Raw genomic sequence first — 243,360 nt, 5'->3', positions numbered from 1 at the left:
CTTATTTACATAAGTATTCAGACCCTTTGCTTTGAGACTCGAAATTGATCTCAGGTGCATTCTGTTTTCATTGATCATCCTTGAGATGTTTCTACAACTTGATTGGAGTCCACCTGTGATAAATTCAATAGATTGGACATGATTTTGAAAGGCACACAACTGTCGATATAACATCCCACAGTTGACAGTGGATGTCAGAGCAAAAACCAAGCCATGAGGTCGAAGGAATTGTTGGTAGAGCTCCGAGACAGGATTGTGTCGAGGCACAGATCTGGGGAAGGGTACCAAAACATTTCTGCATCATTGAAGGTCGCCAAGAATACAGTGTGGCCTCCATCATTCTTAAATGGAAGAAGTTTGGAAACACCAATCAGGGGAGAAGGGCCTTGGTCAGAGAAGTGACCAAGAACTTGATGGTCACTCTGACAGAGCTCTAGAGTTCCTCTGTGGGGATGGGAAAACCTTCCAGAAGGACAACCATCTCTGCAGCACTCCACCAATCAGGCCTTTATGGTAGAGTTGCCAGACAAAGCCACTCCTCAGCAAAAGGCACATGACAGCCCTCTTGGAGTTTGCCAAAAGGCACCTAAAGACTCTCAGACCATGAGTAAGAAGATTATTTGGTCTGATGAAACCAAGATTGAACTCTTTGGCCTGAATGCCAAGCGTCACATCTGGAGGAAACATGGCACCATCCATACGGTGAAGCATGGAGGTGGCAGAATCATGCTGTGGGGATGTTTTTCAGTGGCAGGGACTGGGAGACTAGTCAGAATCGAGGCAAAGATGAATGGAGCAAAGTACAGAGAGATCCTTGATAAAAACCTGCTCCAGAGCTTTCAGGACCTCAGACTGGGGCGAAGGTTCACCTTCCAACAGGACAGCAGGATTCTTCAAAAACCAGGGATGCGACACTAATACGTAAGCATTGTGTGGAATGCCAAACCAAACAATGGACGGATCTAAAAGAAAAAGTAAACAAAAGGACGATACCACAACTTCAGGTAAGATACTGCATTTATTGTTAGCCCACTTTTACAAATCTGACTCGCTTTGAAATGTTAGTTTTCTTGTGTAATAACACAGTGGGCCTAAATTTATTTGTGACAGAAATGTAAAACTATCATACATAATTACTAATGTAATTTTCTATATTGTCTTGGCTTTAAGGACCTTAAAGATGACAAAATCAACTTAAAGACGACAAAATGTTGTTACTAGTAGGGAGTGTTTCAAGACTGGAGGCGGACCCCCACTAAGACCAGAGACAGATGAGCTGGGTGACTTTTTCGCCCTGGATCATTGATAGCCAGCAACCCCTGGAACTCTTGATGATGACAATCTGGACAGTCCGTTGGACACATTCATTTAACATGTGCCATCCCTGTAATGTTGTCAGTCATCTCTTGCACTCCAATAATACAAATTATTTAATGCACTCAACTCTTGAAGAAATAATGTCTGTAATGCAGTAATATAATCATTTTCTAGAGGCAGATCACCATAGCTTGGAGGGAATAAGCGCAACCTAATGTATTTAAAAGAAGAGCATGATGCACTATACATAGAAAGTATGTGGTGTTGGTAAAGTAGCGGTATTGCTTTAAAACACCGAGGTGCATTGTGGGTGACGTAGTAAGGTAACTTTTGATGCAATTGTGTGTGACGGGGATGTAGCCGAACTGTGAGCCAGGCTCTTTTTCTCCGTTAGCCCACTATTTTATTTTGTCATTCGGACTACCTCAAATTATGTACAAGTTTTAAAAGTGAACTTCTTCTGTGGAATTCTAGACTAACTCTTCATTAGCAGCGGATAAGATCCCCAAATGTGGGAATTACCCCAGAACATCCGTAAATTGATCAGGCTCTGGAGCTAGCAAGTAAACGCTCCCCTGAGCCGTCCTGAATACGGTCTGGAGGCGAGGCAGGAAAGATAACGGTGTTCCCTCTAAACTGCGCTCGGGTGCGTAGTTGCCCGATACGGCCACGCAGCTCACCCGGGACTACTGCGCGGAATAAACTGAATATCAGCCATAAAGAGAAGCACGATATTGAATTTCACTCAACTTTCCAGAGCAGTGGTCACCAACCGGTCGATATCCAAGTCATTCCTATTCAATCGCCAAACATTAATGTAAAAATGTGTTCCTATTTTTTTTTATTCGTCTTGGGCTGTTGACGGTAGGTGCACCCAATTCAGCTGTCTTGTGCGCTAGGTAGGGGAACTGTTGCCATTTTAACCATTGCACGTGTCTGAAGTTACAACCTCTGCATTCCCGGCGAGCCTTGAGAGCAAATCAAGTGCACTATATGGTTACCCACAGCTAGCCTATCGGATGGCCCAGATTACGGTGTTTGCAGTTACCTAGTAGGCATAAAAGAAAGCTACAGCAAAATTGATACTGTGAGATTTCAAAACGTTTAAAACGATGACAAGAGAGAGGCCGTCAACGAATACAGCAAAGAGCGTCTGTTTTTTTCAGTGAGTTCGTGTTTTAGTTCTTACTCAGCATTATTCAACACTTTTATAAACCACTTCCTATTTCCACTCAGCGCTACAAAAAGCACTGCGTTAGTAAAGAATGAATAGGAAAGTGAATATATATGTTTGCGTTGTAGTTATTATTAGCAGCTTGAGTATTTTTTAATATAAAGGAATATTTCACTTTCTCTGTTCATAGGAGTAACAACGTGAATTTGTGAGGCACAAATATGGGGTGTGACTCATCATCCAGTTGGTGTCCCTTTTTGGTCAGTGTCAGTGGAGGAAAGGTAGAGCAGAGGGATGTTGCAAGGCGGACCCTCAGTCTGCTGCTCTCCCACTGCCGAGACTGACCATCAGATGCAGGCACCATCAGCCCAGTAAAATACATTTAAATGTATGCTTCCTCAGCTGTGTATCACAAGTAATACAACAAGGGATCGATTACCAGTGTGATCACATTGCCTACCTCAAATTTTGAAATATATTTTGTGAAATGGCCCCAACAACAGTGCATTGAGCCTATAGCTTACTACATAAACCTCATTGCTACAGTACCATTTTTAATTAGTTAATGTTGCATAGGCTTACATTTCTGTTTACATTTTTACTTAAAGTGATCTTGACTCAGAAAAGGTTGGTGACCCCTGTACTAGAGTTTTCCCTGTTAACACTATCAATGTTTCTCTTTACAGTGCAATTGTGATTGATTCAACGCAAATTAGCCACTTTCAATGCAACTTACAGAAACAAAAATAACTGCAAGAGATTTTGTTATAGGCAGAATGCATCGGAGTAGGATTCTATTGTATTGACACGCACGACTCAGCCAACTCAGCCAATAAGAGATGCATATATGGATCTGTGCCATTTACTTTGAACTGTACTGTGTTTACAGCATACGCGGTCTTGAGTAGATGCGCTGGTTTTGAGATCAAAGCAAGAGCTGCATGTCAAGTGTGTACATTTTGTTCATATCCTTTGGTAGTTAGTGAGTTATTAGTCAAGTTATACAGTGCATTCGGAAAGTAATAAGACCGCTTGACTTTTGCCACATTTTGTTACAGCCTTATTCTAAAATGTATTCAATTTTTCCCTCATCAACACACAATACCCCATATTGACAAAGCAAAAACATGTTTTTAGACATTTTTGCAAATGCAAATAAAAAAACGGAAAAATTACATTTACACAAGTATTCAGACCTTTTACTTAGTACTTTGTTGAAGCACCTTTGACAGCGACTACAGCCTCGAGTCATCTTGGGTATGACGCTACAAGCTTGGCGCACCTATATTTCAGGAGTTTCCCCTATTCTTCTCTTTTTACATTTTTTTTATTTCACCTTTATTTAACCAAGTAGGCTAGTTGAGAACAAGTTCTCATTTGCAACTGCGACCTGGCCAAGATAAAGCATAGCAGTGTGAACAGACAACACAGAGTTACACATGGAGTAAACAATTAACAAGTCAATAACACAGTAGAAAAAAAAGAGAGTCTATATACATTGTGTGCAAAAGGCATGAGGAGGTAGGCGAATAATTACAATTTTGCAGATTAACACTGGAGTGATAAATTATCAGATGGTCATGTACAGGTAGAGATATTGGTGTGCAAAAGAGCAGAAAAGTAAATAAATAAAAACAGTATGGTGATGAGGTAGGTAAAAATGGGTGGGCTATTTACCGATAGACTATGTACAGCTGCAGCGATCGGTTAGCTGCTCAGATAGCAGATGTTTGAAGTTGGTGAGGGAGATAAAAGTCTCCAACTTCAGCGATTTTTGCAATTCGTTCCAGTCACAGGCAGCAGAGAACTGGAACGAAAGGCGGCCAAATGAGGTGTTGGCTTTAGGGATGATCAGTGAGATACACCTGCTGGAGCGCGTGCTACGGGTGGGTGTTGCCATCGTGACCAGTGAACTGAGATAAGGCGGAGCTTTATCTAGTATTAACCTAGTATGGACTTGTAGATGACCTGGAGCCAGTGGGTCTGGCGACGAATATGTAGCGAGGGCCAGCCGACTAGAGCATACAGGTCGCAGTGGTGGGTGGTATAAGGTGCTTTAGTGACAAAATGGATGGCACTGTGATAAACTGCATCTAGTTTGCTGAGTAGAGTGTTGGAAGCTATTTTGTAGATGACATCGCCGAAGTCGAGGATCGGTAGGATAGTCAGTTTTACTAGGGTAAGTTTGGCGGCGTGAGTGAAGGAGGCTTTGTTGCGGAATAGAAAGCCGACTCTAGATTTGATTTTCGATTGGAGATGTTTGATATGAGTCTGGAAGGAGAGTTTACAGTCTAGCCAGACACCTAGGTACTTATAGATGTCCACATATTCAAGGTCGGAACCATCCAGGGTGGTGATGCTAGTCAGGCGTGCGGGTGCAGGCAGCGAATGGTTGAAAAGCATGCATTTGGTTTTACTAGCGTTTAAGAGCAGTTGGAGGCCAACGAAGGAGTGTTGTATGGCATTGAAGCTCGTTTGGAGATTAGATAGCACAGTGTCCAAGGACGGGACGGAAGTATATAGAATGGTGTCGTCTGCGTAGAGGTGGATCAGGGAATCGCCCGCAGCAAGAGCAACATCATTGATATATACAGAGAAAAGAGTCGGCCCGAGAATTGAACCCTGTGGCACCCCCATAGAGACTGCCAGAGGACCGGACAGCATGCCCTACAGATCCTCTCAAGCTATGTCAGATTGGATGGGGAGCATTGCTGCACAGCTATTTTCAGGTCTCTCCAGATATGTTTGATCAGGTTCAGCCACTCCTGCGTTGTCTTGGCTGTGTGCTATGGGTCGTTGTCCTGTTGGAAGGTGAACCTTTGCCCCAGTCTGAGGTCCTGAGCAGGTTTGCATCAAGGATTTCTCTGTACTTAGCTTTGTTAATCTTTCCTCTCGATCCTGACTAGACTCCAAGTCTCTGCTGCTGAAAAACATCCTCACAGCATGATGCTGCCACCACCATGCTTCAACATAGAGATGGTATTGGCCAGGTGATGGTGCCTGGAATTCCTCCAGATGTGACTCTTGGTATTCAGACCAAATAGTTCAATCTTGGTTTCATCAGAACATAGAATCTTGTTTCTCATGGTCTAAGAGTTCTTTAGGTGCCTTTTGGCAAACTCCAAGTGGACTGTCATGTGCCTTTTACTGAGGAGTGCCTTCCGTCTGGCCACTACCATAAAGACCTGATTGTTGGAGTGTTGCAGAGATGGTTGTCCCTCTGGAAAGTTCTTCCATCTCCACAGAGGAACTCTGGAGCCCTGTCAAAATGACCATCGGGTTCTTGGTCACCTCCCTGACCAAGGCCAATCTGCCCCGATTGTTCAGTTTGGCCAGCTCCAGGAAGAGTCTTGGTGGTTCCAAACATCTTCCATTTAAGAATGGAGGCCACACTGTTCTTAGGGACCTTCAATATTGCAGAAATGTGAGACAGGTGTGCGTCTTTCCAAATCGTGTCCAATCAATAGAATTTACCACAGGTGGACTCCAATCAAATTGTAGAAACATCAAGGACATCAATGGAAACAGGCTGCACCTGAGATCAATTTCAAGTCTCATAGCAAAGGGTTTGAATACTTAAGTAAATAAGGTGTTATTTGTAATACATTTTCTTAAAATATCAAAAAAACTTGTTTTTGCTTTGTCTTTATGGGGGTACTGTGAGTAGCTTGAGTCTAAAAAAAAAAAACATTTTAGAATAAGTAACAAAATGTGGAAAAGTGAAGGGGTCTGAATACTTTCCAAATGCACTGTATATGAAATTCTCATGTTTTATGAATTGGATTATATAATCTTTAAATCCAGTCAAAAACAGTATAGGATATGGAACGCAGCAAATGACATTACTTTCTCAGCATATCTAGCAAACTATCGATCAGAGTTCCATAACGATTTTCAGTTTCATTTTAAAACTTGATTTATTATGCAACCCATTGAGCGTATGGGTGAGAAATAAACAAACATTTATGAAAATGAAATAACACACACATCCCAGCAAATCATTTCTTCTAAAATGTAGCAGTATATTGGGAATGAGACACTATCAATGTGATAAAATCTTAAATCACCCAAATCCTTGCTATGCATATCAGTCGATGGTGATGCATCACCATGTGTTTAGGGAACAGATCAAGAATAGGAAAAAGAAAACAGGACCATTCCATCACCAACAATCTTTAGTGAGCATCATGATATGCTTACACTGAACAAACAGGTCAAGTCTCCAGATCTGAAACCATACCAAAAAAGTAATAATAATAAAAAATAAAAAAAGGGCACATGAAAAATGTAATCCAGTCTCCTTTTCACCTCATTTAGCACACGGTAATCTTACCAAAAGACACATCTCAATAGGTAGTCTAAGTAACTCATTACTTATCCCAATGTACAAATACTTATGCAATCACTTAAAAAAATTTTTTTAAAAAAGGAAATCATTGGAATACACCTAAGGCAATTGATGTGAATGATCAAATATAATTAAAAAGTACAGTACTTCAGACATTAACACTTTAGTTACCATAAATCCACATGAACATATTAAGACACTAAGATTTCCATGTCTTTGTGTACTCAGAAGACAGGTGAAGTGATCTGCAAAAAATATTTCTAGTTAAATCATCACTTCTGAAATACAACAAGACTTTTCCAATACAACCAGAAGAGGGTTCCATGCAGTGACAAGTAGCATCATGATTGTCAGAACAGGTTAGAAGCAAACTACAAGTGTTTATTGAGTAACGGTGGAACGGTCTGTCACTAAAAGATGAAGAGCCATTAACAACAGTAAACTACAGCTGCACCCCAATGAACAATGTGGAGTCACTCGAAACATTAAAAAATGACAAAAAACACAGATCGTATAAATAACAAATACAACTATAAAATCTAAAAGAAAGGGATATCCTGTGTTTGCCAAAACTGTTAAGGAATGTCAATTGAGAGTCCATTTGGTGGGGATAAGTGTCTGTACTGCTAGATCCAGCACCCAGGGAGTAGTTTCATTTGTCCAGCAGAGCGGCTCTCTCGCCGTGCTGCGATTCCAACTCTAGAGGGGCATTATTGCGGTATATCAAGAACTGTATGGAGATCTGATGCTGCGAGTCAAGGGAATTCAAGAAGTTAATGAAATTAAATAAAAATTATATTCTTAAAAAGGCACTGGAAAGGAAATGCATCCCAGACTACAGGCTTAGATATAGGATAATGTACAGGTACATACTTACAGCATACCAGTCACAAACCAACCTGAACCAATTGCCTTTAGGTAAGTTCATTACGGTCATTGTAATACAAGGACCGAGCCAAAAGCACAAGCTAAGTGTTAAGTCAAAGCAGACTAAAAGTTACAAGTACACATGTGATTGAAGAGACCAGAGGCCCAGCAGGCATTGTAATGAGAAGGATACCAGCAGGTCTAGTGAGAGGGTGCCCAAGCTGCCGACGAGCCAGGGCAGGTGGTGGATGATGTAGCTTCCCTCTCCCTGGCCCTGCTCAGGGTTCTTCAGCAGCACACTCAGGCCGTACATGGTGTTACCCAGGATGACTAGGGCAAACAGAAAGTAGGACACGCCCTCCGTCGACTTTCTTGTATACTACAGAGAGATAGAAAGAAAATATCCATGCAGCACTTTTACAGGTAGGAAGCCTACCCAGTATTCATTCACTCAACAACCCTTCCCAAACTCCCCTTCTTCAGACTCACATTAATGTGCATCTGTGGCAGTCTGGAGCAGAGGTAGAGCACTGAGGATATGGAGCCAATGATATACCCAATGATCTCCTTGGTGCTGAAAGCCTGGACACACAAAAAAAGTTTGAATGTCACACATAACGTTTAGCCAGGGGCCAGTGTCATATCAACACAAATTACATTAGCATCCACTGATTGCTTAAAGATCACGTTTCACCTTAATACCGTCCACAGTGGTTGACAGCAAGGCCCGCCCTTTAAACCCAGAGAGGACCACATCCTGTTGGGACGCAGGTAAGGCCACGAGGCCGGCAGAGAAGCCCAGGACATAGACCACACCCACCACATTTAAGACCAACCTGCCTGGGTTGAGAAAAAAAAATAAAGGGCTTAGTCTTCATTTTTGGAAGACGCTGCCTCAGCAAACTCCTGCAACAATGAGTCGCTGCGTCATCAGCTGCCACACAAATAAGGAAACAAAAACAGAATGTTGTAGTGATGCACAGTATTGCTGACATCAGTATTGGGTCATTTTTTACATTGGACAATGAGTGGAAAAAATGCAACACTAATGTGGAAAACTTTGGATCTGTTAGTGTACTAAAAAAAAAGCAAAGTTGGGGACTTTTTAACATCACAAGGTCTAGTATCGAGCAGTGTTTCTCAACACCAGCCTAATCATAGGGAGCCTCTATGTATTGACCAGAACAGTCCAATCTGAAGCTATTCCAATGCTAAAATACACACCTGTTAGGTTCACTGAACCGTTAAATAACTAAGCCTATATTCAATTTAAACAACCTTGCAATGTTTTTTGGCATAATGAGACATTTTTACAAAGGTGTCTTGGAAAGAACATTTGCTGATTCGGCAGAACATGGACAAGCCATACCATGTCATGTGTGTGTGTGTGTTAAACTGCAGTGTTTCCCAACTCCAGTCTTCAAGTACCCCCAACAGTACACATTTGTTGTAGCCCAGGACAAGCACACCTGATTCCACTTGTCAACTAATCATCAAGTCCTCAATGAGTTGAATCAGGTGAGTTTGTCCGGGGCTACAACAATGTGTACTGTTTGGAGTACTCAAGGACTGGATTTTGGAAAGACTGTTATACACACACAAAGGCCCCTCGATTAATAGTCAATGGGTGGAATGTACAATGACCAGTGGCCTTGATTTAGTACTGACAAATGTCACAGCAGATAATTTGACAATAACAAACTCACTGTTATTCATCCTGTTCTTTGCCACATAGTAAAAGTACATTCCCAGCATCAATAAGTCAGCCAGGACATAATACACTGCTGTGTACATCTGTATGAGAGAAGGGGGAGAGAGAGACATGTCAGTGGGGTGGACAAGGAATTATATGCCGAACATTAAAACATCATTATCTTTACATCAGTATCTTGATGAGCTGACATTTTCAGTTTATCCTTATTCTCATTTTAGACTGACACCAAAACAGTTTTATTATTTTTAAACCATTTCAGCAATATTGACTGACCCAGACAGCAATCACTTACCTGTAGTGGCAGTTGGTCAGCTAAGAATGAGCCTACAAGATTGCAGGAGTCACCCCCCAGCCACAGCAGCAGAAACCAAATGGACAAGGCACTGTCCATATTCCCACTCTTACAAGAGTTGTAGTACTGCCTGCATTCATGAACATAACAATAGGAAGAGTAACAGTGCTGTCCTTAAGTCAGAAATGGACTGAAATAATGTAAACCCAATCAAGACTTACGGCAAAGAAGAGACCATGAAGCACATTATTGACAGCAGACCCATGATTACACTGGCCATGTCCCTGGCGTCCTGGGCACATTCCCGCAGCCCTTCCCAAACCCATATTGACCCATTTGGGCACACAACGCTGAAGTTTCCATCAGTGTTCCATCCAATGGACACCAGCGTGAGGACACCATCAGCCGACCCCAAATTCCGACTCATTCTATGCACATAGGAAAGGGTTAAACGCACAAGTTACACAAAATAGCTAAATAAGCAATAAATTACAGGTTGGTATGTGCTTATTATTTCTGTAGGTAAAACTTGTTTATACCTCAGTCTCAAATGTTACGATCTGCTATGGAATTCAGAGTCGAGTGACCTCGGTTTGAACCAAGAATGGACTGACTGTTTCCAGCTGGGCAATAAAACAAGTTGCTAGCTTACGTTTCCTTGCTTGTTAACCGGCTGCCTCCTCAAGGTTGTGGCTGATTCAAACGTCTAAAACAAGGTAACGCCAGTCGAACATTCAAAATACTGATCTTACCTGATTCTCGGACAGCTATTGAAGTGTGTCCAGGAATCAACGTCTGTTTGCCGACTGGCTTGCAAAGATAAAGAAAACAGGCATAGACGTAAAAACAATTGTTTTCGGAGTGACCTAGCTAGTTATGATTGGAAGATGATCTCTAACGTCAGGGAAAAGGCGGAGCTAGACGGCAGATTGAGGGAGTTCTATTAACCTGAGCCGCCGTGCACCGTGAACGAGCAAAAGCGGTCAGGGAGGAGCGTCTTTCTCAAATCGAACCGTAATATGCGCTGCTCGAACATGTTAACGAGGCAGTATAGTGCATAATTTAGAAACATATATTTTCAAACTAGTTTTCATTGGGGAGGCAGATAAAGCGTTTTTATCAAAAGCAATCTCTGTTGCATCTGAAAACACAGAATCCTACTCATTACCCCAAGTGCTTAAATGGATACTTGGCAATGAGGCCATTTATCTATTTCCGCAGTCAGATGAACTCGTGGATACCATTTTATGTCTGTGCGTCCAGTATGAAGGAATTTATAGTTTCACGAGCAAATGCTAACTAGCGTTAGCGCAATGACTGGAAGTCTACCTTAAAGCTAGGTAGCAACTTCCGCACGCAGACATAAACATGGCATCCATGAGTTCATCTGACTCTGGGTAAGTAAATAAATTACCTTATTACCAAAATCCCTAAGTATCCCTTTAACTAGCTCTCAGCAGTTACATTCGCCCAGTGTTGCCTCCATTGAACTACAATTCCGACCTTGTGTTAATGTGCGAGCAAGCATCGGGGTTCTTAACAAAACACCCTCAGTCAGAAGAAACTATCATCAATATGCGCTAAAGCAGTCAGGGTCTATGAATGGGATACTCTTTAACCTACAGTGCTTCACTTCTGTTTTGAGCCGACAGTTGGCCAGAGATGGACACCTTGCTGGCTCATGCACGGAAGGTAAACCGGATCCAAAACTAATACAATCCCCTTTCACAGAGGCATGATCACAATAGTAGCTAGCTATGGCTATTCTCAAAAATAAGCACTGTGCTTGGGCAGCTAGGGATGTCTCAACTCCTCCCTTTCCTCTACGCGAAACATACTTTTTTTTTAAATGTACAGACGTGTAGCCTAAGACGGCATTGTGGGAGACAAACCATCTGTCGAGACTCTAGTCTAGAGAGACTACTATCTTATGTATTATTGATTGATGACTGTTGGAACTGGCTAACAAACAGAAAGTGCCAGTGGCTTTAATCTTGTAATTGAAAGAGAAACTTGTAATAAAATTATATATGTTTGATATAGTGTTGTTTGGTCCATTGTAATACTCAGAGGGTCATGATCCAACTCAATAGGTGGTCTGTCACGATCCAGTCTTCCTATGGTTGAGGTGTTCCCCCTCAGTAAAAAGGAACTGCCGTAGTCTGGTAGTGGTGCCATTTTTAGTAACCCTATAGGCGGCAGGTGTTACGTAGTCATATGGCCAATACTGTATTCTGTAAATATAATTACAATATAGACTTGTACTTGCTCTTTAGAGAAGTTCTGTGCATCTTATGTTGGAAACCATATTCACGGAAACCTAGTTGCAGACTACTTATAAAATTGTAACCTGTTTCATGAACACCAGTGCTCTTTTAGGACAAGAAACCCTGCGTAACCTTAAGGACAATGTCTCCATCACAGGTCCCCAAGGGTAATGTTATAGTAAGGCAATATCGTTAACATAACTTGTAATGGTTTAATTGTTCAGATTGGGCATGTCAAATCAATGAACTATATCAACGTTTTTATTTACACTTTACCTCACAACCTTTTGATAGGAAAAACTTGAACTGCATTGAATGTAGGACTTTTACCCTTGTGAAGTAAGATGTATCTTTAAAAGTATTGACTCAGGCAACAACTTTATTGTTCAAGCAAATATGGTGTAAATGTAACAGTATAGACTTTACGTCCGTCCCCTCGCCCTGACCTGGGCGCGAACCAGGGACGCTCTGCACACGTCAACAGTCACCCTCGAAGTATCGTTACCCATCGATCCACAAAAGCCGCGGCCCTTGCAGAGCAAGGGGAACCTCTACTTCAAGATCTCAGAGCAAATGACATCACCGATTTAAAACACCACTAGCGCTAACTAGCTAGCCATTTCACATCGGCTACATACAGTGCCTTGCGAAAGTATTCGGCCCCCTTGAACTTTGCGACCTTTTGCCACATTTCAGGCTTCAAACATAAAGATATAAAACTGTATTTTTTTTGTGAAGAATCAACAACAAGTGGGACACAATCATGAAGTGGAACGACATTTATTGGATATTTCAAACTTTTTTAACAAATCAAAAACTGAAAAATTGGGCGTGCAAAATTATTCAGCCCCCTTAAGTTAATACTTTGTAGCGCCACCTCTTGCTGCGATTACAGCTGTAAGTCGCTTGGGGTATGTCTCTATCAGTTTTGCACATCGAGAGACTGAATTTTTTTCCATTCCTCCTTGCAAAACAGCTCGAGCTCAGTGAGGTTGGATGGAGAGCATTTGTGAACAGCAGTTTTCAGTTCTTTCCACAGATTCTCGATTGGATTCAGGTCTGGACTTTGACTTGGCCATTCTAACACCTGGATATGTTTATTTTTGAACCATTCCATTGTAGATTTTGCTTTATGTTTTGGATCATTGTCTTGTTGGAAGACAAATCTCCGTCCCAGTCTCAGGTCTTTTGCAGACTCCATCAGGTTCTCTTCCAGAATGGTCCTGTATTTGGCTCCATCCATCTTCCCATCAATTTTAACCATCTTCCCTGTCCCTGCTGAAGAAAAGCAGGCCCAAACCATGATGCTGCCACCACCATGTTTGACAGTGGGGATGGTGTGTTCAGCTGTGTTGCTTTTACGCCAAACATAATGTTTTGCATTGTTGCTAAAAAGTTACATTTTGGTTTCATCTGACCAGAGCACCTTCTTCCACATGTTTGGTGTGTCTCCCAGGTGGCTTGTGGCAAACTTTAAATGACACTTTTTATGGATATCTTTAAGAAATGGCTTTCTTCTTGCCACTCTTCCATAAAGGCCAGATTTGTGCAATATACAACTGATTGTTGTCCTATGGACAGAGTCTCCCACCTCAGCTGTAGATCTCTGCAGTTCATCCAGAGTGATCATGGTCCTCTTGGCTGCATCTCTGATCAGTCTTCTCCTTGTATGAGCTGAAAGTTTAGAGGGACGGCCAGGTCTTGGTAGATTTGCAGTGGTCTGATACTCCTTCCATTTCAATATTATCGCTTGCACAGTGCTCCTTGGGATGTTTAAAGCTTGGGAAATCATTTTGTATCCAAATCCGGCTTTAAACTTCTTCACAACAGTATCTCAGACCTGCCTGGTGTGTTCCTTGTTCTTCATGATGCTCTCTGCGCTTTTAACGGACCTCTGAGACTATCACAGTAAAGGTGCATTTATACGGAGACTTGATTACACACAGGTGGATTGTATTTATCATCATTAGTCATTTAGGTCAACATTGGATCATTCAGAGATCCTCACTGAACTTCTGGAGAGAGTTTGCTGCACTGAAAGTAAAGGGGCTGAATAATTTTGCACGCCCAATTTTTCAGTTTTTGATTTGTTACAAAAGTTTGAAATATCCAATAAATGTCGTTCCACTTCATGATTGTGTCCCACTTGTTGTTGATTCTTCACAAAAAAAATACAGTTTTATATCTTTATGTTTGAAGCCTGAAATGTGGCAAAAGGTCGCAAAGTTCAAGGGGGCCGAATACTTTTGCAAGGCACTGTAAGCAGCACTGGAGGGGCAGAGCAAGCAGGCGGGCTTCCTTCAACTTTGGGGATACATTGAGGGTGGAGTTTCAGTCCCCGTCTGTGCAAGGGGTGAAGCCAAAGATAGTTCACTCAGGCTGTTTACCATTGTCTACTTAAGGGGGTGGCTCGCCCATTGACACCCAATGCGATAGCAGCTGGGTCAGGTCTACTTAGTTCATTGACTTCAATTGAAACAGAAAAAAATAGGGAGTGGGATGTCTCGCTTCCTCTTCAATCTCTGGTGAAGCTCTTCATTCACCTGGCTACCCAGAGGTTATGCGTTAGGGTGCAGTTGAGGCCACTATAAAGTAGATGGGAGACAACGTGGTAGCTAAGGTGGAGAAAGGGAGCTTAAGGGAGCTAGCACTGTAGTACCTAATATAGGATACTTGTATCAGTTGTTATAAATTAACTTCATGAAAATTAGCTCCAATAAAGTTGCCCTCCAGTGGCCACCATGACTCCTCCAGCCACATCTGGAACTCCAATAAACACACACAGAGCTGGGCAAAATAAAGAAATGCAAAATACATTTAGCTATTCATAGGTTGCACCTCTGTCACGGGTTCGCGGCATGCCATTTGTGGAGGTAGTTTTAGATGGCCAAATATGGTAGTGAGAGGAAGCCCAGTGGCCGGCAGTGGGAGAAGATGGAACGAGATGGATTTTGGCCGGCATTCTGCGCATTTTCTCATCGATTAAACATTTGATCTCAATACAGTTTTCTGTTCCCAAGACTAGCATATGCTATGAACATAGTGACTACTTTTGGAGACTTTAACCATTGCCAAAGTTGTAAAAAAAAAAATGTTGTTTAGAAGGAGTGCAACAGAGACTTGTTATCGCACACTTCACAGAGTAGGCGTTCCCTAATGGAAATATGCAGATAAATGCTAGGATGTCGCTAGCTCGTGCATGGTTCTCCCCTCTATGACTAATTTGTTAAAATTGGAATCGACAGGCTGTGGTCTATCTTGGTGTAGTTATACAAATATGTGGCATAGCTGTGCCCAAAAGTTGTGATAGGTGGAGGCTAAGAACTGTTTCGTGTAATTAACATTATAATGTCCTGGAAATATGACATTGCTAAAGTAGGCAAATGTTTATTAGAAAACAACTGCCATCATTATCATGTCGTCAAATGAATGGCAATGTCGTTAGCTAACAAAGTTCGTCAACAATAGCCAGCAATGCTAACTGTAGCTAGCTCAAATCTGAGTTGGTCTGCCCTCAAATTTAGCTAGCTAACGTTATACATCTAAAGTCATTCTGACGACATCCAAATGACTAAAGGTTTTCCTAATAATCATTTGACTCCTTTTGAAATGTCATATTTCCAAACCACTGTAGTGCACTTTTGATTAAATTAGCGCTCATTGAGTACGCTTGATCAGTCGGAAATTGTTCTCAGATAGGGACTTGCTTGTTCTTGAGAATAGCCAAATCTACCATAGTGATCCTCTCGAGTGGCGAATTTCAGTGCATAATTCGGATATAGTTTACTAGCTGGTTGTGCTAGAAATGCTAATCATGCTACCTAATAGCTTCAATGCACCTTCCAAATGTGAAATTTCAGGTAGCTACTAATCCCCTTTCCAGAGACTTAGGTCCAAATGTACAGTCCATGGGGATATGAAGTAAACGTCTGACTATTTTGGGTCACCACCTGTTTGGAACCATTTAAGATGCATTAGTTTGTATCCATGAAGCTTTCCAAGTCCGCCCAGTTGATCAAGGAATAACGTCGAGGTCCGATAATTGTTTTAATCTGCTGTACAGCCATAGAGAACTCCGATTTCCCTACAATGCATGACCCTTTATGCTCAATGACACTAATATCGCATAATGCCTCAAACCGAGGAGAAAATACAAGTTAATCAACACAAGCAAACTGGACATAATGTCAACCTGTGCAAAAGAGGAAGCGTGCCAAGTAGCCTATGCTAACGTTTCAGCACAATAAAGGCAATTTCTGATAAAATACAACATAGTTATTTTGCAATAAATACATCTTTCTCGTTATAACGTGACTTTTCTCATAACGAGTTATTTAATTATTACCTAATGTGATCTAATTTCGTAATAGTCATAAAAAAATATTGCTGAGTGGCAGCAATATGCCACTGTAGTATTTTATACAGCTGAAGTTCACTGCAGCCACATTTCTGCCTGAAACACGTGCCATTTTCCAGCTATTCAACCGGTTGCATGTCACTGAAGGCTCCAGTGCAGATAATGCAGTTCGGCCTGTGCACCCATATGTAGACTTGATAACAAATGTCCACATGGCAGTTGGGGGCGGGCCACAACCTGCTGTATCTGGGCTATTGGCCATAATTGGCTAAAGTGGGCATGCAAGTAATCCATAGCCATCCCTGCAGTAAATCGTGACATACTCACAAATCACAGTTTGGGACAAGATCGACTTCATTAACAAATGTACTCATATAGATGCCACATAGGCCATTTGAAACCAGAGAAGTTGGTTCTTAGGGGCAGTTGATTTAAAAAAAAATGTTTTCTCAGCCTGAAATGAAGTCTTGTCTTGCAACATTGATATCAATACTATTTACAGGAAATATTTGAACATATTTTATTTATTGATGAAATACCAAACAAATCACTGGTTTTTCCTCATTTGTTTTCTCTTATTTACAGCAGGTCAAATATTTCAACAAACATACAACAAATACTTGGTAGGTAATTAATGTCAAACTTTATAGTACATCAAGATTAGGGGAAATAGGAGTTTCAGATACTTTATAAAGCAAGTTTCACAGATTTACAAACATAAATGATAATAGAAAAAAAGACGTATTATTCATTTAACTACTGCAAACAAAATTATACTTTAAAACAAATCATACTTTAAAATCTGTACAAGCACTTTCTTAAACATCCATAAATTGCCACAGAAGAGGAAATGGAGGTCTTTAAAAAGTCCAGTTTGCCGGAAACACAGATTGATTTAATTTCTATTTTACAATAACTCTTTAAAAAGAGGAAAAGGATGAAATAAACCTGTACATTTGTACAATAGGTCCTGCATTTTACGTATGTGGTCTTAAAGGGAAAAAAAGCAAAAAACATGAGATGAGGAAGACAAAATCCTTTCACTTCTCTTGACCTTCTCTTTTCCTCTTTTAACACAATGATTCTCACTTGATGTGCATCGGCTTTTCATCCGTTTTTAACCGCTTGCGTTTAGGCTGCACAAACTCATCCTCGGAGTCTTCTGTGAGATCCGCCTCCTCTCCCTCTCCAGCTGGGGCCTGGGGCTCCTCGGGAACCTCTGGTACCTCGGGCTCCTCTGGTACCTCAGGGAAACTCTCATCTGGATAGAGCTCCAGCAGCCTCTCCTCAAAGTACAAACTCACAGCTTTCCCTGCCTCCGCCACCTCGGAGTCCGCCTGCCGGGAGGGAGGGAAGGAAAGAGGGGGAGAGTATGAGGAAGGGCGAGGTGGGGTGTGCGGGTACCATTGAACAGGAGGGATGAATGGGTAAGGAATGGGAGGAGTACATTAGTGGGTTAACATTCCTAGTGGCAGAGTGGGCAGCTGAACCTTTACCCTCCATGTGTATTAGAAACAGCTTACCTGCACATTACTCTGTTTCTCCTCATCATATACCTGGATTATTCGAGACATCTAAAAAAGGGGCGATAACAGTACAATAAAATACAAAAAAGCAGAAGGGGAGGGGGGGATTTCACAGTACAGACAGGTTATAGGTAACAACCATGTGTACCGTCACTACCCTAGGTCTTTGGGCCTAAGGAAAATACACTCCTTAGTGAACTTGTGTCCAAATATGGTTTGTGTCTGTCATCCCTCCATAAACTTGTTTCACTTACTGAGGTTGCAGCTTACAGTCATTGGGTAAATCTTGTCATTACATTTCCAAGCTAGTCTAGTCTATGGTCTGTCTTTACCTGGCTGCTTCTGCCTGCTGAGAGAATTCTGAACAGCATCCATAGCCTTGCTCTGGGTCCTGGCATATTCCTGGGAGTGACAGCTTTCACTTTCTCTCTCTGCTAAATTGTTTAGCTTGATATACTATCCTTGACACTGACAGTTCCTTCACTGATACCTAGTAAGTGTCCTTGGAAATCGTAACTTATGCATAAGTAGCATATATGGCACATTGAGCTGAACTGCTGACTATGTCAACTGCAGTTAATAGGTAATCTTTTAACGTCACTATCACAACTCAGTTCCTCATTGATTTTCTCAAGGTATCATATTGTTTCCCTCTGTTCCATTTCAAATCAATGTTGAATACCAACCACTTTGTAAATTACCTTTCCCCCTAAACACATCACTTGAAAACATGTTCGACACTATATCAAAAGGTCCAATTCAGATACACATGTTGACTTACAAAGCCAAAGATGAAAATCCTACACACATGGGACAAGTCTTTTGCATTAAAAAAGTTAAGTATTTGGATTAGTATCAGATTTAAACTATTCATTATTACACTAAAAAGGAGAATGTAGCTTCTTTTTCTTTTTTTTTTACAACCAAATCTAATTTTGATGTAAACAGCATCTTAAAAAAGGTACCAGACCCTTTTCGTGCAATTTCACTTACCACTAACCAGCGCTTCATTTCCTTATTCTCTTTGTGGAATATGTGGGCTCTGACAAATATGAACAAAGGCTTCAAAATCACCCAAATTAGTCATTTTAGAAACAGAATAGCTATTAGTATATTGTTGCAGGTCTTTACATGTTGTACACATGAAATTGTGGCATTCTGAACTTAATCCACAACGTTATATTTCATTTTGTTGCAAGTCGACTGCTACGTCCATTCTACAGGTAACTGCCAAAGTAAAAGGAAACACTTGAGTAAATGAGGGGTATAAAGTATATTGAAAGAAGGTGCTTCCACACAGGAAGTTCCAGACACTTATAGAATTTATGCCAAGGCGCATTGAAGTTGTTCGGTTGGCTCAACACCCTATTAAGACAATGTTGGTGCTTCCTTTATTTTGGCAGTTACCTATAGCAGCAGGCCACACTGAGAATGGAACAGCTGAATAGGGGAAACAGCTCGAGTCGCACAAAATGGAATACAATGTTGCAGATAAAGTTCGGAACGACAATTTCACGTGTTCAACATCCCGAAGACCTACATCACTATTCTGAAAGCTTTTCTGTTACTAAAATTACGCATGTGGGTGTTTTTAGAGCATTTGTTCATGTTTTTTTCAGAGCCCCCATACCACACAACAAGGATGAGGAAACATATATATTTTTTTAAATCCCTAATCCCTTGCAGTACATTTCACAAAAACAAGTGAAATCGCTAAATGTATTATTTTTTGAAGGGTCTGGACCATTCTATAACATTTGGTTGTAAAAAAGCTAAATTCTGCTTCAAGATCCAGGACTTGTGTGGCACAGTCAATGACAACTACACTGAACAAAAATATAAACACAACATGTCAAGTGTTAGTCCCATGTTTCAAGAGCCAAAATAAATAATTCCAGAAATTTTCCATATACACAAAAAAACTTATTTCTATTAAATTTTATGCACAAGTTTGTTTATATCCCTGTCAGTGAGCACTTCTCCTTTGCCAAGATATACCACCCCTGTCAGGTGAATGGATTATCATGATCATTACACAGGGGCACCTTGTGCTGGGGACAATAGCTTCTGACAAGGGGAACTGAGGAGTATTTCTGTTTGTGATTAAAGCCCTTTTGTGGGGAAAAACTAGATCTGATTGGGTAGGTGTGCAGCCATGGGGTGCCAGTCATGTGAAATCCATAGATTAGGGCTTAATGAATTTATTTAAATTGATGTTTCCTTTTGTGAACTGTAACTCAGTCAAATCTTTGAAAATTGATGCATGTTGTGTTTATATTTTTGTTGATAGAAACAGTTAGCTATAATGAATACAGACAAAAAGCAACCCATTAGCTGTTTAAAGGGTAATCTCTGCAAGAAAGTTATTTAGAATGACAAATCTCTGAACTAATATATTATGGCAATTGTAGTCAATGCTTTGTAGGTTTGCTTGTTTTGTTAACTCCTCAGTAAACAAATCAAGAAGTCTTATGACAGCAGACTATCCCACTACGTACAAAATAACTGACCAGAAAGACATTACATTAGTGGCCATGAAAATATTCAGGTTAGAAAAACAGCAAATTAGTTTGGCAACACCACATTCACAACAAACAGTATAGTGTGAGTACACAGTAACTGCATTCAGTCATCCAGTGTTAATCCCTGTGGGTGCACAAGTCCATGCCAAACGGTGTGATAAAGATCAACCTTCTGAATAATGTATTCCCACTGTCAGCATACAGTATTAGTGTGCATGTGGCCTCCTGCATCCATTCAACTATCAATTAGCCCCCTCCCCTAGTTAAATAAAGGTTAAAAATAAAAAATAAAACCTTATTTTTTATTTTTATCTCCTCATGCCTGGAAGTCATGCCCACTCACCTCATTGTACTTGGCACAGTTGCTGAAGACCAGGCGCACATCCGAGACAAACTCCTTCGGGCTCTGGTAGTGTTGGACATGCTTCAACTGTAGCTTCTGTTTCACCAGGGTCAAGTCCATGGGCTTCTTGATGATCTTGTAGTAATTAGGGATCTGGTGAGAGGGGAACACTGTGGTTTGAGAGCCATATTGGTTCATTCATTTAACATACAGAACATTATGGTTATAGCCACAATGATTAAGTAATGCGGTGCTAGGTGTATAGGGCAGGGTCAATAAACCAATCAAATGTATTTATAAAGCCCTTTTTACATAAGCAGTTGACACAGTGCTTTTACAGAAACCCAGGCCAAGACCCCAAGGAAACCAATGGTATAATAAAAAACACAGTGGCCAGGAAAAAGTCCCAAGAAGGAAGAAAACCAGAGGAGGCTGTACTCAGTAAAGGGGAAGAGTATATTTGGCCATCAAGGTCAGACAGAATAACGGTGGCATTGCCTTTTACATGCTTGAGATACTTACAGAGGGAGGGACAGGCTCCTGGAACCCCTCACTGAGATCATGGCAGAAAACATACAGCAGGAGGCGCTCACACCTCTGCAGGGAGTGAGAGATAGGGGTGGTGGTTATGCAGGAGAACATTACACAAGTCCTTATCATTCCTCAGCTAGAGAGAGACTGAGGCATGTGTCCCAATGTCTGAACGCAGCAAATAAAAATGGAAGGAGTCTGGCTTCATGACTACAAACATACTCAATACAAGTTGCCAGGAACTCACATACTCCATTTTAGTCATTTAACAGACGCTCTTATCCAGAATGACTTGCAGGAGCAATTAGGGTTAAGTGCTTTACTCAAGGGTACGTCAACCAATTTTTTAAAACTTAGTCGGCTAGGGGATTCGAACCAGCAACCTTTCGTTTACTGGCCAAACGCTCTTAACCGCTATGCTACCTTAGAGAGCTGTACTGCCTTCATTCACACTGATTCACTCCTCAAATATGAGGGCATCTAAAGTAGGGCTCTACAACTCTGTTCCCAGAGAGCTGCCTTCCTGTAAGTTTTCGCTCCAACCCCAGTTGTAACTAACCTGATTCAGCTTATTAAACAGCTAATTATTATTACCATCAGGTGCGCTAAATTAAGGTTGGAGCGAAAACGTTCAGGGCGATATCTCTCCAGGAACAGGGTCAATGAAAATTCACTGATGTACGTAGTGAGGAAATGTATTGAATTGGCAGTGGCAGTAGAAACTACTAATCCTATGGAAAGTCATTCCAACTGTAAGCAGGGAAAGACCTAGGTGTGGGGTGTCAAACTTATTCCATGGAAGGCCTAGTGTCTGCTGGTTTTTCCTTTCAATTAAGACCTAGACAATCAGGTGAGGGGAGTTCCTTACTAATCAGTGACCTTCATTCATCAATCAAGTACAAGGGAGGAGTGAAAACCTGCAAACTCAGCCCTCTGTGGAAAGAGTTTGACATGTTCTAGGTATTACAGGTGGATGGCTCCACTGACCCTCTGGTCCTCAGGACTCAGGCCCTGCTCACTGTTGTCCTTCTCGTCACGAGGCTCGTCGTCAGGCTGGTACTCCATCTCCGGGTTTGCCAGGCTCCGGCAGAACGTGCACATCCACTCACCACTGAGAGGGGAGAAACAGAAAGAAAATGTGAAGCAATAATCCAGATATATAGACATGGGAAAATGATAGCTGATGTATAGCAAGTTATCAGCATCCAATGTAAAAGGCTTTGAGTTAAAGGTGCTATATGAATGAAATTCATTCTCATTCTGACATCTACTGTAGTCAACGCCGGCCGCGCATCCGGGGCTCACCTCGGGGAGCACTTCAAGGTGGGGATGTGACAGGTGATGTGGAAGACTTTGGGGCAGCGGTCGCAGCAAAGCAGCTCTCCCCCGTTGTTGCACACAGCACACCAGTCCTCGTTGGGGTCGTCCTCCTTCCCACCTGCCCCGCTCTGGTTGGTCCCCTGTGCAGTGCGTGGAGAGCGCAGGGCAGCGGATGCGGCTCCCTTACCATTGGTCAGCAGTGCGGCAGAGGCCACAGTGGATGTGCTGCTGGTGGTGATAGGGGCGTTGCCAGGCCTGTTGGCCCCACTGCAGGCCTCCTGGTCCTGGGGCTCAGTTTTGACATGCTCCCCCACCTTCTTGAGGATGTCCTGGACAGAGGAGCCAGAAGTCACAGAGCCCAACACGGGGAGAGGGGGAGTACGTCTGCTCTCTGAACTACTCATCTGTGGGACAAAACACACACACAAGAACAAAAAACGGGGTTAAGTACATTTAGAATTCTGGTTTAGCGTCAAGAAGTGAGGCCGAAAACCTCTGTTGTTCAACAAACAAGCATCTTATATAGATAGCCTCAGGTAGACCGATACCTGCTAGATATAAACTTAGCAAAAAAATAAAACATCCTCTTTTCAGGACGCTGTCTTTCAAAGATAATTCGTAAAAATCCAAATAACTTCACAGATCTTCATTGTAAAGGGTTTAAACACTGTTTCCCATGCTTGTTCAATGAACCATAATTAATGAACATGCACCTGTGGAAAGGTCGTTAAGACACTAACAGCTTACAGACGGTAGGCCATTAAGGTCACAGTTATAAAAACTTAGGGACACTAAAGAGGCCTTTCTACTGACTCTGAAAAACACAAAAAGAAAGATTCCCAGGGTCATCTGCATAAACATGCCTTAGGCATGCTGCAAGGAGACATGAGGACTGCAGATGTGGCCAGGGCAATAAATTGCCATGTCCGTACTGTGAGACGCCTAAGACAGCGCTACAGGGAGACAGGACGAACAGCTGATCGTCCTCGCAGTGGCAGACCACGTGTAACACCTACACAGGATCGGTACAACCGAACATGACACCTGCGGGACAGGTACAAGATGGCAACAACAACTGCCCGAGTTACACCAGGAACGCACAATTGCTCCATCAGTGCTCAGACTGTCCGCAATAGGCTGAGAGAGGCTGGACTGAGGGCTTTTAGGCCTGTTCTAAGGCAGGTCCTCACCAGACATCACCGGCAACAACTGGACCAGACAGGACTGTCAAAAAGTGCTCTTCACTGACTAGTCACGGTTGTCTCAGCAGAGGTGATGGTCGGATTTGCGTTTATCGTCAAAGGAATGAGCATTAAACCGTGGCCTGTACTCTGGAGCGGGATCGATTTGGAGGGTCTGTCATGGTCTGGGGCAGGGAATCTCAACGCTGTGCGTTACAGGGAAGACATCCTCCTCCCTCATGTGGTACCCTTCCTCTTCCTGACATGACAATGCCACCAGCCATACTGTTCATTCTGTGCGTGATTTCCTTCAAAACAGGAATGTCAGTGTTCTGCCATGACCAGCGAAGAGCCTGGATCTCAATCCCATTGAGCACATTTGGAACCTGTTGGATCGGAGGGTGAGGGCTAGGGCCATTCCCCTCAGAAATGTCCGGGAACTTGCAGGTGCATTGGTGGAAGAGTGGGGTAATATCTTACAGCAAGAACTGGCAAATCTGGTGCAGTCCATGAGGAGGAGATGCACTGCAGTACTTAATTCAACTGGTGGCCACACCAGATACTGACTGTTACTTTTGATTTTGACCCCCCCCCCACTTTGTTCAGGGACACATTCAATTTCTGTTCGTCACACGTCTGTGGAACTTACTCAGTTTATGTCTCAGTTGTTGAATCTTATGTTCATACAAATATTTACACATGTTAAGTTACCTGAAAATAAACACAGTTGACAGTGAGAGGATGTTTATTTTTTTGCTGAGTTTAGATCTTGGTCTAGCAAGCTAAAAGGAGCTGAAAGAGCTGGGCAGTTAGGTGTTACCATGCACGCGCTCCTCCCTCCATCCTTCCCTTGTTCCGTTTTGACGTTGGAGGTGGTGGTTCCCGAGAAACCACACTCCTTCTCAGCTCCGGGCTCCTGCTTGACTTTGACCTGCTGTTCCATTGGGCCGCTTGCTGGCCCTGGCCTACCCGCAGATCCACAGCTTATGAGACACACACACAAAATACCTCCCGTACATAAATATATGTATAACTATGTATGCCAGTGAGATTAATTGTTCAGGAGTGACTAGCTTACTCAAATGGTTCAGTATCTGCAATGCTACCTTCTACCCATCCTATGGATGTTTCACAGTTTTATGTAATAGTGTCATTTTCTCATCATTGTTTCACAGTAATGCGAGAGCCCTTGTGTTTGAGCAGAGGTCTAGTGCTTGGCCTGTGTGTCATTACCTGCCCCTGCTTCCTGTGCTGGACGTACTGGATGGCCGCACAGGCGTGTGGGAGTTTGATAAGCCTACGGGTGGGAGATAAGACAGTGAGCAAGGATGAGGCAGTAATATAGAAGTCATGTAAGAAAAACAATTTCTTCGTTAAACGTGATAGCCATGACAGTGATTTGAGCAAATGATTTAAAATCATAGATTGGATTGAAGCTGTGTGTGAAGAAAGTGTTTGTGCTCGTTGTAGTAGAGTCGTCCTCCAGTACCTGAGGAGCCAGGGGAGTGTGTGGAGGGTCCGTGGGAGAGGTTCATGTTCCCGGGGGGCCCCAGGCCCAGCTGAGGGTATGTGCTGGCTAAGATGTAGCGACTCAGTAGGGCATCCAGGCTGCTGGAGCCCGCGTCTTCCAGCTGATGGCGCCACAAACATCCAGCCACAGGATAACACTGAATTAGTGGTCATTTTTAGTTCACCTTGTGAACATTTCTGATGAAGCATCGCCATGTATATGTATGAGCACCACATTTGATTTTATCTAAGTTGAGCCAGGTTCCGTTCCGCTTCCTACCCCCTTCAATGAGCACAGATAGGTATAAAGCAGTATGGCAGAAACTATATTGAACAAAAATATCAAAACACAACACGTGAAGTGTTTCGTGAGCTGAAATTTTAAAAAAAATCTCATTTTGCTCACAAATGTGTTAACATCCCGGTTAGTGAGCATTTCTCCTTTGCCAAGATAATCCATCCACCTGGCAGGTGTGGCATATCAAGAAGCTGATTAAACAGCATGATCTTTACACAAGTGCATCTTGTGCTGGGGACAATAAAAGGTCACTAAAATGTGCAGTTCTGTCACAAAACACAATGCCACAGATGTCTCAAGTTTTGAGTGAGTGTGCAATTGGCATGTTGACTGCAGGAATGTCCACCAGAGCTGTTGGCAGAGAAATGACTGTTAATTTCTCTACCATAAGCCACCTCCAACATCGTTTAAGAAAATTTGGCAGCACGTCCACCCGGCCTCACAACCACAGACCACGTTGTAACCACGCCAGCCCAGGACCTCCACATTTCTATCTGTAATAAAGCCCTTTTGTGGGGAAAAACTCATTGATTGGCTGGGCCCTGCTCCCAAGTGGGTGGGCCCAGTCATGGCTGCACCCCTGCCCAGTCATGTGAAATCCACAGATTAGGGCCGAATGAATTTATTTCAATTGACTGATTTCCTTATATGAACTGTAACTCAGTAAAATCTTTGAAATTGTTGCATTTATATTTTGTGCAGTATACATTGAATATTCATCATATTACTCATACTTATCCATTCCCCTCAGATCTACAAAAAGTAAAAGGGTGGGGGCCAGGAGAAAGGATGAGAATGGAAGCAGGCATGGTGAGATTTGGAAGTGCGTGACATGTGCCTGGTCCCAGAGGGCTGTGTGCACCTGAATGGGGGGGATGTTTGGTAGGCATGGCAGGTTCTCTGGGTTGGTGACGGAGGGGATGAGGTCGATGGCGCCCACTATGGGGCTGGCGGGGCCACGGTGGGCATGGGCGCTGGCCATGCTGGCACTGGTGGGACTGGTGGGGTTGGCAGCGCTCACGTTGTGGAGAGATGCCACTGGGAAGGGTCCAGCATGACCTGGGTTTGAATGCTACAGGGACAGAGAAGGAGGAAGTCAAAAACTAGAGATTTTCGGCAGGTTTGAATATTTATTAATTGTTTAATTCTACCAGGTCTACAACGTGCTGAAAGGTCATTTTTGGAAGCATACTCACGAATCATGCCCATGCAACAAGAAACACGACTAATAGGACTGTGACGATACCAATATCGCAATATTCTTTCTATGGCAAAAACACAAAGCAGACCGAACTATTTGGTCCTTTAAAAACCTGCTGTAAGTAAAATATAGTGTGCTATACCTAGGACAATAAATAAATGTGACTCGAGACAACATCATGATGTTTGCTTCCAACATTAGGGATGTTTTCCTTAAGACGTTAAAATCGGCTTTGCGTTTTGTTTCCTTGCCACGATACCAACGAGTATCGCGATACTGGTATAGTCCCGGCCGTAACGACTACCATTCACGTATAAGTAGAAAAAGTGCCAAACCCCAGTGAGATGTAACAAACGAAACCTGTGGTCGCTCATCTCAGAATCTACAGTCATCTAAACACAAAAAGGTACCCATACATACACAGTGAAAATCCTACTACCAAATGGCAACAGTTGTGCCAATCAGTAGTACCGGTTTCTGCATAAAACATATTACATTTTAGTCATTTAGCAGGCGCTCTTCTCTAGAGCTTACAGGAGCAATTAGGGTTAAGTGCCTTGCTCAAAGGCACATCAACCGATTTTTCACCTAGTTGGTTCAGTGATTCGAACATGGGACCTTTTGTTTACTGGCCCAACGCTCTTAACCGCTAGGCTACCTGCCGCCCTATTGTTTACTGTATATGTGATTGTTCTTGTTTATTATTTTATGGATATCACCTTTGGATGTGTTGACTGATCAATTTCCCTTTTGTGGAGTAATAATGTATCTATATCTCAACTATAACTCAATTCATTAAATCTTTTTATCCCCTCAGGGACATAATGCAAGTGGTGTAGTCTGACCTGTCTCTGCAGCTGGGGCTGCATCATGGGGGAGTACTGCTGGCCGTTGGGCATGCGTGGCTGGGCGCTGGAGCTGGGCATGCGGCCCTGTCCCGGGGGCAAGCGCAGGTGGTGGGGGGGGTACATGTTGGGCCCGCCGTTCATGGGGCCCCTCTGCTGGGCCTGCATACTGATGAGGCGCGGGGGCTAGTGAGAAGACACAGCAGAGGACAGGCAGTTGTATTTTTGGATAAAAGTATAACTCATGAACAAAATCATTATAGCAACAGATTATAATATTCAGTACTATTATAGATCCAAAAAAACATTTAACCTGGGTTGACTAAAGCACTTCCGAACAGTGATGTAGTGGGTGGGTGGTTAAATGCTGATCACTGTTCACAGTGAGTAAATTAACACTTTCTATATTTTCAATGCCTTTTTCCACAATAAGTGGATAAATGCTTGTGCAAAATAAACTAAGTGAGTAAGAAAATGCATTTACCCTCCACTACACCACTGCTATCGATGAGAACAATGGTACCCTAAAAACATAAAGACATTCAGTACTCCTCAGTCTACCTGCTGCTGTACCATCTGAGGTACAGCCTGCCTGGGGTGCTGCTGAGACATTTGGGAGGCAATACGCATCTGTTCCTGGATCCTCTGTTGGTGTTGCTGCTGTTGTTGGTGCTGCTGCTGTTGGTGCTGCTGCTGTTGTTGGTGCTGCTGTTGTTGCTGCTGCTGCTGCTGTTGCTGCTGCTGTTGTTGTTGTTGGTGCTGCTGCTGTTGGTGCTGCTGCTGCTGTTTCTGCTGGGCGAAGGCTTGCTGCTGCATGTGCTGCTGCCGGAGCTGGGCCAGATTGATCTGCCCGGGGCTTTTGCCGTGGCCTGGGTGGCCGTGGCCCGGGGAGATGGGCCCCACCATAATGTTGGGAGGGTGCTGAGCCTGGGGCATCTTCTCGATCACCAGGTTCCCTACAGTTGGGGGGGGTGAGAGAGGAGAGGCTAAAGTAAGTGACTGAGTGTATGTCTATGCCAAACCAATTCATCAGCTATAGGTAGTCTATGCCAAACCAATCCATCAGCTATAGGTAGTCTATGCCAAACCAATTCATCAGCTATAGGTAGTCTATGCCAAACCAATTCATCAGCTATAGGTAGTCTATACCAAACCATCAGCTATAGGTAGTCTATGCCAAACCAATTCATCAGCTATAGGTAGTCTATGCCAAACCAATTCATCAGCTATAGGTAGTCAATGCCAAACCAATCCATCAGCTATAGGTAGTCAATGCCAAACCAATTCATCAGCTATAGGTAGTCTATGCCAAACCAATTCATCAGCTATAGGTAGTCAATGCCAAACCAATCCATCAGCTATAGGTAGTCAATGCCAAACCAATCCATCAGCTATAGGTAGTCTATGCCAAACCAATTCATCAGCTATAGGTAGTCAATGCCAAACCAATTCATCAGCTATAGGTAGTCAATGCCAAACCAATCCATCAGCTATAGGTAGTCAATGCCAAACCAATCCATCAGCTATAGGTAGTCTATACAAAACCAATCCATCAGCTATAGGTAGTCTATACCAAACCATCAGCTATAGGTAGTCAATGCCAAACCAATCCATCAGCTATAGGTAGTCTATACCAAACCAATCCATCAGCTGTAGGTAGTCTTTACCAGTCCCCTAGACATTACTGTGTCAAATGATCTGCCATCCTACCACGATGCAAAGGATACAAGCGTAAAAAGAAAAAGGCACAGACATTTAATGCACCGAGTCCAAACTGTGAAACTATGCCAAACAATCTGCCAATCTTGTGGTCACCATTGGGAAGCACTATCATCAGTGTGCAGGTAGAGGCATATCTCCCGTTCTATGCAATGCTTTATACTGTACCATCGGTGGCCAGAAACAGACTTCCCTGCATGTAGAGTAGTAAATCCTCTCACCTAGGTTGACCACGTTCTTGGCCCAGAATGTGGGGTCACAGAAAAAGCGAACAGCTCCATTAGCCTGAGGCACTGGTTCCAGTCCAGCCTTCAGAACCTTGCGCAGCTGGTAGATGATCTGCAGGCACATATGAAGATATTGGGATGTTATTGGTTTGCAGATACTTTATAGACTATAGTTTATAGAGAGGATCAATTTAGGATAGGGCAACTTCTGCATATTATAGTGCACTCTTTGGCCTTTGTGGAGAATAGGTTATGTGCGAGCTTTTCCCTGAGACTGTTTTTGTGTATGTTTATCTGTTCTCCGTACCAGCCTCTTGCTGTAAAGCAGGGCGGTGCTGCTGCCGCTGTTAATGGCAGAGTGGGTGAAGTTGAGCACATGGAGGATCTGCCTGGCCAGGTTGGCGATGTCTGTCTGCTGGGTCAACAGCTTCATGCTCCTCTCCTTAGTCACACTCTGGAGGACCATGGGACAAACGGTAGGGAAAAACATTACCAACAGGCATCCATCCGCCTATGTAATTAGGGTAAAGGCTGAACCCTTTTTTATTAAATTAAAACAGTATCCAAGTAATGTCACAGAATAAACTTCACATCATATGGCAATGTAGGAGCCAAATTAAGTTCATAGTGATTCTTTGGTATTCATTCTTCTCAATACATAGGCCTAGACAAAACACTGAGGGACGGTTTACCGAACCCTAGTCTTGGATTAAAAATCTCCATTGAAAGGGTGTTTTAGTCCAGGACTAGGCATAATCTGTCTCTAGGCCTGAAAGCATAATGAGTTGAGTTAAAATGCATTCCTTGCATAGGTACCATGATGGCCTTACCTCAAGCTGCTGCAGTAAATACTTGCCCTTCTTGTTGATTTCGTTGATAAGAGTGAACACGGCTATCTTGATGTCATGTTCCACCTTCTTATGGGTATCAGTAACTTCCTTTATCCTGGATGGAAACGGGGATGGAAACAAGGACACTCAAACTAGAGACACTAGTAAACAATAAAAGAGCACTTTACTTCTCAACCCATAAACAAGCCCTTATGAAATATCTGTAGGGTGGGGAAGTGGCCCCTAGATGCTGATCTTGGGTCAGTTTAGCCTTTTCCCCACCTATGGTTAAGATTAGGATTGGAGAACGGGAAGATGATTCTAGATCTGTACCTAGGGGAAAGTTCACCCTGCAGCTATGAAGTCGCCAAACAAGCCCCGTTCACAGGAGAGATGGGAATGCTGCTGTACCTGCTTGTCACCTGAGAGTGAGAGTAGTGAACATAGGTCTTTTTCTCCTGCAGTTTGACCATGTGCGTCTCAATGATGCCTTTCTGGTTCTGGAAGGCCTCCTCCAGAAACTGGTACCTGAGAGAAGAGAAACTCTGTTCAGCAAGGAACACCAAGGCTTAGATCACTGGACTAGATTGCGTTTTTTCTCATTGTGCCCGATCCTCACTGGATATGTGTGAATGTAACACAAAACCAAACTTATTACCATCCACCACCACTACCGACCAGAATTCACTACAGATTTTGATTTCCTATTCTAAAGATCATATGTTGTCTATGCAGTACTGCATGTCCTACCTGTGCTCCTTATGCTCCAGCAGTTGGCAGTCCCGGCAGGTGAGTGTGTCACAGGTTTCACAGAAGAGTTTCAGGGGCTCCTGTTTGTGGATGGGACAGAACACAGGCCTCTGTTCCGACACACCTACAGACTCTACAGAGACCGAGAGAAACAAAAGTATGAAATAGAGAGAGCAATAACAATACAATTGTTTTTATTTGTTTTTAAGAGTGAAAGAACATGTGAGATAAAGAAATACATTAATTAATACAGAGTATAGCACTGCATGTCAGCTATACTGAGAACCAGCAGGGCCAATCTACTACTACTGGAGCACTGACTGATTCTGCAGCATGTTACCATGACAACAGCCAGTCAGCTGTGAAGTTATAAGGCCTGGATAAACTACAGCCATCCTAAGAGTCACCAAATGCCTACACCAGAGCCTTCTACTTGCAAATAGAAACCTCCAATCTACAAGTCCAACTAGGCTATGTCAAATTGTCACTTGATATTCTAGGGTATCCATCACATATTGTGTTTAGGTTTGTTGGACAATTTACCTTCAGAGACATCCTCTTTCTTGCGGATTTTGTGGTCCTTGGTGATTTTGACCCTCTGGTGAGCCTCGATGCAGGTTTTGCACAACCACTCTCCACATTCTGCACAGAACCCAATGGTATCGGCATTGTCCTCACAACTGGTGCACATCTGAATGAGACAAAACACACAACGCCACTTAGATACCTAACTTTGGCTAGATGCAGCTGATAATGAGGGAGTTGTATTAAATCAACCATCCACTTGAACTTAACTGAATTAAATTAGAGTTAAATTGTGGTATACCTGTGCAGATTTTTCATCTGAAGTCTTGGAGGCCTCAGTGGTGTCCTTGACAAAGTAGTTGTCAATGATGTCACTTTGTTTGCAGTCTTGACAACAAACTACACACCGCATGACATTCACTAGAGTAGACCGAGGAAAGAGACAAGATAGAAGCACTGGTTAGGCCTATAGCCTAAGTGGTGAAATTGACAAAGAAATCATCATTTGAAATCAGCAACAACAACAAAAAACTATTTTCTCACTAATAGTTTGCATACAGATACTACAGAGGTCAGAGGCAATTCAAAAGGCCTGTGTAGAAAAGAGATGGATGCAACCATCAAGTTGGATCAACTACTTTTAAACTTTTGGCAACTTGTCCCAACCACAAAAAAAATTGTGGGGATGAAAATGAGTTTTATTGCATCTACAATCTGAACTGTGGGGGTAGCTTTGTTTAAAAAACGTCTCCCATGTCAGTTCACCTTTTACAATTGGTTGGTGCTTAAATGTATTAATAATAAAGATGCTACAACCGAATTGTTAAGTACCATAATAGCGGACTATGAAATACATTATAGGGCCTAAGTAGGTGGGTGCTACACATTGGTGGAGGATGAGGCAGTTCCCCTTTGAGGGTTGGGATTATAAATCCATTCAATTATCATATTCACCCCAATATTTCATATTATTTTCAAGATTTCTGAATAATGACAGATTGATATATTCATATGAGACACACAAATCAGTGAGCTGTATCAAAAGTGGGCAATGATGTGATGAAAATATATATCCTTCAGCTAAATGTTGAATACATAATCCTTAACTGCTCCACCCCCAAACTTAACTCCTCTCAACTCCCTTAAACCCATTAATTACATTTCCGAGTACATTACTGGATGCAGCACAAACCAGCTCAATCCAGTTTGAGCCAGTCTATACCGGCTCATGCTGCACACAGCCGGTTTGGTGTAAGCCCCAGCTGCAAGGGGCTGTGAGTGATTGGCTGTGAGTGCAGCTGAAAGGGTTTAGGAGACCACACCACCAAGACTGATCTGCCACTGCAGCTGTGAGACTTTGAACTGAGGCAAGTCAGGGCGCATACAAAACACATACATGCAGTGCACTGCATAAAAACTGTATCGAAATAGAATTTCACATTTTTCAAAATCATGGTCTGTTATTGTTACATTATACCATTTATATGACCTAATAGGTGAGGCAGAATGTCATGCATGAATGTTTGAATATAACAGAAAAGCAGACTAGGGGAAATATGAAAATGGCCAACTTATTAAATAGACATAGCCTAATTCTGTTGCACCTGTCATGCCGGACCTTTCGAATAGCCTACATGTATATGATGCTGACAATCTTGTACCATTAGTTCACAAGTTTGTTTATTTAATGGTTAGGCTGTACTGCTACATATCTACATTGAATCTAAAAACAGATTCCACATTCAGACAATTGCCTTGAGGGCAAGGCAAATAAACCAAAATATAACATTGTATGATTGGCCTAATACTTAATTTAGGCCTATGATTATCATTTGAATCTTTGTAAATAAACTGTGTATCTTCAAAATATGTTTAACACCATGATATCGATCTCATGGACTGCATCCATAGTTCAATCTTTAAATGTGAGTGTTTACATTTCCCCAAAACAAATTCATCAGCTGTATGGAGTCTATACCATCAGCTGTAGGTAGTTTATACCAAACCAAGTGGCAATTCCCCCCCCCTAGACTTAGTGCAAATAAGACAATATGAGCTGGCATTGTAACGAGTTAGGTCTAGGTCTATTATTCTTATTTAGGAGTTTATTTAAGTTTTACATCAAATTCATCGAATCTTTGCCATGTTGATAAGACAAAGTGGGTCATAATAGAAAAAAAGAACAACCCATGGGTAGTTCTGACCACAGTGGCCAAAATACCATAGGCATCGAATAGAAATAGGCTGGTCCCAGATCTTTTTCTGCTCGTCGGCACTCATTGCCTTCTGGAAAATGCCATTATGACACATCGGCCTACACCTGGTCTGGTCCTCCTAGATCTGTTTGTGCATATTGCAGCCAACCCCCTATAGTCATTGTCAATGCCAAAAGTTTGGCACATCAACGACCATAAGGGGATGGCTGCAATACGCAAACAGATCTTGGAGGACCAGACTAGGTGTAGGCCGATGTGTCATAATGGCATTTGAGAAGGCAATGAGTGCTGGCAAGCAGAAAGGGCAGTGTTCCTGGGCATTATCAAATGTATCGTAATGGTCGGGGATCAGACATGTTCAGCCCATGGCCTAACTACATGGTCTGTCCACATGACCACCCCTAGAAGGTCCCAACTATAATGGAAAACATTTTACCTTGATTTAATGCCAGAAATAAATGCTGGAATTATGTTATTGGTTGCCCATTATCTAGACCTAAGCATTTACTTACCCATAAAATGTATGTAAATTAGTTTTGAATGTCAGTAGTTAGCCTAAGGTTAATGAAACAAGATCTGGTTTACTAGAATTTAGTATTGATAGAGTCAAAGTAAATAGTAATCCACAATTGTGCCTAGGGAAAAATAGGCATGGACTAAACATTACATAAAACTGCAAAAAGTTGTTTAGTTGACTTTGGACATTACTGTGTAGGTGAATTGAATCTGCAAAATGCCAAATAATTACACCTGGAAAGCCAATAATTTATTCTCAGCAGAAATCAAGAGCACCGTGTTTCATCTGTCATTTGATTTGACAATGGCATTATAGGTCTATGTATAATACATATAAAATAATTAGGTGGATGCCTATATTGTCCTATTACACGTGTATATTATACACATGTATGAATGCAAAATATATTTTTTGCAAATCCCAACTCCACATTATTTGTGTTAAATGCCAAGATTTTTCACCTTGTCGGTTCCAGTATTCGAACTAGCTACCTTTCGGTTACTGGCCCAACGCCTTAACTTCAAGGCTACCTACACCTATTCTGGTGTAGTTGTCATGTCATGCAATGATCATGTTGTGCGGATGGACAAACCTCCCACCTTGAGAAAGGATGGTGAAACTGAATTTTGGGTCCTAGGCCAAGGCGCTTTACTGATAAGAGAAACTGAGAATAATTATATTCTGTATCTGGCTGTGGGGCACATGTGACATTCAATATGAATCTTCTTCTGGCATAAACGAACCATGCAACTCTATGTACATTTACTTGAAGAGCAGTGCAGACGCAAAGTTAGGTAACGTTAACAGAATGACGGCACAAACCATATTCTGTTTACTCTTCGAGTAAATGTGTTTCTGTAACATTTTCTGTGGAAATTGTTACATAGTCCTTGTGCATAGAGTTGTATGGATTGTTTAACTTTACAATCATTGGTTTTTGTTTGACACACATTTTAGAGCAAAAAATCTGAGTCTGGGTGTTACCTTGGAATAGCCCATAGCCGGCCTATCAGGCCCAGGGGCTGTTGCCTATTCAGTATGCTGTTGTATTACCATAACTAGATTAGGGCCATTGTGAAACATGTTATTGTAAGAGTCACAATATGAGTTATATATATATATATATATATATATATATATATATATATATATATATATATATATATATATATATATATACACACACTATCTCCAAATCACAGCTAGTAATCAGTGAAAAACAATATTATGCTTGCTGACCATTTGGCAGCTGCATGGTACTCAACGTTTATACATAATTGTTGATACTTGGTACCTACACTACAGTAGCTTGCAATTGTGCATCCCCTGCCCACTTCAAAGTAGACTACACTCACCTATGTGGGTGTCTGGCTGTCCGTTCGGCCCAGGCACCTGTACGGTAACTTGTCGCTCTGGCAGTGGGATACATTTCAAGCAAAATGAGTGAAGACACGGTAAGAGTTTAGGTTCACAGTCACGGGTCTGGAGACTTTGTTTACACACAGCGCAAGTATCCATAAGGTTTATTGGGATGACGGGGTTGGCTGGTGGAACTGTTGGAGGTGGGGACATATCGGTTGTGAGTGCTGGTGAGGTTCCAGCAGTATCCCCAGCAGCCGAGGACTCGGTTGTCCCCCCATTGGTGTTCCCAACTGGGCTGCTGCTAGTGCTGCCTTCTCCCACTGCGCCCGCGCTGTTGCTGCTAGCGTCCCCTCCTCCGCTAACGTTAGCGGGTGTAGGCACCTGGGAAATATTATCCTGGGATTGTGAATCCTCTCCTTCTTTCGAGTTCGACTCTATGACAATCACCGCATTCACATTTTTCAATTCGGTTGTCCCACCATTGGTGTTCCCAACTGGGCTAACATTACTGCTAATGCTGCCCTCTTCCCCTGTGCCCGCGCTGTTGCTGCTAGCGTCCCCTCCTCCGCTAACGACGTCGTTAGCGGGTTTAGGCATCTGGGAAACATTCTCCTGGGATTGTGAATCCTCTCCTTCTTTCAAATTTGTCTCTATGGCAATCAGCGGAATCACATCTTTCAATTCTGGGTCTCCGCTATCCTCTCCCTGAGGTTCTGAATCTAATTTGGAAGAGCTCTCCATATCCTCTTCGCCTTTGTTGTCCGCCATCTTCCTTCCTCTTTGAACCGCAACCGGCAGGACGTCCTACGTACCGAGTAAAAAACGTGTTGTCCACGTCATTACGTAATTCACGGTCTTAATCTTTGACTGTGTCAATAACAGAGTATAAACATTCCAAAATAATTCGTAGGACCCAAAATGACAGGACATTTTAATGTTTGGATAATATCAAAGTAATGCTTTACATTTCCAAAACATTTGAAATATTAAAATAAAAATCTAATCTCATGCACAATTTTTTTTGCATTTGCTTAGTTTAGTCACGCAAAAAAAAATAGTAGGCCTGACTCATTGTCATATGACAGCAGGGAATTCTGCAATAGAGTATCACAGTATGAGTCATAATACCTAGCGGTCAATCAGGGATATGGTTCCAATCATTTTCCCACCATTCATTTTCCCATAGGGGATTTTAGAAACACTAAAAAAGGTCTGTTTCATATAGGCTTACACTGGCGTGACGTTTTGATAACCGTGTAGGTCTCTCTAGGACAAGGAGACTTTTATCAATTTATTTGCCTGTATTTAACCCCCAAAAATGAAACGCTAATGTGGCTATCATAAAAACTACAAATGCCATGATAATCTGGACAAAACTGCTGAATCGAGGCAAAAGTAAGAATCTCTGGATTAACTAAATTGAGTAATGAATAAATTGGCTACATTTCTTTAAATTGACAATTCTATGAACTGTCTTGTGCAAGTTTTAAATTGACACATTATCCGTCAGCAAAGGTGTCAGAAAGGACATGCAGGAGCTTGCTGGGATTTGTAGTTTTGCATGTCTACTTCCATGCTAATTAGCATTTTTGAATCGAGAGTAAATAGAGCTGAAAATGCTGATAAGTCACCTTGTTTGAGATTTACATGGTTATTAAATAATCACACCAGGGTAATCCTACACGAAACACATCCCTTATAAGTGTTTCTAAAATCCCTATTGGGAAAAAATTATGGTGAAATTACAATTGGAACCAATTCCGTTTGACCGCCAGGTTTCATTGGTATTATGACACCTCCACTGTGGGGCTCTATAGCTTCTCATTTTCAACTTGGTTAATATTCACTGACAGGCTTTTTACAGGCAAGAATCAGGGCCCATCAGTTGGTAGTACTTTTGACAGTAGACATAACCAATCCATGAACAAACACACATGTTTCAACATCATTTTATTATAATTCTATTTTAAAAAATTAAAATATTACATGTACAAAAACTTATTGTATCACAAATGTTCTAAACATGCTAGCATGTTTTTGTGCTTGTCTATATGGGAAGAAATCATGTGAATTTGGTAGACAGCATCATTAGTTATGCTTAACTCTACCTCACTTTAGAACTACTTAAATTGACAAACATTTAAAAATTGACCAGAGTTCACTTCTTAAGTGATCTCGAGGTACAATGAAAAAGTTCTTTACACGGCCCATGGTTTTTGAATGGTCACTGTCTGACACTAATGTAAAGAAACTCTGGAGCCAAGGCAAATATGTTCTTCTGAAAGTTTGGAGAGTCCTTTTCTTTTCATGTTGGTTCTCAGCTGCAAGCTTAACATTTTATTTTTTGTAGAAGGGGTCTCGCACAATGCTTGAGTTCTAGAAGTCCTGTCGAATATTTTCCTTGTTCTCATCACCCTGTTGCTGTTTGAGCTTTCCAACTTCATTCTCCAACTGGACGATGGCACGTTCAATCTCATAGTTCTTACTTACGAGGGACACCCAACTGTAATGAGAGATAGCAAGGATTTAAAAATCATTGACAATCATACCACATTTAGAGAACAGTAATGAAAAATACAACATTTACAGAACTGACTTTGACTCCAGCTCTCTCAGCTTGGCCCCGCCTGCAAGCTGATCATTCTTTCGTTGCCAGTTCAAGTCCTGAATCTGCTTTCTGCAAAAAATAACACACAAACAGAAAAGGCTGTTAAAAAAAAACATTATGCAGAAGCTTGTTGACAGTTTGTGTCAGACTCTTTCCAAAACTAAAACTAAACAAGCTAACCATGAATGTGATACATGACTTGTAAATCGTAACAGAATGTCTTCACACCATTTACTTACCTACATTTCTGTAGTTCCTTTTGAGCCAATTCAATCATAAAGGCCAGGTTACTGTAGAGTGAAATAATGACCAATATTAAGGCAATGTCAAAAAGTTCCTGTGAACCTATACTTTACTCCTCAGGACAAGCATGTGTTAAAAAAAAACAAAAAAAACAAGGATATTCTTTCCTGTCCGATTTAAATCACTAATCGAGCCCCATTTGTTAAATCAAATCAGTTTGGTTTTCCTCTGTGACTCTTTCCTGGACTTTAAGATAAATGAAGAGCTCTACTGTGCCCAGGCAGCAGCCACTGACTCACTCATTGTAGACCTTCCATGCGTTGGTGCCATAGTGTGCCATGAGTTCCAGATTCTCAATGCGCACTGCCTGATGCTCCAGCTGAGCCATGGAGTTGTTCACACAATCCTGCCATGCAGTGATGTCATTCTTCTGCCCTGACGATGGAGCAGGAAGCTCATATCTGCACAGGTGAAAAATAAAACAGTTGGGTATACACTCAGGACAACGAGGGTTTAAATGCATCCCTTTCGAACTGAATGTGTGATTGAATGTTAGCAATATTTTTTAACAGGACTTTTTTTGCTATGTGCAAAAGAGTAGACTGGGTTGACCTCTTCATGCTGAGAAGTTCCAGAGGCTGCCGGGCTGCTAGCCTCTCAAACTCGTTCCTCATGATTTCAGTCTGATGGGTGATATATAAGCATTAGTATTTGCTTCACATAATGTAATTGTAGAGCATCACAGTTGACAGTCAAAATCCATAAGCATATTACAGCATGACTTTATGTGCATATTCATTTATGGCTTTTTGTTTTAATAGAATGTGGAACGTGTAAGTGATACTTACTTCAAAGGTAGTGAAATCAGGTGTGGGTATATAACTGAGATAGTTCTTTGTAGGTCTGTATCTGCGAGTCTCCTCTTCTACCAAGGCTGCAGCCTGTGTATGGAAATGAATACATATGAACAGTCAGCATAGTACTACAGTAACTAGCTAGACTCGTACCTCTTTGAGGGGTGACCTGGCTAGCTAGCAACTGTATGTTATTGTACGTTAGCCGATGATGGCGGTTGCTTGAGGCATGATTCTAACACGACCAGATTAGCAAGATAATACTTTTTTATTGACAGTAGCCACGGTGACGTTACTTTGCTTCCATGGCTTACTCATGTATATCATAGGTCCTTGGGACGTCACCCCATTTTAAGTTGATATTTTAGTCACTTAGTAGGCGCTCTTACGCTTTGATCACACCGATAGTGTTATGGTACACCAGCAGTACATTCACTGTTGCCATCCCAATAAAGTTGACATGTGAAATTATTAAGGTTTAGGTAAGGGACGTTCTAAGGATCCCTGATTGCACTAACTATGTCAGTTACTTGCCTGCTAGCTAACTATAGCTAGACTAGCGAACGTTAGTCAGCAACTGATAACTATGCCTATAGAGCAGATACTTACCGCCTCTCTGACGCCAGCTGCATCATAACCCTGGTCAAAATACGGAAGGGCGTCTACAAATACTTCACCAGCTACTGATGAAGTTCCAGACATATTCAGTTCAGTTGTTTGTTTACTAGCTAGCACCGCTAACTAGCTAGTTGTTTTAGCAGCAAAACAACGCGGTCGTCACTAGTTACCACAGCCACAAAGTCATAAACCCCGCCATTTATATAATTTGTCTTATCATTTCAAACCTAACACCTCTGCCAACATCAACCCCAACCTTAAATTATGATCAAAAAGCAAATGTTCGTTTTCATGATTTTTTTACGATACAGCCCATTTTAACTTTGTGGCTGTGCTAATTTGTGGAATCCTAACAACGTGGCCGGCCCGAAGATTTTTATAACTAAATCAAGATAGCCCACAGTCTGCCGTTTTCAATGGGAACAAATTTGTCATAGAGGGGAGAACAAGCAAGGATGTGGGCCGAGCTTAACACGAGCTTGCAAGATCCTATTGGCGCGTTCTAGCCTATATCTGCACATTTCCGTTAGGGAACGCCACCTCTGAAGTGCGCGTGTGCAATAACTAAATTCGCCTTTGCACTCCTTTTAAATGACGATTTTTTAAAAACTTTTGCAAAGGTAAAGTCTACTAAACTTAGTCCACTCTGTTCATAACATATTCTAGTTTTGGGAACAGAAAACTGTATCGAGATCAAATGTTTCATCGATGAGAAATTTTGCACAATGTCGGCCAAAATCAATCAAATTCCATATTTGGTAATGAGTGGAAACGCCAAAAGTATGCATCACATTTATACATCCGGTGAAAGATCTGTCTCATTGTTCTATCTGTGGCCATTCGCTCCTGCTGTCTTCCGGGAGGCTGAACATATTTTCCATTGGCGTTTGATGGTGGCCTTTGGTTTTACAGCGCTCCATACGCCCTGGAGTAGTTATTTATCTAAATTAGTTTTTCATATGCAACATAGCTAGCTAGTAATAATATCTCATTTGCATCCTGAAGTAAGTGTTTATTATGTAATAGTTTATTTAGGTCAGTGTTTCCCAAATTCTGTCCTCAGGACCCCAAGAGGTGCACGTTTTGGTTTTTGCCCTAACATTACAATGCTGATTCAAATGATAAAAGATTGATGTTTACTTGAAATCAACTGTGTACTGCTATGCCAAAAACCAAAATGTGCAGAGTTTGGGAAACCCTGGTTCAGGTCATTAGGACTAATTAACACAAAATTAGAATGCCATTAGGAAATAAAATATAAAAATATGTTATTGGTGACAGTAGTGGAGACATGAATGAATACCACACTCACATTTAGTACGAGCACATTTATTTAAATAAAATGTATGGTGGACATTTCACTTGCAATTTTTTAAATACATATACATAGTACCAGTCAAAAGTTTGGACACACCGACTCATTCATTTTTTAAATTTTTTTACTATTTTCTACATTGTAGAATAATAGTGAAGACATCAACACTATGAAATAAAACATGGAATCATGTAGTAACCAAAAGTGTGAAAAAAATCTAAATGTATTTTATATTTGCCTTGATGACAGCTTTGCACACGCTTGGCATTCTCTCAACCAGCTTCGAGGTAGTCACCTGAAATGCATTTCACTTAACAGGTGTGCCTTGTTAAAAGTTAATTTGTGGAATTTATTTCCTTCTCTATGCATTTGAGCCAATCAGTAGTGTTAGAAGATGGCCCTATTTGGTAAAATACCAAGTCCATATTATGGAAATAACAGCTAAAATAAGCAAAGAGAAACAACAGTCCATCATTACTTTAAGACATAAAGGTCAGCCAATGCAGAACATTTCAAGAACTTTTAAAGTTTCTTCAAGTGCAGTCACAAAAAACATCAAGCACTATGATGAAACTGGCTCTCATGAGGACAGTCACAGGAAAGAAAGACCCATAGTTACCTCTGCTGCAGAGGACAAGTTAATTAGAGTTACCAGCCTCATAAATTGCAGCCCAACAAATAATGCTTCAGAGTTCAAGTAACAGACACGTCTCAACAGCAACTCTTCAGAGGAGACTGAGTGAATCAGGCAATCATGGTCAAATTGTTGCAAAGAAACCACTACTAAAGGACACCAATGAGAAGAAGAGACTTGCTTAGACCAAGAAACATGAAAAATGGACATTAGACCAGTGGAAATCTGTCCTTTGGTTTGATGAGTCCAAATGTGAGATTTTTGGTTCCAACCTCAGTGTCTTTGTGAGACGCAGAGTAGGTGAACTGATGATCTCTGCATGTGTGGTTCCCACCATGGAGCATGTAGGAGGAGGTGTGATGGTGTGGTGCTGCTTTTCTGGTGACACTGTCAGTGATTTGTTTAGAATTCAAGGCACACTTAACCAGCATGGCTACCACAGTATTCAGCAGCGATACGCCATCCCATCTGGTTTGTGCTTACTGGGACTATCATTTGTTTTTCAAGAGGACAATGACCTAAAACACATCTCCAGGCTGTGTAAGAGCTATTTGACCAAAGAGAGTAATGGAGTGCTGCATCAGATGACCTGGCCTCCACAATCAGCCGACCTCAACTCAATTGAGATGGTTTGGGATGAGTTGGACCACAGAGTGAAGGAAAAACAGCCAACAAGTGCTCAGCATATGTGGGAACTCTTTCAAGACTGTTGGAAAACCATTCCTCATGAAACTGGTTGAGAGAAAGCCAAAAGTGTGCAAAGCTGTCAGGCAAAGGGATGGCTACTTTGAAGAATCTCAAATATATTTAGATTTGTTGAACACTTTTGGTTACTACATGATTATTCTACAATGTAGAAAATAGCAAAACTAAAGAAAAACCCTTGAATGAGTAGGTGTATCTAAACTTTTGAGTTGTACTGAGATATGTGTGTGTGTGTGTATATATATATATATATATATATATATATATATAGCTGAAGTCAGAAGTTTACATACACTTAGGTTCGAGTCATTAAAACTTGCTTTTCAACCACTCCACAAATTTCTTGTTAACAAACTATAGTTTTGGCAAGTCAGTTAGGACATCTACTTTGTGCATGACAAGTCATTTTTCCAACAATTGTTTAGATTATTTCACTGAATCACTATTCCAGTGCGTCAGAAGTTTACATACACTAAGTTGACTGTGCCTTTAAACAGCTTTCTGGAAAATTCCAGAAAATGACATGGCTTTAGAAGCTTCTGATCGACTCAAATGATGTCAATTAGCCTATTGGAGGTGTACCTGTGGATGTATTTCAAGGCCTACCTTTACACTCAGTGCCTCATTGCTTGACATCATGGGAAAATCAAAAGAAATCAGCCAAGACCTCAGAAAAAAATGTAGACCTCCACAAGTCTGGTTCATCCTTGGGAGCAATTTCCAAATGCCTGAAGGTACCATGTTCATCTGTACAAACAATAGTATGCAAGTAGAAACACTATGGGACCACACAGGCGTCAAACCGCTCAGGAAGGAGATGTGTTCTGTCTCCTAGAGATGAACGTACTTTGGTGCGAAAAGTGCAAATCAATCCCAGAACAACAGCAAAGGACCTTGTGAAGATGCTGGAGGAAACAGGTACAAAAGTATCTATACCCACAGTAAAACGAATCCTATATCCACATAACCTGAAAGGCCGCTCAGCAAGGAAGAAGCCACTGCTCCAAAACCGCAATAAAAAAGACAGGATACGGTTTGCAACTGCACATGGGGAGAAAGATGGTACTTTTTGGATAAATGTCCTCTCGTCTGATGATATAAAAATAGAACTGTTTGGCCATAATGACCATCGTTATGTTTGGAGGAAAAAGGGGGAGGCTTGCAAGCCGAAAAATACCATCCCAAACAAGAAACATGGGGGTGGCAGCATCATGTTTTGGGGGTGCTTTGCTGCAGGAGGGACTGGTGCACTTCACAAAATAGATGGCATCACGAGGTAGGAAAATTATGTGGATATATTGAAGCAACACCTCAAGACATCAGTCAGGAAGTTAAAGCTTGGTAGCAAATGGGTCTTCCAAATGAACAATGACCCAAAGCACACTTCCAAAGTTGTGGCAAAATGGCTTAAGGACAACAAAGTCAAGGTATTGGAGTGGCCATCACAAAGCCCTGACCTCAATCCTTTAGAAAATTTGTGGGCAGAACTGAAAAAGTGTGTGCGAGCAAGGAGGCCTACAAACCTGACTCAGTTACACCAGCTCTGTCAGGAGAAATGGGCCAAAATTCACCCAACTTATTGTGGGAAGCTTATGGAAGGCTACCCGAAACATTTGACCGAAGTTAAACAATTTAAAGGCAATGCTACTAATTGAGTGTATGTCAACTTCTGACCCACTTGGAATGTGATGAAATAAATAAAAGCTGAAATAAATCATTCTCTCTACTATTATTATGACATTTCACATTTTTTAAATAAAGTGGTGATCGTAACTGACCTAAAACAGGGAATTCTTACTAGGATTAAATATCAGTAATTGTGAAAAAACTGAGTACTTCAGTCAAAAGGATTGAGGTGTGACTAGTTTCTGGTTCTCTGTTTATGGCTTTTTATGGCTTTCTAAACCCACATGGGAACATGTTTTTATCAAACTTTGTGAAGCGCTTTCATCTGTCATATCAAATTGCTAAGGTATTCAAACAGGTTCATACAATGTCACATTAAGTTCACAATGCGAACAATGCATAAGAGTAGCTAAACATTGTAAACAAAACATTTTGTTACAGAATGAGCTATACAGAATTGAGCTATTCAAAATCTGTTAGAAATGTCAATATAATGTATTATCTTAATGATCCAAACATTACTTGGAACAATTGTCAAGGACATCAAAATGTCAGGGAAAACATACATTAACCTCAGTTTAAAAACTGATGTCATATTTAAAGTTACAATCATGCACACAATATAATTATTCTTACATTGTTTTGTAACAGAGAGCTGAAGGGTAAAAAGAGTAGCCTACCTTATTTTTCTCCAACTAGACAAGTTCAAAACTAAATTTAAAAATAACTATATCCATAATACTGAGCGCAAACACTCAAAACACTTGATTAAAACCAAACATTTAAAAAATTAACAGCAAAAACAGAAATAGGCACGGGTTAGTTTTGTAGCTGAAATATTTTGTATAAATCTCATAAGTACATGGTGTTGCTCCTGCCTTTCTTCTGCCATGTCAAGTCTTCATCGAAATGTGTTCGCACATAAATGCAAATGTCCAGTTTTCCTCCAATTACAGTCACACTTCCTTCTGCCATGGAGTGCTTTTAGGGCAATACGAAGAGTATGGTCCTGTCTCAACCCGAGCCCTATATCTAAGACTGTCGGCCTATGTGCCAAACACCGTTATGTTCTGATCGATTCAAGTACATATCTATATCCGTGACATCATTTGCACACGTCTTGGCCAATCCCGCGGAAGATCCTCATCTTCTCCTACAGAAGCATTTTCAACCAGACCGCTGACATTGTCAATTCTTCGGTAGGAATTTCATCCCTGAAAATAAAATGGACAAATTATTTACCTATAGAACTATTGTAAAGTAGACTTGTGTCTGTAAAATGTGTATAAAATGTATGGATTGAAGGTAGAAGCAGAAGTGTTTATTAGTTTACTTCAATTGGGGGATCGGCGGTAGGGTTTGCTGGGAATAATAATAAAGGTATATTATTTTAAAAAGTATGTATGTCTATATAGGTATGTGTATGTATATAGGTGTATATATATGCATGCGTGTATGGATATATATATTTACCCCAAAAATATGGGGGATTGGAAATGATGCAGACAATTGCAATGGTTCGCCAACATCACGCTGAAACAGTGTGGTAGCCACAGGACCAAAACAGCGGAGAAGTTGAACCTTGCGCTTAACCTCTCGTAGTTGTTGTGAAAATTGACCCCCTATGCGGTTTACTTTCTGCATCTACATCATATCGCGGAGTCTACCTTTAATTCTGGTAAACAACTGTGCGCAACAGAATTGTAAGTAACCCTAATCCTATATCAAGGAACTAGTCAGTCGGGTACTTGCTCATCAATTCTGATTAGCCACTGGGAATCAGACCTCCTCTATGGGCAGCTCCAGAAGTTTGGAAAGGCAGGGCGCCAGCGCCCCCATGAGGAAGGGAGTGGGAGAGCAGCTGATGTCTAGCATGCTAGCGGGCAGCACAGGCACAAATGTATGCTGCCAGGTGAACGGGTAGAGCAGCGCCAGCGCGGCATGGCCACAACGAGACAGCACACTGAAGAGAAGAGAGAGGGATGAAGAGATGATCAACTCCTGAGAAGAGGCACCCACTTTACAGACAACGCATGTCAAGGTAGGGTAGCCTGGTGGTTAGAGCGTTGGACTAGTAACCAAAAGGTTGCAACTTCAAACCCCCGAGCTGACAAGGTACAAATCTGTCGTTCTGCCCCTGAACAGGCAGTTAACCCACTGTTCCTAGGCCGTCATTGAAAATAAGAATTTGTTCTTAACTGACTTGCCTAGTTAAATAAAGGTGAACAATTTAATATATGGAGTCCATACGTATAATACTATGTACATTTACACCAACCAACAGGAGAGCAAAGCACACAATACATTCCACCCTGGACCAGTGCTTTGCTGTTCCTGCCCTCCTACTGTCTCCCAAGCCGAGCTGGAGACGACAGTAAACCTGTGTGTACTAGAGGAAACTCCTCACCTGAGTTTGTCAGCAATAAAGATGACCCTCCTCTCCAGTAGCAGAGAGGCAAATACCTGTAGGGGTCTCCCAACGCTCAGGCACTGCAGCAGGCTCTCAAAGTCCACATGCTCCAGCCTTGAGTCTACCGGCCGGAACAGCATCAGCACCTGATCACACAAGTACACACCCAAACACACACACACCGACACACAAACACACAGGTTGGCTATTGCTCAGTTATTTGACCAAATAAAACTCTTACAACAATAGTTGATTTCTGGGCAGAGACATTGCACATGATTGCAGATGTTGTTGACATAGTGTCTGCAATAAAGAGGTAGGAACTTAACTAAACGTTGTCACTTCCTCTTGTTACTTCTCCGAACTCCCTGGGAGATTTTTTATTTGTTTTGCTCGAATCCTTGCCTACTTTTGAAAAAGGTCAAATGTAATCGAGGAGGTGAGGAAACAAATGTGCTTGTATGAAATGGGACTCTCCTCCACTAGCACGTCATCATGCAAATTTGGTTTGCAGGGGTTGAATCCCAAAATAAATGTGTAAAGTAGTAAAAATGTTGCTAGTTGTGCAAAACATTTAATATGTAAAAGGATAAGTAGTGTATCGTTTTCAAATGTGTACATGCTTTTCTCCTTCACGAAAACAGCTGATTCAAAGAGGTTGTTGCGTATTTTGAAACATTTACAGGCTAGCCGCCGGGAGAATTCACTTGTGCTTCCTCGGCGGGAGGAGGCTATCGAGAAGAGGAAGACACTCCTCTGTTCGCCTATTAATGAATTGACACTCTCCTACATACGGCGACCACTTTGCAGTTTCTGGGTCACGGAGGAGAGGACAGACTTTTGCCCCATCTCCCCCTGTAGTTACTCTTTACATGGACTACTAGAGGTCCTCTTAGTGGTGTGATTGTGTTACCTCATTTCCTGAGCCTGGGAGGAAGCTCCTGAGTGTGATGGTGCGTCCAGAGGCGGGAAAAGGAGCCTCCAAGACGCTACGCATGAAGGGGGACACCAGGGCTGGACAGATCTCCCTGCGCCTCTCTACCTCCTCCAAGATCTGAAAACACACACACAGTATATTAGTGTTGCATGGTATACCGTTACCACTGTAATATCACAGTACAAAAACGTCACGATACCAACATTTTAGAATACCGTAGTACCGTTTCATATGATACTACTGATTTTTTTCTAAAATGTTTGAACTGAAGCATCCACTAGTCTGTTGTTTGTGCAGGTCCAATAATATCCACTTCACTTTCATGTGCATATCACGTGTGGCAGCTGTAATCAGCCAGCCGCATCCCCTATCAGTTCCTCACCTGCTTCTCTCTGTCCACTCTTCATGCGTGTCTATTCCGCCGTCATTTAAAAAAAAATATATAATTTAGCAGTGATAGCGAGGGGGATACAGACCCAGACGAGTCTTCAGTTGTTACATTTGTAACATTGGAGCAGCGCGCAAAGCGAGCAATGTTGACACATTGTATAATTTCGTCGCCTGTTATAACCAAGAGCACAGACCAGTCTAAGTAGACTAGGCAAGGTCACTGTCATCAGCCTCTCAGTGTCAGAGGGAAAATGGAGCACTGCTTTGTGACAATTGATTGCAACTTTACAGCAAAGAAAACAGCTTGTCTCTAGCCTAAACCATTTATATATATATATATTTTTTTTAATGACCCATATTACTGGACATGTTTTTTTCTTTCTATTGGGATTCACACGCATTTTATATAATTTCACAAACCATGTCACAGGCCGTTTGAAACTAATCCAGAGTCGCTAATTATTGGTTTGATAACAAACAACGTTTTCAGTCATGTTACCTAACAACAGCTAACAACCTGGTAACATGACAGTAGGTTTAGGCAAATTTGATTGGCACAGGAAGAAAGGAAAACTTTACTACTCATGAGATGTGCTTCAAAAGGTAGGATTCATTCAGGCCTAATGTAAGTAAACTATATCAAAAATATATTTCTTTCTGGTGTTCCTTCAATTCTGTTTGGTGCCTAACGTTTTCAAAATTCAAAAAGGCACTCGAACATCTGAGCCATCTCCTCTGCAGGCGCACGGTAACAGTTGAACAAGATGAGAAAAAATAAGAAATCCGCACACTGCTCGATAGGATCGCTGCTCTTTAATAAGCTGATGTAGTACTCCATCATTCTCCTTCTTGGTCAAATAGCCCTTGCACTGCCTGGAGGTGTGTTTTGGGTCATTGTCCTGTTGAAAAACAAATTATTGTACCACTAAGCGCAAACCAGATGGGATGGCGTATCGCTGCAGAATGCTGTGGTAGCCATGCTGGTTAAGTGTGCCTTGAATTCTAAACAAATCACTGACAGTGTCACCAGCAAGGCACCCCCACACCACCACAGCTCCTCCTCCATGCTTCATGGTGGGTACCACACATGCAGAGATCATCAGTTCACCTACTCTGTGTCTCACAGACACGGAGGTTGGAACAAAAAATCTCACATTTGGAATCATCAGACCAAAGGACAGATTTCCACCGGTCTAATGTCCATTGCCCGTGTTTCTTGGCCCAAGCAAGTCTCTGCTTCTTATTAGTGTCCTTTAGTAGTGGTTTCTTTGCAACAATTCAAACATGAAGGCTTGATTCACGCGGTCTCCTCTGAACAGTTGATGTTGAGATGTGTCTGTTACTTGAGCTTTATTTGAGCTGCAATCTGGAGGTGCAGTTAGTTGCCGATTTCTGAGTTGCAGTTAACTCTAATGAACTTATCCTCTGCAGCAGAGGTAAATCTGGGTCTTCCTTTCCTGTGGCGGTCCTCATGAGACAGTTTCATCATAGTGCTTGATGGTTTTTAACAACAGAACTTTAAGAAAACATGTTCTTCAAAGTTCTTCAAATGTTCTGGATTGACTGACCTTCATGTCTTAAAGTAATGATGGACCGTCATTTCCCTTTGCTAAAAATAAAGAGAAATGAGGAGGTGTCCAAACTTTTGACTGGAACTGTACACTGAACAGTGTGAAGTTCTATTCAAAACATTGAATATAAGTGTGAATTTAGGTTTTTGGAGAACGTTTAGAAAGAGCTAGGCCAGAGTTTATTTTTACACCGTAGTATCGCAATACTACTCGGTACTGTGATACTTGGCCTGGTATCGTATAGTTTGTAAAATGTTGCCTTCGTGACAAGCCTACAGTATATAACTCCATAACTACACCCCTAAACACAAAGAATATCCTGATGACAAGTATCAACAAGGGACTACACCAGGATTACATAACATACTAGCTGCTTGCTTCATTGTCTATGAACAAAACTTTTATTTACAATAATTTCACACGACTCGAAAATGGGTGGAACATAACAATCCTAAAATTGATAGATTATCATTCTCAAAACACACCATTCTGATTTGCTAAGACATTTTAATAGACTTTAGTTTGAACCCTTTGAATCTATGTGTACAAGCAGGCTAAAATGTATTTTATAAACTGGTTTGAGCCCTTAATGCTGATTGGCTGAAAGCCATGGTTTTAATTACTTTGGTAACCAGTTTATAATAGCAGTAAGGAACCTCAGGGGTTTGTGCTACAGTGCATTCGGAAAGCATTCAGACCCCTCGACTTTTTCCACATTTTGTTATGTTACCACCCCCCAAAATCTACACACAATACCCCATAATGACAAAACAAAAACAGTTTAGACATTTTTGCAAATGTATATAAAAAATTGAAATATATATTCACGTAAGTATTCAGACCCTTTACGCAGTACTTTGTTGAAGCACTGTTGGCAGCAATTACAGCCTCGAGTCTTCTTGACACTACAAGCTTGGCACACCTGTATTTGGGGAGTTTCTCCCATTTTTCTCTGCAGATCCTCTCAAGCTATGTCAGGTCTCTCCAGAGATGTTCGATCGGGTTCAAGTCCGGGCTCTGGCCTGGCCTCTCAGAGACTTGTCCCGAAGCCACTCCTACATTGTCTTGGCTGTCCTGAAGCCACTCCTGCGTTGTCTTACTGTTGTTGTCCTGTTGGAAGGTGAGAGTTCACCCCAGTCTGAGGTCCTGAGTGCTCTGGAGCAGGTTTTTGATTTAACTGTCATGTGACATAGGGAGGAGACAGGCAGATATAAGTATTTTTATTGATCATAACTCACACATGACAGACAGACAGACACTCATGACAGTTGTGGTTTTCAATTGTACAGTTCTGACTCAGTGTACTTTGCTCAGTTCATCTTTCCCTTGATCCTGACTAGTCTTCCAGTCCCTGCCGCTGAAAAACCTCCCCACAGCACAATGCTACCACCACCATGCTTCACCATAGGGATTGTGCCAGGTTTCCTCCAGACGTGACGCTTGGCATTCAGGCCAAAGAGTTCAATCTTGGTTTCATCAGAACAGAGAATCTTGTTTCTCATGTTTCGAGAGTCTTTAGGTGCCTTCTGGCAAACTCCAAGAGTGCCGTCATGTGGCTTTTATTGAGGAGTGGCTTCCAGCTGGCCACTACCATAATGGGCTGATTGGTGGAGTGCTATAGAGATGGTTGTTCTTCTGGAAGGTTCTCCCATCTCCACAGAGGAACTCTAGAGCTTTCTCAGTGACCGTTGGGTTCTTGGTAATCTCCTAACCAAGGCCCTTCTCCCCGATTGCTCAGTTTTACCTGGCAGCCTGCTAGGAAGAGTCTTGGTGGTTCCTAACTTCTTCCATTTAAGAATAATGGAGGCCACTGTGTTATTGGGGACCTCCAATGCCACAGAAATATTTTGGTACCCTTTCCCAGATCCATGCCTTGACACAATCCTGCCTCGGAGCTCAACGAACAATTCCTTCGCCCTCATGGCTTGGTTTTTGCTCTGACGTGCACTGTCAACTGTGGGACCTTATACGGACAAGTGTGTGCCTTTCCAAATCATGTCCAATCAATTGAATTTACCACAGGTGGACATCTCAAGGATGATCAATGGAAACAGGATGCACCTGAGCACAATTTCGAGTCTCATAGCAAAGGGTCTGAATGATAATGTAAATAAGGTATACTTAAAAATAAAAATAAATTATACATTTGCAAACATTTCTAAAAACCTGTATTTGATTTGTCAATATGGGGTATTGTGTAGATTGAGTATTATTTGTTTCATCCATTTTAGAATAAGGCAGTATCGTAACAATGTGGAAAAAGGGAAGGGCTCTGAATACTTTCCCGAATGCACTGCATATGGCCAAAATACCAAGGCAATGGCTGTATCGAGGCACACAGCGTTGCGTGTGCATAAGAACAGTAATATATGGCAGGTAGCCTAGTGGTTAGAGCGTTGGGCCAGCAATCGAAAGGTTGCTAGATCGAATCCCCGAGCTGACAAGGTACAAATCTGTCGTGCTACCCCTGAACACTGTTCCTAGGCCGTCATTGGAAATAAGAATTTGTTCTTAACTGACTCGCCTAGTTAGATAAAGGTATATACACACACACATATATATATAAACTCAACAAAACAAGAAACGTCCCTTTTTCAGGACCCTGTCTTTCAAAGATGATTCATAAAATTCCAAATAACTTCACAGATCTCCATTGTAAAGGGTTTAAACACTGTTTCCCATGCTTGTTCAATGAACCATGAACATGCGCCTGTGGAACGGTCGTTAAGACATGAACAGCTTACAGATGGTAGGCAATTAAGGTCACAGGTATTAACACTAAAGAGGCCTTTCTACTGACTGAAAAACACCAAAAGAAAGATGCCCAGGGTCCCTGCTCATCTGCGTGAATGTGCCTTATGCATGCTGCAAGGAGGCATGAGGACTGCAGATGTGGCCAGGGCAATAAATTGCAATGTCCGTACTGTGAGACGCCTAAGACAGCGCTACAGGGAGACAGGACGGACAGCTGATCGTCCTCGCAGTGGCAGACCACGTGTAACAACACCTGCATAGGATCGGTACATCTGAAATTCACACCTACGGGACAGGTACAGAATGGCAACAACAACTACCCTAGTTACACCAGGAACGCAAATCACTCCATTAGTGCTCCGACTGTCCACAATAGGCTGTGAGAGGCTGGACTGAGGGCTTGTAGGCCTGTTGTAAGGCAAGTCCTCACCAGACATCACTGGCAACAACGTTGCCTATGGGCACAAACCCACCGTTGCTGGACCAGACAGGACTGGAAAAAAGTGCTCTTCACTGACGAGTCACGGTTTTGTCTCACATGGGGTGATGGTCGCATTCGCATTTATCGTCGAAGGAATTAGCGTTACACCGAGGCCTGTACTCTGGAGCGGGATCGATTTGGAGGTGGAGGGTCCGTCATGGTCTGGGGCGGTGTGTCACAGCATCATTGGACTGAGCTTCTTGTCATTGCAGGCAATCTCAACGCTGTGCATTACAGGGGAGACATCCTCCTCCCTCATGAGGTACCCTTCCTGCAGGCTCATTCCTGACAATGCCACCAGCCATACTGCTCGTTCTGTGCGTGATTTCCTGCAAGACAGGAATGTCAGTGTTCTGCCATGGCCAGCGAAGATCTCAATCCCATTTAAGCACCTCTCGGACCTGTTGGATCTGAGGGTGAGGGCTAGGGCCATTCCCCCCAGAAATGTCCGGGAACTTGCAGGTAGGTGCCTTGGTGGAAGAGTGGGGTAACATCTCACAGCAAGAACTGGCAAATCTGGTGCAGTGCATGGGAAGGAGATGCACTGCAGTACTTAATGCAGCTTGTGGCCACACCAGATCCTGACAGTTACTTTTGATTTTGACCCCCCCCCCCCCTTTGTTCAGGGACACATTATTACATTTCTGTTAGTCACATGTCTGTGGAACTTGTTCAGTTTATGTCTCAGTTGTTGAATCTTTTTAGTTTCATAGAAATATTTACACATGTCAAGTTTGCTCAAAATAAACGCAGTTGACAGTGAGCATGTTTATTTTTTTTGCTGAATATTACATATACACACACCACACCACACGCCTTATTGCTTAATTATATGAAGAGTTTAATCACACTGCTGGTTACCTTAGCAAACAGGTTGAAGCAGCCCAGCCTGCTTACAATGCAGTGAACTTCAGGCAGTCTTTTCCCCTTTCCTCTTGGCTAAAAGTCACAAATAAACACAGAAATCAGCATGAAAACCAACCCTGCCATTCAGTATCAACAATGTTATTGCAACGCTGTATCAACGCTGGCATTCCAGGGGTAAACAAACACTCAGTCCAGACCATAAAATAGTCAAAATAAACAACAGCGCAATACATTTAAAACACACAAATCTAACATTAAATGTACAGTCATGGATTTAACACGTGGACAAATAGTAAATTATTTAGTTTGGGTCACTGATTCAGAGGTTTTACGGCCTATGACTGTGGTATATCCCTTAGAGATGTTGCGTAAGCACTTTACTGCCTAGTCCTCACACACAACGTAATGACTCATTCACACACACTCACCAGGATCTTACGACAGTAACAAAAGCACCGGCTGCCATCCTCTCCCGTCAAGACAAAAGGGAAGGTTTCACTACAAAGACGGATAAAAGCATAGACAATAGGACAGGGATGCACAAAGTGATATAGTTAAGCAGTGTTCTTGTGCAGTCTCCTTGGGGGAAAAGGCAAAGCATGGCATATGAACTGCAATCATGTTCCTCTTTGTCTGAATCACTAGATAATCTCCCTTTCATTGGACATGTCTTGGAGTTAATTCTTACATCATCATATAATAACTTCATTTTAGCACAGTAATTATTACAAAAACGTAGCTACTTTTGAAATGTTTTACCTGTTCCAATGCTCATATTAAGTGGTTGTATGCATATTTATATTACATGAATACCCTTATTGTAACACCACTGCTACATACTGTGACCATAATGTGAATGTAACAGAAGCTTACCTGTGCAGGTGTCCAGAAGGCCGCCAGTCCTGAGAGTCTGGGAAGCAGAACATGGGAATGGCCTTCAGCCGGTCGTCGGCTTCACGGGAGTGACGAGAAGACTTCTCAAACAATAGCGGTTAAGAAAGGATAAAGATACAGAGCGTCTAATTTTATTCCCCGGCCAGCAAAACAGAAACAATAGTACAATGGTAACTAAAAAAACGAAACATTCTGGGGTTTCCTTTGAGCTGAGCCCGTCCATGGTACATCAAGCAGTATTTCCCCTATACAAAAATGTGTAAGTGGGTCTATTCGCCTAGCTCTGTTGCCCCCATCTGAAAGAGGTTGGCTTTAATTGGTTTCAATTGACAATAACCTTGTTGGGAAACTGTTGCGTGATCTCAGGGGTGTAGGTGTTTCCCGGGGAACTCTTCCGGAGTGACACCACCACAAAGAACTGAAAGAGCTGCTGTTGCTGGAGCTGGATCAGGTCCCTCTCCAGGGAGTGGTAGACTGGCCTCCGCTTCAGCGTGGACTGGACATAGACCGAGCGCCTGGACCCTCCTGGTGGAGACAGTGAACATTTTTCAAAATACCTAATAAGTGAATCTGATTGGGAACTCTCTTTAATTAAATGGTAATAGAATGTGATCAAATGTAAATGGAAAATGGATGGATCTATATGAGTGTAGACGGCGTGGGACATTGATTGAACTCAACATTCTTAAAATGTCTGCCAAACATTTATTTGGGAGTGAAATTTCACTTTAAATATGAATGACAATTTGACAAGTAGCAGGTCAATGCTATAGTAGTACCTTTAGTGTTGTCCTCTGGGTTCAGTTTCAGTTCCACTGGTCTCAGTTCCACTGGTCTCCTCTGTTCAGAGAGTGAGAGAGAAAGTGAGTGTGCGCATGCGAGATACATAGACACAGAGAAAAAGCGAGACAGGAGTGTAATAAAGGGATGAAAGAAAGAGACATCCTAGGAGACTGACAGTGTCTTTGTACTGTATTTGTAACAGTGATGTAATGTATCTCAAAACTACGGGTCTTTACAGTGAGTAGTTTATCTACATCTTCTAGACAAGTTGAAGGGTAATAATTGTCATACCACGCGCTGAACCTCCCTGGCTCTTCACTCGCTTGGTGTCGAAGATCACATGAATCTTGTTGACATACTGCATCACGGAAACCACACACACACACACACACACACACACACACACACACACACACACACACACAGATATATTGATCTGATACAAATAAAAATCATGTCTGGCCACTTAAACTAGTAATAAAATTGTGGCCAATCAATAAATGTTATTTAAGCACACTTCCTTGTTGCACTGAAAAATGTTGTTTTCTAATGGGCACTGGTTTGGTTTGGATTGGATAGGGCCATCAGTCAAGTTTCAAGTTGAGTAGTAGAATGAGTGACCTGGATCCAGAGCCAAGCACACAGGAAGCTCAGACATCTCCAAATTGACAACGGAGTGTAGGCCTACAACACTAGCTTGGCTTCTTTATGTGTGGTCATGCAAACAGACCAATCCACCTAATAGCATGCTTTTCCCACTCTGAGTCAAAATTACATACAACCGCCGTAGTAGTTTGAGGAAATACAATTTCCACTTTGTAGAAAACGCTTATGAAATGCTTGTGTGTGTTTACCTGAGGCAGTCTGTGTGTTTTATGGATGGTTGTGGGTCGCTTTGGTAAGGCAGGTCTAGGGGGGGCTTCTGTAGGTGAGGATTGTGTCGCTGCCAGTGAGTCCTTCCTCTCCACCCGCAACGTGAGAGGCTTGGGAGGAAGCTGCGATACAGGAGACAAGGTGTTAATGAAAGATTAAAGCATGTTTAAAAATATATATATATTATACTAATTGTTTCACATTTCCTGTAACAGCTGTCATTACTAACTTTGGGGTGAGAGGGTTCTGTCTCTGTGCCATGGTCCAGGGTCGGGGATGCACAATGGGGAGACACATAGTAGGAGACAGCTTGACATCCTCATATGTGTTGTCTCTGGTCAGGTGTTCAGCTGGACATGGTCAAAGGTGAGGGAGATAGATGACTCTGAGGCTCTGCTGAGGTATTTCCCAGAACAACTCGTCTCCCTCCAGCCTCCGCCAGAAGCCCCTTGAGGTATAGAAATTCCCTGGGGGCAGGCTCTCTCCATGGTCATCCACTGACAGAGGTAGGTGTTTGGTCAACTTAACTTCCAACACAACACCCACATTCAGTTCACCATTGTTGTGGATCATCCTGTCTAATTGGAAAATGTTTGTAGTGTCTGTTGTAAGAGATTGCAAAGGCTCTATAAATGGTTTGGACTGGTATTGCAGTTGAAGTCGTACTGAAACAGGAGTGATTCTGAGGGGGATCCAACTTCCCCTCCACCTCTCCCCTGCTCTAGGCCCAAAGCCAGCATGGAGAGAGGGGGCACACTGCCAGCTCACCCTCACTGCATGGTTGATGTAGGCATGAAGGCCCTTCCAGTGTACAGACAGACACTGTTAAACACAGTGAGCCTGTCCTGCGATTGGTTTAGCCACAGTAGCCTATGGAAGGCAATGAGTTTTACAGGGGTCTGTGTTCGATCCTTTTCTTTTTAAACCACTCTTCTTTTAAACAGAGTCTGCTCTTTTCCCTGCTTTCCTCTTAAAGAAAGACCTGCAAAGCAAAAGACACAAGTTACTTACCCATTAACGCTTCCAAACAAGTTAAAACACTCCGAAAAGAAAGCAAAGAGAAACCTGTTGAAGAGAATGTACAATCTAGTGAGAAGGACAACACTATTTCAACAGCACACTCCTGATGTAGTGGAAGGCGTATGTGTTTGGCTGGAGGAAGCAGGAAAGGATAGGCTCCTGTCAAGGTCAGTAGCCAAAAATAAAACCCGGAGGAGAAAAGAAGGCAACGACAGGAACAAGGCGCTGGAGCTTTTAGCAGCCCCCCCCGGGGAGTTGGTTGTCCCTCAGTCCCATCATTAACCACAGCTGTCCCATTACAGAACACCATGATAGATTAAAACATTTGATCTAATTTACTCTTATCTCAAACATCTCTTTCAGTGGATGAGGAAGGACAGATATTTCAAGTATGCTTATGCCGACTTCAGCACATCTAGGCCTTAAAGCCGTGAAAACATTAACTGAAGATAGGAGCAATGACGGACAAAGGGCCCGTGACAAACAATGAAGATACATTATTGAGGATTGCGGTTAATCCATATCACAACCACAGTAATGTTGTATTACTGTAAAATGTGTTATATATTGCTATTCCTATTTGATAGGAACAGACAATTGAAACATTGACATTTTGAGTCCTTTACAGTGAATTGCTCCATATTGGGTTTAGCTTGTGCTAAAACTACAACTGAACAGTTTGGCATGCAATACTCATATGCATGATCTTGCACAGCCTCCTCATTGTATTGTGAGGCCCAAGTCCCTATGTGAAATCTTCCCTAAATATATTCAGACTCCTGTTCCCGGCAGATTCCTTTCCAATTTAGTTACCGTACTCTGTTTGCTGGAAGCACAGTTCTTGGACACGTTGCACATTTTTTTGAAAGCTGAAAGCATTTAGAAAAGGGAGACATGGTGAAATTCCACAGTGCTGCTCATGATAATAATAATTCTGTGCTGCATTCCAGCAGAGCCAGCTAGGAGGAGGCTAGGAAATCAATTTGACCAGAGACAGTCGTCATTCAGGCTCCACAAATTATGCCTTTTGTTTGGTTTGACATAAATCTAATGTATGTAGTGTACTCTCACAGCCAGGACATCCTACACTGAAAACTGTGTGTTATACAGGAAGGCCTATCCTGCATTTCCTGAGACTAAGGAAGAAAGCATCAACCGACTGTCCATAATTATGGTTAGGAGACTTGCATCCAGTTAGAAGCTTTGGTTTCAGAATTGTTTACCAGCTATAATTAGAATTTTAACAGTCATGAAGGATGGTCAGGTTGTCATTCCAGGGTACCTTTGAACTTGTAGTGTCACCCCAGTAGAATCCAAACAGGGATCATCAAGACCCAAACCTACCAAGATAAAACCTAATTGCACCTTCAAAACAACCACAGCTAAACCGCCCTCTCCAAGAATTGCTGCATGACTGAACTTGCCCTAGGTGGGGTACCAGAGAAAGGGTAAGGAGTCTGGTTTCTCTTAAACAGTATATTAAGCTTCTATTAGGTAATGTGGAATCTATTTTCCGTCTCACACTGGACAGAGGGGTATACTACAGAGCAGGATCAATGGGTTAGCCAGCTAACTTTGATGAACCACCAGAAACGACTATTGATTTTCTGGTTCATTAAGAAAGCTAAACTTAGATGTGTTTTTGGTTGTTGAGTCAATGAGACCATGCCCATTTAATGATTACATTTTAACAACAAAAAAGTTGTTTCAGAACACTTAGGCAAGTTAGCTGGCTAACTTATAGAACAAAAGCCGACAGATGGCAATATTGAGTCGTTTATCTTACCATCCAAATGCATTTTACGCAGCCGGCAATACATTATCCACTCAGGATGTATAGGCTTCGGTTTGAGTCCAGGCTGCATCACATCCGGCTGTGCTTGGGAGTCCCATAGGGTGGTGCACAATTGGCCCAGCGTCGTCTGGGTTTGGCCGGGGTAGGCCGTCATTGTAAATAAGAATTAGTTAAATAAAGGTTAAATTTTAAAATAAAAAATTGTATGGAGGTCAATTAATGGCTTTTTTTCTACATGAGGTTTATTTGATCGAATATAAGTTTTGTAGTGCTTAAGTTGTTACAAGTGTTCCTCATAAGTAGGACATGTGACATCCCGGCAAATTTCAGAAAAAACATTTTATATTGGAGTTGCCTTGAGATGGCTATGTTAAAGAGGCGACAACCAAAAGACACAGAGAAAAGGCAACTGTGTGTGAGAGCCAAACGCTTGCTGCATGAGTGTACCAAACTGCAGACTAAGAATGGAATCCTTGACAGAAAGGTTGGTTAGTCATCACAAGAAGACAAGAACATCACGTTGAAGAACATTCAAGGCCACTGTGTTGAAACACCTACATAATGACATGGGGCATGTGAGTGCAGATAAGGTTACTCACCTGGCGAGAGAGCAATTTTATTGGCCATTTATTCAACAAGAAGTTGAGGACTATGTCACAAAGAACTGTAGTTGCATCAAGCAAAAAAATACCAAATGTGCCACGGAAAGCTCCAATGGGCAAGCTCACATCAATTGCTCCCTTTGAGTTGGTCTCAAAATACTGTTCTACGTGTGTGTGTGTGTGTGTGGGGGGGGGGGGGGGGGAGGGGAGGGGGGGTATGAATACATTTTAGTATCAGTCGATAATTTCACAAGGTTTACACAGACCTACGCCACCCGCAACAAGTCTGCAAAGACAGCAGCAGAGAAAACCGGATATCCTCAAGAGGCGATCAAGGCTGGGAATTTGAAAACAAACTCTTTGGAAGACTTCAGGAGCTGGCAGGGGTCGGCCACTCCCGCACAACGCTAGATCCTCCTCAGGGAAACCTAGTGGAAAAGATTAATCGTACGCTGCTACAGATGCTTCGCACTCTTACTGAAGAAAATGAATCACAATGGAAAGACCACTTACCTCATATCGTACATGAAAACAACTGCACTCGTAACGAAGCAACAGGCTTGTCACCACACTTCCTTCTCTTTGGCCAGCCACCTCGACTGCCCATTGACCGGTTGTTTGGCCTCAATCAGACTGATGAACAGGTGTCACACCCAGTCTATGCTCAGAACTGGGCCACCAAAAGGTAGGAAGCTTACCGAGTTGCATCTGAAAACAGTCAAAAGTCCTCTGCTAAAAGCACAAGACACTACGACCATGGTGCAAAGGCAGTGGCCCTCCAACCTGGAGACAGAATCTTGGTGAAGAATATGTCAGAGAGAGGAGGACCGGGCAAATTGCAGGCCTACTGGGAGGCAGGGTGGTAGAGAAAATTGGGAAGGACCAGTCTACAAGGTGGAAAAGGAGAATGGTGCCAAGGGCATCAGAGTGCTCCATCACAATATGTTGATGTTAATGAATGACCTACCTGTGGCACATGAGACCTTGGAAGAGAGGAAACAGCCTGCTTGAAAAAGAACGTCAAACACAGAACGTGGAGATGGGGATGAAACTTCAGCAGACTGATGAGGAGGAAGCCATCTGGTCCCAAGGAGTTAACCCAGTTGCAAGCACCCAAGACCTCAGACAAAAATCCCTGACAGAACAGGTCTATGCGTTTCATCCCCGTTTTCAGGATACAGAAGGTAGTCAGTATGAGAACATGGAGCAAGAATCGGAGATCCTAGAAGAACCAAACAACGAGGATGGGGTCAATGCCAAAGGGAGAGAAGATCATGTGGAAAGGAGATATGATGCTCCCAAAACTCAAGACAATGAGACAAAAAGACAATCTGCCACGCTGATCCTCAACACTGGAGCTCCACAGGGGTGCATGCTCAGTCCCCTCCTGTACTCCTTGTTCACCACGACTGCATGGCCAGGCACGACTCCAACACCATCATTAAGTTTGCAGACGACACAACAGTGGTAGGCCTGATCACCGACAACAACGAGACAGCCTATAGGGAGGTCAGAGACCTGGACTGGTGGTGCCAGAATAACAACCTATCCCTCAACATAACCAAGACTAAGGAGATGATTGTGGACTACAGGAAAAGGAGGACGGAGCACGCTCCCATTCTCATTTCATGGGGCTGTAGTGGAGCAGGTTGAGAGCTTCAAGTTCCTTGGTGTCCACATCAACAACAAACTAGAATGGTCCAAACACACTAAGACAGTCGTGAAGAGGGCACGACAAAGACTATTCCCCCTCAGGAAACGAAAAAAAATTGGCATGGGTCCTGAGATCCTCAAAAGGTTCTACAGCTGCAACATCGAGAGCATCCTGAATGGTTGCATCACTGCCTGGTACGGCAATTGCTCGCCTCTGACCACAAGGCACTACAGGGGGTAGTGCGTACGGTCCAGTACATCACTGGGGCTAAGCTGCCTGCCATCCAGGACCTCTATACCAGGCAGTGTCAGAGGAAGGCCCTAAAAATAGTCAAAGACCCCAGCCACCCCATTCATAGACTGTTCTCTCTACTACCGCATGACAAGCGGTACCGGAGTGCCAAGTATAGGACAAAAAGGCTTCTCAACAGTTTTTATCCCCAAGCAATAAGACTCCTGAACAGGTAATCAAATGGCTACCCTGACTATTTGCATTGTGTGCCTCCCCCAACCCTACTTTTTACGCTGCTGCTACTCACCGTTTATCACATATGCATAGTCACTTTAACTATACATTCATGTACATACTACCTCAATTGGGCCGACCAACCAGTGCTCCTGCACATTGGCTAACCGGGCTATCTACATTGTGTCCCGCAACCCCCTCTTTTACGCTACTGCTACTCTCTGTTCATCATATATGCATAGTCACTTTAACCATTTCTACATGTAGATACTACCTCAATCAGCCTGACTAACCGGTGTCTGTATGTAGCCTCGCTACTTTTATAGCCTCGCTACTGTATATAGCCTGGCTTTTTACTGTTGTTTTATTTCTTTACTTACCTATTGTTCACCTAACACCTTTTTTGCGCTATTGGTTAGATCCCGTAAGTAAGCATTTCACCGTAAGGTTGTAATACTGTAATACCTGTTGTATTCGGCGCACGTGACAAGTAAACTTTGGTTTGATTTGAATGGCTCCACATGTATGAATGACCTCACTGATTCAGATCAGCAGTGCGTATAGGAAGGGATGAATGTCAGAAGATCCCAACAGATCCAAAGACCAAGGGGCATACTAACCTATGGCACACTTGTACAGCCAGCCTACCAGGTGTGGAGACCTAACATCCGAAACCTTTACAGAACACCTATACAGAACCCACTCAGTTACAGACAATGAGTAATGTCAGGAGACACAATTTAAAGAGGGGAAGAGTGTAACTGGTTGAAAATCTTTGAGTTAGAACTAAAAGTAAAGGGGATACTTTTTTATTTTTGATGTCAGGCATTTATTATGCAGTAGTAGATGCAATTACAGCCAGGACACAAGAGGGTACACTGGTTTAGGAATCAAGGGAGTTCTGAGCTGGCTTCATTATTAAAACAGTGTCACTTTTCCACCACAGTTCAGATTACTATCCTACTGTCTCAGGTCCCCATTCTGAGGGTTGTAACATATTTTCACTATCCATTGAATACAGGCGTTGACTTCGACCACATCATCGAATATTAAAAAAAAGATAACAATAATGAGATGTATCCACCAATCCAAAGGATAGGCGGGAGCTAGACAGCACGCCGTGCCGCTTTGTGGACAAAGGCTCCCATTTTTGGGGCGGAGAGACAAGTATCTTGTCAGTATATCCATAATCTTTGCTCAAAACGTATTGTAATGATACAGGCAGCGAGCAGGTCTCGAACCCTTGACCTTCTAGCCTGAGGTCCGGCGCGCTTTCGACTGTGCCGCAAAAGCATGCTCGTGCGTCGATTTTCGCGTTTATAAACCCAGGGTCGTTACAGTATCTAGCTACAACCAGCAGGTGTAAAAGAAAAAGCACCCTTGATCTGATAGTTTCAACCAGATTGGCTGAACGCGATGCACACCATCCGGAATTAACATTTAGCCACTAGCATGGTGCTGGAAATGGTGTTTCATATGGAAAGCATTAATATTTTCCCCGTTTTATTTTTCTTATCCCCATTAAATAAAGTTTCTGAGGAAATTGAAGCCTATGCAGCCTGAACGTTTAATGTTTTAGGTACTAACTGGTACACTAGGGATAAGAATGTATTGTAAAATGAAACGACTCAATATCGCTATCGGCCTTGGGATAGCTAACTCATTGATCTTGCTTTGTAGTATACCTCTCTGATCGCAGGCCTGCCATAATTTATTTGTAAATTCATGAAGAGAGGAGTTGTGCTGTTTACATCCAATTAAGATTATCCTAACCAGGATATTTAATTCCATAGATTAACTCAACGAAAATATATCAATCACACCGTGCATGGTTTGTTGGTGAATTAGCTGAAATTAAGATCATTCTTAGGACTTTCTTTCAATAACACCAGCACTTATTTTTTATTAATTGATTGTGACAAAGGATCAGCAATACGTTACTGATCATTAGTAGCAGCTCATCAGCAAATTAAACATGAGACCAGATAACGGGGACACCAAGCAAAACGCCTAATCTCTGACAGTTAATATTTTGCTTTACTTTTAATTCACTGAATATATTAACGTTACCAGTGTGTTGCTTTCGAGGTCCGCTTGCAGCAAACCCAACTTCTTAAATAGCAAATCAAGTACTGTAATGTAGCAAATTAGACCTGTTCCCTGGGTTTAGTTTTCGACATCAGTATTACCTATATTTTCCGTCTTAGTTGACTCATTACAATTGTTTCCCACAGAAGCAAATCACGATGCCTTCTAAATCGGGCGTTCCATTTCAGTCGCTAGTTCGCGAGCGAGCTAGTTGGCCACACACTAGTCCTAGTTAGCTGATTAGCCGCTATCACCAAAATGTCTTATTTTAGACCAAAAAATTATGTTTTCTTCCAACTACCGTCCACCAATCTTGGACAGCAAGGAATAAGCTGGCACCAAAAAATTAGCTAGTGGCACAACTCGAACCAAATGAGAGTTTTTAGGGGGCTCCATATTGATCCTGGGAGCTAAAACGTCACCAGCTCCTGCTGTCATCGACGACCGGATGGAGGAGGCAGATTGACACAATCACAGGAATATGTCATTTGTATCCCCTCTGAAATAAGCAATTGACCGGGCAAGGGCATCAATTTAAGCAAATCAATTCAGTCATGGTTTGGTTTGACAAAAGATATTCATACAGAAATCAAATTAAACCATTTGGCATTTTATTTATTTGTTTTAAATCCTTATTGTAATTGTGTCATCCCACAATATGGCACATTAAGCATGAAATGTGTTTTCACATAAACAAGTAAAAGAACAGTGAAACCAATTAAATGAAAAGATGGAATACATCATACAGGATGATCACTATATATGCAACATGTATGTTACATTTATGTTAAATTAAACATATGTTACATTTAACGGAGTTGAACACAGCCACAAGATAACACTAAAAGCACACGACCCATTCTAATAATTAGACCATGTGGTTTGCCATGGAGAGAACACTAGTACACAATAAGGGTTTGTCTTAAAGAATCGATACATTTAGCAGGGGCTGTCAACATAAAACATTAAATCTAAGATTTATCAGTCAGTCTTCAGACCCTCCTTGATGAGGTTGAGCTCATAGCACAGTGTCTCGTAGCGATAGGCCATACGGATCTGGGCGACATTGGTCTTGCGGATGTCGTTGCCCTCAGGGCCCTCCTTCAGATAGTCGGCACCCAGAAAGTGAGTCTTCTCCTGTAGATAAAAACCCAAGGCAACAAGGTTCAGACAAAATTTAGCCATGGCAGTCTACGACAGTGTTGTGTAATCCAACACATTGCTTTATTGTGTATTGTAACGTAACAAAATGCTTGACAAGCCTGAAATTAACCATGAATCATGGCATGTCTTGGTAAAAAATATTTACAGTTGAAGTCGGAAGTTTACATACACCTTTGCCAAATACATTTAAACTCAGTTTTTCACAATTCCTGACATTTAATCCTAGTAAAAATTCCCTGTCTTAGGTCAGTTAGGATCACCACTTTATTCTAAGAATGTGAAATGTCAGAATAATAGTAGAGAGAATGATTTATTTCAGCTTTTATTTATTTTATCACATTCCCAGTGGATCAGAAGCTTACATACACTCAATTAGTATTTGGTAGCATTGCCTTTAAATTATTTAACTTGGGTCAAACGTTTCAGGTAGCCTTCCACAAGCTTCCCACAATAATGAGTGAATTTTTGCCCATTCCTCCTGACAGAGCTGGTGTAACTGAGTCAGGTTTGTAGGCCTCCTTGCTCGCACACGCTTTTTCAGTTCTGCCCACACATTTTCTACGGGATTGAGGTCAGGGCTTTGTGATGGCCACTCCAATACCTTGACTTTGTTGTACTTAAGCCATTTTGACACAACTTTGGAAGTATGCTTGGGGTCATTGTCCATTTGGAAGACCCATTTGAGACCAAGCTTTAACTTCCTGGCTGGTGTCTTGAGATGTTGCTTCAAATATATCCACATACTTTTCCCACCTCATGATGCCATCTATTTTGTGAAAGGCACCAGTCCCTCCTGCAGCAAAGCACCCCCAAAACATGATGCTGCCACCCCCGTGCTTCACGGTTGGGATGGTGTCTTCGGCTTGCAAGCCTCCCCCTTTTTCCTCCAAACATAACGATGGTCATTATGGCCAAACAGTTCTATTTTGTATCATCAGACCAGAGGACATTTCTCCAAAAAGTACGATATTTGTCCCCATGTGCAGTTGCATACCGTAGTCTGTCTTTTTTATGGCGGTTTTGGAGCAGTGGTTTCTTCTTTGCTGAGCGGCCTTTTGGGTTATGTCAAATCAAATCAAACTTTATTTTTCACATACACATAGTTAGCAGATGTTAATGCGAGTGTAGCGAAATGCTTGTGCATCTAGTTCAGACAATTCAGTAATTTCCAACTAGTAATCTAACCTAACAATTTCACAACAATTACATTAAACACATAAGTGTAAAGGAATTAATAAGAATATGTACATAAAAAAATATATGAATGAGTGATGGTATAGAACAGCATAGGCAAGATGCTGTGGATGGTATAGAGTACAGTATATACATATGAGATGAGTAATGTAGGGTATGTAAACATTATATAAAATGGCATTGTTTAAAGTGGCTAGTGATACATTACATCAAGATGCAGTAGATGGTATAGAGTACAGTATATACATATGAGATGAGTAATGTAGGGTATGTAAACATTATATAAAATGGCATTGTTTAAAGTGGCTAGTGATACATTACATCAAGATGGCAAGATGCAGTAGATGGTAGAGAGTACAGTATATACATATGAGATGATTAATGTAGGGTATGTAAACATTATATGAAGTGTCATTGTTTAAAGTGGCTAGTGATACATTTATTACATCCATTTTTCCAGTGGCTGTAGTGGAGTCAGTATGTTGGCAGCAGCCACTCAATGGTAGTGATGGCTGTATAACAGTCTGATGGCCTTGAGATAGAAGCTGTTTTTCAGTCTCTCGGTCCCAGCTTTGATGCACCTGTACTGACCTCGCCTTCTGGATGATAAGCGGGGTGAACAGGCAGTGGCTCGGGTGGTTGTTGTCCTTGATTATCTTTTTGGCCTTCCGGTGACATTGGGTGGTGTAGGTGTCCTGGAGGGCAGGTAGTTTGCCCCTGGTGATGCGTTGTGCAGACCTCACTACCCTTTGGAGAGCCTTATGGTTATGGGCGGAGCAGTTGCCGTACCAGGCGGTGATACAGCCCGACAGGATGCTCTCGATTGTGCATCTGTAAAAGTTTGTGAGTGTTTTTGGTGATGTCGATATAGGACTCGTTTTACTGTGGATATAGATACATTTGTACCTGTTTTCTCCAGCATCTTCACAAGGTCCTTTGCTGTTGTTCTGGGATTGATTTGCACTTTTCACACCAAAGTACGTTCATCTCTAGGAGACAGAACGCATCTCCTTCCTGAGCAGTATGACGGTTGTGTGGTCCCATGGTATTTATACTTGCGTACTATTGTTTGTACAGATGAACGTGGTACCTTCAGGCATTTGGAAACATACTTGTGGAGGTCTACAATTTTTGTTCTGAGGTCTTGGTTGATTTCTTTTGATTTTCCCATGATGTCAAGCAAAGAGGCACTGAGTTTGAAGGTAAGCCTTGAAATACATCCACAAGTACACCTCCAATTGACTCAAATGATGTCAATTAGCCTATCAGAAGCTTCTAAAGCCTTGACATAATTTTCTAGAATTTTCCAAGCTGTTTAAAGGCACAGTCAACTTAGTGTATGTAAACTTCTGACCCACTGGAATTGTGATACAGTGAATTATAAGTGAAATAATCTGTCTGTAAACAATTGTTGGAAAAATGACTTGTGTCATGCACAAAGTAGATGTCCTAACCGACTTGTCAAAACTATAGTTTGTTAGTGGTTGTGGTTGAAAAACAAGTTTTAATGACTCCAACCTAAGTGTATGTAAACTTCTGACTTCAACTGTATATATATATACTGACAATAAATTGTGGGTCTCTGAAGCAGTGTATTGTTTATCCTGTTTGTCGTCTGTTGGGTTTGTTACCTCATTAGACAGGCCACTCTGCAGCACACTATTCCTGGAGATCTCACACATGTCACAGGTGCTGAGCTTGAACACCTGAGCTGCAATGGCGTACTCCTCCATCAGGGGCTCCTGAGGACACAGTCAGAGCAGAGTGAGCTGGGCATCTTGCTTACTCTCTATCAACCATTGCCATTTTGAACTTAAAGGTTAAACCAATGAACCCTAGGTCAGTTGATTGGCACGAAATGCACCAACATGAACCAAGAGAGCCCCAAACATACATATCATCCTACACAACACAGACAGTACCGAACGGGAACCCAGTTTGGCCTCACCTTGGTGTAGTGGAACTGCATAGGGTCATCAGTGGACAGGGAGACGATCAGGCCCTTCTTGAGGAACTCCAGAACAGGATTCTTGGCATACTCCAGGAAGAGACTGTTGTTGCTGAGTGGAGACATGGCAATGGGAATCTGGGCCAGGAAGTAGAGGTACTGCAACACGGGGCTCTGTTGGGTGGGAGTGTTAAATACAAACATCAACATTAAGACCGTAGGAGTTAGTTGTGTCATGTGTTGATGGTGCCAAAGAGAGAAGGCTATTTTGTTTGGCGAGGTTACTGACCTTCTTGAGATTGAGGCCGTGAGAGATGTTGTCAGCGGTCATGAAGGAGGCCAGCAGATGGGTGACGGCTCCAGCCTCTCCACAGTGGGGCCTGAACTGGAAGGTGTTCATTCCCCTAGCTCTAGGAAGCAAACATAAACACAGACTCAGAGACAGAATGATGGCCATGCACTCTAAGACACTGATAATGACACGGGTGTATCATGTTTGATTTGTACTTTTTCTGAAACAATTTCTTGAAGGACATGTGGATTGTGATTTGACATGTGATACTCACTTGCGTAGCTGGTTGATCATAGTGATGTTGGCATACATGTAGTAGATGTAGTAGCTGTAGGAGGGGTTCTTGACAATGTCCCACTCCTCTGGCTTGGGGCTCTTGGTGCAGAACATGTGACCACTGTGCTTGGACTCGTCATCCACACTGTCGAATCCTGTCACCTACAGAATAGAGAAAGATGGAGAATTAAGAGATTGCCTTGAAATTCAATACTTTTTCGACATACCAATCTTTCTTTTTATAAAGTGATTGAAAATGTCAAATTTAAAAAATCTAATTTCTCCCTTCTGAAAACATTTCCATCAAGGCTGGAGAACAATCATGAATTAGGACATTCGAGTGAAATACCCCTTGAAATTATAAATAAAACATGTAAACCTCCTTTATCCCTGGTCTCTCATGCCAGTCTTACTCACATGCTTGAGGAAGATGCTGAGCTCAGGGTTGGCGTGGGGTTCGATGGTGGCCTGGAAAATAGGCATGAAGATGTTCTCCAGCATCTTTCCAAAGTGGGGCACAAAGTTCCTGCCTCTAAAGATGTCACTGAGGTGGAAGTACAGAGAATGAGCAGTTAGAAGTTAGTCAGACATTATTCTAAATGCACAAATATCATTATTTAGAGAGGCGTTTAAAAATATATTCTGTTCAGGTTTTGTTTTTTACTTTGAGTGCCAACATGACGCTCATAAAATAGTATAATTTTTTACTGTGTTTGCCAAACAAGTATTTCTAACACGTCCTGAAGAATCTAATCGTAAAAAGGGTACAGAAAGAGGGAAGTACATTCACTGATGAACAGAGGGATAGAACTTACTAGATCCTGGGCACTTGAATCATCCACTTGAGTTGAGGGGAGAAGACTCTATGCTTGTTGAACCAGCCGGAGAGCTTGGTCCACTCGTTAGGATTACAGCCATAGATGGAAAGACGGGGCTCAGCATATTGGTACCTGGCATCCTCCAGGTCAGATGCCACTTCCTGGGTGCGAAAAAAAACGGAGAATTAGTAATTAAGCAGTGTTTACAAAAGGGATACTAACTCAGCCATAGCAGTCTAACCTTAATGATCCTGGCAAAGTACTCTCCGTCGATGTGGTTCTCTGTTTTCATGTACAGGTCACGCAGCTCACTGGCTCCCACAGGGTTGTACTTGGCATTGAACTTGTCAAAACGCTGAAAGGTTTGTCTGCCCTTGAGAGAAGAGGGTGAGAGGAGCATGTAAGACCAGGGAATGTACACACTGGCAATGGAAAAATAATACAAATATCAAAGCTGCATATTGTTTCACTATATGCATTTGACTATATAAGCAATCTACGGCTTCTGCCAAGAGGTCTGGAACTTTATTACACAGGAGGTCGTATCACACTTTCACTTTGGCCACAGGACTGCATTTCCCCTTTGAACGCTACACTAGCTAGAGGTAGGACTCACAGCGTGCACATCCAGGGAATCGACAGTGAGATCATAGGGGTGTAGGTTGAGGTTGGCAAACAGTTCCTTCATGGTCACATCTTTGCCCTTAATATTTTGCACTACACGGTCAGCGTCCACCCTGTATGACTTCTTGATGAAGCGCAGGAGGTGCTTCTGGTTCATGCAGGCAGCTGCATGGATGTGGGTGTCTACCTACAACAGCACACACAGGAGTTATGAGAAAAAATAGTTATGAGTTACTTACAAGTTATTATGAGTTCTCTTTGTGGTGTACTGACACTGCTTGAACAACAGGGGGAGCAGAGCACACAACATGTGCTATTTGCAAGCAGAAGCGGAAGTCGCACCCAGGTTGTAGGAAGTTAAAGTAGCCTACTCTAAAGCCCATAGACGTCTTTTGCATTCACAATTATAAGATATCTGTTGAAAGGTCTTTTTTGTAATTTTGTTATTGCTGTCATTTTTATCAATGAAATTAAACTGGTGTAACAGGGTGAATATTTCCCTGTGACAGGCAGTTCTTTTCAGTGTTGAATGTGCTCTGCGATTGACCATGTCTAGGGCCCAAATGTCTAGGTGCAGAAATGGAGGCACTGTGCTTTTACGTTCATGACTAGGGAGGATACAGCTTATGTCAAATTGATGCCAAAAATGTGTTTTTTTGCCAAAAATGCCAAAAATGTGATTTTCCTAACTTTAATCTAATTCTCCTAACCGGCTACAAAAAGTACACTCTGACAAACTGTATACTACCTAGTCAAAACCTGCTTTTACCGGTATTTTCAGAATTATCCACTATTGTTGCTACAGGCAGAAAATCCTAGTAATTGTTCTGTAATTTCCAATCAATAAATCAATGTCTGGTTATGCATGTGTGTTAAGCCAGCACCTTAACCATTACACCAAGAGGTTTTATGTTTAATAAGCTAGGCCAATACTAATATGTTTTGTAAGGTGGCAGCTATCTACCTTCCTGCAGTTGTAGAAGTCCCTATGGGGGTTCAGCTTCAGCTCCTTCATCTCCTCCATCTCGTTCAGCATCTCATGCACGTTGAACTTGGACATGAGGAACTTCAGACGACGGTGACTGTATGTCTTACTGCCACCCAGGAAAGACAGACATAAATGTCATGTGGATCTTGTAAAGTTGTTAGGCATTTCATGGTGTGATATGTAGTCCATATGTTGGATCATTTGTTCCAGACCAGCCATAAGGCTGCATTTACACAGGTAGCCCAATTCTAATCTTTTGCCCAATTATTGGCAAAAGCTGATCTGATTGGTCAAAAGACCAATTAGTGGAAAGAAAAAAAAAGATCAGAAATGGTCTGGCTGTGTAAACGCAGCCTAGGTCACTTGATGCAAGTGTTTAAGCAGGGTTGGATCAAAAGCCACCACATACACACTACTGTGACTCTGCTGGGTTGGAGTTAACCTCGCTCCCAGGCTATTGCACACAGCACATATTACCAAATTCATAGATGCTAAGTACCTTTAGCGTCTATTGATGACGGTATCCTCTTCTAGGGAGACTTATGTGTTAAAATGCTCGAAGCTCTGTCTGAACATGAACACGCATAGCTCGAAGCTCTGTCTGAACATATCTTTAATATCAACGAGAAATCATTTTCAAAAAAACAATTACTACACACCTTTATAGAGTTAGGACCTTAAGGAGTAATGGTAGGCTCGCCTACACCCCTTAAGAGTACATTCTTGGACTAAGTGCAGATAAGCATAGGACACAGTACCGTGAGCTCAGTTGGTAGAGCATGGCACTTGCAACGCCAGGGTTGTGGGTTTGACTCCCATGGGGGACTCGTATGAACAAATAGGAAAATGTATGCACTCAAAGTCGCTCTGGATAAGCACGTCTGCTAAATGACTAAAAATGTAAAAACATCAACGTTTACAAGTTAGCTTAGTGGGAGTGACAACAGAATTCAATGGGCGTGACCTCACTGATTAAAGTATTTGTAATTATATTAACGAATCACACGACTGCTTGGCGTGGCTCCAAATGGAGGCAAGACCCAGGCAGGAACTTGTGTTGCGCACAAGACACGTACCGGGGAGGGTGAAGAGGAAGGGGTTGTGGGAGATGATTGGTTGGTAGATTAAGCCAATGCCTGTGTGTCAGGAGTTTCTCCTGATCATTCTGTATTGGTGATCCCGAGGGGTTTGTGTTGATTATACGGAGATTGTGACAGTTGGTTAAATGGCATCCCTTGAGAAGGCAAGATCAAGATGTATGTCAGGATGTCAGTGCAGTATTATCATAAAGAGACGCATACTTGTCAGTGCAGTATTATCACAAGGAGACATATACTTGTCAGTGCAGTATTATCATAAGGAGACGTATGCTTGGAATATGGAGGAGGAATGGAGGGAAAAAGACAGGCAGAGGAGGTCTAAGAGAGAGAGGGAGGAAGAGGGTGAGCTTGAGTAGGTTAAAAATAGCAAGAAAAAGGGAGATGGTTTTTTAAAGAAGAATGGTAGAAAGTGTAAGCAGAGTGAGCTGAAGACAGGAGGACAAATGGAAGTGAATTAGGTCAAAGTATCGGAGCCCGAGGCTTGCGCTAAGGGTCAGGATAAAATGAGTCTGTGACAGTAGGAGTGAAGTTTTTGGAAAAAGTGGCCCCTGGCCTTTTGGCTGATCCATTTGTGGTTTCAGGGTGCGTGAGTTGGGTGCTGTGGAATTGGCGAGGGTAACCAGAAGTGGTCTTTTGATAATTGTTTGTGTTTCTGCTGGTCAGAGGCAGAAGGTGCTCCGCATTAAACTAATGGGGGCAAAAAATTTGAATTGTTTTGATCTCGAGAAAAGGGTACCATTGAATGGAGTAATTACTGGGGTAGCAGGACATGTAAAAGTTGACCAACTGAAGGGGAAGATTCCCAGAGTTTGTGATGCTCTTCGCAGACAGGGTGGCGTGAGTGGTGAAACAAAAGAGTCATTGTCTGTTCTTTTGAATTTTGATGTTGAGTCTTTGCCCGACAAAGTGATGTTAGGATATACAGTGGGGCAAACAAGTATTTAGTCAGCCCCCAATTGTGCAAGTTCTCCCACTTAAAAAGATGAGAGAGGCCTTTAATTTTCATCATAGGTACACTTCAACTATGACAGACAAAATGAGGAAAAAAAATCCAGAAAATCACATTGTAGGATTTTTAATGAATATATTTGCAAATTATAGTGGAAAATAAGTATTTGGTCACCTACAAACAAGCCAGATTTCTGGCTCTCACAGACCTGTAACTTCTTCTTTAAGAGGCTCCTCTGTCCTCCACTCGTTATCTGTATTAATGACATCCGTTTGAACTTGTTATCAGTATAAAAGACACCTGTCCACAACCTCAAACAGTCACATTCCAAACTCCACTATGGCCAAGACCAAAGAGCTGTCAAAGGACACCAGAAACAAAATTGTAGACCTGCACCAGGCTGGGAAGACTGAATCTGCAATAGGTAAGCAGCTTGGTTTGAAGAAATCAACTGTGGGAGCAATTATTAGGAAATGGAAGACATACAAGACCATTGATAATCTCCCGCGATCTGGGGCTCCACGCAAGATCTCACCCCGTGGGGTCAAAATGATCACAAGAACGATGAGCAAAAATCCCAGAACAACACGGGGGGACCTAGTGAATGACCTGCAGAGAGCTGGGACCAAAGTAACAAAGGCTACCATCAGTAACACACTACGCCGCCAGGGACTCAAATCCTGCAGTGCCAGACGTGTCCCCCTGCTTAAGCCAGTACATGTCCAGGCCCGTCTGAAGTTTGCTGGAGAACATTTGGATGATCCAGAAGAAGATTGGGAGAATGTCATATGGTCAGATGAAACCAAAATATAACTTTTTGGTAAAAACTCAACTCGTCGTGTTTGGGGGACAAAGAATGCTGAGTTGCATCCAAAGAACACCATACCTACTGTGAAGCATGGGGGTGGAAACATCATGCTTTGGGGCTGTTTTTCTGCAAAGGGACCAGGACGACTGATCCGTGTAAAGGAAAGAATGAATGGGGCCATGTATCGTGAGATTTTGAGTGAAAACCTCCTTCCATCAGCAAGGGCATTGAAGATGAAACAGGGCTGGGTCTTTCAGCATGACAATGATCCCAAACACACCGCCCGGGCAACGAAGGAGTGGCTTCGTAAGAAGCATTTCAAGGTCCTGGAGTGGCCTAGCCAGTCTCCAAATCTCAACCCCATAGAAAATCTTTGGAGGGAGTTGAAAGTCCGTGTTGCCCATCAACAGCCCCAAAACATCACTGCTCTAGAGGAGATCTGCATGGAGGAATGGGCCAAAATACCAGCAACAGTGTGTGAAAACCTTGTGAAGACTTGCAGAAAACGTTTGACCTCTGTCATTGCGAACAAAGGCTATATCACAAAGCATTGAGATAAACCTTTGTTATTGACCAAATACTTATTTTCCACCATCATTTGCAAATAAATTCATAAAAAATCCTACAATGTGATTTTCTGGATTTTTCTCATTTTGTCTGTCATTGTTGAAGTGTACCTATGATGAAAATTACAGGCCTCTCTCATCTTTTTAAGTGGGAGAACTTGCACAATTGGTGGCTGACTAAATACTTTTTTGCCCCACTGTATAAGTTATCCTGTACGAACCTTTGTGCTGAATACATTACATTGTTACAGGTGTCAAGCTTATGGGCATGTGTCAGCAGTGTGTAGGAGGGAGGTTCCTAGGTGTGAGAAGTGTGCAGAAGGGCATGAGACAAAGGAATGTATAGCATTGGGGAAAGTAGTGGTATGTGTTAATTGTAGGGGTGCCCATGGGGGTGGGGGTCAGAAATGTCCTGTGTGAGAGAGGCAGGCTGAGGTTTCCAGGGTTAGAGTAATGCAGAAGTTGTCATATGCTGAGGCAGTGAAGAAAGCAGAGGAAGATGGGTCAAAGAGGAGGGATCCTGGGAGGAGTGGTGTGAGTAGTAGATCTGTACCAGTACAGAAGGATAGGACAACAAGTGATATATATTATTCCGTAAGATTGGATTTTTTGCATTTACAGCAATGGTTATCAACTGTCCTGCAGGGATGGAACGTAAGTCACAGAAAATTGAGGTTGTGGTGGCAGCTGCAGAGAGGTATTTGGGTGTGCGAGACTTGACATCAGAAGAGTTACAGAGTGTGTTAAGTGGTGGTGTCCCATCCTTTCAGGTTGTTGGCCTGAGGTAGGACTTAATCGATTTAAATAGTAGAGAAGTGTGGTGTCCTTTTGTATTATTTGTATTTTTTTGTGAGTGTAGTGTTAGATGGTAGGGTACTTGTTTATTTATTTATTCTTTCAAGCAAAGTATAAGGGAGTTGTACTCCAGTCTAGTAGGTGGCGGTAATGCAAAATGTATATGATGCCAACCGCCGTTAAACCTCATCGAATAAGTTCTGTATTGGCTAACCAAGGCCAAGTTTTTCGCTTTGGTCCACCAGACTCTTCGCATTTGGCCGGAAGTGTCTTGTAATGAGATTAGGTTGGAGTTGACCTCTCATTGTGCAGTAAAACTCACGTTGGGCCCTGTGCAATCAGAGCAATGAGGAAGTTCATGTCGTCGATGAAGGTTTCGTAGTGGGGGCCGGGCATGTTCTCGATGGGTTTGTGTTGGTCGGCCTCTGCTGCGTCTTTGTACACGTAGATGACACCGTCCTTCATACGCGCTACCCAGCTCAGGTTTTCGGGCAGGAACTTGGTGTTGAAGGGGTCCTCGCCCTCCTTGGGTGGGGATGTGAAGACTGGCAAACAAAATGGTAGCTGTTAGATACTTTCTTGGCAGTAATCATCTGTCACGAGAAACTACTGCATGCATACCCCAGACATTTACATTCACACTTGCCAGCCTATTCACTTACCTGGTTGCACGGAGTGTTCAGGCTTAAAGGGCTCTCCCTCAATGTCCCTCAGGTACTGGGATGTGGTGAGGGGGAAGCGCTGGTAGGCCAGCCTCATGTACTTCTCTCTGATGGTCAGAGCACGGTACACACCCTTACAGGAAAGCTCAAAGTCATCCATGGTCACCTATGAGTAGCGAGGGGAATGATGGAATAAGTGCCCTGTTCCAATACTTTAAAAAAAAAGCATCCTTCCATCCCTTGAAGTAATCACTGATCTAACACAAATGGATAATTGTCAGCAAGTTGTCAGTTTACAATGGGACCAAATAATTTGATAATATTCATAAGTGGGTTATGTAGTAATGCTTAAGTTGGCAGAGGGGAAAGTGAACAGTTTGATAAGCAGGCCCCACGTCCTCCTAATGATTTCTGCTGTGGGCTCCTAGTCTCCAGTGTAGAGGGATCTATTCCTTGAGGGGGCTTCCCTACAAGAGGTTAATGACCCAGACCCAGAGACACATACTAGCCATAGTGGTCAAGTTCACACCTGAGCCACAAGACATTTACTGCTATTTGAGGGGGAGAGGGAGGAGGCAGCATAGATAGTGTGTTATGTATGCATTTATGAGCGGGTCCATCCTGTTGGACCAGGTCTCTCTTGCAAAGGGGATTTGATCTCAATAAGTCTAACCTGGATAAGAGAGAAACATAGGCTACATAGCTAAGATATATTACCCCAGAGGCGTAGTCTCCAATGATGGCCACTCTCTGGAAGTCAGGCACTTCTAGGTAGGTTGGGGTGTCCATCAACACCTCCGCCACAGGTGCCAGCACCTTCCTGGCCTGGTCACTCATGGACGGAGGCAAAGTCATGGTGCGACACTTTTGTAGTCTCTTCTTACTGCCGAGCAACAGGGGAGGTGCGACAGACAAAGAGTGGATTTAGTGATAAGGTAAAGGGCGAGACATATTGGACATGCCTGGTACACCCAAATTGATGACATATGTCACCCAGCTGAGACGAATGGATTCGGTTCAGTCAGTTATACCGTCGTCCTGATGAGCCCATCCCAGCTAGTTAGTTTATGCTGATTAGCTGGCTTGGCAACAACAGCAGAATGGCGCTAGATAAAACTGATAATATAAAGTGATATTTAGTTCAATCGGCGAGGGAGAAATAACTTGTATTGGTCTCCATCTGGATATCACCGTGACATGCCAATTAAAAGTTCTACAGCTGCACCTTCAAGAGCATCGTGACCGGTTGCATCACTGCCTGGTATGGCAACTGCTCGGGATCTGACCGTAAGGTGCTACAGAGGGTAGTGCATACGGCCCAGTACATCACTGGGGCCAAGCTTCCTGCCATCCAGGACCTATATAATAGGCAGTGTCAGAGGAAAGCCAATAAAATTGTCAGAGACTGCAGTCACCAAAGTCGTAGACTGTTCTCTCTGCTACCGCATTGCAAGTGGTACTGGAGCGCCCATTCCAGGACCAAAAGGCTCCTTAACAGCTTCTACCCCCAAGCCATGAGTCTGCTGAACAATTAATAAAATGGCCACCGGACTATTTCATTTGACACTCCCTCTCCATTTGTTTTGTACACTGCTGCTACATTGACACCCCAACCTACATGTACAAATGACCTCAACTAACCTGTACCCCAACACACTGACTCGGTACCCCTTGTAAATAGCCTCGTTATTGTGTTACTTTTTGAGTTTATTTGGTAAATATTTTCTTAACTCTTCTTGGACTGCACTGTTGGTTAAGGGCTTGTAAGTAAGCATTTCACAGTAAGGTCTACACTTGTTGTACTCGGCACATGTGACAAATAAAGTTTGATTTGATTAAAGTTTGATTTGATTAGCTAACGTAACGACAAGCTGGTGCGAATGACCAGTGCAAAGGTCTGTTTTCGAAGTGCTTCCCACTGGGCATTTGTATCACGTCGCTGGCGGTAGCTAATGTCATTAGAACGACTGACTGAATTGAATTTGTTCATCACCATTCAAGCGTGACATAGAGCTTGTTGTAGTCCTAAAAAACAGAAACGAGTTACCTCTGGTTCGTTCAGCCATTCCTATGGTTTTTGAGATAAACGCCGAGGTTAACACAGGCTTAGGAAATCTTAAGTTTTGTCCTTTAATATAAGTCAGTTACCATGACCTTTATGAATTATGAAGCCTTTGTGCTTTACGTGCTTTTCACAATTATGTACATGCTTCAAAATTCACAAAAAGTTACGTTATCTGATGAAGATGATCATAGAACAAAACGTATAAGATCTAAGCCCGTGTTTACCACAGAAATGAAGGCTATTCCATGAGAGAAATTTACAAGAAACTGATGATCTCGTACAACGCTGTGTACTACTCCCTTCACAGAACAGCGCTTTATCAAACTAGACACTCGAATGTACTTGTGCTCTTGCTCAGTTATGCACCGGGGCCTCCCACTCCTCTTTCTATTCTGGTTAGAGCCAGTTTGCGCTGTTCTGAGAAGGGAGTAGTACACAGCGTTGTACGAGATCTTCAGTTTCTTGGCAATTTCTCACATCGAATAGCCTTCATTTCTCAGAACAAGAATAGACTGACGAGTTTCAGAAGAAAGTTATTTGTTTCTGGCCATTTCGAGCCAATAATTGAACCCACAAATGATGAGGCTCCAGATGCTCAACTAGTCTAAAGAAGGCCAGTTTTATTGCTTCTTTAATCAGAACAACAGTTTTCAGCTGTGCTAACATAATTGCAAAAGGGTTTTCTAATGATCAATTAGCCTTTTAAAATTGTAAACTTGGATTAGTTAACACAACGTTAACACAACGATTAGTTAACACAACAGGAGTGATGGTTGCTGATAACGGGCCTCTGTATGCCTATGTAGATATTCCATTAAAAAAATCTGTTGTTTCCAGCTACAACAGTCATTTACAACATTAACAATGTCTACACTGTTATTTTAATGGACAAAGAATGTGCTTTTCTTTCTATAACAAGGACAAACTTTTGAACGGTAGTGTATATAAGTTGATGAAATGCCATGTGCGTCCACTTATATCAGGAGTAAACCCTCTATTTCACATCTTCCTCTCTGCTAATACTCACCGTTTCTCAGTATCTTCTTCAGTCTGCAGGTGGTAGGCCATTTCCTGTTTAAGGATGGGACAGTCATCTTGCTCTTCAAACAAGGAAATCTCATCACGGACGCCCTCACCTTTGGTCTCAGATGCAAAGACTTCCTCTGCAAAGGCACGCATGTGCTCATCGGTCTCTGGCAGAAACATTTACAAACGTGTTACAAACCCCGTTTTGCTGTAAGGTAATACAAGTTACAAGTTACTAAGTGTGCACTTTTCTTATGTCATATGCCATATCACATTTTGTTTCCCAAAAGCTTTTAAGTGCACTACACAGGACATGATGCAATGAAATGGACAACATGGAGCGCTGAAACAAGCACTGAACATGAAACAAGCCATCAACAGCATAGATACAACAGGTGTGAATGATCAAGAAAGCTAGGATGGTCAAATCCATCATGATTTAAATGATTGCTTGAAATGATCTTGTAAACAACAAGGTAGTACCACAGAGGGAAACATTAGACATACCTTACTGCAGTTGAAAACACTCTCCAGCAGCGCATGCTTTGTGTGTGTATAAGACCAAGCAGAACTTGGTCCAACGTCAACTCCCACAGCTCTGATCACTAGCTTGGACTGGTAACACAAGGTTCCATGCACACAGAGCTACAGTAATCCAGCACAAACAATAGGGCCCGACGACTCACATAAACACTCAAAGGCTTGCTCTACTGATACATCAAATATATACAGTACAAAAAAAACAGCCTTCTAGAGCCAAACAAGATAAAAGAGGCTGTGATACTACACAACTGCAGAAACTCTTGGCCTATCTTGTTCATGGAGTCAGAGTATCTCTGGACTCAACAAGGCCCAGAAACCTCATGCACCATCAGACTGATACAGTTATTGACTCATTCATTTGTCTAGCATCCACTGCAAACTCTATTCTATGACAAATAAGTGAGTGAATGAATGTTGGCAGTCACACATTTCAATGGTGGGACATAGACGCAGGGTCAGGCTACTCTAGGATTGCTGTCTTCTTCTCACCCTTCATACTTACTTTGACCTGATACTGCATTCCACAGCAGGAGAGAAGAGGATAAACCAAAAGGCAACCAATGAAACAAAATAAAAGTCAGGTTACGGATTAAATGAATGAGTTAGATAATGTTAATACACATTAAAATGAATGAGACACCCTTCCCTGGTCTGTTTTATTTGATCAAACGACGGAAAACCCTTTCCCCATTTAGAGATGCAACATGTAACCATCCAAGGATTCAGCATGAGATAATGAACATAATGAAAGTCAATTGAGTTAACTCATGAATGTGTTGATAAAATACTAACAATGAATCACAACATGACTGAAAAGACACAACAAAATCATCTAAAGTGGCAATGGATGTTTATCGAGGTTAAACATTAATTAACAAGCATGAAATTACTTACAGAAGTAAGTAAGGTCATTGTTTTTGGTAGAATATGAATCACAATATTTAGGGAACATGTTACGTTTAAATTAAGGTTATTGCAAAACAGTATGTCTTGGTTCTAAAATAGTGGTCAGTCAGACACTGGTTAATTTCTAATGTTAGATGGTTCCTCCTCCCCCTGACAGTAGCATATGGGCCAAGATTAACTGTAATCTATGGTTTGTTTGTTTGTTTTTTACCAGCTATTAAAAACTTAAGTTAAATTTAGCCAATGCTAGATAAAATCAAAATGATAGGGGCATGCATTCAATTTTCTAAAATCCATGGCCAAATTATTTCAAATCAACTTGGTTTGATGTGGTGATTTGGCCTTTTCTTATTTTTTTTAAAAATTTTATTTTACATTGCATGAATGTACCCCTATGAATGTACCCCTATGGAATGTACCCCTATGAATGTACCCCTATGAATGTACCCCTATGGAATGTACCCTTATGGAATGTACCCCTATCACTTACATGGAGTTTTAGCTAGCGTTGGCTAAAGTTAGCTGAAGTTTGTAGTAGCTGTAATGAAAACCGAACTATGGATTACAGTATCTCCTAGCCCATAGACTACTTTCAAGGTGAGGAACCATCCAACGTTGAGTTGTAAAATACTGAACTTCTCCTTTAAACCCAACTTTTAATATAGATTCTCTATTGAGCATGCATTTTAGTCTAGTAGTAGGCTTAACGGAATTATTAATGTTGTATCTCTAAGATCCATGCAAAGAGTAGAATCATCCATGAGATTCCCAACATTCAGGGAACGGGGGAAAGAAAACATTTACTCATCCCTTCACAGCACAAACAAGTCTGGAGAACCAAGAGCATCGTGTCTGTTGAGTTTCCTGTCATGCATTCCCATGTACAGTGACTCACTGAGACAGGCCACCTTTGATTAATTTATTCTCTATACCCCCTTATACTCAACTGGCGGACCGGATCCGGACCCAGAACAGGGTCAATAGGCCGGTAAATAAAACAATTAAAAATAATATAAACACACATTAGACATGGAAGAATGCATAGAATTGCAGAAAATGAGCTTTAAAACAATAACATTTTCTCTCCAACAAAAGGGGTGTGAAGAGTTTGGGGTTGCATGGGTTGGCGAGGTGGGGGTCTGTTACTACGCCGATAATTGACATTATCCATCCAGACGTTTGCCACCTAGGAAATGTGTGTGAACGGAACTTCTCAAATAGTACTTGAGTACTCCTGCTCTATACGTTATCCTTGGATGAAGAAAAAATGTTTTTAATCTGTTTCACCTCTCTTGTGCTTGTCTCCACCCCCCTCCAGGTGTCACCCATTTCCCACATTATCCCCTGTGCATTTATATCAGTGTTTTTTGTTGGTCTGTTGCTAGTTTGTCTTGTCTCGTCAAGTCTACCAGCGTGTTTTATCCCGTGTGCTTTTTCTCTCTAGTCCCTGTTTTCTAAACTCAGCAAAAAAAGAAACGTCCTCTCACTGTCAACTGCATTTATTTTCAGCAAACTTAACGTGTAAATATTTGTATGAACATACCAAGATTCAACAACAAAGACATAAACTGAACAAGTTCCACAGACATGTTACGAACATAAATGGAATAATGTGTTCCTGAACAAAGGGGGGGTCAAAATCAATAGTAAAAGTTAGTATCTGGTGTGGCCACCAGCTGCATTAAGTACTGCAGTGCATCTCCTCCTCATGGACTGCACCAGATGTGCCAGTTCTTGCTGTGAGATGTTAACCCACTCTTCCACCAAGGCACCTGCAAGTTCCTGGACATTTCTGGGGGAATGGCCCTAGCCCTCACCCTCCAATCCAGCAGGTCCCAAACGTGCTCAATGGGATTGAGATCCGGGCTCTTCGCTGGCCATGGCAGAACACTGACATCCCTGTCTTGCAGGAAATCACGCACAGAACGAGCAGTATGGCTGGTGGCATTGTCATGCTGGAGGGTCATGTCAGGATGAGCCTGCAGGAAGGGTACCACATGAGGGAAGAGGATGTCTTCCCTGTAATGCACAGCATTGAGATTGCCTGCAATGACAACGAGCTCAGTCCGATGATGCTGTGACACACCACCCCAGACCATGACGGCCTCTCCACCTCCAAATCGATCCTGCTCCAGAGTACAGAACTCAGTGTAACGCTCATTCCTTCGACGATAAACGCGAATCCGACCATCACCCCTGGTGAGACAAAACCGCGACTCGTCAGTGAAGAGCACTTTTTTCCGGTCCTGTCTGGTTCAGCGATGGTGGGTTTGTGCCCATAGGCGACATTGCTGCCAGTGATGTCTGGTGAGGACCTGCCATACAACAGGCCGACAAGCCCTCAGTCCAGCATCTCTCAGACAATTGCGGACAGTCTGAGCACTGACGGAGGGGTTGTGCATTCCTGGTGTAACTCGGGCAGTTGTTGTTGTCATCCTATACCTGTCCTGCAGGTGTGATGTTCGGATGTACTGATCCTGTGCAGGTGTTGTTACACGTGGTCTGCCACTGCAAGGACAATCAGCTGTCTGTCCTGTTTCTCTGTAGCGCTGTCTTAGGCATCTCACAGTATGGATATTGCAATTTATTGCCCTGACCACATCTGCAGTCCTCATTCCTCTTGCAGCATGCCTAAGGCACGTTCACACAGATGAGCAGGTTGTTTTTCAGTAGAAAGGCCTCTTAAGGTCACAGTTATGAAAACTAAATTGCCTACCGTCTGTAAGCTATTAGTGTCTTAATTGAACAAGCATGGGAAACAGTGTTTAAACCCTTTACAATGAAGATCTGTGAAGTTATTTGGGATTTTATGAATCATCTTTGAAAGACAGGGTCCTGTAAAAGGGACGTTTATTTTTTTTGCTGAGTTTAGTTCTTTTAGTTTTGACCTTTCTACCTGAGCCTGCCTGCCGTTCTGTACATTTCTGACACTGCCCTGGATTACTGACCTCTGCCTGCCCTGACCCCGAGCCTGCCTGCCGTTCTGTACATTTCTGACACTGCCCTGGATTACTGACCTCTGCCTGCCCCGACCCCGAGCCTGCCTGCCGTTCTGTACATTTCTGACACTGCCCTGGATTACTGACCTCTGCCTGCCCCGACCCCGAGCCTGCCTGCTGTTCTGTACCTTACTGACTCTGCCGTGGATTTCTGACCTCTGCCTGCCCCGACCCCGAGCCTGCCTGCCGTTCTGTACATTTCTGACACTGCCCTGGATTACTGACCTCTGCCTGCCCCGACCCCGAGCCTGCCTGCTGTTCTGTACCTTACTGACTCTGCCCTGGATTACTGACCTCTGCCTGTACCTGTCATTTGCCTGACCCCTATTTTGTTAATAAACATTTGTGAATCGAACTGTCTGCATCTGGGTCTTATCCTGAGCCTTGATAGTACGAACTGGCCATGACTGACTCAACAGACTCGGACCAGCTCCGCAACGCCATCTCCTATCTAGGAGCATCACTGGGAGACACAAGGAGTTACTTCGAGATCTTATGGAAGGATTCCAGACCTTGGCGGAATGCCATGACCATGCCTTGAATATATTGCTGGAGCAATTCTGCAGATTTTCTGTTAGGCAACAATGCCCTCTTATGATTAGAATTACACTCAGTAACTTGTTAGTCTTACAGGGTGCTGATGGTGATGATACAGTTCTATTCAGAACTGGTATTCCAAGGAAGACATCACATGACCCAGCTGTTTAACATAATGTTTGGATAACAATAGCCTAAGAACAAAAAATATCAGAAATGGGCTACTTGTCTAAACACAGCTTAAAAGGCATCACACACATACAGTTGAGTCGGAAGTTTACATACACTTAGGTTGGAATCATTAAAACATTTTTTTCAACCACTCCACAAATTTCTTGTTAACAAACTATAGTTTTGGCAAGTCGGTTAGGACATCTACTTTGTGCATGACACAAGTCATTTTTTCAACAATTGTTTACAGACAGATTATTTCAATTATCATTGACTGTATCACAATTAAAGTGGGTCAGAAGTTTACATACACTAAGTTGACTGTGCCTTTAAACAGCTTGGAAAATTCCAGAAAATTATGTAATGGCTTTAGAAGCTTCTGATAGGCTAATTGACATCATTTCAGTCAATTGGAGGTGTACCTGTGGATGTATTTCAAGGCATACCTTCAAAACCAGTGCCTCTTGGGAAAATCAAAAGAAATCAGCCAAGACCTCAGAATTGTTTTTGTAGATCTCCACAAGCCTGGTTCATCCTTGGGAAAAATTTCAAAATGCCCGAAGGTACCACGTTCATCTGTACAAACAATAGTACGTAAGTATAAACACCATGGGACCACGCAGCCGTCATACCGCTCAGGAAGGAGATGCATTCTGTCTCCTAGAGATGAACGTACTTTGGTGTGAAAAGTGCAAATCAATCCCAGAACAACAGCAAAGGATCTTGTGAAGATGCTGGAGGAAACAGGTACAAATGTATCCACAATAAAACGAGTCCTATAATGACATAAGCTGAAAGGACGCTCAGCAAGGAAGGAGCCACTGCTCCAAAACTGCCATTAAAAAAGCCAGACTACGGTTTGCAACTGCACATGGGGACAAAGATCGTACTTTTTGGAGAAATGTCCTCTGGTCTGATGAAACAAAAATAGAACTGTTTGGCCAAAATGACCATTGTTATGTTTCGTGGAAAAAGGGGGAGGTTGCAAGCTGAAGAAAACCATCCCAAACAGGACGCACGGGGGTGGCAGCATCATGTTGTGGGGGTGCTTTGCTGCAGCAGGGGCTGGTGCACTTCACAAAATAGATGGCATCATGAGGAAAGACAATGATGTGGATATATTGAAGCAACATCTCAAGACATCAGTCAGGAAGTTAAAGCTTGGTCACAAATGGGTCTTCCAAATGGACAATGACCCCGAGCATAATTCCAAAGTTGTGGCAAAAATGGCTTAAAGACAACAAAGTCAAGGTATTGGAGTGGCCATCATAAAGTCCTGATATCAATCCTATAGAAAATGTGTGGGCAGAACTGAAAATGCGTGTGCAAGCAAGGAGGCCAACAAACCTGACTCAGTTACACCAGCTCTGTCAGGAGGAATGTGCCAAAATTCACCCAACTTATTGGGAAGCTTGTGGAAGGCTACCTGAAACGTTTGACCCAAGTTCAACAATTTAAAGGCAATGCTACCAAACACTAATTGAGTGTATGTAAACTTCTGACCCACTGGGAATGTGATGAAATAGATAAAAGCTGAAATAAATAATTCTCTCTACTATTATTCTGACATTTCACATTCTTAAAATAACGTGGTGATTCTAATTTTTTACGAGGATTAAATGTCAGGAATTGTGAAAAACTGAGTTTAAATGTATTTGGCTAAGGTGTATGTAAACTTCCGACTTCAACTGTAGTGGTCCACATCCATGTTCAATATAACATATAGTCATGTCTATATGTTACAGAAATACTGGACCTGGGAAGACTCCCCAACACTCTGAAGTATTTTGTAATTTTGGATTGCTTGTCCATAGGTAGAGGTTCAAATTACGCCTTAATGACTTCGTATTAAAGCTGTCAAGCCAATTCTCTGCCCACCAATTATAACGTCAGAGTGGTACTGACAGACAAACAAGTGCCTCAATGGGAATTTATCACCTGAACAGTTGGCTAGTCTGTGCTCATGACCTGGTGCGACTGGATTTGTCAGTCAACATATCAAGGCTTTCTGATATTGAGTCAAATTGAGATTAGGAACTTTTATCCTTTATAAATCTTTACAATTAACATTTCTGAATGGATTGTCTGAAAGAAAAATGATTCTGACAAAACACGAGGGGACAAATCAGCAGAGGTAAGTGACCATCAAATTAGAGTTACCAACACATATTTAGAGTTTGACGTTCACAATAAAATATGGGTAGTCTATTAAAGGTCAACTGCCCTTTACTGGCCTATATGGCATCGATAGGAGCCAAACATTTATACTAGTGTCAAAATGTACTACAAAGTGTAAATAGGATCATTTTGGTCGTAAAGTCAGTCTCGTCCAAAACGGAGTATGGTTAGTCACTGCTTCATGACTTACTTGAGGATTTGGTTTGGATGACAATTATGTCAACAATTAATTCCCCCTTTTGCCTATTAACATGTGTGGTGGTTTTCTGTTAAAAGACAACTCAGGTTCGCTTTGCATGGCCCGGTGCCCCGGGTGGGCAGAGACCTCTCCTTAGGATGACCAATGGAATGGTCAAAAATAAGCAAACCCAGCCCACCCAGGTCACGCAAAATGAACTTGCTAGCATTTCTTAATGATCATTGTTGAAACACTAGGTTTAATCAGGAAGTGCAGTCACCCTTTAATAACAAGCTTTTAAATAAATATAAACCCTGGAAGATTATGATTAGAGCGAGAAATCATTGTACTTGAATAAAGGCTATTTACGAAAGAACTACGTTTTCATATATAAAATACTGCACTCTGGAAATCTGTGTTCTACTGGCTACAATGCCGCATGACAGGACTACCAACAATCTCAGGCCTGGGCATGGCTTGGAAGTGGGGCAGCAGTCTGTCAATACAAAGGCAGTGGCACCCACCAGACGACTCACCTGGCATATTGACTTTAGGCATGGTTCCCTTCCACAAACTCGATCCCTGAGGACTGGCAAAGCTGGTCAGCTACTGGACTGGTGTAGCGGGAAGTGTGGAGCCCTCTGCCTCTCCAATGCAATATGAAACTGTGCTTGCGCTGTGTAACCAGAGCTTGCTGTGCCCACACTGGATGCATGACAGAGGATTCCGCGTCACCACTCTATTTTAAGTTTTAACATGCCAAGTCTCACTGACTAGTACACATAGCGGGAGAGAGGGTGAGGGTCTGGTGTTACAAGTTCAAAAGCACACACTCATTTGTGTCACTTTAGTGGGTTGAGTCACTGGCGTGATCTTCCTGTCCGGGTTGGAGCCCCCCATTTGGTTGTGACGTGGCGGAGATCTTGGTGGGCTATACTCGGCCTTGTTTCAGGATGGTAAGTTGGTGGTTGAAGTATCCCTCTAGTGGTGTGGGGGCTATGCTTTGGCAAAGTGGGTGGGGTTATATCCTGCCTGTTTGGCCCTATCCGGGGGTATCGTCAGATAGGGCCACAGTGTCTCCCGACCCCTCCTGTCTCAGCCTCCAGTATTTATGCTGCAGTAGTTTGTGTTGGGGGGCTAGGGTCAGTCTGTTATATCTGGAGTATTTCTCCTGTCTTATACGGTGTCCTGTGTGAATTTAAGTATGCTCTCTCTAATTCTCTCTCTCGTTCTTTCTTTCTTTCTCTCTTTCTTTCTCTCTCTCGGAGAACCTGAGCCCTAGGACCATACCTCAGGACTACCTGGCCTGATGACTCCTTGCTGTCCCCGGTCCACCTGGCCGTGCTGCTGCTCCAGTTTCAACTGTTCTGCCTGCGGCTATGGAACCCTGACCTGTTTACTGGACGTGCTACCTGTCCCAGACCTGCTGTTTTCAACTCTCTAGAGACAGCAGGAGCGGTAGAGATACTCTGAATGATCGGCGATGAAAAGCCAACTGACATTTACTCTTGAGATGCTGACCTGTTGCACCCTCGACAACCACTGTGATTATTATTATTTGACCCTGCTGGTCATCTATGAACATTTGAACATCTTGGCCATGTTCTGTTATAATCTCCAACGGGCACAGCCAGAAGAGGACTGGCCACCCCTCATAGCCTGGTTCCTCTCTCGGTTTCTTCCTAGGTTTTGGCCTTCCTAGGGAGTTTTTCCTAGCCACTGTGCTTCTACACCTGCATTGCTTGCTGTATGGAGTTTTAGGCTGGGTTTCTGTACAGCACTTTGTGACATCAGCTGATGTAAGGGCTTTATAAATACATTTGATTTGAGATCACATGATTTGATGTGTGTGTGGATCCATTTCCATCATGCAATGGTCCTGCTTGTCTTGCACTGCAGAATTGACGTGTCCAACCCGGACACTTTTGAGATGGTACTGGGATAGAGGCCAAGAACACACTGAACAACTGAGCCCCTGCCCCAACCTCATGCCTGAATCTCCAATGCCACCCCCCCCCCCTCCCCCAAAGACACAACCAATCTATTTAGAGAATGCAATCCCAAATGTCAAAGCTTATTTCCGTGTGCAGCCAGTTAAAGACATCAAGTCAGAGAGATGAGGGGGGAGGTGGGCAGTGGGGGGCACTGGGTAAAGAGGAGGGAGGTGGGCAGTGGGGGGCACTGGGTAGAGAAGGAGGGAGGTGGGCAGTGGGGGACATTGGGTAGAGAGGAGGGAGGTGGGCAGTGGGGGGAATTGGCACAGCAGTTTCCCTTAGGACTGATTCCTGGCCCCAACTGGTCATCTTGAGGCAGATTAGAAATAACGATACACATGATCTGATACGCATGATACGCATTATTGGCAAAGTGATATTTATTTAATTTTTGATTTAACCTTTATTTAACTAGGCAAGTCAGCTAAGAACAAATTCTTATTTACAATGACGGCCTACATATAAAACTGTACTGTACATTGTATTGTCATTATCATGAATCATGGATGATATACTCAAATTAATTTCTAATTATCAAAGGAATATGGCATGACATTGTAAAAATAAGCATATACAACAGAGCACAGCCTTATGAACAACGGTTTCCTGGAAATATTATGTCCAAAATGAGACAAGTCCTGAAAAAATGTATTTCACAATTTCCCATAAAATGTTTAAGCTATAGCACTAAAGAGCCACACTACATCATTATGCGAGAATAGTACCAATTAGCCTATTGCATATCTTGTATAGAGGGCCCATATTTTTGCACCTCAACATTCTGGAGTTAAGTTTACCATCTCACTTCTAAGCAACAAATCACAACTGTCAGAATTTGTTATGAACAATGCAACTGAACAACCAACTTCCCAAAAAACTGACCAATTGATATCAAGAAGTAGTCTTTTAATTTGGGTTAGATTTAATTCATGTAATTCTATTACATGAAATGAAATCTAATCTTCTACTTAACACTACTGATTACAGCTCAGACACCACTTAGATTCAAGCAACCAAGTGCAAACAAACACACATGAACAAACATAACCTCTTTCAACTATCTGTCCTCCTTGTCTGTCCTGGTCTGTAGCTCACCATTAAGCTATGAGGCTGGGAGCAGCTGGACATGTGGTTTGCGTTGCAGAATGGGAAGGGTTCTAATTTTCAACTCTCACATTTCTCCTAACATTAACCCGTCTCGGGAGGAGGGCCTGGCAGGCTGAAGAAAAGTTTGACAACAGGTGTTCCACTTCTTTTACTCCAGCAGTTTACGTTATGTATTTAGTCTAGTGCACATTCTAGCCTAATTCACTCCTGTCCCAAAACTATCCAAAACAAAAGCACATGTTGTAAAATAATATACAACCTCAGTCCCAATAGTTTGGCACAGGAGTAAATTAGAATGTGCGCTAAACACAATGTAAACTACCCATTTTTATTTGGTATACAAGCGACTTATCTGTTGACTAATGAGACTAAGAATTTGAGTGGAGAAATTACAAAACCTTTGCTCCCTCTTGTGGGGTGACCGAGCTTAGATATCCAACACCATATTTTCAGTTTAAGCTTCATTTGTACAGTGCGAGCCATAGAAATAGAATGGATAGAGTGAGTGTCCCCATTCAAGTAAAATATGACATAATAGGTGGATTGGTGGCCATTGGGAGTGTACACATAGGAGCAAAGCAGGAAGTAAAAGCAGGAATTGTACCCATCAATCTGTGCTGTAATTTGTTGAATCAACTCAACATTACAAAAAAATACATTCCATTGCATGAGCCACATTTGTTAGCATTATTTCAATGAACAATCTACATTACCATGGAAATAATTGCATCACAATTCCAGACAGCCATTGCGAGTGTACCACATGAGTTTACCAGTAAAATTGCCAGGATTAGAGGTTCCAAGCCTGTTCTATTGATTCTATTTCTATGGTATGAGCATCCTATTCAGTTGAAGGTGTTATTGGCAGTAACAAAATGTATTTAAGAATATCCATTCCCTACAACATCTAATCAGAGCACTAGTTTGGATAACTTGTCAGGGGTGCTGTGGAAGTACATTTACAAGCATTTTGCTGTCAAGATTCATGATGAACAAGTGTCAGTAGCTAATAAGGGATTACTGTACTGTTCAACAAGGCTGGAGACTCAAAACCAAAAGTATTTGGTCAATCGAAGGCAAATCATATAACAGTTGTGGAATGCTCTAGAACTTGGCGTACTGGAGCTTTGGACAGTTTACCAGACTGTTTATATTTTCCGTTCCGATAGGGATCCCCCTTCCTGTCAGAAAGATACACAAAAACACCCAGAGCCAAAAATATCTGACAGTTTTCTGATGCAAGTGAACCAATGTTGATAGTATTTGGTTAGCTCAAACAAACTAAGTAGCTAAGAGTTTATGTCAACTTGGATTTTAATTTATACCCAAATTAGACTATTTATTTTTCTTGACGCAACAATGCCATTTTGAAAATAAATAACACAATGCATACAAAGTTGTCAATTTATCCATTGTATTCAAGTATCGTAAAAGACAAACAAAATGCCATTTTAAGCATAAATATAGCAAACCTACTGATAAACTTTCCGAGTCTAATCTGTGCAATTTTCACACAGATCAGCCCTCAATCTTTTTTTGAGAGGAGTGGGATAATAAACTTCCCTGCAGTAGTAGTTACCCAAGGGAATTCAAATTGGCCTTACTCACTCCACGGTGCTCCTCACAAGACCGTTTCCATCCCTTTCAGAGCATTGTGCCTTCAGTATAGTGGACGGCTCCCAGCATCGGCTCTAAGAGGTAGGTAGCAAACTTTATTCACAGTCTATGCATGTGATATTCTGGCATCGGAACCAACGGATTATTACAATTATCTTGAGAAAATGTCCAACTTCGAACCATCTACTTTTGATGACAAATAGGTGAATTTGGCTGGCAACTGGATGCTTTGTTCATTAATGCCTTTGATAACATTTTATACAACTATTAAGTTTTACCCTCAATATATGAATTGTTTGTTTACATCCTTGAGTATCGTTAAGCATTATTTGAAAATACTGTAAATTCCAACTCGATGATTGCATTAAACTTACAAATATGTCATTTTGACTGCCCTCAAGACACAAAGCTGGCCAAGACAGTGAGCAGACAAACTATTTACAGAGAATGGTAATGAGGGTCATTAGTCTGTCTCCACCACTTCCCCTGTTTGTACAGTAATGGAGGCTCTTACCTCGAGATATCAGCACCTACAGTAACGCTTCATTTTGTTCTCATCCCTTAATTTTCTGAATACAGAATAAGAATGGAGGTTAAGGTATCAGTGGAGGGAGTCCCACGTGTTGTCTGTGGAGTTACTGAGAAAACCACATGCCAGGAAGTAGTCATAGCTTTGGCTCAATCCCTTGGTGAGTACACATCTGGCGGCATTTATATTTTAGGGTCTCATTTCACTGTATACTTTACTTGATTTCTCATACAAATCAATCTTTTCAGGTAATAAATTCATCCTAATTATCTTCCTCTGCTTAGGTCGTCCTGGGCGCTACACACTTCAGGAGAAATTCAAAGAGTTTGAGCGAAATATGACGCCTAATGAACGGCTTCTGGAGTCTCTTGAGAAGTACGGCCAGCAGGCCAGAGAGATCCAGCTCACCCTGCTGCACAATGGGCCATCCCTCTGGGAAGGGCCTAGCAGAGCGAAAGGCAGCAGATACGAGGCTGGCCCTCAGCTTAGGAGAGCAGATGCTGGGGGCAAGGTACAAAGGCTTAGCGGTGGGTTTAGTTTACACCGTCAAAGCCTCCCTCCCTTATCGTGCCTGCGGCAACAAGCCGAACAGCGACCGGAAGAACCAAAAAAGCCCAAAAGAAAGTCCCTGACCCTGATGGAGGAGGCTTGGGGATGGCTGGAGAGCATAGGAAGGGGCACAGTGAACCAATCAAGCCGCGAAAAGGGTAGCAGGATGGACACGGTTAAAAGGGATGGTTGTTCCCTGAACGTTACGGTCACTGTTGCCAAGGATCCCTCCACTCCTGGGGTTTTGCAGAGCAAATTTAGAGAAAAGAGTGCTAAGTCCACTGAGCACCAGCGAATCTCCTGCTGCATGGGAGACCAGGGCAGGGACAGAGAGAAAAGTAACCTTTTCAATTCTGATGAAGGTAATGATATCCAACATGTTAAGAAACACCCAGAGGTTAGCATGGCAAAGATAAAAGCTGAGGGCCAGCAGAATCCAACCAGTGCCCTTAAGATGGTTGATGAGAAAAGGAAGTTAAGAGCACTAGTTGCGATCCAACAGGCTAGTCTGAAAGAGCTGCAGGTCCAAATAACCTGCACGGATAGCCAAATTCATGAGCTGGAGGAGCAACGAAAGGCCAGGCAAGCTGACCAAGAGGCCCAGCAAAAAATAGTGGAGGAGGCAGAGCACCTGGAATTTTGGAAAAATGAGCTGAAGGCCGAGGAGGGATATGAGAAAGACTTGCAGGAACAGTTCCTGGAGATGAAGGTGAAAGCTGTGGAGTGTAAGGCCAAGTTAGAAGAGTACAAACGCAAAATGCAAGGTCTTGATTCTTCAAGGGACAGGAGAACTGTTCAAGAGGAGCAAGTGAACGTTCCAAGCCAAGATGCCACATCTCCTGCTGCTGCAGGGTGGACAAGGCTGAATGAGGCCCTGAATCAATCAAGACCTCTTACAGTCAGTGTGGTAAATACTGACAGGAAGTTTGCGTCCAGAGTGGACTCCAGTCATCCTCATGCTGTAGTTCTTCCAAACCAGATCAAGGAATTGCGGCCCTCAGGGCCAAGTCAGCTTAGGGACTGGTGGACATGCTGGTCTGAAGCTCAGAGTCCAAATCCAGAAACACAACCAAGGGTTGTGCATATCTCTGAAATAATGATACATCTGGGCAGCACCAGAGTTTGAAAAGAGGTTGAGGAAAAACGGAAACGTATCTGTAAAAACCAAACACAATATAGCCTTAGCGTTCAGCGAGGACTGTGAGGCAACAAACATAGGCACAGACATGCATACACACACGTACACATGGATTTTGTACTGTAGATGTGTTAATGGTGGAGTAGGGGCCTGAGGGCACACAGTGTGTTGTGAAATATGTGAATGTAATGTAATGCTTTTAAAATTGTATAAACTGCCTTGGTTTTGCTGAACCCCAGGAGGAGTAGCTGCTGCCATAGGGATCCATAATAAATACATGATTTGTTTGCAGTTTCACATTTCTGTACTGACTGTTCTGTTGCTGTAAAAATAAAAAGGCTCAATATTTGTCCTACCAAGAGTTTCTTAATATCTTTTAAATCTTAATTTTGTTCCACTGTTCAGGCACCTTGGTTTGAAAAGAGTTAAGGACAGCATTTCCTTTTTACTGCACTGTCAAATTATATTTTCAAGCCTATGCAAAGAAAACATTTTAAATAAGTATCTTACTGCCATTGAGTAAAATACATTCTACAAACTATATATTAAGAAATAAAGATTCAACTGCCTCGATTTTCTTTTAAATAAAGACAAACGCCATATGTAATTTTCATAAAACTTTAATTCAATTGTTTCATTCAAGACCATTAACAAAAGTACATAGGAGAGCCTCTATGCAGTTCAGGAGGAACCCAGTGATCGCCAGTTTAAATTAATTTAGACTAACTCCCATATGTGCATTCAGGCACAACAGATCACCCACCAATGCCACTAAAGCACAATAATAGATATCCTGATCCTTAAGATGAATTCTAATACTTTCAACTTTTCCCCCTCTTTTACTTAAGTAAAATGTATTTTTGTTATATTGTGATGTTTTAATCTTTCACTAAGAAAAAAGCACACATCACATACAGTATATTTCCACCCACAGGTATTTGGGATGCAGACCAGTATTATTTCTACTAGAATAAAAAGCCATCCCAACATTGTTCTTAATATTTTGGCGGTTGGCTGGGGTCAGAGGATACATCTAATTTTTTTGTTTTCTTTGTAGTTTTTAGGCACCTTATTTTTACTTCATTTTATTAATTAGCAGATAGAGATTCAATGGAACAAAAAAAGAAATATGTGCAAAAAAAAAAAGAATACATTGTATAAAATAACTGCTGGATATAAGATGCCATTAGGAATTCTGCACCTGGGGAAATTGCTTATGGAGCGTGTGAATACTGAAAAGGTATTGAAATGCTCCAGATTTGTCAAAGTAAATCCTAATCATAGTCACTTAAACATTCACATACATCACAACACACAACACCATGCTTTCACTCCAGCTCTTGGATAAAGTGTTTCAAAACTGCTCAAAAAACCGAGCAGAGAAATAGCCTCCGTATATGAAAAACAGGATCCTCCTTATGAAGGGAACTTTGCTTTATGCATTTTGTAGGAAAGCATAGTGGAAACCATTGGCAAATGAGAATCATTTCGTTTCCTTAAATGAGGGAGAGCAAATGGAAGAAGCAGGTGAGCTCTAATACATGCCCACACTCACACATATCCACATACACAACAGGTTGCAGGTGCAGAATTCCAGACATTTAAGCAGATTCAGCAAAGATGAGGACAAGACAATGCCACACAACCAGCACTCTGATTTTAAGGGGAGCAGAAACCCTTTAAAACAAATCCTCTGTAACTTCTACCATTTCTAAAACACCTTATGCACAACAATCACACACACACACAGAAGAGAAACCTGCAATGTATACTGCAGTATGAAACCGTATCAAGTACATATGTGGGTGGCAGGGAACAAATGGAATGAGAGGGTTCCATTGCAGGTGATGGAACAGGGAGAGGTGTTACACATGCTTATTTCTGTGTGCCTGTCAAGAGTATGTATGTGTGTAAGAGCATGTTTCTGCAAGACAGCAAAATTCTCTTTCCATTGTTGTCCTCCATTCTGGGATTGCATTTCTAAATCTGGGCCCACCTATTCCAGACGGGGTATATACTGTTCAGTCAATTACACCCGGTTGACGAGTCTTCCGCTCCACGTTGAAGCCCTAGGTAAAAAACAAAGACCGGTCATTATAAGCAACACACCTTAAATATAAATCAGAACCTATTATACAGCATTTTGCTACCAAATGTGTGTACCTTTGAGTTGTCAGGACCACGGGGCTGTCTCAAAATGACTAGGCGGGGGGCGCTAGAGTCATCCAGGGTGATGCTCTTGAGCCGGTTGACCAAACGATCGGGACGGGGGGTTGCCACCGGTTTAGGCCCTTCACTGTGGGGGTAGAGAAACAAGATGGCTTTTAACCAACACTATACCGTCTAGGATAACTGGGTCATAAATGAGACATGACTAGTAAATCTGGTGGCTAGAGGTTAAATTTAACTCATTTACAGTGCCATCGAAAAGTATTAAGACAACTTGACTTTTTCCATACTTACCTTACAAGCCTTATTCTAAAATTGATTAAGTAGTTTCCCCCCCTAAGTATTCACACAATACCCCATAATGACAAAGCAAAAACAGGTTTTTAGAAATGTTTGCAAATTTATAAAAAAAAATAAAAACAGAAATATCTGAGGCAGGATTGTGTCGAGGCACAGATCTGGGGAAGGGTACCAAAACATTTCTGCAACACTGAAGGTCTCCAAGAACACAGTGGCCTCCGTTATTCTTAAATGGAAGAAGTTATGTACCACCAAGACTCTTCCTAGCAGGCTGCCAGGTCAAGCAATCGGGGGAGAAGGGCCTTGGTAAGGGGGGTGACCAAGAACCCGACGGTCACTGACAAAGCTCTAGAGTTCCTCTGTGGAGATGGGAGAACCTTCCAGAAGAACAACCATCTCTGCAGTACTCCACCAATCAGGCCTTTATGGTAGTGGCCAGATGGAAGCCACTCCTCAGTAAAAGGCACATGACAGCACTCTTGGAGTTTGCCAGAAGGCACCTAAAGACTGTCAGAACATGAGAAACAAGATTCTCTGTTCTGATGAAACAAAGATTGAACTCTTTGGCCTGAGTGCCAAGCGTCATGTCTGGAGGAAACCTGGCACCATCCAGGTGAAGCATGTGGTGGCTGCATCATTCTGTGGGGATGTTTTTCAGCAGCAGGTACTGGAAGGTACTGGAAGACTAGTCAGGATCGAGGCAAAGATGAACGGAGCAAAGCACGGAGAGATCCTTGATGAAAACCTACTCAGGACCTCAGATTGGGGCGAAGGTTCACCTTCCAACAGAACAATGACCCTAAGCACACAGCCAAGACAACGCAGAAAAGGCTTCGGGACAAGTCTCTGAATGTCCCAGCCAGAACGTCTCTGGAGAGACCTGAAAATAGCTGTGCAGCAACACTCCCCATACAACCCGACAGAGCTTGAGAGGATCTGCAAAGAATAATGGGAGAAACTCCCCAAATACAGGTCTGCCAAACTTGTAACGTCATACACAAGACGATTCAAGGCTATAATCTCTGTCAAAGGTGCTTCAACAAAGTAGAGAGTAAAGGGTCTGAATACTTATGCGATTTCAGTTTTTTATACATTTGAAAACATTTCTAAAACCCTGTTTTTGCTTTGTCATTATCGGGTATTGTGTATAGATTGAGGGGGGGAAAAAAACGATTTAATCAAAACATTTTAGCCCACTTCATGGGTACTTGTACACCCCCCTGCTGTCTTTACCTGACTCTGCGCACATTGCAGGCACTACATTTCCCTGTGCGTTGGTTGAGAATGACTGAGAACTCCACCTCATCCCCAGTCTGGAGCTCCAAGCCATCCTGCACCTCTTTGACATGGAAAAACAGCTTCTTACTCTCACCAACTTCATATGTGATGAAACCAAACTGGGGAGACAAGACATTACAGACTAAATAGGCATAGCACTCAACATGGGTAGCCACACCAAGAAAGTCCAAAAATTATACGTCCTTATTTCTTCATATTAGGTTTCCTTAGCAAACTTGAAAAATACATCTATAAAGTATTATTTGAAAGGCAATTAAATCACGTGTGCCTGCACCCGTTTCAACAATCATGATCAGATACCTGGTCCTTGACGCACTCCACTAAGGCTTTGCGTTGGGGCACAACGTTGCAGGCCATCTTCTGTCCTGTCTGGGCCACTGTGCACAACTGGAACTTCACCAGCTCTCCTTTCTGCAGACAGTCTGCCTTGTTTGTCATGCCCATGATGCCAAATGAGTAATTCTGGCCCTTCATGCCCTCTGAATGGTTAGAGGGACAAGGTGGGAGAAGATGAATGGTTATTTTAGTCATTTGGTTATTGTAGAGTATGTGCAGGAGTAAAAACATTGAATTGATGGACATAACCCTCCACTGCCAGTGGGGACTCGCCTTCCTCTGAGTGCTCGATGAGCCCCTGGTACTCTGTCTGCGACGGGTCCACACTACGCAGAGGGCGCACCACCTTCCCCAGCATCACCGCCTCACCAACATCCTGTCCCACACTATTCACTGCAATAACAGCACACCATTAGCATAAACACTGATGACTAATATAGAAATGCTTCACTATAGAGCGTACTGTAGCGCAAAATCAAACAAATGACTAGAGCATTGTCTTGCCTACCTGCTGCCATCTTCATAACCTTCTCAGCGCTGACTTTGTTTCCTTTGCCCTTGGACAGGGTGTATTCCACAGTGTCACCCAGCTCCAGGTTCTCCATGTCTCCACACAGCTCACTGGTACAAAGAGATACAGGCAGTATGAAAAACGTGGGACCTCCCCTTTTGGACACATCTAATGTGCCAACAACCAACATATTTTACACTGTAGCTTGCCTGTCTTGAATAGTTGTACCTGTAGTGAAAGAAGATCTCTTGATCGTGATTGGCCGTCTCAATGAACCCAAAGTTGTCTTTCAGCGTGGCGATGTATCCCAGCAGCCTTTTGGTGTTGACTGTGCGGTTGAGGATCTTAATGGTGACCGCGCTCTGCTGGCCCGTCCTCTTTACCTCATTGATGGAGAACTCCACCTTGAAGACAAGGTTGGATTTACACCAAATAGAAACAACCAACTGCAGGATGTATTTTTGGGGTTGGTACGTTGCCATTTCGACAAAGCACATTTGAGCCAGTGTTGATTTGTTTTACTGGTTTAACTTGTAAACTGGTTTTCAGTACCTTGTCTCCTGCCTGTGGCTGGGCAGCTCCCTCCAGATCTTTGACATGGTACGACACAGTCAGCTTCACTCCACAGTCCTCATAAGAAATCACTCCCTCTTCTGCTTCCTACAGGAGGACACACCAGCAAACTGATTAGACTGACAGTTCCAGTCAAAGGTTGGCTAATGCTCTTCTCTCCAGAACTCAGGCATTGAACTGTAGCACCCTACTGTGGTTCTGAGCATTGGGAAATGTTAAAATACTTCCAGAGAGGAAAAGGCACCATTCCTGTCATTTTTTTTATTACTGATCTGAACAGGCTGGATAGGTGTAAGTAAATGGGTAGGGGAAAAATAAATAATAATTCATCCAAGCCGGTGCAGATCAGTGATTACTTCAGAGGAAGGGAGGAATGCATCTTTGATATAAGCTTTGGAGTATATCAGATGAACGGCAGTAGAAAGTCCTTAAAAAGCTAATTGTGCAGATGACTGGTACACATTCCAAAGCAGCCCTGGTAGTATTTGGTTAGCATTAGCCTTAACTGTGTGAAATCAACACCTTTGTACAAAGTGTTAAATGTCCTATCTCCTTAGGAACTAGTAAAACAAATAGCATGACTTCAAAAGTGAAGTGTTTTTACAGAGGAATTGATTTAAAGTTGAATTAGTGGACTGAAACCATGCCGTCAACTCTTGGGTGAGGAGCACATTTGGCAGGACATAGACCACACCACTAACCTTTTCTACTAGTTTATAATAAGAAATAAGATAAATATACACATTCAGACTACCTATTTGAGCGTACATGTCAACTATGCATGTCTGCCAAAATATGAAAAAGAGCGAGTAAAAAAACAAATCATTGTGAATTTAAGGTAACTAGGGGAGCTTCTCGCGGTAGCTATGTAAAAACTCTGGCAAATCAATGTTAGATCTAGCCAATTTGAGGAGACTTATCCAAAACTAGTGGTTAGTACTGTGCCGCAGTTGGTGTCAACCCCGTAGGAAAACAATTCAATAGAACGGGCGTATTGTCATAAATAAAGCATTGATCAGGGTGATGGCATCATGCAAAGACCGAACGCCTACCTTGTCTTTTTTCTAATGGAGAGAAGTAGCATGAGGGGGAAAGGGTGAAAGGAGAAAGCAAAGAGGAGAATTAGAACTAAAAGAGGGGTCATCAAAAATCGGTGGTCTGAAAAATGTGCAAACACAATGGGAAGTGTGTGTGTGTCGTCTCGGAGAGGTTTTCAATACTGATCAGACTAGGAGGCGAGGGAAACGGGGAAATAAATGTAAAAGAAAAATCAGGCAGGGAATAAAGACAAAACAAAAAAGGGACAAAAGTTGACAATGTTGCTGTGGGCTTTCTAGTGCTGCCCTGGGTGCTCTCGTACCTTCTCTTTGGCCTTGCTGGGGCTTGCGCTCTTGTTGTTGGTGATGGCTGCCGTGGCTTCCTTCTCCACCACGCCCACAAAGCGCTGCTCAGACTGGGTATGGAAGGACACTGTGCCTTTAGGCAGCTTCTTGATGCGCACCGCGTGGTTCCTCTGGGCAGACAGCATGTCCTGCACAGGAGAGTGGAGGGAGAAAACACCCCTTTCAATTATTGATGGTGTTCGATAAAGCTCTCATTGAGATTGTCTGGATTATATTGTGGAGGTAACCAGAGACCAAAATATATTTTGAACAATGTGCCTAGGAAATTTGAATGGGTTCAAAGAATGAGAATTCTTAATATTTAAAACAATTAACTGCATGTTCATTCCTAAAGCAATAGTTCCCTACTAAAGTAACACCCTTGGAAGAGCAGAATTCTGTGTTTTTCATTACAACAAAAAATATAAAACGCATAGAAGAAATACCTTGCTGCGTTTTGTAAATACAGATCTAAAATGCTTCTTATTGTAATTTCTGCTCGACAGACAAGCGTAAATCAGCCAACAGACACTAGAAAACGATAGTCCAGCATCCCATTGTGACATAGATGCATGGCTCCAAGACAACCAGCCACGGGGACATAAGAGCCCGAATGCGCAATTCCCCACAATTCCCAAGTCTGTCGAGCAGAAATTACAATAAGAAGCAGTTGCAGCGCTGCGTTGAGAATTCGAAAAGCATGAATACCAACGGTCCAAAATTCTAAAAACACTGCTGTGCGTACATGTACACGTTTGGTACTGTGACAGACCCTTCCGTTTGTGCTTTAGTTGCACTTCTCCACTTGGATGAGAATTCACAAATGGGCATTATATCAGAAGACCTACTCATGTGTCGTTACTTTTCTCCTGTACTTTCCTCATTGCAGCCTACTTGTCTCTGGTAAAATGCAACATTAACTTCAACCAAAACATTAGAAAGAATGTAGCCAGCTACATTTCCTTCTGATCAACAGACATGCATCGTAAAATAAAAAAACGTAGCTTATTCATTGTAAGTTACATTTACTTGTTTGACTGCTAGCCAAATAGCGCTGCACGTCTGTTGTCATCTGATGAAAATTAAGCTTTTTCTGCCAAATGTGTTGCACAATTTTTCTGTGAAGGAAAACTATAGTTGCAAGCCCCTGATCACTATTGAAGAGAAGAAAAATAAAAAATCCACTACTTTCAATATAAAAACAAAGATGAAATTATTTAAAAAGCAGATTTTTTGTATGGTCTCCATTTCGAAAATGTAGATTTCGGAACGCTAACACAACCCCTGAAGATGGACAGAAAGAGGGAAGGCGAGAGTAAAGGAATTTAAAGACAGCATTTTATTGTTGAAAAACGGACCATGGACTTTTTCCCTGGACTCACGGGCACAACGGTGAACTCGACTTCGTCAGAGATGTGCAGCTGGCTTTCCTCCAGGACCTCGCTAAAGTGAAAGAACATCCTGGCATCCCGGTCCACACACTTGATGAAGCCAAAGCCGTCGCGCATGGCAGCGATCACACCCTATAGGACAGAGAGGAGAGGGAAAGCCGTCACCACAGCAGAGATGCTGTAGACTCTATAACATTTAAAGGACAGTGCACTGCAGATACAATGTTGAAAAGTTCCAATCCAGGTTTCTGCTCATGCATTTTGTAGGATTTACACATCAGTATGGAATATGGACTAACATCAGATAATTTAACTAGGTTGCCATATTCAATTAAAACCCCACAAACAAGCTTCCTCAAATGAACTAGAGGGCGTACCATGGATCTCCTCAGGGTCCTTACCATCTCACGGGACTCCTTGGTGAAGTGGAAGGTATCAGGCAGGATGTCGATGTTGGTGGCCCGCTCCAGCTTGTCCCTACGGTCCGTGGAAATGTTGAACTGCACATGGTCGCCTTCCAGCAGGGTCACCTTGGACTTGGTGTCCTTCTCACCAAACAGGAGCTCCTTGTCTGTGTAACTGATCCTGGCACAGATGCGGCCTGGTAGTGGATCATTCTGAAATGGGGAGGAACAATTTTAAAAGATTTATAATTTTCATCAAAATAATCTATATGATTCAGTAAATACCAAACACTCAGATTACTTATGAGCATAGAGGCATGGTTTAAGTTTCTGACCTGGTTCTTGGTTGGAACTTTAGGGATGACCTTGATAACAGTGCCTTCAAACTGCTCGATGCTGATGTCCTCAAATATGACTGTCCCCTGGGCGAGCAGCCTCACGTCAGTAGCCACCTCTTTCCCCTAAATGAGAGAAAACAAGATGCTTTAGTTACTTCAATGTTGCTTTCCCTCCTCTATTAGGATTTATTTTGCATCTTTACAGGCTTATGGCATCAATATGTGTAGAGAACATATACATGAGCAGGAATCATTTCTGTTGAATGGCTTTTCCTATTGAGACATATTGACTGCCATTAAACCTAAGCCTGCTTTGACAAGTCCCCAACATCTTAAGAACAACTACTTGATTCCAATGATCCAATACTGGCCTAATATTCTATACTTTGCCAGAACGGTTCCATGTGATGCCACCTACGTTTCTCTCTTTGATGGTGAACTCCACGTCGTCGCCGGCCTGCAGGGCCTCCAGGTCGCCCTTGAACTCGCTGTAGTGGAAGAAGATCTCCTTCACCACATCAGCCCTCTCAATGAACCCAAAGGCCTCCTGCCAGACAACACAAGGGGTTATAGAACATAATCAGGCACGTAGACTACACTAGCGGTTCTGGGGAGGAGGGGGGGGGGGGGGGGTATGAAATCATTTTTACATAACATTTTTGCTATCGTTCTTTTTTTACATCCGGTATTAGACAGTGGCAACGCGGAACACTAATTTAACCCACACATTTTCTAGAGGGACAGCTTTAGGCGGAACACAACAGTATCGTACCACATGCATCTGCAAGTTTTTTTCTATTCAGAAGTTAAGAAATTCCGCACTAATATTATAGTTCAAGCACAAAGGAAATATAGAGGTGTGTAAAATTGTTAATATGTTGTATTTGTATTAAATGCATTACAGAAGTGTAACGGTAGATCAGCTTATCTTAACCTGGCCGTTTGATACTTCTTCATACTGCCACAAAGTAACAAATATATGTTCAACAAACTCATGGTGCTGAGTGTTTTTACTTAAACCACACTCCGTAAATGCATTGTAACGTAAAACGGTTAGACATAAAAGGGTAGTTACCTAGCAAGTCAGTTATTTTAAGTAAATTAATTAATAAGCGTGGTCCCCATTGTTTTTGCTCTTTAGTTTTCACCAAAATGAAGAGAAAGGACATCATGTCCTTCTTCCAAAGAAAATACAAGGCCGACAGTGAGACAGATGGTTCAGGTGTGGAGAGAGCAGAGAGCCTGCAGAAAGAGAGCAGGAAGACTTATCCATTGGAGAGAGACTGAGAGTGAAGGCATAGAGCAGGAAAGTGAGACAGATGGAGAGAGAGGCTGAGGTATAGGCTGAGTGAGAGACACCAACAGAGGAGCCTCGTGCTTCCACAAGCAGTGGACCATCAGGTTTGTGATGTTGAATAAATCTGTGGTTACTTGTAAAGCAGTGCAATTAGTCAGTTTATATGGTGTATAGAAATGAGTCGGTTTGTGATTGAAATTAATTCTTATTTAACATGCTATTGGGCTTGTGATATAGATATCAGATGGATTTCTGAAGTTGCCTGATGGCAATGGTATATCTAAAATTACCCATATAGATATTTTTAATTATATATTTTTTTCTTTGGCAGATATCAGCAAATCCCAAGAGGAACCACTGGCACAGCCAATGATGAACATATACCCAAGAACTCTGATGGGGACGGGAGGAGGAGCTCAAGGCGACCTGGCACCATATCCACCCCTGGCTTGAATAAAAAAAATATTTAAAAAAATCTGATTGTTTGGTTACGCCTGCAGGCATTTTAGCCCTCCCAAAGTCTCAGAGACTGTATTTGATTCACAATTGGGTTTTAACAACTGGAAGGCAACTTACAAAGAGGGGGGATTTGCAATTCATGCAAGGTTTGAGCAGCACAAACAAGCAATGATTATATGGAGAGACTATCAGAAAGCTGTACAAAGTAATGCAACACTGGTAAATGCCCTAAACAAGGAACACAACAAGCAGCTTCAAGAAAATAGGGACTAAAACAATAGGAGAAGTACTACTACTTACAGCCACACAAAAACATTGCAAAGAGGACATGATGAGTCTGCAGAGTAAGACAATAAAGGGAACTCCATGGCAATCCTAGAAACAATAGCTAAGCATGACACAACTGTGAAAAAAAGGTTGACTTACATTCATAATGCAAAATATACAAGCAAAGAGATTCAGAATGAGGTTCTGAGTTGTTTGGCAGACATGGTTCGAACCAAAATGATAGAAGAAGTGAAAGACAGTGAGGTCTTCAGCATAATGGCAGATGAAACAAAAGATGTTTTAAAAAAAAGGAGCAGATATCTCTAGTACTCAGGTACTATTTCAGAGGAGCTGTCCATGAGAGCTTTCTCCACTTTGAATGGGCTGATCGACTAGATGCAGCAGGGCTTACTGACAAAATCATACACATATTAGAAAGTCATGGTCTTGAATACAAAAACAACCTAGTAGGCCAAGCATATGACGGTGCTTCCTTTATGAGTGGCACGCATTCAGGCGTCCAGGCACGCATTAAAGAACAAGCAAAGCATGCCTTAAACATTCACTGCAGTGCACACGGTCTAAACTTAGTTTTAGTGGATACAGTCAAAGCTGTCCCTGAGGTCGGACAGTTCTTCTCCTTACTAGAAAGACTTTACGTCTTCACATCTGGGTCATATGTGCATCAAAAATGGCTTAGCATACAAAAAGAGATGTACCCAGGTGCACCTACAGAGCTTCAGAGACTAAGTGACACTCGCTGGGCATCTCGATATATGGCTTTACATATTATTACGGATAGATTACCTGCCATTAAGCGAGACCTACAAGACATAGTCCAAGAACACAATGGTGACAGATCTGTTGAGGCACGAGGTCTGCTTGCACAGATGGATTTACAATTCATTATGTGCCTTGTTACACTCCATAAAGTGTTTGGAGAAGCAACATTTATATCAGATATGCTACAGTCTTCATCACTTGACCTGACCTGGCTGTTGATTTAGTTGAAGCCTTAGTTAAAACTTTGAATGACTACAGGAATGAGTCATTTTTTGATGACCTATGGAATGAAGTGTTGAACACAGCTGAGCACAGCTGAGCAATGTGATACTGCAATACACCCCCCCTGCAAAACGACCAAAAAAGCTAAGCTCAATTTAATGGAGACTGTGTACTCAGTACAGTGGGTCAGAGGTCAGATTCAGAACAAGAAAAGGGCAGTTTTGGTACAACCCTTTTCTACCCTGTTTTAGATCATATGCTCAATGAGCTTAACAGAAGGTTCCCTATCAAAAACTGTGACATAATGAATGTCATCCAAACCCTACAAGTGATGTGTTTCTCAAAGAGAAGTCCCTGTTTCCATTTGCTAGAATGTATGAATCAAATATTGAGGACTTGGGGCTTGAACTACATCAGTTCAGAAGAATTGTAGAAAGGAAAATACAGAGTGGCATGCAGAGACCCCCCAGTGTAGTAGAGCTGGCATTATTCATTGAGCCTTATAAAGAAGTTTTCTTTGAGCTCTTTAAACTGTGCAAGATAGCTGTTTCAATCCCTGTTAGTACTGCTTCTTGTGAACAGAGTTTTTCTGCATTAAAGCTGGTGAAAACTTCTCAGGTCCACAATGTCAGATTAAGCAATTTAGGTGTATTGAGTCAAGGCGGGCAAAGGCCTTGAGTCTAGATGAATTTGCTGATCTTTTTTGCAAAAAACCCCACAAAAACCTGATACTGAATATGTAATGCAAATGGAAATTATAATGGAGATGCAAATAAATTGTTGAATGATTATGAACATGGTATTTTGCCTGCTAATGCCTGCAATGCAGTGAAGAAAACTATATGACAACAATAACGTCTAATGTAACTGGCCTCTCTAACAGTACAACTGGCCCCAGCTTGGCCCTCCCAGTTTAAATGGTCTAGAACCGCCACTGGTAGACTAGCCAATGTCCAGCCAGGGATCCACAACAGTGTAGTGTGGCTTTACCTTGGTGGCACAGACAACCCCCTGGCACCTCATCTGTTTCTTCTTAACCAGGACAATGTTGTGTGCACTGACTGCACCGGTGCTGAAACACACATAAGATGATAGGCATGAGGAAAGGGCTACGGTATTGTGCAATCAAACATTGTAAAAATTGTGAAACTCAAGATAATTTGTTTGGGAAACAATAAGACACTTAAAGAAAAACAACTTACTGCTTGTTGGTTTCCATGTAGAAGCTGACTTTGTCTCCCGTGTCCAGGTGCATGTTGCCCTCTATGTCGTCTGGGGTGTAGGTCAAGTAAAACACCTCCTGCGTGGGAAGGAATCCATACTTTACATTACATTGACTACCAGCCTTGACATGACATGTCTCTTTCTTTAGGCCATTTGACAGTCTTACCCCATTTCTCTCATAGCACACACTGCCAGTGGGGACCTGCCCTGGAGCAGACTTGCCATCCAGGTGAGTAGGAATCGCTGAGACGACCTAACGGACAGAAAGAACCACATGGGGAGGAGATGGTTAAGAATGGCATTTGGGTGAGTCAGACAAACACGATTACCTAACTACAATCATTGTAATTAATTAGATTGCATACATTAAAATAATCAGGTAAGCGAAAAGACAAACTGGTTGATTTTCAAAAGTATATCAAGAAAGCAAAGGGCTACGTACTGTAGATACTACTGCATGAGATGTGAAATGCTTGAGAAGCCAAATTGAAGAGAAGGCGAATAGAAAAGACTTCAATGGATATCAAAATATTACATCCAATCAAGCTTATTCGATTGAATGACTTTCTGGATAAAGATTTATGCTATGTACAATTCTATATTTTCTATTTTGTTTAAACATCAAATCCCACCTCCACCCCTGAACACCACACAAATTGTATTTCAAGGAAAGTTAAGCCCATTGTAAATCTCCATGGAAACAGATGGTATTCCTAGTGTTTCAGACAAACGGAGATACTAACAATAACATAAATAATCGAAAGACAAATGTGGATTTAGAATTAGATTCAAATCCTTGGGGAGAAAGGTTTAGTATAAAGAATGTACGCATCTATGAAACTATTAAATGAACAAAAATGAACAAAGGTTTACAATGAGCTTGAACATAAACCCAACTGACAAACACCAACATTGAGGTGACACGGACAAGAAAAGAACCAAAAGTAAAATGGTGTTCCTTAACTGGATGAATATAACCATGCAGCACAGTAAATGGAGAGGCGTGCGAGTCTGGCCCCACCTGGCCCGAGATGCGCTCCTCTGGAAGCACCTCTGGTTTGATCTTAAGCAGCTTCACTGCTATGGGCTTGCCAGTACGCCTGTCTGAGGACACTTCAAACTCCACATCATCTGGAGAGGCAGAGAGAGATGTAAGAAAAACGGGTTTTGAGAAAATGTGTGCGCCACACCAAATACTGACCGGACATTCATAGAGTTCAATCGACTTAAAGGCTACCCACAGTATCTTGTGAAGAGATTGAGGCAGAAATCAATTGTCACCACTCAGCTCCCAGGATATCTTAGGGGGATTTTTTTTCTTTTTCTGACCAGATAAACATTAAGGAGCAGTTTCCCAAACACAGATTAAGCATAGTCCTTTACTAAAAAACAAACTCAAAAGGAGAATTTAATTTAAATGCTTTAGTCCAGGATTAGGCTTAATCTGTGTCTGGGGAAACCACCCCTAAAAGTTGTGTTGTTTAGTAGAAGGCTGGTGGATGAGACTAGACTACTAAATGACTAGAAGAAGCCCTGGCCTCTCACCTCCTATCTTGAGCTCCTGCAGGTTGCCGTTGTACTGGGAGCAGTGAAAGAAGAGGCGCGCCTGCCGCTCCGAGCACTGGATGAACCCGTAGGAGGTGAGCAGCTTCTCCACCACGCCAGTCTCCCTGATGCCCACCGCTGTGCCATTGGCAAACGCAGTGTGCCCATTGTGGAGCATGCCAGGGTCAAAACTCATCTAAACAGAACAAGAACGGAGAATGTTACTCATTGAACAAATCAAAAAGGTCAGTCAAAACACAGCTCTTAAGATTGAGAGCGGATGTGAGTTTATGAGTGGGATTGTGTAAATGTATGATAGAACAATTAATTGACAAATTAAACTCCCACACACACAGAATGGACCTATTTTACCCAAACATGCATTTAGTGAACACACATCTACAAAGACCAATCCCTACCCAAAATGTGCTTCCCGACAGGTGGTTGAACCAAAGTTTGGAGAGACTAACCCAAAGAGCTTTCTGCTGTTACCTGACACTTCCCCTATCTTGTGAATTCCAGGGGAAGCACATTTGGCCAACCCCAGATTGGTCTGAATCGACATGAAAACTATTCACTATAGGCTTGGGAGGTATACTGTATATACCCTATACTGCAGTATTTGGAAAAAGCTACGGGATGGTTTTCAATACTGTTTCAACTTTTTTTTATTTTATATAAAACATTTGAATATTTGTAGTTACTTTTAAGTAAATACCTGCAGTCCACTTGTGCAATACGTTAGGAGATAAAAGAACATTGCGTTCTTCATTTCACCAGTCACATTATGTATCTTACGGTTGTCCCCAGTCACGAGGGGTTTGTTTACAAGCACACGACGAGAGACCAGCGCCTATAGTCACTCACTGTCGTGCAGCATGCGCCAGGTGATCCAATTACATATTGAAATTCACAACTAAATGTTTACCAGATAGATATCTTATAACTTGTCTAAAATGTGCTAACTGCTCTGCAGTTGTGCATTTGATTTGCTAATGTAGTAGCGTTTGAGTTACTTGTATAATTTAGGTCAGAAACTGTACAAAATGTTTGCAATGCTCTCGTTAGCATTCTCTATGGGGATTCTTTAGTACTTTTAACCAGAAGTGGCATTTGATTTTTTTGATTTTTATAAAGCCCCTTGCGGTAACACCATATATGCCGGGTTGGCACAGGCACGGTTTGAAGGTATGGAAAGCTGGATACCATCCAACCCTAATTCACTACAAATAAAGGCCACACGGTAGTCATTTCTAGTTGGCTCAAGAGAAGCATGCACTTCTATTCACTCCATTTGTTACAATCACAACTGAATCCACAAGCACCCCTAAATTGACAAAGTTAGGAACATTATACGTGCAAAATCAGTTGGTTATAGAAACCATTGCCTTCTTCCATTGACTTGCACATTAAGTCAAGATGAACTGGGATGCTACAATATGACTTCAAAGCACAGCAATAATCAGTCATCAAGAGCCACTGCAAAACAATCAAACCGTGCGGTTAGCAAACGTCACCAAAGGAGACCACAGGAGCAGACAGGGCTGTCCATCATTGTGGGTGCAACCGATGCGATGCCCACACAACATGCCCACTTACTGATCTCCGGTACAGGGGTGTCCGCTTGTGTTTTTTGTGGGAAACCGAGAACGAGCGGGGGATAGCCACCACAGAGGTGGCAGAGGCATTATTACGTGCCAAAGGGGGTTCAGAGTGCACTCTCTCCATATCCGACAGTGGGGTCAGGGCTGGGTCACACTGGTTGGATGGGGAGGGGAGTCAAAAGATATTTGGAATTCAGAGATACTTGGAGCTGTGGTTTTAACCATGAGCACAGATTTCATTCCATTACACCTCAGTGTTCTAGTTAAGTTATATTCTTAAGCTTTCTTTAACTGTAAAAGTGATGGGCAAATAAAAACACTGATCGATCCTGACCCTGAGAATCAGAATTCCATAAGAGAAACCCATACATTTTTTTAGTAAGACCTAGCATCCCCATCAAACTAAAATAATACAAAAGCACTTGCCATTCAGTATATTTGAAGGAATGGACAGATGGAACAAAAAGGTAGAGGAAGGAGGTCATGTAACATTGTAATTGCTGAAGTGGAATGAAACTCATGAAATGCTATATCATTATTATTGCCTGAAATAAAGTGCAACTGTCCAGTTAATCTCACTTTTTAAAGTTAATATTCTGCCCAAATAATGTTGTTGACTCGTCCAAAACTCGTGGCCAAAGTATTATTTGGCGAAAAAAAACACATCCTCAAATGTGTATCTCAAACAGACAGTTTAAAAGATGCTTGCCATTTCCTCAGAACGTCATTATTTTATTACTGCTGCTCTTTAATTATTTGAATTTACTTATCTATTTTTTTTACTTAGCCAACAATGCAGTTAAGAAAAAATGTGTTAAGGGCTTGTCAGTAAGCAATTCACTGTGATTTTATTTGTTGGCTCATTGGCTGAGCTGGCTAATCAGCGGTCTACTTGCATTAATATTTTTTATGACTGGTTAGACAGAAGCGCATCTACACAGTAAGGTAATAGTTGGTTACATGAACAGTTCCAGAGCAGCCTCGTCACCTTAGGGGGCTTTCACACCAAATGGGTTTGGCGTAATCTTTCCCGAACTCTGGTGCGCTTACCCACTTAGTTCAGTTCGTTTGGCCTGTTGTGAACACCATCCACACTTGGGGGCGCAAAAAACAACGCACTGTGGTTCCCTCAAAAAGCAATGACAATTGGGACACAAAAGTGACGCTTCATGATAATCATAGATAGATTTAACAGAAGCATTTTGTCCAGTAAACAAAGGACTAGCATGGACATGTGGTTTTGTTCAAGAATTTATGTTTAACTAAATTTCAAAAGAACCGGACAAAAAAAAAAATACAGATGTAACAAATAATCAAACTGATTCTAACTACAGCTCAAAAATGTTTGTAAAAACACCCTTCCTAGCAAAGCATCAATGCTAACAGAGTTGAACTTACTAGTAGTTAGTGATCCGGCCTCAATGTTTTGATTTGCTGTTTTGATACCTAAGATTTCAGATTAAGCAACCTTGTTTCCACGCATTTCCAAATCAACTCGTCTTACAAACTAACCTCTCTTGGTTATAAATTTGCTTAATTTCAGTCTAGTATTACTTGAGGAAGAATGCCAAACAGATTTTCTCCCAAGTCTCGTCAAATGTCTTCTGTACCGTCTTCACTACACAGAAGTTACTGATCAAACAGTTTGTTTATATTGTCTACATAAGATGGCAATTACAACACTAACCATATCCCACACCTTTAATCTAAGGGGACATGGGGCATGGCACAAAGCATTTACAGCCTCATTTACATAAATGGTGGTGGGTAAAACAGAATTTGAAACAAACCCAAATTCCCAGTAACCTTTAGACCACCCTGTACTTGCTACACTGCACCTGAGCAAAAGCTAGTCTCTGAGTCCAGAGGAATGGAAAGGTTAAGCCAGTCAGAGCAGAGAGGCAGGGCAAGGTGGGTGAATGGGTGTTCGATGGGGGGAGAAGACGGAGGGAGGAAGTGGTGGGGATGATGGAACTTACGGATCGGCCGTACGGTGACAGGCTGAGTCCGACGGGGGAGGTGCTGCTCAGGTCAGCGCTAACGAACGCGGCAGGCGGCGACGCGGGCAAGGTAAACTCGACAAAGCCTTTCCAGGGGCTGCCCATATTTTTCCATAAACTTGAGTCAAACTCCACCCCTTTGTTGTACTTGATTACTGGTTTGCTTGAAAGCCTTGATTTTTCTAGTTATTTTCCTTTTTTTTTAAAAACCACCCAGTAGATGTCTGCAAGGGTGAAAAGGGGGGAAAAAAATGTTTTAAAGGAGGCAAAAAGGTCAGCCAGTGAGCAAAGTGTCAATCATGGGAAAGGGTCTGTGGGTGTGAGGAGACAAAGGAACATAAGGCTAGATGGGACCAGGTAGAGGGGTAGGATAAAGAGGCAGAGGAAAGCTTGCTAAAAACAACTTCCAAAATGAAGTACGCCTATGGCTACAAAAAAAAAAAAAAAGGAACTACTTCACAACTGCGCTAAATCTCTCTGCGAGAGTTGGTGCAATTAATATGGCTTGTTACCAAGTGACCCAAAGCAAGTTACAGAATAATACCATCTTCGTTAAAATTATAGCACAAGTGCACATGTACAAGAGCAGCATATTGTTTTGTCAAGAAGGATTTCTGGGACATTTAGTGGATAATTTGTTTTCATAGTCAAATAAATATCTACATTGCTGCCCTATGACAGCCCAGCAGGGAACCAGAGTAGAAATTGGGAGCGTATGTTTTCCCCTTCTTAGATTTAATTTCATATGACATCTATATCAAATGTAATTTGATACATGCATTTGTGAACTGCTGGAATAGTGTATCAATTGAGTCCTATCAAAATCAGTCCTTGATATGTGTAGATAAGTAAAAGCCTCATACAGGGTAAAGGATATTTTTCAGTTTGTGTAAATTTCTTTGGAGATGGACAAGATGGCTGGGCATATAGAGGATGCCTTTACAGACCTCGGACACATTCAGACATGCGCCATAAAAAAATAAAAATAAATAAAACTAAAGAGTTTTTCTAAAAATCCTACTAAGCTTTGCAATAGAAATTCAGCTGCCCCAACACATTTATGGAATAAGTGTGTAAAGAAATAAAATGACCTACCTTGATTTGGCGTCTTAAAAGGTGTGGTCTTGAACGTTAACGACTGTGCAGATGTTGGAGATCTTCTCTTCAAAACACACACACACACACACACACACCACGTATTTGTTGCAGGTTTCTGGCACAAGTTCTGCATATAAGTTGCATATATAAAAAATTTAAATAAAAAAGGAGGCAAACGCAGGTGCAATAACACTGCTTGAAATCAACAAAATGAACAGAGCACAAGGAGATAGAGAGACAGCTAAAGGGATGAGAAGGAAAAAAACTAGCAGACAGCAGCCCTCTAAGCACCCCGGGGTGAGTCGGTGGTGCGGTGAGGTGAGGAGGGCTGGGAGCAGCGTTGGGACGTGTGCTTTGTCAAAGCTGTTGAGTAGGCACAAACTTCTGGTCTCAGATCAGTTATGTTCTCGGGTTTGCAATTTTGGCAAAGGATTGTTTCTCTTGAGTGTGTTTCGATTGGGCAGCTGTGTATCTTGTCTTTGGTTGTTTCTTCGTTTTGTTTGCTTCTATATTTTCCTTTGAAGTGAGCCTTTCCTTTTATTGAGTTGTTGCGACTTTGTTCATTTTGGGATGTTTCTTCTCTTGAATTTGTTTCTTCGTTGTGATCTGAACTTGAAGAAGCAGTTGCGGATAGTACAAAAAAAAATTCAGTTCCGTTTCACTTCATACTGTTGAGAAAAAGAAATACACTATTAGTTGAAAATAGATCAATGTAGCCTACATATTTCCTACTGATGTGAATAAACAACAAGAAGAACTGGGTGAAGCCTGAAACGAAAAATTCTTCCTTGAGAAATTAGTCTTTGTTTCTTTTTTTTATTACCATTTTAAATTGTACACAAGTCACAGTAATTGTTACCCAGAAATGATTTGATATATAAATAAAAACAGCTGCATTGGACCTTTAATATTTTTATCGTCACATGAGAAAGTTAAAGCCGCCTGTGGACTTGTGCCCTGGGTCATTTCCTTTTCATGTGAATTAAACTCCAGATTCTTTGCACCCATGCTAACAGGCCTAAAGATAGACCATCTTCAGCTGCCCGACTACGTGCAAGTCCTGTGGATAAACAAGTCCCTGTGCATATCTTTGATCATATTGATATTTAGGGCACAGTTTCTGACCAGGGTGTGTGTAATCATGTGAACTATGTCATGAACTATGTCATGATCCTAACATTCAAGCTAACTGTATACACAGTAACAAGAAGTAGGGACACACCAAGTTTGGCTTTTGGGACAACCCCCATGGCTGGGCATTGCTGGCATTATTGACCTCAATGCAATTGGCTGAACAGGGCCACGTGAAAACTAATCTGACATGGCAGTGTCGCAATGTGGTGGCATCCCACCTGGTTTCCAGAGTGTTCAAAAATAATGTTGAGAAAGGGGTCAAATTTCATTCCAAGGAGTGGATAGGTCTTACTTGGCAATCAGGCTAGAGTTGTTTATTGACAGCAGTGCTCAGTTGAACCTCTTTGAAGTCAAAGTTTCAGTGAAATTATGCAATCTATGGCTTAATGCGTTCGCACGCTTACCAGCCGAAACTCTTCGGAAGAGTTTGTGCAAACAATTTTCGTTTGTTTTGAACTTTAGTAGGAGGTTAGTAAGAGGTTTTTCAGCTGCTCAGACACGCACCTAAAAAATGTATACGCCCCTTTGTTGGTGATTGGTCGACTGTAGGGATTTTTCAATTAAGTCTTGAAATTCAGAGAGAATACTTGTTTTCTTGCACATTTTTTCATTGAGAAATACCAATCTGAAGCAAGCGGGTGCCTTTTGTTTATCTACATATCTACTGGGTGGTTCGAGCCCTGAATGCTGATTGGCTGACAGCTGTGGTATATCAGACCGTATCCCATGCTTATGTAAATAAATGAATATATATATATTATATATATATATATATATATATATATATATATATATATATATATATATATATATACACACAGTGCCTTGCGAAAGTATTCGGCCCCCTTGAACTTTGCGACCTTTTGCCACATTTCAGGCTTCAAACATAAATATTTCAAACTTTTTTAACAAATCAAAAACTGAAAAATTGGGCGTGCAAAATTATTCAGCCCCTTTACTTTCAGTGCAGCAAACTCTCTCCAGAAGTTCAGTGAGGATCTCTAAATGATCCAATGTTGACCTAAATGACTAATGATGATAAATACAATCCACCTGTGTGCAAGTCTCCGTATAAATGCACCTGCACTGTGATAGTCTCAGAGGTCCGTTAAAAGCGCAGAGAGCATCGTGAAGAACAAGGAACACACCAGGCAGGTCCGAGATACTGTTGTGAAGACGTTTAAAGCCGGATTTGGATACAAAAATATTTCCCAAGCTTTAAACATCCCAAGGAGCACTGTGCAAGCGATAATATTGAAATGGAAGGAGTATCAGACCACTGCAAATCTACCAAGACCTGGCCGTCCCTCTAAACTTTCAGCTCATACAAGGAGAAGACTGATCAGAGATGCAGCCAAGAGGCCCATGATCACTCTGGATGAACTGCAGAGATCTACAGCTGAGGTGGGAGACTCTGTCCATAGGACAACAATCATATTGTATATTGCACAAATCTGGCCTTTATGGAAGAGTGGCAAGACGAAAGCCATTTCGTAAAGATATCCATAAAAAGTGTTGTTTAAAGTTTGCCACAAGCCACCTGGGAGACACACCAAAGATGTGGAAGAAGGTGCTCTGGTCAGATGAAACCAAAATTGAACTTTTTGGCAACAATGCAAAACGTTATGTTTGGCGTAAAAGCAACACAGCTGAACACACCATCCCCACTGTCAAACATGGTGGTGGCAGCATCATGGTTTGGGCCTGCTTTTCTTCAGCAGGGACAGGGAAGATGGTTAAAATTGATGGGAAGATGGATGGAGCCAAATACAGGACCATTCTGGAAGAAAACCTGATGGAGTCTGCAAAAGACCTGAGACTGGGACGGAGATTTGTCTTCCAACAAGACAATGATCCAAAACATAAAGCAAAATCTACAATGGAATGGTTCAAAAATAAACATATCCAGGTGTTAGAATGGCCAAGTCAAAGTCCAGACCTGAATCCAATCGAGAATCTGTGGAAAGAACTGAAAACTGCTGTTCACAAATGCTCTCCATCCAACCTCACTGAGCTCGAGCTGTTTTGCAAGGAGGAATGGGGAAAAAAATCTCTCGATGTGCAAAACTGATAGAGACATACCCCAAGCGACTTACAGCTGTAATCGCAGCAAAAGGTTGCGCTACAAAGTATTAACTTAAGGGGGCTGAATAATTTTGCACGCCCAATTTTTCAGTTTTTGATTTGTTAAAAAAGTTTGAAATATCCAATAAATGTCGTTCTACTTCATGATTGTGTCTCACTTGTTGTTGATTCTTCACAAAAAAATACAGTTTTATATCTTTATGTTTGAAGCCTGAAATGTGGCAAAAGGTCGCAAAGTTCAAGGGGGTCGAATACTTTCGCAAGGCACTGTGTGTGTATGTATATATATATATATTTCACTGCTCTAATTACGTTCACAACCAGTTTATACACCACGTTGCGTCGTGAAAACCTCTTAAGGATGTACTCAAATCTAACTGCCTGTAGCAAGGATATGCATATACCATTTGAAAGGAAACACTGAAGTTTGTGAAAATGTGAAAGTAATGTAGGAAAATAACACATTAGATCTGGTAAAAGATCATATGCGTTTTTTTGTTCCATCATCTTTGAAAATGCAAGAGAAAAGGCCAATATATGACTTAGGAATCTAGGCACAATTTAGATTTTGGCCACTAGATGGCAGCAGCGTATGTGCAACGTTTTAGACTGATCCAATGAATCATTGTATATTAATACATTTAAATTCATAACTGTGCACTCTCAAACAATAGCATGGTGTTGTTTCACTGTAATAGCTACTGTAAATTGGACAGTGCAGTTATATTGGCAGAAAGTTTAAATTGTAAATCTCATATGTTCTTCATACTTAAAACGTCATGATGGTCACATTAGTGCACGTTAGCTCAACCGGCCTGCGGGGGACACACACACCGATACTGTAGAGGTTAAGAACAGCCCTTAGCCTTGGTATATTGGCCATATACCACACACTCCTGGCCCTATTGCTTAATCATAATGCCTTGCCATTCAGATGCCAATTGACATCTGCATTAACATGTGGCTTGATAACACTCATCACCCTTGGTAATATGGTCACGTTGATTGAAAGGAGTGGAAGAAAAGTATGTTCACTCCGACAACAATCCTTACTGAAACCATTGAAGCGGTACCTCAGCGCCATGCCTGGGGCCAAAAGGCTCCTGAACAGCTTCCAAGCCACAAGACCGGTGAACAGTTAATCAAATGGCTACCCTATTTGCATTTACCCCCTTTTTATTTGCAGACTCTTGCACCGGCTCCATGTACATTCACTGACTCTACCCCAACACACATACATAATGATGACACACACACTGCTCCTCTGTTTATTATCTATCCTGATTGCCTAGTCACTAAGGAATTTAATGACTAGCCACCAAAAATACATTTGACCACTCATGCTTACCAGGCTTTAGGTTAATTTTCATACATTTTGTGGAATTAAATTGGCGTGTGTATTTTCGTTAGTTGTCATGCCTTTTATTTATCACATGCGCACAGCATACAGAGCCTAGTTTGAGGAGCTGAATAACCTACCACCTGTCAGACAGAGTGAGAGTTGCTCCTCAAAGCCTATAGGGTACTGGAGTGAAACTTGCTTTTGAAAGCCCAGTCATTGCGCAACAAATACAAATTCTAAATGCAATCGCGTGTAAACTTTGCTGGCCACGAATAAAAAGGAGCAATTTTTATCTCAACTCGTAAAGCACGCCTCCCATTCGGATGCATAGGCTATAGCCTGCCTACTGTTGACTACCAGCACGCCTCCCATTCGGATGCATAGGCTATAGCCTGCCTACTGTTGACTATCAGCACGCCTCCCATTCGGATGCATAGGCTATAGCCTGCCTACCGTTGACTATCAGCACGCCTCCCACCACTTTCCATTTGAGCTTGAGGTAGAATTGTTAAAAACCTGAACATTTTACTTTACTTCAAATAATGAGGCATGTCTTACCTTGCTTCAAAGTAGCCTTGCGAAAATCCATCCATAGAAATATGAAGGCAATTATTTAATGAATACTTCCTCAAGCCATTAACCAGCATTTCTCTCCGGTTCTATTGGTTTTCATATCAACTTTCTTTCATTGTCCAGAAGCCAAAATCACAATGCAAGTCAGATAGGGCAGCTATGCTTCTAGCTCTTAGGCAACTAGTAGGGCTGGGCAATATGGAATATATATACACTGTTCAAAAAAATAAAAGGGAACACTAAAATAACACATCCTAGATCTGAATGAATGAAATATTCTTATTAAATAATTTTTCCTTTACATAGTTGAATGTGCTGACAACAAAATCACAAAAATTATCAATGGAAATGAAATTTATCAACCCATGGAGGTCTGGATTTGGAGTGTCACACTCAAAATTAAAGTGGAAAACCACACTACAGGCTGAATGTCCTTAAAACAAGTCAAAATGAGGCTCATTAGGATGTGTGGCCTCCACATGCCTGTATGACCTCCCTACAATGCCTGGGCATGCTCCTGATGAGGTGGCGGATGGTCTCCTGAGGGATCTCCTCCCAGACCTGGACTAAAGCATCCGCCAACTCCTGCACAGTCTGTGGTGCAACGTGGCGTTGGTGGATGGAGCGAGACATGTCGTCCCAGATGTGCTCAATTGGATTCAGGTCTGGGAAACGGGCGGGCCAGTCCATAGCATCAATGCCTTCCTCTTGCAGGAACTGCCGACACACTCCAGCCACATTGTCTTGCATTAGGAGGAACCCAGGGCCAACTGCACCAGCATATGGTCTCACAAGGGGTCTGAGGATCTCATCTCGGTACCTAATGGCAGTCAGGCTACCTCTGGCGAGCACATGGAGGGCTGTGCGGCCCCCCAAAGAAATGCCACCCCACATCATGACTGACCCACCGCCAAACCGGTCATGCTGGAGGATGTTGCAGGCAGCAGAACATTCTCCACAGCGTCTCCAGACTGTCACATGTGCTCAGTGTGAACCTGCTTTCATCTGTGAAGAGCACAGGGCGCCAGCGGCTGATTTGCCAATCTTGGTGTTCTCTGGCAAATGCCAAACGTCCTGCACGGTGTTGGGCTGTAAGCGCAACACCCACCTGTGGACGTCAGGCCCTCATACCACCCTCATGGAGTCTGTTTCTGACCGTTTGAACAGACACATGCACATTTGTGGCCTGCTGGAGGTCATTTTGCAGGGCTCTGGCAGTGCTCCTCCTTGCACAAAGGCGGAGGTAGCGGTCCTGCTGCTGGGTTGTTGCCCTCCTACGGCCTCCTCCACGTCTCCTGATGTACTGGCCTGTCTCCTGGTAGCGCCTCCATGCTCTGGACACTACGCTGACAGACACAGCAAACCTTCTTGCCACAGCTCGCATTGATGTGCCATCCTGGATGAGCTGCACTACATGAGCCACTTGTGTGGGTTGTAGACTCCGTCTCATGCTACCACTAGAGTGAAAGCACCGCCAGCATTCAAAAGTGACCAAAACATCAGCCAGGAAGCATAGGAACTGAGAAGTGGTCCGTGGTCACCACCTGCAGAACCACTCCTTTATTGGGGGTGTCTTGCTAATTGCCTATAATTTCCACCTGTTGTCTATTCCATTTGCACAACAGCATGTGAAATTTGTCAGTGTTGCTTCCTAAGTGGACAGTTTGATTTCACAGAAGTGTGATTGACTTGGAGTTACATTGTGTTGTTTAAGTGTTCGCATATATATATATTATATATATATATATATATATATATATAAATAAATATATATTAATATATATAAATATATATATATATATAAATATATATTAATATATATAAATATATATATATATATATATATATATAAATATATATATATATAATATATATTAATATATAAATATATATAAATATAAATATATATTTATATATTTATATATATATATTTATATATTTATATAAATAAATATATATTAATATATATAAATAAATATATATTAATATATATAAATATTAATATATTAATATATATAAATATTAATATATTAAAATATATATTTATATATTTATATATATATATATAAATATTAATATATTAAAATATATATTTATATATTTATATATTTATATAAATATTTATATATTTATATATTTATATAAATATTAATATATTAATATATATAAATATTAATATATTAATATATATAAATATTAATATATATAAATATTAATATATATATATATATATATATATATATATATATATATATATATATATATATATATATATATATATATATATATATATATATATATATATTTTATCAGCACCCAAAAATACCGATTTCCGAGTGTTATGAAAACTTGAAATCGGCCCTAATTAAATCGACCATTCTGATTTAAAATCGGTCGACCTCTAGTTTGAAGGCATTTATTTTGAAGATCCCACTCTGTCAATATAGTGGATAGTGAGGCTATTAAGGCTCCGACGTGCGACTAGACCACAGATCGGTAGTAGAGGCAAAATACGTCAAATCTGTCTTGAGCTGTTCCTCAACTTTGTCTCTACACTCGGCAAGGAGTTTAGGCAGTGCGGTGTGAGAGAAATGTGTGGCCAGGGAGCACGTACATGGGGTCAATTGATAAGCCTCTTGAATCCTTCCTTATCGACTGTGCTAATTGGTAGCATGTCCTTAGCAATGCAATGCAATGCATAATAGCATGTGTGATGTATTTGTGTCTTTTCAATGTTTGCCTGTAAGGCATAAACCCTGTCAGTGTTGACTGCGTCGGGCGAACATCCCTAGATTGGTTGGTGCTTTATCAACACCGTGGCGCAAACTCTAACTTTCTGCATGTTCCAAAGAGTGATTTTGCTTCAGATGGTGAAAAAGGTTTGTCGTATTACCAGACTTGGTAGCCACCAGTCTATGGCACAATTTTCACCGAACATTGCTCTGCTCTGTCAGACTTCAAAAAGCCAAACCACTTCCAAATAACTAACAGTTCAACCCTTTTTTATCAATTATTTCTTTGTTGGAAGCAGCTCCTTCTCCATGGCTATCACGGACACTGTTTCACCTACATCACTAATTGTGTGTGGTAAATAGTGGGTACTTCATCACTCGAGGTGCTAAGTGGTTTTTAGTGGGTGTATACCTATCCACATGCATATTGTCACTTCTCCACACGCTCCTATAGATCCACAGACGATGCAATTTCCATCACTGCCCTAACCCATCTGGACAAAAGGAATACCTATGTTCATTGACTATAGCTCAGCATTCAACACCATAGTACCCTCCAAGGTCATCATTAAGCCCGGGGCCCTGGGTCTGAACCCCGCCCTGTGAAACTGGGCCCTGGACTTCCTGACAGGCCACCCCGAGTTGGTGAAGGTAGGAAACACCACTTCGCTGATCCTCAACACAAGGGCGTGCTCAGCCCCCTCCTGTACTCCCTGCTCACCCATGACTGCCTGGCTACACACAGCTCCAACTCAACCATCAAGTTTGCAGACAACAACAGTAGTAGGCCCCATTACCAACAATGACGAGACAGCCTACAGGGAGGTGGTGAGGACCCTGGGAGTGTGGTGCCAGGAAAATAACCTCTCGCTCAACAAAACAAAGGAGCAGATCGTGGACTTCAGGAAACAGCAGAGGGAGCACCCCCCTATCGACATTGACAGGACCGCAGTGGAGGTGGAAAGCTTCAAGTTCCTCAGCCTACACGTCACTGACCAACTGAAATAGTCCACCCACAGACAGTGTGGTGAACGAGGCTGAAGAAATGTGGCTTGGCACCTAAAACTAAGCATGCACAATATATAAAAAATAAATAGGTAAGCATATCAGAAGAATAGGACGATATTAGCTAAAAATGCCAACATCGGCGCAATGTCTAGTTTAACGCCGATGTGAAAAACTGATGTTAAAGCTGCATACCTATATAACGTAGGTAGTTGACGCCACAAGAAATACTGCACTACACGTGCAACACAGCATTCCTAACCTAGCCCACAATGTCTGCTGTGTGGATCTATTTTGAAGATTCAAAGGAAGATAAAAAAGGCCATATGCTACATTTGTACTGCTATTATTTCCAGAGGGGAGAAAGTGAAATCTTTCAATACCACAAACCTAATTACACATTTGAAAGTGCATCACCCCCAGAAGTTCAACAACTACATAGAACAAAACTAAGCGCACACTTCCAACAACTAAACAAGTTCAAGTCGAGCAGTCATTTGAAAGAGTAAGAAAAGATCAGCAAGACAACCCAAAGGCAAAATCCATTAACGCCAAGATAATGGAATTTTCCCCTTGACAATCAACCGTTTTGTCGTGGATGATGTTGGCTATTGCCGACTGGACGACCACCTCGAGCCCCGGTACACTCTACCAAGTAGGTACTATTTTTCAGATGTTGCCCTACCGGAGTTACACAGTACTGTTGAAACGCACATCAATGAGCTACTTGCTATGGTCATCACTGCTATTAGCTTCACGTCTGACATTTGGATCAGCGATGTCAGCCCCATGAGCATGCCGAGTCTAACAGCACAGTGGGTCGACGAGGATTTCGTACTGAAGAAAGCCATATTGCATGCTCAAGAATGTGTTGGTTCTCATACGGCTGCTGCCATTTCAATGGCATTAGAGAACATGAACACACTCCTAGCGCCATTCAAACTACTGATGTATGATGAAATGGTTGAGAATGAAACGACTGAAAAAAATGAACAATACAGCAAGTATGGGGAAAAAAATAGATTTTGATGATGTTTTACTGGTAATGGGGACATACAGTTGAAGTCAGAAGTTTACATACACCTTAGCCAAATATATTTAAACTCAGTTTTTCACAATTACTGATATTAAATCTAGTAAAAAATTACCTGTCTTGTGTCAGTTAGGATCACCACTATATTTTAAGAATGTGAAATGTCAAAAATAGTACAGAGAATGATTTATTCCAGCTTTAATTTATTTATTTCATCACATTCCCAGTTGGTCAGAAGTTTACATACACTCAATTAGTATTTGGTAGCATTGCCTTTAAAATTGTTTAACTTGGGTCAAACATTTTAGGTAGCCTTCCACAAGCTTCCCACAATAGGTTTCTGGCCCATTCCTCCTGATAGAGCTGGTGTAATTGAGTCAGGTTTGTAGGCCTCCTTGCTTGCACATGCTTTTCAGACCTGCCAACACATTTTATATGGGATTGAGGTCAGGGCTTTGTGATGGCCACTCCAATAATTTGACTTTGTTGTCCTTAAGCCATTTTTATACTTGATTACTATTGTTTGTAAAAAATTCTGAGGTCTTGGCTGATTTCTTTTGATTTTCCCATGATGTCAAGCAAAGAGGCTCTGAATTTGAAGGTAGTCCGTGAAATACATCCACAGGTACACCTCCAATTGACTCAATGATGTCAATTAGTCCATCAGAAGCTTCTAAAGCCATGACATAATTTTCTGGAATTTTCCAAGCTGTTTAAAAGCACAGTCAACTTAGTGTATGTAAACTTCTGACCCACCGGAATTGTGATAGTGAATTATAAGTGAAATAATCTGTCTGTAAACAATTGTTGAAAAAATTGTGTGTCATGCACAAACTAGATGTACTAACCGACTTGCCAAAACTATAGCCAAAACTATAACTTCTTGGTGACAGGGGGCAGTATTTTCACATCCAGATGAAATGCATGCCCAAATTCAAATCCCCAGAAGATATGCATATTATTAGTCGATTTGGATAGAAAACACTGACGTTTCTAAAACTCTGAATCATGTCGGAGTATAACAGAACTTATTTAGCAGGCGAAACCCAGAGGACAAACCATTCAGATCTTTTTTTTTTTAGGTCACTCTTTTCAATGGGTTTTCATTGGGAATCCAGATTTCTAAAGGGACCTTCTTGCAGTTATCGCTTCCACTGATGTCAACAGTTTTTAGAAATTGGTTTGAGGTTTTTCCTTTGTGTAATGAAGAAGTACTGCCATCTTGAACGAGGGTCACTTGAAGTGTACTGTTAGATAGAGGCGCGTGACCAGAAAGCAAAAGCATGCTTCAGTTTGTTTTCTTCCTGTATTGAACACAAATCATCCCATCTTCAATTTTATCAATTATTTACGTAAAAAAAATACCTAAAGTTGTACCACAAAAGTAGTTTGAAATGTTTTGGCAAAGTTTACAGGTAACTTTTGAGATATTTTGTAGTCACGTTGAGCAAGTTGGAACCTGTGTTTTTCTGGATCAAACACGCCAAATAAATTGACATTTTGGATATATATCGACGGAATTAATCGAACAAAAGGACCATTTGTGATGTTTATGGGACATATTGGAGTGCCAACAGAAGCAGCTCGTCAAAGGTTCTGCGTTTTGTGTCACCTGCAGGGTTGAAATATGGTTTCTGTCTTTGTTTTACGGAGGTGCTATCCTCAGATAATAGCATCGTTTGCTTTCACCGAAAAGCCTTTGAAATCTGGCATGTTGGCTAGATTCACAACAAGTGTAGCTTTAATTTTCTATCTTGCATGTGTGATTTAATTAAAGTTTGATTTTTATAGTAAGTTATTTGAATTTGGCGCTCTGCATTTTCCCTGGCTTTTGGCCGTCCCACATATCCCAGAGAGGTTAATAAATCCTCTTAGAGCCATGTGAGACGCTAGCGTCCCACCTAGGCAACAGGAAATGGAAGTGCACAATGCCAAATGCTTATAGTATTCGATAAAACTCAAACTTTCATTAAAACACACATGCAGGGTACCGAATTAAAGCTACACTCGTTGTGAATCTAGCCAACATGTCAGATTTTTAAAATGCTTTTAGGCAAAAGCATGAGAAGCTATTATCTGATAGCATGCAACACCCCAAAATACCTGAAGGGGACGTAAACAAAAGAATTAGCGTAGCCGGCGCTACACAAAACGCAGAAATAAAATATAAAACATGAATTACCTTTGATGAGATTCTTTGTTGGCACTCCTATATGTTCCATAAACATCACAATTGGGTCTTTTTCCCGATTAAATCCGTCCATGTATGCCCAAAATATCAATATATATAGCCTGTCTTATCCATCCAAAAGCTCCATTCCAAAACGCAACGTCATTTTTTAAAATTATATAAGTTGCCTATATTCTTTGACAAAACACTTCAAACTACTTTTGTAACCCAACTTTAGGTATTTGTAAACGTTAATAATCGATCAAATTGATCACTGGGTGATCTGTATTCAATAGCAGCTACTCTAGAAAATGTTGTCCTTTCTCTCTCTTCCAAAAGTCTCTTCCTGTATACTGGACGAAAGGAAGGATCTACTTCTCATTACACAAAGGATTTTTGTCAACGAAAATGGCAGTATTGGCGACATCGTGTGGAAGTTGTAGGAACTGCAAGCTCACCGTTATATATTTTTGCTTGCAATAAACAATTCAGAGACTGGCGGATTAATACTTTTCTGTGGTTTTTGTGACCAGGTTTTTCTTGGGATTTCGCTTGCTGTTCACGTTCTGTTATAGTCACAGACATTATTTAACCAGTTTTAGAAACTTCAGAGTGTTTTCTATCCACACATACTAATCATATGCATATACTATATTCCTGGCATGAGTAGCAGGACGTTGAAATGTTGCGCTATTTTTATCAAAATGTTGAAATAATTCAGGGGAGCTTTAAGAGGTTTTAACAAGAAATTTGTGGAGTGGTAGAAAAACAAGTTAATGACTCCAACCTAAGTGTATGTAAACTTCTAACTTCAACTGTATGTAAATCACAACAAAATAACTTTTTGGTCAGTGTGTGTTTGAACTATACTTGAATCCTTAAAAAGTCAGCTAAAATTGTAAATATCGGTTACTGGTATCTGTATTGTTTTTTTGTTTTTTTGCAAGGAAAATATCAGATATCGGTATCGGCCAAAAAAGTCATATCGGTGCATCCCTACCTAAAACCCTCAAACTTTTACAGATGCACATTTGAAAGCATCCTGTCGGGCTGTATTACTGCCTGGTATAGCAACTGCACCGCCCACAACCGCAGGGCTCTCCAGAGGGTGGTGCAGTCCGCACAACGCCTCAGCGGGGGCAAACTACCTGCCCTCCAGGACACCTACAGCAACCAAAATCACAGGAAGGCCAAAAAGATAATCAAGGACAACAACCACTCGAGCCACTACCTGTTCACCCCGCTATCATCCAGAAGGCGAGGTCAGTACAGGTGCATCAAAGCTGGGACCGAGAGACTGAAAAACAGCTTCCAACTCAAGGTCATCAGACTTTTAAATAGCCATCAGTAGCACCTTAGAGGCTGATGCCCTATACAGACTTGAAATCACTGGCCACTTTAATAATGTTTAGAGATTTTGCAATACTCATCTCATATGTATATACTGTATCTTAGTCTACGTCGCTCCAATATTGCTTGTCCAAATACTTATATTCTTAATTCCATTCCTTTACTTTGGATTTGTGTGCATTGTGAAATTATTAGACAATACTACACTGTTGGAGCTAGAAACACAAGCATTTCGAGACACCCACAATAACGTCGGCTAAACATGTTTATGTGACCAATTTTATTTATAGTATTTTCTATTAAATCCCCCATCTTTCTAAGTTTCTAATATAGATTTTCATTTTTGTCACTCATGGAATTTCTGGCATTAGGTGCACTATTTAGAACTGGTTTCCGCAAATTGTACTTTGGCAAATTGAAAAATTACGTTTTATTAGCTGCTTCATTACAGGAGTTGCGTGATCAATAATAGGCTATAGCCTTTTGGCTGTAAGACGATATGCAACAATAGCAAGCCTGATTCCATTAAGCTCTTAATGACAAATGTCCGGTCCTTGTATGCATGTATAGCATAAGAGAGGAAGAAGCAAAGCGAGAGGTTTTGCTGGCTCCAAAATCTTGCCAAAATAGGTCCAATGCATTTCTAAGGCATTATTTTGGGCCTGAGCTTGTCGCCTGCATTCCCGCCTTGGGACGACACCCATTGTTAGGGTGGAAACATAAGCATCTCGTCATTATATACAGTACCAGTCAAAAGTTTGGACACACCTACTCATTCAATGTTTTTTCTTTATTTTTTACATTGTAGAGTAATAGTGAAAACATCAAACTAATAAATATGGAATCATGTAGTATCCCTAAAAAAGTTTTAAACAAATCAAAATATATTTTAGATACTTCAAAGTAGACACCCTTTGCCTTGATGACAGCTTTGCACTTTTGGCTTTCTCTCAACCAGCTTCATGAGGAATGCTTTTCCAACAGTCTTGAAAGAGTTCCCACATATGCTGACCACCTGTTGGCTGTCCAACTCATCCCAAACAATCTCAATTGGGTTGACGTCAGGTGATTGTGGAGGCCAGGTCATCTGATGCCTTGAATTCTAAATAAATCACTGACAGTGTCACCAGCAAAGCAACCCACACCATCACACCTCCTACATACTTCACGGTGGGAACCACACATATGGAGATCATCCGTTCACCTACTCTGCGTCTCACGAAGACACGGAGGTTGGAACCAACATTTCACATTTGGACTCATCAGACCAAAGGACAGATTTCCACCAGTCTAACGTCCATTGCTCGTGTATCTTGGCCCAAGCACATCTCTTCTTCTTACTGGTGTCATTTAGTAGTGGTTGCTTTGCAGCAATTCGACCATGAAGGCCTGATTCACAATTGACCAAAATTTGCATCCCTTCTAGTTCATCTTACCCCTACCTACATGTACATCAGGGTTTCCGTTATGAAAATGTAGCGCCGGACATTTGACTGGCAGAATTTTATTTTACCGGACATTTGAGTAAATTCACCAGACCCATATACCTATGCAATGGGTGCGTAACCTGATTAGGGAGTCCACCCACTGCTCAGAATGACAGAAATCACATTTAGCTTATGGTAATTCATCTTAACAGGAGACAAGTTGAAGATGCAATGACGTGTCCTTACCACACACTTTGAAGATGTTAGAATAACTGTCCACGTTTACTTTTCCTCAGCCAACAAAACAAGTAATGAACAGTAAAATCCCTCACTATGCATAGGCGGTGTGTGAGTTCCTAGTTTGGAGAAGCTCATTTTCACCATCAATAAATAGCACCTTATGAGAGCATTCCATGCATCATCATATTTGCAGACTTATGTAAGAGCCTACTATTTCATCATGTGATGAGTAGATTGGATACTCATAATTTAGGCTAATAATATAACTCAGTCACTGTTTGCAAAAAATAATTAAATACATGGCTGAGCGTGTAGAGTACAGGCCTAGGCTATATCAGATATATTTAAAAAAAAATTACACAGGAAAAATGTGGCCTTTAACACATTTCATGCAATTCTACTATACTTTATATGACTGCATACATTAGCAGAATATTTTTTAGAGAAAATTACAGGGTAGCCTACTCTGCTGACACTGATAAACAGATCAATAAAAAAAATGTTGTCCATATAGTAGGTCCTACAAGAAGGGGAGACAAATAGAATATGACATCAATCTAAACTGGAGGAAGAAATTGTCCATAAACAAACTTAAGTGGCACTGACCAAACAATGATAGAGTGAAAATGAGCAGTGATCAGGCACATGGCCAATGTTCTCCGCTGGTGATAATAAGCGAGGCCTACTGTTGTTTCCTCAATTAAGTTAAGAATTTTTAACTAAAAAAGACAGATTAGAGTCTTTTCACTGTCTTCTCTTTACAGCAATAGCTATTTGCTTTCCAAACTGTTTTTCCGCAATTGAATTTCAAAATATTGCGATATGCCTGGCTTGGCCTCTTCACTGACAGTCGCAACTCAACAAACCTCTATTTGGTATTTGCTGCACACTCCCTTTCCTTCCGACTGTAGACAATGCGATTTAAAACTTTAAAGCTAACAATCCGCTGTGGCCAAATCATGCTTTAGTAGCCTATTATTAATTAATTTCTATACTGACAGGAGTAGGCCAACTAATTGAATTTACTTCAGGAAAGCTTAGCTTCTCCTAGCCTTATGGACACGCTGTCTACGTCAACCTTCTACCCCTCATAGTAGAACATTTGACCTATTCTATTAGTCAGCTTGTCAAGAAATATCCCAAACAGACACTGGGACAGTTGTGGGACGATAGATCCCAAATTCATACAAACAGTAGGCCTAGGCTACACACACACACACACACACACATATATATATTTTTTTTAATTTGATTTTAAGCAATGAGTTTGATGCAACAGATGACAACATTTAGCTTAAAATGTGAATGTGCATTTGGCTACTGGACAATGAAAGAAAGTTGAAAAACAATAGCACATAAGATATATAGACTACTGGTTTCAAAAGCATATGGAAGTTTTTATAAAATAATTGCCTCCGCTTGTAAAAGTATTGCTTCCGTCCCTGTCCTCGCCCCAACCTGGGCTTGAACCAGGGACCCTCTGCACCCATGGACAACAGTCACCCTCGAATCATTGTTATCTATTGCACCACAAAAGTTGCGACCCTTGCAGGGCAAGGGAAACGACTACTTCAAGCTCTCAAAGCGAGTTGTCACCAATTGAAATTCCACTAACGCATAGTCGGATTTTGTCTAAACTACTTTGACGAAGGTAAAACGTTCAGGTTTCAAACAATTAAGTAGCTATACGTTTTCAAAAGGCATACTGCCTCCAGCTCATTGCAAAGTGGTGCGTGACGAGCTGATGAAGCCTGCCTTCCGTTGCCTATGCATTTGAATGGTGAATGGAAAACGCGCTTCAATTACCGGTTGAAATAAATTTAAAAAATAGCCCTTTTTAATCTTGGCCATTTGAACTATTTTTAACATACACTGTCTGACATATTTTCTGCTCAAAGACCATCTGTCTGCTGTGCACGTTTGATAAATAAGATGCATAACAAATATACACATGCACCAATTGAATTCCAGTAAATAATGCAAATGTACAGACCGATAAGACCAAATATATTTACTTCAATTAGTATTTTGTCAATGAATATGCTTAAAATAATTATTTCCCCTCCATTTTAAATGTCCCGTGCCATTTTTTTATGAAACATTTAAAACTGGCTTTTTATACACCAAAAGCAGGGTGTTTCCTTCTAACAGAAACCCTGAGGTACACATTACCACAATTACATCGTACCCCTTAACCGTTTGGGTAACTATTTTCTTTATTTTTTAACTCTGCATTGTGGAGAAAGTAAGCATTTCGCGAAAAGACTACACTGTCGTATTGGGTGGATGTGACGAATAGAATGTGATTTAAAGAGCATCAACATTGTGAAAACAAAAAGGAACTTGGGAGCGTCTGCTTTTCAGCTGCTTATGACGCAGCGATAAAACCATTGCGGACCGTGCCCACCCACTAAAACTACTGGCTGTGATTGGCTCTTTAGCACAGATTTCCAAAACAAGTGGTCGAACACATTGTCGAGTTCAGAAGCACTTAACTAGTTTACTTACTAACGTTACCTAGCAATTGTTTTATGTTTAACCAAATCATTAATTTCAGTGATGCATGCTGAAGTATGCAACATGAACACGTATATACGGCCTTGTCTCTCGCGGCCTTCAAGCTGGTAGTAGCTAGCCAGCCAGCTACTGTATCGGCTTTCCGCTAGCTGACTAGAACTGCGACGTTCATTAATAAATGCAAAATAGTTAGCTAGGTCGTTCATTATAGTACCGAAGTAACGTAGATAACCAACTGTCCCTGATGGTTAAAACATTGTTTTACAAGTTAACGGCACAAACAATACAATTAGTTACCAGCTATGCACAGCCATAGCATGTGATCTGCTGTCAAGCGACCATGCTTTGCAATGCAGTAACGTGGCGTACTAGCCAACGAATTCGTTTGCATAAGTAACATGCTGTGGTTTGCTAACAAGCACTTTAGCCAGCTACAAATGAGCAAACTACCTAACTAGCTACACAAACGGGTATTAGCAAATCGTCAAATGCATCAATGTCTAACTAACATTAGTCAACAACATTAGCTTTACTTCGCTACCTATTATGATCACTTAGCTAATCATACATTGTTTCTTCTTAATTCCGGAACTTGTCAAAACGAACATGTCAATAGTGCCAATTTCAACAACCATGGCTAAAACATGCTAACAATGCTGGCAGGCGCCGTAACAGTGTTTCACCTGACAACAAAGGAACTGCGACAGATGAGGCTAAATCTGCTAGATTGTGGCTAACTAACCAACACTTGGTAAACTCGTGGCAGTCCAGATAGTAGGTAACGTTAACTAACAAATGCAGTCGTCGGGTCAGCTAGTTTGCCACTTCAGCAAATTAGTTTAACGCTAAACATAGTTGGTATACCGGTAGGCATTAAATAATTAAAATGTTTAGACAGTACGTTGGCTTCTTATTAATAGGCCGAAACGTTTGTTAAAATAAGATAGCTAACTCCCCAGCTAGTGTAGGTATGATTTATGACGAGCAAAACCACCGGTGCCCGGAGAACACTGCCCCCGCCCAGGCCTAAGATTTGAAGGGTAAGAACATTGGTTACAGATTATTTTTACAGATATAACTTGAATACGAGGAACATCATCTCCCACACTTATATTAAGGGGTTCTCAACCGTAATTTTCAATTAGTTAATTCTACAAAACTCACCCCAACAGCTTTCAGCACTGTCACCAGCGCCGCTAGAAGCAGCACGGCACATTACGTAGTGATCTAAGTGGAGTCCTACCGCGAGATTTCATATGACAGCGGTACAGGAGAAAACGTTGGAAATCATGTTTTTGGGGGTTTGTTCAAGAGCCGAACACCAGAGCCCAAGTTGAATGGATCAAATCAAACATATTTTTGTCATATGCGCCGAATACAGCAGACTTTACCGTGAAATGCTTACTTACGAACCCTTTCCCAACAATGCAGAGTTAAAAAGTAAGAAAATGATCTAATGAAAATAAACAATAGTAACACAATAAATAACAATAACGAGGTTATATACTAGGACTACCGGTACTGAGTCAATGTACAAGGGGTACGAGGTAGTTGAGATAATATGTACACATGTAGGTAAGGGTAAAAGTGACTCTGCAATCAGGATAGATAATAAACAGAGTAGCAGCTGTGTGTGTGTGTGTGTGTGTGTGTGTGTGTGTGGCGTCAATATGCATATGTGTGTGTTGGAGTGTCAGTGTAAGTATCTGTGAGTGTATGGGTAGACTAGAGTCCAGTGAGTGTGCATAGTCAGTGCAAAAAAGGGTAAATGGGGCCAATATGTGACATCAGGGTCAACATTTCAAAATGGTTTGATAAACATTTAAATGTGATTTTCTTGCAGCTCATTAAAGGAATAAGAGTCTAGATAGGCACAATGAGACCATAACTCATAGCAACAACAAAACACATTTACATGTAATTCAAAATGTCGCATGAAACATGGACCATGCATGTTTCTTTGTCATGCCCAGTAGCCAGGTCTGTTTGTGCTTTAGTCAACTTATTTATCATGTATAGCCATGCTAAACATTCCACAAGAATGTAAAAGACAAGCAACAGCATTTCTATATTTTGTAATAGTTAATATTGTCATTTAGTACAAGAATATAATACAATGGGTTCTGTCAACAAAATCATTGATAATTATTAATAATAACAATAACCAATAATTAAATCTTTATAATCAGTAAACTCTTCAAGCAGTGTGTGTGTGTGTGTGTGTGTGTGTGTGTGTGTGTGTGTGTGTGGTGTGTGTGTGTGTGTGTGTGTGTGTGTGTGTGTGTGTGTGTGTGTGTGTGTGTGTGTGTGTGTGTGTGTGTGTGTGTGAACTAGACATCACATTCATCACACTCTGAGAACGCGCCCTAGTAGTCTGGTCCAGCAGCCTTGCCAGTATTAACCTGTTTAAAAGTCTTACTCACATCGGCCACAGAGAGCGAGACAGTCTGGGACAGCGGGGGCTGTCATGCCTAGCTCAGTGTTGTTTGCCTTGAGGCAAGCATAGCAAGCAACCCCTCCTCTTTGGTTTTGTCTGAGTCCTCTGTCCTTTCACAATGAAATATGAAGAAACCCCTCAAGTTTTATGTCCACACACATACAAATAAATACTACAATTTACTATAGAATAATATATTATTTACTTTTGAATGTTATAGAATTCTGTTGTAAACTGTAGTACACTGTAGAATGCTATACTCCACACTGTAGTATCCCTTGAATGTGTAATGCTTACTATAGACTTTTGTATTATACTGTAGAATACTACACTACACACTGTACTATTCCTTGATCATGCGTAGTACTTACTTTAGAATTTTGTAGTATACTGTAGTATCCCTCGAATGTGTAATGCTTACTATAGACTTTTGTATTATACTGTAGAATACTATACTACACACTGTACTATTCCTTGATGATGTGTAGTACTTACTTTAGAATTTTGCAGTATACTGTAGTATCCCTCAATCATGTAGAGCCCTCATACACAACTCTGGACCTCGAAGCCAGTTCCACTGCAATTAGTCATCAGGTAGAACAGAAAACCAGCAGGCTCCGGAGCTTGTAGGTTAACAATTGAGTGCCCCTGATGTAGTACTTGCTTTAGAATTGTGTAGTGTATGGTAGAATACTATACTACACACTATAGTATCCCCCTCGACTGTGAAGTGCTTACTATAGAATGCATACTGTAGAATACTATACTACACACGTAGTATTCCTTGATCATACTCACATTAAGCATCTCCAATCCAAAATTAAATCTAGAATCAGCTTCGTATTTCGCAACAAAGCCTCCTTCACTCATGCTGCCAAACACCCTCGTAAAACTGACTATCCTACCGATCCTGGACTTCGGCAATGTCATTTACCAAATAGCCTCCAACACTACTCAGCAAATTGGATGTAGTCTATCACAGTGCCATCCGTTTTGTCACCAAAGCCCCATATACTACCCACCACTGCGACCTGTATGCTCTCGTTGGCTAGCCCTCGCTACATATTCGTCGCCAAACCCACTGGCTCCAGGTCATCTATAAGTATTTTCTAGGTAAAGCCCCGCCTTATCTCAGCACACTGGTCACCATAGCACACGCTCCAGCAGGTTTATTTCACTGGTCATCCCCAAGCCAACACCTCATTTGGCCACCATTCCTTCCAGTTCTCTGCTGCCAATGACTGGAACGAATTGCAACAATCACTGAAGCTGGAGACTTATATTTCCCTCTCTAACTTTAAGCATCAGCTGTCAAAGCAGCTTACCAATCACTGAACCTGTACCCAGCCCATCTGTAAATAGCACACCCAACTACCTCATTCCCATATTGTTATTTTTTAAACATTTTGTTACTCTTTTGCACCCCAGTATCTCTACTTGCACATCATCATCTGCAAATCTATCACTCCAGTGTTAATGCTAAATTGTAATTATTTTGACTCTATGACCTATTTATTGCCTCTACATACATTTTTCTATTGTGTTATTGACTGTGTGTTTGTTTATCCCATGTGTAACTCTGTGTTGTTGTTTTTGTCGCACTGCTTTGCTTTATCTTGGCCAGGTCGCAGTTGTAAATGAGAATTTGTTCTCAACCTGTCACGTTCGTCGTAAGGATCGGACCAAGGCGCAGTGTGAGTAGAGTTCCACATCATTTTAATAAATCAAAACTCACTGAACAAAACAACAAACAACCAACCAAACGAATCGTGACTCTATACAAATAGTGCTGACAGGCAACCATACATAGACAAGATCCCACAACACAAATGAGGAAAATGACCACCCAATCAGAGACAATGATAAACAGCTGTCCCTGATTGGGAACCATATCAGGCCAACATAGACATACAAAAACCCCTAGACATACAAAAACCCTAGACATACAAAAACTAGAGTACCCACCCTAGTCACACCCTGACCTAACCAAAATATATAGAAAAACAGAGATTTCTAAGGTCAGGGCGTGACACAACCGGCCTACCTGGTTAAATAAAGGTGAAATAAAATACATTTAAAAAATGTAGTGCTTACATTGTGTTGTAGTATACTATGTAGAATACTATACACACTGTAGTATACCTCGATCACGTAGTTCTTACTTTATAATTTTTTTATTGTTTGGACTACTATCTAGCTTTACTGCTAGGTTTGTCAGTGCTGTTTTGATTTGAACGTGCCGTACTTGGGGAGCTCATGCCTGGGATTTCCTCTGAGGTTCCCCCTTGATAGTGCATTGCTTACTATACAATTTTGTAGGATACTGTAGAGCCGTGGTTCCCAAACTTTTTATAGTCCGGTACCCCTTCAAACATTCAACCTCCAGCTGCATACCCCCTCCAGAACTAGGGTCAGCTCACTCTCAAATGTTGTTTTTTGCCATCATTGTAAGCCTGCCACACACACACACTATACGATACATTTATTAACTATAAGAATGAGTGTGAGTTTTTGTCACAACCCGGCTCGTGGGAAGTGACAAAGAGCTCTTATAGGACCAGGGCACAAATAATAATAATCAACAATTTTGCTCTTTATTTAACCATCGTACATAATAAACCTTATTTGTTCATCAAAAATTGTGAATATCTCACCACAGGTTAATGAGAAGGATATGCTTGAAAGGATGCACATACTGTAACTCTGCAATGTTGGGTAGTATTGGAGAGAGTCTCAGTCTGTACCTGTATTTAATTTTCTTGCTAGTGAGGGCCGAGAATCCACTCTCACATAGGTAACTAGTTGCAAAGGGCATCAGTGTCTTAACAGCGTGATTTGCCAAGGCAGGATACTCTGAGCGTAGCCCAATCCAAAAATCTGGCAGTAGCTTCTGATTAAATTCAATTTTCACAGAACCTCTTGTTGAAATTTCAATGAGGCTCTTTTGTTCAGATATTGATAAGTGAACTGGAAACAGGGCATGAAAGGGATAACGAATCCAGTTGTTTGTCTCATCCGTTTTGGGAAAGTACCTGCGTAATTGCGCACCCAACTCACTCAGGTGCTTCATTATATCACATTTGACATTGTCCTTAAGCTTGAGTTCATTTGCACACAAAAAATCATACAATGATGGAAAGACACATGTGTTGTCCTTGTTAATGAAGACAGAGAAGAGCTCCAACTTCTTAATCATAGCCTCAATTTTGTCCCACACATTGAATATGGTTGCGGAGAGTCCCTGTAATCCTAGATTCAGGTCATTCAGGCAAGAAAAAACATCACCCAGATAGGCCAGTCATGTGAGAAACTCGTCATCATGCAAGCGGTCAGACAAGTGAAAATGATGGTCAGTAAAGAAAACTGCTCATCTCGCAATTGATAACCAGCACACTTCTGTATGTTGTAAAAGCGTTACATGGTCGCTGCCCATATCATTGCATAGTGCAGAAAATACATGAGAGTTCAGGGGCCTCGGTTTAACAAAGTTAACCATTTTCACTGTAGTGTCATTAAAACATATTTCAAGCTGTCAGGCATTCCCTTGGCAGCAAGAGCCTCTTGGTGGATGCTGTAGTGTACCCTAGTGGCGTCGGGAGCAATTGCTTGCACGTGCGTTACCACTCCACTATGTCTCCCTGTCATGTTTTTTGCACCATCAGTACAGACACCAACATGAGCAGCAGCTACATTTGGCTACATACTGACCATTAGTGGAATTCCCATGAGAGAGTAACACTTAATGTGATTCGATGTTAATTATTTGAGTAAGCTACCTGTATTTTACATTGTATTGTTATTTCACTGAACACTAGATGGTTTAATTTGATTTTTGGCAGTGAAATGTGGCTACTCAGGCGAGAAAAAAACTCACCCGAATGTATAGCCCCATTGGAAAATGTAAATGGCTGTTTGAAAATGTGAATTACATTTTTAAATATTAAAAAAACAAGCTTTTTTTTATGTCATACCCCTGACGGCATTGCACATACCCCAGTTTGGGAATACTTGCTAGAGAATACTCCACGCTGTAGTATCCCTTGATTTGTATTTGAACAAGCAATGTTTATTAAAGATTAGAGGATTAAGTTTGCTTGTTTGACAGATAAACACACATTATCAAGAGTACACCAAAATGAATTCTTAGAGCTGTTACTTCCACTAGATAGCTTTCTGAAATACAACAGTGCTTTCAGACACTCAGCTGACCAAGTTCACAAGATGACCAAAAACAGTGAAACAATACTGTACTTCTGATGGTAGAAAATAACAGTTAAGCACTGTATTTACATAAACAATTGCCATTTTAGAAATACAAATGACTTTACTTAGACAGTCACCTGTATTTGAGTTACAGGGTATATTAAGTGGTAGTGTCCTGTCTTTTCAGGCTGTTGGCCTGAGGTAGGAATAGACAGGTTTAAATAGTGGAGTAGGGTAGTGTTTTTATTTATTCATTTTTTTTGTACTTTTTTGTAGTTACAGTCTTGTCCCATCGCTGCAACTCCCGTACGGAGAGGTGAAGGTCGAGAGCCATGTTTCCCCTGAAACTGCTCGCTTAACCCGGAAGCCTGACACTGCTCACTTAACCCGGAAGCCAACCACACCGATGTGTCGGAGGAAACTCCGCACAGCTGGCAACCGAAGTCAGGGTGCATACGCCCAGCCAGCCACAAGGAGTTGCTAGAGCGCGAAGGGACAATAACATCCTGGCCGGTCAAACCCTCCCCTAACCCCGGTGACGCTGGGCCAATTGTGCGCTGCCTCATGGGTCTCCCTGTGGCGGCTGACTGCGACACAGTCTGGCATTGAACCCGGGTCTGTAGTGACACCTATAGCCCTGCAATGCAGTGTTGTTGATTTATTGTTCTTTATTCAAGCAAAGTATAAGGGAGTTATACTCCAGTCTCGTTGGTGGCGGTAATGTAACATTTATTGGACGGCAACCGCCGTTAAACCTCAATGAAGTAGAAGAAGGTTTATCAAATGAAATTTTATTTGTCACATGTGCCGAATACAACAGGTGTACAACAGAATACAACCTTAGTGAAATGCTTACTTACAAGCTTATAACCAAGAATGCAGTTAAGAAAATACCTAAAAAGAAAAAGTAAGAGATAAGAAAAACAAACAATTAAAGAACAGCAGTAAATAACAATAGCGGGGCTATATACAGCGGGAACAGGTACAGAGTCAATGTGTCAATGTGCGGGGGCACCGGTGTCGAGGTAATTATGTACATGCGGGGAGGTCTATTAAAGTGGCTATGCATAGATGATAACAGAGAGTAGCAGCAGCGTGGGAGGAAGGGGGGGGGGGGTGCAAATAGTCCAGGTAGCCATTTGATTTGCTGTTCAGGAGTCCTATGGCTTGGGGGTAGAAGCTGTTTAGAAGCCTCTTGGAACTAAACTTGGTGCTCCGGTACCGCTTGACTAGGGTGGTTGGAGTCTTTGACAATTTTTAGGGCCTTCCTCTGACACCACCTGGTATAGAGGTCCTGGAGGATGATGTACAGGGCCGTACGCACTACCCTCAGAGGCCGAGCAGTTGCCATACCAGGCATTGATGCAACCTGCCAGGACGCTCTCAATGGAGCAGCTGTAGAACCTTTTGAGGATCTGAGGACCCATGCCAAATCTTTTCAAACTCCTGAGGGGGAATAGGTTTTATCGTGCCCTCTTTACGACTGTCCTGGTGTGCTTGGACCATGTTAGTTTGTTGGTGATGTGGACACCAAGGAACTTGAAGCTCTCAACCTGCTCCACTACAGCCCTGTCGATGAGAATGCCCTGTCGATGCTTGTTTGTAGGTGACCAAATACTTATTTTCCACCATAATTTGCAAATAAATTCATTAAAAATCCTACAATGTGATTTTCTGGATTTGTTTTCTCATTTTGTCTGTCATAGTTGAAGTGTACCTATGATGAAAATTACAGGCCTCTCTCATCTTTTTAAGTGGGAGAACTTGCACAATTGGTGGCTGACTAAATACTTTTTTGCCCCACTGTAAGTTATTTAGCTCATCTGGTAGGCTCGTGACATGTAGCTCCAGGCTGTGCTTCCCTTTGTAGTCTGTAATAGTTTGCAAGCCCTGCCACATACAACGAGCGTCGGAGCCAGTGTAGTATGATTCAATCTTAGTCCTGTATTAACACTTTGCCTGTTTGATGGTTCGTCAGAGGGCATAGCGGGATTTCTTATAAGCTTATAAGGTTAGAGTCTCGCTCCTTGAAAGCGGCAGCTCTACCCTTTAGCTTAGTGCGAATGTTGCCTGTAATCCATGGCTTCTGGTTGGGGTATGTACGTACAGTCACTGTGGGGACGACGTCTTCAATGCACTTATTGATCAATCCAGTGGTGTACTCCAATGCCATCGGAAGAATCCCAGAAAATATTCCAGTCTGTGCTAGCAAAACAGTCCTGTAGTTTAGCATCTGCTTTGTCTGACCACTTTCTTTTAATTGACCTGTGACTGGAACTAATTGCAGAAATGGTTGAAGTAGGAGACTTTTATCTCCCTCACCAATTTTAAACATCAGCTATCTGAGCAGCTAACCGATCACTGCAGCTGTACATAGTCCATCGGTAAATAGCCCACCCAATTTACCTACCTCATCCCCATACTGTTTTTATTTATTTAATTTTCTGCTCTTTTGCACACCAGTATCTCTACCTGCACATGACCATCTGATCATTTATCACTCCAGTGTTAATCTGCTAAATTGTAATTATTCGCCTACCTCCTCATGCCTTTTGCACACAATGTATATAGACTCTTTTTTTCCCTTCTACTGTGTTATTGACTTGTTTATTGTTTACTCCATGTGTAACTCTGTGTTGTTGTCTGTTCACACTGCTATGCTTTATCTTGGCCAGGTCACAGTTGTAAATGAGAACTTGTTCTTAACCAGCCTACCTGGTTAAGATAAAGAATTGTACCAAACACATCCTCAGAGAGCAACTACTCCCAACCATCCAGGAACAGTTTGGTGATGAACAATGCCTTTTCCAGCATGATGGAGCACCTTGCCATAAGGCAAAAGTGATAACTAAGTGGCTCAGGGAACAAAACATCGATATTTTGGGTCCATGGCCAGGAAACTCCCCAGACCTTAATCCCATTGAGAAATTGTGGTCAATCCTCAAGAGGCGGGTGGACAAACAAAAACCCACAAATTCTGACATCAGTCAGGATGTGGCCCAGAAGTTAATTGACACCATGCCAGAGTGGATTGCAGAGGTCTTGAAATAGAAGGGTCAACACTGCAAATATTGACTCTTTGCATCAACTTCATGTAATTGTCAATAAAAGCATTTGACACTTATGAAATGCTTGTAATTATTCTTCAGTATTCCATATTAACATCTGTCAAAAAATATCTAAAGACACTGAAGCAGCACACTTTGTGAAAATCTATATTTGTGTCATTCTCAAAACTTTTGGCCACGACTGTATTATTCGTTTTATGATGATTGTTGATGATTCATACTGGTAAAGCCAAAAGGAACTGCCAGTTGGTTTAGAATCTTTGTACAGAATTCAATGCTCGATGATGTGGCAGATGTGCCCTCTAACCATCTCTATGGTCATGTGAGCCCGGAGGGCACTCGTTGCAGGTGTGCCCTCTATATAACTCTATGGAATGGTATTTTTTTTACGAGATTTGAGGCAAGGTTATTATAGTTTTGTGATTTAATTAGTTTTTATTTTTATTTGTTTTTATATTTTATTTTAAATTCAGTTTAGTTTCAGTTCAATTTCCGCCTTGATTTACTAGTTTTGATTTAGTTTCAGTTTAATAATTTTTTAAAAATAATTTTCTTTAGTTTTAGTGTTCGGGACAGAAATAGCCTATGCATTGGAGGTTAGGAGCCATTTATGTGTTGTAGGCCTATAGTTAGCTTTATTGAGATGTCACTTATTGCCACTTGGGAAAAGTAATACAAAGTGTTCATACCCATTGACTTAATCCACATTTTGTTGTGTTACAGCCTGAATTAAAAATTGATTAAATATATTATTTTGATCAGCCATCTACACATAATACCCCATAATGACAAAGTAATTGATTTATTTCTGTGCACATTTATTGAAAATGAAATACAAAAATATTAAATTTATGTAAGTATTTACACTCCTGAGCCAATATTTTGTAGAATCACCTTTTGGCATCGATTAAAGCTGTGAGTCTTTCTGGGTAAATCTATAAGAACTTTCTGTATTGTGCAACATTTGTCCATTATTCTTTTCAAAATTCTTAAAGCTCTGTCAAGTTGGTTGTTGATCATTGCTAGAAAATCATTTTCAGGTCTTGCCGTAGATTTAAGTCAAGACTAACTCAGCCACTCAGGAACTTTCACTGACTTCTTGGTAAGCAACTCCAATGTAGATTTGGCTTTGTGTTTTAGGTTGTCGTGCTGAAAAGTGAATTTATCTCCCAGTGTCTGGTGGAAAGCAGACAGAACCAGGTTTTCCAGTAGGATTTTGCCTGTGCCTAGCTCCCTGAAAAATTACCCAGTCCATACCCATAACATAATGCATCCACCACTATGCTTGAAGATATGGAGAGTGGTACTCAGTAATATGTTGTATTGGATTTGCTTCAAACATAACACTCACTCAGGACAGAAAGCTCACTTCTTTGTCACATTTTTTACAGTATTACTTTAGTGCCTTGTTGCAAACAGGATGCATGTTTAGGAATATTTTTTGTCTTTCCAGGCTTCCTTCTTTTCACTTTGTTAATTAGGTTATTATTGTTAAGTAACTAAACTCATGACAGATCAACAACATTGTTCTCCTATCACAGGAATTAAACTCTAACTGTTTCAAAGTCACCATTGGCCTCATGGTGAAATCCCTGAGTGGTTTCCTTCCTCTCCGGCAACTGAGTTAGGAAGGACACCTGTATCTTCACCAAGCTTAAAGGGATATTCAATGTCTGCTTTTTTTTCCTCATCTACCAATAAGTGCCCTTCTTTGCGAGGTATTGGAAAAACCTCCCTGATCTTTGCGGTTGAAAGTGTGTTTGATTGACGGAGGGATCTTACAGATAATTGTATGTGTTGGGTACAGAGAGGAAGTAGTCATTCAAAAATCATGTTAAAAAAGATTATTGTACACAGTGTTAAGCGGAGCAGCACAGGGGAACCCAAGAGCAGACTCAAACCAGGAAACAGGGTTGAATGAACCAAGATATTTATTGTAACACAGGGAGAGATGAAATGCAGATCCAGGGAAGCTTGGATGAGTTGTAGGAAACCAGATGAGGTTGTAGTGAGCTGGGTTGAGACAGGGTAAACAGGTCTGGAGGGGAATCCAAGGGAGTGATGAAGAGTTGAATCCAGAACAGGGTAGCAGGGTGGTGAGATGTGGAACAGGAGACAGGAACCAACGTTAGAGCGGCAAAACTGCAGTGAGAGGAGAAACAGCATCAGGCAAGGAAATAGGCACAGGAGGATCTTAAATGCTAAAAGCATGACTGACTGAATGGAGATTACGATCTGGCAGAGTGTAAGTGGCAGGACTGAGTATTTGTAGAGGTATTGATTATGGAACAGGTTGCAGCTGGTGGGGAACTGCTCTGACTCCAGTGCACCTGTCTCCACACACACACACACACACACACACACACACACACACACACACACACACACACACACACACACGGAGAGAACTAGGGGAATGACTGCAGGTTAAGGAGACACCGGATGTCCACTAGGGGGTGTAGCAGGAGCAGATGTGACACAGTGAGTCTATGCAATTTATGTGACTTGTTAAGCAATTTTTTACTCCTGAACTTATGTAGGCTTGACATAAAGGGGTTGAATACTTATTGACTCAAGATATTCAGCTTTTCCTTTTTAATTACATTTGTAAACATTTAGAAAAACATAATTCTACTTTTGTGTGTAGGCTAGTGACATTTAACATTTTTTAAAATCTATTTTAAATTCATCTCAACCACCTCCAACTCAACCAACTCAATCATGAAGTTTGCAGACGACACTACAGTGGTAGGCTTGATTACCAACAACGACGAGATGTCCTACAGGGTGGAGGTGAGGGCCCTCGGAGTGTGGTGTCAGGAAAATAACCTCACACTCAACGTCAACAAAACAGAGGAGATGATCGTGGACTTCAGGAAACAGCAGAGGGAGCACCCCCCATCCACATCGACAGGACAGTAATGGAGAAGGTGGAAAGTTTTAAGTTCCTCGGTGTACACATCACAGACTGAATTTGTCCACCCACACAGACCGAGTAGTGAAGAAGGCGCAACAGCAACAGATGCACAATCGAGAGCATCCTGTCGAGCTGGTACAGCAACTGCTCCGCCCACAACCGTAAGGCTCTCCAGAGGTCTGCACAACGCATCACCGGGGGCAAACTACCTGCCCTTCAGGACATCTACACCACTCGATGTCACAGGAAGGCCATTAAGATCATCAAGGACAACAATCACCCGAGCCACTGCCTGTTCACGCCGCTATCATCCAGAAGGCGAGGTCAGTACAGGTGCATCAGAGCTGGGACCGAGAGACTGAAAAACAGCTTCTATATCAAGGCCATCAGTTTTTTATTTTACCTTTATTTAAAAAAAAAAAAAGGTTAACCCACAGCCTGGGAACAGAACTGCCTGTTCAGGGGCAGAAGGACATATTTGTACCTTGTCAGCTCAGGGATTTGAACTTGCAATCTTCCGGTTACTAGTCCAACGCTCTAACCACTAGGCTACCCTGCCACCCCTTTTAAACAGCCATCACTAACATTGAGTGGTTGCTGCAAACATACTGACCCAAATCTCTAGCCACTTAATAATAAAAAATTGGATGTAATAAATGTATCACTAGTCACTTTAAACAATTCCACTTTATATGATGTTTACATACCCTGCATTACTCTTATCTAATCTTATTTGTATATACTGTACTCTATACCATCTACTGCATCTTGCCTATGCCGTTCGGCCATCGCTGATCCATATATTTATATGTACATATTCTTATTCATTCCTTTACACTTGTGTGTGTATAAGATAGTTGTTGTGAAATTGTTAGATTACTTGTTAAGATATTACTGCATGGTTGGAACTAGAAGCACAAGCATTTCGCTACACTCGCATTAACATCTGCTAACCATGTGTATGTGATCACATTTGTATTATTTGATTTGATGAGGTAGTCACCTGGAATGCATTTCAATTATCAGGTGTGCCTTGTTAAAAGTACATTTGTGGAAATTCTTTCCATCTTAATGTGTTTGAGCCAATCAGTTATGTTGTGACAAGGTAGGGGTGGTGTACAGAAGATAGCCCTATTTGGTAAAAAACAAAGTCCCTGTCAATCCAGAAAATTAAGAACTTAGAAAGTTTTTTCAAGTGCAGTCGAAAAAACCAGCAAGCGCTATAATGAAACTGTCTCTCAATGAGGACCACCACAGGAAAGGAAGAGACAGAGTACCTCTGATGCAGAGGATAAGTTCATTAGTTACCAGCCTCAGAAATCGGCAATTAACTGCATCTCCGATTGCAGCTCCAATAAATGCTTCACAGAGTTCAAGTAACAGACATCTCAAAATCAACTGTTCAGAGGAGACTGAGTAAATCAGGCCTTCATGGTCAAATTGCGCTATGATGAAACTGGCTCTCATGAGGGCCGCCACAGGAGGAAAGACCCAGAGTTACCTTTGCTACAGAGGATAAGTTCATTAGTTAACTGCACCTCAGATTGCAGCCCAAATAAATGCTGCAAAGAAACCACTACTAAAAGGACACCAATCTTGGGCCAAGAAACACGAGCAATGGACATTAGACCAGTGGAAATCTGTCCTTTGGTCTGATGAGTCCAAATGATTGATTTTTGGTTCCAACCGCCATGTCTTTGTGAGACAGAGTTGGTGAATGTATCATCTCTGCATGTGTGGTTCCCACCATGAAGGAGGAGGTGTGATGGTGCTTTGCTGGTGAAACTGTCTGTGATTTATTTAGAATTCAAGGCACACTTAATCAGCATGGCTACTACAGCATTTTGCAGCGATATGACATCCCATTTGGTTTGTGCTAAGAGGGACTATCATTTTCACAAACCTCCAGTTTGTGTAAGGTCTATTTGACCAAGAAGGAGAGTGATGGACTGCTGCATCAGATGACCTGGCCTCCACAATCACCCTACCTCAACCCAATTGAGATGGTTTGGGATGAGTTGGAGCACAGAGTGAAGGAAAAACAGCCAACAAGTGCTCAGCATATGTGGGAACTCCTTCAAGACTGTTATTAAAGCATTCCAGGTGAAGCTCGTTTAGAGAATTCCAAGTGTGTGCAAAGCTGTCATCAAAGGGTGACTACTTTGAAGAACCTAAAATATGAAATACATTTTTGAAATGCACTTTTTGGGTTACTCCATGATTACATGTGCTATTTCGTAGTGTTGATGTTGCCACTATTATTCTACAATGTAGAAAATAGTACAACCTAAAGTAAACCCCTTGAATGAGTAGGTGTGTCCAAACTTTTGACTGGTACTGTAGGTTTAATTTGGATAAGCGCCTAGATGGGTGGATTGTTTACACCAATCCAATGCTTTTTTAAAACTTTAGTAGTAGATGTAAGAATTAGGTACCTTTACCTGACATTATGTTTATGTAATATGAAACCTTTATCACTGACTAACCCTTTCAAATAGGGTTAATAAAAACAGCTGCAACAGCAAAAACATCTATCAGTTCACAGCAAGCCAGCTTGTGTGTGTGTGTGTGTGTGTTCTGGTTTATCTTCAAGTAGACTATGCATTCCAGAGAGGTGGTCGTTCGGTTTCTCAACCCTGATGACAGTGGTCCACAGATGAAGAATATTCTACGAATGCATGGGCAGAAACCAGTTCCAGTCCCACAAGGCACAGCTTTGGATAAACAACAATCCTTGACTGCCAGAACTGGAGAGGTGACTCTGTAAACATGCCACCCTTTACCTCTTCCAGGTATTTCTGCAGCTCCCACAGGGCACTTAATGCCCTGCCAGGTTGACCCTCCAGCTGGACAGTGACCTCAGACAAAATCTTTGATGTGAGGAAGTTATATTTCTAATGCACTGTGGTCGGGATGCTTGCTGGATTCATCATGCTGGCATGACAATTTATGAGGGTTTGTATTTATTTTGGACATTTGGTTTTTCCAAATGTTTTTAATTTTGATTTATAATACATGCCATTTAGCAGTCATGCGTGCATACATTTTAAGCATGGGTGGTACCAAGTATCAAACCCAATACCCTGGAATTTCAGCACACTTATAGGGAAGGTCACTCAACAAGCACAGCACTTACACAAATTACTGATGATTTGCTGAGAGAAATGGATGATAAAATGATAGTGGGGGCTGTTTTGTTAGACTTCACCAGAAGTACATTATTGTTTGTACCTGTTTTTGGTCATCTTGTGAACCTGTTTAGCTGATTCTCTGTAAATGCAGTGTTGTATTTCAGGAAGCCATCTAGTGGAAGAAACAGATCTAAAGTCATTTTGGTGTATTCTTGTTAATGTGTGTTATTTATCGATGTCAAACAAGCAAACCTAATCTTCCAAGCTTTAATAAACATTGCTTGTTCTTTATACTGTATCTGCCTAGGTACTGTTTCCATTTAATGGGTCCATAACGTGCCTAAAACACTTAATGTTAAAATTGTAATAAAAATATAATATTTTTGCTAAGGTGTTGTCTGGACCATTACATTGCTCAGAACTGTTGACCCAACTCAATAGGTGGCCTGTCACGAACCTCTCTTATGTTCTGGTTGAGGTGTTCCCCTCATTAAACAGTAACTGGCGTAGTCTGGTAGTTGTGCCATTTTAGCTAACCCTAATCAGCAGGTGTTACTGCAATATACTAGTCATGTCAGCAAAAACACTACAGTAAATAGTATATACATATGGGAATACTACAGTATTTAGACCGTAGTATACTTATATCACTCATCAGACAAGTTTTTGAAAAGCATGGAATATTATAGCTTTTCACATCATGTTTGTAGGAAACTCTCCAACGGAGCTCAACCAGTGATTCATAGTGCTGTAGTGATTCATATGTTGATGATGTAAATAATATTGCTGGTCTGTAGTGTGTAATGAGGAGCAACCAGAAGCTGTACTTTTATGAAATTGCTTATTCCAGTTCCTAATAAGCACTCACCCATTAAGAAAATTACTGTAAAAACTGTTAAATCCCCTTGGATTGATGAGGAACTGAAATATAATATGGTTGAGAGGGATGAGGCAAAAGGTATGGCAAATAAGTCTGGCAGCCCAATTTATTAGCAAACGTACTGCATATTAAGAAATCATGTGACTAAACTAAATTAAAATAAACTATACTCTGAAACAAAGATCATTTCTATTAAGAATGATAGTAAAAAGCTTTGGGGAACCTTAAATTACATTTTGGGGAAAAAAGTCAACTCGGCTCCATCATTCATTGAATCAGATGGCACTTTCATGCTAAATTGTAATTTTTTCACCTTTATGGCCTATTTTTTGCGTTACCTCCCTAATCTTCTACATTTGCACACACTGTACATAGATTTTTCTATTGTGTTACTGACTGTATGTTTGTTTATGTGTAACTCTGTTGTTGTTGTTTTTGTCGCACTGCTTTGCTTCATCTTGGCCAGGTCGCAGTTGTAAATGAGAACTTGTTCTCAACTGGCCTACCTGGTTAAATAAAGGTGGAATGAAAAAATTCATCACAAAGCCCACTGATATTGCCAACTACTTTAATGACTTTTTCATTGGCAAGATAAGCAAACTAAGGGGTGAGATGCCACCAACAAATGCTGACACTACACATCCAAGTATATCGGACCAAATTATGAAAGACGAGAATTGTACTTTTGAAATCTGTAAAGTCAGTGTGGAAGAGGTGAAAAAATTATTGTTGTCTATCAACAATGACAAGCCACCGGGGTCTGACAATCTGGATGGAAAATTACTGAGGATAATAGCAGACGATATTGCCACTCCTATTTGTCACATCTTCAATTTAAGCCTACTAGAAAGTGTGTGCCCTCAGGCCTGGAGGGAAGCTAAAGTCATTCCGCTACCCAAGAATAATAAAGCCCCCTTTACTGGCTCAAATAGCCGACCAATAAGCCGGTTACCAACCATAGTAAACTTCTGGAAAAAAATGTGTTTGACCAGATACAATGCTATTTCACAGTAAACAAATTGACAACAGAATTTCAGCACACTTATAGGGAAGGTCACTCAACAAGCACAGCACTTACACAAATTACTCATGATTTGCTGAGAAATGGATGATAAAATGATAGTGGGGGCTGTCTTGTTAGACTTCAGTGCAGCTTTTAACATTATTGATCATAGTCTGCTGCTGGAAAAACTTGTTATGGCTTTACACTCCCTGCTTTAATGTGGATAAAGAGTTACTTGTCTAACAGAACACATAATCCAGGTAGAATCAGGAATTCCCCCGGGTAGCTGTTTAGCCCCCTTGCTTTTTTCCATTTTTACTAACATGCCACTGACTTTGAGTAAAGACAGAGTGTCTATTTATGCGGATGACTCAACACTATACATGTCAGCTACTACAGTTACTGAAATGACTGCAACACTTAACAAAGAGCTGCAGTTGGTTTCAGAGTGGGTGGCAAGGAATAAGTTATCCCTAAAACTAAAAGCATTGTATTTGGGAAAAATCATTCACTAAACCCTAAACCTCAACTAAATCTTGTAATAAATAATGTGGAAATTGAGCAAGTTGTCACACCTTGACTACTGTTCAGTCGTGTGGTCAGGTGCCACAAAAAATGACTTTGGAAAATTGCAATTGGCTTAGAACAGGGCAGCACAGAGAGCAAATATTAATAATATGCATGTCAATCTCTCCTGACTCAAAGTGGAGGAGAGATTTACTTCATCACTACTTGTATTTTTGAGAGGTATTGACATGCTAAATGCACCGAGCTGTCTATCTAAACTACTGGCACACAGCTCAGACACGCATGCATACCCCACAAGACATCTCTTCACATTCTCCAAGTCCATTACAGACAATGGGAAGAGCACAGTACTACATAGAGCCATGACTACATGGAACTTTATTCCACATCAAGTAACTGATGCAAGCAGTAAAATTTGATTTAAAAAACAAATAAAAAAAACAACTTATGGAACAGTGGGGACTGTGAAGCAACACAAACATAGGCACAGACACATGAACAACACACAACAACATACACACTATACACACATATATAGTAGGGTAGATGTGGTAGAGTAGGGGCCTGAGGGAACACAGTGTGTTGTGAAATCTGTGAATGTATTGTAATGTTTTAAATGGTATAAACTGGCTTAATTTTGCTGGACCCCAGGAAGGGTAGCTGCTGCCTTGGAATCAGCTAATGGGGATCAATAATAAATACAAATACAAACCATCTTGTTCTCAAGTGACTGGACATTTGACAATAAAACTACTGGAAGTGACTTGCCAATGATTATTTTATTAAAACCAAGACTTCTATTACTTGTTAACTTTACTGGAATATTTGTGTACTTTGTAATATTGACAACAAAAAATACACCACATTTTTCACATGATGTATTATGAATAGGCTACATTGGAAATCTCCTCCTCCGTCTTTATTGGCATCTGCACAGTCACGTGCCAGGTGGTGTGTTTGCAACACCATCAAAAAGCTTTACTCACAAGCACTCACAATAAAAATACAGAAACAATACAAATATTTACAACATTGTGAAGTCAGGGTTAGTCCTAACTGGGGCTTGAGCCTGTGACCTTGTGACTGTCAACACCTTTGCTGTTATGCCAAGAGATCTGAACCTCTTGATGAGGCTGCTACATTACCCACTTCCTTCTCAGAGTACTTCACTCCTGTAGATTCCTCACACCTGCTACATGCTCTTGGGGTCCAACCCACTTCTGACAATATTGTAGACAAATCAGGGGGTGGTCCTGACCGAGGATTGAACCCACAACGTTGTGACAGTCAACACACCACCTTAGCTGTTACACCAAGGGGTCCCACTTCAATAAAGTTGTAAAGTGAAACTATTGACATAAGTGAAGGCCTGTGTATCATAGGAATTCAGTCAGCTGTTCATTATTTCCACCGTTTGGGTGGTAGGGGATTTGCAGGGTAAACACTTGACAAGTATTTCTAGTGCAGATCAATGATGTAAACAAACACTAGATTGCTGATGCTTTGTATTGGCCAATGGGGGGCTATGAAGCCACCGTCCACCATATTGGTACTTCTCAGAAGGAGCAGTCAAAGATTTTCTTATAACTAACCCAAGATAGACCACAGCCTGTTGTTTTCAATGGGAGCAAATGAATCATACTGGACAGAACAAGCAAGGAGGTGGGCAGAGCCTAGCACGAGCAAACAACATTCTATTGGCGCATTCTAGCATGTATTTGCAGGTTTCTGTTAGGGAACGCCAACTCTGAAGTGTGTGTGCAATAATTACATTTTCCCTTGCACTCCTTCTAAACAACATTTAAAAAAAACTTTGGCAAAGGGTAAAGTCTACAAAACTTAGTCCACTCTGTCCGTAAACAGATTATAGTTTTGGGAAAAGAAAGCTGTATTGAGATCAAATGTTTCATCAATGAGAAAATTAGCAGATGGCTGAATGCTTGTGTTGTCCATGTACACACAACAACTGAAAACCAATTCTGTTTCGGCACTTTGTCTTAAAAATGTAGGCCACACAAAGCTCACAGAACGGGACCACTGAGTGCTGAAGCGAGTAAAACAAATAGTCTATTCTTAGTTGCAACACTCACTACCGAGTTCCAAACCGCCTCTGGAACCAACGTCAGCATAACTATTCATCGGGAGCTTCATGAAATGGGTTTCCATGGCCAAGCAGTCGCACACAAGCCTAAGATCACCATGTGGAATGCCAAGCGTCGGCAGGAGTGGTGTAAAGCTTGCCGCCATTGGACTCTGAAGCAGTGGAAACGCTTTCCCTGGAGTGATGAATCATGGTTCACCATCTGGCAGTTCGACGGACAAATCTGGGTTTGGCGGATGCCAGGAGAACGCTTTTGATGTCTTAACTATTATTGTACAGTGTAGAAAATAGTAAAATAGAAATAAAAGAAAAACCCTGGAATAAGTAGGTGTCCAAACATTTGACTGGTTGAGTGGCAAGAAAAAGTATGTGAACCATTTGGAATTACCTGGATATCTGCATAAATTGGTCATGACATTTGATCTGATTTTCATCTAAGTCACAACAATAGACAAACAGTATGCTTAAACTAATAACACAAATGGTATTTTTCTTGTCTATATTGAATACATCATTTAAACATTCACAGTGTAGTTTGGAAAAAGTATGCGAACCCAGAGGCTAATGACTTCTCCAAAAGCTATTTGGAGTCAGGAGTCAGCTAACCTGGAGTCCAATCAATGAGATGAGATTGGAGATGTTGATTAGAGCTGCCTTGACCTATAAATACATTCACAAAATTTGAGTTTGCTATTCACAAGAAGCATTGCCTGATATGAAGCATGTCTCAAACAAAAGCGATCTCAGAAGACCTAAGATTAAGAATGTGACTTACTTAAAGCTGGAAAAGGTTACAAAAGTATCTCTAAAAGCCTTGATGTTCATCAGTCCACGGAAAGACAAATTGTCTATAAACGGAGAAAGTTCAGCACTATTGCTACTCTCCCTGGGAGTGGCCGTCCTGCAAAATGAATGCAAGAGCACAGTGCAGAATGTTCAATGAGGTTAAGAAGAATCCTAGAGGGTCAGCTAAAGATTTACAGAAATCTCTGGAACATGCTAACATCTCTTAACGAGTCTACGATACGTAAAACACTAAACAAGAATGGTGTTCATGGGAAGACACCACGGAAGAAGCCACTGCTGTCCAAAAATAACATTGCTGCACGTCTGAAGTTGGAAAAAGTGCACCTGGATGTTAAACAGCGCTACTGGCAAAATATTCTGTGGACAGATGAAACGACAGTTGAGTTGGTTGGAAGGAACACACAACACTATGTGTGGAGAAAAAAAGGCACAGCACGCCAACATCAAAACTTCATCCCAACTGTAAAGTATGGTGGAGGGAGCATCATGGTTTGGGGCTGCTTTGCTCCATCAGAGCCTGGACAGCTTGCTATCGTCGACGGAAAAATGTATTACCAAGCTTATCGAGACATTTTGAAGGAGAATATGAGGTTATCTGTCCGTCAATTGAAGCTCAAAAGAAGTTGGGTGAAACAACAGGACAACGACCCAAAACACAAAGTAAATCAACAAGAGAAGGAAATATGCCTCCTGGAGTGGCACAATCAAAGTCCTGACCTCAACCCGATTGAGATGCTGTGGCATGACCTCAAGAGAGCGGTTCACATCAGACATCCAAAGAATATTGCTGAATTGAAAAAGTTTTGTCAAGTGGAATGGTCCAAAATTCCTCCTGACTGTTGTGCAGGTCTGATCCGCAACTACAGAAAACGTTTAGTTGAGGTTATTGCTGCCAAAGGAGGGTCAACCAGTTATTAAATTCAAGGGTTCACATACTTTTCCCACCCAGCACTGTGAATGTTTACACAGTGTGTTCAATAAAGACATGGAAATGTATAATTGTTTGTGTGTTAGTTTAAACAGATGGTGTTTGTCTATTGTTATGACCTAGATGAAGAGCAGATCAAATTTTTACCAATTTATGCAGAAATCCAGGTATTTCCAAAAGGTTGACATTCTGTTTCTTGCCACTGTGTGTGTGTGTGTGTATATACACTGCTCAAAAAAGGGAACACTTAAACAACACAATGTAACTCCAAGTCAATCACACTTCTGTGAAATCAAACTGTCCACTTAGGAAGCAACACTGATTGACAATACATTTCACATGCTGTTGTGCAAATGGAATAGACAACAGGTGGAAATTATAGGCAATTAGCAAGACACCCCCAATAAAGGAGTGGTTCTGCAGGTGGTGACCACAGACCACTTCTCAGTTCCTATGCTTCCTGGCTGATGTTTTGGTCACTTTTGAATGCTGGCGGTGCTTTCACTCTAGTGGTAGCATGAGACGGAGTCTACAACCCACACAAGTGGCTCAGGTAGTGCAGCTCATCCAGGATGGCACATCAATGCGAGCTGTGGCAAGAAGGTTTGCTGTGTCTGTCAGCGTAGTGTCCAGGGCATGGAGGCGCTACCAGGACACAGGCCAGTACATCAGGAGACGTGGAGGAGGCCGTAGGAGGGCAACAACCCAGCAGCAGGACCACTACCTCCGCCTTTGTGCAAGGAGGAGCAGGAGGAGCACTGCCAGAGCCCTGCAAAATGACCTCCAGCAGGCCACAAATGTGCATGTGTCTGCTCAAACAGTCAGAAACAGACTCCATGAGGGTGGTATGAGGGCCCGACATCCACAGGTGGGGGTTGTGCTTACAGCCCAACACCGTGCAGGACGTTTGGCATTTGCCAGAGAACACCAAGATTGGCAAATTCGCCACTGGCGCCCTGTGCTCTTCACAGATGAAAGCAGGTTCACACTGAGCACATGTGACAGACGTGACAGTCTGGAGACGCCGTGGAGAACATTCTGCTGCCTGCAACATCCTCCAGCATGACTGGTTTGGCGGCGGGTCAGTCATGGTGTGGGGTGGCATTTCTTTTCATTTCTTTCCTCCATGTGCTCGCCAGAGGTAGCCTGACTGCCATTAGGTACCGAGATGAGATCCTCAGACCCCTTGTGAGACCATATGCTGGTGCGGTTGGCCTTGGGTTCCTCCTAATGCAAGACAATGCTAGACCTCATGTGGCTGGAGTGTGTCAGCAGTTCCTGCAAGAGGAAGGCATTGATGCTATGGACTGGCCCGCCCGTTCCCCAGACCTGAATCCAATTGAGCACATCTGGGACATCATGTCTCGCTCCATCCACCAACACCACGTTGTACCACAGACTGTCCAGGAGTTGGCGGATGCTTTAGTCCAGGTCTGGGAGGAGATCCCTCAGGAGACCATGCGCCACCTCATCAGGAGCATGCCCAGGCATTGTAGGGAGGTCATACAGGCACGTGGAGGCCACACACACTACTGAGCCTCATTTTGACTTGTTTTAAGGACATTACATCAAAGTTGGATCAGCCTGTAGTGTGGTTTTCCACTTTAATTTTGAGTGTGACAGTCCAAATCCAGACCTCCATGGGTTGATAAATTTAATTTCCATTGATCATTTTTGTGTGATTTTGTTGTCAGCACATTCAACTATGTAAAGAAAAAAGTATTTAATAAGAATATTTCATTCATTCAGATCTAGGATGTGTTATTTTAGTGTTCCCTTTATTTTTTTTGAGCAGTGTATATATATGAATCACTTTGTAAATAAACACCCTTGCACTGAAGAACTTTTGTGGCTCCGTCATCTTTTTTTCCTTTGATAGAGGTTAGGTTTTCCAGTACAGCCTTCTGGCCTGCTCTACGTGACAACGACGGTCAATCACCCTTGGTCTGGGGTTCATGCAATATCTCACCTCGTGGGGCATCAATGATCATGAGGAAGGTGAGGGATCAGCCCAGAACTACACGGCAGGACCTGGTCAATGACCCGAAGAGAGCTGGGACCACAGTCTCAAAGAAAACCATTAGTAACACACTACGCCGTCATGGATTAAAATCCCGCAGCGCACGCAAGGTCCCCCTGCTCAAGCCAGCGCATGTCCAGGCCCGTCTGAAGTTTGCCAATGACCATCTGGATGATCCAGAGGAGGAATGGGAGAAGGTCATGTGGTCTGATGAGACAAAAATAGAGCTTTTTGATCTAAACTCCATTCGCTGTGTTTGGAGGAAGAAGGATGAGTACAACCCCAAGAACACCATCCCAACCGTGAAGCATGGAGGTGGAAACATCATTCTTTGGGGATGCTTTTTTGCAAAGGGGACAGAATGACTGCACCGTATTGAGGATGGATGGATGGGGCAATGTATTGCGAGATCTTGGCCAACAACCTCCTTCCCTCAGTAAGAGCATTGAAGACGGGTCGTGGCTGGGTCTTCCAGCATGACAACGACCCGAAACACACAGCCAGGGCAACTAAGGAGTGGTTCCGTAAGAAGCATCTCAAGGTCCTGGAGTGGCCTAGCCAGTCTCCAGATCTGAACCCAATAGAAAATCTTTGGAGGGAGCTGAAAGTCCATATTGCCCAGCGACAGCCCCGAAACCTGAAGGATCTGGAGAAGGTCTGTATGAAGGAGTGGGCCAAAATCCCTGCTGCAGTGTGTGCAAACCTGGTCAAGAACTACAGGAAACGTATGATCTCTGTAATTGCAAAGGTTTCTGTACCAAATATTAAGTTCTGCTTTTCTGATGTATCAAATACTTATGTCATGCAATAAAATGCAAATTAATTACTTAAATCATACAATGTGATTTTCTGGATATTTGTTTTAGATTCCGTCTCTCACAGCTGAAGTGTACCTATGATAAAATTACAGACCTCTACATGCTTTGTAAGTAGGAAAACCTGCAAAATCGTCAGTGTATCAAATACTTATTCTCCCCACTGTATATATAAAATCCCAGCTCATACACCATATGCCATACAATCGGTACATCAAAATCTCAATTTACTTGGCACAGCTATCAAAATCTTGGTCATGAAATTAAGCTGGCACGGTTGAAGTCGGAAGTTTACATACACTTTAGCCAAATACATTCAAACTCAGTTTTTCACAATTCCTGACATTTAATCCTAGTAAAAATTCCCTTAGGTATGTTAGGATCACCACTTTATTTTAAGAATGTGAAATAGTAGAGAATGATTTCGGCTTTTATTTCTTTCATCACATTCCCAGTGGGTCAGAAGTTTACATACACTCAATTAGTATTTGGTAGCATTGCCTTTAAATTATTTAACTTGGGTCAAATGTTTTGGCTAGCCTTCCACAAGCTTCCCACAATAAGTTGGGTGAATTTGGGCCCATTCCTCCTGACAGAGCTGGTGGAACTGAGTAAGGCCATCACAAAGCCTTCACCTCAATCCTATAGAAAATGTGTGGGCAGAACTGAAAAGGCGTGTGCGAGCAAGGAGGCCTACAAACCTGACTCAGTTACACCAGCTCTGTCAGGAGGAATGGACCCAAATTCACCCAATGTATTGTGGGAAGTTTGTGGAAGGCTACCCGAAACGATTGACCCAAGTTAAACAATTTAAAGGCATTGCTACCAAATACTAATTGAGTGTATGTAAACTTCTGACCCACTGGGAATGTGATGAAAGAAATAAAAGCCTTAAATAAATCACTCTACTATTATTCTAACATTTCACATTCTTAAAATAATATGGTGATCCTAACTGACCTAAAACAGGGAATTTTTATTAGGATTAAATGTCAGGAATTGTGAAAAACTGAGTTTAAATGTATTTGGCTAAGGTGTATGTAAACTTCCGACTAACTGTATCAAAGAGTGAAATGGAAGATAAAACACTACACATCTAATCAGCTGTTTTAAAAACACACACAATCTCAATTGTCTTTATTTTATGATTATTTTATCTAAATAAAGACAGACTGTCCTGTTCAGGCACATATAAATTATACTAATACATATGGAAGGGTCAACCCACAGAAGGAAATTAGTCTGGCTGAAGGTCGGTGCAAAATGCGAAGCATCACAAAAACGTGACAGACAGTCCTTCACTGACGTTTGGCTACTGCTCCTGTGAGGAAAATAGTGAAAATAAAAGGGAGTCAATTTTCATTTTGAATTACATCTCAGTACGTTACGCAAGAACAATGTACGATATTGAGCAGAATGTAGGTCCAACATACTATGCATTAGTAACACGTCCTCAATACAAAATGTGCATGGATTCTTATACTGACCTTAATGTTTCTCTGAATTAGATATGGTGCTCTCAAATCATTCTGGCAGTTTGTGTATGCCATGCCAAGCCCCATTCCTAAGCCAAAGGCAACTGGCCAGGTGTGTCCTGAGGAAAGCAAAATTTGTCCAAGCTATTTTCTCTTGAAAATACATTTACTCACAGAAATGTCTGAGTCACACTACCGTGATGACCTAAACCATGCCGTGTGCAGATATTTTATTTCCTAGACTGGGAACTAAGACCACGTGGTCAAGTGAGAGCTTATGTTCCGAATGGTCTGGCCACAATATTTTGTAACTCCCATGTTAATTGACTGAATGCACACAGTTTTGGGCTATCGCACTAATTGCGATAGACCAAACACAGAGAACCAACCAATGTAAAAGCACAACCCCCTTCATTAATGACTTAACGTGTTCACACCATCAAAAGAGCCTCCCTAGAAGCAAATTCTATGTGCTAGCTATGTAACTAACATGCATCTGGTCAGGGCTGAGTATGCTCCTTTCCAGCAGAGTTGCAGGAATTGTGGTTGATGCACAAACAGGCCAGCACAATGCAACCTGGCTTGGCTTGGTTCGGTTCAGGTCAGTAGTGTGAAATAGTCAAGGCCACAATGGCTGCTCCACTGCAAATATTCCATATTTTGCATCATCAGTCTGCACCCCATAAAGAATGTTTATCTCTGGCCATTGTTAACAATCCTGTGAACAGTTAAAGTACTCACGTTTGAAGAATACCACAGAAAACACGATTCCTAAGCCCAGACCAGCACCTTAAAACAAGTAACACAGGGAGAAATGTTCAGATAACAGAACTGAGACAGGAAATATGGGGCCAGAACCTGTACTGGCAGAGATGTAGCTAGCCATCTTGTCTCCACCAATGCACATAAAAAAGGATACACGATGAAAGCATTGTATAATGCCAAAGTATCATACCTTTAACACCTAGAAAATGTAAACGAATATCCAATGGCTTGAGACATCTTATGTCTCTAGGCCCTACACCCCTTTAGACAAACACGGACAGGTTATAACTATGTAATAGCAGCAACAATGTTTGCTGGCTACCAAAACATGTTGTTAATCACATCTTGCACGCTAGCTATGTGACTAACTGGACTGACAGTGATTGTAAATTACTAACTGATACTGTAACAGTTAACGTTAGCTATATTACGAGAATAGGATGGCTGGCTGGCTGCTGCTACAACCACCTACTACTACTACTACTCGTCCTTAGCAGACCTTCTAACTAGCTCAGTAGCTAGCAGTAAGTGATAGCTAGCTAATACTGACATGTAACTTTTAGTTGTATTATATGGCAAAGCAGACTATAGCTAACGTTCTGGAACAAATTGAGTTATTTACCAAGTTTAACGGCGCTATCTGCGAGGCATCGATCCAGCTTTTTCCCCAGTTCCTTTTCAGACATGTTTAGCTTTTTGCTTGCTAAAAATGTCAAACGCAGTCCTTGGATTTCGGAGCCGTAATTTAGATCTCGCGATAGCTCGTTTTACTTGAAGAGGAACATAATACTCCATCTAGCGACTGAACTGGGAAATTCAAAGATAATTTTATAGCCAAGACCAGAAGTTTTAGCGGCATCCCGATTAAAGGGACAATTTCACCACATCTATCCATCAAGCAGGTGGCCCATATCTTGCAATGTCAGCATTTCCTTTTGCTGTAAAATAAACAGTTTGAGGAATTTGATTACTATTTATTAAACATGAATACATTTGCTTATCAACACATTGAATAAATTACAGCTCACTTTTTGCAACAATGACAAGACAGTTTTATGAGATGACAGTGTCAAATACAACTGTTGCATTATAAAACCTCAAATCATTTGAGCCTCAAATCAAATGTACTGTGTCATTTTTTAAAACTCCTGCTTTGGGCTGGATGTGTCAGTGCGGAATTAATTTAAGTGATCCTTCCACAAGATCTAGTCCCAACACAAATCACTGAGGTAAAGACCGTTTCAGAATGGATATTCGACAGATATTTGCCTGTAGTTTTCCTTACGTCCACCAACAGCAGTTAGGGACCATCAACATAGTGACAAATCTAATTTTTCACATTTCAATTAGTCCTAAAATGTTCAAAACTGGTTCTTTGTCGATTTACATCTCACACTATTTTAAATTATTTATCTACATTTTTGAATTTCAATAGCACTTTGGTCATGTGACCTACTGACTTCAAACAAGGTTCAGAATGTACACTCAGTGGGCCTACACATTGCACACCCTTTAGTTTGTCCATTTTCATCTCACATGTTTATACATTAATTTGTCTAACTTTAACATTTCAATAGCTCCTTGGTCATGTGACCTACTGACCTCAAACAAGGTTCAGAATGGCCACTGACTACCCTTCTATATTGCACACCCTTTAGTTTGTCCATTTTAATCTCACGCAATTTTACATTAATTTGCCTGCTCCACCCCCCTGAAGGACAGTGTCACTCACACACCTATTCACTTGGGCCTTCTCCCTGGGGCCTTCCTGACCTCCAGACAGGCCCCATTGACCTGGCCTCCACACCTACTCTCCCTACCCGGTCAACACCCCTCTCCCTTGGCCTTAGAGTATAGGTTACTCCCTGGAATTACTAAGACATCTATAGTCCCGCTGTCAGGCACCTGTTAACCCGCAACAGGCTCTGTGCACCTGGTAAACCGAAACAGGCTCTGTGCTCCTGGTGACCCGCCCACTTTCTTCTGCTCACAGACTAAGTCCCCACTCCAACCTCCTTGGCTTGAGTGCTGCCCCCACCCCACGAGTCCGGCCGCCCATGCTTGGACTCGGGGTGCCCCCCGCCTTGATGGAGGCCTCCTTGTGCACCTGGTAACCTGAAACAAGTTCTGTGCACCTGGTGACCCGCCCGCTTTTATCCGCTCAGAGACTAAGTCCCCAACCCAACCTCCACAGCCTGAGTGCTGCCCCCAGCCCCTGAGTCACGCATGGTGGTATCAGAGGCTTCTCTGTCTTACAAACTGTCAGTCTGACATTCTGTCTTACAAACTGCCTTTGCCTACTCCCTTTGTTCTAATACATATCGGAGCTCAATCATTTGTCTCCTGTGTCTGCATTTGGGTCTTGCCTTGTGCCCTTATACTGTGGACATTCTGAAAGTAGTTTAAGGTCAGTAGGTCACATGACCAAGGAGCAATTGAAATGTTAAATTTTGTAAAATACATGTAAAATTGTGTGAGATGAAAATGGACAAACTAAAGGGTGTGCAATATAGAAGGGTAGTCAGTGTACATTCTGAACCTTGTTTGAAGTCAATAGGTCACATGACCAAGGAGCTATTGACTTTTTTCTTTTTTTTTATCATGTAAAAACCTGCGAGATGAAAATGAACAAACTAAAGGGTGTGCAATGTGTAGGCCCACTGACTGTACATTCTGAACCTTGTTTGAGTCAAGTAGGGCACATGACCAAGGAGCTATTGAAATTCGAATGTAAAAAAGTTTGTACTTTGTTTACGCTCCCTAACTCATTTAACTAGGAATACAAAATGCTGCTCACATTCCCACATGTTTATTAGCTTTGGAAAGGGAATTCATGTCCAAATCGTGAAAATAAAACCCCTGCAATGTTGTGCGCAATTTTTCCAACATCATGACACTTATTTGGTCTGTGGCTCAAGTGGTTTGAGAGCTAATGAGGTTTGAAAGCGCAAATATCCAACTTGAAACTGTCTTTACCTCTACACAAATCTAGGGTTCGGTGCAGTTGGTCATACGTTCTATCGGTTCGGTTGGTTGCCAGAGGCAAGACCCAGTCCGTCAGTCTTTTTGTTCTGTATCTATGGATGCGACGCAGTCGTTCATTCTAAATGTTCCATTGCCATACTGGCTGGCAACATTTGTATCCCTTGCTTGCTAGCCAGCCAACTACGGCTAACTCAGTCACGTCAGAAAGTGCAGTGACATTTTGTAGTGACATTTATTTTGATTCATCCATAACAATGAGCCACGATTTTGCCTGGCATAGAAAATGTGCTCACTCGTCAGGACACTGTTGTTCAGAGGATCTAGCCAACACAGCTAACACAATCACTTCAAACTGAAGCTGGAAAGACTGAAAACTAGCTGAATTTTCTTAAGTTTGACCTTTTTTCAATTGATATTTCTTTGTATATATCCATAAAAATGATGCCAGCTGATTCATGATTTCGACTGGCTGAGAAACGCTCACTGTCTGTACAGTACAGTGAATAATTTAATAAATAGAACATACAAAATACAAAACAAGAAACACGAAACCGAAACCGAAACAGAGTCAATCATTCCTGAGGGAAAAAACAAGGGGAGTGACAGATATAGGGAAGGTAATCAGGGAGGTGGAGTCCAGGTGAGTCTCATGAGGCGCAGGTACGCGTAACGATAGTGGCAGGTGTCCGTAATCATGAGACAACGAGGACATGAAAGGGGGAGTGGGAGTAAATGTGACAGTACCCCCTCCCTGGCGCGTGGCTCCAGCCATAGGACGCCAACTAGAGGGACGGTCCTGGGGACCATGCCGGTTGCCTCAGCCAAGGCGTGGGGGCCTGACGAGCCGGACGAGGCGCGGGGAGCCTGCCGAACCAACCGAGTCTTGAGAACCTGTTAAGCCAGCTGAGGCATGGAAACCTGATAAGCCAGCTGAGGCATCCCCGGTTGCTTCGGCAGGGGCACTTGGACCCGAAACAAGATTCTCTGGTCTGATGAAACCAAGATTGAACTCTTTGGCCTGAATGCCAAGCGTCACGTCTTGAGGAAACCTAGCACCATCCCTTCTGTGAAGCATGATCATGGCAGCATCATGCTGTGGGGATGTTTTGCAGCGGCATGGACTGGGAAACTAATCAGCAAAGATGGACTGAGCAAAGTACAGAGATATCCTTGATTAAAATCTGCTCTAGAGCATTCAGGACCACAGACTGAGACGAAGGTTCACCTTCCAACAGGACAATGACCCTAAGCACACAGCCAAGACAACGCAGGAGTGGCTTCGGGACAAGTCTCTGAATGTTCTTGAGTGGCACAACCAGAACCCGGACTTGAACCCGATCGAACATCTCTGGAGAGACCTGAAAATAGCTGTGCAGCAACACTCCCCATCCAACCTGACAGAGCTTGAGAGGATCTGCTGAGAAGAATGGAAAAACTCCCCAAATACAGGTGTGCCAAGCTTGTTGAGTCATACCCAAGAAGACTCGAGGCTGTAATCGCTGCCAAAGGTGCTTCAACAAAGTACTGTGTAAAGGGTCTGAATAGTTTTGTAAATGTCATATTTCACATACATAAAAAAATAAAATAATTTGCTAACATTTCTGAAAAACTGTTTTTGCTTTGTCATTATGGGGTATTGATGAGGATTTTTTTGTTTTGTTGAATAAGTCTGAAACCTAACAAAATGTGGAAGAAGTCAATGGGTCTGAATACTTCCTGAAGGCACTCTATACCCACAGAATTAAATGAACACAATTGACCAATTATATATATTCCCCATACTCAACTGGCGCACCAGGGTCCATATTCAGAACAGGATCAATACGGACCGTGGGTCCTGAATACCAAAAAATGTGTACAAATGTTTAGTCTGGCTTCGACCCTTGGTCATATAAACACATAAGAAATGGAAAAAATGTGTAGAGTTGTGTAAAATATCTGCCCATGAAAAATGTGCTTTAAAACTGCTACATTTTTTTCTCCGCCAACAAGGGGGGTGTGAACAGTTTGGGGTTGTATGGGTTGCGAGGTCGGGGTTTGTTACTATGCCGTTAAATGACTATCCATCCGGACCTTTGCCACCTAGGAAATGTGTGTGACGGGTCCTTTCCAAATAGTACTTGAGTACCTCTGATATATACCATACGAAGAAATGGAGTCAATAAATGTATTTTTTCACAGAAATAATGCAAGAATGTCAGAATCACAGGCTATTAAATTAAATTGTTCCACATATGTCCCACACTGCCTCCTTGCTGTGAATTTGCATCCTCTAGCTGTGAATGTGCACCGGCATGTATTAGCAGCTCAAGGCTCAGACACGCTCCTTCCCCGGGAGCGGAGTGCTCTGGCTGGGAGGTGAGCTTGAGTGGCCGGCACGGGGATTAGCAGGAGGGAACACGACAAAAAACATGATACCTGTAGAGCACTTGTGGCCAGAGCCTTGCTTACAAATGACACCCTCACAGTGGAGTTTGTTCTATTCAACACAAAGACTTGAGATTCACATATCCACAAGGAGTAGCAAATAGACTTCACACAGCTCTCTCTCACACAAACAACCAAACACCAACAGGAGCAATACCATTAACCTTGTGTGTGTGTAGTAAAGAATAACTTGGAGAATTTGTTGTTTTTCCCTCTTCTTGCCATTCCACTCAAGCTGCCTTTGCTCTCACACGTTGTAGCCCACCTCTCAATTTGCCCTCCCCCCAGCGAGTGTCATCATGACACGCAGCTTTGAAACATACAGCCACAGAATTGCTCACTCTGGCTCCAACGCTGAGGAAAGCAGGACTATTGGGCACGACGAAGAGATAGAATCAGTGCCGACACTTCTTATCACAACTGCAACAGGAGCCAATAAGAGGTTTTCACAGAAATTACTGATGGGCCCCTCTGTTAACCCTGTGAAGAATGTGGTGAATGGATTATCAAAACAGGACCGCAGTGGCTTCTCTTTATTCTTCTCAAGTGTCAGGAAATCTTTATCAGCACTAACTAGCACCAGAGGTCACATACATTTTGTGCTTCACAGCAATTGTTGGCATTCGCAGACTGGAAGAGGAACAGGGAAGCTCTCACATTGACCAATGTCAACCACCGCTATGGACAACTCAACCTTACCTGGCTTAGAGGCAGCAACTGCAAGTGGGGATGCTGTTAACCCTTTAGGGAGTTCCAATGGCAGCTTGTCCGAAACCAGTGCCTGGGGCATCAGTGGCAGTGGTCCGTGGCTGTTGGCGTGCATGTTATCCCTCATCATCCTGATGACGGCTTGTGGCAACACTCTGTTGATCGCTCTGGTGTTTGCCCAACGCTCCTTACGCAACACCTCCAACTGTTTCCTGGTGTCTCTCTTCCTGTCTGACCTGATGGTGGCTCTGGTGGTGATGCCGCCGGCAATGCTCAATGTGCTGTACGGGGCCTGGGTGTTGTGGCCGGGCTTCTGCCCCGTGTGGCTCTGCTTCGACGTCATGTGCTGTAGTGCCTCCATTCTCAACCTCTGTGTGATCAGCCTGGACCGCTACCTCCTCATCATCTCGCCGCTGCGCTACAAGCAGAGGATGACCCCTCCTCGGGCCCTGCTTCTGGTGGGAGGGGCCTGGGGTCTGGCCGCCCTCACCTCCTTCTTGCCCATCAAGATGAACTGGCACAGCTTGGGTCATGGGAGTGGCCATTCCCCAATGCACGGGGCTGGCAGTGCCAACGTCAGCACATACCCAGAGCTGAGCTTGTGGTACCACGCCTCCTACTTCCAGCTGTCGCAGTCCGGTGGCCTGTCCTTCCAGTGCTGTCTGCGGGTTACCTTTCCTTTTGCCCTGGTGGCGTCAGTCCTCACCTTCTTCCTACCATCCAGTGCCATCTGCTTCACCTACTGTCAGATTCTCCTGGCGGCGCGGAGACAGGCGAGGCGGGTGGCGGCGCTAAGTCAACCTCCGTACCCGCACCATTCGCCTGAGGAGCCTTCTCACCCTCCGTCACCAGGTGGGGGCGCCGCCGGACATGCTCACCTCGAAGGAGATGACTACAGTCATCAGGAGAACCCTGTGTCACGCCATGTGCCGGTGAGAGCGTGGGGTGGTAGAGGAAATGAAGGGGGATACAATGAGGCTACATCCCAATGCTGTATAATCCGTCCCTGTATGATCAGTGTGTGCCTGGATAGGTTTCCACCATGGTGCCTTCTCTGCCTCTCATGCCCTCTCAGATTAGTTGTCATGAAGGAAAACAAATGTGGGGATTTAGCTAAAATAATTAGGACACAGCCATTGACTTGGGAGATGGATTCAAGAATTTGAGATTACGAAGGTGTTGTGGGCTGATTAGATGTGTGTACACTCCCCTACGTATTTACTTGGACAGTGAAGCTAAAACTTTCAATTTGGGTCTATACTCCAGCATAAAAAAATATAAATATGAGACAACAGTACAGAATGTCACCATTTATGAGTGTTTTCATGCATATCTGTTTTACAGTTTAGAAATGAATACACTTTATGTATCTAATCCCCCACATTTGAAATTCACTTAAAGAGTATTCAATTTAGTCAAAAGTTTAGTGTTTGATCCCATATTACTAGCACACAATGATTACATCAAGCTTGTGACTTTACAAATGTATTGAATGCATTTGCAGTTTGTTTTGGTTGTGTTTCAGATTATGTTCTGCCCAACAGAAATTCATGGTCAATAACAAATCCTCTGAAAGATACAAAGAGGGAGGAGGGACAATGGCGCCTGTTGATGGAGAACTGGTTGATAGAATAAATGGCACAGACATTGCATTGTATTTTTCTAGTCAATGACCTGTGCTACACTCCTGAGATTGAGGGCCTTGGAAAGTGATTCATAACAATGTTATTCCACACTGACTTTTCAATGTTTTCAACAACACTTCACATCTCTTTCAATGTGAGCATTACATCTTGTTAAATGCAAGAGTTAGGCCTACATACCTTTCCTTTTTTCTGAGACTCCTCGACAAATCAGGCCAAAGATGCATCTAAAGTGACATCTTCTTGTCTCTTCTCCTGAAAGCAATGTGGTGGAAGCTATAATTTATTTTCTTTTGCTACTCCAGCTATAAATGTTAGCTTTTGTGTAAGTGCACATTGTTACATAGGTGCTTAAAGCTATTTATACCGGTTTGCTGTTTGTACACAAATAACTTTCTATGCATTAGATTTGTGCTCACCCTGGAAATATTGTTTTAATTCCACATCATTGTTTTAATTCAAGTTCATTTGCAAATCCTTGAAATTGTGCATGCCGCGAACAGGTAAACAGTTTTAGGGCGGCAGGTAGCCTAGAGGTTAAGAGCGTTGTTCTTATCCCCGAGCCAACTAGGTGAAAAATGTGTCGATGTGCCCTTGAGCAAAGTCCTTAACCCTAATTGCTCCTGTAAGTCACTCTGGATAAGAGTGTCTGTAAAATGTTTTAAGAATCATGTAACAATGTGGACCTGTAGCTACCTTGTAAAATTAAATAAATACCTAGGTTTTTGGATACATTGAGATGCAGTCCTTTCCCGTGTCCGAATACCTATACTAGCATACTACATACTAAAACGGCATACTATGTACTCATTGTCGCATAGCCTACTATTTAGCACCTACCGTTTAGTAAAAAGGAGGCGATACAGTATGCCAGAGCCGCAACGCAGTAGCAGCTCCTGAATGGATATGTGGATTTATTTCCAAATTCAGACATGCATCACATTGACCAGCATGATAATATCTCATTTCAAATTTGATTCATTTCTCTAAACTCTGAATAGAATAGAAATTGAGTTATGGGCTCACTCAGGCTGGTTATTTGCAGACTATCACATTCGACCTACACTTTAGCCCATATAATCCATCTATCCTATTTAAAAAAACTCTGAAGACAGAAACATATAATTTGGTTCCATTTCAACAAATGCATTAGTGAAACCAAAGTCCTGTAACATATACATTAAATCAAATAGCCTAGTAGGCACACCAAAACTTTTCAAATGTTCACATCAAAAGGCTATTGCACAGAAAAACCTGGAACCGCTGGACAGAAACATAAACTAAAGCACGGATCAGTGGGACCAAGATCAAAACGACTGCTAAGGCTTGATACATACAGTGCCTTGCGAAAGTATTCGGCCCCCTTGAACTTTGCGACCTTTTGCCACATTTCAGGCTTCAAACATAAAGATATAAAACTGTATTTTTTTTGTGAAGAATCAACAACAAGTGGGACACAATCATGAAGTGGAACGACATTTATTGGATATTTCAAACTTTTTTAACAAATCAAAAACTGAAAAATTGGGCGTGCAAAATTATTCAGCACCCTTAAGTTAATACTTTGTAGCGCCACCTTTTGCTGCGATTACAGCTGTAAGTCGCTTGGGGTATGTCTCTATCAGTTTTGCACATCGAGAGACTGACATTTTTTCCCATTCCTCCTTGCAAAACAGCTCGAGCTCAGTGAGGTTGGATGGAGAGCATTTGTGAACAGCAGTTTTCAGTTCTTTCCACAGATTCTCGATTGGATTCAGGTCTGGACTTTGACTTGGCCATTCTAACACCTGGATATGTTGATTTTTGAACCATTCCATTGTAGATTTTGCTTTATGTTTTGGATCATTGTCTTGTTGGAAGACAAATCTCCGTCCCAGTCTCAGGTCTTTTGCAGACTCCATCAGGTTTTCTTCCGGAATGGTCCTGTATTTGGCTCCATCCATCTTCCCATCAATTTTAACCATCTTCCCTGTCCCTGCTGAAGAAAAGCAGGCCCAAACCATGATGCTGCCACCACCATGTTTGACAGTGGGGATGGTGTGTTCAGCTGTGTTGCTTTTATGCCAAACATAACGTTTTGCATTGTTGCCAAAAAGTTCAATTTTGGTTTCATCTGACCAGAGCACCTTCTTCCACATGTTTGGTGTGTCTCCCAGGTGGCTTGTGGCAAACTTTAAACAACACTTTTTATGGATATCTTTAAGAAATGGCTTTCTTCTTGCCACTCTTCCATAAAGGCCAGATTTGTGCAATATACAACTGATTGTTGTCCTATGGACAGATTTGCAGTGGTCTGATACTCCTTCCATTTCAATATTATCGCTTGCACAGTGCTCCTTGGGATGTTTAAAGCTTGGGAAATATTTTTGTATCCAAATCCGGCTTTAAACTTCTTCACAACAGTATCTCGGACCTGCCTGGTGTGTTCCTTGTTCTTCACGATGCTCTCTGCGCTTTTAACGGACCTCTGAGACTATCACAGTGCAGGTGCATTGATAGGGAGACTTGATTACACACAGGTGGATTGTATTTATCATCATTAGTCATTTAGGTCAACATTGGATCATTCAGAGATCCTCACTGAACTTCTGGAGAGAGTTTGCTGCACTGAAAGTAAAGGGGCTGAATAATTTTGCACGCCCAATTTTTCAGTTTTTGATTTGTTAAAAAAGTTTGAAATATCCAATAAATGTCCTTCCACTTCATGATTGTGTCCCACTTGTTGTTGATTCTTCACAAAAAAATACAGTTTTATATCTTTTTGTTTGAAGCCTGAAATGTGGCAAAAGGTCGCAAAGTTCAAGGGGGCCGAATACTTTCGCAAGGCACTGTAAATGACTGATGTGATTTCAACAACGCAGATACATCCCGAGATCCACGGTGCCGACAAATTCAGAAATTAAAAAATGGTTTAGTATTTACACTGAAAAAATATATAAACGCAACATGCAACAACTTCAAAGATTTTATTGAGTTACAGTTCATATAAGGAAATCAGTCAATTTAAATACATTAATTAGTCCCTTATCTATGGATTTCACATGACTGAGAATACATATATGCATCAGTTGGTCACAGACACTTTTTTTTTTTAATTAGGGGCATGGATCAGAAAACCAGTGACCATGCAGCATGACACATCTCCTTTGCATAAAGTTGGTCAGGCTGTTGATTGTGGCCCTTGGATGTTGTCCCACTCATCTTCAATGGCTGTGCGAAGTTGCTGGATATTGGCGGGAACTGAAACACACTGTCGTACATGTCGATACAGAGCATCCCAAATATGGTCAGTGGGTGACATGTTTGGTGAGTATACAGGCTATGGAAGAACTGGGACATTTTCAGCTTCCAGGAATTGTGTACAGATCCTTGTGACATGAGACTGTGCAATATCATGCTGAAACATGAGGTGATGGCAGCAGATGAATGGCACAACAACGGGCCTCTCGTCACAGTATCTCTATGCATTCAAATTTTCATCGATAAAATGCAATTGTGTTTGTTGTCCGTAGCTTAAGCCTGCCCATACCATAACCCCACCGCCACCATGGGGCACTCTGTTCACACGTTGACATCAGCAAACCACTTGCCCCAACAATGCCATACACGTTGTCTGCCATCTGCCCGGTAAAGTTGAAACCAGGATTCATTCGTGAAGAGCACACTTCACCAGCATGCCAGTGGCCATCGAAGGTGAGTATTTGCCCAAGTCAGTTACGACATTGAACTGCAGTCAGGTCAAGACCATGGTGAGGACGACAAGCAGGCAAATGAGCTTCCCTGAGACGGTTTCTGACAGTTTGTGCAGAAATTCTTTGGTTGTGCAAACCCACAGTTTCATCAACTGTTCTCAGACAATCCCGCAGGTGAAGAAGCCGAATGTGGTCCTGGGCTGACATGGTTACACAGTGGACATTCCTGCAGTCAGCATGCCAATTGTACTCTCCCTCAAAACTCGAGACATCTGTGGCATTGTGTTGCGTGACAAATCCCCAGCACAAGGTGCACCTGTCTAATGATCATGCTCTTTAATCAGCTTTTTGATATGCCACACCTGTCAGGTGGATGGATTATCTTGACAAAGGAGAAATGCTCACGAACAGGAATGTAAACAACCATTTTAGAGAAAAGCTTTTTGTGCATTCCTGGGATCATTTACAGTGGGGAGAACAAGTTTTTGATACACTGCTGATTTTGCAGGTTTTCCTACTTACAAAGCATGTAGAGGTCTGTAATTTTTATCATAGGTACACTTCAACTGTGAGAGACGGAATCTAAAACAAAAATCCAGAAAATCACATTGTATGATTTTTAAGTAATTAATTTGCATTTTATTGCATGACATAAGTATTTGATACATCAGAAAAGCAGAACTTAATATTTGGTACAGAAACCTTTGTTTGCAATTACAGAGATCATACGTTTCCTGTAGTTCTTGACCAGGTTTGCACACACTGCAGCAGGGATTTTGGCCCACTCCTCCATACAGACCTTCTCCAGATCCTTCAGGTTTCGGGGCTGTCACTGGGCAATATGGACTTTCAGCTCCCTCCAAAGATTTTCTATTGGGTTCAGGTCTGGAGACTGGCTAGGCCACTCCAGGACCTTGAGATGCTTCTTACGGAGCTACTCCTTAGTTGCCCTGGCTGTGTGTTTCGGGTCGTTGTCATGCTGGAAGACCCAGCCACGACCCGTCTTCAATGCTCTTACTGAGGGAAGGAGGTTGTTGGCCAAGATCTCGCGATACATTGCCCCATCCTCCCCTCAATACGGTGCAGTCGTCCTGGTGATGTTTCCACCTCTATGCTTCACGGTTGGGATGGTGTTCTTGGGGTTGTACTCATCCTTCTTCTTCCTCCAAACACGGCGAATGGAGTTTAGACCAAAAAGCTCTATTTTTTTCTCATCAGACCACATGACCTTCTCCCATTCGTCCTCTGGATCATCCAGATGGTCATTGGCAAACTTCAGACTGGCCTGGACATGCGCTGGCTTGAGCAGGGGGACCTTGCGTGCACTGCACAATTTTAATCCATGACGGCGTGTGTTACTAATGGTTTTCTTTGAGACTGTGGTCCCATCTCTCTTCAGGTCATTGACCAGGTCCTGCCGTGTAGTTCTGGGCTGATCCCTCACCTTCCTCATGATCATTGATGCCCCACGAGGTGAGATCCCAGACTGAGGATGATTGACAGTCATCTTGAACTTCTTCCATTTTCTAATAATTGCACCAACAGTTGTTACCTTCTCACCAAGCTGCTTGCCTATTGTCCTGTAGCCCATCCCAGCCTTGTGCAGGTCTACAATTTAACCCTGATGTCCTTACACAGCTCTCTGGTCTTGGCCATTGTGGAGAGGTTGGAGTCTGTTTGATTGAGTGTGTGGACAGGTGTCTTTTATACAGGTAACAAGTTCAAACAGGTGCAGTTAATACAGGTAATGAGTGGAGAACAGGAGGGCTTCTTAAAGAAAAACTAACAGGTCTGTGAGAGCCAGAATTCTTACTGGTTGGTAGGTGATCAAATACTTATGTCATGCAATAAAATGCAAATTAATTACTTAAAAATCATACAATGTGATTTACTGGATTTTTGTTTTAGATTCCGTCTCTCACAGTTGAAGTGTACCTATGATAAAAATTATAGACCTCTACATGCTTTGTAAGTAGGAAAACCTGCAAAATCGGCGGTGTATCAATTACTTGTTCTCCCCACTGTGTTTCAGCTCATGAAACATGGGACCAACACTTTACATGTGTTTATATTTTTGTTCAGTGTAGTTTAAAAGAGAACAAACACTTTTCAATGAGAAAACAGAAATCCGCTATTCAGCATCTTCCCAATTAAGCAGCCTAGTTTTTTTGTCAGGCTACTTGAAGACAACCAGGACCTATCACTTGCAGCCAACCTCTTCCAATGCATTGTGGAAAACTGTGCATCAAATTATACTAGATGAAGAACTGAAATGAATAGGCCATCACATAATGGCATTTTAAACCATACTAGATTTTTGAAAATTCTCATTCTATAAAACCTATTTTTGCATACTGAGAATACATTATTGCGTTGTTTCCCGCTATTAGTTGATTTCCGTAGCGCATCTCCATATCTAATTAACCAGCTGTTGTCAAACCGAAATTAGTATGACATCCGGGCATTTAAAGTATATCTGATTTTTGAAATGTCGCACACTATTAAACTATTGCATACTCAAATGGGCTATTTAGGATGCAAGTATAGGTATTCGGACACGGCCCTTGTCTCTGACCGCCCTGTCTGTCCCTCTGTCCTCAGTTGTCGGTGAACAGCGAGCGGCGGCTGGCCCACCGGCAGGGACGGAGGGCAGTGAAGGCCAGTCTGACCCTGGGAGTCCTGCTGGGCCTCTTCTTCAGCGCCTGGCTGCCCTTCTTCATCACCAACATGGCCCAGGTCAGTGGCTCAAACTGTATCGGCCTCTTTATTAAAGAGTGATTTAAACATACTATTACATTAATGTCAAGCATAGAAGAGTATACATGTTCTCCTGAAATCCTAGTGAAATTTCAATTTCCAAACGTTCACATTACCTCCACATTAATAAAGAAATTGGCCTATAAAATGCACAATCGAATCTGGTCATTATTTCTCTTCGATATCAATGATATTGTTTCTTCTTGCAGCGCTTGCAGTAAACTTTGGGATTCAAAGCACATTTCAATCGAGGGCTTTCAAAAAATTATGAGCTCAACACTAGGGGGATCAGCTAGCTGCTCTGAGCGGAGATGAATAGAAATCTATAAATTGGTTGAAGCTTATCTTCTCAGGGTCGAAACTTGCAACCCACATGCACACAGTATATTGTATAGCACATCTGTTATCATTATGTTTGTGTACACCCTCCCTATTCATTGCCAATTATTCCCTGTTTTACAGAACCTGGACCACATCCATTCCGTGTGTGACGCTCCATCTTATGGCAATTAAGTTTGCTTTGTGTGTGCTCTGAGGTTGCCTTATTCCTGTGGGAAAGGTGTCAGCTAGAATAGGGTTTCCCAAACTCAGTTATTTGAACTAACTGTGTAGTGCTAAGAAAATACCAAAACGGGCACCAAAACGGGGAGGGGGTGGGGTCAAGTGGATACTAAGTAGATTGGTTGTATGAATGGAAATGGATGTCGGTCAAGTGGAATAATAAGCAGTAGAAAATTAAAGACAGGAATTTGGCTTGAAAATGTTCCCTTATCTACTGGAACATACTGTATATTTAATGTCCACTCATCCTTCTTGAATTTAGTGCCAAATTCTAGGAGACAGACAAACTTTTTTATTTTACTTTTGCCACAACAAATGTTTATATTGTAATATTATTGTAAGATGTCTCACGTGTAGAGTATATCTTTATTCACAGTGAAAAACTAACGTTTTGGAATCCTATTTCTTTCCATTCAGGTCTGTGGTCTTCATCTGAGCTCCATATTTCATTTGCCTCAGTGACTCGATTGGGTGTTTTTACTGTTCCATCACCCAGCTTTATCATTGCTGAAGTGTTGCCATGTAGTTCAGCATAAAAGCAATGTGTGAAATACAATTGGGGGGGTGGGGCTCATCCCAAGAATGTGTCAATACCATGGTCTTTTTGGGATTGTAGAATTTTAGGGAGAAAAATGATAAGATGCTTGATTAGGTGAAAGAAGCCAAACATAAAATGTACCCCCCTTCACCATTTGCTCATTATCAAAAAACAAGGGGAGCATGTTAATCTGCAGGATTAAGTGTGTGACATAAAAGGATTTAATCTAAATTGGTACTTATCGTTGTCCTGCTTTCAGGCTTTCAATGATCCAGTCATTTCATTTCCCATCTGTGTCCCTCACTTCACTCCTCCAGAATATAGCAGACAGAGGGCTCAAGTGTCTGCCTTCCTTTCACATGCAATGTGGTATGTGAACACCCCCCTCCCTTTTCAGCTTCTCACTCACTGCCTCCCTCATTCATCTTCATAATATAGGACACTCCAACAGCAGTCTTCTCCCTTTCTCTCTGATACGCCATAGTGAGCCAGTCTTTCACCCTTCTATGGGTTATGTCCCTATATGTATAAGCAGTATATATATGTGTATATGTATGTGTATATGTGTGTGTGTGTGTGTGTGTGTATGTATATCTATGTTCTACTTAGGTTCTGTACGCTAATGAAAAGAGCCTTTACAATATTATTTTCTGTTTTATCTCTTACTGGCTACATATTTCCTACAAGAATACTTTTCATTAAAAAAATTGTTTCACAACATCTTCATGCTACGTACATACTGAACACAACCCCGGTGCCTGCCTTTTGCTCTCTCTCCCTCTCTCTCTCTCTCTCTCTCTCTCTCTCTCTCTCTCTCTCTCTCGTCAGGCGGTATGTGAGTGTGTTCCCCCGGCGCTCTTTGACGCCATCACCTGGCTGGGCTACTGTAACAGCACCATGAACCCCATCATCTACCCGCTGTTCATGCGTGACTTCAAACGGGCCCTGGGGAGGCTGCTGCCCTGCTGCTCCACCCACTCGCCCCACAGACCCTCACTGGCGCTCTCCCTCTCCCTCCGCAACTCCGGCGAGCCCAACCTGCCCACGGAGCCCCCCTCCCTGGCCTCCGACCCCCCACAGCTCCCCGCCACCGCCACAGACGCCGTCAACCTGTTTGACGACGACCACGCTGGGATTGAGCTGCCCCTGCTGTTGCCCAATCAGGTGGACACGCTGGACTGAAGGGGAGGATGGAGAGTAGAGTGTGAAGAGATGTTACATACTGTAACTTATTACCACCAAGGGGAACTTGGCTGAGGGGAAAGGTTGGAGGAAGGTGTAATGTTAAACTCATCAAAGCAGCACTTGTGGGTGGTAGCAAGATGGAAAAATAATCTAGACTGTGCAATTTAGTGAGCATACAGGGCAGGAGCGGATGAGAGAGAGCTAGGTGCTGAGATTCACTGGGTGACTGCATTAGATGACATCACTGTGATAACAATTATAAAAAATGCCAGGGACTCATTCATGCTGCTTTGTCTTCATATCCACAAAAGTGGGAGGATGGCTATAAATAGTATTGTAATTAAATGTTTTTAATTAACATCCTGCCTACATTAAAATTACATTACTTTAACACACTATACAGTGCATACATTATTCATCACTTATTAGGCTGCCATAGTTAAATACATCTAAAAGCCCTAAGGGGTTCACACGTTCATGATTAGTTCAATTAAGATGTTTTTCACTGGAAGTTGCCATTTGTGTCCACTGATGTCTTCACTGAGTGTTCTGGCACCTGAGTGTGCTGAGAAGCTAAAGGAGGTCTGTCCACAGACAACTGTGATGTTGTTGGTAATTCAAGTTGAGAAGAGGCAGAAGAACTGCAGTTGGTCCTATAACCTCCTATGTTCGCCTGTTTGGTTCCATGTGTTGATGCGTTCTCTCAAACTCGAGATGGGAAGCTGCACCGTTGTCTTTATGGGCGGCATTCCCCTCAGAACTATGTTGCAGGTTACCCTGAACACTATGTTTTCGGAGGAGGAAAAGTGGGCTTTCTGGACATATTTTCAAACCTTCGTAGATGGAAATGAAATATGTATACTGTGGACTTGATGTAATAACTGGACATTATTTGACACTTTATAGATTTCACGTTGTGTAACTGAAGTTTTGTTGTGAATAAAAACACCATGTTGCTAAATTCTGCTTTATATACTGCAGGCGTTGACGGTGACGACAAGGTGATGTGACAGGCAATGGTTTAGTCTATTTGAACTTGACTGGCGCCGCGCACGAGAGTCGGGCACGAGTGAGATTCCGAGATATTTCCCTATTCCTATTTGCTATAGCCTATTTCAATAAATGTTATATACAGAACGCAAGAGAGAACGGTAGGCTAGACAGAGCGGAGAACTCCACCAAAGCAGTGCAAAATGTCCAGTCAGAAAATATTCTTTCTCTCTGTCGAATGCATGGGCCTTATAGCCTAAACCTATTAATTAAAAAATATATATACTCTAACAGTAGTTCCCAAACTTTTTATAGTCCCATATCCCTTCAAACATTCAACCTCCAGCTGTGTACTCCCACTAGCACCAGGGTCAGCGCACTCTCAAATGATGTTTTTTGCCATCATTGTAAGCCTGCCAGCCTGTCGTCACAACCTGGCTCGTGCAAAGTGACAAAGAGCTTTTATAGGACCAGGGCACAAATAATAATAATCAATCATTTTGCACTTTATTTAACCATCTTACTCTTTTTTTTACGTATTTGTTCATCAAAAAAAATTGAGTAAGAGTAAGTACATTAGTGACGCCAACATAAGTTTATGTAAACTTCTGACTTCAAGTGTGTGTGTGTGTGTGTGTGTGTGTGTGTGTGTGTGTGTGCGTGCGTGCGTGCGTGCGTGCGGGTGTGTGTGTGTGTGTGTGTGTGTGTGTGTGTGTGTGTGTGTATGTGTGTGTGTGTGTGTGTGTGTGTGTGTGTGTGTGTGTGTGTGTGTGTGTATGTGTGTGTGTGTGTGTGTGTGTGTGTGTGTGTGTGTGTGTGTGTGTGTGTGTGTGTGTGTGTGTGTGTGTGTGTATGTGTGTGTGTGTGTGTGTGTGTGTGTGTGTGTGTGTATGTGTGTGTGTGTGTGTGTATGTGTGTTTGTGTGTGTATGTGTGTGTGTGTGTGTATGTGTGTGTATGTGTGTATGTGTGTATACATTTTAAATGTAAATCACATTTTTATTTGGCGTACCCCCGCCGGCATTGCCCCAGTTTGGAAATACCTGGTATATAACATACACTCCTTAACTATCTTGTCTAGCCAATAAAAAAAAACCTAGGCTGTGTTCCTTTCTCTCTCCATACCATAGGCTATGAATATGACTTTGGGCTTTCATTGCTTTATGCATGCATAGCTTTCTCCCGATCAAACAATTAATACTTGTAACAGAGTTGTTTGAATTGCCTAAAAACATGAGGTAGCCATGGGAACAATAATGAGAGAGAACAAACAATATCAATATGGCAAATGGAAATCAAAACTGGATGGTGTTCAGAGATAGATGTGAGGGGTTGAGTGTAGCTGAAGGACAATATGAATAGAAAAATTTAATGACAAGTTTAAACTTATTATGAAATCAATTCTTTCCATGCAAGGTTGAAAATCAAATGGCCAACCCTCCTACTAGACCTATCATAAAAGCTTTAAGACAAGTTAAAGTTATGAACCATAGCCTATTTACCAAATATTCTAACAGCCTAAGAAGGTGTCCTAAAGTTGAGAGATTGAACAAACAATATTAAGAGAAGAGGATGAGGCAATTATTATCAGGTCCTGAGGGTGGTAAACTTTGCTTCTTTTCAGCCCATGATTTATCCTAACTGACTTTGCTCTGTTATGTGCGCGATACACTAGGGCTGACCCCATTTAGTCGACTGGTTGATGGGTTGTTGGTCGACAGATTTCTTTTTTTGTCTAGCAGGCGCAAATATATATTTTTCATGGCACACAAGACACCTGTCTGACTCACGCCTGTCTCAGTTTACTAATCCATTGCTAAGGCCACGTGGATGTCAGTCCATCACTCTAAGCAGTGGTGATTTTAGCATGTAAATCTTGGTGGGGCAGATTTTAATTTTATGCATGCCAGCAAGCAGCTACACAACACTAAACAATACATTAATTACACTATAACAGTGACCACAAACTGTTAGGGCCTACATAAAACTGTCCCAACAGCAGAGCTTTCTTTTCAGCACCATGGATTCAAATCACATTTTATAGGTGAAATACACATGGTTAGCAGATGTTAAACCTCTTGAAACTAGGGGGCACTATTTTGAATTTTGGAAAAATAACATTCCCAAAGTAAACTGCCTATTTCTCAGGACCAGATGCTAGAATATGCAAATAATTGACAGCTTAGGATAGAAAACATTGATTATAAAAAACGTCTGCAATGTTTCTGTCAATATTATGGACATAATTTGGAATTTTTTTCGCCGTTGTCGTGACTGCTATTTCCGGTGGATGTCTGAACATAACGGAAGTATTTTGGGTATAAAAATAATCTTTATGGAACAAAAGGAACATTTGCTGTCTAACTGGGAGTCTCGTCAGTGAAAACAAAAGGCTAAGCTGCGTTTCACTATATTTCACTTGTGATTTAATGAATATGAATATTTTCTAGTAATATTGTTTGACCGTTGCGCTATGCTAATTAGTGTAGCTGATGACAATTCTCCCGGATCCGGGATGGGTAGTTCCAAGAGATGCGAGTGTAGCAAAATGCTTCTAGTTCCGGCAGTGCAGTAATATGTCTAACAATTCCACAACTACCTAATACACACATCTAAAGGGATGGAATAAGAATATGTACATATAAATATATATGGATGAACAATCGAAGGCGTGAACACCACCCACCACTTCCGAGTATATTACTTGCCAATGTCCTGTCTCTTGACAACAAGGTGGATGGAATACTTACCACTGCTACACCTGGCTATCAGCGGAGTCTTGTCTGGGAGCGAAACAATTAATTCAGTGTAATTTACTGCCTTTCTAAAAAACATAGCTGATGTGGCTAACTTTTGTACATAATGTTTCTGCCACCATCTCGTATGACCGAAAAGAGCTTCTGGATATCAGAACAGCGATTACTCACCTCAGACAGAACAAAGATTTTTTTCTTTAACGAGTCGGACGCATAGGATTTACTTCAGAAGCCAGACAAAAACCAAATCCACATCATTCCCATGAAGAAGAGATGGAGATATAGGGGTCGTAGGTCGAGGTGCCTTGTAAGAATCCAACGGTGATTAGGTAACCCGCCTCTACCATCAGTCCTATTAACCAACGTGCAATCATTGGATAATAAAGTGGATGAGCTCCGATCAAGACTATCCTACCAACGGGACATTAAAACGGTAATATTTTTTTCATCGAGTCGTGGCTGAACGACAACATGGATAACATACAGTTGGCTGGGTTTTCTGTGCATCGGCAAGATAGAACAGCTGCCTCCGGTAAGACAAGGAGTGGCGGTCTGTCTATTTGTAAATTAAAGCTGGTGCACGAAATCTAATATTAATAAAGTTTCGAGGTTTAGCTTGCCTGAGAGAATATCTCATGATAAGCTATAGACCACACTATTTACCAAGAGTTTTCATCTATATTTTTTGTATCTGTCTATTTACCACCACAAACCGATGCTGGCATTAAGACCACACTCAACGAGACGTATAAGACCATAAACAAACAAGAAAATGCTAATCCAGAGGCGGCGCTCCTTGTGGCCGGGGACTATAATACAGGGAAACTTAAATCAGTTTTACCTCATTTCTACCAGCATGTTATGTGCAACCAGAGGGGAAAAACATCTAGACTACCTTTACTCCACACACAGAGACTCGAACAAAGCTCTTTCCCTTGCCCTCCATTTGGCAAATCTGACCATAACTCTATCCTCCTGATTCCTGCTTACAAGCAAAAACTAAAGCAGAAAGTACTAGTGACTTGCTCAATACTGAAGTCGTCAGACGACGCAGATGCTAAGCTACAGTACTGTTTTGCTAACACAGACTGGAATGTTCTGGGATTCTTCCGATGGCATTGAGGAGTACACCAGATCAGTCACTGGCTTCAACAACAAGTGCATTGATGACGTTGTCCCCACAGTGATTGTAATTACATACCAGAAGCCATGGATTACAAGCAACATCTGCATTGAGCTAAAGGGTAGAGCTGCAGGAGCGGGACTCTAACCCAAACAATTATAAGAAATCCTGCTATGACCTCCAACAGTGGTAGGCCTGATCACTGATAATGACGAGACCGCCTATAGGGAGGAGGTCAGGGACCTGGCCGGGTGGTGCCAGAATAACAACCTATCCCTAAATGTAACCAAGACTGCGATTGACTAAAAATTGTCAAAGACCCCAGCCACCCCAGTCATAGACTGTTCTCTCTACTACCGCATGGCAAACGGTACTGGAGTGCCAAGTCTAGGACAAAAAGGCTTCTCAACAGTTTTTACCCCCAAGCCATAAGACTCCTGAACAGGTAATCAAATGGCTACCTGGACTATTTGCATTGTGTGACCCCCCAATCCCTTTTTTTACGCTGCTGCTACTCTCTGCTTATCATAAATGCATCACTTTAAATATACATTCATGTACATACTACCTCAATTGGCCCACCACCCACCAACCCCTCTTTTATGCTACTGCTACTCTCTGTTCATCGTATATACATAGTCTACATGTACATACTACCTCAATCAGCCCAACTAACCGGTATCTGTATGCAGCCTCGCTACTGTTATTTTTCACTGTCTTTTTACTGTTGTTATTTCTTACTAACCTATTGGTCACCTAAGACCTTTTTTGCACTATTTGTTAGAGCCTGTAAGTAAGCATTTCACTGTAAGGTCTGCACCTGTTGTATTCGGCGCACATGACAAATAAACTTTGATTTGCTGGACCATCAAGCAGGCAAAACATCAATACAGGACTAAGATTGAATCGTCCTACACCGGCTTTGACGCTTGTTGGATGTGGCAGGGCTTGCAAACTATTACAGACTACAAAGGGAAGCACAGCCGCGAGCTACCCAGTGACAGCCTACCAGATGAGCTAAATTACTTCTATGCTCGCTTCCAGCTAGGCTGAAACACGGGCATTTTGGAGCTGCCTTACTAAGGAAAGCAAAAATCATGTTTGTATGCGGCTTTATTAGCTTTTTACATTGTTTTCAAACGGATATGTGCCACATATTAATGTCAAAGTAACATGTAAAATAGGTGGGACTCAAAACAGGTGGGCTCTGCCCCACCTTCCCTAAAAGACGGGTCACCACTTACTAAGACATATGGGTATTTTCTATAAACTAGGGTACCAGTGAGCATTTCTTGTAGTGGACAACTGTTTGGAGCTGTTACAAAGTCATTAATAAAATGTGCAATTTTTTTTATCTTCATGCAAATGAAAGGGGGAACATAGCAGATACATTCAATGTAATGAGTTGAATCAACCTATGTTTAAACCCTCATGCTTGGGGTCTTCACAGATTTGGCAACAATCGTGTGCCATAAAACATTACTTTTCTTTCCTTACATTAATGATACTGTTAAATATATATATACACTAAGCATTTAGCAATTTAATTACACTTTGATCCTGTGAAATTCCTGGATATTGCTTTTTTTTTTTTTTTTTTTTTGTATGGAGATCTCAGAAGTGTACTGTAACCTATCTCCCTAACTGGAGGAAACTGTGGAAACAGTTTTCATGGGCACACATATCCAAAATAATGTATGTGCTTGCGAAATCCAATGCTTCCAACCGAAAGAGTAACTTTAATATGATTAATAAAAACAAAAATTGAAACTGTCATTAATGGGGTTCTTCAATAATTACGCATTAGTTGTTTGATGCTTGTTTGTCTAGGTGTTTAGTTAGGTTGGGACATAATCGTGGAGCATCAGCAATTCAAGAAAGGATTTTCTGAATGACAGTCAAGCGATAGAGAGCTTGTGTGAAACTGCATGCGATTTATCAATCGCCAACGTGCGGGAATTAATGTTGCGCTCGACGATTGACAGAACATTTTGTTGTCTGTTATGGCGGTTAAGATAATTATCCTACTTAGTGGACAACATTAAATCAAGATTCCTGAGGTAAGATTAGTCGGTGTATGTTTTGATCATTTGTTTTCCAGAGATAAAACTGAGTAATAGGGAATGTTAAAATGGCTTGTTTATTTGTTTCTAATTGAATAAAAAAAATCTGTTTTCCCTTTTACATATTGTAGAAAAGGCCCATGGAGTTGGTGGAATACTCCTTTAATTCATTGCCATTTACTCAGCTGGACCAGGGGCGCTCTAATTAGGTCAGGTGGAAATGTCCGACAGATCTCAACTCCATAAAAGGAGAAAATTGCCATCGCCTGATCTCGCTGCTTTCTCTTCCTTAACTCCATCTGATCCAGAAGTTCTGTGCGTCCATGAATCCACGTAAGTCCACCGACTATGTTACCTTTCATCTGAATTATCTGTGGCGATCGGGAGAGTGGGCCATTCAGTTATTGTTTATAGGTTTTACCGCGGAGCGCACGCTTCAAACATATTGTGTAATGTGAATTGTCAATGATCACGGCCCTACGGATCCTCATAGGCCAATTATGCAATCGATATGGTTCATATGTATTGAAATGAATTATATGTACACATGAAGACAATTGAAAGAGTGAAATGAGAAACGTCATTGTTTGCTAACTGATTGACTTTGATGGGGGTTATAGATTGTATAACCATTCACTGTTTGTGTTCTTTCATGATTTATGATAAATAGTTACGAGCCTAAATGACTTGCGGATGATTACTATTGACTTAATGAACTGAACTGTTGACCTCCCTAACTTGTGTTGATAATGAATGATATGATTTGATCTTTGATTATGAATCTGATTGGATACATGTTATTTGTTTCCTTTGTGATGCAGCACAGACTACTCAGTAAATATGCCACTTTATGGTTAAAGGAATTCCTGCAGCAGTCTCATCCATTCCTCTGTCACCTGACACGTGACCACCTGTTCACCTTCACTGTCAGTCATCCTACCTGTCCAGCTACCCACACAGATTCCACTAATCTTTCAATGGTCCTTTGAGCTGGATGATGACTGAACCAAAGACAGGTGAAAAGGAAATGGAGGGGGAAGAATTGTCTCCACTGGAAGGAAGAAGAGAGGAGGAGAGAGCAGCTGAGGGAAAGGTCTTGGAACAAAGGAAATATCCAGGAGCTAAGCCTAAAGCAACAAAGGCTTCATCCTCAATCACCAGCAGCACCAGAAGAACCAGGCAAGCACCTGGTTATCTTAAGGATTATGTGGTCAAGTTTCCGACATCAAAGGGCAAGCCCACCAGAGCTCAAAGTGTTGATGGATCAACTATATGTTTCAGCCATCAACCATCCCCTCTGAGCCAAGGACTGGAAACTGCTTTGGAGCAGGAAAGTGGTCTACATGAAGAACCTATGGAGGAGGTAACTCCCACCGCACAGGTCGACCAGCTTCCTGAGGCAGGCTCCACTCACTCCTTAACTAATGGGAAATCATCGAAGCACTCTAGACGGACCCCTAGACCCCTTTGGGAGTGGCCATGGCAGCCGCCATTCACTAGCCCTCAGCGATTCACAGACCGCTGTCCTACAAGAGAGGATGAAACTATTAGCTTTGGAAGAAATTGAGCGTCAGATTGAGGAGGAACGACAGGCTGATGAACGATGTCACCAATTGGATGTGCAGGCCCGTAGAGCTCTACAGGAAAGGGAATTCATTGCCAAGGACCTGGCACAGCAGCGACGGCACCGTCAAGCCAGAAGGGAATTGGAGGAGGCACGGATGGTCTCATCCTTCCTGGAGAGGAATGAACAGGGAGTTGACCTGACCACCTCTCCACATGGACCTGAACTGTCTGCCTCTCTTTCCCAATCTGCCCCTCTGGTACAGCATGGCACACAGTCCACGGAGGCTCCGGGGTCAACAGCCAACACGGAGCACAGGAGACAGGCCGCTCCGCCAATGCCCTCTATGCCAGTGACACAAGTTAGCATTCCTCCATCTGGACAAAGCATCACTCCTTCGCCTTTCTGCCAATTACCAACTAAGGCAAATCTTTCCTTTCGTCCAGGGCCAGGCCAGTCCTCAAACAACAGGTCGGAGGGCTCTCGCCCAATTCCGGCTGCCACAAATGGTGGGTCTGGGACAGTAGGGGACCGGCCCAATGAGGCCACAGTGGGCTCATCAGAAGTCCCGGGTTTATCCTTCACGCAACCAGAAGAGGGAGCCAACATTATGAAACTTCTAGTAGCCTCAGCCTATGGAATTCCCAGACCCAAACTGCCATACTTTGAAAACGGAAAGGAGAGTGAATTTGTCCTTTTGGAAATGGCATTGGAGAGCCTACTGGGTATTCAGTCATCTGTCAGAACGCTACAAATACCAAGTACTAATGGATCATTTGCGGTTTCCCAGTGCATACAGGCTGGCCCAATCCTTTATGCACTCCAACACCATACACTGCTGCTCTCCAGGCCCTGAAGGTGAGATATGGTGAGCCACGTCAGCTAGTCCAGAATGAACTAAACAACATCCTGAACACGTCTCCAATTAAAATGGGAGATCATGCTGCCTTCCAAGAATTCTCCCTGGCTGTCCAATCCCTGACCTCGATGCTCCAATCCGTTGAAGGAGAAGACTGGAACGAGCTGAAATGTGGCTCCCACGTGGACAGGCTTCTTAGCAAACTTCCAGTGTACCTCAGAGACAGTTTCATTGAACATTGTTTGAATAAGGGCATCCTGAAAGAGGGCTCGAGAAGCACCTATGCTCTTAGAGACCTGGCCGCATGGTTGGAGGTGAAGGCAAAGGCGAAGAGCATCGCTCACCAGGCCACAATCTCAGCCATAGCCACCGGGGGAAGGAAGGAATTTGAACACCAGGAGGGACAGAAAAGGCCAAATCCCACTACCATGTACTTAAATAGTGAGGCCCGGGAGGAACCCGGGAAGAAGACCCCTCCCTCGCAAGAACATCAAATTCCAGCCTTACTGCCCATATTGCAATAGTAAGGGGCACTTCCTTGGCTCATGCCCCAAGGTAAAAAAGCTCACTCAAACTCAATTGAAGGCCTGGATCACTTCAGGCGAGCGACGCTACAAGTGTGCCCGTAGCCATAAGGCGGAGGGAGACCTTCACATTGAGGAAACCCTGCAACCACTGTAAAGGAATCCATCTCACCGTGTTGCATGATCTAATTCCGCAAGCACAGAAGGAGCAGAGTATGCTCATGGTAGGAGCTGCAAAAGAGCTGTATCTCGACCAGCAGAACCGGTCTCCAAGGGTCATGTTGAAGGTGGTCAAGGTCACTCTGAAAAGTGAAGGGAGAAGCACTGATACATTCGCTGTTCTAGATGATGGGTCAGAAAGAACAATCATTCTCACGGCGGCCACCCGTCAGCTTAACCTGGAGGGGACCCCCGAGACCCTTAATCTCAGAACGTTGCGACATGATGTTATCCAAATGGAAGGCTCTGCTGTAACATTTAGCATTTCACCTTCAGGAAACAGGGACGTGGCCTATAACATCACCAATGCCTTCACGGCAGATGGCTTGAATCTCGCAGAGCACTCCTGCCCGGTAAGTGTTCTACAGAAACAATATCCTCATCTACGAGGATTGCCTCTTCCTAACCTGGCCAGAGTAGCGCCACTTATCCTGATTGGGTCAGACCACCCACATCTCGTCACCCCGACTGAGCCTATACGAGCTGGACCAGAAGGAGGGCCCATTGCTGTCCATACATCCTTGGGTTGGGCTGTGCAAGGTCCATCCCATCTACTTCTCTCCACCCAAGCTGTACAGTCACAGCAAGTCCTCTTCACCAGAAGCAATCCAGATGCAGCCACTAACCTCCTGCGGAATGTTGAGATGCTCTGGAAGATGGACACATTCTCCAACCGGAAGCTACAGGAGGTCACTCGCTCGAAACATGACTCCTATGCATTAGACCTCCTGGAGAAGAGCACCACCACCACTGAAATGGATGGCGTTTGCAGGTATGCAACCCCACTGCTACGGGTGCCCAGCCATCCTCCTCTGGCAACCACGACACAGGCTGTACTCCCACTACTGCGTGGAACGGAGCGACGCCTGGTGAAGAATCCTGAGCTTGCAGAAGTTCATAACCGAGAGATTCATAGCCTTGTGAAGGCAGGCTTGTCCCAACCAGAGAACGAGTGGCCGACAGCCCCCAGGCGTACGGCCCCTCCGCACCCTCCGCAACCAACTGAAGCTCATGAGTTAAGGAGGTCCTCCCAATGCTACAGCATTTCTACGGAACCAACAACGGCTCTCCCTGACCTAACACAATCCCAAACACTGCCGGATCTGATCACCGCCACAAACCAGACCTCAGATGGGGTGGCTTCTATACCTACCTCCCTTGCGGCAGAGACACTACTCCTCCAGCAAGCACAAGCAGTTCGCTTCCCTGAGGAGTTAAAAGCTCTGAAAGCCGGTAGGGAAGTGGCTAAGGACAGCTGTCTTCTCTCTCTTGCCCCAGAATATGATCCAATCCTTGGAGTGATCAGAGTCGGAGGGAGGCTGCGCCAAGCAGAGGTTTTGGACCCAGATGCTATCCACCTAATTATCATTGACTCCAAACCCTTGGGATATCTCTCTGCAGACATCGCTGACCCCGATCCGGTTACACCAACTATGCTCTTGATGGGACGCCGAGATGCGTCACTTCCTCAAGCCATGTATGCTGATACCAACCTCATAGGCAGACGCCGGTGGCGACACAGCCAAATCTTAGCTGACCATTTTTGGGCGCGATTCATTCGGGATTACCTACCAAGTCTACAGCCCAGAGGGAAATGGCGGAGAGAAATGGCCAGCCTGGAAACTGGCCAAGTAGTAATGATGGTGGACCCTCAGCTGCCTCGAGCCTCCTGGCCGGTGGGCCGTATAACTAAGACTATGCCTGGGACCGATGGTCGTGTTAGATCAGTGGAGATCCAGGTGAAGAACCGGACATATATCCGGCCAGTTGCCAGACTAATTCCTCTCCCTGAGATGACAGAGGACGGGGAGCAATGAGCCTTTTTTGAGGAGTGTGGAATTTAACAAATTTACGGGGTGGCTGTAGAAAAGGCCCATGGAGTTGGTGGAATACTCCTTTAATTCATTGCCATTTACTCAGCTGGGCCAGGGGCGCTTTAATTAGGTCAGGTGGAAATGTCCGACAGATCTCAACTCCATAAAAGGAGGAAATTGCCATCGCATGATATGGCTGCTTTCTCTTCCTTAACTCCATCTGATCCAGAAGTTCTGTGCGTCCATGAATCCACCACAGACTACTCAGTAAATATACCACTTCATGGTTAAAGGAATTCCTGCCTCAGTCTCATCCATTCCTCTGTCACCTGACACGTGACCACCTGTTCACCTTCACTGTCAGTCATCCTACCTGTCCAGCTACTCACACAGATTCCACTAATCTTTCAATATAAAACAAAAACACAACTTGATATTTCGATGTTCAAATGTGGCTGTGGTTAAATCTAGAATGTCTGGTCAAGTGTACAGCCAACACTTCCTGTCCTTTCAAAGTAGGAGGTCCCCCTTCTAACTCCATTCTATGAATCTACTGTCTAATTTGATGAATAGCTGCCCATACCGTGCCTCAATGGTAAGGTAAGATCTCAATTTCTGCAAATGATTTAGTGTATATTGACTTAATCAACTGCTGTTACTGTAAATGGTTAGCTGATATATCCTCGCTAACCATTGGTAATCTTATTAAATTATGCTATACAGCCAAAACAACAGTATCTATTCCTAGACTAGAGATATGCCCTGTCTGATCAGACTGATAGGGTACCGTGGGTGTGTCCAGCGTACACCTGTGTGTATTGCAATGGAAGTAAACATCCAACCAATGCCTCAAGTGTTGTGCTGTAGGTCCACCACACACCTGGAAGGTTGTGGAGCTTAGAAACAACCCCTACCTCCATACACTTGTGGAGGTCTGAGAGAATTGGACAGGTGTAACTCTACCAAGCCTAAGGTGGAACTGTCACCATGTCACCACCCATAAATCCCTCTCAGAGGATGTGAGGAACGAAGGAAATGCAATTGAGATTCTCCCCTTGTTTCCTTCATTCCTCACTTCCCTATCAAAGCACATTGAGGGAGAGGAGGGAAGGTTGCTCCCCTGGGGCTCCAATGCACTTTCAAGGAGAGGCAAGAAGTGGCTGAAACAAGGACACAGGAAGAATGTGATGTCTAGTTTTCACATGCACCCACCCACTGTTTGAAGAGTTTACTGATTATAATGATTTCATTATTGGTTATTGTCAATTATTTTGTTGACCGGACCATTGTATTATATTGTTGTGTTAATTGATTATATATATATATATATATATATATATACACATAAATGCTGTTTTATCTTTTTCATTCTTCTGTTTAGGATGGCTATTTAGATGGCTATAAATGACAGAAGTTGACCAAAGCACAACCAGACCTGGCAACTAAGAATGACAAAGAAACATGCAGTGTCCTTGTGAGATTATGAATGGCATTTGTTGTTGTTAGGTGTTATGCTCTCGTTGTGCCTATTTGGACTATTATTCCTGTAAATTATACATGTGAAGCTGCAAGAAAATCATATTTAAATGTATATCAAACCATTTAGAGATGTTGACCCTGATGTCTCACATTGGCCCCTTTTATTTATAGAAATACCTATATGTTCTACTGAAATTGTATATGGTTATATTATGTAAGAACAATGTAGCCCTAAAAAGTCTGCAGTATGGTAGCATTTCATTGTAGTAAAGGATGACGGCAAAACGTGGAATGCAAACTCTGCAAACAGCGGTTTGCTTACCATAGTTCGACAACAAATATAACATACCACTTGAAAACAGTAAATTAGCCAACTTTGTTTTTCTTGTTGCATGCCAAAATATTGACAGGTTTTATGTTTGACAGAGGATGCTGCAGTGGCACTCTCCAAGGTGCTGAACTGAATTTTCAGTGGGCGCTTTCTCCCACGTTGGATAGCGGTTGCTGTCCGCAGTTCTGAAACAATCTTTAATTGTTTGAATTTGAATTGCCGCACTCTGCTGGTTTGCAGGTTAAAAAAAAACGAATTCTTCATTTTTACTTGGCCTTCTCAAATATATACACAAGGCCTATTACCAGCAACTTCAGGAGCCTAACGGAAGAACCGATGAAGGCCAGCAGCACTGGGAGGAGGAGCGTCGGGAACAGATTTATTTTCTTCTGGTTATCTTGATCTCTGGCTCCCTCTTGGGTCATTTGTGTCTTAATTATTTAATCAAACAGTGCGCTTAAAGTATCAGACAAGCTCAGTGCATATACTGTAGTTGATTTTATTAAAGCACATAGGGTGTGTCTATGGAAAAATACAAGTTTTAAAATTTCAACCAATCAATAGGCCGAAAGTACAGACTCAGCCAAGATTATTTTTTTTAGTCGGGGACAGCCCTACGCCACAGGCACACACCTGTTCCATGCTAAAGCACCACCAGAAAGAAATATTCAAAAAGATTTGCCTGCATTTGGCCTCTGCCTAGGCTTTCAACATTATCTTTCGTCATGATTCGTCCAGTTGTAGCATGCAATTTTGCGCTATACAGCTCAACCATGGTTTTTAGCTGGGGTTTTTTCTTCACCCCAAAATATATTGGTTGGCCAATAGGGTGCGATACCATCACATTTCACAATGCTTTGAGTACATAATCACAATAGGACAAGGGTTGACGTCGCTCAACACTACCTGGCTGTGAACTGACAATGCAACATACATTTACCGAACAGGTTTTCTTCAACTTTAAATAAATTGTATGACTCCATGTCTATTATTTATATATATATATATATATATATATATATATATATATATATATATATATATATATATATATATATAGTAATAATTGTTTTAGAGACAGTATTGTCAAAAAGAGAGAAAGTACTAGAAAGCCTGACACCAACTAAAATTTACAATCGAACACGCAGCTAGTAGCCATCTCATCCCTCAAAACGCTTTAGTCTGCTGATAAACTCGAGCAATCAATGCATCCCGGCAGCACAATAATAACCGTCTTCAGATTTCAATAGATTGGCCTCTAACTACATTCCCAAGGCTGTGAAGTGATTTAAAGCCTGTTGCATTGTGAAGCTACAATAGAGGTTTGGAGGATGAATGCATCACGATGTGAGTTGGTACTGCACAGTGATGTGTGAGTTCTCCATCTGCTCACACCTGGTAGTCATTGACCTCGAGATAATTATTTTGTTAAGCAGCATCAGTTAGTGCTGGTGTTGGATAGAAAACAAATCGACTAAGCCCATGGCAACATTTTGGTCAAGCTTGAACCTAGTGTGATGTTGGTGCATCTACTTAAAAATGTAGCTAGCTATCACTTTTAATTTGTACAATAGTCTAACTTGCCACAGAAGATCGCCACGTTGAATATGCAGCAATCATTCAAGCTGATTGGCTGAAGCCCTGTGTGAGACATCTGTGCCGACGAACCCCTATACAAGTATCCCAGGAGCCATTCCTCTCTGACCGGTACATGGACCAATGAATAAAAACCACTGCACTGCAACATGCTGTATACATCTTTTGCATCCCTAACAAAATCATCCAAGTGACCGAGAATCTCACTTTTTCTCACTGTTTGGACAAAATGCTCTGCATTGTCAATCTGATATATGCAGTGGCCTTACAGCATTTACTGTGATAAGGCCTCAGTCAGGGCATTCATACTTCATAATTCATACTGAGAAGCTGTCAAGGAAGTAGGTTTGTTTATACAGGACCTTCTGCCCCCACCTACCGTCAGCTATATGGAGCCTCCGGATTGACATGATTGGTTAACTGTAGGTGGGGGCGGGAGGTCCTATATAAACACAAACTAATTTCCTTGACAGCTCTGCTCCGCGAAGCACAAGAAGTATGAATGCCCTGACTTCTGCGGAGGCCGTATCACAGTAAATGCTGTACGGCCACTGCAGACACCAGATTGATCATGCAGAGCCTTTAATGATTACACGCCTGATCAAAGAGCTGACGCGTCCACCTCCTGGCTAAACAGGGTCGTGTTCAATATCGTAACGTCGCGTCACAACTTGTACGGTCATATGCAGTGATCTGAAACATCTCATTCATTCAACAAGAGCATATTGATGGAGGGGGGGGGGGGGAATTATTTTAGAAAATGAATGGATAAAGTTGTTCATGGACAAGTTCATGCTCATTCTATTACATTTGAGACATTCTGAGGCATAGTGTTTGCACTTTTTGGATCTTGATAACAAAGTAAAAATGTAAAGGTATCAGATAAAGATGGGATTAATTTAGAACAGTGAGGATTAAGGGGTGCCCTGTCAAGCTTAAAAAATGTTAATTTATTTCACCATCACTGCAAAGTAAAAAAAAAAAAAAGGGTGAGAGCTTTAGCACATTCTAACATGCTTCAGTGAATTATTTAAGAAGATCAAGGAGGACAAGGATTTCTTGAATAATAATACAATACCATTTTGTTTGGTTCTGCCCCGCTCCCATTTGCTGAAGTCAGAATGTAGATATCGCTCAAGATATTTTTTTAAGCCTTCTTGGGAAGAAAATGAAAGGTATAAAAAAATATCCTCTTTGCTTATTATCTATCACAAATATGGAATTCTGATGTCTATTTGTCACCCAAGGTCTGTACAATTATCTGTAAGACCTGTAACATGACATTTTGATTTATGATATTGGTACAATTGTCTTACCTTATCATAACCCCCCCAAAATGTAGGACCTAATCCTACATTGTTTATGTTACGTCATGGAAGATGTTGGGGAGGCAGGGTAACCTAGTGGTTAGAGTGTTGGACTAGAAAGTTTGCAAGATCAAATCCCCGAGCTGACAAGGTACAAAATATGTCGTTCTGCCCCTGAACAAGGCAGTTAACCCATTGTTCCTAGGCCGTCATTGAAAATAAGAATTTGTTCTTAACTGACTTGTCTAGTAAAATGTTAATGTTACATGTGTTTTAGGCCTACAGTGATTCTGGTACATTGATGCTTTCCCAATCCCTAAAATGCTGGTTTTCATTCCAGTTAATCTTTAAGATAAGCATTAGTTGGCTATTGACCTACATTTGAAAGTGCTTTAGTGCTAGTAAATGTTCCTTTTTCTCTCACACCCGTTTCCCATATACCCAATGAGCAGAGAAGGCAAAAAACCTGCTGTCAAAATAAGTCACACTGTCAAATATACAGTGAGGATTGAAAGGTCGTACAAAGAAAATAAAAGTCCAAATACAGACATTGTGATCTGACACGTCATTAGGGGTGAGTGGCAGTGGCAGGGCTCAAGGCTGTTTGGATCATTGAGGTTGTCAATGGTGAGTGAGTTGACATTGCTTTGTAGAAGAAGGCTTGTAAAGAAGAATCATCTAGTCTACCAGAAGAGAGAGAGTGTGGAGCTAAGGATACTTCTTCTACTTCACTGTTTCTCAGCGAGAAAGGCAGTCAGCATGTCCATGTCAACTTCCTTGAGCCCTTCCTTCAGTTCATTTTTGGCTCCAACAAAGTTGCTTCCTTGGTCAGATTTAATCTGACGAACATCACCACGTATGACCATGAAGCAGCGCAGACCATTAATGAAGACATGTCATCCAACATTTCAACATATATATTTTTACATTTAACCTTTATTTAACTAAGGCAAGTCAGTTAAGAACAAATTCTTATTTACAATGACGGCCCACACCGGCCAAACCCGGACGACGCTCGGCCAATTGTGCGCCACTCTATGGAACTCCAATCACGGTCGGTTGTGATAAAGCCTGGATTCGAACCAGGGTGTCTGTAGTGACGCCTCTAGCAGTGAGATGCAGTGCCTTAAACTGCTGCGCCACTCTTGGGTGGTGGTCTAAGGCACGAGAGCAAAAACAGGTGAAGAGAAGGCCATACCTTTTGTGCAGTCTTCATCCTTTCTTAATGAGAAATGGGCCAAAACAATCCATACTGCAATATGTAATGGGTGGTGATGAGTCCATGCGCTCTGGAGGGAGATCAGCCATCTTTTGCCCTTCTGTGGGTCTCCTGAGCTTTCTAGAAGTCACACATTGGTGTAGATGAGGCTACGGCCTGATTGATACTTAGGATAAAGTAGCCCTTTGACCTGATCTCATTTATGTTGTGGCCTTTACTCTGGTGTTTGACCTTTTCATGGTAGTGAGCAATTATCATTTTTGCGATGTTGTGTTCCTTAGGAATGATTGCAGGTTGGTTGACTGAGTTAGGAAGAGAGGAGTCACAAAGTCTTCCTCCCACCCTGAGCACACCATTTTTGTCTAGGAAGGCATTGAGGAGGTCGTACTCATTTTAGTCTCAGCTGTCCCTTTACATAGTAACTTAGGCTCATCTTGATATAAAGTGCCTTGCAAAAGTATTCATCCCCCTTGGTATTTTTCCTATTTTGTTGCATTACAACCTGTAATTTAAATGAATTTTTATTTGAATATCATGTAATGGACATACACAAAATAGTCAAAATTGGTGAAGGGAAATGAAGAAAAAAAAATACAACATTTAAATGGAGAAGTAGTGCGTGCATACAGTTGAAGTCGGAAGTTTACATACACCTTAGCCAAATACATTTAATCTCAGTTTCACAATTCCTGACATTTAATCCTAGTAAAAAATTCCCTGTTTTAGGTCAGTTAGGATCACCACTTTATTTCAAGAATGTGAAATGTCAGAATAACAGTAGAGAAACGGATTTATTTCAGCTTTTCTTTTTTCATCACATTCCCAATTAGCATTTGGTAGCATTGCCTTTAAATTGTTTAACTTGGGTCAAACATTTCGGTTAGCCTTCCACAAGCTTCCCACAATAAGTGGGGTGACTTTTGGCCCATTCCTCCTGACAGAGCTGTACACAAATCAGGTTTGTAGGCATCCTTGCTCGCATACGCTTTTTCAGTTCTGCCCACAAAATGTCTATATGATTGAGGTCAGGGCTTTGTGACGGCCACTCGAATACCTTGACTTTGTTGTCCTTAAGCCATTTTGCCACAACTTTGGAAGTGTGCATGGGGTCATTGTCCATTTGGAAGACCCATTTGCGACCAAGCTTTAACTTCCTGACTGATGTTTTGATATGTTGCTTCAATATATCCACATCATTTTCTTTACTCATGATACCATCTATTTTGTGAGGTGCACCAGTCACTCCAAGCACCCCCACAACATGATGCCCGCCACCCCCGTGCTTCACGGTTGGGATGGTGTTCTCCGGCTTGCAAGCGTCCCCCTTTATCCTCCAAACATAACAATGGTCATTACGGCCAAACAGATCTATTTTTGTTTCATCAGACCAGAGGACATTTCTCCAAAAAGTACGATCTTTGTCCCCATGTACAGTTGCAAACTGTAGTCTGGCTTTTTTATGGTGGTTTTGGAGCAGTGGCTTCTTCCTTGCTGAGCAGCCTTTCAGGTTATGTCGATATGGGACTTGTTTTGCTGTGGATATAGATACTTTTGTACCCGTTTCCTCCAGCATCTTCACAAGGTCCTTTGCTGTTGTTCTGGAATTGATTTGCACTATTCGCACCAAAGTACGTTCATCTCTAGGAGACAGAACTCATCTCCTTCCTGAGCGGTTTAACGGCTGCATGGTCCCATAGTGTTTATACTTGCGCACTATTGTTTGTACAGATGAACGTGGTACCTTCAGGTGTTTGGAAATTGCTCCCAAGGATGAACCAGACTTGTGGAGCTCTTGGCTGATTTTCTTTTGATTTCCCCATGATGTCAAGCAAAGAGGCACTAAGTTTGAAGGTAGGCCTTGAAATACATCCACAGGTACACCTCCAATTGACTCAAAGGATGTCAATTAGCCTATCAGAAGCTTCTAAAGCCATGAAATATTTTCTGGAATTTTCCAAGCACAGTCAACTTAGTGTATGTTTTACATTTTTAGATTTTTAATTTCACCTTTATTTAACCAGGTAGGCTAGCTGACAATAAGTTATCATTTACAACTGCGAGCTGGCCAAGATAAAGCAAAGCAGTGCGACACAAACAACAACACAGAGTCACACATGGAATAAACCAACAGACTTTTTCTATTGTGTATGTACAGTGTGTGCAAATGAGGTAAGATAAGGGAGGTATGGCAATAAATAGGCCATAGTGGCGAAGTAATTACAATATAGCAATTAAACACTGGAGTGATAGATGTGCAGAAGATGAATGTGCAAAGGAGCAAAAATAAATAACAGTATGGGGATGAGGTAGATGGATGGGTTATTTACAGATGGGCTATGTACAGGTGCAGTGATCTGTGAGCTGCTCTGACAGCTGGTGCTTAAAGTTAGTGGGGGAAATATGAGTCTCCATCTTCAGTGATTTTTGTAATTCGTTCCAGTCATTGGCAGCAGAGAACTGGAAGGAAAGGCGGCTGAAGGAAGAATTGGCTTTGGCGGTGACCAGTGAAATATACCTGCTGGAGAGCATGCTTTGGGTGGGTGTTACTATGGTGACCAGTGAGCTGAGATAAGGCGTGGCTTTTCCTAGCAAAGACTTACAGATGACCTGAAGCCAGTGGGTTTGGCTACGAATATGAAGCGAGGGCCAGCCAACGAGAGCATACAGGTCGCAGTGGGGGGGTAGTATATGGGGCTTTGGTGACAAAACGGATGGCACTGTGATAGACTGCATCCAATTTGCTGAGTAGAGTGTTGGGGGCTATTTTGTCAATTATATCGCCGAAGTCAAGGATCGGCAGGTCAGTCAGTTTTACGAGGGTATGTTTGGCAGCGTGAGTGAAGGAGGCTTTATTGTGAAACAGAAAGCCGATTCTATATTTAATTTTGATGCGAAGCGCAGTCAGACAAGATCATAGCAAGAGTAATACAACGGGATGGTTAGTAAGGGTGAAAGTATAATTTGTTTAGATCATATGTATAATGGATTATGCCACACAGAAAATAAAATCAACATCACATTCACACTCTGTTGCCCCAGAAAGCCACAACGATTACTGCAACTTATAACATGTAACGTGCATTAGTCTCCTCATGGAATAATGCAGCACACCCTTATTATTTCATGTTATATAGTTCCATATGTTCTTAATTCAAGTCTGATTGTACATACGTTTGTATGACTTCTGTATGTGTCTTTGAGAATATCTACCATTTTCATAAGTCTCTCTCTCTCTTGGTATAGCAATTGCTTGGCATCCGACCGCAGATTGCTACAGAGGGTAGTGCATATGGCCCAGTACATCACAGAGACCGAGCTCCCTGCCATCCAGGATCTCTATATCAGGCGGTGTCAGAGGAAGGCCCTCAAAATTGTCAAAGACTCCAGCCATCCAAGTCATAGACTGTTCGCTCTGCTAACGCACGCCAAGCGGTACCGGAGTGCCAAGTCTGGGACCAAAAGGCTCCTGAACAGCTTCTAACCCCAAGCCATAAGACTGCTCAACAGTTAATCAAATGGCTACCCGGACTATTTGCATTGACCCCCTTTTTTATTTGCACTGACATTTTTGCACTGAATCTATGCACACTCACACAGGACTCTCCCCACACACTCACATATACTACACACACACACACACACACACACACACACACATAGAAACACTTTCATCTATCCTGATTGCCTAGTCACTTTTACCCCAATCTACATGTGCATATTACCTAAATGACCTCACATACCTCTTACCCCTGCACATTGAGTCGGTACCGGTAGTCCTTCTATATAGCCTCGTTATTGTTGTTTTATTGTGTTACTATTTATTTATTTTTTTACTGTTTAACTCTGCATTGTTGGGAAAGGCCTTGTAGGTATGCATTTCACAGTAAAGTCTACACCTGTTGAATTCGGCGCATGTGACAAATCAAATTTGATTTGATCTCTCTCTCTGTCTCACCAGTTCTTGCCTGGCACTGTCTGTGGGCCTGGCACATCTTGAGTGCATCTGATCTGTATAATGACAACGGAAAGACAGGAAAGTACATGTGGGTGGATTAAGAGCAAGGCCTTCATGTGGTGAAAATGTTACAACCTGTGTACTCTGTCAAGATAATATCCTGTCAGAGTGGAGTCCCCAGCCTACGTACTGCATATTAAGTGTGCAGCCTAAAAGGCACCCCTTTCCCTATTTTGTGCATTACTTTTGACCAGGGCCAATAGGCCCAAAGGCCTTTGGTCAAAAGTAGTGCACTAAATAGGGAATAGGATGTAATTTGGGATGCTGACTATTGCCTATCTGAAAGGCATCCTGTTTACACTGTCTTTCCAGTCTTGAGTCTCTCTTGTATCATAAACATTTCTTTATTTAGTAGACACAAATCATTAGTATACAAGTGAAGTAAATAAGTAAGTAGAACAATAAGAATAAGGGGCATGTGAAATGTTTTCTAGTGAATCCAACTAGAATTGCTGTAATCTCGTCCTCTCATATGCGGTAGCAACTGAGCCTGGGGATAAGGTTAGAATTTCTGTAGTCGGTGAAAAGAAGTTGTGGAGCAAGAAATGTCATGTTTGCCCTGCAATTATGTGCAGTGCAGCATTCAATTGAATCTTCATGTATCTGGCCATGCATTGTGTTGGTCAGGTAATCATTGTGTAGTTTTCTATAGCGCAGTCGATGGGACAAGACGGCACTGGCAAACATCAAGGGCGTGCTTGATTCACACAGCTGTTGTTAGACATTGACCGTGACCTTCAGTTAGACTTTCTCCACAGCGTCCCATGCCAGCTGTTCAGAAGGACCATCAAGCTGCAGCTGATGTTGAAAGGAATAAAAGGAAAAACGGCAGCTTTGAGTAAAACAAATGCTTCTATTTGGCAATTGTTCAAATAGCTCTGTTCACAAATGTTCCATTTCACTCTGGAAAAATGGATTATATTGACTTACAATATGTGGCAGCAAATAGAAATGTTCTGATGTGGTTCACTGGTGACATTACGAAGTCAGTGTTTCCCAAAGGACCCACTGGTGGGTTGAGGCCCATTTACTTTTAGGTGTTGCAAGAAAAAAAAGGTGTGTTGACTTGGTGGCTAAAAGGAACATCTGAAAGCCATACAACACAGTGAAATAAAGTTCTAATCGCTGTTATAAGGGATTGTTACAGTATATGTAGCCTATGTATGAAGTTTGCGTTTGCGAAACAACTTTGGCATTATATACTGTAACAATTTTTGCCAATTAATTATATTTCTTGACACACAGTACGTCCCACTGATCCCATCTTGATTTTGTAGGAAACAACCCCTTAACCTTGGAACTCTACTGACTCTGTCTCCTTTATCTATAACCCCAGGTAAACCATCCATTCTCCCATGCGTCTGAGCTATATGAAGCACGCTTCCATTCTATGTGCCCTCAGCCTTAGGTGACTCATTGACCGGTAGAAAGCAGTGTTCATGCAGACAAGTTCAAAGTTCAAAGTAACACACCCCCCCCCCCGGTAGCATATCACTGACAGACAATGTGAGGACTCTTTTCGCCTCCTTCTGGTTCATTGACAAGTGAAAATAAGGCAGGCAGCTTCACCAACTGACCCTACGGCACAGAGGAAGGGAGGGAGAGAGAAAAGGGAGAAGATAAATGAGTGGAATAAGAGGAAAACATTAATAATAGATGACTGTGTTAACAGGCAGGATGAACTGGGCACATCAACTGTCATCTCCCTGTCATTAATAAGTGCTTTACACATATTGTGAGAGCTATGAGTACAGGTTTGCACTGCTGTATGTCTCCACAAGATGGAAACACAGACACAAACAAACAAACACACATATACACACACACACGCACACACACTGAATGAGGTCACACTACTGTTATGTTAAACTCAGGGAGATGTGGAGTTGTATGTACATCCGCAGTGGAATCTGTTAGCGCAAGTTCAGAGAGGGAGTTGGAGAACTTGGCAACCAATCAAAGGTATCATAAAGCAAACCCACCCTTTCTTGCATCCGCTCAATCCAGAAACTCACAAACACATATAGTTTAGCCCCCCCCCCCCCCCCCAGCTACTGCACCTGGATCAGGAGAACACAATGGCCAACTCAGACTACCTTAGCAGATCTTTGCTTTGGTGACTAGTGAGTACATAGGTCCCACGGATGTAATGGAAACTAAAATTTGCACATATGTGAATTGTGTGTGTTTTGTGTATTGATGAGTGTTACTCAGGGTGGAAGGCAGCTGTGAAACAAAGGGAGTGTGTGGGGTATGAAGAGTAAACTCATGATATCACAAAGGGAGGAAGGAATGGAGAATGCAGCTGCATTCGACCAAGGCCAAGGCATGCTGGGAAATACACTGAGAGTACGAGATGTGAGAGAACAGGGTCACATAAAAATACCTAAAATAAGAGAGGAAAAACTCACACAGTATGGTTGGAAGATGGTCTGAGAAAATGAAGAATTGAGAGAGTTTAAGGGAAATGAGCACAGTGGTGTTTGAGAAGAAAATAGAAAATGAAGGATAGAGGTGGGCCTAGGTGGAGGGAAAGAGAGTGGCCCCACGGCCAGCTCGAGATGAGGAATCCTTTTTAATGTAAACAGTGATATAAACACTTCTGCACCAAGATAAGGGGTTTGTGAGCGCTTGTGGTGCTGTGTTACAATTTAATGTTGCATTCTTTTCCTCCAGATTGTATGATAGAACTTGGGAGTAAGGGCTTGGAGAACTCTGTCTCTGAAATTGGATGACTCATTGGGCCAGTAACCAAAAGGTTGCTGGATCGAATCCCTGAGCTGACAAGGTAAAAATCTGTCGTTCTGCCCCTGAACAAGGCAGTTAACCCACTGTTCCCCGGTAGGCCATTATTGTAAATAAGAATTTGTTCTTTAACTGACTTGCCTAGTTTAATAAAGGTTAAATAAATACATAAATAATACAAAAATGACACTGACCTTGGTCCATGGTTACTGAATAACGGGGCTTTAGTATTCCACATTTTAATGAACAAAATACTGTTTATTTTACCCACGTACAAACTACTGAATGGACGTTCAAGTCACTATACAATAAAAAATTGCATTTGGCTGATGAACTTCCTATTAATTGTTATTAACAAAGTTAGTTTTAATAGTGATGTACAGAAATCATTGCGATTTTCTGTTTATACATACAATTATAGAATAGCATTAGTATTGTAATCACATCTGTGCAAAATGTAAAGAAAAATGTATAACAAAGCAGTTGTCATAACTCTTGAACTGGTTATTTAAAGTAGATACAGTGCATTCAGAACGCATTAAGACACCTTGACTTTTTCCACATTTTGTTATGTTACAGCCTTATTCCAAAATGTATGAAATAAAAATAGTTCCTCATCAATAAACACACAATACCCCATAATGACAAAGCAAAAGCAGGTTTTAAGAAATGTTTGCAAATGTATTAAAAACAAAAAACAGAAAAACCTGATTTACATAAGTATTCAGACCCTTTGCTATGAGACTCAAATTTGAGCTCAAGTGCATCCTGTTTCCATTTCTCATCCTTGAGATGTTTCTACAACTTGATTGGAGTCCACCTGTGGTAAATCCAATTGATTGGACATGATTTGGAAAGGTACACACCTGTCTATACAAGGTCCCACAGTTGACAGTGCATGTCAGAGCAAAATCCAAACCATGAGTTCGAAGGAATTGTCCGTAGAGCTCCGTGTTGAGTCACAGATCTGGGTACTCAAAAATGTCTGCAGCATTGAAGAGCCCCAAGAACAGAATGGCCTCCATCATTCCTAAATGGAAGAAGTTTGGAACCTCTTCCTAGAGCTCGGGAGAAGGGCCTTGGTCAGGGAGGTGACCAAGAACCCGATGGTCACTGACAGAGCTCCAGAGTTCCTCTGTGGCAATGGGTGAACCTTCCAGAAGGACAACCATCTCTGCAGCACTCCACCAATCAGGCCTTTATGGTAGAGTGGCCAGATGGAAGCCACTCTTCAGTAAAAGGCACATGACAGCCCACTTGGTGTTTGCCAAAAGGCACCTAAAGGACTCAGACTATGAGAAACAAGATTAATTGGTCTGATGAAACCAAGATTGAACTCTTTGGCCTGAATGCCAAGGGTCACGTCTGGAGGAAACCTGGCACCATTCCTACAGTGAAGCATGGTGGTGGCAGCATCATGCTTTTGGGATGTTTTCAGCGGCAGGGACTGGGAGACTAGTCAGGATCGAGGGAAAGATGAACGGAGGGAAGTACAGCGAGCTCCTTGATGAAAACCTGCTCCAGACCGCTCAGGACCTCAGACTGAGGCAAAGGTTCACCTTCCAACAGGACAACGACCCTAAGCACACAACCAAGACAACGCAGAAGTGGCATCGGGACAAGTCTCTGAATGTCCTTGAGTGGCCCAGCCAGAGGCCAGACTTAAACCTGATCGAACATCTCAGGAGAGACCTGAAAATAGCTGTGCAGCAAAGCTCCACATCCAACCTGACAGAGCTTGAGAGGATGTGCAGAGAAGAATGGAAGAAACTCCCCAAATACAGATGTGCCAAGCTTGTAGCATCATACCCAAGAAGACTTAAGGCTGTAATCACTGCCAAAGTTGCTTCAACAAAGTACTGAGTAAAGGGGCTGAATTCTCATGTAAATGTTATATTTCCGGGGGGTTTTTAAAATACATTTGCAAATATTTCTAAACCTGTTTTTGCTTTATAATTATGGGGTGTTGTGTGTAGATTGATGAGGAAAACGTCATACGTTTTAGAATAAGGCTGTAACATAACAAAATACTTTCCAAAGGCACAGTGTAAATTGTGCAAAACTTACCCCAATAAGTTTTTTTCTCTCCAAATAAGCCATTCATTACGATGACCCCATTGAACACCAACTCTAATGACAGTCCACCATTCCATGTCACAATAAGGCTATTTTCAGATCAGTCCTCTGGAGAATCCAGCACAGCTTTAGAGAGAACTTCCATTAGTCGATCTTGGCAATATGGGAAACTGTAATATTTCACTATGGAAACTTTAAATGTTACACAGAGGGTGTTGGCCCCTAGAATTTGGGAAAGACTCAGTGCAGAAAATAGCAAAACAGATGTGTATCCTTGCTAGTTGAATCTTGTAGTTGAATCATTAATTCACATGAAGACGGTGCACAGATGAGTGTAGTATGTTTTCCTCCCTAAGTTCAACATGATGTTTGACATATCCATGATCTAAGTCAAAGGTACCATGCAATGTACAGTATGTTGTGTTTAATGTAACTTGTCATATTTGTTTAGGAGGTCTTATGATGAATCATTTCCTTTTGAGCTCGATTCAGTTTGGCTGTCTGGCTCTCAAAGCATGGTAGAATATCCTGCACTTGGTCAGCCATTTTGTCCTGAGGGGCTTATTTAGAACCCCCCATAAAACAGTCATCTATGTGGTAACAAAGTTCGCATGATGAGCAATGGGCAGGATGCACACCCCATGAAGAGCAGGAAGTTCCAGTGACGCAGGAAAGTAAGGATCACAGCATGTCAGGAAGACACTGGACATTTGGTCAATTAAGTTCAACACAGCCCAGTGATGGGAAACCTCTCTGACTTCCCCCTCCTAACTTATTTTTACTTTTATTTATGTCTGGTGTCCAAATCAAAAATAGTGCATGAGCTTACACATGAGTGTTCTAGGCCTGGCATGCATGGGCTGTGAGTGTGAATGCTTTGGGTTTGCTTTTGACATCAAGCAGATTGGGGGATTAATAATTGGTCTATTTTGTGGCCTATCAGATCGCCCTGTTCTTCTCTTTCATATTTTATCTCCCTTTGACCCACTTTCCCTCTTACTTCTCCTGATCAGATAGGTGCTCAATCTCTCCTCTCATTCATCGCCTGTCTCCTATCTTTGCGCTGCCGTTTGTTTCACCTAGAAAGGCCTGGAGAAAGTCAACACTCCACCTCTTAATTCTTACAACTCTACAAAACATGGCATAAACCTAAAATTCCTCAAATTCGCGAAGGAAGGTACAAAAACTGGCAATGAGTGATGTGGAGAATTGTCTTTACTACTGAAATTGTGTTTCCATTGTGATGTGATGCCAGAAGCACTGGAGCCAGTTTTAATGGTAAATAACAGCAGGAGCGCTGACAAAGTGTTAAGAGATTGTATAAACCCCAATTACAAATGGTGCATAGTTGTGTAAACTTGAAGTGTTCAGAATTTAACAAAATAGGTCCCTCCACTCACGAAATGCTGTGTGTCTGTGTTTCCATGTTGTCACACTGTGAAGGTTGAGCAGTGTCATACAGTAATGGACTTGTCATCCGTTTGTCCGTCTCCACCTCCTTTACTCGTTCACCTCCCTTCCTCCCTTATTCCTATTGCCTTGTCCACTGCCAAAAATGGTCAACTAACCTCTCTTTGCAGCTTTGCCCAATCGATTTCAATGACACTGTTCCAGAAAGACATGTGAATCTCAGAGGAGCACAACTACTCTTCCACAGAGATTGCTAGGGTATGTGCAAATAAGTGAAAACAGATAGCCAGTTTGGTTGCGTAACCTGTGCTTACTGAGAGAAGATAGAAATGTGTCAAAATGAACTGGTGTGCGATTGAAATGATTTCCCTTACTCTGGTCCCCCTGTAACAACATGTCATGTGAATTGCATACAGCACAGACACTCACCTGATCCATTAGTCAAAACCTGCATGTCGTAGATGCACATATGCGCACACACACACACATACAGTACACGCATACCAATACAAAGTTATTCCAGGTGGGTATTTCTAACTGATTGACTGCTTACTGGACAGTGCAAAGAGCAGGACTCCCATCTGCTGAGATAAACAGTGTGCTATACAGTGGACCAGACTGGGGGGGGTTGTTAATTTTAGTTCGGTTTGGCTAACGTTAGCTAAGCTAGGGGTTAGGGTTAAGGTTAGGGTTAGGGTTAAGGGGCAGGGTTAGCTAATATGCTAAATAGTTTAAAAGTAGTAAGTAGTTACAGTTGCTAATGAGCTAAAATACTAAAGTTGTCCATGATGAGATTCGAATTCGCAACCTTTGGGTTTCTAGACTTTCGCATTCTATGCCCATCCATCCACCCCGACCAACCACCCCCATTTCATTTTTTTGCATTAAGTAACCATCTGTCTTCTGTAACCATACCAAAGTAACATTTCATACTAATTTGAATGTCCCAGATTTATGTTTACTATGTTACGTCTAGTCTATGAGACCAGGCTGGTCAAACAAAACAATATTATTTTTGGAAAGGGTAAACTCCTTATCTTTCATAGAGCAGCCCCTATATTTTACTGACTCAGTGTTTAATTACTAGGTGTGTGGTGGAGTGTTCTGTTACAATGGAAATAAGCTTGGGTAATGTGGTGCACCGAGGTCTCTAGACATCAGACCTTTCCCACTGGGCATAGAAGTAATTTCAACCTCTAGTTTTGATTTCAGTTGACACCTGGTTGATTTGTCAACTAATCTGAATTCAATGTGAAATCAACAAAACATTTCATCATGTCACTGGATTAAGGTAAAAATGTGGTTAAAAAAATCAAAAATTCCCTTACATACATTAGCAAATCCAATCAGTTTTTCATGTTGATTCAACTTCTTCACATTAAGTTATTTTGTTGAAATGATGTGGAAACAATGTTGATTCAACCAGTTTTTGCCAAGTGGCTTGTTCCTTCTCTTAATTCCCACTTTCGTCTTCTACCCTATTCCTACTCCTCCTCACCTCTCTCTCTCTCTCGCTCTCTCTACAAAAGCTGCCTGCTTTTCACTCTCATATAGACCCCTTCCCAATATCACATTCTCCAAGTCTCCCCTGAGGCACTATAGGCTGATGCAATTCAATTAAAAATAATATTTAATGGAATTTATTTTGACGACTTGAGCAAACCTGATGCTGAAGTCCAAGAGCTTGACCCCATTATTTTTGTCCACCAGTCAGTGAACAGTCTGTCATCATACTGTAATTCTATATTTAGATTTTTTTACATGATCTTATAGTATCATATTTAACTAAGCATGCACATACACATTAAATAGAATATAGCCTACATTAGGCCTGTCATCTTGAGGAGGCACTCTCATTAAAATGATTTTGGTGCTGAAAGTCAGTGGCCCTCTGGTAATAAAAGTATCCATAATTACAACGGCTCATAACTGAAATTCGTAGTTATAATAGGATAAGTGTACAGAATCCAGATAATTATACCGTTGGCTAATTTCAAAGCTTAAAGTTACAATTCTTCTTTATGTTTCACATTTTCAAGACTCTTCACTTTTTGCGTGATTGACTACTCGCCATAAAATGTAAAGATAAACTTTATGAGAAAATGGGCACCTTTCCAGAGCAATGACGTTTGGCGAGAGCTCTCTTGAGCTTCTTGCTATTCGAAGTCTCTTGAAAGACTGGAAATAAAGACGATTGAACACTGGAAGGGGAGGACCTGGACACGGGACTGGAGTCAGGGCGAAGAACCGGCTTGAACACTCACGCCCTAGTTCGCTCAAAGCGCCTTTTACCTCACAAACTCACGGAGGATACCCGAGCAACCAATTTTCTGGGGAAAATATTACGAGAATAAAATGTTCCAGAAAAACAGAAACAAAACTGGAAAAGTCTGAGTGAAAGTGAGGATATGTGAAGTTCCAATCTTTTTATAGCCTGTTAGTAGCTCGAATGTAAGCCTGATTACCATTTCACTTGGAGCAACGGTCCAGGCAATGGACACTTTTTTGGAGGAAGCCCTTTCGATATCGTCATAATTCTTTATACTGGAATTGATCACAATTAACCCTTGCAATGAAGGTTCGGGTTGCATTTACTTGCATGCTGGTTTGCGTGTTCCTGTGGTCGTCCAGTGGTCAAAACTCCGCACCAGAAGCAGGTGAGTTTTGCAGGTGATTGTCGTTGTTCTGGTGGTGGGTGGATGTTATAGCCTAGTTCTACATGACTGACAGACTAGGGAGGAGAGGTGCAGTCAGAGTATCTCCAAATGGTGTTATTAGATTGGCACAATAATTTTATCATAGACTACTGTTCATAGAATTTCTACAATTTTGACAGTAACCTATGTTGATACCTGTTCCTGGATTTTAATGAGAAGTTTAACGCTATGTTAAATGTATTTATGCATATGATTTATGGTGATGTAAATTAAAACATCTAATTGATTATAACACCATAATAATTACTGAACGCTTGTTACAACCATGCATGTGTTAGCTAGAGCTCATAACCGTAGTGGTGAAAACTAAACTTGGTGGTGAGTCAATTCAATCTGTCAGTGGTCTGTTTTTATGACTCAGTGTAAGGGTATAATGTACAGAACATTACACTTCTCACACCCTCTTCCATTTATAGACAAGCCATGTTTTGACTAAGAGCCTAATTACTTTCTATGCATCGCACTCAAACATAAAAATGCTTTTAATACTAAGGACTGGCTGAGAAGCACAGTTTATTCAGGTTTCATCTCCTGTGATGTATTTTGATCTTACATATAGCCTACTGATGTTTTTTCATTTTTATTTATTTAACCTTTATTTAACTAGATAAGTCAGTTAAGAACAAATTCTTATTTACAATGACAGCCTACCCCGGCCAAACCCAGACAACGCTGGGCCAATTGTGCGCCGTCCTATGGGACTCACCAATCACTGCCTGGTGTGATACAGCTTGGTGAAATAACCACATCATGTTTTAAATCAAGAAGAACTGTGGATGAGGCCTTTTCTATCACATCTGGGCTGTCAATCTGAAGTACACACCTGTGTGTGTGTGTGTGGTGTGTGTGTGTGGTGTGTGTGTGTGAGCTTCCATGCATGTGTGAAACAGGTCTAAAGTGTTATGGTCAGTTATTCCCATGCTCATCAAGGTTATGGGGTTTCATAATTTACATTCAGTGTAACCATTACTATATTAGTCAAACTTGTTCATGGTGGACTGTAAATCTAATACTGTACAAAGCAAATATTTGGTTTACAATCAATAGGCATGACCAGAGAGACACATACATACTGTAAATACTGTTTATAGGCACTTTAACCTGGAGGCCACTAAGGCAGCTGGAGGAGTACAAAGTCCAAACAAGAAGACAGATGTAGCGAATTCTTTAGGAAGCAAGAGAGTGAAAGAGAGAAAGGCAGTGTTTTCACACTCACTGCAATTCGTCCTTCAACACTACACACTTGTCAGTACAACCACCACAGATCGAGCGTCAAATTAAAGCCTGAAGAAATTCACTTTTAAGGGCCCAAAGAAAATAGTGCATTTCAAAAGAACTCATAGCTGGACAACGAACTTAGCATGTTTCGCTCTCGCTTTCTCTCGCTTTCTCTCTCTTTCTCTCTTTCTTTCTTTCTCTCTCCCTCACTCTTTCTGCTCTGAGCACATGTGCTACTACTGCACATTCTTCCTCTTCTCTCAAATGGAACTGCAAAAACACACCTCCCCCTTATCCTCTCTCTCTCTCTCTCTCTCTCTCCACCTCCAACCCCTCCTTATACCACCAATAGCTCCTACTGTTCCCCCCCTCTCCTCTCTCTCCCCCTAACCCCTCTCCCTTAAATGAGAAGCCATGTTTCGTGCTACTGTTACGAAATATGTCAAATTGGCAAATCTGGAATATTTGGCCTAGTCTTCCTAAATGTTGTGACAGCATCTTTCATCCGTCCTTCATCCGCCCATCCCTACTCTGATCTATCTCACTTCATCCCTATATTTTGTTTGTTTTGATCTGGTCTAATTTCTGTAATTACTTGGTTCTCACTCCTCCACTCATTTCTGTGTGTGGGTGTGCGCACACTTGCATGCATGCACACTCACACTGAACAGGGAGGGGACCACTGGAAAAAGTTAAGGGAGGGAGAAGGAATCAGAGGGAGAGAGAAAATAGAGAGAAAGTTGGAAGTGGTAGTGGGTTTTTCCACAGATGCTCCACACCGTCTCATTTTGCTCTAGGATTGTACTGTACATATCCCCGTAAATAAGTGTGGCTATGAGTTTGCCACTTCTCTATGGGAAGTTTGTAGGTTAACTAACTATACCACTATGTTTCCCACATACACAACAATTAGTGTATCTCACACACGTATTATAAGCACTATGCTTATAGAAATTCACCCACCATGAAGTGGGGGAAGAGACAGACTGAGAAGGTGTAAATATTGCTACATTTAATCTCTAGGAGCATATTCTCATTCATTTTCACATATTATTAGCATGATAATCTGTAGCCGTAGCCTATACATACATTGGGGCAAAAAAGTATTTAGTCAGCCACCAATTGTGCAAGTTCTCCCACTTCAAAAGATGAGAGAGGCCTGTAGTTTTCATCATAGGTACACTTCAACTATGACAGACAAAATGAGGAAAACAAATCCAGAAAATCACATTGTAGGATTTTTAATTTATTTATTTGCAAATTATGGTGGAAAACTTTTGTTATTTACCAAATACTTATTTTCCACCATAATTTGCAAATAAATTCATAAAAAATCCTACAATGTGATTTTCTGGATTTCTTTTCCTCATTTTGTCTGTCATAGTTGAAGTGTACCTATGATGAAAATTACAGGCCTCTCATCTTTTTAAGTGGGAAAACTTGCACAATTGGTGGCTGACTAAATACTTTTTTTGCCCCACTGTATGTATCTATATTCTCGTATAGCTGTAAAAATCTACTGAATGTGTGTCCACCACCTGTAACCTTTCCTCTCCTCTCAGTTTTGAACTGCTGTGAGGGTGACATCCTCTTCCTATTGGACTCCTCGGGCAGCGTCTCATCCTATGACTACTCCCGCATGCTGGGCTTTTTGTCCGAGCTCCTCCTTCCATTCTCATTGGGTGAGGACCAGGTGAGGGTGAGCCTTCTGCAGGTGGGCACCCAACCCCGCCTTGAGTTTGGTTTTGACAGCCACAATAGCCAAACTGGCCTACAGGGGGCGCTGGGGAACACCAAGCCTCTGAGGGGCGACACCAACACAGAGGAGGCCCTCAGGATGGCCAAGGACTGGGTGCTGAAGCCCGGGGGTGGTGCGGGGGCCAGGGAAGAACTCCCCAGAGTTCTAGTGTGGCTGACGGATGGGGTGAAGCCGGGTGATGTGATTGGACCAATGGAGAAGCTGAGAGAGGAGGGCGTGGCCGTTCTGGTGATCTCCACGGGCCACGGGAACTACCAGGTGCTGCGGCAGGTGGTCACCCCTCCTGTGGAGTCACACCTGTACTTTGTGGACATCGACGATATGAGTATCATCACTGAGGACCTGAGGGATGCCATTATTGGTGAGTGCGTGTGGGGTTCTGTGTGTGTGTGTCCATTTTGATTCCACAATTGACTGCAACTAACATGGACCTGACACCTTCTTTTGAGCTCTACTATAAACTGTGCTGCTGTACAAATCCATGTCTCTGTGCTGCTCCTTTATCACATACCCACTCCTAGAGACAGTGGGACATAGAGGGAAGAAGAGACCGTGTGTTTTAGACTGTAATGAGAGAGGGGGGACTATTAATAAAGACATTATTCAACCCAGCCCCCTCTACCGTGCCCCCCTACGGTGCCAGACAGATATATATATATATATAGACAAGACGGTATTTTTCTGGTCAGATAGGGTAACAGTCATAGCGACACACAGGCACTTCCAGTAAACATATGTAGCTCTAAGACATGATGCATAGTGATGGGCGGACGCAGAGTGTAAATACAGTTTGTTTACGACACAGAAGGAGAATCCAGGGTTCCTTTAGCGAGTGCCTGAGGTTCCTTTCCGCTGATACTGAAACCTGAATACTGGTTTGCTATTTGTTACAGTGGTATCCTCCAGAACTGGTTTGTCTATTTCAAGGGTTTTTATGGCATGAGTTGTGAATGCATTGGAGAACCCACAGTTTGTCTGTCTGTCTGAGCTCTTCTCTTACTGGCGTGTCCTCCACAACTCATCCCTTTCCTCCCTCTCTTTTTTGCCATCTTGTTCTGGTTATCCAAGTAGGAATGTTTGCCAGTGAGAGAAGGGAATCTGCACACTGTGTTAATATGGTATGGTACCGCCATCGTTTCAATATAAATTTCCATTCATTCCATTCCAGCCATTACAATGAGCACGTCCTCCGATTTAAAGTGAAACGAGTCTCCACTGGAGGTGTATGTTGCACCAGTGGTTCAGTCCTTCGGTCTCAGTCTGTTTCTTCTCTAACAGAGATCCTCCGGGCTGAACGGCTCCAGGTGCGAGACGTGTATATTGCACCTCCAGTCCACCAGACCTTCGGTCTCAGTATGTTTCTTCTCTAACAGAGATCCTCCGGGCTGAACGGCTCCAGGTGCGAGACGTGTCCACAGACAGCGCCATGCTGCAGTGGCGACCGGTTCTGGCCGGTTTGACCGGTTACTATGAGATCCGGTTTGGACCGGCTCCCAGTCTAGGAGTGAGCGAAAGAGAAGCAAGGGGGCCTGGTACCAGCCCCAGTACCAGTGGTAGTCATTACCAACGACTGACCCGGCCAGGGGACTCCAGCATGGCAAGGCTGATGGACCTGAAACCAGACACCACATACATGGCCACACTGACTCCTAAGTCCAACCTACAGGTGCTCAACCCCCTCTCTGTCACCTTCACCACTAAGCCAGGTAAGAGGAGGTGGCACGTTTACATTGGACATTTACATTGTTACAATTAACAATGTTGACTTGGAGTGTGATGTCTTTAGGGTTGTGTCCAGCATGGGCCTCACACTGTATATCAAAAATTCTTGAAGATGGAATCCGCAGTAGGGGAAACAGCACCACTGTCCAATGCACGGCCGTTGTTATTGTTTTTGTTTTGTTGACAAGGTAGAGCTGGGGAAGATTGTGCCTCGTTGTAAAATTTGTACATGTGCTGCTGTTCTATTGCACTTGCAATGATGTCAGACGGGAAAAAAACTGTGTTGGTTGTTTGTAGTATCTTCTTTGTTGTAATATCAGAAACGGATGTGGCAGTTCCCCCGTTAAGGATTCCAGCTTTCACTTCCACTTTAGAATAAAATCACTTGGTAAATCATCATTTTATATATATTTTATTATTACATACAGTTGAAGTCGGAAGTTTACATACACTTAGGTTGGAGTCATTAAAACTCGTTTTTCAAACACTCCACAAAATACTTGTCAACAAACTATAGTTTTGGCAAGTCAGTTAGGATATCTACTTTGTGCGTGACACAATTAATTTTTCCAACAATTGTTTACAGACAGATTATTTCACTTATAATTCACTGTATCACAAGTTTACACACACTAAGTTGACTGCCTTTAAACAGCTTGGAAAATTCCAGAAAATTATGTCATGGCTTTAGAAGCTTCTGATAGACTAATTGAGTCAATTGGAGGTATACCTGTGGATGTATTTCAAGGCCTACCTTCAAACTCAGTGCCTCTTTGCTTGACATGAGAAAATCAAATGGAATCAGCCAAGACCTCAAAAAAATAATTGTAGACCTCCACAAGCAATTTCCAAACGCCTGAAGGTACCACATTCATCTGTTCAAACAATGGTACGCTAATATAAACACTATGGGACCATGCAGCCGTCATACCGCTCAGGAAGCAAACGCGTTCTGTCTCCTAGAGATGAATGTACTTTGGTGCGAAAAGTGCAAATCAATTCCAGAACAAGAGCAAAGGACCTTGTGAAGATGCTGGAGGAAACGGGTACAAAAGTATCTATATCCACAGTAAAACAAGTCCTATATCGACATAACCTGAAAGGCTGCTCAGCAAGGAAGAAGCCACTGCTCCAAAGCCACCATAAAAAAAGCCAGACTACGATTTGCAACTGCACATGGGGACAAAGATCGTACTTTTTGGAGAAATGTCCTCTGGTCTGATGAAACAAAAATGGAACTGTTTGGCCATAATGACCATCATTATGTTTGGAGGATAAATGGGGCGGCTTGCAAGCCGAAGAACACCATCCCAACCGTGAAGCACGGGGGTTTCATCATCATGTTGTGGGGGATCTTTGCTGCAGGAGGGACTGGTGCACTTCACAAAATAGATGGCATCAGAGGAAGGAAAATTATGTGGATATATTGAAGCAACACTTCAAGACATCAGTCAGGAATTTAAAGCTTGGTCTCAAATGGGTCCTCCAAATGGGCAATGACCCCAAGCACACTTCCAAAGTTGTGGCAAAATGGCTTAAGGACAACAAAGTCAAGGTATTGGAGTGGCCATCACAAAGCCCTGACCTCAATCCTATAGAAAATGTGTGGGCAGAACTGAAAAGCGTGTGCGAGCAAGGAGGCCTACAAACCTTACTCAGTTACACCAGTTCTGTCAGGAGGAATGGGCCAAAATTCACCCAACTTATTGTGGGAAGCTTGTAGAAGGCTACCCAAAACATTTGACCAAGGTTAAACGATTTAAAGGCAATGATACCAAATACTAATTGAGTGTATGTAAACTTCTGACCCACTGGGAATGTGATGAAAGAAATACATGCTGAAATAAATCACTACTATTATTCTGACATTTCACATTATTAAAATAAAGTGGTGATCCTAACTGACCTAAGACAGGGAATCTTAACTAGGATTAAATGTCAGGAATATAGAAACTGAGTTTAAATGTATTTGGCTAAGGTGTATGTAAACTTCCGACTTCAACTGTATCACTTTGTCTCCTCAGAGGTGTTGAGCCCGACTGTGGTGACGGTGTCTGACTCAGGGGCCAACGGTGTGAGGGTGAGCTGGGGTCCTCTGCAGCCAGAGTCTGTCCAGAGCTTCCAGGTGGAGTACATGGCCCTGCCGGGGGGGAAGCTCCACATGACTACTGTGGGCCAAGGGCAGAACTCCACCCTGCTGACTAACCTCCAGCCAGACACCCAGTACCTGGTCACCGTGAGCGCACGGCACTCCTCTGGCCGGGAGAGGGCCATGTCTGTCAAAGTGTGCACTGAGGAGGGTAAGGAGCATTGAGGATATGGTCTTAGGTATGAATGGTATTAGCCTTAAAGCTTAAACTGAAGTATTAAAAGGGGGAAATGCAAAATTGACTATTATACTTCACATAGAACTGTATAAATGCAGCACATAGGCCTTATTCCCCCCCTCCCTCCCTTCTCAGTGAGGCCGGCTCTAGCAGACCTGCAGCTGACCACGGTGGGCAGTGACTCTGTGCAGGTGGACTGGAAAGCCAGCGTGGACGGCCTCAGGGGCTACTGGCTCACCTGGGAGGGACAGGGCATCCACGGCTCTACCGCCGCCCCGCGCTCCTCCCTCTACTTGCCTTCCAACTCACTGTCCACACGCCTCACACACCTGCCCCCCGCCACCCGAGTGTGTGTGTCACCCGTCTACCGGACGGCACGCGGGGAGGGCCTCTGCTGTATGGCCCAGTTTCATTCAGGTGAGAGGACAGCATGCTGCCATTTTGAATTAGGAAGTGAACCCTTTCAGCACTGCTGGTTGGGGTCAGTTAATTTCAGTTGTTGAGTTGGTCAATTGGAGCGGGCATGGCATTTTTGGGGGCATTTCTAATTGGATCCTAGAATTTGCACTTTTAAATGCACCCAAGCCATCTCTCTGTTTGGATAAGGATGAGTTTTGAATAGCATTTTGAATCTGAAGAGGAGCAGTAGCCTATTTTTTTGCCTACATTTCAACAATGATCCACTTATAGTATGTCACCAAAACTTCTGATAATTTTTGGGAAACAACTGTCTGACCCCAAAGTAACCACACCAAAAATGTGTGGTTGTGGTTGTGCCAACTGGGGTTTCCATAACAACTAGCTAACACTCTTGGCTTGCTACTGGGAATGTCTGGTATGAGATTTTCATGTGTGTCTGTTTCCTTCTTCCTTTCAGATGCATCGGTTTGGGGCCACAGATCATAACATTGCTGAGCTCAACAGGCACTATGCCAAGGATGGAGAGATGAAGGAGAAGAAGAGATAGAGGAACAATGCATCTGAACTTGCATCCCTCCTTCAGTTCGTTCTCTCCTTTCTGGACAAGACACAAGGCCTTTGGCTTACAAAGCACTGTCTAATAGATACTGATACGATAGATAGATTGATAGATAGATTGATAGATAGATAGGCTTGCTGTACTATAAAGATCTTGCTCTATTAGTAAGCACCCTAACTGAGTTGGGTTGCTATCTCCAGCGATATATACATCTTGATTTTCACATTTACTTTACATTGCCTAAAACCTGTAATCACACTGTAAACATGTTTGTTTTAGATATAAAATGTAGAGAGTGGCTAAGCATATCAGTATAGATCAAGGTCATTCTGCTTGATGGTATTTTGCATAATGTAGTTTTAATCAACAAGACCCACTGGGCACAGACATGGTGATTTACTAATTTGAATTCAACAGAAAATGTCACCAAGTCGTTGGATTTAGGTTAAAAGTTGGGTGGAAAAAAACATGAAATTCCCTTACTTTGATGACTTTTTGCAAATCCAATCAGTTTTCCACGTTGATTCAACATCATCTCATACATTTTTGATGTTGTTGAAATGACGTGCAAACAACATTGATTCAACCAGTTTTACCCAGTGGGGAGGAATGTATTTTTTAAAAATGTTCTAGCTTCTACAATACACAAGGAGCAACCATGTTTGCAAAATAATCTGAATATTTCCCAAAGCACCCACTCGTAATATTTTAGTAACACTCTTTCCATGTGTGTGCCAACTCACTTTAATTGAAGGGCAAATGGACACAGAATCCTTAATAACAGAGGAACCCATCTAAACCAATGAAAAATCTGATTCTCTACATGGCTGCACTGATAAAACCACAGACGAGATGTTCTACCAGTGAGATGTTGCAGATGATTTTTCGATAAAGGATCAATCTGACCGTATTCATACTGTAGGTGTAATGTTTCGACATCATTTCAACATCAAAAAATCTAAGCGATGACGTTCAATCAACGTGGAAAACTGATTGGATTTGCAAAAAGTCATCAACGTAAGGAAATTCTGTCTCTTTTTCACCCAACTTTTAACTTAAATCCAATTGACATGGTGACATTTTATGTTGATTTCACATTGACTTCATGTTAGTTGACGACTCAACCAAATGTAAATCAAAAATAGACGTTGAACTGACGTCTGTGCAGTGCGGTGGGTCTGTTATCAGCTGGTTTCTGCTGCCTCCCTGTGGAAGTTGTACTGATGCATTTTAGATCCTTTTTAGATAGTTTCAGTGTTGGTTTGTTCATATTCATTACATTGAGAGTTGTTCATCACTATATTAAATGAACTAGTTTTACAACATAGCGGATTTTCATTGAGAATGATCATGCATATCCAAAGTGATTACAGGTGTAATACAATGTATTTGTTTGGTCATTTTTATTTTCACTCCTAACTAACTGCATCACATTTTTTTGCATTAACATTAACTGCATTAACTTCCAGAACTGTCTCTTAGTGCCTAGTATTGATGGATGCTGTTGGGTTGTTGCAGTCACCTCTCACAGTGGTACATCAGTTAAAGCACAGGGACTGAATGACTGACCATTTATTGAGGATCAGGATGCTAATTAGAGGAATTAATTGAAGAAGGGTTGATATCAAAAGGGATTGTAGAAATTATGATGAATATGAAACATTCATATCTGATTTGTGAGGAAAAGCTGGAAATAGAGGTTGTCAAAGGGTGAGTCTTATTTCATGGCCTTCCCCTGTAAGACATTCTATGCATCTCTAACTCCCATTCTAATTTTCTCATCTCCTCACTCTTCTTTGCCATTTTTCCTCTGGCCTTAGTTATCTTTGTTTTCATTATTATTTTGGTTAGGTCAGGGTGGGACATGGGGGATTTATGTGTTTTGTCCGTTCTAGGTAGTTTTGTATGTCTATGGTTGCCTAGATTGGTTCTCAATTAGAGGCAGCTGTCTGTCATTGTATCTGATTAGGAACCATATTTAGGCAGCCATGTTCTTTGGGTATTTTGTGGGTGATTGTCTTCTGTCTTTGTGTCATTGCACCAGATAGGACTGTTTCGGTTTTCACATTTGTTGTTTTGTATTTTGTAGTGTTCTCGGTTATCGTCTTCATTAAACATGTTGAACACTAACCACGCTGCATTTTGGTCCTCCTCTCCTTCAACGGAAGAAAGCCGTTACAATCATGCTCATTTTCTTTTAATTGTCGCCTCCTCTGCCTTCTCATCCTCGTCGTTCAATCGTTTTTTTTCTCCTCCTCAGCTCTCTTTTTTTGCATCTTTTGCATTTTGCATCTCTTTCTCCCTCTTTCTTCTCCTGCTTATTTTTCCCTTTCCCCTCTGTCCTTTCATTCTCTTCCATTTTCTAAAACTCTCTTTATCGTTCATTCTCTGTAGCTCCCAATGCTTTTCCTTTTCCGTTATCTCCAGTTCTTTCTTTTGCCTTTTCTCCTCTGCCTCCTGTTCTGCTTTCGCCATCCTGCTGCAATTTCTTGAGGATCTGCTATTTGTTCTTTAACTCCTGTTCTATGAGATGTCTTTGTTTAACAGTCTATCCTCCTGTGGGTTGGCAGTTCCTCACTTCTCATCACGATCACTCTCAGAGGAGGTCTCCTCTTTTTCGCACATTGTTTTAGGTACTCCTTTCCCTTCTCTCCTCACTCTCACTTAGATGAACAGAGACGGCAACTAGGCTATTACATTCCACTCCTGTCATTTGCTAAAGAGGTCCAGAGCAGGAGCAGCCATTGGTGAAAACAGCAGGAGGGGCTTGGTGTGTGTGGTACTGGAGGAGGGCAATGAGGGCTTGGGGGTGTCCATTGCAGGGGAGAGCTCCCCGGTCTGTCCAGGGGGAGGTGCAGATGCGTGTGGCAAGGGGGACAGGGGGGCATGCGGGGGAGCTTGGTGCAGGCATGCCTGGCTGGCTCTGGCTGGGTGTTGGGGGTCTGGTCGGGCCCGAGTGGAAAATACCAGCTCTGCCGTGAGGAAGGATCGGCAGAGTTGATGAGATGGGGCATGATGGAGGATGCTGACCACTGCTTCACCACGCCTCTCTGCGTGGAGACAGATAGACAGATGGCCGGACCAGCCAAAGCTGGTTAAAGATTACATTAGGGGTGATGGTCTGGCCTTACCTCCTCCAATATGCCTCTTAGAGTCTTCAGCTCCTCCCAGATCACATCATCAGAGGCTGACTGGGACAAGAATTCAGCACTGGCAGTTTATCCACACCAGCCCATATCACTCCGGGAACCACCAATACCAACTTTGTTTTTTTCAATAGAGATAAATTACATACATCTTTATGTGCACTAACTAATATCATAGGCTAATTAACTTGGGGTTCAACCCCTGAGGAAGTGGAAACTCAAAACACATTAACTTTGTAGATCTCTAACTAAATATAATGCCACTGCTAGTAGCCATGTATTCATCCAACAGTAAATTGAATGTTGCAGTTGTAGGCTACTACCCATGAGACCTTTAGGCCTATACCCTGGTAATGGCCAGGGTGCATTTAACATGTTGCTCCATATCACAAAGCCATATCAAATATCTTGGTTGTAAAATAGTTGCTACTGAGCTGAATATTGAGAGTTAAGAAGTAAGGATACCTACAGAAAGCTGTGTTTTTCCCTTAATTGCATTTAGAAATGTTATACGATCAGAACGTATTTCTCTCAAGCGCATGGGGGAGATAGGACTGGCTCACTCATCACAGCAGCAGGCCCCATCGAGGGCAAAGGCACAGGGGCTGATACTTTCATTACACGCATCATGAGGATAATGCACTTTCCTGTTTGACCAAATCATGGTTTTAGTCGTCCAAAAAACAGGACGTTTTGAATGAGGTGACAATGTAGAATATGCTCTTTCTACGTTTACAGGCACCCTTTCCGTTTTTTACGATCCATGATCTTGGCTTTCTAGGAGCAGGTCTCTTTGCTGCTGCCGTGTTAGACTTTGCATGCGAGTTTGTGTGACCCCAGCCCACCCAACGAAAAAAACATTCCAGCCCATCTGGCATTTGCTAGAACTGCCAGATGGCCAATAGGCCCCTGCATATCAGTCCTCCTCCCTCTTCCTGAATACTGTTCACTCTCTCACACATGTCCTCCTGCCTCTTCTGCAGTGGCCATTCCACAGTCCCCTTCCATTTACAGATACTGGATATAACAGAATACATTGTTCTCCCTTTGGCTCTCCTCCTGAATCACGATCACACCATCCTACACCTCCGCCATGTATTTCTTCACAGCCTGGTCTCAGACTAGACGTAACACATGAAATGTAAATCCGGGACACTCAAATTAGTATGACATGGTTACATAAGACAGAAGGTTACTGAACGCAAAAATGAATGTAGGGTTGTTGGTCGGGGTGGATAGACGGACGTATGAAGCGAACATCTAGCAACCCGAAGGTTGCGTGTTCAAATCTCATCTTGCAAATTTGCAACTACTTAGCATGTTAGTTAACCCTTCCCCTAACCTTAAAACCCTAACCCTAAACACTAGCCTAGCTGGCATTAGCCATCTAGCTAACATTAACCACAACAAACTGAAATTCGTAACATATCATACACTTTGCAAATTCGTAACAAATTGTACGAATTGCAATTTGGAACATATCATGCAAATTGTACTTTGTAACATATCATATGAAATGGATGATGGACATACAGAAATGAATACATACCATACGAAATGTAACATATCATACTCATTTGAGTGTACCAGATTTACATTTACAATGCTATGTTTACCCCTGGGACCAGGTTGTGCTGCATCTCTGTCTGAAAGACTCGGAAGACACATTTCAGTTGAATGCATTCAACTCCGACTGCTCTTAAACGCTAGTAAAACCAAATGCATGCTTTTCAACCGATCGCTGCCTGCACCCGCATGCCCGCCTAGCATCACCACCCTGGATGGTTCCGACCTAGAATATGTGGAAATCTATAAGTACCTAGGTGTCTGGCTAGACTGCAAACTCTCCTTCCAGACTCATATCAAACATCTCCAATCGAAAATCAAATCTAGAGTCGGCTTTCTATTCCGCAACAAAGCCTCCTTCACTCACGCCGCCAAACTTACCCTAGTAAAACTGACTATCCTACCGATCCTCGACTTCGGCGATGTCATCTACAAAATGGCTTCCAACACTCTACTCAGCAAACTGGATGCAGTCTATCACAGTGCCATCCGTTTTGTCACTAAAGCACCTTATACCACCCACCACTGCGACTTGTATGCTCTAGTCGGCTGGCCCTCGCTACATATTCGTCGCCAGACCCACTGGCTCCAGGTCATCTACAAGTCCATGCTAGGTAAAGCTCCGCCTTATCTCAGCTCACTGGTCACGATGGCAACACCCATCCGTAGCACGCGCTCCAGCAGGTGTATCTCACTGATCATCCCTAAAGCCAACACCTCATTTGGCCGCCTTTCGTTCCAGTACTCTGCTGCCTGTGACTGGAACGAATTGCAAAAATCGCTGAAGTTGGAGACTTTTATCTCCCTCACCAACTTCAAACATCTGCTATCTGAGCAGCTAACCGATCGCTGCAGCTGTACATAGTCTATTGGTAAATAGCCCACCCATTTTCACCTACCTCATCCCCATACTGTTTTTATTTATTTACTTTTCTGCTCTTTTGCACACCAATATCTCTACCTGTACATGACCATCTGATCATTTATCACTCCAGTGTTAATCTGCAAAATTGTAATTATTCGCCTACCTCCTCATGCCTTTTGCACACATTGTATATAGACTCCCCCTTTGTTTTCTACTGTGTTATTGACTTGTTAATTGTTTACTCCATGTGTAACTCTGTGTTGTCTGCTCATACTGCTATGCTTTATCTTGGCCAGGTCGCAGTTGCAAATGAGAACTTGTTCTCAACTAGCCTACTTGGTTAAATAAAGGTGAAATAAAAAATAAAAAAATAAAAAAAATGGTATGCCCCTTTCTGTCTCCATCTGCAAGGCTTTCACTTTGGTTGTTATTGCGACTCCATGCTGGAGAGTCCTGATCATCGCTGTCCATCATCCCCAGACTTTGCCTCAGCTACACCATGTCCCAGGGGACCCTAGCGATCTGGTTGAGCTCTGCCATCTTCTGGTCAAACTCAGAAAGCTTCTGGTCCCTCTCCTGAGCAGGAGAAACATGTTTCAAGATTCCAGATTAGAATTTAGACAAAGATGTTGTAATATAGCTTTGCTGCGTAGCCTTGACATGTCCTCTCTAAAAAGGAAAACTATGCTTTTAGCTTGTGACCAGACTGCTTTGTCAATCAATCAATAAAATGTATTTATAAAGCCCTTCTTACATGAGCTGATGTCACAAAGTGCTGTACAGAAACTCAGCCTAAAACCCCAAACAGCAAGCAATGCAGGTGTAGAAGCATGGTGGCTAGGAAAAACTCCCTAGAAAGGCCAGAACCTAGGAAGAAACCTAGAGAGAAACCAGGCTATGAGGGGAGGCCAGTCCTCTTCTGGCTCTGCCGGTTGGAGAATATAACAGAATATGGCCAAGATGTTCAAATGTTCATGGATGACCAGCAGGGTCAGATGATAATAATCACAGTGGTTTTAGAGGGTGCAACAGGTCAGCACCTCAGGAGTAAATGTCAGTTGACTTTTCATAGCCGATAATACAGAGTATCTCTACCGGACCTGCTGTCTCTAGACAGTTGAAAACAGCAGGTCTGGGACAAGGTAGCATGTCCGATGAACAGGTCAGGGTTCCATAGCCGCAGGCAGAACAATTGAAACTGGAGCAGCAGCACGACCAGGTGGACTGGGGACAGCAAGGAGTCATCAGGCCAGGTAGTCCTGAGGCATGGTCCTAGGGCTCAGGTCCTCTGAGTGAGTGAGTGAGTGAGTGAGTGAGAATACTTAAATTCACACAGGACACCGGATAAGACAGGAGAAATACTCCAGATAAAACAGACTGACCCTAGCCCCCTGACACAACCTACTGCAGCATAAATACTGGAGGCTGAGACATGAGGGGGTTGGGAGACACTGTGGCCCCGTTTGACGATACCCCCGGGCAGGGCCAAACAGGCGGTATTATCTGCCATGACTACAAGATCCGATAGGAATTCTGGGAACTCAGTGAGGAACGCTGTTTACGGCCCAGGAGGCCTGTAAAAAGTAGCTATAAAAAGTGATTGAGTTGGCTGCATAGATTTCATGACTAGAAGCTCAAAAGATGAAAACGCAGTCATTTTTTTTTTGTAAATTGAAATTTGCTATCATAAATGTTAGCAACACCTCCGCCTCTGCCCCGGGGATATGGTCACTAGTGTAACCAGGAGGAGAAGCCTCATTTAACACAGTAAATTCATCAGGTTTAAGCCATGTTTCAGTCAGGCCAATCACATCAAGATTATGATCAGTGATTAGTTAATTGACTATAACTGCATTGGAAGTGAGGGATCTAACATCAAGTAGCCCTATTTTGAGATATTGCAATCTCTTTCAATAATGACAGGAATGGAGGAGGTCTTTATTCCAGTGAGATTGCTAAGAACACCGCCATGTTAAGTTTGTGGAACTTACACGGCGACACTGGCAAGCTGTGGAGTGTCCTTTTTTTGTCCTCCTATCAAAACAGGAATAGCCTTGGATTATTTACCTGGTCTGAGAGATATCAATAGGATCAGCAGATTGAACCTTCGGGAGCCGTTGGGAATTCAAATCAAATCAAATTGTATTTTTCACATGCTCCGAATACAACAGGTGTAGTAGACCTTACAGTGAAATGCTAACATATCAGCCCTTAAGCAACTATGCAGTTTCAAGAAAATATCAACAAAAAAGTAAGAGATCAGAAAAACAAATAATTAAAAGAGCGGCAGTAAATAACAATAGCGGGGCTACAGTTGAAGTCGGAAGTTTACATACACCTTAGCCAAATACATCTAAACTCAGTTTCACAATTCCTGACATTTAATCCTAGTAAAAATTCCCTGTTTTAGGTCAATTAGGATCACCACTTTATTTTAAGAATGTGAAATGTCAGAATAATAGTAGAGAGAATTATTTATTTCAGCTTTTATTTATTTCATCACATTTCCAGTGGGTCAGAAGTTGACATACACTCAATTAGTAGCATTGCCTTTAAATTGTTTAACTTCGGTCAAATGTTTCGGGTAGCCTTCCATAAGCTTCCCACAATAAGTTGGGTGAATTTTGGCCCATTTCTCCTGACAGAGCTGGTGTAACTGAGTCAGGTTTGTAGGCCTCCTTGCTCGCACACACTTTTTACATTCTGCCCACAAATTCTCTAAAGGATTGAGGTCAGGGCTTTGTGATGGCCACTCCAATACCTTGACTTTGTTGTCCTTAAGCCATTTTGCCACAACTTTGGAAGTGTGCTTTGGGTCATTGTTCATTTGGAAGACCCATTTGCTACCAAGCTTTAACTTCCTGACTGATGTCTTGAGGTGTTGCTTCAATATATCCACATAATTTTCCTACCTCGTGATGCCATCTATTTTGTGAAGTGCACCAGTCCCTCCTGCAGCAAAGCACCCCCACAACATGATGCTGCCAACCCCATGCTTCACGGTTGGGATGGTGTTCTTTGGCTTGCAAGCATCCCCTTTTATCCTCCAAACATAATGATGGTCATTATGGCCAAACAGGTCTATTTTTGTTTCATCAGACCAGAGGACATTTCTCCAACAAGTACAACATTTGTCCCCATGTGCAGTTGCAAACCGTTGTTTGTACAGATGAACATGGAACCTTTAGGCATTTGGAAATTGCTCCCAGGATGAACCAGACTTGTGGAGGTCTACAATTATTTTTCGGAGGTCTTGGCTGATTTCTTTTGATTTTCCCATGATGTCAAGCAAAGAGGCACTGCGTTTGAAGGTAGGCATTGAAATACATCCACAGGTACACCTACAATTGACTCAAATTATGTCAATTAGCCTATCAGAAGCTTCTAAAGCCATGACATCATTTTCAGGAATTTTCCAAGCTGTTTAAAGGCACAGTCAAGGCACAGTCAACTTCTGACCCACTGGAATTGTGATACAGTGAATTATAAGTGAATTAATCTGTCTGTAAACAATTGTTGGAAAAATGACTTGTGTCATGCACAAAACTTGACAAGAAGACAACAAGAAATTTGTGGAGTGGTTAGAAATCAAGTTTTCATGACTCCAACCTAAGTGTATGTAAACTTCTGACTTCAACTGTATATACAGGGGGTACCGGTACAGAGTCAATGTGTCAATGTTTGGGGGCAACGGTGTCGAGGTAATTGAGGTAATTATGTACATGCAGGTAGTTTTTTTTAAAGTGGCAATGCATAGATAATAACAGAGAGTAGCAGCAGCTTGGGGGCGGGCAATTTTTAGGGCCTTCCTCTGACACAGCCTGGTATAGAGGTCCTGGATGGCAGGAAGCTTGGCCCCGGTGATGTACTGGGCCGTACGCACTACCCTCGGAGGCCAAGCAGTTGCCATACCAGACAGTGATGCAACCAGTCAGGATGCTCTCGATGGTGCAGCTGTAGAACCTTTTGAGGATCTGAGGACAATGCCAAGTCTTTTCAGTCTCCTGAGGGGGAATAGGTTTTGTCGTGCCCTCTTCATGACTGTCTTGGTGTGCTTGGACCATGTTAGTTTGTTGGTGATGTGGACATCAAGGTACTTGAAGCTCTCAACCTGCTCCATGACAGCCCCGTCGATAAGAATGGGGGCGTGCTCGGTCCTCCTTTTCCTGTAGTCCACAATCATCTCCTTTGTCATGATCACGTTGAGGGAGAGGTTGTTGTCTTTGCATCACACGGTCAGGTGTCTGACCTCCTCCCTATAGGCGGTCTCATCATTGTCGGTGATCAGGCCTACCACTGTTGTGTCATCAGCAAACTTAATGATGGTGTTGGAGTCGTGCTTGGCCATGCAGTCATGAGTGAGCAGGGAGTACAGGAGGGAACTGAGCGCGCACCCCTGAGGGGCCACTGTGTTGAGGATCAGCGTGGCGGATGTGTTGTTACCTACCCTTACCACCTGGGAGCGGCCCGTCAGGACGTCTAAGATCCATTTGCAGAGGGAGGTGTTTAGTCCCAGAGTCCTTAGCTTAGTGATGAGCTTTGAGGGCGGCTAGATGTTCTTTACCGTTCGGCCATCAGATTTTCCACCAATGCTCCTTACAGGACACATCACTGCGCTCTATACTCCTCTGTAAACTGGTCATCTCTGTATACCCATCGCAAGACCCATTGGTTGATGCTTATTTATAAAGACCCTCTTAGGCCTCACTCCCCCCTATCTGAAATATCTACTGCAGCCCTCACCCTCCACATTCAACACCCGTTCTGCCAGTCACATTCTGTTAAAGGTCCCCAAAGCACACACATCCCTGGGTCGCTCGTCTTTTCAGTTCGCTGCAGCTAGCGACTGGAACGAGCTGTAACCCAATAATGTTTGTACCATGTTTTATGCTGCTACCATATTGTGTTGATACCATGTTGTTGTTATGTTGTGGTGCTACCATGCTGTGTTGTCATGTGTTGCTGCCTTGCTATGCTGTCTTAGGTCTCTCTTTATGTAGTGTTGTCAAAAATCCAATCAAACTTTATTTGCCACATGCCCCGAATACAAAAAGTGTAGACTTTACAGTGAAATGTTTACTCACAAGCCCTTAACCAACAGTGCAGTTCAAGAAGAAGAAAATATTTACCAAATAGGCTAAAATAAAAAGTAACAATAACGAGGCTATATACAGGGGGCACCGGTACCGAGTCAGTGTGCAGGGGTACAGGCTAGTTGAGGGAATCTGTACATGTAGGTGGGAGCGAAGTGACTATGCATAGGTCATTTTCCGGTGGAGATTGTCGTGATGTGTGTTTTGTCCTATATTTGTTTTTAATCTCAGGCCCCCGTCGGAGGCCTTTTGGTAGGCCATCATTGTAAAAAAAAAAAGTATTTGTATCTGACTTGCCTAGTTAAGTAAAAATAAAAAAAATAAAAAAAAGGTTCTTTGCACTCTGTGAGGGGAACACCATGGAGTTGTCAACTGTGATGGAGAGGTCTTTGATCTGGCAGGCCTTCCTTGGGAGGAAGAGCAGCTCCATCTTGTCGAGGTTGAGCTTGAGGTGGTGGAACGACATTCAGGCTGAGATATCTGCCAGACACGCAGAGATGCATGTTACCACCTGGATGTCAGAAGGGGGACAGGAGAAAAGTAGTTGAGTGTCATCCGCATAGCAATGATAGGAGAGACCATGTGAGTATATAATGGAGCCGAGTGACTTGGAGTATAGAGAGAAGAGGGCCTTGAACTGAGCCCTGGAGGACACCAGTCGTGAGTGTACATGGTGCAGACACAGATCGTGCACATTTCCATTGCACCAGAGTCCAATGCCGGCAAGCTTTACACCACTCCAGCTGAAGCTTGGCATTGCGCATTAGTGATTTTAGGCTTGTGTGCGGCTATGGAAACCCATTTCATGAAGCTCCCGACGAACAGTTCTTGTGCTGACATTGCTTCCAGAAGAAGTTTGGAACTCGGTAATGAGTGTTACAATTGAGGATTTGTATGTGCTTCAGCACTCGGCGGTCCCGTTCTGTGAGCTTATGTGGCCTGCCACTTCGAGGCTAAGCCGTTGTTGCACATAGACATTTCCGCTTCACAATAACAGCACTTACTCATGCAGGTCATAAATTTGATAAACTGACTTGTATGGAAAGGTGGCATCCTATGACGGTGCCATGTTGAAAGTCACTGAGCTCTTCAGTAAGGCCATTCTACTGTCAATGATTGTCTATAGAGATTGCATGGCTGTGTGCTCGATGTTATATACCTGACAGCAACTGGTGTGGCTGAAATAGTCAAATACACAAATTTGAAGGGCTGTCCACATACTTTTGGATATATAGCGTAGGATGCAATCAAAGAGTGCGCAGAGCCTGAGACTCCCAGCCCTGAGAGGGTGGAGAGAAGGATCTGCTAGTTCACGGTGTCGAAGGCAGCGGGTAGATCTAGGAGGACGAGAACAGAGGAGAAAGAGTCAGCTTTGGAAGAGCAGAGAGCTTCCGTGACACAGAAGAGCAGTGTCGGTTGAGCGACCCGTCTTGAAGCCTGACTGATTTGGGTCAAGAATATTGTTCTGAGAGAAACAGAGAGAGTTGGTCAGAGGCTGCACGCTCAAGTGTTTTGGAAAGAAAAGAAAGGGATACCAGTCTGTAGTTTGATGTCAGAGGAGTCAAGTGTTGGTTTCTTGAGGGGAAGCGACTCCGGCCATTTTCATGTCAGAGGGGATGTAGCCAGTGGTCAGCGATGAGTTGCTGAAGGAAGTAAGGAATGGACGAAGGTCCCCAAAGATGGTCTGGAGAAGGGAGAAGGGGATGTGGTCGAGCAGGCAGATTGTTGGGCGGCCAGACCTCACTAGTTGCAGGATTTCATTTGGAGAGAGAATGGGTCAAGGCGTAGGGTAGTTCTGTGTGAGTGGGACCAGTGAACTCAATAGGCTGAGTGAATGAGAAGCAGATGTCAACCTTCTTTTCAAAGTGGTTGACAAAGTTGTCTATTACATTTGTCCACAGAGAGAGAGGGGAGGATTAAGGAGGGAGGAAAAGGTGGAAAATAGTTTCCTAGGGTTAGAGGGAAGAGAGTAGTGTTGAAGAGCCAGAATCAGGAGACAGGAAAGAGAAGGATTTAGCAGAAGGGAGAGATGATAGGATAGAAGAGAGAGTAGTGAGAGAGAGAGGGAAGATTGTGACAGCACATTACCATCTGGATTTGGGGTTGAGTGGCTAGGGTTGGAGGAGAGGGAGGGAGGGAGGAAGAAAGGGAAACAAAGTAGTGATCAGAGACCTGGAGGGGGGGTATTGCCTGCCTTGTGAGTGGGAGGGGACTGGTGAAGGGATAGGTCAAGAGGCAAGGAGGGGAAAGAGTTGGAAAGAAATTAATTGAAAGCAGACGTCAGGAGGTTGAAGTCACCAAGTACGAAGAGCGGTGAGCCATCGTCAGGAAATGAGCTTATATTGAGGAACTCTAAGGGGATTTGGTGGTCCATAAATGACAACAACATTATGCTTGAGTGAACTAGTGACAGAATGGAATTCAAATGAGGAAAAGGACAGGTGAGAGAGGGAGTAAAAAGAAAATCTCCACTTAGGAGGAATGAGTAGCCCTGTGCCACCACCTCAACGACCAGATGCTCTCTTACTATGAGAGAAAACGTAGTCAGGTGAAGAGAGAGCAGCTGGAGTAGCGGTGTTCTCTGGGGTGATTCATGTCTCCATCAGGGCCAAAAAGTCAAGGGACTGAAATGCAGCATAGGCTGACATGAGCTCTTTGTTTTTGACCGCAGATTGGCAGTTCCAATTGCTGCTGGAGACCTGGAAATCCACATGGGTTATGCGCGTAAGGCACACTAAATGACAAGAATTGCAGCCAAGGGGTGTGGAGCATCTGTAAAGCCTACAGGGAAGGGAGCAAACTGGGATAGAAAACACACAGTTGCCAAAGCTACAAAAGAGCAAAATGAGATGATCTATAAATAACTAGGTAGGATACTCAAGTGAGAGAGTAGTGTGGAGCCTTCCTCTCTTTCCTTCCTTGAATAACTGTGCAGAACAACTCGTTAGAACGATCTTTGCTTCAGCAACAGTCTTACTTTTGCAATCAGACATCACTTACAGCTGCCGCTGAGAAAACAGGAGACACTGAAGTATTAATACTAATTGCCTTGCAAAGGTGAATTGCTGATTGCCTAGGAGAGGAGAAGCCACTCCCCCTCCAATACAGCCACTGATTACGAAAACAACAACAGTCACAAATTGCTCTGCCCCTTAATCCTGGTTGATGTGTCAACAATCATCTGCAATTAAATAGCAGTCAGCAGTTCACACAGCAAGTAGGCTACTGGGAAGACAGGCAGCACTTAAAGTAGATGGCCCTAGCTAGCAAAAAGACAGTACTAGACAACAACAGTTGAAGACCAAAATTATACTTACCACTCCTGTATGTACAGTATCATGATAATGAGAAACTGACTAAACTGCCCTTAGTTGCTTACATAGAATTGATGTATTTCACGATGACATGTGTTCTATCTATTAAGTTGTTTTAATAATTTGCTAGCTGGTCAATTGCAGACTGGCAAGCCAGTATACATTTGTTTAAAGATCATTTGATTTATGCAAGTGAAAATGCATGACAATAATGAAGGCCTATAGCCTAACAAAATACTGTTTGTCCTCTAGCCTCCTATTCACCTCAGAGCCTAAAACTTTTGATACATTTATGCTTCTCACACACGTTGCTCTCAAGGCCTACATGCCACTAATCTTAACATCTGTCCATCATGAAGAGGTACTCGCCACCTTCCAGATTCAGAAAATAATTGGAGTGTATTAACCTCAATTCATAATAATCCATAATGGAGATTTTATAAATGCAACTGTGTTTTTTGTTTGCAGTGTCGACCACTGATGATGTCATACTATGTCATAATATATGTACCCATGTTGTGACATCACACTACATAGAAAAGGGGAGGAGTCAGTCAGCATCCTGAACATTGATACTGCTCCTATCTACATTATCCATTGTGAAATGATCAATCAGTTTTAAAAACATACTTGCAATGAGTATTGGCCAAATGTTGCCCAAAATATCAGATAAAATTACAGTGCAGTCAACAACAATATACACAATCTTGTATAATCTATTGAGGACATCTATTGATTCAGTGATATGTAACTTTTTGTGCGACACAAGCAAATTCACAGCGAATTTTAAGTTTTAGAGCTGTCATTCTCATTGAAAGCAAGTCAAAGAAGCACTACATCTGTTCTATGTGCACTATTTATATGCTTCACGGTCTGAAGTTTAGTTTTTGCATACTTCAGTTTTGTACAGCAGCTTCAAACAGCTTGAAAATACAATATGTTTGGTTATGGAAAAGATATTTCATAGCGGTTTAGATGGTACAATGATTCGCTACACTATACTTCTCTACATTAAACTGAAATTACGCAAACTATTAGAATTTTTGCAAAAGGGAAATGGTGGAATTGATTTCTGCATAGTGCATCTTTAATCAAATCAAAAACAAACACCACAACCATTTAAGACAAAATATATCAAAAATATGAATAAATCAAATACTGTACATTTTTTCATTTATTGCCTCATTACATATCATACCAGACAGAGTGCATCACAATCATTCATCAGCAAATCTCCCAACTGAATAATTTCTTTAAGCTTGATTAATAATACTGTAACTGCCATTAACCAGATAAAATATCAATTATTCACATACTGTATCAACTACATCATTTCAGTATCGTTCACAAAACATTTCATTCTGTTTACAATGATGTCTCTTCCCATTCCTTTCTTCTTTGGCTGGAATCAGAGAAATTCAACTCAAAACAAAAGCAAAGAAGAGCCCGAGATGTACTGCATGGTCATAGTGAAAAGCAGCCCTCATTCACCAGCATATAAAGAGTCTAGACAGTGTGTCTCTAAAAGAGGAAACTATGTACACCATCTTGGGTCACTATCAAACACCCTCATAATCAACCACAACCCCGAACACATTCACACACAACCTATCGCAGGCACCATACATTTGCAAAGAAACTAAACGGTTTATATAAGTCATCCAATGTGATTGAGATTGAAATTGATTCTGTGAGCAAAACATTGTAATCAGCCACCCGGTATAGCTTTATTTGGCCATGCTCTGTCGGTCTATATACTAAGTGTATTTAGAGCTGGCACTAGAGTGACAGGCTCCGAGAGGTTCTGGTTTTGGTCAGGTGTTCCTTTGCTTTGAAGAACCTTCTGTCGATGTCTTTCCTCCTGTCGCTTTTTCTTTTCCAAGCGCTGCTGCTCTTTCCTCTGCTTGTTTGAAGCCTGAGAGGTGTAAAAAACAGGAGTCAAGATGAAAAGGAGAGACTTAAGTCCCTTCTCAATTGAATAGAGAAATGCAGGTCAATTTAATTTGGAACTTGAATTGAAAGTCACAGACTCAGAATACTTATTCAGAATTGGAATTTGAGTGGAGAGTCATGGTGTAGTGGTTCCTTACTTTCTGAATAAAATGTGTTAAAACACCTTAAAAAGATTTATTTAACAATTACAATTTACCTTGGATGTGTGTATGTTGCCTCCATCTGGTGGTGCTTTGTGCTCACTGCACTCTGTCGCTGCCTGTCTACACGCTGAGCATGAACCAGAGGCACACTGGCCGTGACACACTTGGACAGCTAGCTCAGAATCCACCAGCCACTCAGCGTTGATGGTGGCGGCACTCAACTGAAATAGATTCTCCTCTTCACCTGAGAGACATGGCACACAATACACATGGGGTCAGTTGCAGTGAATATACTGCATCAGATGCTCCTGTTGATCATTATCAAATGGTTTTTGGATGGTAGCTCCCTCTAAAAGATGTAAATCCCCTAAATAGTCAATAAACATGAGTTGTATTTACTAGCAATGTTTATTATACACGGTAGGTGTAGACTGCAGATGAATGAAAGTTTTATATGAGTTGGGGTTAGAAAAGGACCTAAAACCTGCCCAAAACAGCCTGTAGACACTGATAATCACACTACACTGGGGGAGAAGACAGAGGGGCCACTCACAGTTTGGGCCCCTGTTCTTCAGGGAACTTAGGATCACATTGTCTTCCTCGGAGGGGGTGGGCGAGGGGGCTTTCCGTCTGTCCCTCTGGCCGTCACCAAACTCACGCTGCCCACTCGAATTATGAAGATTCTGAAACGACACAAGAGAGGTGTGGGGGGAATAAGGAACATTTTATGAATAAGACTAATCCAATGAAATATTGAAATATTTGGGAGTGTGTTTTTAAATTAACCGCTTTTTTCCCGTACCTCTAAACGCAGCTGAGCAGGGCTCTCAGAGTTGTCACCGATTGGTCGTACACTGTCGTAATGGTCTCCATAGCGATAGGCAATGTGTAGCTCTCGGCCAACCAGCTTCTCAGAGCCATTTATCTGAATTGAGGAAACATAATGAGTAGGGCTTATCAATAGTGGTATTTCATACGGTCTGTTACATTAGAAGAGGACTTTGGCTTAAAATACAGTACAGTGTGCTACAACGTGGTCTAGTGGTAGGACCACATATACCACCTGGCGACAGGGATTCATGCCTCTACTCCCCAACTTTATAAACTATGCCGTTTTTTTGTTTTTTTTTACTACATCCCCATCCACTTTCCCATTCTTTCTCATTAAATAAAAATGTAAAACATTTTTGGGGATTCCAATCTCCTTTAAAAACAGATAGATAAAATAAGTGTGAATTTCCCCTATTGTGCACTACTTTAGCTTTTATACAGCTATGCGTCTCTTGACAAAAGTAGTAAACTATATGGGCAATAGGGTGTCACTGAGCTTCCTACCTCCCACAGTGGGGTGTTGAGCTGATGAATGACCACCTTGAGCTGTTGACTACGGGCGAACGCCACGATGGCATCATTGCCAGCAAACGTACCAGGCTGGGAGAGGTTTGACACTGAGAGGAAGAAAACAACAGAGAGAAATATTAGTGACACGATCTTTAAAGACACACTCGCCAGGATGACTGGCATACCATCAAAAACTTGGGCATCCCACAACATTTTCACATAGAAACCAAATGCTATTTCCATCTTACAATGCTGGGCGAAGGGCACATCATCCTCCACAAAGGGCTCAAAGTCCTGCCGGTGTGCCATCATGTACTGCACAGTCTCCTGGCGCAGGCGCAGGTGTCCTCGAGAGTGTCCCTCCAATTGGTCACCCAGAGCCCGGAACAGGCAGTTACTATAGGATGGACACACAGTATTAGTCAACGTTGTAACAGCCATTTATAAGAGCACTTTGGTTGCATTCCAGGCTGACTACATTTTAGATGTTGCATTGCATCAACCAATGATTGTGTGCCATGTCATAGATTACACAGTCTGTCATCAGATTGCTAGATTATATAATACAGTAGGGCAAAAAAGTATTTAGTCAGCCACCAATTGTGCAAGTTCTCCCACTTAAAAAGATGAGAGAGGCCTGTAATTTTCATCATATGTGCACTTCAATTATGACAGACAAAATGAGAAAAAAAAATCCAGAAAATCACATTGTAGGATTTTTAATGGATTTATTTGCAAATTATGGTGGAAAATAAGTATTTGGTCACCTACAAACAAGCAAGATTTCTGGCTCTCACAGACCTGTAACGTCTTCTTTAAGAGGCTCCTCTGTCCTCCACTCGTTACCTGTATTAATGGCACCTGTTTGAACTTGTTATCAGTATAAAAGACACCTGTCCACAACCTCAAACAGTCACACTCCAAACTCCACTATGGCCAAGACCAAAGAGCTGTCAACAGACACCAGAAACAAAATTGTAGACCTGCACCAGGCTGGGAAGACTGAATCTGCAATAGGTAGGCAGCTTGGTTTGAAGAAATCAACTGTGGGAGCAATTATTAGGAAATGGAAGACATACAAGACCACTGATAATCTCCCTCGATCTGGGGCTCCACGCAAGATCTCACCCCGTGGGGTCAAAATGATCACAAGACCGGTGAGCAAAAATCCCAGAACCACACGGGGGGACCTAGTGAATGACCTGCAGAGAGCTGGGACCAAAGTAACAAAGCCTACCATCAGTAACACACTACGCTGCCAGGTACTCAAATCCTGCAGTGCCAGACGTGTCCCCCTGCTCAAGCCAGTACATGTCCAGGCCCTTCTGAAGTTTGCTAGAGAGCATTTGGATGATCCAGAAGAAGATTGGGAGAATGTCATATGGTCAGATGAAACCAAAATATAACTTTTTTGGTAAAAACTCAACTCGTCGTGTTTGGAGGACAAAGAATGCTGAGTTGCATCCAAAGAACACCATACCTACTGTGAAGCATGGGGGTGGAAACATCATGCTTTGGGGCTGTTTTTCTGCAAAGGGACCAGGACGACTGATCCGTGTAAAGGAAAGAATGAATGGGGCCATGTATCGTGAGATTTTGAGTGAAAACCTCCTTCCATCAGCAAGGGCATTGAAGATGAAACGTGGCTGGGTCTTTCAGCATGACAATGATCCCAAACACACCGCCTGGCCAACGAAGGAATGGCTTCGTAAGAAGCATTTCAAGGTCCTGGAGTGGCCTAGCAAGTCTCCAGATCTCAACCCCAAAGAAAATCTTTGGAGGGAGTTGAAAGTCCGTGTTGCCAAGCAACAGCCCCAAAACATCACTGCTCTAGAGGAGATCTGCATGGAGGAATGGGCCAAAATACCAGCAGTGTGTGAACCTTGTGAAGACTTACAGAAAACGTTTGACCTCTGTCATTGCCAACAAAGGGTATATAACAAAGCATTGAGATAAACTTTTGTTATTGACCAAATACTTATTTTCCACCATAATATGCAAATAAATGTATTACAAATCCTACAATGTGATTTTCTGGATTTTTTTTGTGTACCTATGATGAAAATTACAGGCCTCTCATCTTTTTAAGTGGGAGAACTTGCACAATTGGTGGCTGACTAAATACTTTTTGCCCCACTGTATGTGGTTAGCTGATATACTAAATACCTATTCAGGCGTTTATAGGTCCGCCAGGTGTCTGCAATGTAGTCAGACCTTCTCTCTCTGAATCTTACCCATCTCCAGGCACCTCTCTCAGTTTGAGCCCCAGCGCTTGGAGCTGGTTGGAGAAGCTGACAAACTCCTCTCCCTCGTCCCCGTCCTGGGGCCGGTTCTTGCGGTCCTTGGCGATTGCCCTGCGTGTGACCCGGTCATCCCGCTTTCGCTCCGCATCACACTTTCTGTTGCTGCCACGCAGTGGCTTTCCTGTCTGCTTCCTAGACATGGCTGCCCTGCCTACAGACACAGATCTCTACAGATGCAAGTAGATCTCTGTCCGTCACTCACTGGCAAATGTAGTTGGGTTACTTCCACACAGGTGGAATCCTGTGTTTCAGAAAGAAGAGGGAAAGAATAGAGATGAAGAGAGTTTGAATGTTGCTTAGATGAGCTATGCGTGACAACTTAGTTACTTCCACATTTCACTGACACGGATTGGTACAGTAGCCAGCTACAAAAATATGGTTAGGATTAGCTAGTTGTTACACAGTCCGTTTAGTCAGTTGATATACGTGGCACAGCACGCAATTGCAACTCTACATGGGTTAGCTAATTATCTACAATGTGATAAGGACAACCAAAGATATCTACTGACCAGTTGTATTAGCGTGGTGTCTAATGCCGTAGCTGTCATGCTAGCTAGCTGGTAGATCTGGCATCCTGAATAACAGCAACAGCTGATAGGGTTTGATTTCGACTAGCTAGAGAGAGCCTACTGTACTGGCCAGGTTTGACGTAAGCTAGCTAGCTAATTATATCGGATAAGTAACTGGTTAACTAGCAACTGTTATGCTAGCTGAATATGACTGCTAGTTAGGTTAGCCGACTATTTAGCTAGTTAGCTAACTTTAACGTTAGGTAGTCTACAAAAGTCAGCGGTTAATGCTAATAGCGTTCTCATTGATTTGGAGTTAAACACAACAGTGATTAAATGTCAAGCAACCAGAATATAAGGAACATAACAAGTTACTCACATTCTACAGGGTGCATCCAATGATACGCAAACCACGTCCTATACGGCAGTACGTTCTCTTTTTTTAAACTAAATAAGATCTGGCTCATGAGTTTGTTTACAATTCATGTTTAGCACTTCCGGGACTCGTCGTAAGAGTACGGAAGCCTGAGAGCATCATACTTTATACATTACCGTCCAAATTCACAACTGTCAACGAAATACAAAACATACCCTTTTATTAAAAATCCTATCAATTTGTAAAACGTTTAGCTCACCTTAAAACCCCTACTTTCAACTGTATTGAGAAATGTTCATTACTTGAATTTCACTAAGCAAGAATGGTGTAGCTAATGTTGGGAAAAATAGGGAACAAAGTAGGGCATTTTTACAGGGAAGGATGACCACTGCACAGGCCTAATTCACTATCTTTACGTCATTTACATAATAGTCATTGAGCAGACTAGGCCTACTTATTAAAGTTGGTTATGGTAAAGTTCAGAACAAGCTTTCTATGCTATAAGAAAGTGTTGCATGTCTATCAACTGAGATATGAAAACAGCTGGTACATGGCGATCAACAGTTATCAAGGTAACACACTGAATTATGTTAATGTCTGAAATCTGTGTCTTTCAGTGTATGACTCAAGATAAAGTGGGAGGGTGTGTTATGTGTTGTAAAGTGAAAAGAATGCACTTTATTTTCACTCTCTTTTCTCCTCTCCTCTATTCTCCTCTTAAAAATCTGTTATATTTTGAAACACCACAATGCAGGCCCTCTTTTCCAATTCACTCCTCCTTATGACATAATGCAGTTGGAAAGAGTTGTGTGGAGGAGGAGTGGGTTGAGGAGGACAGAGAGTGTTTGCTATGTAGAAATATATCAGACAGTGTCGAAGAAGTCGCCTCAGGGCCTAAAAATGCATCAGCAGGCATTGGAAGGAAATAAGAATATATAGATCACAAAAACAAGAAAACACAGTCAAGTAAATACCTTCCCAGTTGCAATAAAGATTTACATTAGAAACTACAACGATGTGTTCTGGTTTACATGGTACGAATGTATTTGCTTGTATTTGTTTATGCACTGGCATCTTGTACATAAAACAGCTATCTGCTTTGTTTAAATTCCCATATGAAGGGACGTCCTATACCTGCTCTACTCATTACCCTAGTCTTATACGAGGAGGTAAGGATCAACAACAAGGTTAACATGATGCCCCTTTGACTAAGTGTAGCCTACATAGTTTATTGTTAATCTACAACTCTCATCTCAACAAATACTGTACATTACTGAAGTACATTCATTCTAGTAAATACAGTCTGAACACACTTTACAGAGAAGTACAATTTATAAATAAAAATAACACCTGCTCTTTCCATAGACTGACATGATGAATCCAGGTGAAAGCTGTGATCACTTATTGATGTCACTTGGAAAATCCAGTTCAATATGTGTAGATGAAGGAGAGGAGGCAGAAAAAATAAGGATTTAGTGTACCATCCATTGGGTGAAAGGGCAAGACAAAAAATGTAAGTGCCTTTGAACAGGGTATGGTAGTAGGTGCCAGGTGCACTAGGTTGTGTAAAGAACTGCAACGCTGGGGTGTTCCTAATGTTTGGTATAATAAAATCAAATCAAATGTTATTTGTCACATACACATGGTTAAGCAGATGTTAATGCGAGTGTAGCGAAATGCTTGTGCTTCTAGTTCCGACAATGCAGTAATAACCAACGAGTAATCTAACCTAACAATTTCACAACAACTACCTTATACACACAAGTGTAAAGGGATGAAGAATATGTACATAAAGATATATGAATGAGTGATGGTACAGAACGGCATAGGCAAGACGCAGTAGATGGTATCGAGTACAGTATATACATATGAGATGAGTAATGTAGTGTATGTAAACATTATATTAATTGGCATTGTTTAAAGTGGCTAGTGATACATTTTTTACATCCATTTTTCCATTATTAAAGTGTCTGGAGTTGAGTCAGTATGTTGGCAGCAGCCACTCAATGTTAGTGGTGGCTGTTTAACAGTCTGATGGCCTTGAGATAGAAGTTGTTTTTCAGTCTCTCGGTCCCTGCTTTAATGCACCTGTACAGACCTCGCCTTCTGGATGATGGTGGGGTGAACAGGCAGTGGCTCGGGTGGTTGTTGTCCTTGATGATCTTAATGGCCTTCCTGTGACATCGGGTGGTGTAGGTGTCCTGGAGGGCAGGTAGTTTGCCCCTGGTGATGCGTTGTGCAGACTTCACTACCCTCTGGAGTGCCTTACGGTTGTGGGCGGAGCAATTGCCATACCAGGCTGTGATACAGCCCGACAGGATGCTCTCGATTGTGCATCTGTAAAAGTTTGTGAGTGCTTTTGGTGACAAGCCAAATTTATTCAGCCTCCTGAGGTTGAAGAGGCGCTGCTGCGCCTTCTTCACCATGCTGTCTGTGTGGGTCGACCAATTCAGGTTGTCTGTGATGTGTACGCCGAGGGTCTTAAAACTTACTACCCTCTCCACTACTGTCATGTGGATAGGGGGTGCTCCCTCTGCTGTTTCCTGAAGTCCACGATCATCTCTTTTGTTTTGTTGACGTTGAGTGTGAGGTTATTTTCCTGATACCACACTCTGAGGGCCCTCACCTCCTCCCTGTAGGCCGTCTCGTCATTGTTGGTAATCAAGCCTACCACTGTAGTGTCGTCTGCAAACTTGATGATTGAGTTGGAGGCGTGCATGGCCACGCAGTCGTGGGTGAAAAGGGAGTACAGGAGAGGGCTCATAACGCACCCTTGTGGGGCCCCAGTGTTGAGGATCAGCGGGGTGGAGATGTTGTTACCTATCCTCACCACCTGGGGGTGTCAGGAAGTCCAGTACACAGTTGCACAGGGCGGGGTCGAGACCCAGGGTCTCGAGCTTGATGATGAGTTTGGAGGGTACTCTGGTGTTGAATGCTGAGCTGTAGTCGATGAACAGCATTCTCACATAGATATTCCTCTTGTCCAGATGGGTTAGGGAAGTGTGCAATGTAGTTGCGATTGCGTTGTCTGTGGACCTATTGGGGCGGTAAGCAAATTGGAGTGGGTCTAGGGTGTCAGGTAGTCTCTCAAAGCACTTCATGATGACGGAAGTGAGTGCTACGGGGCGGTTCATGGGAACAGGAACAATGGTGGCCCTCTTGAAGCAGTTGGGAACAGCAGACTGGGATAAGAATTGATTGAATATGTCCATAAACACACCAGCCAGCTGGTCTGAGCATGCTCTGAGGACGCGGCAGGGGATGCCGTCTGGGCCTGCAGTCTTGCGAGGGTTAACACGTTTAAATGTTTTACTCACGTCGGATGCAGTGAAGGAGAGTCCGCAGGTTTTGGTAGCGGGCCGTGTCAGTGGCACTGTATTGTCCTCAAAGCGAGCAAAGAAGTTGTTTAGTCTGTCTGGGAGCAAGACATCCTGGTATACTCAGTGTGTGTATGTATATACAGTACCAGTCAAAGGTTTGGACACATCTACTCATTCAAGGGTTTTTATTTATTTTTACTATGTTCTACACTGTAGAATAATAGTGAGACATCAAAACTTTTAAATGGCCACCCTTTGCCATGATGACAGCTTTGCACTCTTTTGGCATTCTCTCAACCAGCTTCATGAGGAATGCTTTTCCAACAGTCTTGAAGGAGTTCCCACATATGCTGAGCACTTGTTGGCTGCTTTTCTTTCACTCTGTGGTCCAACTCATCCCAAACCATCACAATTGGTTTGAGGTCAGGTGATTGCGGAGGCGAGGTCATCTGATTCCGCACTCCATCACTCTCCTTGGTCAAATAGCCTTTACACAGCCTGGAGGTATGTTTTGGTTCATTGTCCTGATGAAAAACAAATGATTGTCCCACTAAGCACAAACCAGATGGGATGGCGTATCACTGCAGAATAATGTGGTAGCCATGCTGGTTAAGTGTGCCTTGAATTCTAAATAAATCACAGACAGTGTCACCAGCAAAGCACCACCATACCATCACCCTTCCTCCTCCATACTTCACGGTGGGAACTACACATGCGGAGAGCATCCGTTCACCTATTATGCGTCTCACAAAGACAGTGTTTAGAACCAAAAATCTCAAATTTGGACTCATCAGAACAAAGGACAGATTTCCACTGGTCTAATGTCCATTGTCGTGTTTCTTGGCCCATGCAAGTCTCTTCTTCTTATTGGTGTCCGTTAGTTGTGGTTTCTTTGCAGCAATTCGACCATGAAGGCCTGATTCATGCAATCTCATTTGAACAGTTGATGTCGAGATGTGTCTGTTACTTGAACGCTGTGAAGCATTTATTTGGTCTGCAACCTGAGGTGCAGTTAACTCTAACGATCTTATCCTCTACAGCAGTGGTAACTCTGGGACTTCCTTTCCTGTGGCAGTCCTCATTAGAGCCAGTTTCATAATAGAGCTTGATGGTTTTTGCGACTGCACTTGAAGAAACTTTCAAAGTTCTTGAAATGTTCCTCATTGACTGACCTTCATATCTTAAAAATGTATGATGGACTGAATGAAACCAAACATTAGGAACACTGATATATACCACTGAGTGGTATATGTCATACTAAAACTGAACCACTGTATCAGCAAAACATTTACATAATGTACTGACAAATCATATTGAAAAAATAATCACTCTAAAATGGTTAAATATCATGCTGTAACCCCGGATAAAGCGGCGACAGAAGTTGGCAAACCCCAGGAAGCGTTGCAGCTTCACCCTGGAAGTAGGCTGGGGCCAATCCACCACCGCTCTCACCTTCCTGGGATACATTTGCACACGCCCTGTGGCGATGATGAGACCCAGAAATGTGATGGTGGAACGATGGAACTTGCACTTCTCTGCTTTGACAAACAGCTGGTTCTCCAGGAGGCGTTGGAGAACCTGTCGGATGTGGAGCACATGTTCTTGGGTGGAACAGGAGAAGATGAGGATCGCATTGAAGTAGACGAAGATGAACCGGTTCAACATGTGGTGGAGAACATAATTGACCAGAGCATGGAACACAGCAGGGGCGTTGGTAAGGCCAAAAGGCATGACCAGATACTTGTAGTGACCGCTGACCATGTTGAAGGCGGTTTTCCACTCGTCCCCTTCCCGTATCCACACCAAGTTGTAGGCGTTCCGTAGATCCAGCTTGGAAAACACAGTGGAGCTGCTCGGAGGCCGAGGAGATGAGTGGCAGCGGGTAGCAGTTCTTCACTGTTATGTCCTTGAGACCCAGGTAGTCGATGTACGAGCGCATCATGTCCTTCTTCTCCACAAAAAAAAGAACCCTGCGCCAGTGGGAGAAGAAGGACGGATGAATCCTGTAGCAAGGGAGTCCCTGATGTAGGTATCCATCGCCTTGGTCTCTGGTCTTGACAGAGAGTACAGTCGTCCCTGGGGCGGAGTCGTGTTAGGGAGAAGGTCAATCCTGCAGTCATAAGGTCATTGCGGCGGGAGCGAAGTGGCCGGCCCTTGCTGAACAATTCTGGAGGTACCGGTACTCTGCGGGTATGGCGGAGAGGTCCAGGGCACCTTCCGAGCCCCCAGGAAGACGTCCCGGGGCAGGTTGTGCTGACATCAGGCAATGGGCATGGCAGAACAGGCTCCAGCCCAAGACGGCACCAGTAGACCAGTTAATTTATAAGAAACATTACTGTGCAGCCGTATTCATTGATCTGGCCAAGGCTTTCGACTCTGTCAATCACCACATCCTCATCGGCAGACTCGACAGCCTTGGTTTCTCAAATGATTGCCTCGCCTGGTTCACCAACTACTTCTCTGATAGAGTTCAGTGTGTCAAATTGGAGGGTCTGCTGTCCGGACCTCTTGCAGTCTCTAGGGGGGTGCCACAGGGTTCAATTCTCGGACCGACTCTCTTCTCTGTATACATCAATGATGTCGCTCTTGCTGCTGGTGAGTCTCTGATCCACCTCTACGCAGACGACACCATTCTGTATACTTCTGGCCCTTCTTTGGACACTGTGTTAACAACCCTCCAGGCAAGCTTCAATGCCATACAACTCTCCTTCCGTGGCCTCCAATTGCTCTTAATTAAATACAAGTAAAACTAAATGCATGCTCTTCAACCGATCGCTGCCTGCACCTGCCCGCCTGTCCAACATCACTTCTACTACAAATGCCTAGGTGTTTGGGTAGACTGTAAACTCTCCTTCCAGACCCACATCAAACATCTCCAATCCAAAGTTAAATCTAGAATTGGCTTCCTATTTCGCAACAAAGCATCCTTCACTCATGCTGCCACACATACCCTTGTAAAACTGACCATCCTACCAATCCTCGACTTCGGCGATGTCAGTTACAAAATAGCCTCCAATACCAAGCCCAAACAACTACCTCTTTCCCTACTGTATTCATTTTATTTATTTATTTATTTTGCTCCTTTGCACCCCATTATTTTTATTTCTACTTTGCACATTCTTCCACTGCAAATCTACCATTCCAGTGTTTTACTTGCTATATTGTATTTACTTTGCCACCATGGCCTTTTTTTTGCCTTTACCTCCCTTATCTCACCTCATTTGCTCACATTGTATATAGACTTGTTTATACTGTATTATTGACTGTATGTTTGTTTTACTCCATGTGTAACTCTGTGTCGTTGTATGTGTCGAACTGCTTTGCTTTATCTTGGCCAGGTCGCAATTGTAAATGAGAACTTGTTCTCAACTTGCCTACCTGGTTAAATAAAGGTGAAATAAATAAAATAAAATAAAAATGTTGGGATTGTGTCGCTGGAGTCATGAGAATCTCAATACCACAGGAATCTGAGAGGACTTGATGAGCAGGAACTGGATAGCCTCGTTGAGGTTCCCTGACACACATAGGTTGATGGGAGTGGTGTTGTGGGTGACTCGGCCTATAGGATGTGGTGACTTCGGCAGCCCTCGGGGCAGGTAGGGAAGCCTCGGGTTCTCTCGGCAATGAGACCGTCGGAGACTTCAAGGATGACTCGAAGGCAAGGGTGGGATCCCTTGGCGTGCGAGCAAAATCCAATTTCCTCTCCCTCCGTTGTTCCCGTAATCGCCCACCGATATGGATGGTCAAAGCGATGAGCTCATCTCTGACTTCCTCCGAGACGCCGTGAAGGAACATATTGAACAGTGCCTCTTGATTCCAAGCACTCTCCGCTGCCAACGTGCAGAAATCCACCGCATAATCAGCTACACCGCGGGAGTCCTGCTGAAGCTGGATTAGCTTCCAGGCAGCCTCTCGCCCGGAGAACGGGACATTAAAAACCTGCCCCACTTCTCCCATCAACCCCTCCAGACTACTGCATATGGCCGACTGTTGTTCCCACACCGTAGTAGCCCAGGTGAGCGCACTCCCGGACATCAGAGTGATGAGGTAGGCTATCTTGGAACGATCCAAGGGGAAGGAGGAGAGCTGAAGCTCGAAGACGAGGGCACACTGAGCTAGGAACGCCCGACAGGTGCTCGGCTTTCCATTGAAGTGTTCCGGAGGAGGTAAGCGAGGCTCCCGAGAAGGTGGAGTGACTGATGAGACAGTGCTGCTAGCAGCTGAGTCTCTGAGGAGCTGAGGGGTTACCACTGTGGTAGGCGGCCTCCCAGACAACCCGTGGAATTACTCCAGCAAACTGTACAACGCCGGTCATGGCATTCAGCCAAAGTTTGGACCCTCTCCACAAGGCCACGAAGCAATTCCTTGTGCCTACCAATGGTGGCTCCCTGGGTGGAGATGACATTGAGCAGCTGGCCCGGGTCTGCTGTAATGGCCAGTTTGTGCTATCAGGTATGAAGGTAAAGGCCAGATGCAGACAACGTCGAATTAACAATAGTTTAATGATCCAACAGGGGCAGGCAATAGACAGGTCAAGGCAGGCAGGGGTCAGAAAACCAGAGGTGGAGCAACGATACCGGATGGCAAGCAGCCTCATGGTCAGGGTAGGCAGAGGTCAATAATTCAGAGGTGGGACAAAGGTTCAGGTCGGCAGGCAGGCTCAGGGTCAGGGGCAGGCAGAGTGGTCAGGCAGACGGGCTCAGAGTCAGGACAGGCAAAGGTCAAAACCAGGAGGGTGGAGACAATCACAAAGACAGGTGAGACAAATCAGTGTGTGACATATACAGTTGAAGTCGGAAGTATACATACACTTAGGTTGGAGTCATTAAAACTCGTTTTTCAACCACTCCACAAGTGTCACGTTCTGACCTTAGTTATTTTATTATGTCTTGGTTTTAGTATGGTCAGTGAGTTGGGTGGGTTGTCTATGTCATTTTTTCTATTGGTTTGGGATTGCTGTGTTTGGCCTGGTATGCTTCTCAATCAGAGGCAGCTGTCAATCATTGTCCCTGATTGAGAATCATACTTAGGGAGCCTGGTTTGACTTTTGAGTTGTGGGTGTTTATTTTCCGTGTTAGTGTTGGTGCCACATGGGACTGTTTCGGTTTGATTACTTCACGTTTATTGTTTTGTTCAGTGTTCATTTCTTTATTAAAAAACATGAACACTTACCACGCTGCGCTTTGGCCCTCACCTTCTTCCACCACAGACGATCGTTACAACAAGTTTCTTGTTTAACAAACTATAGTTTTGGCAAGTCAGTTAGGACATATATTTGTGCATGACACAAGTAATTATTCCAACAATTGTTTACAGACAGATTATTTCACTTAACATTCACTGTATCACAATTCCAGTGGGTCAGAAGTTTACATACACTAAGTTGACTGTGCCTTTAAACAGCTTGGAAAATTCCAGAAATGGTGTCATGGCTTTAGATAGGATAATTGACATAATTTCAGTCAATTGGAGGTGTACCTGTGGATGTATTGCAAGGCCTATCTTCAAACTCAGTTCCTCTTTGCTTGACATCATGGGGAAATCAAAAGAAATCAGTCAAGACTAAAGAAAGAAAATTGTAGACCTCCACAAGTCTGGTTCATCCTTGGTAGCAATTTCCAAACGTCTGAAGGTATCACGTTCATCTGTACAAACAATAGTACGCAAGTATAAACACCATGGGACCATGCAGCCGTCATACCCCTCAGGAAGGAGACGTGTTCTGTCTCCTAGAGATGAACGTACTTTTGTGTGAAAAGTCAAATCAAATCAATCCCAGAACAACAGCAGAGGACGTTGTGAAGATGCTGGAGGAAACAGGTACAAAAGTATCAATATCCACAGTAAAACGAGTCCTATATCGACATAACCTGAAAGGCCGCTTAGCAAGAAAGAAGCCACTGCTCCAAAACCGCCATAAAAAAGCCAGACTACGGTTTGCAACTGCACATCGGGACAAACATGGTACATTTTGCAGAAATATCCGCTGGTCTGATGAAACAAAAATAGAACTGTTTGGATATAATGACCATCATTATTCATTAAAGCTTGGTCGCAAATGGGTCTTCCAAATGAACAATGACCCCAAGCACACTTCCAAAGTTGTGGCAAAATGGTTTAAGGACCACAAAGTCAATGTATTGGAGTGGCCTTCACAAAGCCCTGACCTCAATACCATAGAACATTTGTGGGCAGAACTGAGAAAAGCATGTGAGAGCAAGGAGGCCTACAAACCTGACTCAGTTACACCAGCTCTGTCAGGAGGAATGGGCCAAAAATCACCCAACTTATTGTCGGAAGCTTGTGGAAGGCTACCCAAAATGTTTGACCCAAATTTAACAATTTAAAGGCAATACTACCAAACACTAATTGAGCGTATGTAAACTTCTGACCCACTGGGAATGTGAAAAGCTGAAATGGAGGAAGGAGGAATGAGGACTGCAGATGTGGCCAGGGCAAAAAATTGCAATGTCCGTACTGTGAGACGCCTAAGGCAGAGCTACAGGGAGACAGGACGGACAGCTGATCATCCTCGCAGTGGAAGACCACGTGTAACAACACCTGCACAGT

The 243,360-nt window shown here is 42.3% G+C and overlaps 11 protein-coding genes and 2 long non-coding RNA genes across 90 annotated transcripts; 5 read left to right on the top strand and 8 right to left on the bottom strand.

Annotated features, from left to right (window-relative positions):
* Positions 1-1,632: 1,632 nt before the first annotated feature.
* On the top strand, positions 1,633-6,472 carry LOC118939555 (uncharacterized). The gene is made up of 2 exons (XR_005036541.2): positions 1,633-2,482; positions 2,682-6,472. It is a non-coding gene; the product is annotated as an uncharacterized LOC118939555 (long non-coding RNA).
* LOC110492259 (lysosomal amino acid transporter 1 homolog) lies at positions 6,390-11,076 on the bottom strand. Of its 3 annotated transcripts, none has more exons than XM_021566426.3 (8): positions 10,252-11,076; positions 9,934-10,140; positions 9,713-9,842; positions 9,413-9,500; positions 8,401-8,546; positions 8,196-8,288; positions 7,900-8,085; positions 6,390-7,581 (listed from the first exon to the last, which is right to left on the bottom strand). In XM_021566426.3, exons 2-8 carry the CDS (start codon positions 10,137-10,139, stop codon positions 7,492-7,494), a joined length of 939 nt encoding a protein of 312 aa, XP_021422101.3. In that variant the 5' UTR covers position 10,140; positions 10,252-11,076; the 3' UTR covers positions 6,390-7,491. The 3 variants fall into 3 exon arrangements, with proteins under 3 accessions (XP_021422101.3, XP_021422100.3, XP_021422102.3); XM_021566425.3 differs by having other exon boundaries at positions 10,465-10,608; XM_021566427.3 differs by having other exon boundaries at positions 10,365-10,554.
* Positions 11,077-16,842: 5,766 nt separating this feature from the next.
* LOC110492258 (E3 ubiquitin-protein ligase TRIM33) lies at positions 16,843-36,813 on the bottom strand. 22 transcript variants are annotated; one of them, XM_036947210.2, is made up of 21 exons: positions 35,752-36,813; positions 31,965-32,083; positions 31,682-31,829; positions 31,139-31,271; positions 30,800-30,916; positions 30,389-30,503; positions 29,866-30,012; positions 29,553-29,670; positions 28,174-28,568; positions 27,613-27,798; positions 27,103-27,159; positions 26,429-26,638; positions 25,249-25,390; positions 24,993-25,056; positions 24,580-24,742; positions 22,564-22,982; positions 22,246-22,369; positions 21,250-21,324; positions 20,728-20,880; positions 17,860-17,910; positions 16,843-17,673 (listed from the first exon to the last, which is right to left on the bottom strand). In XM_036947210.2, the coding sequence occupies exons 1-21, from the start codon at positions 36,524-36,526 to the stop codon at positions 17,422-17,424; spliced, it is 3,963 nt and encodes a 1,320-aa protein (XP_036803105.2). In that variant the 5' UTR covers positions 36,527-36,813; the 3' UTR covers positions 16,843-17,421. The 22 variants fall into 22 exon arrangements, with proteins under 22 accessions (XP_036803105.2, XP_090059460.1, XP_090059458.1 ...); XM_090203334.1 differs by having other exon boundaries at positions 24,580-24,724; XM_090203332.1 differs by having other exon boundaries at positions 28,174-28,572; positions 29,554-29,670.
* An 878-nt stretch (positions 36,814-37,691) lies between these two features.
* On the bottom strand, positions 37,692-40,521 carry LOC110492257 (pre-mRNA-splicing factor SPF27). Its single transcript, XM_021566423.3, has 7 exons — positions 40,073-40,521; positions 39,458-39,550; positions 39,222-39,292; positions 38,909-39,070; positions 38,606-38,656; positions 38,355-38,435; positions 37,692-38,261 (listed from the first exon to the last, which is right to left on the bottom strand). Exons 1-7 carry the CDS (start codon positions 40,163-40,165, stop codon positions 38,135-38,137), a joined length of 678 nt encoding a protein of 225 aa, XP_021422098.1. The 5' UTR covers positions 40,166-40,521; the 3' UTR covers positions 37,692-38,134.
* Positions 40,522-44,585: 4,064 nt separating this feature from the next.
* Positions 44,586-57,032, bottom strand: LOC110492255 (DENN domain-containing protein 2C). The gene is given in 13 exon segments (XM_090203403.1): positions 44,586-45,575; positions 46,147-46,324; positions 46,769-46,917; positions 47,685-47,825; positions 53,766-53,843; positions 54,200-54,269; positions 54,645-54,745; positions 55,003-55,190; positions 55,445-55,481; positions 55,483-55,505; positions 55,740-55,806; positions 56,303-56,443; positions 56,580-57,032. Coding segments are annotated over 13 exon segments (1,494 nt in total). The 5' UTR covers positions 56,895-57,032; the 3' UTR covers positions 44,586-45,569.
* A 7,502-nt stretch (positions 57,033-64,534) lies between these two features.
* Positions 64,535-87,563, bottom strand: LOC110492254 (AMP deaminase 1). 2 transcript variants are annotated; one of them, XM_021566419.3, is made up of 16 exons: positions 87,269-87,394; positions 80,266-80,277; positions 79,222-79,387; positions 76,847-77,012; positions 76,130-76,295; positions 75,790-76,012; positions 71,226-71,355; positions 70,254-70,448; positions 69,879-70,010; positions 69,635-69,798; positions 69,237-69,363; positions 68,818-68,981; positions 68,541-68,661; positions 68,252-68,425; positions 67,935-68,045; positions 64,535-65,082 (listed from the first exon to the last, which is right to left on the bottom strand). In XM_021566419.3, exons 1-16 carry the CDS (start codon positions 87,288-87,290, stop codon positions 64,927-64,929), a joined length of 2,229 nt encoding a protein of 742 aa, XP_021422094.1. In that variant the 5' UTR covers positions 87,291-87,394; the 3' UTR covers positions 64,535-64,926. The 2 variants fall into 2 exon arrangements, with proteins under 2 accessions (XP_021422094.1, XP_021422095.1); XM_021566420.3 differs by lacking the exon at positions 80,266-80,277 and having other exon boundaries at positions 87,269-87,563.
* Positions 86,253-88,571, top strand: LOC149976929 (uncharacterized). The gene is made up of 3 exons (XR_016487378.1): positions 86,253-86,510; positions 87,584-87,688; positions 88,001-88,571. It is a non-coding gene; the product is annotated as an uncharacterized LOC149976929 (long non-coding RNA).
* A 2,882-nt stretch (positions 88,572-91,453) lies between these two features.
* rassf11 (Ras association domain family member 11) lies at positions 91,454-94,020 on the top strand. The gene is made up of 3 exons (XM_021566418.3): positions 91,454-91,531; positions 92,030-92,139; positions 92,264-94,020. Exons 2-3 carry the CDS (start codon positions 92,037-92,039, stop codon positions 93,652-93,654), a joined length of 1,494 nt encoding a protein of 497 aa, XP_021422093.2. The 5' UTR covers positions 91,454-91,531; positions 92,030-92,036; the 3' UTR covers positions 93,655-94,020.
* Positions 94,021-94,270: 250 nt separating this feature from the next.
* Positions 94,271-132,045, bottom strand: LOC110492252 (cold shock domain-containing protein E1). Of its 50 annotated transcripts, none has more exons than XM_090203353.1 (22): positions 131,641-132,045; positions 112,866-113,536; positions 111,750-111,994; positions 109,766-109,924; positions 108,167-108,362; positions 107,586-107,752; positions 106,788-106,874; positions 106,600-106,697; positions 106,388-106,469; positions 102,788-102,916; positions 102,367-102,492; positions 102,005-102,244; positions 101,619-101,759; positions 100,215-100,385; positions 98,834-98,941; positions 98,510-98,685; positions 98,279-98,391; positions 98,044-98,163; positions 97,735-97,913; positions 97,369-97,532; positions 95,830-95,962; positions 94,271-95,735 (listed from the first exon to the last, which is right to left on the bottom strand). In XM_090203353.1, the coding sequence occupies exons 3-22, from the start codon at positions 111,873-111,875 to the stop codon at positions 95,688-95,690; spliced, it is 2,763 nt and encodes a 920-aa protein (XP_090059479.1). In that variant the 5' UTR covers positions 111,876-111,994; positions 112,866-113,536; positions 131,641-132,045; the 3' UTR covers positions 94,271-95,687. The 50 variants fall into 50 exon arrangements, with proteins under 50 accessions (XP_090059479.1, XP_021422085.1, XP_090059480.1 ...); XM_021566410.3 differs by having other exon boundaries at positions 102,029-102,244; XM_090203354.1 differs by having other exon boundaries at positions 101,595-101,759; positions 107,643-107,752.
* A 10,047-nt stretch (positions 132,046-142,092) lies between these two features.
* LOC110492251 (MICOS complex subunit MIC10) lies at positions 142,093-158,346 on the bottom strand. 5 transcript variants are annotated; one of them, XR_016487375.1, is made up of 6 exons: positions 158,177-158,346; positions 157,531-157,578; positions 156,802-156,908; positions 156,543-156,635; positions 146,333-146,404; positions 142,093-142,326 (listed from the first exon to the last, which is right to left on the bottom strand). XR_016487375.1 is itself a non-coding variant. In XM_021566398.2 (4 exons), exons 1-4 carry the CDS (start codon positions 158,238-158,240, stop codon positions 156,627-156,629), a joined length of 228 nt encoding a protein of 75 aa, XP_021422073.1. In that variant the 5' UTR covers positions 158,241-158,346; the 3' UTR covers positions 156,420-156,626. The 5 variants fall into 5 exon arrangements, 1 of the variants encoding a protein (XP_021422073.1); XR_016487376.1 differs by having other exon boundaries at positions 142,093-142,222; XR_016487374.1 differs by lacking the exon at positions 146,333-146,404.
* A 4,992-nt stretch (positions 158,347-163,338) lies between these two features.
* Positions 163,339-174,881, top strand: LOC110491093 (5-hydroxytryptamine receptor 6-like). The gene is made up of 3 exons (XM_090203331.1): positions 163,339-164,606; positions 171,611-171,745; positions 173,694-174,881. The coding sequence occupies exons 1-3, from the start codon at positions 163,632-163,634 to the stop codon at positions 174,045-174,047; spliced, it is 1,464 nt and encodes a 487-aa protein (XP_090059457.1). The 5' UTR covers positions 163,339-163,631; the 3' UTR covers positions 174,048-174,881.
* A 29,094-nt stretch (positions 174,882-203,975) lies between these two features.
* On the top strand, positions 203,976-214,991 carry LOC110492250 (von Willebrand factor A domain-containing protein 1). Its single transcript, XM_021566397.3, has 6 exons — positions 203,976-204,796; positions 207,637-208,194; positions 209,207-209,539; positions 211,580-211,855; positions 212,018-212,299; positions 212,760-214,991. The coding sequence occupies exons 1-6, from the start codon at positions 204,712-204,714 to the stop codon at positions 212,786-212,788; spliced, it is 1,563 nt and encodes a 520-aa protein (XP_021422072.1). The 5' UTR covers positions 203,976-204,711; the 3' UTR covers positions 212,789-214,991.
* A 13,010-nt stretch (positions 214,992-228,001) lies between these two features.
* LOC110492249 (OTU domain-containing protein 3) lies at positions 228,002-233,860 on the bottom strand. Its single transcript, XM_021566396.3, has 8 exons — positions 233,474-233,860; positions 232,517-232,826; positions 230,531-230,679; positions 230,277-230,389; positions 229,744-229,866; positions 229,495-229,624; positions 228,995-229,185; positions 228,002-228,760 (listed from the first exon to the last, which is right to left on the bottom strand). The coding sequence occupies exons 2-8, from the start codon at positions 232,723-232,725 to the stop codon at positions 228,596-228,598; spliced, it is 1,080 nt and encodes a 359-aa protein (XP_021422071.1). The 5' UTR covers positions 232,726-232,826; positions 233,474-233,860; the 3' UTR covers positions 228,002-228,595.
* Between the last annotated feature and the right edge of the window lie 9,500 nt (positions 233,861-243,360).

The sequence above is a fragment of the Oncorhynchus mykiss genome, chromosome 16, assembly GCF_057628025.1.
Source record: "Oncorhynchus mykiss isolate SJ-2025 chromosome 16, ASM5762802v1, whole genome shotgun sequence".
Taxonomy (NCBI): domain Eukaryota; kingdom Metazoa; phylum Chordata; class Actinopteri; order Salmoniformes; family Salmonidae; genus Oncorhynchus; species Oncorhynchus mykiss.
Note: the sequence above shows the minus strand (reverse complement) of the source record. Positions and strands in the feature narration are given on the sequence as shown.

Excerpts from the sequence above, each read along its gene's own strand:
- LOC110492259 (XM_021566426.3), bottom strand. The coding sequence starts at position 10,139 with ATGAGTCGGAATTTGGGGTCGGCTGATGGTGTCCTCACGCTGGTGTCC. Across the intron at positions 8,547-9,412 it reads AAAGAACAGGATGAATAACA|GCAGGTTGGTCTTAAATGTG; the intron begins GTGAGTTTGTTA and ends TTCTCAACCCAG. Across the intron at positions 8,289-8,400 it reads CCACTGTGGACGGTATTAAG|GCTTTCAGCACCAAGGAGAT; the intron begins GTGAAACGTGAT and ends TTGTGTGTCCAG.
- LOC110492258 (XM_090203332.1), bottom strand. The coding sequence starts at position 36,526 with ATGGCGGACAACAAAGGCGAAGAGGATATGGAGAGCTCTTCCAAATTA. Across the intron at positions 27,799-28,173 it reads CTCAGATGGTACAGCAGCAG|CCCCCGCGCCTCATCAGTAT; the intron begins GTAGACTGAGGA and ends TCTTCTCACTAG. Across the intron at positions 25,057-25,248 it reads ACACTCCCCTGGCTCCTCAG|GCTTATCAAACTCCCACACG; the intron begins GTACTGGAGGAC and ends TCCCACCCGTAG.
- LOC110492257 (XM_021566423.3), bottom strand. The coding sequence starts at position 40,165 with ATGTCTGGAACTTCATCAGTAGCTGGTGAAGTATTTGTAGACGCCCTT. Across the intron at positions 39,551-40,072 it reads CAGCTGGCGTCAGAGAGGCG|GCTGCAGCCTTGGTAGAAGA; the intron begins GTAAGTATCTGC and ends TTCCATACACAG. Across the intron at positions 38,657-38,908 it reads GCATGGAAGGTCTACAATGA|TAACCTGGCCTTTATGATTG; the intron begins GTGAGTCAGTGG and ends TTCACTCTACAG.
- LOC110492254 (XM_021566419.3), bottom strand. The coding sequence starts at position 87,290 with ATGCCTAAAGTCAATATGCCAG. Across the intron at positions 71,356-75,789 it reads CTGATTGCACAGGGCCCAAC|TAAGACATACAGTCACCGTC; the intron begins GTGAGTTTTACT and ends CCTGGGTGGCAG. Across the intron at positions 68,982-69,236 it reads TCAGCATCTTCCTCAAGCAT|GTGACAGGATTCGACAGTGT; the intron begins GTGAGTAAGACT and ends TCTATTCTGTAG.
- rassf11 (XM_021566418.3), top strand. The coding sequence starts at position 92,037 with ATGGAGGTTAAGGTATCAGTGGAGGGAGTCCCACGTGTTGTCTGTGGA. Across the intron at positions 92,140-92,263 it reads AGCTTTGGCTCAATCCCTTG|GTCGTCCTGGGCGCTACACA; the intron begins GTGAGTACACAT and ends TCCTCTGCTTAG.
- LOC110492252 (XM_090203353.1), bottom strand. The coding sequence starts at position 111,875 with ATGGGCAGCCCCTGGAAAGGCTTTGTCGAGTTTACCTTGCCCGCGTCG. Across the intron at positions 109,925-111,749 it reads TGTCACCGTACGGCCGATCC|TGTGACCCAGCCCTGACCCC; the intron begins GTAAGTTCCATC and ends CCATCCAACCAG. Across the intron at positions 102,245-102,366 it reads AAGTTCCAACCAAGAACCAG|AATGATCCACTACCAGGCCG; the intron begins GTCAGAAACTTA and ends TCCCCATTTCAG.
- LOC110492251 (XM_021566398.2), bottom strand. The coding sequence starts at position 158,240 with ATGTCTGAAAAGGAACTGGGGAAAAAGCTGGATCGATGCCTCGCAGAT. Across the intron at positions 157,579-158,176 it reads AGATAGCGCCGTTAAACTTG|GTGCTGGTCTGGGCTTAGGA; the intron begins GTAAATAACTCA and ends ACTTGTTTTAAG. Across the intron at positions 156,909-157,530 it reads TTCTGTGGTATTCTTCAAAC|GACACACCTGGCCAGTTGCC; the intron begins GTGAGTACTTTA and ends TGCTTTCCTCAG.
- LOC110491093 (XM_090203331.1), top strand. The coding sequence starts at position 163,632 with ATGTCAACCACCGCTATGGACAACTCAACCTTACCTGGCTTAGAGGCA. Across the intron at positions 164,607-171,610 it reads CTGTGTCACGCCATGTGCCG|TTGTCGGTGAACAGCGAGCG; the intron begins GTGAGAGCGTGG and ends CTCTGTCCTCAG. Across the intron at positions 171,746-173,693 it reads TCATCACCAACATGGCCCAG|GCGGTATGTGAGTGTGTTCC; the intron begins GTCAGTGGCTCA and ends CTCTCTCGTCAG.
- LOC110492250 (XM_021566397.3), top strand. The coding sequence starts at position 204,712 with ATGAAGGTTCGGGTTGCATTTACTTGCATGCTGGTTTGCGTGTTCCTG. Across the intron at positions 208,195-209,206 it reads CCTGAGGGATGCCATTATTG|AGATCCTCCGGGCTGAACGG; the intron begins GTGAGTGCGTGT and ends CTTCTCTAACAG. Across the intron at positions 211,856-212,017 it reads CAAAGTGTGCACTGAGGAGG|TGAGGCCGGCTCTAGCAGAC; the intron begins GTAAGGAGCATT and ends CTCCCTTCTCAG.
- LOC110492249 (XM_021566396.3), bottom strand. The coding sequence starts at position 232,725 with ATGTCTAGGAAGCAGACAGGAAAGCCACTGCGTGGCAGCAACAGAAAG. Across the intron at positions 230,680-232,516 it reads AGAGAGGTGCCTGGAGATGG|TAACTGCCTGTTCCGGGCTC; the intron begins GTAAGATTCAGA and ends TCCATCCTATAG. Across the intron at positions 229,186-229,494 it reads GAAGAACAGGGGCCCAAACT|GTGAAGAGGAGAATCTATTT; the intron begins GTGAGTGGCCCC and ends CATGTCTCTCAG.